At 47.0% G+C, this 283579-nt stretch overlaps 9 protein-coding genes across 24 annotated transcripts; 4 read left to right on the forward strand and 5 right to left on the reverse strand.

Moving 5' to 3' along the window:
* Window positions 1-13089: 13089 nt before the first annotated feature.
* MNT (MAX network transcriptional repressor) lies at window positions 13090-40516 on the forward strand. The gene is made up of 6 exons (XM_065647178.1): window positions 13090-13240; window positions 23201-23756; window positions 26567-26608; window positions 27333-27444; window positions 37337-37529; window positions 39052-40516. Exons 1-6 carry the CDS (start codon window positions 13168-13170, stop codon window positions 39765-39767), a joined length of 1692 nt encoding a protein of 563 aa, XP_065503250.1. The 5' UTR covers window positions 13090-13167; the 3' UTR covers window positions 39768-40516.
* Window positions 40517-49064: 8548 nt separating this feature from the next.
* On the reverse strand, window positions 49065-94101 carry SGSM2 (small G protein signaling modulator 2). Of its 6 annotated transcripts, none has more exons than XM_065646955.1 (24): window positions 93958-94101; window positions 86718-86793; window positions 74811-74973; window positions 72485-72646; window positions 70842-70909; window positions 70207-70352; window positions 69661-69795; window positions 69106-69230; window positions 68029-68096; window positions 66566-66726; window positions 65882-66011; window positions 64321-64455; window positions 60855-61005; window positions 60291-60355; window positions 59701-59846; window positions 59122-59250; window positions 56909-57091; window positions 55411-55815; window positions 54600-54724; window positions 54037-54119; window positions 53461-53570; window positions 53127-53223; window positions 52492-52659; window positions 49065-51607 (listed from the first exon to the last, which is right to left on the reverse strand). In XM_065646955.1, the coding sequence occupies exons 1-24, from the start codon at window positions 94012-94014 to the stop codon at window positions 51519-51521; spliced, it is 3177 nt and encodes a 1058-aa protein (XP_065503027.1). In that variant the 5' UTR covers window positions 94015-94101; the 3' UTR covers window positions 49065-51518. The 6 variants fall into 6 exon arrangements, with proteins under 6 accessions (XP_065503027.1, XP_065503028.1, XP_065503026.1 ...); XM_065646956.1 differs by having other exon boundaries at window positions 52492-52566; window positions 66566-66729; XM_065646954.1 differs by having other exon boundaries at window positions 66566-66729.
* Window positions 94102-95540: 1439 nt separating this feature from the next.
* On the reverse strand, window positions 95541-109287 carry TNFAIP1 (TNF alpha induced protein 1). 2 transcript variants are annotated; one of them, XM_065647214.1, is made up of 8 exons: window positions 109180-109287; window positions 108982-109039; window positions 107516-107855; window positions 105282-105451; window positions 103847-103936; window positions 103690-103742; window positions 101209-101404; window positions 95541-100004 (listed from the first exon to the last, which is right to left on the reverse strand). In XM_065647214.1, exons 3-8 carry the CDS (start codon window positions 107730-107732, stop codon window positions 99786-99788), a joined length of 945 nt encoding a protein of 314 aa, XP_065503286.1. In that variant the 5' UTR covers window positions 107733-107855; window positions 108982-109039; window positions 109180-109287; the 3' UTR covers window positions 95541-99785. The 2 variants fall into 2 exon arrangements, with proteins under 2 accessions (XP_065503286.1, XP_065503287.1); XM_065647215.1 differs by lacking the exon at window positions 108982-109039.
* Window positions 109288-109394: 107 nt separating this feature from the next.
* Window positions 109395-111659, forward strand: IFT20 (intraflagellar transport 20). Of its 2 annotated transcripts, none has more exons than XM_065647205.1 (4): window positions 109395-109606; window positions 110101-110186; window positions 110982-111085; window positions 111246-111659. In XM_065647205.1, exons 1-4 carry the CDS (start codon window positions 109480-109482, stop codon window positions 111325-111327), a joined length of 399 nt encoding a protein of 132 aa, XP_065503277.1. In that variant the 5' UTR covers window positions 109395-109479; the 3' UTR covers window positions 111328-111659. The 2 variants fall into 2 exon arrangements, with proteins under 2 accessions (XP_065503277.1, XP_065503278.1); XM_065647206.1 differs by having other exon boundaries at window positions 111189-111265.
* A 163-nt stretch (window positions 111660-111822) lies between these two features.
* On the reverse strand, window positions 111823-115663 carry TMEM97 (transmembrane protein 97). Its single transcript, XM_065647196.1, has 3 exons — window positions 115530-115663; window positions 114121-114265; window positions 111823-113599 (listed from the first exon to the last, which is right to left on the reverse strand). Exons 1-3 carry the CDS (start codon window positions 115647-115649, stop codon window positions 113349-113351), a joined length of 516 nt encoding a protein of 171 aa, XP_065503268.1. The 5' UTR covers window positions 115650-115663; the 3' UTR covers window positions 111823-113348.
* Window positions 115664-118077: 2414 nt separating this feature from the next.
* On the reverse strand, window positions 118078-152568 carry NLK (nemo like kinase). 3 transcript variants are annotated; one of them, XM_065647010.1, is made up of 12 exons: window positions 152513-152568; window positions 151015-152020; window positions 131059-131188; window positions 129795-129850; window positions 127088-127194; window positions 126338-126423; window positions 125550-125759; window positions 124490-124591; window positions 121895-121981; window positions 120739-120937; window positions 120304-120397; window positions 118078-119767 (listed from the first exon to the last, which is right to left on the reverse strand). In XM_065647010.1, exons 2-12 carry the CDS (start codon window positions 151470-151472, stop codon window positions 119713-119715), a joined length of 1584 nt encoding a protein of 527 aa, XP_065503082.1. In that variant the 5' UTR covers window positions 151473-152020; window positions 152513-152568; the 3' UTR covers window positions 118078-119712. The 3 variants fall into 3 exon arrangements, with proteins under 3 accessions (XP_065503082.1, XP_065503083.1, XP_065503084.1); XM_065647011.1 differs by having other exon boundaries at window positions 151015-151450; window positions 152513-152563; XM_065647012.1 differs by lacking the exon at window positions 152513-152568 and having other exon boundaries at window positions 151015-151450; window positions 151584-152385.
* A 534-nt stretch (window positions 152569-153102) lies between these two features.
* On the forward strand, window positions 153103-179885 carry LYRM9 (LYR motif containing 9). Of its 7 annotated transcripts, none has more exons than XM_065647127.1 (8): window positions 153103-153159; window positions 164627-164701; window positions 165225-165424; window positions 168976-169084; window positions 172097-172201; window positions 176799-176939; window positions 177608-177700; window positions 178890-179885. In XM_065647127.1, the coding sequence occupies exons 5-8, from the start codon at window positions 172100-172102 to the stop codon at window positions 178905-178907; spliced, it is 354 nt and encodes a 117-aa protein (XP_065503199.1). In that variant the 5' UTR covers window positions 153103-153159; window positions 164627-164701; window positions 165225-165424; window positions 168976-169084; window positions 172097-172099; the 3' UTR covers window positions 178908-179885. The 7 variants fall into 7 exon arrangements, with proteins under 7 accessions (XP_065503199.1, XP_065503197.1, XP_065503202.1 ...); XM_065647125.1 differs by lacking the exon at window positions 153103-153159 and adding an exon at window positions 153278-153557; XM_065647126.1 differs by lacking the exon at window positions 153103-153159 and adding an exon at window positions 153571-153767.
* A 16025-nt stretch (window positions 179886-195910) lies between these two features.
* On the forward strand, window positions 195911-212150 carry NOS2 (nitric oxide synthase 2). Its single transcript, XM_065646922.1, has 26 exons — window positions 195911-196017; window positions 197137-197233; window positions 197809-197931; window positions 198021-198169; window positions 200206-200368; window positions 200795-200886; window positions 201240-201381; window positions 201759-201898; window positions 202473-202647; window positions 203376-203477; window positions 203776-203970; window positions 204321-204403; window positions 204707-204851; window positions 204969-205073; window positions 205241-205290; window positions 205386-205560; window positions 206013-206145; window positions 206532-206610; window positions 207516-207694; window positions 208328-208491; window positions 209251-209461; window positions 209788-209875; window positions 210279-210400; window positions 210972-211120; window positions 211278-211472; window positions 212037-212150. Exons 1-26 carry the CDS (start codon window positions 195911-195913, stop codon window positions 212148-212150), a joined length of 3477 nt encoding a protein of 1158 aa, XP_065502994.1.
* A 2025-nt stretch (window positions 212151-214175) lies between these two features.
* Window positions 214176-267430, reverse strand: KSR1 (kinase suppressor of ras 1). Its single transcript, XM_065646960.1, has 20 exons — window positions 267191-267430; window positions 239094-239234; window positions 229443-229590; window positions 228604-229075; window positions 228112-228116; window positions 226762-226822; window positions 226548-226631; window positions 225925-225986; window positions 225713-225819; window positions 225257-225425; window positions 223980-224021; window positions 223214-223268; window positions 222500-222545; window positions 221730-222109; window positions 220985-221081; window positions 220668-220801; window positions 220103-220234; window positions 219704-219839; window positions 219233-219366; window positions 214176-216830 (listed from the first exon to the last, which is right to left on the reverse strand). Exons 1-20 carry the CDS (start codon window positions 267428-267430, stop codon window positions 216752-216754), a joined length of 2724 nt encoding a protein of 907 aa, XP_065503032.1. The 3' UTR covers window positions 214176-216751.
* Between the last annotated feature and the right edge of the window lie 16149 nt (window positions 267431-283579).

Here is a 283579-nt window from a genome sequence, read left to right on the forward strand (position 1 = left end):
ACAGTTTAGCAAATCTTCACCTGTTTCCACAGATGGAGAAGCAATTCCAAAAAAATCATATTTCTGCTTATTCTTGTAGTTTTCTCGGCCCTGCTCTATTTTACAAATTACTCATTGAAGTTTACCCATGCCTGCATAGAAGACGTTACCGTAAAGAGTGATTTTTGAGAGCCTCAACCTTGCTTCCTATCACCTTCTGGTTTTATGAGTTTCTCTGCCAAGACCAATCAATATGTAAACCTCAGCATGTTTGTAGCTAGTTTCATCTTTTTGTAATAGAAGTTGTATCTCACAGCTTCTAGGTCTTGTAATCTCATCGCAGCTTTCGTGATATTCACCTTTCCCTTAACTCCTGCAGGCAATTGTTTTGTTACTGGAAATATTCTTTTCGTTTTTGCAGTTGTTGATAAAAGCTGGCAAATATGACTCTACAGGCTTGAAGATTCCTAGGGACATTAGGAAGCGCAAAAGCATAACCATTCAAAATGAGGTGTTGTTTTAAAGCTTAACTCGGGAGCGTCCTCGTCCCGATCCCAGGTGCGACCGCAGCCGTCCCGCGGCACGGGCAGCGCCGGGGTGACCGTCCCTGCAGGACACGTCGCAAACACAACTGCACCGATTGCGCTGTCCGTCGCTCGTGCCCAGCACCGCGCTGTGCAGCTCCACGTGCCATTCTTGCATGGATAAGCATTGTTTCAGCCCAAGCTGGGATTTCTACTGTCTTTTTATAAGTCCACTGAATCAATTTATATTTGTATTAAGGTTTGTAATCTTGTTTTTGAGAAAGGAGCACTGACCTCTGGCTTGTGTCATCTGCCGAACTCCCTCTAAGCTATGCCGTCGAGTCTTCTGGGGATAATGAGGTGGAACAATTTATTAATCTGTCATCCCTGAGAAAATGAGTTACATTTGTTTTGAAGCCTTAATGTAGTGGTCAGAGGTTAACCACCTTGGAAAATCCCGTAGGCTTTTCTTTTCAGGTATGAATAAACTAGGATCTTACCGGCTTACCATGCATCAAGGAAAATAATGTGTGAAATTTATAATTAGTGTCAAAACTTTTCATAGGGTCGAGAATTCACTGATGGCTTCAATGCTGCAATTCGTTGCACCTACAGAGCTCTATACTGACTTCAGAACTCTGTCCAGTGCTGCATTTTGCAGGTTCACCATCTAAATTGGCATTAAATACCTTCACCTGGTTTTGACCATAGAGCAGTCAGTGTTTTCAGACATCTCACCCATACTTAAGACAATTATTGAACTGTTGATTTTTTGAAATTATATTTTTATAACCTTACGCATCCTTCACTGCAAAATTTATTGTAATTCACATAAAAATATCTGCGGCATTGACTTGCAGCTATTTATTGTTATTCAGCAATTTGCAAATTATCTCAGAAAGAACAGAGTTTGATTCTGACATAGGCTCAATCAATATAATACAGTACAATACAATACAATTCATCCTAATACACCTTTAAATATCCATGCTACACACAAGAGGATAATAGTTATGTAGTGGGAAAGCATAGTTCGCCTCAATCGTATAGCAAATTTGTTCAAAGTCTTTTTTTCAGTATTGGTATTTTTTGTAAGAGGGTACTGACGGGCCAGTGTTTGATACCAGCTGTCTCGACCTGTTTTCATATTGATAATCTTGGAGAATTTTACGCGTGTTGGACATTTGCGGACAAGCATAATTCTTACTGTCCTCTTCAGGACTGAATTTCCTAGTAGGTAGAAGATCTAATTGACCGCGGTAAATTCAATCAAAAATCCCTACAGAACCTTTGGTGTGAGGTTGCTGTCATGTGCAGAATGCTGCTGGTCATCTACCTGGCATCAGAAGAGCTTATAGCTCAGGCCTTTGGTGGAAGCAAGGATGAATTTCTCCAGGAACAGCTTCTTGGTTCTTGGTTGAGGCATAGGAGCTGTTTGTGTATGAGGTCAAGGAGGAACGGCTACTCCACAGCTAGAATACAGGGCAAGAAGTCAGCAAATTTGATTTTACATCGGTTAAATCTTCAGTTAAGCCTGCTTGGCAGTTCCATATGTATTTGTTCTGCATAGAAATGCCAATTTGCCATCTGGAAAATGCAAGTACTTCCAGAAGAACCTAAATACCATTGTACTTTATTTCTGAAGTTTAAATGCTTTTTGTCGTCATCCATCACACACACACATCTGTTTAACGTTTTCAACTAGTATGTGTGTAAAGCAAATTTCACCATGAACGCACCTGCTACACGTGTGTCGCGCAGCTCTCCAAGCCTGTGCAATTTGCCCAGTGCGCTGTAATGCGGGAGGCGCTGCCCCGCACTGCTCGCTGACCTGCGCCCGGTGCAGACCGGGCGTCCTGTGTCCCCGGCGCGGGGGCAGCGGCGCGGGGTCCGGCCGCTCTCGGGGGCTCCAGACACCACCCAGGCTCCGGTACCGCGCTCGGCAGCGGCAGGTGTGCGCTCCGGGGCTTCAGCGCTGTCGTCAGTCCGTGCTTTCTAAATCTGACAAAATAGCTACTGAATACACTCAGGTCATTTCACAACTGTGCGCCCTCTCCTTCACGGTTTAATCTGAAATGCTAACAATGGAGAGCATTAGCATTTTCAGGTGCTAACAGCCATATAGCAGACGTGATAAACAAACGTATAAAAACCTGGAAAACCTAAGGCAGATCCTTATTTAATTTTTCTTGTGTGCAAAAATCAACAAAGATTTTGTCAGTGTCTTCTGACGTTCTATGGGACCTAGTTTTACCTGGAGTTAAAAAAAAAAAAAAAAAAAAAAATTATAACAAGCTTCCAGGTTAAGCCTGTAGGTACAGAATGCCTGATGAGCTAGTCCAGTGCAAGCAGATTAAATCCTGTACGCAAGTGCTCGAATATCAGGCTACTTGCATTTAAATATCTAATTCAGATAAGAGCAGCTTCAATGAAGAGTCCTACCTATCATGCTTAGGTGAGAAAGTCTAAGGTGCGGTGTTGCCGACACCACTATTGTACTGTGATTAAAATATGGCTTTTGATTAGTAAACAGATGGATTTTAATCTGCGTCATGAGCCTGGATGAATTTGTTGCCAGTTCTTGAAGCGATTTGTGTTCTTGGAATCAAACTACCAAACAGTAACAGATGTGAGAACATTGAGCTGTCAAGAGCTTAATGAAGTAAAACCGAGATCGCTAACCAGTTTTAAAGAAGGGTTAAGGGGATCCCTTTTTGAAAGCTAATTATTTAGGACAGCACACCTGTCATTAAGCAGCAGAAGATACCAAAAATTAACCATTGTCTCACATGAATTCTCATTCTGCCACATGTGGTTGAAATGATAGACAGAGTTGTACCTCCGAATTAATTGTGCTTTCAAATCTGGGAAAACGCGGGGGGAAAAATGTGATCTAGGGTTATTAAAATGGCAGCGCTTGGCTGGCCCAGGCCTGTTGCTCAGCGAAGGCAGGAGCTGCTGCTTTCCCTGGCCCGAGGACATGACGCAAAGCCCCAGTGAAAGCTTCGCGGGCGCCGCCGTGGCCGTTCGTCCCGGTGCTCGGGGATGTCCGAGCGACCCGAACGCCCGGCCGCGGGGAGCAGCCTCTGCTGCGTCCACCGGAGCGCCAGCCGCGGCGCTGGGGCGCCCGCCCTCCGGCAAGGGACGCCGACATTCGCAGTGCTTGCTTCGTCCTGCCACTGAGAACCATTTAGGTTAATCACCCGCCTTCATTAATCTCGTTGCTGTTGTAAAAATAGCCATTGTGAGAAATCAGTATCTGCTGGATTAAAATTGCCTTTTCTGAGCACTTTCCAGTGAGCGGTGCTTCCCGCAGTCACGCGTGGAGCGAACACGGTCTTTTCCAGTCCTGACTTCTTGAAGGAGTGCGGGGGTGTTGGGCATGGAGCCATCTAGAAAGACAGATAACGACAAAATAATGCTCGGTGTAAATCAAAATTCTGCTGACGGAAAACGCAAGTTAAAATTTGTGTCTAAAATAATCTTGTCTCAGCGGTGAGCATTTCCTTGAAATCCTTCAAATGCATATTTCTGCAATGTCTGCATTGCTCCTGGGGAGGCTGGTGACCACGGCAGCATCTGCCTGGCGACGGGGGACGACTGCTCATGACGATGCTCTCGGGCCGTGATTCTGTACAGGTTTCTGTGTGCCAGGAGTTCTACTCACGTGACTCATATTATTAAAATCAATCACCTACTGCTGGCAACTGTAGAGGCTTTGAAATACGGGCATTTAAAAGAGGCAGGCTGGCCGGCAGTATGAGCATGAAAAGGAGAGAAGAACCTGTGTTAGTGTCTATTTCTGCTGTGCAGCAAGGATGCGCATCTCTGACCCCTGGGCTGCTTTACTGAAAAGCAGATTTATAAGCCTTAGGAGATTGCTGCATTTTTACAGGAGGTTTGGGTGAATGTATAACTGCCTCCATAGGAGCTTTTTATCATTTAGCATCCTACTGATGTCTGGTTTTCCTCTCCACAGGAATCCTGCTGCAAAATGATTGTAAATTACCGGGCAGAAGTCTTTGATCACTCACCAATTATCTCTCTTCCTTTCAACATGTAAGGCTCACTATATGAAGTAATTCCCGTAATTTCAGTACAGAGAGTAACATTTAAAATCAGCAGATTGGGAAGTTGGTTACCTGTTACTTATCCTTGAGCAACAAATTTCCTCTGTGGTTCTTCCGCTATACTATCCTTCCAACGTAAACACAAACTAGTGTGTGTGCTTGAACAGCCCTGCTTGCTTTCTGCATCTACGCTCACAAAGACTTAAATCTTCCAGCCAAACTTAAATCTTCAGGCTTTCTAGGTTATTTTGGTGAGAAGTAATGCCTTGTCCCAAGCAGAGAGCTTGAGATGGAGATAGGACTCTCACTTCTTACCTTAAACTGTTCTGTTGTTTTCTTGGAAGACAGTGGGAAGTGATAAAATAATGAAGATCTGCTTCAGCTTAGCAAGTAAGCACGGAATCAGCTCTGGCACCGCACTGACCTCAGGATCTTAGTCCTGTGCTTAAAACGCTCCTTGCTCGGCTGGAGCCCACGTTAGCAAAGAGATCATGTTCCTCCTTCATTTTTTAGAACTGTGAAGAGGAAGATTTGCTTTCCTTTTGAATGGAGGAATTTTCAATTATTGTATTTTGAGAGATTTAATGGTACTTTCCAAATGGCAAACTCCATTTTAAGGTTGAGATGTCAGAATGATTTCAGCCAAGTTACATGTAAGGGGCTGAAGCCACACGCGAGTCGAGGTGAGCTGGGGCAGCAAGTCGCTGTGCACGGCTGTTTACAGGGTTGGGTTTGACATTAGCAAAATCGTGACCCCTTTAGGTCAAGAGAGTTCGGCTGGTTCACGCTGCCCCATCGGCGGCAGCCGCCGGGCGGGGGCAGGGGCCGAGCCCCCTCTCGCGAGCACCGAGAGCCGCGGGGCGGGCGCGCCGGCGCGCCGGTGGCCCCGCGCCGGCGCGCCCGGTGGCCCCGCGCGGCGCGGGCTGAGCCGCCGCGGAGCTCGGCGCGGAGCCGCTGCCGCGCTGCCCGGAGCGGCGGGGAGAGAGCCGCGCTGGAGCTGCCCGCGGCTCGTCACCCCCGGCTCGAACTGCAGCTGCACCTCGTCACACGTCCCGCATTTGGAGATTATTTAACAGGACAACACAGACTGCAAGAAATTTATTCTTCAGCATTGACATTGCACACTTTTAAACAACTTCCCTCTACAAACTATTGTTGGGTTTTAACATATTCTCAAGTTCTCATCTTGTCGTAAGCTTGGGACTTTTATCTTTTTAACTCTACGTTCTCTCCCCGACTCCTTCCCAGAGGGACGTGTCCCACGTACCGGACCCAGCAGAGCGGCAGCCGCAGACTCAGACTCTGTCCTCCCCAGTGGAAACATTGCGAAGTTTCTCTTGAATTTTGTTCTACTTTTTTAAACCTATATAGTGATTTTTATCTCTATCATGAGTTTTCTAACTCTTCCACTCCCAAAGCAGCTACCTAAACCGGACTGATGATTAACTATTTATATTACAGTAGCTACTAAAAAGCGGGGGGGAGCATTAGCGTGGGTACTGCTGGAACAGACAGATCTTGTCAGAAAACAAGTGTTCGGGAAGTTACCGATTGCCATGTGAGTGGCAATGTCTGCACTTGACTTGCGTCTTTACACTTAAAAATGAATTTTACCATTTTTATAGCGTGGGGAGTACTCAAAGTGGATCCGTTACAGGGGATGAGCAAAGAACATTTGGAAGTGGGAGCCACTGGCTTCTTTCCAAGGCAATAACACCGGTATCGTTATGAGAATGTTGCTTTGGTTTCCTCCCTTGTCAAGAATCGAATCCGTGCAACCATCATTTTACGTAGCGTCTTTGGGTGCAAAGCAGATACAAGTTGCTGCTGCAGCCTGGGATGCGGGCGGCCAAGGAGCAGAGCAGGAGCAAGAGCCAGCTAAGCAGAAATATTGGCCTACATTTGTTTCTCCTCCTGGTGGAAGGCATGCGAGTTTCTATGGCAACTTGTGTTTTCTGTTCGTCAGGCCTACTGACTCACTTCTGGGGGAGCCGTGGAGAAAAAAGCTTGTTTTCTTTCCCTGCCAGGTCAAGTGGCTCCTTCCTGCAGCCCATTGCTCTGGCCTGGGTTCCTCTGGTCGGTGTTTGGGGCTGCCGGGGCTTTGCAGAACTGTTTAGGGCCACAAGAAAAGACCGTCAAACGTTACAACGTCCTTGTCCCCTTGAAAAATCATTGGCAATAAGCTGAGTTTATCTGCTTTACAGGGGGATGTCAGCCCAGCTAAAGCACTGGGGTGTGCTGGGCTGGCTCTGGTACAGCGCAGAACACATTTCTTCCTCAGCACCTTTCTGGTCGTAAGCCTTTTTTTTTTTTTTTCAGTCTACTAGTTAATTTTGTCTTTTACTGACATATTAGACGTCGGCCTGGCTTTAACAGCTATATCCCAAATGGCTTCCCCCACCCAGACCAGTGTCTGTTGCTAAAATATTTAATCTATGGATTTGTGCATCTTGAGCTTCCTGGCTGACAATGTGGCTGGGAAGGGACTGGCACACCCAGAGCACCCCAGAGTTTCCAGCTGGGAAACCTCCCCAGGTACACAGGCTGGATTTCTCAGCAGAGCCCAGGGATGCTGAGTAACCGTTTTTCCTTGAAACAGAGCGGGAGCTTTGCATCTACTCTCAGGGTCTGCTGAAAATTCCTGCTATTATACCCCGGAGAACACTGTGAACACTCGCACGACCAGCAGTTCTTCTGAAGCTTGTTATTTTGCCTAATCATAAACATATGGTACACCTAAAGGGAGATTATCTTTACATTGTTAGCCTTAAAATGCAGCCGCCTTCCAGCTTTACAAGGTCACAGCAGCTATCCAGTTAAATGGTGGAGCAGAAATAAAATGTTAACGCAGCATGACCTTGGTCAATCAGTTAATCTTCCTCTACCTTATTTACTCCAGCAAAATAAAAATCCATCTTCACACACTGAAAAGTGCTTTGAGATCCTGGGGTGAAAGGCACATCATAAGCCAAAGTATTAATTATTTAAGCCCTGCTAGGATGCTTGGTACTGGAGGGAATACAGATGAATTTACGAGGATGGTGTGTTTGTTTATGTGCAGCTGCTGCTCGCTGTGCACGCACGGTGCAGCGTGCACGAGGTGCGGCTGCTGCTCGCGGTGCATCCCGCTGGGTTACGAAGGCAGAGGGAACGTGAGGGCTCCGGCAGCAGCACGGCTGCTGCTCCAGGGAGCACGGGTGGTTTGAAAGCCTGAGGTCAGCACTTTACGTGGAGCTCCGGATTAATGACACCGCAAGGGCGAGGAGGGTCGGGCTGCAGCCCCGAGTCCCAGCGTGCGCCGTCGCCCGGCACGTGTCCGCACAACGGGACGTGTGTGTGACACCGCGGGCAAGGCTCGTCCCTCCTGGTCCTGTTGCATTGCACTTCTTCAGGCTTAGTGGGAAAACCTAAGCTAAAATTGCTCATAAAGTGGTTTTCTGGTTATTACGTTAAACTGGATTATGCAATGTAAGGCATCGATTTTTAGGTTTTCGAATGCTGAATAATTGATGTGCACATTGCTTCCTAAACTAGATTGTGGCAGTTTGATTGCTCTGACCGTTCTCAAAAGAGAACCAGACAGTGGCTGATTTAGGACACAGGGAAACTTTGAACTGGTTTTCTTTTTAGCGTCTGTTTTAAAAGAAGGGGGGTCTTTTCTAACATTATGTTATGTTATTGAGGTTTTATTTTATAGTGTCCAATAGTCATTCTACTGCAAGCACAGAGCATGATTTTTAGAGCTGCTGTTCCTTAAAGCCTGATTTTGCTATCATTCCATTTTAATATGGCCATATATTATGATACAGAAATGTTCAGTAAAAGTATGAGCACATACAGACAGAAAGGGAAAATTGTATTTTTATGAACCATAAGGATGGTGATCATAAATCTAAATTAAGAACTTTTGTCAAATTGAATTGGCTTGTGCCATTCAGAAACTTCTATTTCCACACATATATATTGTAAAATACATTTTAAAATAAAATAGCATGTTGACACATTCAGCTGGCTGTTCGCACTGTCATTGTGCAGGCACTTTAGTCTCTGAAGAGCTTAATATGCTCCTGTATGGGTTTAAGTCATGTACAGACAATGATAGGTATGTAATTTCTCTAACAGCTTAATTTTATTTTTAATATTCTGCATCTTTACTGGCTGTAGCAAACAGGGCAGAATGTGTTGATTATCCCCTTGTGCTGGGTCAGCTTTGGTTAAATCATCAAAAGCAAGAAACACCTATTAAGTCGTCTTCTGCTGAGTCTTCAATTTAAATGAACTTGCAGGGAGCAGCAAGTATTTCTCCTCCCATTTTCTCTGGGCGGGTTTCTGTGTCCCTCAGAGGTCACAGCCTCCCCAGAGAGGAGCCTGGTGTCTGCGAAGCGCTGCTCTGAACACGTCCAAATGCTGCTATTCAGCAACGCCGTCATCATCTCACCCAAACACAGCGGCTGCCATCCACCAAACAATTGACCCTCCGTATGCAAACCCCTCGGTGGCTGCGGTCACACGGTGCCAGCAAACGGGTCTGTGCTGGGCTGTGCCGAGATGGTGCATCCTCCTTACACAATGTGTTGCTGACACCACGGCTGGTGACGGCTCTGTGGGGTCACTGACAGTGACTGGGCGGTGCTGGAAACAGATGGCTGCTCGTAGAACAGAATCATAGAATGGCTTTGGTTGGAAAAGTCCCTCCAGATCACTGAGTCCAACCATAAGCCACCCCTGGCACTGCCCCATGCCCTGAGAACCTCATGTCCGTCTGTCCAACCCTCCAGGGATGGTGACTCCACCACTGCCCTGGGCAGCCTGTTCCAATGCCCCACAGCCCTTTGGGGAAGAAATTGTTCCCAAGATCCAACCTCAACCTCCCCTGGCGCAACTTGAGGCCGTTTCCTCTGGTCCTGGCGCTTGTTCCTGGGGAGCAGAGCCCGACCTCCCCCCACTACCTCACGCCTGCTAGCCCTTGGCTGTGTGACCGTGGGGACAGCATGGCCGGGGTCAGGGCCAGGGCCAGGGTCAGGGCCGGGGTCAGGGCCAGGGCCAGGGTCAGGGCCGGGGTCAGGGCCAGGGTCAGGGTCAGGGCCAGGGTCAGGGTCAGGGCCAGGGTCAGGCTCCCTGCTGGGTGGGGAGCACACGGGGTGCTCTCCGGTGGCAGCGCTGCCTCCCTGTACTGGTACCTCCTGGTTCAATCAACTCAGACCTGTTGACGCTGCACATCCCTCGGTCGCACATGCAGACAGGGCTTACGCACCCAAACTCCACATCCGTGTTTCTTGCTTCCACCAGCACGTTCTCTTTTGGTCAATTTGTTTTTATTTTAGTTGTAGACTTCTACAGCTTTTAGTGGCTTGCATTAAAGACAAGGACTCAGGTGATGTATAGAGATCTCTCAAATGCTGTATATGAATTCAGCAGCCTTAGACAGGAACTGTTCCCCCGTATTGCTGCAGAAAGGCAGTACGGTATCGTAAATGGTTGCCTGTTCAGTCCGGAGCTGTTTGCCGAACTGCAGTCATGTCAGCGTACAGCAGCGCTGACGTTATGATGGCTTTGAAACAGAAAAATACAGAAACCCTTTACCTGCTGCTGCTCGTCGCGATGCAGCGCTCAGCCCGCGGCTGCCGTGCTGCGGGTTGGCTGCGGGCGGGCGAGCAGCCCCGAGCAGCGGCCGGGCTGGCGCTGCCCGCAGCGGGGGCACCGGCGCCGGGAGCGGCCGCGGGCTGCGGGCTGCGGCGGGCACCGGGGGCCCTCTGGCGGCGGCGGCGGGTGCGGGCGGTGCCGGGCGGGATCCCCGCACAGCGCCCGGGGGAGCGGGGGTGTCCCCGGTGTCCCCGGTGTCCCCGGCCCTGTCTCCGCAGTCTTGCCGCAGAAGCACGCTCCGCACCGTCGGGCCGCGGTGGGTGTGAAAGCTTTTCTGCAGGTTTTGCGGCTCCCTCAGCGGGACGCGCGGCGCGTTTGCTGTGCTGCGCTGCTCCACAGCTTGCTTCACCAGAGCTCTCCCATTTGGCACAGATTTTAACACAGTCACAAGGTGACTCAAAGCAATGTAGAGGCAAATCCAGTTCTCAGTGGAGAATACTTGGATTTCTCTGTGTATGTGGTAGATAAAATTCCATCATTCCGAGCAGGCATTTCATCACAGTAGTTTGCAGCAGATTAGGAAGACGTGTTCGGTGTTGGTTTCTTAGTCAGCTATTGCTCCCCAAGCCCAGGAGACCTCAGCGTGTAGTCTCTGGACTTTGGATGGACCTTTTCCCCCCCTACTATTTCCCAACAATTCCAGAAGCAGCTTCTGCAGCCAATTGCAGCCTGTTACTGCCACACGGCATTTCCTTGTTCTGTCGGAAACAACGGGTCAGGTTTTTACCTGCTTAGAAATCCGCACAGCTAATATTAACCGCCTTGCGCTTTAGCACAGGCCGCACTGGAAATTCAACTCCCGGCCTGAACAAACATTCAGGTTGCACAAGGCGACGGGATTTAGCAGCGTGCCGTGAAAAGCCAGCACTGAGTGCGATCGGATGGCGGCCTGCAGATGCGAGGCTGATTTGGCAATAATAGAGATTTTACTAGTGTGTATTGTATTGCTGTGATTGGCACTACTATGTTGTACAGAGCTTTGGTGTCCGCAAACGGAGAGTGAAGAAAAGCTACCTTTAGTGCTTCTGGGGGACTGAAATAATATATGTGACTTAAACCATCTTGCTCTGTTTGGCTTGCCCAAAACTCTGGCAGACAAGTGCATTACAAAGTGTGTAAGCAGTTTTGGGGGAGGAAACACAAGGTACTTGTGCACAGTCAGTTCCCCGAGCCGCAGGGAAAGCCGTAAGGAGGCCGAGTGGCTGGAAGCTGCATTGGGGCTTCTCCAAAGCAAAAACTAAGCCGTGGTTTACTGGAGGGTGTAAATAGCCACCAGGACAAGTGGAAGTGCTGAGTTCTGCTCGTGGTATTTCCAGATGACAAGCAGGTGTTTTTCAGCAGGTACACCTGAGCACAACGCAGCTGTCCTGGGGCCAGGCCCAAGTTCCTGGACCAGTTTGGAGGTCACTGGGTAAAACCAGGAGGGATCTGGAGTGTCCGAGACCTCGTGAACCCGGTGTCGGCTCCTCCCGGCGCTGCCCGAGGCGGGGTGTCGGGTGCTGCTGCGGGAGGAACGGGGAAGTTTTCAGACATATCTGCAGATCTGTGCGAGACCCATTCATCACGTAAGTCCTGCCTAACCACTCTTCGTGATTAAATATTTACAGTGAGAATTTATTAATATTAAAACTGTAAATAAAAGGATTACAGAGAAAGTCAGAATGGTTCCGTCTGGAAAGAGCGCTAACTATTTTCATCCTCGTGGGTTTTTCTGCATTCGCTACTTGAATTTCAAAATAAAAATATTGAGATAAAGTCCCACATCCACTCGAGTGCAGTTGGTGTAATTTTTTACTTTAAGCAGGTGAGAAACCATTAGGCAGTCAAGCCTTCCCGTAGACTCCAGCATCATTCAGAGGCCCGAAGTGAAAAGCTGTTTGTTCCCCCTTGCTTTGCCTTTGCTCAGCAGACGGGGCTTGGCCCTTCCTGCCCGTGCGGCCACCCCGCGAGCGACACAGCAGCGAGCGAGTCACAGCCCGGGGAGCGAGAACGGCTCGGAACGCGGACGGCCCCTGGGAAAGGGAGAAGCCGTGCCCAGCCGCAGCCTGGGGAACGGTCGGAACTGTTATTCCTGGCAGTCGCATTTCAGACGGGGCACAGGTCTCCAGCAGGGTGTGCGATTAAACGAATGTATTTTATTTTCTTGGCCTCGGGGTATTTGGGGAAAGGCACCCGTGGAGGCGGGGGGCACAGGCCGGACCGCCGCCCGCGGGGCGAGCACGCGTGTTGCGCCGGCCCCGGCGGCACGGCTGCTCCCGGGCTCTGCGGGACTGCGCTCCGGCGGAGCCTGCGCCGGGGCGGGCCCCGCTCGGGCAGCAGCGCCCTGCGGCAGCCTCCTCCGAGCGGCGGGCTCCGCAGCTGCTCCGGGAGCGCCGCGGGCCGGCGGCGGGTGGGGCGCGGCGCGGCGCGGGGCGGCCCCTTTAAGGCGCGCGGCGGCGGCGCGGGGCGCCCATGTGGAGGTGCTCCATGCCTTGTTGTCCTCCGCGCCCATTGGCCCGCGCCGCGGTGACATATTGTAATAGGCCGCGAGCGCACTGCGGGGGGAGGGCCGCCCGCAAAACCCGGCGGCCGGAGTACTGCGCCGCCGGCCCGGCCCGCGCTCGGCGCCGTCCCGCGTGGCGCAGCCGCCCCGGGGCGCGGCGGCGGTGGCAGCCGCCCGGTGCGGCCGGCGGGGCTGAGCGGCCGCCCCCGCGCGGCGGAGAGCCGGGCCGGCCGCCGCGCCCCGGCCCGCCTCGTCCCGTCCGGGCGGCGCCCCGCACTCCGCGCCGCGTCTTGCCGCCGCCCGCCGCGTAGTAGCGGGGCCGCGCCAGCGCCCGCCTGTTGTGTTTCTGTTGCCGCCCGCCATCTTGTCGCCAGCGCTGCTGCCGTCGGGGCGAGCCGCGGGGCGGCGCGGCGCCTGCGGCCGGGCCCGCCAGACCGGGGAGGCGGCGGCGGCGGCCGGGGCCCGCGCCATGAGCATCGAGACGCTGCTGGAGGCCGCGCGGTTCCTGGAGTGGCAGGCGCAGCAGCAGCAGACCGCACGTGGTAAGGGGCCGGCCGCGCCGGGGCCGCCGCCTGACAGAGCGCGGCCGGCCGGGGCGGCGTGGGGACGAGGCCGAGGGCGGCGCCGGGCCGGCCGCGCCGGCACGTCGGGAGGCGCGGGCCGGGGCGCGGCGGGGGAAGCCCGCGGCGGGCGGCTGGCGCCGCGCGGGGAAGTGACAGGGCGCGGAGCGGGGGGCGGGGGGGCCGGGGAGGAGCGCGGCGCCGGCCCGGCGGAGGCTCCCTGCGGGCGGGGCGGCCCCGGGCCCGCCGTCCCGGCCGCGCCGGGGGGCACCGGCCGCCCCCGCCCTTCGCTGCGTGTCCGCGCGCCGCGGGAGGGGCGGGGGCGGCCGCGTGACGCGCGAGGCGCCGCCCTCCACCACGTGCGCGGGGAGCGGCCCCGCCCGCGCGGCGGGAGCCCCGGGCCGGCCGCGCTGCGGGCACCGCGGGACGCGGGTTCGGGGCTGCCCGGGGGGCCCCGCGGCCCCGAACCGCCCCCGGCGGGCCCAGCGCACGGTGTCGCCGCCGGCACCGCCGCCCCGGCCCTGGGCTCCCGCTTCCCGGGGTTGGTTGTGCTGCGGCAGCGCCTCGGCCGGGCGGCAGCGCCGGCTGCCGACGGCCCGGGAAGGGCCGTCCCGGTGGGGTCGTTCCGTGCCGCGGCTGCGGGGGGCGGTGGAGCCGCTGCAGCATGAGCTCAGTGACACCGCGCGTACCTGCGCAGCGCGGGGGGGGCCGCTCTTTGTGCGGCGCTGCCGCCGGAGCCGCGCACCCATTGTTCCGTGATGAGTCATGCAGCAGATAGTGGATGTTGCGAAGCAAGAGAGCCCGGAGACGTGCAGGGGCAGGAGGCTTCCCGAACAGCAGCAAACCCGCGGGTCTCCGGGCTGCGGTGGCGCCCCAGCCCAGCCCCGGCACCCGCGGGCGGGAGCAGCCGCCGCAGCCCGGGCAGGGCGGCGACAGCTCCGGGCGCCGGTTCGTCACCTTTCTGGGCAACGTGCACAGTGGCTGTTCATAGTCACGGCTCTGTGGCTCGCAGGTGGTCAGTGTGCTCTGGGTGTAGCAGAGGTTAAGCACTGGAGAGCTCGTATTAAGCAGGGTTGTTTATTATATTTTCTGCTACTAGAAAGGATTTTAATTATTACCCAGCTACCTCACGTTACGAGAATATTTTGTAAATGGATGCAACAAGTGAGGGTCTGGGATACATGGGAAGAAGAGTTGGCTGCAAGGCAGGAGGGGCAGGAGTGACCCAGCGGCATCGCGGTGGGCAACCTCTGGAGACAGGAATTATTTCCGAGTGGGGTGCAGGAAAGGCATTGCACGAAAAAAAAAAAACCCTGGAGGTGCCGTTTCCTACCAAAGGCCGCTGCAGGTGGGAGCTGCTGGGTGAGCTGCGCAGCGCCAGCGCCGGGCTCCCTGGGCTGTGACCGCGGCCTCTGTGTCTGGGACACACACCGTTACCAGTTCTGCTGCACAGACGCGTCAGGGCTGCCCTGGCTGCTGGAGCAGCAGCACCGGTGCAAACGTGGCTGCCCCAGGGAAGTCCTGGGCACCAGGAAGGTGTGTGGCATGAGAGGGAGGAGCCCGTCACTCGAACTTCAGGTAACAGGAATATGTCAGGGGAGAGCACAAGCAGAGAAATAGCTGGGAAAGACTCTTTAGGCAACAATAAAATGTCTAGATTGGCTTCCTTCCGTCTCCTTCTTCTTCCGCTCCTTCCCCTTCAAATGTGTGTTCAGAGAAGCTGTACAGTCTGCATTACACCCACAGTTACACGGCTAAGTCTAGGGGTCCAGTCTGGCCTGAAAGCCAATCCAATTTGGGAACAGCATTAAACATATAAAATAAAGCTGGTTTATGGCTGTTGGAGGTGCTGCAGGGTGCTCGGCCTCAGGAGAGCAGGACGGGACCTGCTCCGGAACCCCTGCTGAGGGGACTGTGGTCTGCGGTGTTCCCTGCGGGTCTGCCCAGCCCGTGGCCGGGCTTTCCCACCAGCTGGGTGGGAAAATACCGTAAATACATACGCTGTTGCTTTTTCAAACCTGGGAGTAGAGGAAGAAATGAATGTCTTCCATTCAACCAGGCATTCATCATTCTGTGTTTATGAGGAAGAAAACTGGTAGAAGGAAAAATGTTTTGGAGAAAGGAGAGCAAAATGCTTAGCGGGGGAAGAGGGTTAAGGTGGGGCTGGTCCTGCTCCCGGTGATTCCCGGTGATGGGGACGCTGCGGTGCTGAGCGTGAGGCACAGCCGCTGCTGCCGCCGGTCCCAGCACGACGGGTCACCGTGCCACCTCCAGCTGCTGTGTCCTGCTCTGCTCATCAAGTGCTGGTTTCCACGAGGACACACGTGGCATCCAGGCGCTTCCAGACCTCACACAAGTGCTGCGGAATGTCCAGTTTCCCCGGCCACAGCCGGTGCCTTTGCTCAGGTCTGGTTTGTTTTCCGGCAGGTACGCACATGGCTTTTCTGGCTACTTCAGCCTCTTCCACCAGTGGATTAAACCATGTAGGCTTTGCTTTTCTTCATTGATAACCAGAGCAGGTCTTAAGGGCCGTTGGTTGCTTTGGGGAGCCGTTGGCGATGCTGTTTGGATTTGCCTGCATGGCTGGGGTGAACCTGCTGCGGCCACCAACCCACAGTATGCTTCAAAATGTGTTTACAAGATGTTCATCCAAAAGCCTGTTGAATATTGCATATTATATGTATTAATATTTCAGAGAACATGATTTCAAATTGCTGAAAACGAAATACATCAGCTCGAGATGTTCCCATAAGAGGAACAGCTGGAGGGAGTCTGGTGCAGCCATGATCGAGACCTCGGGGCGAGGACGACCTGTGGCGTGGGGATCCTTGAGTTGTGCCCTTCGGTGTTGACGCTGAGTCCAGACCTTGCTAAAACACTCGCTGGAATTTGAAGGGCGCAGCACAAGTGGTTGGTTATCGCCCAAGTAAACCGGGAGCAAATGAAATGCAAGTAACAGACTGAGTTAGAGGGAATTGTATGCTTGTTAATTAAAAACTACCCAGATATATCTAATGATGTTTACATCTATAGAATCCTCACTCTTGATGGCATTTCCACAACACAAACATTTCTGCTCTTTACTGACTTAAAATATTGTTTTTTGGAGACTCTTTTCCTTGTGTGCTCATTGCACATCCCAGCTCGATCCTGTGGGTACGCCTGGATTTGCTGCACGCTGCGTGCTGGGCTTGCAGGGCTCGGAAATAGTTTCTTACAGATGTTTGTGACGGGCTTATATAGATACGCAGAGAGATGTAAGGAAAATGAAACTTCGGTGGTTTGGCTCATCATCTGCACTCCTGTTCGAATGCTTGGCAGACTTCTCGTACCTGATGACAAATGTTATGTAAATTATGATACTAGTAATAATGTTGTTTGGATCTCATTAGTTTGTGGGGAAAAACCCAGCAGATTTGGGGAAGGCATGGGGAATTGATGTTATGCATTTCTTCTTGTGACGTTAATGCCATGGGAATGCAGACAATGACAGACGCACCTGCACATGCACCACGTTGGCCATATCCTTCATTTCTGGTTGTTTCGGGTATCAGGATTTTGAAGCACTTTGTCCACATCTGGGCTTTTACGCTTCATAATGTTGCTGCTGCTGCTCACCCTTTCTCTGTAAGCAAGTGGCTCGTGTGCTCAGGAATGTGTGTGTTTACATGTGCACAAACCCTGAAGTGGGCTCCTTTTTCTGTCTGTTATTTGCAAACTCCAGAGACATTTGACTTGAATTAGAGGGTGGCCGATTTCTTTGAATTTAGGTTAATCCAAGAATGTTTCATCATCAAAGAAAACAAATGTATTTATAATTGCAAGTAACTAATGTTTGTTTTCTTAGCGTTTTTCCCATAGCTATTCATCCATGACCCACTCAGCTTACATTCTCTGCTTCGCTTGATGCTGCACAATTATGTTTATAAGCCTCTCATTTTTTTGCACATTGCCAGCAAGGGTGGTGACCAAACAGCGAGCAGAGTCCTGGTCTTCTCCCATCTCATCCAACTGCCGTTTGGCACACGTCTTAATTGCATGGGATTGATAATGAGCGGTGTGGTGACCAGACGGGTTCCTGTGGCTGCAGGGCCACCCACCCTGTGTGACCCAGGCGTTAACTGTGGGCAGAGCTGGCTCTGAGTGAGAGCGGCGGCCGGGGGAGCTGGGGGGTGGCGGCTGGGGGGCAGTGGGGGAGCTGGGGGGCAGCGGCCGGGGAGCTGGGAGCTGGCAGGGGTGACCGCCCTGGTGCTGCCAGCTGGGGTGACGGGGAAAGCTTCCGACGCCTGCGGTGCACTCTGATGGGCAGATACCCTTGGATTCCTATCTGCTTTCTCAGGTAAGGAGATAGGATTCTGAAGGGTGATCTGCACATTTCCATTCATTTCCTTGAGAAAGGGCTGGCGGCGTGAGCAGCTGGTGACAGCAGCCGCTGTCCCAGCCCCGGGGTGGAGGCGCAGCAGGGGCTGGTGTTCTCCCCGTGGGATCAAGGGATGTTATGTGAACTGGTGTTGAGCACACACTCTTACCTAGCAGGCTGGTCACTGACTGACAGATCCGGTTTTGCCGTGACTCAGTGCATGCCATGAAGTGCATAACCAGCCTTGGCCTCCGTTTCCAGCGCTGCTGGCTGATGGGAGCAGTTCGCAGCGCACGTGCGCCCCGAGGGGCAGCGACCTGCTGGTGAGCAGCAGAGTCTCTCTGGCACGTTGGGTGTCTGGGCTTTTTGTGCATAGTTTGTTTATAATACGGTTTATTAAGTCAGCTCATGTTTACCAGTCCTTTCCAACCAGTATATTTAAAGCACATCCTCATTCGCCGTGTTTCTGCAGACTTCGGTGTGTCCCGCTGTCCCCAAGGGGAGACAGCGTTGTCGCCATGTGCGCTGGGGCAGGCGGGGTTGGATCCTGTCTGTCCTCAGTGCCGCATCTTGCTCTGAACCGTGACACAGAAGCTGCTCAACTTGCAAATAGCTGCTTATCAGAACATGTTCCTTTGTCTCCCTGTTTCTTGCAAGTGCCAGGGCTCGGTGGAGAAGCACCGGGACAGCGTGTTGTGCAGAGGCAGCTCTGCTGGTTGTGCCCCTGGGGCAGCTCTGGCGGTGGAGCGGGTCAGTCCTGGTGTGCTGGCTGTGCCACCCGCCGGCACAGCCGGCTGTTCTGCGCCTCATCCTCAGCTCCATTTATCCACAGAAAGGTGCCATGGAGTTCTACATCGGTGCACCCTCTCGAGCTCCGGCGCTGCGGCATGGATCGTGCGTGGCGCCTGTGTGGCTTGAGGGCACCGGGGTGGTCTCTGTATATATAAGACTGCCCATGATGGATTTATTTTTTTAGCAGTCTTGATCTGTTTTCTTTTCCTTTGCAGTACTGCTAAATCCTGGCCATTTATTTCTTGTGTCCACTAAGAGTTAGTTATAACTAAAATGCAGCTAAAAGGACTATCTGGAGCTGATTCAGGGTTTCAGTTAAGCACTAGAATAGCAAATTAAAGCACAATGTAAATTATCCATAGAGATTTGAGAAGCTGTTGCTTTGAGAAACGTCTGCCAGGTATTATTTAGCGATGGTTGATTCTTCTTTGGGACTTGGGAGGTGAACTGCAAGATTTAAGGGTCTTTCCAACCTTCCTTTCTGCGTTCCAGGAGCATCAGTGGTTTTGTTGAAAGGAAATACTCGCTTCCTTGTAAGCCGTCTGTCTCCATAAAGTAGCAGTAAAGAGTGTTGGCTCCCTAGATTTTATCAGTCAGGAAGATCACCATGTTATTTCTCTAATTTATTTCGGGTTTGGATACTGAGGTCACTGATTCATAAGCGTTACAGATAAGCCCATCACGCTGAGAGCACTAATGGTCTGTCCTGGTTGGTGCTAGGGAGGGATGGTTGATGTGAAGGCTGATTTTTCCTTTGCTTTTACAGATATGACATGGAAGGTGGGCAGATGGAGATGTATTTGTGCTGTTCACAGTGGCTGGTGTCGGGTGCGGTGTGCTGGTGCAGAGGGGGCTCCGCGGGGGTCTCCCGAGGGCCAGCTCAGCTCCCGCTCCTCTGGAGTGTGTCACCCGCCTCATTTCTGATTGCGATGCGATTCAGTGTCATTTGTGAATAGCGTGCTTTAAAATCTGGTTTAGTCTTTCTTTAGGAAGAGAAGTTCACACAGTCTGTGTGAATAGGAAGGAGAATGGGATGTTTTGGTACCAGACTGAAATCTGACACAGCGCCTAGACCAGCAGCAGCAGCGAGTGCTCTCGCTGAGGAGCCGTCAGGTGCCTCGAACCAGCTCTTTGCCGCGGTGCTGCCGGCAGGGACCATCAGCTGCGTCCCGACCGGGAGCCCGCGGGTTTGGGGAGCGGTGCCGTGTCTCAGGGCTGCCACGCTCCCAGTGGAGAGCTAGCCAAACAGCGTGGGTTTAGCAAAGGTGGGAGAGAAGAGTTGGGCTTATGTTGTGCTCTTGTCAACCAGAGTTCAGAAGGGCTCAGAGAAAGGGTCGCAGTTTTGAAGAGGTCTTGGTCCTCAGCTCGTTCCGAGGCAGCAGCAAGTGCCCACGGCTGTTGCTGGTGTCAGCAGCCTCAGGTCTGGCTCAGGGTTTCCCTGGCTCAGGTTGAGCCTTACTGGTCTCCAGTACTGCTGACTGTTCTTACCTTCCCTTTCCTGGTTGTCCCCTGCGGAGTCTGGGACCTGCAGGAACAGAAACTAACCCTCGGGCTCCAGCCTGCCCTTCCTCCCAGCGTGGCCGTCAGCCTTGGAAAGGGAAATACCTGGAGACTTTCTGTCCCCAGCACTTCCAGGAGCGACTCCTGTGGTGACACCACTGAAGAGCTGGTGCGAGTGAAATCCAGTGCACTGCTCCTCGGGTCTGTACTGGTTTGTGCTGTGCAGTGTCAGCTCCCAGAAGCACTGAATGATTCAGGGAAACGCTTCAGACTATTCAGAAAATCACAGAACTGCCAGTGCCTGACTGTGGAGTTAAGGGTTACTCTCTGTCTGTTCTGGGGAAGGACCTTTAAGCATACTTGGATTATGCAAAAGCACATGCTGCTGGTAAATTCCGAGCACTGATAGTGTCCCTAGACGGGACTGCAGGCGTGCCCGAGCGGTGCTGGTGGCGCAGGGCTGTCCCTGGCTGCTGCCAGGCACGCGTGGGGCTGCCGGCACGGCTGCTGCCGTTGCGGGCAGCGCTGGCTGCTTCAGACCGCTGGCATTTGCAGGGCAGGCAAAAGAGAGGAGAAAAACCGGGCAGATTAGTAGGTAACAAAGTTAAGAGTGCCTGCCCCGTGTATTCCCGGCCCATCAGGGCCCTAAAATAGCGCCAGTCTGCTGGTCAGGAGCGCTGACCCTGTTTCTGTGTCCTCCTGAGACAAGCTTTGCTGTTGTGTTGTGGCTGGCGCTGCTGCCGTCCTCACGGTGTGCTGCCCCGGCGGCCCGGGTCCCCGCTCTGGTGACAGGGCCCTTGGGCGGGGGACGTGGGCAGGCGAGGATTCGTGTCCCTCCTGCCTCGCTTGTGTTCAGACCCCCGGGGGTTTGCAGGGCTGGTTCAGTCCTCAGTCCCTGAGATGAGGGTGTGAAGAATGAGTGGAAATGACACGTAATTTGGTGTGCGCCTGCTGGTTCAGCTGTCCCCTGAGCACAAGAACATGCCCTAAGCCTTGTGTGCTTTTTCCAGGCTGGTTTTGCAGCAGCTCATGTACCGAGTGCTCCGCACGTGAAGGGGTGATCCACACGTGTGTTGGGCGCACGGTGCGCTGGTTACTGTGCATCGTTTGTATCTGTGAAAGAAAAGTGGGTGAACTCATTTCATATGGATAAAATTAAGAGCTCTAGGGGGCTTGTTTAAAGAATGTCTGTAGTTTGTTTGCAAGGTGTGAGCACAGAGTGAGCAGGAGACAGATCTTCGTAGCTTGATGGCAGCGTTTCTGTCCTGACGCGGTGTGAGTGTCAGGAATTGGCGGCTCAGAGACCCCCCGAGTACTTTTGCTGGCTGGGGGTCCATAACGTGGCTCCTTTTTGCCATGGATGAGTCAGACGTGGAGGACAGTAGCTCACCGGTGTCAGATTCTGGCTAAAAACCCCTTGAAACAAATTCTTTAGCTCAAGGGAGCTCAAGATTTGCAAGACCAAAAGCCTTGTTGGCAGCTCGTCAGCAGCCCTAGGGCTGCACCTGCTTTGCAGAGACATTTACGTAAATATTTCTGATCAGTAAGGCAGGCTTGTAACCGTACTTCCCTGTTCTCTTGGCTTCCCCGATGAATGAAGATGAATTGTTGCACGAGTTCCGCTGCCAGCCCCTGCTCGTGCCGTGGCCAGCGTTGCCATCAGCGCAGAGTGCGGCTGCAGGTCTGTTCTGGATCCTCTGCTGTTGCGACGCTGGTGCCAGGAGCCAGTGCAGGTTCTGGCGGGCCCGCGGCACCTCGAGCAGCGCCAGCAGCTCCATCGGCCGCCCGCGCTGCCCCCGTCCCCGGGCAGCTCTGCCGGTGGCCGCCGGGCTCTGGCGCGGTGCGTGCCTGGGGGGCAGGTGCTGGTCGGGCCCCGGGGCGCTCGCCCGGTCCCCAAGGCCGCCCCGGCGCTGGCTGCCCGGCCAGGCGCACACGTAGGAAACACCATTAGTCAGCAGGTCACCGGGGTTGAGTTTCCTCATGCGTCCTGTGCCAGGGCCATCACGTTGACTCTGGCTGCAGACCAAGCAGCAAATTGGAGCAAAAGAATTGCAGACAAAGGGCTTTTATTTATTAGTTATTAATGCTATTCAGTCGAACCAGTCTGAAATCATCGGTAGCTGGGATTTATTTTGTTTACATCAGGGGATTCCTGCTGGGGTTTTTGCCACCCTGCTCTGCTTTCCTCCTTCCTTTAAGGAAATGTTGATAATTATATTTTCTCAAAATATTCCAGGGTAGAGAAATACTGCATTCAGACTCTGAGCTTCTGTTCTGGAGTCAGTCAGATCTTGAGCTCACCCTCTGACTTGGTGCTACAAGCGGTTGAATTAAAATTTTGGATTTGAGTCTTGGGCAGCCACGGGGAAAGTCCTGTTTGGACGTGAAATGCTCCCAGATCACTGAATTTCACGTGGTGCCTTTCCTGGTGCCGCCGGGTCAGCCCGGAGGTGCAGCCCTGGCGCTGGAGCACAATCCGGGGGCTGGTTCTGGTGTCGGTGCTGGGCAGCGTGGGGCTGGGGCTGGACCCGCTGTGCTCTGGGGAAGCCTCTGTATTCGGGCTGGTGCTGCAGCCCTGAGCTGAGCCAGGGAAGAACAGTTTTGTTCCCTTCGTTGCCCTCTCTCACTTTTGCACTGCATCCCCTAAATCAAAAGCTGGGTGAGAAGGTGCCTGAGCAGGGGCTGTGGGGCCGGGCAGCCCCTGGCTGGGGAGGTTGCCTTCCCGGGGAGCCCTTCTCCCGTGTTCCACTTGTATTTAATAGAGCGTCTTCCTGAGGCAGCAGGCACGGGCTCCCGGCCGGGTGCTGCCGCGGCTCGGGCAGGTCCCTGCATGGTGTTCATCTTGGCAGGGTTTGCCCGGGCAGCCGGGCCCTGCTCTGGACCCGGCACTGGAGGGGACTGGGTCAGGCCGTTCTCTCCATGTGGTGCTGGGACTGCAGCAGGAGGTTGGTTGGACAGTGTCTTGCTTTCCGTCTGCTGCTGCGATCCTGGCGTCCCAGGAGACGTTGGGGTTGCTGCAGATGGCAGAGGAGCCAGGAGTTCCCTCGGCAGTTTGGTCTCAAGGGCTGAATGCGGGAGCAGCGTGTGGTTTGTATTTCAACAGTTCGTGCTGGAGCAAAGGGGTGGTGAGTGGAAGGTGCAGCAGGGCTGGGACGCAGGATGGGTGTCCGTCCGTGTGACCCCGAGGCCAACATCTCCCTCCCAGAAATGTGGTCACCAGCCCGCCCAGAGCCCTGGGCATGGGGAAGGCCGGGAAAGGGCCATTAATTGCTGTCGTGTTTCTCTTTCAGAGGAGAATGAGAAGCATGAGAAACTCCGACTGGAGAGGGAGCAGGAGCAGAAGAAGGCCAGCAAGGCCAGCGCGCCGCGGCTGAACAGCGCCCTGCCCTCGGAGGAGGCCCGCAGCGAACTGCTGGTGCCCATCTCACCCCCGGCGCCCCCGCCGCCCGCGCCCCTGGCAGCCCCCATCTCCGTCATCCCCATCCCTGTTGTCACCAGCCCCCCCCAGCAAGCAGCCCAGACCACGCTGTCCCCGCCGCTCGTCCAACGCCACCAGCCCCTCGTAAGCACTCCCAGTGTCACCAAGGAAGGACCGTCGGTCGCCCCGGTCATCCAGCGGCCGCCGGGCCCGCTCCTGCCGGACGGGAAAGCCGCCACCCCCCCGTCGGGCAGCCCGAAGCAGCTCCAGCACTACGCGGCGCCCGTCCTGGCCATCTCCCAGCACCATGTGGTCCAGCAGCCCATCCAGCCCCAGCCGCACCCCGGAGCAGCCCCACAGCTCGGTGCTCTGAAACTGGCTCCAGCAGAAGACACGAAACCAAATGAGCAAAAGAAGAGACCTGGAGGGTGAGTGCACCTTGTGTGTGGAGGCTGCTGAGAGGGACCAAACAAAACGATACCGAAAGCTGCATTGGCCTGGAGCAGCTACTGCTTTTGCAAAGAGTTGTCAGATCAGAAATGCCAAGATCTGTGGATGTTTGGATGTTTGTTTGGTTTTTTGATAGCAGGGTTTCTTAGCTTGGTGGTTTTTATTTTTCCCCCCAACTACACACCACAGGATTCTGTACAAGGATTTATTTTTCCAAGCCAGAGCTGTATTAGGAAGCGAGTCCCAGCACTGCCTGTCTGATCTCAGGTGGCATCTGCTGTTACATTTGGCAAAAGATCTCTGCTTGTACTGGTCAGGGAAATGGTGCAGCAAGGCACCAGGAACTTTCTTGAAAACTGGGATGTGACTTGGGAGGTTTTATTTCTCAGAGCAGAGATCACCTTAGCCGCTGTTTCAGTTTCTTAGTGCTGTAAGTGCTAAGGGCTTGTTCGAAACTCCTGCAGCTGGAAGGGACTCAAGGCTGTTTAATCTGTCCCTGCCCTCGGACAAGACTTGTGACTCTGATGTTGCTCCAGGTTAGTGTTTGTCTAACTTGTTCTTAAGGACTTCGGCTGGTGGAAGCTCTGTCTTCTCCTTAGGCGGTTGTTTCCAGACCACAGTATCTTAATACGTAGTCTGGTATTATTTCTCGTGGACTAGGGGAACAGATGATTCCCTTCTTCCCAGCAAGCTCTGCCCTGTGTCCCTTGGCCCTCACTGTTCCTCCCTGCGGGACCAGCCATCTGGATCCATTCAGTGCTGCCTTCAGGCCACGTTGTCCGGCCCTCAGACCATTCCCACTGCCCGCAGCTGGCAGGTGACTCTTGCACCGGTGGTTAACATGGTGTGAGAGTCCTGCGGAGGCAGAAAGTCACTCTGTGTGTCTTCCCTGTTCAGTGCAATAAGGCAAAGGTACCTGGGGAGTCGGGGCCGGGCTGGGGTCTGGCAGGAGCTCGGGGATGCCGCTGGACCCTCCTGCGTGCGGCCCGGCGGCCGCACCGAGATGGACCTGGCAGAGCTGGGGGCCCTGCAGCCCCCCCGTCCCCCCAGCCCCAGCAGGTGCCAGCGGAAGAGCCGCACAACACGCAGCCCTTTTGGGGTGGGACCCGCTGGAGGGAGCGTGTTGGCCAGGTCATTGTTGGCCTCGCCTCCTGCTCCTTCCTGTGGGGGCTCAGGATGTTGTTGTGTCAGGTCAGGACGTGGCAGTTCACTTTCTTTCCCCAGGTCCTCTGGTCCTTACGGCGTTTGCTCTGAGCTGTAGTGCAGAGCCGCTGTAACCGGTTGTGAGAGGAGTGTGAGCGCGGGGCCGTGAATTGGTGCTGACCTTCCCCGGGAACAGCCTCGGTGCAGGGAGCAGTGCTGTCAGTGTCATCTTGTGGGAGCAGCAGGAGATGTAAGATGCAGTGGACAAAAAAAGGGGTCACAGTGTCTTTTGGGATGCAGAGATCCCAAAATACAAGAAGGGAACAGCAAAAGTAACGTAGATAAGACTTTGTAAAGGTAACGGCCTTTGTAAAATGCCAATATAATTCCTTTAAGATAGACTGTGATCTTTAGAGCTTGTCTATAAAACACACAGCTGCAGAAATGATAAGTATATTTGTGCTTTAGTGAAGCGATGCTGCAGTGATGGTGCCGCGGGGGTGCCCGTGGGGGCAGGTTTGGTGTCCGGGCTGTCCTGGCAGCGGGACGGCCACGCTTGCACCGGCAAACCGCCTGTGCCGCCGTGCCGGGGCTGCTGCCGTCCCGGTGCCGGGGCAGCACCTCCGCTTGTCTGTGCCCGCAATCAGCGCTGTACCGTGCAGGGTTCCTAGAGCTCCTGGTGCAGGCACAGACACCTGTCTGATGCTGAGGTTTGCTGAGGGGCATTTGGACGGGTGACCCCAAGGGACGTGCTCCTTGTCTAGAGTCACTCTAGACTTGAGCACAGAGAGTCGCCTGCTTCAGCTTGTAAGTGTCTCGTGGGAAAAGACTGTCAAATACTTGTTTTTAAATACCTGAATGTTTATTAAATATTAGGCACCTCCTGAAATGCTCACCTCAATGTTGGTGTGTTTCCAGCCAAAGGCAAAGAATTACTTTGCACAGTGTATGGAAGATATTTGAAATCTCCACCTGTCTACTAATGTACTTTATCACTACTATAGCTAAAAAACAAAGATAACATGGATTTGTTTGGCTTTTCCTAAAAGTATTCCTGCAATTCGGAGGGAGGGACAGACCAGAACCCCCAAACCCAGGAGCTCGCCCTGGTTCTTCCTTTAGGCGTGACTGGAGGGTTCCTGGATTACTTCACTATTTATGCTCAGCTGTGTTATTTCAGGCACAGTAAAAAATGAAAGCAGTTTGAAGCATGTCTGCCAAGTCCCGTACACTTTAATTTGAATCTGCATAAATCTCACCCCACTGGAGTGTAGGCGTAGATCAGAAGTGGGTCAGAATCGGGGCTGTCTGGAACTTCCACACAGTTCGCACGTTGTCTTTCCCTGCGGACAGGAGCTGAGTCTGTGCATATAGACCCACGTTACAGCTGTTTGCTTCTTGTGTGCAGTACATGCGCAATGCTTATCCCGTGGAATATGCTTGTAAAGTATGGATTTTATCTTGATACAGGATAGGTAGAAATATATATGCAACTAATGTTAAACCAGCGATATCTGAACACCTCTCTTGCTTTTTAATATTTACCTGTATATCCTAGACACACACACACTGCTGAAAGTACAGGTTGAATGGCAGTAGTTTTAAACCTGACACTGAGTTTATCTTTGTTCTGTTTGGGTTACAGGGTTGGGACCAGGGAAGTACATAATAAATTGGAGAAGAACAGGTGCGTAGAAAGCCAGGGGCTTGATTGTTTGTGGGTTTTGTTTTTTTAATTGTAATTCACCTTCCTTTTTTCTTTTTGTTTTTTTTTTTTGGCTTAGAGTCTGTCAATATTTGTTTGGCTTTGATGGTTTTTTATTGTTTGTTTTCTAACAAATGAACAAAATTCTTAGTGACTTTTAATAAATCTTGCAGTGTTGCTTTGCTTTCTTACAGCTCAGTTCTGAATTCTGCATCTCTTGCTTCCCCATGTGTTTTACTTAGCTGCATAATTGCATTACAATAACCCTGCAAAGCCCTGATCCCGCAAAGTAAATCCCCACGTGCATAATGGTATAACTTCGCTTTTGATTGAAAGTAATAAAATAGCCAAGACCAGGGGTCAGTGTACAGTGTGAATACAGAATAAAGACCTGTTCCTGATCCAAAACTTGGACAAGCTAAATTGGAAATATGGTGAAAGTGGAAGCAACAGCACAGGGAGAAGAGATATTTCATTTAAGGTTGCACAACGGTTTCCTAAGAAAGCTGGGACTAGAATGCAGGCGTTGAACCCGCGTTCCTGCTGCGCTGAGCTGGGTCACTGTGAGCATGCAGGTGGGCTGGGGTGCTGTGCACATGTGTCAGTGCTTTGCTGGATTAAGGCACTAATTAAGCTCTCCTCCTCTGCTAAATTGGTTGCTGGTGTGTGCTCCCGCAAGCTGACAAACCACCTGTGTTTTCTTTAGACGTGCACATTTGAAAGAGTGCTTTGAGACATTGAAACGCAACATCCCCAACGTAGACGACAAGAAGACCTCAAACCTCAGTGTCCTAAGGAGTGCCTTGCGATACATCCAGGTACGTGGAACGCTCGAGGTGCTGGTGCTCACTGTGCAGGTCTTTGTCTACGCCAGAGAACGGTGCTGACTTTGCTTAAACCAGGTTACTTGTCCTCTGCCTGCCAAGGACAAAGGGGAGAGAAAAACTCCCATTCCTCGTCCTCCTCCCATGTGACTGTAGTCATTTGTAAACTCCAGATTTCTAGAACACTCAGATCTTGTAGGAATGCTGGTTTTGTGCAGTCTCCTTACACTAGAAGTTCTGGTTAACCACAGGTCAGCTGTACCTGCTGTGGTGATGCAGTGACAGATAATTCAGATGTCTTAAAGAGGGACGCAGGCTGTTGAAATTTAAGCTGCTCCTTTTTGGACTAAGGTGAATTTTAATCCCTACGTTTTGGGGAGGTTTTCTGTTTGCTTAACCAAAACAGACAGACTTCTGTGAAGGTTTTGAGTGCCTCACATTTTTGATGACATGGAGATACAAGTACGGGTCATTTGCGCAGAGGCAGGGAAGGACTGGAATTGGGGGTTGCAGCGTGAAGCTCTGGGTGGATGGGGTACCAAGAATGAGTCTGGGAGAAAGTAAAATGCAGTTGTGGTGTTTGCAGGTTGGGTGAAGTGTTAGTTTTTGCTTATTGTTTTTTATCTCATATTTGACACTGTCAGCGGTTTCGTTGACTTTGTGCATTGATTTGTTCTTATGCAGCATGTTTTCCATATTTAATATTTGTAAAAGTGGTTAATGGTAGCACAAAAGAAATTCTTAGAGATGTCCTCTGTGACTGTGAAATCAATAGCATGCAATGCAATTAAAATTCATCTGCAAAATGAAAGAGTTGCTGAATTTATAGCGCACATGAAGAGAGCCAGTAGACCTAATACATTTTGGCTTGGAATAAAGGGTGCTGAGGAATGTTCGCCATGGGCTTTTCTACAGTAAAGTCTCTTCTTTTTTCCTCTCTTTCTTCCCATTTTCTTCAGTCACTCTCAAACACCATTTCATTCCTGTGTTCAGAAGTACTGGACATTGATTACTTGCATCAGCTTTACTTTGGAGAGTCAGTAATTCCTCATGACCTTTCAGAGTTAGACCAGCTCAGCCCTTTTTATCAGTTTTCACTGGCAGCTTCTCTTGCAGAGCCTTTGGTTGGGGCAAATTCCGGCGGTACCCAGCCACTGGGGGTGGCAGACAAAAGGAAAAGATCTGTGTTGCTCAAAAAGGTCGTTTTTGGAGACGTGGTTGTGTTGTAGCCTAGTGGACATTAGAAGAGATCTGAGCCTTGCATTTGATTTGGGGTGAGCTGGTGTCGGTCGAGATGAGGGGCACGATCGGGGACTGCGCGGGGCTGGGACGCCTCTCACAGCCCAGGGGAGGTGAATCACAGCCTCGTCTGCGGACAGGAGCACAGAATTAGTCATGATTACCAGAAGGAAACAAAGGAAACGTTGCCTGCTTGGCAGCAAACTGTGCACCACACTCAGTGTGTTCCACGAAACAGGCTTGGTGCTCACTGCTCTCCCTTGAAAAGAGAACAGGGGAATTGTGCAGAGGAGATTTAAAAGTAAAACCTCTTATTCGCAATATAGCAAAGTACTTTTTCACAAAAGGGGAAAAAAACCACCAAAAAACCAAACCCGAAGAGTCCTGCAGAGGAGGAGAGCAGCGTGCGGCCCTGGAGCTTGGCTCTGATCTGCACCCGCGCAATGTGACCCTGCACTAATTGTTCAGCATCTCCTCCTGCAAAATCCTTTTCCCTTGTTCCAGCTGGAACTTCTTAGAAACAGGCTATTTGTTTCCTCGGCTGGATTTAAATATTTGTATCTGCATCAAATCAGATAAGACAGAAAGTCAAATTTTGAACTTCCCATGGAGCTGTCATTGTAATTTATCCTTAGAGTTGGGCTTCTGCTCTGCAACAGTAAATTAGAATCTCTGCAATTAAACACGCTGTTGCACAAGGGAAATCAGGCTGAAGGCAGCTGGAAGTCAGTAATCATTTCAACGGGTGACGCTGCGGGGCGGTGCAGGCGGCTGTGGGTGGCAGGGCTGGGCTGTCCCCGCGGCCACGGCACCGGGTGTTCCCCGCGCAGAGCCGGTGGCTGAGCACACGTGTCACTCGGGGCACCTCGCCTGTTGCTCTGCGCTTTCCTCCCTGCAAAACATGAGTGAAAATGCTGGAATGGCTTTTGGAAGGTTTCTAAAATGTGTGAAGTGACGTGGCAAAAATGCAGTGGGAAGCAAATGCGGTTTGCTCTGAGAGAGCAGAGAGGGGGACCGTGACAGGTCTGTCATGGCACTGAGGGGACCTGCTCCTGTGTCCCTGCCGCTGGGTGTGGGGACAGAGCCCCCCACGGGGCCGTGGGGACACGCCGCAGCCGTGGCGGCCGTGCGCTGGCTCTTTGCATTTGGTTCTCTATTAGGGATTCCTTGCCCTGTAGGAAGTGGTGTAATCGCCTTAGTTGGAAGCTAATTGAAGCCCTTAAGCAAGACTGTTTTCTCTTCTGTGTTGTCAAACTGTGCCTGTCACTATGGTACCTGAACACCTTCCAGTTTCAGGGGTTATTTTCTATTACGTGTTTAGTGTAAAATGACATCCAGGCGATTTGCTCCCCAGGTGACATCAGGACAGCCAAAACGAGAGAGCTCGGGAGCAGCGCAGCCGCAGCCCGGCAGGTTCGGATCACACCGCCAGTCTGGCTGGTTTGCCAGTTGGAGACAAGTGCTGACTAAATGATCAAGTGCTTACAAAATATTAGACAAAGCTGAGCTTCCCAGGACGTGCAAAAGGCACAGATAAATCCTTTGAAGATGGCAAAGCAGAGTGCTGCTGCGATCCAGGTGGCTGCATGTGCTGTGCAGATATTGCAAAAGGGAGGAAAGTGCTGTGATTGTGTTGGGGCTTGGTACTGCAGAGGAGTCTTTGCTCTGTCCGAGAAACACTTTGCTCACAAACTCATACAGGTCATTTACCAGTCCTGCTTGCTGCTTGTACTGTTAGAGATAGAAAAGAGCTGGGATGAACTTATGATTTATAATAATTTGCCATTTCTTGCCGCAGGGAGGGTTGAATTTCTGTCTGCCCAGGAGCTGGCTTGGGCACCGTACCCCACGGACCGACACCAGCTGAGAACTTGTCTCTTGGGCTGTGCCTGTGGTCTTCCCAGGAGTCACCCGGGTACATTTTTGTTGCAAATCAGTCTTTTGGTTTTTCTGGTTGTGTGCACTTAGAGAAATGTATAAATAAGTGGCAAAGCCATTTAGAAGTCACAAGACCCTTGGTAATGCTGAAGTTTGGCTTCAGGTGTTACACAGGTGGAGGACACTACAAACACGCGGTTCCTGCTGTCGGAGGATGCTGAACCACAGACAGACCCCACACATCCGACCTTGGCATTTGGTCTTGTCTGAACAGCAGAGCTCATTTACATTCAGGCACTGTAGTGGCTGCGTTATTGATCAAAATGCGTAAGCCAAACTGATGCTGAATCCAGTTAAGTTCCCCACCTTGCAAAGTATAGCTGTAGCTGCTAATTTTATTCTGTGCCAGCCACAAGGTGAATATACTTGTCTTCTGTAAAACTTGCTGGTAAGACCTGTGTCCGTGAGTGCTTCCAGTGCCTCCATCATGTGAGCAGCGCTCACATGCCAAGCAGCGCTGCTTCGTCGTGTTTACCTGACCTGATCAATTGATTCTATCTTGTCTAATTAGCCTGAATTTTGTTGCCAATAATAAAGGCTTCCAGCAACAATAGGCTGTGGTCATGCAACATGGTGTCATCTGGAGATTTCAGGAAGTGATGAGAAATGAGACCTTTAAAAAACTAGTGTTCAGTAAAGTAAAGCAAGTTGAAAGCTGCTTAAGAATATGCAATGGGTAAGAATTAGTATGTGGGGCTGATCTTCCCCTGGGTTGGTGGGAGTTGTTCACGCACAGCAAGTGCAGTGTCTGGTTCTTGCCCTTAATGGATTTTAGCATCAGAGGCACGACGTGGGGCTCCATCGGTGTGGGAGACGGGGGCTGCCGGGCCCTGGGCACCCGCGTGCCTGGCCAAGCCGACGGCCTTTCCAGCGCCCCTTGTGTTTCCAGCACCCGTTGCATTTGCAGGGCCAGTTGTGTCTCCGGGGCCAGTCATGTTTTCGTAGCTCCCAGCACCAGCCCGGGCTGTGCTTTGTGTGCGGCAGCACTGACGGGGTGTTCGCTTTGCGTGACTTGCGCGGTCACTGAGCAGCAGAAACGTGGGATTCCCTGGTGAAGCAGTTTGGTGCCCGAGCTGGCGCGGCTGCCAGAGCTGCCGCTGAATCGCCGCCTGTGCCGTCCCTGGGGCTGCAGCACGCGTTGCTGCTCCGGCCCGGGGCTGTTTGCAGGACCGGCCTCAAAACGCATCGTGCAATAGAGTTTAAAAATGCCCAGTGTTTGAACCTTGTCGAGTGAGTGCAAGCTATTTTGTAACCTTTGCCAAAAGGGATGGTGTTTGTTTTTTTTTCAACAGTGTCTTGCTTGTGACTCATGTGACAGTTTGGAAAGGGTAAAGAGAATTATAAATACTATATGTGCTTTTTAAAATTGTTAGAGAACCTACATCTATCATACTGCTGTCATGTAAGCAGTAGTTTGAGGAAGGTTGTAAAAGCCAAAACAAGCCGTAAGTGGAGCACAGCGCGGGCGTCGCGGTGCTGCGTGCGTTGTTGCCCGTTCAGTGCCATCGCTCGTTCTGGTTGTCACCCGCTGTCAGGAGCAGGAGGGGACAGAGCGCGTGTGACGTGACAAAGTGGTGACGAGCACAGCTGATTGCGTGGGCTTCATTTTGTGTGTCATGTTGCAGAAGTCACCTGCCTTTAAAACAAAGCAAAACCCCCAAACAAACAAAAATTCCCACAGACATAATAACTGTTCGGTTGGGTTTGTGTTTCTGTTCTGTGCTGAGAGCCCGGTGGGGACGAGCCGAGGGCCCCTGGCAGGAGCTACAGGGGTGGTTTGGATTCCTGTTGTTGGCAGTAGCAAAGGTGTGCGTTGATGCTCTTCTAAAAATACAGTGAAGCAGTTACTGACCAATTAAAATTGCAAACAAATAGTTGCAATTAAACAATCATTGCGTGTGCCTGAGTGCAGCAGAGTTGAGCCCACGTTACACAGTGCTCTGCAGCCCTGGTGTTGGTGGCAGCGTTGCTAGACATTCAACTGCAAAATAATAAATGAGAGGGATTTTGAAACTGCTGTACAGCAGCAGGAAGGTGGTATCAGCTTAATCTCCTTTTGTCGTGTCGGTGTTACTCTGATGTGATAGAAATACTGATAAAACATGCTTTGGAGGATGTGGAAGTATGAGTAAGGTTTTTACAAGGCTCCCTGTCTCAGTTGGCATTTATCAAAAATTAATAGCGACTCTGATCCAGCTCGTGCCCTGGACTTGCCCTGCCGATTCGCTGGTTTTACACACTGTTCTGTGTGCAGCTGTGACGTCGTTTTTGTCTCTTTGCTGTCACCACGGGGAGGACCCATGTTGGGTGACCTGGTGAAACAGTGAAGCTGCTTCTGCGCAGGGTGCTAACATGTGCATCACATAAACCAGAATAAATGGGTATTTTTTTTTCCAATTTCTTTTTCTTTTAGTGGTCTTTCTCATCTTTTACATCATTGCGAGTTAAAATACTATATCAAGTTTACGTTTAGAATATCCCTCTCACTGTGGAATTCTTACTGTTTTTTTAGTCCCTCTTGGTGCCATACTCTTCGTTCACAGGCAGTCAGTACAGCACCCATGGGAGAAAACACAGGCTGCGGTCTGATGGTGAGGGCGTCAAGCAGGGGCTGTTGGTCCCGTCATGCTGAGACACACCTTGATCTGAATAACCAGGCTGCTCAGGTCATCTCGGGACAGCAGTTGGGGAGAACTTTGACAATTCTGGCTCTGTGTGAAAGAGGAAGGTGGATGCTGAGCTGTTGTCTGTACAGGTGGGTGTGAGCTGGTGCCATCTGTCGGGCAGGTACCTCGTTACTCACTGTACTGGTATTTTAGAACAGGAACCAGCTCCCTGGGGGTGATCGTGCAGGTTCCTGCGGCATTAGAAAGAACAACTCTTCATTTTGCTCCTCTTCCCAAAAGGCTGAGACCTTTGAGAGGAAAGCATCTCTGAAAGAAGATTGATTTCACTGTGCAAACGCTCTGCAGTGATGTTGGTGCTGCACAGGCTGGCTGGGTTTGCAGAAAGCCGGTCGATACATTCTGCTTTTTCAGAGTAGTGTGTGTGGTGACTCGATGGCACCTTCCTGTCATTTCACGTTTGGGGATTTCTGGTTTGTGACCTGTCCTGGGCAGTCTCAGCCCAGCAGGACATGCGGTGCCACACGAGGAGCCTCAGCCCTGGGACCGGCTCCACGAGCTGCGGTGCCAGCCCCGTGCCGGCGGTGTGGGGACGGTGACACCGCGGGGCCGTGCCAGCCCCGTGCCAGCGGTGTGGGGACGGTGACACCGCAGGGGCCGTGCCAGCCCCGTGCCGGCGGTGTGGGGACGGTGACACCGCGGGGCCGTGCCAGCCCCGTGCCGGCGGTGCGGGGACGGTGACACCGCGGGGCCGTGCCAGCCCTGTGCCGGCGGTGTGGGGACGGTGACACCGCGGGGCCGTGCCAGCCCCGTGCCAGCGGTGTGGGGACGGTGACACCGCAGGGGCCGTGCCAGCCCCGTGCCGGCGGTGTGGGGACGGTGACACCGCGGGGCCGTGCCAGCCCCGTGCCGGCGGTGCGGGGACGGTGACACTGCGGGGCCGTGCCAGCCCCGTGCCGGCGGTGTGGGGACGGTGACACTGCGGGGCCGTGCCAGCCCCGTGCCGGCAGTGTGGGGACGGTGACACTGCAGGGGCCGTGCCAGCCCCGTGCCGGCAGTGTGGGGACGGTGACACTGCGGGGCCGTGCCAGCCCCGTGCCGGCGGTGTGGGGACGGTGACACTGCAGGGGCCGTGCCAGCCCCGTGCCGGCAGTGTGGGGACGGTGACACTGCAGGGGCCGTGCCAGCCGGCGATGGCAACCTCGGCACCTCAGCATGGGCAGAGATTACCACTCAGTGCATGGCTCTGATTCGCGGCCTTGCTCGGGCGCTGGGGAGCTGAGTTTGTAGAGTACGAACAAAGGGAGCACCGTACCCGGGACCCATCCCAAACTCCGCTCTGTCTGCCACAGTGCCTGCTGTGAGATGCCTCCAAGAAAAATACAAAAATTGTGCAGCAAGATGTAGCGATAGCATGTCTCCATGTTAATCTGCTCGTCTCTGGCAGTCACAGAGCTGGCCGTAGCTGCTTTTGCCCTCCAGAGCTGCTGTCCCCGAGTCATCACATAGCTCAGGAAAGGCTTGCAAGGGTCCCACATCTAGCAGTTGTCGTTAAAAATAATTGCTCCATGAAATGCAGCACACTTTATTTTTGCTTGAAGAAAATTATTACAGTTGTACCAGAGACGTATTTCCCACAGCAAACAAATTGAAATAATTTAGGATAATTTTCTGAATAACAAGCACTGCAGTATTTTGGGGTCTTTTGGGCATCCGGAATCCATTAGCATCATAAAATGTCTCGACTGTTTGAAAAACTAAAAATAGGAAAACCAAAACACACAACCAAACTTAACACCTAGTCATTGCAAATAGTACTTTAATTCTTTTAACTTTGAGTGTCTCTAAACCTTGAGAGTCAGATCTGCTAAACTGGTAGAAGCCAGCACGGTTCTGCGGATTAGCTTTCCATGCTCTGTGTCTGTCCTGTGTCTTCCAGTCATTTGCTGCTCCTTTTTGGATTTATTCTTTGTCTTCCTGATTTGGATTCTTCCTGCCCTCCACGCTGATAACTGTTTGTTCTTTGTGCAGAGTGGTGCTTCAGGTCCTCTTGGATCAGCAAGGCCAGTGCAAATAGCCTTGTTCCAGCTGGAATTTTGTTCCAGAGATTGTAGCCCAATGTCTTTTTTTTATCAGGAGTTTTGAGTGCTAACAATGTGCAAATAGTAAATGTAAATAACAATGCATGTTCTAATTTTCCCACGATTTCTCTGCTCCAGGCAGATTTCCTTTTCTGTGAAGTATTTCAGTCTAGATCCTCATCTCTGCCCCTGCAGCTGTTACAGATGGATCCGCGGTGGGGCACAGAGCCCCGTGGTGACAGCCCACTGAGCGCTGGTCACGGCAGGACCCCTCCCCACGGCCCCCAGCGTCTCGGAGCTTTGGCTTGAGCCCGTCATGATTCTGTACTGTATTTGGGGAAAGCCCGACTGTAATCGTGGTCTGAGCATAGGCTCTCGAGGGAGCCACGCGGTTGCTGCGGTGGTGCCGTTGTGCCGCAACCTCTATTTTCCCATTGGTGGTACCAGGTTAGCGCATCCGGCGCTGCTGCGGGATTTCATCTCTAAGAACCAGCTGAATGAAGCAGTTCCCATGGAAACTGTGGCTTTGGTTCCCATGGCAACCAGCAGGTTTGGCACAGGCAGGAGGTACCGCCGGCACTGCCGTTTCCTCTGCTGCCATGGGTGGGACAGACCCCAGCTGACACCCAGACTGATCAGTAGGAATATTCCAAGCCATTAGCGCCATGCTCCATCTTTAAGGAGAGTCAGGATCTCCCGGCTGGGGTTTTTGGGAGCCGGGACAGAGCCCTGTCCGGGGCAGTTCGGTTCGGACTCTCTCCTGCCGTTTGCCGCGGCCTCGGGGCCTTTCTGCCTTTTCTCCCTCTCTCCCTGGATCGACAGCTGGGACCAGGTGCTGCTGCCTGGCACTGGCTGCTCGGTGCGGACAGAGCTCCTGAGGAATTGTGTTGAGTATCTCTTACTTTATATTCTATTTCCATTTTATATATAGTATTAGTGTCATTAGTGTTATTTTGTTATTTTATTAAAGTGTGTTTATCTCAATCCACAACTTTCTCCCTTCCCCGGCTCTCTCCCCTGTTTGGGGTGTGGTTGGGGATGAGCGCGCGGCTGCCGTGGTTATATTGGTTGCTTGGGTTAAACCACGACAGCGATGCAAACCCCAGAGTGTTGATAACACAGGCGAGCGTGGCAGCTCTGCCCACGCAGTGGCGGGGCCTGGGCGATTTGGGGACGGCAGGTTCCTCGGAGCCCCCGTCTCCTGCCGTTCCTGGTAACAACATCTGTGGCGCCAGGTCGAGTGTCCTGCGCGCGCGGGCCCGCGGCAGCCCCTGCAGGGACAGGCCCTTTCTGAGGCTGCAGCTTTGTTCCCGTTGTCTGCAGGACTTGCGGCTGCCCGTGACCTGCGGTGCTCCTCGACCTCCAGCCCTGCAGCTCCTGCCGTGCTGCACACCCAGAGCAAAGGGCTGAAGAATCCGATTCAAAAGGGCAAATCACTTTCATGATTGCTCGTTGATGAGGAATTTTTAATCAGCGAATGCCATGTAATAGAAGAAAACAGCTGAAATACGCTTTTGGAAAAGCTCATAATTGGAAGTGTGTTTTTAAATTGCTAATATCGTGTTTATATGGGGAGCTTTTTAGTAAGACCTTTTAAACCTCACTGATGCCAACTACAGGGCTAGCACTATTCTTGAGGCAAGCACAGAGAAAGCATTGGGACCATTACTTTCGATCTTGACATAAGAATAAGCAATTTAATTACAGCCAGCTATAAAATGGAAAATTCTTTAACAGTGGCTGTTACTGCGGAGTGACAACAGTAGTTTGTGTCTGATTTGTTTACCAAATAATGGCAAGTGGGATGCACACAAGGGCCAGATAGCTCTGAAACAGCCAGAAGAATGGGCACAAAGGAGCAAAACGTTACAGCTCTACCTGGACGCGTTTTACAGCAGCGTGACTGGTAACAAAACCAGCTTTGGACATGGCACTGGCCAGGTTCGTGTAGGTTATATTTGTCTTTGTTCTCCTTTTATTTATTTTTGTTCCATCTGTCTTTAGACTTTAAAGAGAAAGGAAAAAGAATATGAACATGAGATGGAGCGGCTGGCAAGAGAAAAGATTGCTACCCAGCAGCGACTGGCAGAATTGAAGAACGAGTTGAGCCAGTGGATGGACATCTTGGAGATTGACAGAATTATTCGACAGACAGTTCAGCCAGAGGATGACCAGGCATCTACCTCGACAGCATCAGGTACCCCTAATTACTATCTTCTTGTAATCATCACAGTACGTCATTGACACAGTTATAAAGTGGTGATGGGGATCTTCATTTAGCACCATCAAGGTTTCTCTGCATTCAGAACAAAGTAGAAGGTTTTCAGGTGTTCTGTAGTCATTGATGTTGTGTGACTGCCACTTGTGTGAAGTAAATTGAAATTGTGCATCAACATCAGGTAGATGCAAAGTGCAGGTTTGCATGTTCAGTCAGCTGGTAAATCACATGGAGCTCCCTGCGTTCAAAACTTAGTTCTCCTCTTGCACAACTGTGCATCTCTGCTCGTTAGAACTGAGCGGTGTGTGAGCATCCTGATGTACTTGAGCTTGGACATGGGAAGGTGTGCAGCCGCGTAGAGAAGGAGGAATCAGTACAGGAAGGATCACCAGAGTATTTGCACAACTTACTGAGCCTTCACGTTGTGTGAAAAGGATTCCCGGTGAAGATGAAATGATGCTGTTGAATCCCTGGCATGCCGTTTCCAGTGAGATGTTTGTGAGACAGGAGAGCGCAGGTGTTCTGCACACCGGGATCTGCAGCAGGAGGAGCAGGCAGGCAGTGGATGCGCGGTGCTTTGCTGTTCGGAGAGGGGAGGCTGCAGCAGTTCCTTCAAATCGTGGCAGCATTTGCTCTGGGCCCTCCAGGCAGATGATACGGCAGGTTCCAGGAAGGCAAAACCTGAGCTTTCGAATTCGTTCATGCTTGTATCGGGCTCATCACCCTCAAGCATTCCGGCAGACTCAGGGTGTAGGCTGATGGAGTTGAGAGTAGGAGTGTCAGCCGTCCGCCTCTCCTGCCGGCCTCTGCAGAAAACCATCGCTTCAAGCTACTCTTAACCACAGAGCTTGCACAAGGGGAGCATCTTCCCTGGTTTTCCTGCTGCTTCTATAACTTCTGAGATTTTTAATCTCTGCTGCATGGCTGGCTTTAGAGCAGGCAGTGCAAGATGCCCTGCTCGTCTTCCTGATCTCCACAGGGTCTGCATGTTCTTGCGTTGCTTTGGGTGTTCGCGGGCTGCATAAGAGTCCGTTTTCCAGAACCAGATGAGCTTGCTGACATGTTTCTCCATGGCTGTTTCCTTCCTGCTCTGGGAGCAGACGGGGTGGTACCGGCCGGTGGAACAACGGGACAGGAAGGGAAATGTTCCTCTTCCCAGCAGGAGCCCTTGGCAGCCCAGACAGCTCAGCCCCAGTGCTTTCCCTCTACCCGTGCCCATGTTGCTGCCCTTGCTGGGTGGGCGCTGAGCCCTCTCTGAGCATCCTCCCGCTGGACCACCCGCCGAGCCTGCCTGGGGAGGACAGGGGTGTGCTGCCCGCAGCAGCTCAGAGGAGCCCGCCGTGCCGTGCTGTGCCGTGCCATGCCATGCCACGCCGCTTGCCTGTAGCTCAGGAACTCTGCTTGCCGTTGTCTCTTCTGCCTCTGCTGCCTTTTAGGGAGGCTGGTTAGTCTAGTTTGTGCCCTGCCTGCTTTTTTATGGGAGTGTCTTCATTTCTTCCAGAGGGTGAAGACAACATGGATGAAGACATGGAAGATGACAGGCCAGTGAACTCGTTACCCAAACTCACCCAGCGCCAGCACCCAGAGCTCCTGAAAGCCGTCCCTTCAAACGCTGCTTCCCACCACCCGGCCGTTCTGCCTCAGCACCTCTCCATCCAGCAGAAACAGCCCCCCGCGCACGCACAGCCTCCCATCCAGACACAGGCACTGGTCCAGCCGCAGGCGATCGTCCCTGCACAGACTCACATCGTGGCGGCTTCGACCGTGCAATCGACTGTTATTGCCCACACCGCCACTACCCACGCTTCGGTCATCCAGACTGTCAACCACGTGATTCAGGGTCCACAGACCAAGCACATTGCTCACATTGCACCTTCCACCTCCAGCCCCGTGCAACTCACCACTGCTGCTCAGCCCATCGGCCACATCACTGTGCACCCGGCCACCATCAACCACATGGCCCACCTGGGCCAGCAGCTGCCCCTGTACCCGCAGCCCGTGGCCGTCAGCCAGCCCGTGGTGAGCCACATCGCGCACACCATCTCGCACCAGCAAGTGAACGGCACCGCGAGCCTGGGCCCGCCGGCCGTGATGGCCAAGCCGGCCGTAGGAACCCAGGTGGTCCATCACCCGCAGTTGGTCGGGCAGACGGTCCTGAACCCGGTGACTATGGTGACCATGCCGTCGTTCCCTGTGAGCACGCTGAAGCTGGCCTAGAGGGGCTGGCCCGACGGCCAGGGCTTTGTTGGGAACCGTTGCTAAACTCCGTACATTCCAGCCAGGCCGGACTCGGCGGGACAGCCGAGCGGCGGGACGGGCTGGGCCGCGCAGCCACCGCCACCGGGGACGCGGCCTCTGCACTCGGGTTTTGCTAATCTGAGAAAACTTCAAAGACAGTCGTTCATGGTGATTTTTTTTCCTTTTATGTGTAATCAGTGAAATATGGATATGATGTTCTTAAGACTTTTATTTTCCCCTTTTATGTGTTGCTTCTTTGTAGAATAAAAAAATGCTGATCTCTTTATTGAGACGTTGCGTAGAATGGGAAAAAAAATCATAGAAGTCTATATTTATATATATGTGTGTATGTGTGTGTATATATATGTATATACATATATATATAAATATAACATTTGAAGAAGGCCTTTTGTAAGGTTGATTATTTTGCAGGATTATTAGACAAAACTCATTTTTGGAGGAAGAAGACAGAGTGTCCTCTCTAAACAAGAAACTTTAAGATAGATGGTTTGGTGGACCAGGGTACATATACAGTGACAAAATGAAAAAAAGGTAAACCATGTTAAAGATATTTCCCATCAATACATTACATTTCAAAGAACCATCTAAAATCACTGTGACTTGTTATGGCATTTTAAGGAAATTCTCTGTCCTGTCTAATAAAAGGAAAAAGAATACACAACCGGACTTCATTTGTTGCAGTTTTATAAATGACTTGATTTTTATAGCTATGTCAAAAAAATAATGTTTTTTATTATTTTAATGTTTGACAGTGTTTTGTTTGGATTTTTTGGGGGAGGGTTTTGGTTTTTGTTTTGGCTTGGTTCTGCTGATGCAATAATAGATTTTCAGATCTCTGTGCACGGCACTTGGCTGTCAGGGCTCCTTCTGCCAGTCCCACGCTCCAGGTTTCTTGGGTTCGGTTTTGTTTTGCAGATATTTTGTGCTGGCAACTTGCAATATGTTTATCTGGCCTGATAGAGCAGAACCCAGGACGAGAAGACCAACAGAAATGGATTCGCTGGATGGGCCACTTTTCTTTGTTAGTTTGTTCCTGAACTGACCACGTTTTAGTGTGGGAGTCAGTGGCTAGAAAAGGGATAAAAGTGTGTGTGGGATCTTCCAAAGTGCGGGTTTGACGTCTTTTTGTCCTCTGGGGGAACAGATGGCTCTAGTCTGGTCCAGGACCACTGTTTACTCCAGGAGATCGGTGTGCATGAGCTGTGTTGCAGTGAGATGTGCTCCAAGGAGCAGCCCCAGTTCCCCTGCCAGCCGGGTTTGGGGGTCAGTGCTGGCTCTGCCTGCCCGGGCGCTGCTCGGGATGTGTTTCATTGCTGACCGAGTGTTGCGGTCCTTGCACCATGCTGTGTGTAGTGCTGCTATTAACCATCTCTTTTCCATCTTCCTCTCTAAAACCAAATCCTCCGCGGTCCTTCACGCAGGCACAATTCGCGCTGTAGCCAGCGGCCGTTCCTGGGGCAGGACGGGAGGACGGTCCCTGCAGGACCTGCCCAGAGACCGTGGAGGTGCAGCTGTTGGGAGGATGAGGACGAGGAGGAGGAGGTAAGGTGGGGCTGAGCACCCTCACGGTCTGGCCGCCTCTGGCTGCTTGTGGGTCGAGATCTTCCGTATCCAGCCGTGGTGAAGGTTTTTTAAGAAAACTTGCCCGTTCTGGACCATTGTGTGATGGTTGGAACGGTGCTGGAGGCAGGAGTGAGTGCTGCGGAGCTGAGCGCGGTTGTGCCTTCTGAGCAGAGCGGCTGAGAATTGCACTGAATCTCTTGATAAAGCCCTGGGTTGCTCTCTATTTAACACTTTTTTTTTTTCTTGTATCCTTGATTCCAGGAAGCTCTTGCCCATGTTGCTAGCACAGTTACTGTAGCAGAATGGACAAACCTTTAAGAATTCTTTATCCTTAAACCACATTTAAACATGTCACTTCTAGTGCATCATTAGTGCTGCGGGGAAGCAGAATCGACGGGGCTTTATCATCTCCTTGTACATGCTGGTGCCTTCCCAAGGATGTTTTGTGTATCAGTATTTCAGAGATCAGTGTTGGGTATAAGAACAGTTGTTCCTCATCAGAAACTCTTGAAAATTGAATATTTGCAACAATGTCAACTCCCTTCTTAGGGGAAACTGCGTGGCTTTGCCTTCTGTAGCTGTGTTAGGAGGGGAGGAAGCATCTTTCTGCCTTTCTTTACTGTTCCAACACATGAAATACCAGATTTGAGGCAGGAAGCCTCATTTCTAGTGCAGAGTGGCTGAGCTGGCTGCAGAAGCCCGGTGTGGGAAATGGGGCCGGCACTGGTGCTGGCGGGATCCGCCGTGCCGGTGCCGCTCCGTGTGCCGGCGCTGGCGGGATCCCCCGTGCCAGTGCCGCTCCGTGTGCCGGCGCTGGCGGGAGCTGCGGATCAGCTGGTGCAGGTCATTCTGCTCCTGCCACGTGTGGTTTTGCGTGGCAGCTCATTTCTGCACCAATGAGCCCACTCCCGCCTTAGCGCCGTCGGCTGCTCATCCCGAGCCGCCCCGGCAGCCGGCGGGGACCAGACACGCTGCTCCGCGGTTTCCGCGGTACAAGGTGCAGGGGATGGAGAGGAGTTCCCGTTTTACCCAACACGGGGGAGTAAGCTTTCCCGTGGGTTATTGAACGGCCGTTACGGGCCGGTGCTGCTGCCGAGCTCCTCATCCCTTGCTCCCGGTGGCTCAAAGGTGCCGGTGTCCCCCGGCTCTTGTGCGAGTCCCGCAGCTCCGGGGTCCTCTGCCCTGCGCGGTGCCGTTATGTCCCAGTCTGTCACTGGAGCTCAGCTCCACTTGACCGCTGTGTCCCTTGGGGCCGGCCTGGGGCTCATCTGCCTTCTCCACAGCCACCGGAGATGGTTCTTTGGGGGTTTTTTGTTTGTTTTTCAGTCAGCAAACTTCTCTCTGTTCTGTGGGGAAAAGAGCAAACCGCAGCCCTGCTTTCCCCGCATCCGTCATTCCTGCTCAGAAACCTGGGGTTTACGCTCATGCTCGCAGAAATCATGTTCAGTACTGTATAACAAGGGGCACTTTAGAAATGTCTCTCCTCCTTTGATATATGTGTTTTCCCTATGGAGAAAGCTATATATAAATATATATATGTACACTTTGGGATTCAGAAGATCTAATTTGTCCCCCAAAAAATCAATAAATATGAAGTTTACAAGAAATCTCTTCTGTTGTTGAATAATAGTAGTTATTGGTAACCGTGGGTGTGGGTGAGACTGGGCCGCTCCTGCCCCGTGCTGCCCGGCTGGAGCCGCTGCCGCCCTCCGCCGTCCTCCGGTCGCTCGGGATCTAAACCCCATCGGGTGGGGAGGCCGAGGGAGATGGAAGAGTTTAGAAAAGGCAGACGTGACCAAAAGTCGTTATAACCATGTTTTGCACGGTAGCAGGTGGACAAGCAGTAGGCATTTTTGAATTCCCAACTCGTGAGCCAGGTTTTAAAGCCCTGCTGAGGGTTACGCTCCTGTCCTAGTGCAGGGTGAGGGGTTGTCTTGCTAGAGAAACCTTGGTGTCATTCAGAGTAAAACAGCCTCAGTTGTGCCAGCGGGGCTGGGGACACGGTGACTTGGCCGGGGCACCGTGGTGGCAGCTGCCAAGGGCCACGTCTGCAGGTTTTGACTTGCACGTCTCAGGCAAAACCCGCGCTGGTCTCAGGAGAGGCTGAGCAGAGAGCTGGGGATGCTGGGGATGCTGGTGCTGCCCGTGCGGGGATGCTGGTGCTGCCCGTGTGGGGATGCTGGTGCTGCCCGTGCGGGGATGCTGGTGCTGCCCTGGGGTCATGCAGAGCCGCTCCCAGCCCGGCTCCCAACGGTGAAGGGTCGTGCAAACTGCGTCCTGTAAAACAACTCACTTTGGTTTGAGTCTGAGCTGGGCCGCTGCCTTCAGCCTTCCTGTCCAGCAAGGCCACTTTCTGCTGCCATTTGGTTTGCAAAGAGCGTGAGGGACGGACACGGAGCAGCGGCCGAGGCACCGGCGGCTGTTTCACCAGCCCCAAGGTTGAGCGGTTTGGATGAGTTCGAGAGCTGACTTGTGTGTCCTCTCTGCAGGGGCTTCTGCTCTTTTAAAATACACAATCTGGGTAGGAAACGCACCCCAAGTAATTGGCATTCAGCACGTTACCGTGCGAGTCCAATGACTGGCCAGGCTGCTGCCTGCTGCGTTGGACTATTTGTCTCTTTTTCTTTGTTTTGATTAAAAGTGGCCTTCTGTAGCAAAAGAATAAAAGAAACAAAAAAAACGTGAAATGCCTTCGAGTGGTTTAGGTGGAGGTGAGACTTGCTGCTTGTGTTGGTGTGGTCGTCCGTCTGCACGCTCGTTTATAGACGTATAGACATTCAATGCAAGACTTGATCGTGTCTCCGGTTTTTGTATATAGCCTGTGTCTCTTTTGGGCTGATTCGCATCCTGAATGGACTTTTTGCATTAAAAAAAAGAAGTGTGGCAATTGTTGCGGTTGTGTGGGGACGGGGTGTTCGGAGACGTCCGGTGTGCCGGGGAGGCCCGGGGGGGCGGGCTGCCCGGTGGCGCTGCAGCCGGGGCTGGTTCGGCCCTTCGCTTTGGGGCTGCGTATCGAGCACCCCAGCAGGTGAACGGTGTGGGGCAGGTGAATCAGCTGAGCTCAGCTCACCTGAGCACCGTGCCGGCTCTGTCCGGTGACTTTTAGGCACTTGCTGAAGGTTAATGATCTGAGACTTTGCGTCTGGTTTTTCTTGAGTGAACGGTTATTCGTTTCAGTCATTTTAATTCTAAAAGACATTGGAATGAGGAAGGAAAAACTCATACTTCCGGCCTGTTTTCCACCCCTTGCTATCATTTTGAACAGATTAAGGTTGATTATAACTATTTCTAGATCTTTTTCTTCCTTAGTCAAATGTCAGTTAGGAACAGATGTTTAGAGTTAAAGAAAATAGGCTGTGGATAGGGTCAGTCACGGCATCTTTCCCTTCCTGTGATATCAAGCTTAAAAATACTAACCTAGAACTTGAATTATCAGAATACTGGCACGAGCACAGCGTTGGACGCGTGCAGCTTTGCACGTTGTGTTTGGCTGTTTCCAGTGAACTGGAGTGTGCGGGACCCGGCTCCAGGACACGGAGCCCTCCGGGCTCGGGCTGGGACGGGCGCTCCCCGGGCCGCTCCCGGCCCAGCCGTCCCGGTCCGCACGCCTTATGGATTTGCCTTAATCTGATCCAGAAGGGTGTTTCTTCGCGGAGTGGGAAGCATTAATTGAATTCACCCAACGATCTGTTTGCCTCTGGCCGAGCGCCAGCCCAGGCCCCGCTGGGCGAGGGGCGTCCCGTCCCCGCTGCCCGTGTCCCTCACGCCCCCCGGCGAGAAGCGTCGCCCTCCGTCCTGGCCGCGCTGCCGGCGTTGGGCGCGTTTCCCTGGGGGTGCTGGTTGTGAGCGCAGAGTTGCTGCCCCGAGGTCCCTTTGCCCGTGGCAGGAAAGCGCCGGCACGGCCTCCGCCGGGCGAGCGCCGCCCGTGTTTACAGCGAGGACGCGTCACTGTGTTACCAATTTGTTGAAATAGTAAATATCGAAAAACCTAGACTGTAAAGATTTTTATGTGTTTGGATACATCTGCTGTGTGAAAAAACAACTAATTTTGTACATATTGTATTTTTACTATTCGGCTGTACTATACTGGCTCTTCATGTTCCAGAATTTAGGTATCCAACACGAATAATATCCATGTAATAAGCGCTTGCCTGAAATAAATATCACACTGAAATAAACATGCACTGAAATCTGAAACGGGATTCTGCATTTTCCTGCCTGTGCTTCGCATGCAGATATTTCGCGTTTGTCCTTTTCCAGCGACCAGAGCGACGCTTCTCTGCACGCGTGGCCGCGGCCGCCCCTGCGGACACGGAGCCAGCGCGGGCCGGGCCCGTCCGGGACGAGCCGCCGCCGCTCCGTGCGCGTCTGACCGGGCGTCGGGTGTTGGGAGGGGGATTGCAGGGCACAGGCCTGCGCGGCGAGGAATTGGAAATACAGCCTGGGTGAACCTTCTTCAGCTAACGTGGACTCGAATGCTCTCTCCTGCAGACAATGACGGAATCTCGGGGTTTCCTGGCCCCCGGTACGCGGAGCCTGGTAAGGCGGAGCGGGGGTGAGTCAAACCTTGCTGGCAGCTGTGGGGGCAGCGGGACCCCCGGGCAGGGCCGGGGAGGGAATCGCCCTCAGCTGTGACTGGCCTGGGCTGTCCCCAGGTGCCTCACATCACAGGGGCTGGAGGGAACTGGAACTGCTGGGAGCTGCGGCAGCCGGGGCTCCGCGGGGGCTCCTCCAGCACGGCCCGTGAGCGCGGGGGCGACACTGGGCGGGGGCCGGGGGAGCTCGGGGGGAGCCCAGGGGGCCCAGGGGGAGCTCAGGGGGCTCGGGGGGAGCTCGGGGGGCTGGGGGAGCTCAGGGGGAGCTCGGGAGAGCTCAGGGGGAGCTCAGGGGGCCCAGGGGGAGCTCGGGGGGCTCGGGGTGAGCTCGGGGGGCTGGGGGAGCTCAGGGGGAGCTCGGGAGAGCTCAGGGGGAGCTCAGGGGGCCCAGGGGGGGCTCAGGGGGCCCAGGGGGAGCTCAGGGGGAGCTCAGGGGGCTCAGGGGGAGCTCGGGGGGCCCAGGGGGAGCTCAGGGGGAGCTCAGGGGGCTCAGGGGGAGCTCAGGGGGCCCAGGGGGAGCTCGGGGGGCTGGGGGAGCTCGGGGGAGCTCAGGGGGCTCACGGGGGCTCAGCAGCTGCCGGGCTCAGCCAGTGCTTCAGAGCCACCACGGCTGTAGCTGGGAAGGGATTCGGGCTGTTTTCTCTCCCCATGGTGTCCGGGTCAAGGCTGAGGCCGTGATTTGCCGCGATTTGTTGCAATTTGCTGCGTTGCTGCTGCAATTTTTAACGTGTTTTGTGTCGGTTCCTGGTGGAGATGCCACCACTGCCCTGGTCCCTCCCAAACTTGCTCAGTTTTTGCCCCATTTGATTTCCGAGCGCTAACAAAGCCCTTTTGCTGAAACATTGCTGCGTTCTCAGCCTTCCCTGCAGCCCCGGCAGGTGCCTGGTTGGGTTTGGTTGATTGGAGGCTTTTACACAGCCCGGGTGGTCCAACAAGTTGGTGTCTGTGGTGTGGAAAAGGCCCGGCCGGTGCTGTTCGTCTGAGCGTCTGTTCTCTGGCCTCTGGTGAAACTTTACGGTGGATCTGGATGAACCATGTTCTGAGGGGGGAACCGGTGGCTTCGAGGCCGAAGCAGCGAAGGCAGCTGGAGTGAAACGCTGCTGGGGACGAGCTGCTGCGGCGCGGCTGAGCTGCGGGCACCGGAGCGGAGGCGCCTCTGACGGGAACCGTCGCGTTCTGCCGCCCTCGGCCGTTATTTTGGCTCCTCCGCCCCCATCAGAGGTTGCTGGTTGTACCGTTTAACAGCCCATAAGCTGCTCCAGGTTTTAGCAAACTTGGATGGATGGATTTTGGGGGCACTTTGCAGCCAAGACACAGAAAGCACATTTTACTGAGACTGTTGTGCAGTGGAAGTGCAATGTGGCCTTTAAGTTGCAAAGTAGAACTTTGGTTCTAGTGGTAGTGGTAGAACTTGTGTTTGACCAGAGGAAAAAAACCCAAGTGTGATTGATGCAGGTCTGGTAAGGCTGTTAAAAATGTCATTGAACTATAGCAAATGTTGGTCCAAGCATGAATCAAAAAAAAAAAATTCCAAACAACGAATGTGACCTGGAGTGTGTGCACGTGCCCCCTCTGGTAGCGACCTGTCGGGTGAGGCGAAGCGGCCACTGGCTCGTCGCTGCACAGCTCAGAGCTGCGTGCGGGCACTACGGAGGCCAGGCTTTAGCAAGCCTGGTTCAAAGCTCAATAGGCGTGAAGCACTGCCTGCCAAACCCAGAGCTGTTTGTGTTCTTGCCTGGAGTTGGCGTTTTGGTTTGGTTTTATTATTATTTGGGAAACTGAGAAGCATTTCTAGGCGAGCTCCTGAAAATGGAAAGCAGGTCTTGGACGGGTGAGCGGGGAGCTGTGAGATGTGGTGCTGACCTGTGCGGGCACAGCTTGCTGAGTTGGGCAAAACCAGCGCCAGAGCGGAGGGAGAAGCTGGAACCTCAGCAGGTGCCGGCGCTGGCTGCGGTTACAGGAACGGGCAGGAAACGGAGGTTTCTGGTGGTTGGTTTTTGCAGTCGGGAGCAGCGGGACTGGTGGTGCTGGAGCTTCCCGGGCTGCAGGTCCTGCGGGGCTGAACCGCTGCTGCGCAGGGACCTGCGGCTCTGCGGACACTGTCTAAACAGCGACTTGAAAAGTTTCTGAGAATTTGCAAAGAGAATGCCGGGGGTGTGCGGTGCAATAAGGTCCTGTATAAAACCAGATCCGTGATCCCAGCTGTAGCCCCCACCTCTCCCTGCCCTCCCCAGGTCCCACCACGCAGAGCAGACGCAGGCAGAGGACACGGTGGCACGGGCAGGTTATTTAAGCCAATGTGTCATTGGCACACTTCATGAAGGGCTTATCCTCTTTTGTAAGGCTAGATACACGATTACCAGCTGTGAGGGGCAGGAGCCATGGCTGAGGGCAGAGCGGCATTTACCAGGTGGTTTTCAGTCGGTAGAACAGGGAAAAGCTCCCGTAACCCGCGGACCCACCGCCGGGCAGAGCTTTCCAGCAGAAACAGGGACGCGACGTCTGAAAACCGGGGAAATCCACGGCTGCAAAACCGGCCAGCAGCAACGCAACCGGAGCCGGGCCTGAGGCAGCAGCTCTGGTACGGGGCAGGTTTTTCAGAGGTTTGAAGGGGGACGGGGAGCGATGGAGGAGGGCGTCTCCTGGCAGCCCAGCTGCTCAGCTAGATTTAATGCTAGCTGTGGCACGATCAGCCTTAAAATTGCAGGATGAAACTTTATTTTTAAACACTTGCCGTGGGCCTGTGTCTGCTCCCACTCCTTCCCGGGGCAGCACCGGCAGCAGGGCTGGGGTGAGGATGGAACAAACCCGCCTGTCAGAGCCACCCAGGGACAGCAACAGCCCGTTGGTGACGACCCACTTATTTAAACACTGCCTAGTGCCATAGCCCAGCAACGCTCATCATAGAAACATTAATTACGTATCGCACCCTCTTCCCAGACAGCCCCGGCCTCAGGACTCCCAGTTCCATCTCTGAAATTAGCTTGGGGGGACAGAAAGCGCTTCCAAAGAGCTCCACAGGCTGCCTTGACGATAAGTATTTATTCATATGTTACATTTAAACATAAATAATTGAGCAATAAAGAGAATAGTCTGCTCCCAGCAAAAATAAATAAGTCCATACACGACATTCATAAAATACAATTAGACAGAACAGTATACCAAATACAACAAAATTTGCAGAGGTTTAATTTTTTTTTTTTTTTTTTTTTTTTTAAACAGTAGCGTTGTATAGTACATTCCCAACATACCAAAGAAAAATAGTGCAGTTTTATTTTTTACATCACTTTCTCAGGCTGTGTGAGTTGGAGGGTTTTCTCACTCGTCACTTGTTTAAAAAAAATACGATTTTGCTTTTCAGGTGCACAAAGAACCGCACACGCTGAGGCGTTCTCGAGCCCTCTCAGCAGCCGGAGCTGTGGTTGAAGTGCTGCTGAGCTGCTGGTCCTGCGCCGGGCGGGTGGGACGGGGCTGACGGCGGCACCTCCCGGTTGTGATTCCGGCGCCAGAACGGGGGTTCCTTCCAGCAGCCGCCTGCGCAGCACCGGCCTCGCAACGGGCGCGCTCGGCTGCTCCCACTCGTGTGTCGTGACCAGAGAACAACCGGCTCATCCGTTCAAGGTACCTGGTTTGGGGTTTTTTTGTTTTGGTTTGACTTTTGGGTTTTTTTTTAACCCTCCCTTCAAATTTTTAGACTTGTTGAAGGGAGGGCTTGGCTGTTGAGCTGAGAAGCACTTTGTGTGCATTTTTTCCCTTTTCAGACTATTATGTACCATTTTTAGTTTCCTGCAGTCATGAAGATTTAAGCACAGATGGTCTTTCTTGAACCAAATCTGGCATTTTCTTCAGTGCTCGAGCTCACGAGGCCCCTGAGGCAGCACCTGCCCGGAGCGCGGAGCAAACAGCCCATTGCCTGGGGTAACAGCACCAGAGTTACTGCAGCAAATCCCTCCTATCAGCACTGGAATCTTCAAACAGGATAGTTTTATTCCCTACACCCCTTTTCGCTATAAATCTGATTTTAAAAGCTCACATAAGTTGATGTAATTCATGTAAACTTCTCTGGTGCAGATGTCCCTGCCCATGGCGCGGTTGGGCTGGCTGAGCTGGGAAGGTCCCTTCAACCCAAACCACCTGTGAAAAGCATACAGAGCTGTTTTCTCTACAAGGTTCAATGGGAATAAAGCCGTGTAACCCTGTCTGAAGGCTAAAAAAACCAACCAAACGAAAAAGAAGAAACACAAAAATTCAGATTCGGAGTCATCGGGGTTGTTGTGTTTTTTGTTTTTGTGTGGGTTTTTTTTGTTGTTGGTTTGGTTTGGGTTTTTTTCCCAGATCACTGAGGTTGTGATGGCAAAGGTTGGAATTTGGAATACTTGAAGCGCTTGAACCAGGTCCCCAGGTTTCCTAGGAGCACAGGTCATGAGGATCCATGAAATCTGTGGCTACCCCTGTTTGCAAAACCCCGCTCCCTCCCTCACTGACAGAGCCACATTCACAGCGGGCAGCCTGGGAAGGCGGGTGGCACTCGGGTGACAGTTCTGTACAGCGCTGGGACAGCAGCAGGCGGGGTTGGGGCCACTCTGCGCGGGAGGGGCGGACACGGGTGCTGCTGCAGTTGCAGCGGCTTGGCCTGGCACTGCCGAGCGCTGGTGAGCAGCCGAGCGCCTGGTTGGTGTTTGCAGGATCCCCAGGAATCCCTCCCGGAGGAGCAGCGGGTGCAGGGAGCTGTGCGGGAGGAGACGCTGCGCTGGGACAGAAGCTGAACTTGAGGCTCTGCACAGACACAAAGAGCACGGGAGCTGCGGACTGGAGCTGGGAACTGGTTTCTGTGCACTGGACTGGTGTGAACCTCCACTCCACAGGCAAACCTCGTCCTCTGGGAGTATTTGCAGATTAAGTCTGCACAGCAAAAGGCAGGTGTGTCTGCGGTGTGTGGGCCATGGCACTCAGCAAAGGCTCTGATGGTTTTAGCTAGTGGAGCCAGATCTTCACTGCTCACATTAACCATGCCATTTAGTTTAAGGCCATTCTCCCAGCTGGTAACCTGGTAACCTTATTTACTTCACTTGCTGCTAAATACGAATCCAAATGTTTTAGCAACAGGAGCTCTACCCATTCTCTTCCATGCTCAAGGTGCAGACACTGAGTCCAGGCACGTGATCCTGCAAGGACCCGGCTCGACGTCCTGGCAGAGCACACGACATGCAGCCGGCTTGGAGGTGCAGTAAGTCGAAATAGAAATGTTCTAGTATGTCAAATCCCCCCTTTTAATATCTCAAATATGTAGATAGACCATCTTCTAGAGAGAGAAGTAAAAGAATGCAAAAAGATTTTGTCTAGAAATACAAAGTGAGTGTAACAAGGCCTATCAAACACAAACCTTATCTGGGGAAGGAAAAGTTCTGTTTTTAAAAGTCTGTTACAAATCTCTCAGATATTTGTTACATTACATGGAAGATGCAATTAAAACACCATTTTGAAGTTACAGTGCAAGAAATGCTCCATCCGACAGCTCACAGCGAGGCCCATGACGCCAGTCTGCTCTTTCTCACTTATTTTCAATCAGTGTCTGCACTTTGTAGACAAGGTCTCTTGCTATCCTCAGAATCTCCTCGGCATTATGATGCTCTGCCATTTCTAAAAGACACAGACAAACATTCTTAACTGTCAGCAGCAGGAACTTTTCTGCCCTAGCATTGATATTAATGTAGCATTAGCAGTAATGAATTGTTTGTGGTTGGTTTTTCTTTTTTTCGGGGCGGGGAGGCGTTTTGTTTGGTTTTGGTGAGTTTTGAGGGAAGCACTAATGTACAGTTTTAGAGTGGCTGAGGCAAAAAGAAAAAAATTTATGGCTCCTGCAACAGATAGCTGACAGCCACAGCATTGATAATTTAGTAAATTACTGTGATGACACAAAATTGTTCCCAAAGTTGTTAAAATATCCTAAGAGGGAGCACTTGTTCAGGACTGACTTGGATTCTGCAGGAGGAGAGCTACTCGCTTTGCAGATCACGCTGTGCTGGGGCAGCACACGCTGGCTCACGCTCTGCACCACCATTAACCACTGGAGAGCTTTGGGATGTTCTGCATCAACACTTGCTGATACATTTTGGCCTCGGCAGGGCCGAGCCCTGTAAGCAGAAATGACTGGTAATCTTAAAACCTGCAAGAGACTTTGCAAAAAATTACATTAAACTAAGAGCAAAGACTCACTGGCAAATCTTTTAAACAGAAATTCTGCATCTTGCTTTGTGGTAAAAGTTACCACTGACACCAAAAAACCACCACCTTCTGAGGTCCGTGTAGCTCTTAAAGCTGCTGTTCATGTGTGCCAAGGAACACGTGAAAGTCTGGGCTCTTCATTTCCAGGACAGGGTAAGAGATTCAGAGCTTCAAACGCCCAGGGGCTTGTCATGGCAGCAGGAACACGGCCCAGCCCAGACTGTGTCTGAGCCAGGGAGAAGGAGCAAACTCTTGTCACTGCTTTTTATCAAAACAGCTCTCTTAAAAAACTCTCTTACCATTAAAAAACTTGATGATATCAGTGAAGTCCATGTTGTTATCACGGATAATCTCTCGATAAACTTCCACAAGTGCTAAGGCAATGAAAAGGACAAAATGTTCTGAAGAGATGTGCTTTGCTGCCCAAATAACTTCCCACACTGTAAATACATCCTCGTACAACAATTCTGAATGGGAATAAACATTACAAGAGCATCTGATTATTCAAATTGACCATTTCCCCCGTCTAACTAATGTCTTACAGGCGTTATGCAGACACAAACAGTACTTGACTGCTCCCCTTTTCCTCTGCCCCTCTCCCCGAGCCAACACTTCTCGCTCATGCCAAGTATGGCATGAGAATTGGGTTTTCAGAAAAATTAAGAAAGAATGTAGGTGCAGTGGTGCAGACTTGACCCCAGGACGATGCCTAAACTGCAGTAACATGCGACAGCAGCACAGGTGGTTCACAGCCCATTTGTTCCAGGTGGGGCTACGTGACAGGCTACAAATGCAAATGTGTATCCAGGGCCCCCTTCCTGGCTTTGCAGTGGACATATCAGTGCTAAAACTCTGCTATTTTCAATTGGCAACAAAACACAGAGCTGTTCGCAGTTTTGCACAACTCTAAACTATAAGCACAGAACATTATTACCTCTTTTAAAGTCCAGCAGGAACCAGCGATAGCAGAAGTAAAAGTGAGTGTAATCTCCATTCTGGTGCATCAATTCAAAAAGCTCTGAGTCCAGAATCTAAAATGCAAAAACATCAGCTGTCAGCATCTTGTCTGAAAGCATCCAAGATCAAAGATGTTGGAGTCTGGTTCAGACTCCCCTGTGGAAAATCAGTTTGGGGCTGCATCAAACAGTTCTTGTCCTCCCCAGCTCCAAAGTACCAGATGACTGGGAACTCCAGTCACTGGAGTTCCTGCTCCTTCTGAGCCTCTGCCGCAGCCTCATCTTCTATCAAATAAGATTGAACAGACTCACTTGGATTAGGGAGCGCATGTTGGCGAAGTGTGTGTCCATAGCACCTCCGTTGGGGAAGTTCTGGCTCATCCTCTTCATCAGGTAGCTGAAGCAGCTGTAAGCCAGCTGATCTGCAGATGTAACGCAGAACGCTCAGTGTTGCTAATTCTGTGACTGCCATGAACCAAAACAACGTACTGCAGGGCAAGGGAAAAACAGGGTTTCCCCCTTTGCTGTTCCCTGACCCCATCACCGGTATTTCGATGAAACAGAGGCAGTACCTGACTCTGGACCATCGTTACTAGTTATGTTTCAAAAGAGTCCACCAGGGAGTTTTCAGCTTCAGCAACTGCAGGCACACAGCTGCTTTGAAAATTTAGTAAAATTCAATCTCAAAGTCAGCGAGTGAATAAGGAATCCCCAAGATACTAATGGTAGCCATTTCAACAACAGCCACACACAGAGAAAACACAAATCAAGAGCTGAAGGTTTGGTTTTCCTGGTGATTAGCCCTGGTTAATGCATACAACTTCTGAAACAGCATTTCTAAATAAAGACCTCCCTAAACACACCAACACGTTCCAAATGAAAACCTACCATTGTCAAGTATAACCATCAAAGGAGCCAGGAGGTCACACATGCCTTGAACATAACCGACTTCTAGGTGCTCCCAAACATAACTGCAGAGAGAACACACAAGAGATAACCGGATTAAAAACCCTCTTGCTGCACAGTGGCCTCAAAACTTTGTCTTGCCCCAACAATACAACTCCTTTTGGAAGCTTGTGTCTTGTTCTGCAGTGCTGTAAAAGGTAAAGGTAGAAGTCCAGAGAACTACAATTCAAATCTTCCAACACATTGGTATAAAATGACAGAAAAGCAGGAAACCAAAGCTAACGGTACATTTAGAGAACAGCTCAAGGTGACTGATAGCCTCTGTCCCTTGATGCAGAAACAGAATCTTCTCAAACCTGTATTCCAAACTCGGACCACCTGCCGTACCCATGCTCCCTAACCTACCATCCTGCCTGTTCCTCCTTCTTGCAGGCTTTTTAAGTTCATTAGTGAGAATTTCTATATAGACTATTATTTTCCTATTATTATAGTTCATAGATTATGACAGAAATGTGGAAAGTAGTTCAGCTTACAAGCTGTATTACCTGCACATGACATTTCGGAGTTTCTCCAGGTTATCGGCAGTAAAATACCAGTAATTCCGATCACATCTCTGGACATCTTTATCAATTCTGTGCAAATTTAAGGCAACAGTGTCCAGTAACTCTATCTAGAAAAGAAAGGGTTTAGTTAGATCTGCTGAGTTTAGAGCATTCCCAAGACTTGGAGCAGATTCACTCTGAGAATCAACAAACCAGAAATAGTATATTATACTTTGGACAGATGAGAGCATCAAAATACTTGATTACTGTCAACAATCCCAGGTAGAATGCACACACGTTCACTGGTAAATGTTCCAAGGCCGTCCTATTTCCAGAAGGTTATTTTTAGCTGAACAGCTTCAGCAGAGAGAGAAAGGCAAAACCTCAACTACTAATGTGTTGACAGCAACACTAATAGAGATGGTGGAGTCTTGAACCTAGATTGAAGTTGTAGTTCAATTTGGTTAAATGTGGGTTTTAGCTTGAATCAAACAACACTAAAGTCTTACAAGTGGTGTGTTGTCCACATCCCCACGCCTCTCCCAGCTCCCAGAAATTTTTAGCTGCTAGAACTGTACCACATTCTCCTTGCCCTCCCACTCAAAAAAAGACCCACATTTTTCTTGCTGTCATATTTCCAATCTAGCTCAAAATCCAGATGATAAGATTAGATGCAAAAAGTCATCGGTTATCATCCTACCACCTGTAGCTCTATTTTGGTACTGTCTCTCATTGAGTCCTATCGAAAAAAGTACAAGTCTTTGCTTGAAAAGCAGTGCTGTGCAGAGATGATGATACTGATGTTGTGACCTACTGTGTAGGATGCAGTGCAGACAGAAGCGACATCCATTAAATAGTCCGCCTGGGAACACAGCTGCTCTTCTGAGACAGAATCCTGAGACTGCAGCACCACCATCCTGGCTTTCTGCATACGCGCCACGTCTGGACCGGTCCTTTCCAAGTCAGCGCTGGTTTCTTCTTCAGCCCCGTCTTCAAAGGAGACGCTCTGCCCGTCATCAATGCTGGACAGGATGCCCGAGGCCACGGAGTAGTTCCTCGAGGACGGCAGCCCTGAGTCGGGGGAGTCAAACTCCACGGACTGTTGCTCTACGGCAGCTGCTGCCGCTGGCGTGTCAGCGGACACCACGGTGAAACCGGGGTCATCCCGACCTTTGGAGTCCCGCTCCGCTGAGTCCGCTTCGTCTACAGATATGAAGACCTGGGGGTGGGCCAGGGAGAGAAGATTCGGATGAAGCAGGAGAGAATAGAGAAGGAAGAAACATTAATGTAGCAAACAAATCTCCAACCACGAGAGAGAAATGACTACATACTGCAGTGAACAAGACCACTGATTAATACAGCTTCCCTGCATGCAAATAGTTGAGAGCTCCTCCCTCAGTCTTTATACTGAAACTGTAAGTCTAAAACAAATACTGATTTATGATCTCATATCCATCTCCTATGATGATGTCTCCTCCCCTCACAATCTTCAATTAGAAATACCTTGGAAAACAACAAAGCCTCCCCATCTGCAACACCAACACTAAAACCATCTGGTCATTGCAATATATCTTCGAAGAAGACCAACGAACCTCAGGCCTTCAACAATCCAGGTCAGCTATTGCTGTTTGAAGTCAAGACTGGCCTTCAAGTTCTTTTCACCATGCAGCCACTGTACCTGTTCACTTGCTAAAAACTCTTTACTGAACTATTTCAGGTTCTCCCTTGCCTTACTGAAATCAGTTAGTTGTTTGAAATCTGCATAAGTAGCGGATGCCCAGAGACACTTTTGGCACACACATGCCAGCTCTCCTGTCTAACAGTGTGAAAAGAAACCCCTTTCTTGGTTACACAAGTTACAAAGGAGTTAATTCAGTCTGCCTTTCTCATTCCTAGCATCTTGCCTTAGATCGACAAAGATCTCCTCTCCCAAAATAAAATCATGTCCAACCTGCCAATCAGGGACATGACAGGATCAAGAACATGCTTTAATAGCAGCGATCTTTTGCTCTGTGATGGATCTGAATAAAGGACCGATAAGCAAGAGATCTAGAGAGCTATTACTCTGCTGAGAGAAGGACCTTCTATAGTAGGTGAACCTTAGAGCCCCTTAGCAGGTCCTGCTGAAGAACAGTTCTGGACTCCCCCAAATACAGACCTGCTCTTGCTCTACCACGCAGGCACTACAGCTTCCAGCTCTGCACAGATTCAAGCAGCTCCAGCCCGACAGAGCTGTGCGAACCAAAGTCTCTGCAAACACCAAACCTCGTGTTCTGCCGGCACCGCGCGGGTGGCGGGACGGGAGCACCTACGTCATTGCTGATGGTGGAGTCCCGGTGAATCAGCCGCTGGACGTGGCTGTCGATGCTGCTGCCCGACGAAAACTTGGCCAGCGTGGCAGAATGTGATTCTTTCTCTCGCTGCTTTACAATGACCTCGCAGGCTTTCCACTCAGCCATGACCTTCTGATACCGGAGAGCAATGTCCTCATCCACCTGCAGACAGACAGGTCCTGAGATGGTCCTTCTCCTTGACAGCTAGCATTAAAAAATCAGCAGAAGCCAGGAGAGGGAGGTCTAAAGCAAGTGCAACGTCTCAGACCAAAAGCCTGCAGGATCCTGGAGCTCTTGCTAGAGCACACGTCGCTGTGACAGGGAAGCGCAACGACTGGAGCAGTAAGATGTTGTGTATTTACTGCAGGGAATAAACTATCACTGTAGATGCCAGAAAAGATTCATTTAAGCACGTGTATGCACTATCAACAGTGCTGAGACATTGTTCAGGAAAGAAGAAAAGATGTCACTGGCTTTCAGGTGAAACCTCCCATACAAGTCAGATTACTGCCTCTAACTGGATTATTCCTAATTTTCTTACATCTCCTCCCCTATTCCAACTCTAGCATAGCCCTTGCCGTGGATTCCAGGTCGCGGGTTTACAGACATCAGCCTGTACAGAGTGAGGTGCCGGCAGCAGAAATCCCAGCTCAGCCCCGTCTCGTGGCTGCACGGCCAGATCCAGCCGCTCTGCTTCCCGTAGGAATAACACAGATTTTTGCCAGCGCTGGCTTCCTGTTGACAGACAGACACGGAACCCCCTCTGAGCTATTAAGGGATGTGCAGTAATGTTACTGCTCTGTCCCTTGTCGTGAGCTGGCTGCCAGCGCTGGGCTCTGCTGGCTGGAGCTGCTGCCAGAGCGGTCACACCAAGAGCTGTTTGTGACCTGAGGTAGCTGTCGAGTCAGAAATCACACAATACAACTGTTTGGGGAAGGCTGGAGGACAGCCGTGTTTGGGAGTGCCCCAGATACTGATGGATGACTGCAAAAATACCATCACAAGGCAAAGATGATAAATCACCCACCATGACTTCAGTGAAGGACATGATAAGTTTCCTATAGGTACAAATGTTACGACTGTTTTCATGTCATTCACTTAATAGACTCCTACAGTCAATGGTAAGCTTTACACCCCAACAGCACATTTCTTTGAGGAGCTGATTGTTACTGTTATTTACTACTGGTGCTCTTTGGGATTCCAGATAAGGTCTGGAGCAGCGGACTTGCAGTATTGCTGCATTTTTCCCAGCACTCCGGCTTAGGACCATGTCCAGTTTCTGTTCACTACGCGTAGCTGAGGGAAGGCACGGCCGTCTGCTGCTTCGCCCGGCTCTGTTTGTTACCAGCGTGGTTATTATCAGGGCACTTGCCCGGTAATTACAACAAATTAACGCACTCAGCAAAGTAAAAAGTTGGTATTGCTATAAACAGCTTAGCAAAGGGAAATAATGGAACTAAGAGATGGGCAAATTGCAGTTTCATTAATAGAAACGATATACTTAATGTCAAGTTTCAGACTGCAAAATAAGGCTGTGACATAACCTAGGCAATTATTCACTGATCAGTGCTAGCAGCAGCATGGAGATACTAAGAGAAATAATGTGTCACCTGAAAATGCACCTTGTGTTTTACAGAGGCACATCTTATTTAAGTCTAGCAAAAGCATAATGAGCGTACAAATCAAAGCTTCCTCTGGGTATTTTTAGCCCCTGGACAGTAACTCCAGGTGCACTTCAGAAGGTACCTCTGGGCTGTTCACAGCTACAATGGAATTCCACATGTGCAAATACACTATCATGTAGAGAAAGTAGTTATACTTCAAAATGTTCTTTGAATAACTCAGCCAACCCACCATACAAAAGAGAGATGATTCGAATTACTATCCAAATGTCAATGTCTCCCCATTTTGTAAGTGACAAATTGTGCAAATAGGATTTGCTCAGAGCAAGTGCATGTCCCAGGCAGAGCCTGAATGCAGGTTGCCTGACTCCAATTAAAAACTCCCTTTTAGAGATTTGCAGACACAATAACATGATATCACAATACCTCTACTAACATGTGTCAGTCGTGTTTTCAGGAGCATTTTTCCCTTAGGAATATGAAAAAATTAAAGACTAACGCTTGTTCTTCTGAATGAAAACAAACCCTATTCCGCAAATGTGATTCAGATCCCTGGCAAGTCATGCTTACCTGCTCCATCTCCTTTTTGGCCATGCCGAATTTGTAGTGACCCAGCAGGAACGGCCATACTTCCTTCCGAATCTCATGCTGTACCCCGCCGTAGTAAACTCTTCTTAGTAATTCCAGTTCCTTGTAATTCTACAGCAGTCAGGAAAAAGAGGTATTGAAGGTAATACGTCTTTATTTTCCTCAAACATGCACATACACACTTAATACCAAGTATAAAGACAGTGAAATGCACACACGGCATAAAATAAATTTTACAACTTGATGCATGCCTTTAGGGCCCTAGCTCAAATCCAGTCTAATTCAAGTTGTCGTGCCTGCCATGAACATAACCTAACTTGTAAGAGACTAGAGGAGTCATGGGATCAGTGGCTTTGATGTTCATTGACATCTTTGCCATCATCAGAGACGCAAAGGATAAAAAAGATTTTAAGGATCAACTCGCTCTCACTAGAAAGACAAGTAGTGACTAGAAAACACCTTTAATACAGCCTGAGGTCAGTTCTAAGGGATACCATGCTCCACACAGCAGTGTATGGGAGCTCATTTAATTAATGATCACAAGGGTATTCTGTTCCTTACCTTCTTGTCTTTCTGATACTTGCTCCAGACCTCTTTGGTCAGGCCTCCCGCAGCACTGGAGGGTTTGTCTGGGGGGACGATCGTGTGGTTCACGAGGGCAGAGAGATGCGTCCGCACCGTGGACAGGTGGCGGCAGTAGGCGAGCCCTGGGGTTGGGGCAGGAGGGAACTCCCATAAATGAGCAATCTATCCTATATCCACAGCCCCCTTCTGAAGATGAAGTTGTGACGCGTTAAACCTGCCACTGATCATTCTATATGAACTGAACTTGCACTGTGCTGTATAAGAATGAAGAATTGCAACAGAGCCAAAGATTAAGTAAATCTTACATAGACTTGTTAAAATCCAAGTATTACATTACACTGCAAAACTACCTTCTGTCTTCACTAAGCATCAGTTCTCCCATCGCTATATCCAAACCCCACAAATAATGGAATTATGAAGCTTGAGTCACATCCACCCTAATGCCTTGAGGTGATCTGACTCACAACAATACATCTGGGTCTAGACTGCTTTCTAAAACAAACATCACGTGTTTTTAGACAAGCATATGGATACCACAAGAGCTGAATATAAGTAGCTTCACTTACATCCATAAAAGGCTCTGGAAACTATTTGCTTCTTCATGCTTTCACACAGCATCTTTAATGGAGTTCTGTAGAGAGATTAACAGGAACAGGATGGTCACAGGGACAGAGATCAGCAGCAATTTTATGCTGAGCCTATGACCTACAGATAGTGATTCCTTCTCTGCACCAAAATTTATTTAGCTAAAGGACAACAATAATGAGAAATTACACCTTTTAAAGTATTTCCTCCCCAGCATTTTGGCCCAAAATAGATTCATCTGGCACACTTATCTACAACTGCTGCAGGTGCATTGTAAAGGTCCTTGTCAAATTAGATGAACTGTTGCCCTTCATAGCTATCGTTAACGACTTGTTAAAGAAAATGCTTCCAGAGCTGAATCATGTTAAACTAGACAAAAGAACTAGTTGCAGTTTTTCTATCAAAACGTGACTTGAGACTAGTTTAATAGTTTAGCTTCAATAAACTAAATTTCTTGCTGTATAACTCCATCATTTTGTGCTAGAAACTACTTGAAACCGGTTACTCTGTCTGTGGTGCTGCCCCCCTCCCAGCTCACACCTCACCTGTCCCGCAGGCAGGGGCAGCAGGCGGGCACGTCGCGGGGAGAGCTGCCCGTGGAGCAGGACACGCAGGACGAGCCTTGGCTGCAGGGCTCCAGCTGCCAGGACAGCGCGCTCGCCCCAAAGCCTTGCATCTCTAGCATGTCACTGGTGTCTAGGAAAAACCCGAACAAACAGCAGCCCGTCAGCCTTTCTTCCCTTCCCATCTGTCTGTGCATCCCGATGGCTTCATGCTTTACTTCTCAGCAGGCTCTGAACCTTGATTCCGTCCTAGCGACCTCAGAAATGCACGCTCGGCACATCTAAACCAGCCGCATGCTGCACGTGGCACCTCCCGGCAGCTCACATCCCGTCACCGCTTCCCTCCTTCTTGCCCATGCACATCCCACTTCGTGTTTCAAGAGAACACAGAAAAGGGCGCTGCAGCAACAACCAAAACTGGTTCTTGTGTAATGCTATGCTAATGTTATTTACAGCCAGAAGAGATCATCTAACCTGACCTTCTATTTAATTCAGGTCTCAGAATTTCGTTTTGCAGTTCTGGAATCAGCCATGTAGCTGCTAGTCCAGATAAAGTGAAAGTTTAAGCATAAAATAAGACAAACTGATTCAGTTATTTTCAAAGATACTTCTTTTTCCCTTAGAAACAGATCCTAAAATACTGAGCGCAGCAGTTCAAGTCCTACTAATGTGAGCACTATGTTTATAGAAGTAGGATGCTCTGCAGGAAAATGTGATCCAACAGTACAGTGCAGCTTCTGGAGTTATCCCTGCTCCACCAAATCCATTTGCCTTTTTATCCAGCTTCAGGAAGGCAAGCCCAAAAAAATCACCTGTTGCCTTCAGAAAGTTTGCTTCAGCTCTTCAACTTTCCCAGCTGGCACTTGAGCTTGTGGGATTTTTTGTTTTATAATAAATAACTGGCCTTTCAGCTCACCCATGATTAAAATTAAGGCAAATGCCATAATACTGTATGTCACTAAATTAACATTTGTAAGCAAAATCCAGTCCCCTGGGCCGTGCTTTTAAAACATACATTTGTTGGGTGGTGGTGGGGGCAATTCCAAACCATCTCATGCATTTTAAATCAAGGTAGCATAAAGCATTTTAGTAGTGCCTATTAGAAAGTGGGCGTAGGCGAGGAAGGAGTGGAGTAAAAACATTTGTTAACAGAAAAAGCACAGGCTCATGCGGAAGCAGTCATGTGTATTTCATTTCACAAAACAAAGTGTGATGCAAAAATGCTCTTCACCTTAATTCTTCAAGAAGGAGCTGAATGACGCAGTATTTATTGCAGCTTCTTATTGGGTTCAAATAAAAAACATTGGTCAAACATTTTTAGATCATTATTTTTTGCCTCCCCTCTACAGACAAGGAAGTGGGTTTTTCAGTTTTCATTTTTTTCTTTTCTTTTTTAGAGAAACAAGGAAAGAACCCCACAGAACCTAAAGATTCAGATGAAAGGTACCTGAATTAGTGAAGAATTAGAGTGAACAGCATCTTTTATTTGATTGTAGTGGTGTTATCTGTAACTTCAGCTACATGCAGAAGTCGAGCATGTTGCAAAATGTAAAAGCAAATGGCTAGCAAACCTGCTACAACAGTGTTGTCATTACTGAGAAGGGATGCTGCCAATCCAGCCTAGTTCAGCACAGTCACTACTCAAACAGCAGCCATAGTCCTAACTCTACAGTTACCTTCACAATTAAATAGCAAAAGCAGAGATCTGACAGCTGTTCTAGTGGCATAACAACATTTCCGTCACCTGACTAAAGACTAAATCGTGTTTCTTATGCGTTAGATCACAGCGCCATTCTCTTAATGCGTATGTGGCAGTGTCAGACCTGCTTCCTTGTGTTATCACTCGCATCCAGACACAGCCAGTGAAGACGTGCAGAACCTTCCTGAAACAGGACCTTTTTTCAAGGGGAATGCTGTATATTGGAGTTTCTTTCCATCCACACCTTCCAAGAACTCTTTATTAACTTGGGCTGGGGTTTATCACCTTCTAGGGGGTACTGCCCTGAATCAGTGTGAGGAACCGAGGAGGGTCTGGCTGAGCACACGTCCGCAGCCTGTGTGAACCGCACTCAGGGGCTGCACAGACACACAGGACAATTATTGTCTCCTACCGTCAGTCCCACCAGCCCAGGCCTGACATCTATTCAGAACCAAACTCATTGCTCCACTATTCAAAGGTATGAATGTCTTATCTGGAGTCAAGATACAGAGTGCTTTTCTTAGGAAACAGAAATACCAGAAAAAGCATGCTCATGCTAACACAACAAATGAAAATACAGACAGGAGCCAAACTTGCAAGCAGTTGCTCTCCTTCCCACCTCCTCTATAGATGTCAAACCTTTGACAGCTACTTTACAGCCTGATCACAGCAAAGATCCTGTTCTTGCTGAGACACTCTGGGTACTCCGGAGGTGGAGGCGGTTGTTTTGATTGTAACAGGAGCATGCCAGATTTGGCACACGAACCCAGGAGGTATCAAGGGCAAAGGTCTGGCGGTGTTGAAGCTGAGCAGTAACTGGTGAGCCCAGGAGGGAGATTTCACATGAACTAGCAGAGGCCTCGGCAGCACCTGCCCTCCTCCTGCAGAGCTGCAAGCCTCAGAATCTGCGCTGTGCAGGAGGGGCTGGCCTGCAGGATGGATTATTTCATACACCGTTCAGCCTCCTCCTTTGAGAAACAAGTACTTGGTCTCCAGAACTACTAGAACCCGAGTGCTTGTAATACGTATGCTTACTTGAGAATATCAACTTAATACATACGTTACAAATTGCTTTACAGAAAGAATGAGATGACAAATTTTGCAACTGATGATCTGAAACCCACCTCACCTATGGAATGAAAGCACCTGATCCTGGAAAGGTGTTGCATCTCCACAGAGGCTTCTCTGCACACTTCTGCTACCCTACAGCGGTATCCGAAGTGTGGGAGCACACGTACTTGCACCATCCCTGGGCTCAAACTGTAACTCGCTACACTTCTGCCCTGTTCTGTCCACACATGCACACTCAATTCCTGGCTTTGCCCAGCACGTCACTACTCGTGCTGCAACGGTTCACCTCTGATCCTTCCCAGGCAAGGCTGCCCTCCCAGTCTCTTACACTGTACAGGACAACTCACAGAGGGAGAACGTAAAGACCCGTTACGCTCCCTTCTCTTGTGAGAACATACTCTAGTATCCAGCTCTTGCGTAGGTGGGGCAGTAAGCCTCTGGAAGGAGAGAAGGTCTGTCTGTTCAGTGGCACACACTCAAAGGAGAGGGAAGATGCTGTTGTTTCCACTTCCCACAGGCTGTGAGCACATTCCCAGCCTTCCTGCACAGTTGGCTTAACCTCCAGATCTCATGGCACGAGTGAAATGATTTTCCCTGTAATAATGCCAACACTGTTGTATGCATCAGTGGAACGAGCTGCAATAGAGCTCTGGGACACAGGGGGAGGAGGATAAAAACCTTTCATCCTATTAGGAGCTGTGAGGTTCCGAGAGCAGATCATTGATAGCATTGCATGTAGCTTATCTTCCTCCTCCTCATCATCGTCAACAGAGGCAGAGCGGCTGGCAGCTAAGTGGTGGTAGTTAATAGTTACTGCTCAAAGAAAATAGTGAAAGAGGAGCATAAGAAGAGAGAACTCGATTCTGTGGGAAAGCTCAAAAGGACATGTTCAGCAAAGACAAAGGACTTGAATCCTGCCCTCTTCTTGAAGGCACACACTCCTGTAAGTGGGTATGAAAAATGTGTTTCTTACAGAAAAAAAAAGCATGTTTCACCAAACACAGGCCAACTTCTGACTGTGCCCAGGCTGCACTCCCAGAGCTCAGGTCACACTGTGGCAATGGAGAAAGGTCCCAGTGCAGCCTGCAGCGCTGAGTGTGCTTTTTAGCAAAACTCCACGGGAATCCTCAGCTCCAACTACTAACGGCTTCTCTCCTTCACCAAGCCCCTGCCAATGCTGTGGCCTCTTTTCCACCCCGCAGCCTGTGCCAGAGGCACCTGGACAGCGAACAGGCTGCTCCCAGCTCTGCCTGGCGCTGCAGACATGTGGGCAGGGGCTCTCCCGAGGATGCCGCGGCAGGAGCCAGCTCTGTGCTCCGGTCCGGCACTCAGCGGGCAGGGCTGTGCTCGCTGTGCCCACAGGAACTGCAGAGCCAGAACGTGCCGCGTGCACCAACTTACCTGTGCGAGTCCTGAAGCCCTAACAAAGCACGGCCACGTTGAGGTTCAGTGCCCTGGGTGAGGAGGGTGCAGCTGAGATTTCTGCTTTTGCAGCTGCAGTAAGTCCCAATATGAGCAGTAAATCCAAATCCCCTGTAAACTTTAGCATCTGATCTTCCTGGGAAATTCTTGCTGCTTTGCCAAGGGGAGTAAAACTGAACATAGTGTCTGAGAACTAGTTCTAATGCCTTCTTGCACGTAAGAAATTTGTATTCACTGATGACATGAGGTGGTTTGGTGCTTGGGAATTCATTTAGTTCCCTTGGAAGGGCCTTTATTTATCCATTGTCAAGTTCTTGCTTCCAAGCCAGGAAAACTTAGCCCAGGAGTTCTTGGGGTACTTTAAGAGTTGAGTTTATGTTGTTGCCCTATTTTTTAAAAAAATTTTTTCTAATAACAACATTATGAGCAAGTAGTGTGGCCAATAAAAATATCCTCACTTCAGGAGCAAAACTGCTCTTGGCTAGTCAAGCAATCTTTTTGGTTTTAGTCTTAGTTTGCAAGCCCAGGGGAGTATTTTGAAAACTTCCTCTGCAAAACACAGAGTAAATATAAATAAGATTCCCCACCTCAAGTCCAGTTACACTAAGATAGCAAGTTTCACCACATTAAGGAAACCTACAGTAATCTGTACCTGTTGATCACAATTATCATGCAACAAAATTTTGTGATAGTTTTTTCCCCCCACAAAAACCTGGCTTGTCTGTTACCTTCAGTTACTTCCCAGGATATTACTTCAATGTTTTCTTAGGGATTTGTGGTTGTTTTTTTTTTAAGAAAGCCGAACAAAGGCACTTACTGTTATCATGCTTGTGTCCTGGATAGATAATTCTGAACACATAGTCTGTAGAAGTGTCTTCGGCTGGCATTTCCTCCAGGTCCGCTGATTTGTTGCTGTTCCGCTTCCGAAGCTTTGGAAATACCTTACCCTAGAGAAAATAATGATTCCATACATTCAGCTACAAATGACTAACAGAGCACAACAGACTAAGTACTTCAGACCTTTGGCATCTTAAATCTTAAAACTAAACATTCAGTGTTGGGAGGAGGTGAGGGAGAAAAGAACAGCAGAATAAGATAGAGCAGGTGGTTTAGGGGTACTTGACACAACTTTTCTGTGTACTCAAAACACAGCTTTTTTTTGTAATCCATGCGAGTTGGGCACCAGCTTCTTCAATGATTCAACTCTCTGACAGCAAGCATGTCCCAGTCCATTTGAGTCTTGGTCTCTATCATTTGGATTCATATTTTGATACAATAGCCGATTCCAGTTCATTGCTCAATGTGGCAACGAAGGGATGAACAATTTTTATAGATTATCTGTAGAAGAATCGAATTGGACTAAGTGGAGGTATTTTGCCCCCGCTTTGCTGTCCAGTGACGCCCCGAGGAGCAGCCGTGGTGCACAGCCCTGCAGCCCAGCCCCGCAGCCCAGCCCCGCAGCCCAGCCCCGCAGCCCAGCCCCGCAGCGCAGCCCCAGTACCTTGCCCTGCTGGGACCAGAGCGGGGGCTCCAGCTGGCCGCGGGGCAGGAGACCGTTCTCCAGGCAGGACAGGAAGGCGAGGAGGTGACCGCCCTGGGGAAAGTGCAGCGGAGGCCTCTGAGTCCCGTCCTGACTCACCAACACCAACGTCCATCTGCTTTCTGCTGCAAAGGAGGACAAGGGGAGTCCACGCTGTTACACTGGAACCTCTGGGTTTTGCTCGTCTCCTAAGTTTTATTTGTGATCATCTCTAGGTAGATAAATAAACCTCTGTAAGTCAAGGGGCAACCTAGGGATGATCTCAGTCCTTTAGTCCTAAAAGAGCTCAAGATACAAGCAAACTATGACAGGCCTCATGCAGAAACATTTAAAGTGATTCTGAACACTAATATAATAAGTAAAGGAATAACTACACTAAGTCTCTGGCATATGGCATAACTTGACAAAGGACACAAAACTTAGAATGCAAACCAACCTAATGGATATAACCAGAGGCTGTCAGCTTTATTCCTGTGAGAATTAGCAAGTGACACTCCTTGTTGTAAATTTTTCTCATCTGTCTTCACTGTCACTAGAAATTTAGCACAAATAAGGAAAACTACCCCGGGCTCTGGATACTCCTTTAAGCACAATAATCTGCATCTTGTGCAATTTTCAAAAGAATACAGGTGAATTAGTTCTTAATTTCCTTTTCCAAGCTGGAATGAAGAGGCACCTGGAGCCCCTGGGTGAGGGGCTCTGAGGACAGGCCGTGGAGCTGCGGCAGCACTGCCACGTGTCTGCCACCCTGTGCAAACCACAAAAACCGTGTTGTGTGCATGCCTGGCACCTGCTGCTGAACCAGCTTTCTCAGCAAGGAACAACAAAGGCTGTCACGTTTCACGGCTGCCGTCAAATTCCGCATTTCCTAAGGAACCGTCACAGAGCAGAGCGGTGACACCTGCAACCAGCCGGTGGAACTGGAGGAGCCGATCACAGTGAGGCAAATGGACCTGAACTAACGTTGCAGTTGTCATCCTCCATCGGTAGGACTCCAGATTTTAACACTCATCCCCGTATTACATAACTAGTTAAAAGTGTTAATGACACTGAGGAAACGTGATCATTCTAGTGGCTCTCCTGCTTATGTGTTTTAAAGCAATAAACTGTCAAGCCACAACTTCTACGTTTAATACAGCTGACAGTTTCCCATAAGCGCTGTTTTGCACAGATGACTCAGAAAAAACAAAGCACACAGAAAAAAGGAAGAACGCAGCAAGCGACTGACAACTGGAGCAGTGTTAGGCAGAGCAGTTCTTACCGGGCCTCTCAGTGAAGACATCTGCAGAAGAAAAATGGTCTATTCCTTTTGCGATAACCCCCTAACAGGCACCATTTAATTGGCAGCAGCATTAGCAGCATTAACATTCACCTGGCAGAAAGGGGTTTTGGGAGCACCCCGTGAGAAGAAGGTTTATGCTTACGTTGCTGATGGCAGTGAATGCAGACGATCTGGCTGAGTGGCACTATTAATGCGTAGTCCCAGTAAACACTAATAGGGAAGGAAAAAGTGCAGGAAACATTTTTTTTTTCCATATTCAGGAGTGCTTATGGTTCCAAGCACCCGATAAAAAGACTCTGCTAAGTTAATAACTGCTTATTAAATGGGTAAATTAAGGTGAATTAGTAGTCAAGTAAAAGGCAAAGAACTAGCTCTCCCCAGCGGACACATCTGGCACCAGCCCTTCCACAACCTCCCTGCCCCTCCTCCCTCCCAGCCCAGGTTACAGTGATGCTCTGGCTGAGACTGAAGTGCCGGGACACGGGTTCTCGGTGGCCTTGCAGCTGGGTTCAGGACAGCCAGGGTCAGTTCTGTCTTGCACACGTGTTGTTTTATGGGCAGCAGCATGTAAATCCATTGGAGCTCAAGCTTACAGATTAAACGCTGGAAACAGCCCCGAACCCTTCTGAGAACAACCTCAACAGAGTTTAGCAATAAAAGCATGGGCAGAGGGCTTCATTAATGTTCTGTTAAAAAATGCAGATGAAGTTTTAGAGAAAGAATGGAGTGTATGAAGCATTCGAGAGCCCTGTTCCAGGGTTGAAGGAAGTGTTCCCTGCAGAGACATACCTGCCTGGTTCAAGCAGAATGCCAAATTAGATGAATAACTCATCTAACGACAGACAGCGACACTGCAGGTCTCTTTTTTGAGGCTGAATTAGCCACACTTGCCAGGTCACTTGTGATCCTCCGAAGGGAGGTACTAGAACTGTGATGATGGAAGCTAGTGTTGAGCCTTTTCTCCCAAACACCTGGAAAAGTGGGCTTTTGTTTCCTTTTTGAAAAGGTCTTATATCTGAGCGCATTACAGGACCTTTGGAAAGTTGCTTAATCTGTGGCAAAACAGGAACAGAACCCCAAGCTGCCGGACACCTCAACTCATGCACTATTCAGAAGCCCTTCAATGAAATCAGCCTTGTTATACTTATGTCATATTGCCAAGTATACAAGAAATAAACACCATGAATGCTTCCCATCTTTTCCTGAACGCAATTAATACCTTTTCTCCAGCTCTGAATCTCCAAGGGTTCCATTCATCAGCTGATTTGGAGTCCATTTTAAAGTCAAACTATCGGCTGACTGATGAAGGGAGAGATACCCAGGAATTGCCTCCAAGTCGTCTTTCTGTTCACAGAAAAAACAGACAATCCAGGTGACTCAAATGCACAGCTATAATTGTCACATTCCAGCCTTCCTATGCCCCACAAGTTCCAGAGCAGTGCGTTACCCAGGAACTGCTGAGGGAAACCTCAACACCAAAAGTACTGGTATTTAATACTGCTATTAGAAAGAGGGGAAAAAACACTGCACGGTCACTAGGTTTATGAAATACAGTCCAGCGTGTCTGTTCCTACCTATAAGCCCACTTGACAGGTCACATTGCTCAGGCAGTGAAAGCACAATAGAGTCAGGTGGGAGGGCAGCACTGTCCTGAGGACAAGACCTTAAGCCAGTACTTGTCAAGTTGAGGTTATATTCTTTCCTATAGTACTGACTTCTCAAGTCACAGCCAGGCAGCAGCTGTGTGTATTGATCCAAAACTCAGTGCACTCACCGGCTGGACCAGGACATTGTTTTTCCCATACAAGAGGTGTGTTCGGGAATTCTGGTGCAAAGACTCCACATACTCCCTTGCCGAAGCAGCGAAGCGATCTTCAGACGTGCTCCCGCTCGAGTGTCGTTTGCGGATCTAGCACACACACAGACACGGTCAAGGCAGGTCAGGCAGGATGGGAGGGACTGTACCGCAGGCCAATAAAGCACAAATACTTCCGTTTAGACCCTCTCTGCAGAGTGAAGCTTCTTTCTGGAGAAATGACCTGGGCTCTTACTCATCCCTGACCGACGCCACTCAGAATTTCTTGTGAACTACCTGGTCTGATCACAAGTGTCGAAAGCCACATAATTTAGTCTTGGATCCCAAACTTTTTGACATACAAAGAGGACATTTGGGCCCAAATGGCCTTCTAATTTGTGATGGAGGCTCCATTATGTAAGAGAAAAGAAAGGTTGTTCTAAATCCAGATCTCTCCCCTCCTGGGGTTGTTTTTACTGTCAACACATGCCCTAACTCAGAAACAGCTACCCAGTCAATACCTACTCCCAGGGCTGGGCGCTTCGAAGGAGAGTCCTGCCGGCCGTGGACGCCGTGGATCCGGTGCCGCTGAACCAGCTCATCTGCCGAAGGGTCGGTCCAGTAGTGATCGGCTGTTTTCAGCTTGGTGTACTCCAGAGCACATGGGCCAACTAAGGAAAGAGCCCAGGAGACAAACCGCCCGAGTCTGTTACACTCAGTCTTAACCTGCTGGCTGAGTACTGAAAGCGAGATTTCCTTTTCAAGCCAAGTGAATATTAATGATCACTTACTGATCCTATGGGGTCAGCCCATAATATAGACGTTACATATAATAGCATACCAGGTCCTATTATCTAGGGCTGTATAAAAGTATTCCTGCAGGACACAATAGCCTGCCATAGCAGCATTAGTAGTTACAACCTGCTAGCAAGCATTCACTAAAAAGCAATTCCTGTTCTGTTCTCTGATCCAACCAATAAATAATATTAAAAACAGATGAATGGTCTCACGGGCAACAAAACATCTTCTATGTTGCTCTGTCATAAATAGTTATAAATGCTAGAGAGAAAATTCACCTTTTGTAACACTATCAGAATACAAAATGTTTTAAGAAACAATTTATTTTCTTTAGCAAAAGAAGTAACTTTGCAAGAACTTACCTAGGAGAGAAGCCAGTATTGGGCCACAAACAGGATCTGCCAGTAAAGCTTCTTTTTCATAATACTTACTACGAATAAAAGAGCAGAGCCCAGTTAAAAACATTGGCTGTTATTTTTAAAAGCTCTTATCCCTCCTAGAATGAGCCCGTTGACTTTAACGATCTCACACGGTCGGGCTGCCCAGCCAGTCTGCAAAGGCAGCAGCGGAGAGAAGGGCAGCGAAGGCAGACGGGCTGCTGCTAACCTGGTCACTCCTGCAGCGCTTGCTCTCGAGAGGCAGGAGCTTGCCTTTTGCTAAATGTGTTTATCCGGTATATTTGATTTGGGGCTTTGGGCACTAATGCAATGTAGAGACAAACAATAACTCTCTGCAAGCAATTTTGTCAGTTTTCCACAGTGACCAAGAGATCCACGCATTCTTAAACATCTCTCCCATCTATGAGGAATAATCTTGAAACACTGTCAAGAACAATGAACTACTACAAACAGCAGCTCTTGCAATGACCCCGAAGTCTTCCCATCACAGCAGGCAAAGCTGACTTATAAAACCACATAGCCAAAAAATCAAAACACACAAATTTATTGAACTGTCATTATCCTCTGCTGTCTCTTCCACTAGATGGGGCTCAAACCCTAAACCATCTTCTCTTCCTCAAGAACAGAAGAGCTGAAGGACTTTAACATGGAGCATTTGAGCAGAAATGTCACAAAAATGCATGAGAACAAGCCTAATGAAGAGGTCCGTTTTATTCACTAAGTCAGGTTCTCAAAATCACACACATGCAATCAAGGACTTGACCCCAACTCATCTGAATGGAGAAGGTTGTGAGATGAATATCTACAATAAAACAATTGAGATCTAACTCTCTAGTCATGTCTCCGGGTGAATTATGTGGAAAAAGTACTTAAAAAATCCTTGTATCCATGTCTCGGCAGACACACTAAATTGATGTCATTGGGGGTGTCTCTGGACACAGCCGCCCCCTCGCTGTGTCTGCTGCACTCAGCTCCCAAACCAAACTGGCATCACATGTCCCAGAGCAACAGTGCTGGAACAGCACAAGGACCTTTCTCCCATTCTCCTGTTTAGTGGCAAGATAAATCATGAAAATAAGGCTGATAATAAGGACAACACTAATGCAAACTTGGAAATACTGTGAGAATACGTTGTTCTGCTCTGGCTCTCCTCCTTGTTCAGACCCAGGGTCTTTGGAGAGCTGAGAACATGTTCCCCCAGGGCACAATTACAAGGGCAGCACTGCGAACAAATTGCAATGGCTGTGGGTACAGAAGTACTTTTCTGGGACCATATCAAGCTTTAGGGTTCCTATTTTTCTTATGGGAAACTGTCCTCAGTGTGCCCCTTAATTCTTCTTTATTGGTTCTGGGAGGGTAGGAAGGCACAAAAGTGTTTTAGCTGATTTCTGGAAAGCTGTATGGTTGTTAACATTTTTGTAAGTCTAAAACATGTCAATGATTCAAAACAACGGTACGATTTCTTCTAAATATTCATGTACCTGGTTTTCTTCCTACCAGAAGTTTGCATCGCAGAAGTTTGAAGAAGACTTTTGATTAAATCCCTTGTTGCAGATATCTAAACACATCAGTCCAACAAATCCCTGCACTTCTGATTCTTTCCTTACCTGCAGTTATCAACAATATACTGCACAATCTTGTCGAGCACTTTTTCAATCAATGCTGTCCGAACCCAGATGTGTTTGATGGCCTGAGGCGTCAGGACGGGTGTTTTGCTTGTGGTTGACCCCTGTCTCTTGAGGGGCTCCTGCCCACTTGGCTGATTTTTCCTGCAAAACGAGACAAAGTCAAAGCAGTCAGACTTCAGACTCGTCTCACAGAAAGCGCTGCAGTGAAAGGCTGCATGAAGAGGTGTCAGAGCACACAGTGTGTATCTGATGTGTGTCTGTATATCTGCTGTCTGTGTTACTGTACAGCGCTGCCACTGGGCTGTGGAGTTGTACTCAGACCATCAGCACGGAGTTTCTGAAAATCATGGCTCTAACTAATAATTTAGGATGTCTTGACTCTGAGTTACAAATACAAGTCTGTAAAGATTATCTAATTCACAGATAGATGCTAAACAAGCTCTAAAAAGGTCCCCAAACAGGTCTGTATTAAATATCCTGGGCTAGACAGTCACCTACCAAACATACCTTCTTGGTTTCTGGAGCTTTAGGAAAAGCCCAACATCTGAGCTCCTCCAAAATTCCTGCATACGAGGCTTAAAGGAATAGGCTGTAAATCCACTGCAGAACATACACCCCAAAAGAATGAAAAAAACCCAGAACAAAATGCAAAGTGTGGCAGAAAACAAGTCGCATCTGATGAAGAGCAATTTGCTTCATATCAAGCAGAGCTTCACAGCTGGGAAAGCCACAGGGAGGATGGTAAAAAGAGGACTCTTGTCTCCTGGTTTTCTCAGGGAGAAGCCAGCCACAGCCCCAGGATGACACACGGCTGTTTCAGACCAGCAGCACAGAGCAGGACTCGAGCCACCACAGGCAGAGTGTTTCCAGGACCTCCCGCCGTGCCCTCGCCAGGCGATGGCACAGGCCCATCTTTTCATTCTCTCCATGAAGTACCAGCACAGCTACAGCACAGTCTGTGCCGGTGTCTTGGCAGTGAGATCCTATCTCCTGCCACCTACAGAACAACAAGACAACTGAGAGAGAAGCAACATCAAACTGAGAAAGTAGACCTACAGCAAATGAGCATCTGAAGCCAGCTCGGAGCTTGCTGAGAGCCAAGGCTTCTGCTGGTTCCTGCAGCACCAGGCCCAGCCCAGCAGGATCCGGCACTGTGTTCGGCAGCAGGACGGCACGCTGGCCGCGCCGAGCATCATCGCTTTCCCAGCGCTGTGTTCGGCAGCAGGACGGCACGCTGGCCGCGCCGAGCATCATTGCTTTCCCAGCGCTGTGTTCGGCGGCAGGACGGCACGCTGGCCGCGCCGAGCGCCATCGCTTCCCCAGCGCTGTGTTCGGCAGCAGGACGGCACGCTGGCCGCGCCGAGCGCCATCGCTTCCCCAGCGCTGTGTTCGGCAGCAGGATGGCACGCTGGCCGCGCCGAGCACCATCGCTTCCCCAGCGCTGTGTTCGGCGGCAGGACGGCACGCTGGCCGCACCGAGCACCATCGCTTCCCCAGCGCTGTGTTCGGCAGCAGGATGGCACGCTGGCCGCGCCGAGCGCCATCGCTTCCCCAGCGCTGTGTTCGGCGGCAGGATGGCACGCTGGCCGTGCCGAGCACCATCGCTTCCCCAGCGCTGTGTTCGGCGGCAGGACGGCACGCTGGCCGCACCGAGCACCATCGCTTCCCCAGCGCTGTGTTCAGCAGTAGGACGGCACGCTGGCCGCGCTGAGCGCCATCACTTCCCCAGCGCTGTGTTCGGCAGCAGGACGGCACGCTGGCCGCACCGAGCATCATCGCTTCCCCAGCGCTGTGTTCGGCGGCAGGACGGCACGCTGGCCGCACCGAGCATCATCGCTTCCCCAGCGCTGTGTTCGGCGGCAGGACGGCACGCTGGCCGCGCCGAGCACCATCGCTTCCCCAGCGCTGTGTTCGGCGGCAGGACGGCACGCTGGCCGCACCGAGCATCATTGCTTTCCCAGCGCTGTGTTCGGCGGCAGGACGGCACGCTGGCCGCGCCGAGCGCCATCGCTTCCCCAGCATGGCTGCCTGCCAGGACGCAGGGGCTGCTCTGGTGGGCTCTGAACCCCACGGGAAGCTGTCCCTCCTTTCTGCAGAGCTATCTGCTGCCCAGGAAATCTACCAGAGCCCAGTCCAAGGATGGACAGTGGCACACATTTGCCTTAAAGTTACAGACACTAAAGAGACAAAGCCTGAACAAGTGTGGCCAGGAAAGACTCCTTCCCTTTCCCAAGCAGTCTCTGTGTCATCTCCATGCTGCACACACATTGTATGAATTTTGCTGATGAGCAGACCTCAGCCTCACCTGCCTTCCACCTGCTGCTGCAGCTCCTGCACTTTCTTGCATACGTCTCCAGCTACCACAAACGTCTTGCCCACCTTGGTGAAGAGCGCGGCCACCTTGTCCGTCCGCAGGAAGCCGGCAGCCCTGCGCTTCAGCATGTGCAGGAGACACGCTTCCACAACCCCTGCGAGAGAGGGAGGGAGGAGGGAGACAGTTATGGGCACCGTTGTCCTTCAGCCTTCTCTCGGGTGAATACCATCTGCTCACACCCACTGGTACGCGGGGGAGTCAAGAGAATGGAGGGAGAGACCGACAGACAGACAGGCCAGATCTCAAAATCCCATGATGCAAGCATGTGTCTAATCTACAACAATAAGCATCTTCTAAGACACTGATAATGTTGGTACACAAATGAACCAAAGGACTGAAATATGTCTCAGTATTTTCACCCCATTTTGCACATATCACTGTGAAAGAATTCCCGATTCTACTGAAAATGAAGCCAAAAGCAAAACCTCTTCTCAACTCCTCGCAGCAGAACCAGGTGCCCCAGCTCAAGATATAACGAGCTCAAAATCTGCTTTTACTGCTGCTCTCTGTTTTGAGCAGAGGTCCATACAAAGGCAGGAAGGAGAACAGATCGGTTCACCCACAGGGAGGGGAGCCCAGCGCTGTGTGCACGGCGTGCGCGGGGGTCCCGCGGGTCTGTGTTCGGCGTGCACAGGGGCTCGTTCAGTGCCCGAGCGATGCTCTCCCGTGTCTAACAACAGCAGGCACTCCTGCACTGAACTGCATTTGGAATTGCCACAGGAAATTCTTGTTATGAGTAACAAATGGCATTCCATCTGCTCTGATGCACACTGCATCCCTCCCAAGATTCGGCAGCTGATTTTGAAAGACGACGGTATTTTGGTGCACTTTAAGCCTGATCCTGTCAGGTGATGAGCGTTTCCTGAAGACTCCCCCTCCTTATTGTACCGAACAGCCTCCAAACCCTGTAATACCTGAAATCCTGTGTCTGAAAAGACCCTTCCTCACTGCCCAGTCCCTGAACACAACCGAGGCCCGGCAAGGCTGGTGGCACCAGGGACACCGCGCTCCGGCCTGGAGCCGCCGGCGACCAGGGACATGTCTGCACACAGTCTCAGTGAAAAGGTCCCTTCATCTCCCGCACCGCTACCCTATTTCTTTGCCAGACTGAAGAACAATCTGCTGAATGAACAAAAAAATTAAGAGAAGCACTTATGAGGTGTTAATAACTTCACATTTTGTGTCTTATCACTCGGGAAAAAGGAAAAGTCTAATTGGCTTCCTGCTATCACATCCTTACTACACAAATTAACCTAATGCCTGTTCAGAAAGCACAACCATTTGCTCTTAGAGTGCAGAAAACAGCACTAGGAAAACAAATCGGAAATGCGCTGTGGGATAACCACGCCACTGTTTTGCTTTCAACTGTGAAGGCAGATATGTTCTTGAGCTAAGTAACACTGGATAAAATGTGTCAGAAGATAAAATTTCCATTGAAAGCCCTAATTTCCCTATGAGACAGCCAGTTGAAATTCAATCCTGATGGCTTGGAGATTTGGGATTGCTCATGTTCAATGACTTTTAGTGAGATACAACTAACCTGAGTTAGCAAAGCCAAGTCTTCTCATCATATACCCTGAATTTGTTCTCTGTAAAATAGAGAAGTCAGCATTCTCTCTTCTCCTCCTTCCTACTCCTAAGTTCATTTAGACTAAATTTAGAATTATTTGGAATACATTTTATATGTTCCCTTGTGGCACAACCCTATACGAGAACTACCACAACTGAAGCTCCAATTTAATCTTAAATTGAAACAAGAGACTTTTTTGATCTCAATAGTCTCTCCTCAAGCTGCCTGATCTGAACCACGTCACGTAAACGCTGTTGGCAAGCATGCCAAAGGCCCAGGATCGCGATGCGCTGTGCTGTGACGGGTGCCCTCCAACGCTGGAACAGCAGGGACAATTCAAACGAACACAGGAAAACCCTCCACACACACACACACAGAGCCGGCCTCCAAGAAGTGAGTAACTCTGGAGACTGGCAAGCAGCACGACTGCTAGAAATGAAACAGCACGTCTCGTGTACTTACTGACAGTGAAGGACTTGGTTTTTTCTTGTTTTGTTGCTGGGTATTTGGTGGGGTTTTTTTAATAAATAAGAGCATTTGAGCATTCACAGCATTCAAGTGATGTCTTCAGCATAAATGCTTGTGCCATGCAAATCCATCTCCCTTCTGCTTCCAGGGCAAATGGACGAAGTTGCTGCTGTGTTAGAATGCGGACAAAAGAAACACTGGCCTGTCCATGTTATTTCCATGTCACTGCAACCCAAATAAAACCTCGCTGAGTGGTACAACAAGGTATTCGTACACTTTTACACCCACTACCTCTCTGAAAAAAATAGCGTGATTCTCCTTGGTTTGTGATCCCTCGTTTAATTGCTTATTACCTTCCAGATTCCCTTTAAACAGCACCAACAAACTGCTGTTTGGATGGACAGAGTACCCTAAATTTTAAATTTTTAAAAATCTGGTTATTACTTTCTGGATTAGACTAAGGTCCCACTGCATCAAGCACTGTATAAACACATACTGAGAGATAGTCAAACAGTAAGAAACAGTAAGACTGATAAAAAGTAGAAGAAAATACATATAAATTTATCCCACATTTTTCAGTGAGAGAACAGCATTCTTGAATACTTAAAGGACTGGCCATCAGGAACTGGGGATCAAGGCACTTGCCAGCATTTTCTCTGTATGCAGATTTAACTGGAAGCAGAGAAGAAAGATTACTCAGCCTTGCCCCCTTGTGAGCCGGCCGGTAAGTCCCCATGTCCCTGCACCATATCCCGCGAACACCGACAACCCCCGTGACGAGGGCTGTGCCGCCCTGGGCTGGAATAACCGTCCTGGTGCTTCTCACTGCTGGGTGCACAGAGGGTCCCGCTTGGGCTGAACCCAGGGGAGGAGGAAACCAAAGACGGGTTCAGATGTTGTACGGCAACAACGGAGCAGTGCCCATGGCCTCGGCTTCTGCAGACTCCTGTGCATCTCCTGGGACACGAGCTGGGTTGCACCAAAACAGGCTCCCGAGGGCAAGTCCGGCACTGCCTCCCATGCTGGTGCACATCCCACCCAGAGCTGCTGCCTCGGAAGACAACCCCATCTCGCCTTTTCACCCCTCTTGTGCACAAAAGCCTAAAGGCAGCGCTGTTCCCCAAAAAGGGAGCAGGGCACAGGGGCACAGCCCTGCTTGACCCCGCTCAGCAATGGGCTGATACCAGGAAACTCCTGCTGCCACCAGAGGACATCTGGGGGTGGACACGGCGATGCCCGCGCTGGAACGAGTGGGAGCCGGTGCTGACGACATCTCTGCAAGGACAGGGAGAAGGAGCATCTGTGCATCAGACGGCAGCAGCGGCGGGGGCGAGCGCTGGCTCATGCCCGCGGGGTTTTGCAGGGCCAGGTACAGCGGCACGGGAAGAACAAAGCACGATAACAGCGTGAGGATGTTCTGCACATCAGTCATAGATCCTGTCTAGCAACCATCACAACAACTCTTAACCCAGCTACTGTTTTGCTCTTTCAATTAGAAATAAAGAAAATGAAAAAAGAAAAGCAGCTTTCTGGATGCCTGAAGCAGTGCAGCAATAATTGGTTCCAAATCTTAAATGAAGCAACCTGCCTTTAAAAATAACTGCAAAGAAGTGCATTGCTGTTGCTTAGGAAACAGGCTCTCTTCCCACCTTCACTGCTGTTTTTTTTCTTTCTTTAAAACAATAAAATATTAATGAAACAAATTTAGTGAAAAGCACAGCAGGCACAGCTTTAATTATTAATAAATATTGCAGCTGCCACGGAGGGCAATTTCCACAGTGACTGTCCCTAAAGCCCCAATATTTAATTATTCCATTGTGACATTTCTCATCACAAGGACTTGGCATAACATCAGTCCCCAGCTGACGGTAATACCCATGTAGTGGTTATCTGCAGGGAGAGAGACACTGGAATCAGCTGCTGGATTGCCTCAAAATGTATGTTGAGTAAAAGCCCACTTTCTACAGAGAAATAAAGCAGCATTTACAAACGCTTCTTCCTGCAAAGCTCCGGGTCGCCCAGGGCAGGGATCTGCACACCCCAGCGCGGCCGCTCACGCTCCTGCGCTCTCGCATCTGCAAGGGAACCCGCGGCGTTCCAGCCAGCTCTTGGGATCAGATCTATTCGCTGTGGCAGGCTCTCGGCACTCACCTTGTGGGAATAGGTGAAAACAAACTGAACTCATTCATCCTGAATATAATATACCCCCCTCCTACTGTTCTGCTGGATGGCGTGAGAAACAGCAAGAAATTTCAGCTGAAAACACAGAAGGGCAGGGAGTGCACCAACACTCCCCATGGCCACAGGGCTCAGCAGACATCGTCCCTCCCGCAGGTTTCACATCACAGCCAGAGACACGCAGAAACCCCAGCAGCATGCAACGCAGGCAACATCAAGAATACTCGGTAGAACAGGGGAGCAGGGGAAATAATGTTGCCAAGCACTATTTTGGGGGAAGAGAGCTGGAGGGTTAGGTAAATGGGGCTTCTGCAAACACACTTTATTTTTTAGAAACCAAAAATAGGTCCTCCCTCAGCGCAAAACTCAGATTGCTGCCTGAAAAGACAGCATACAAAACATTTTAGGGGTTATAGTTAGAAGAACCTTTGGGACAGGAAAATGAAGTTATTTACCTATTTGAAAGAAAAGGAACCATTTTTCCCTTTTTGGAATCTGACACTCTCAAAAGACACAAAGAGATGAAGATTTAGCTTTTTCTGGAGGAACTGATGGCACCAGAAAGACATCAACACGTAGTTTTGTTTATAAGCAGGTAATTTGTACACAAATACACGTGCTTTTACTTATAGTGTGCATGCACACAGATGAATAACTGCTGTAAGCTTTCTGAGATCCTGAGCTTGCCTACTGCCACTATGCTTACAACAAAAAAGGTGTACAAAAACTGACCACAGGAAACGCAGGTATTCACTAGGTCTGGATCAGAGGAGCAGCACTGCACTTGGACAGCTCAGGTAATTCCCTTGTATTGTTCAGCTGACAGCAGCATCTAAAAATTCATTAACTCCAGCCAGTTTGGAGGAGCATCCCCTGCAGTATCCGCCACTGAGTTTAATTAAGTGCAGATATGTTATTGATTTACAGTCCAAATAATCAGGTCCCCAACAAGCTCTGAAAAATGTCCCATTTTTATGACTTCAGCAAGGCTACATCTTGCAGGGTCAGGTGAACAACTTCAGTTTTCTTTTTTGCCTCATGAAAATTGTGACGTGACTTAATGGAGTGTGAAATAAGAGAGCTCCAGGGATGGGGCTGGAAGGGTGGTAAGCAGAGAAAAAGGAGGCCTGTGCAAGGATTAGTTATGGGGTTTATTTAGCAGACGAAGTTTTCCTTAGACAGGACAAAACACCACAGATAAATACCTTGTTTTCATGGAAACTGTGCACAGGGAATAGAATTCAAGAGGCTGAAGACAATAAGAACAAATGAAAAGAGGAAGATGATAAAGAAGCAATCAGCTGCTCACAGTCTCCAGCTGCTGTTGCTTTACCTCGGCAATAACACATCTGCCCCGTTTGATGCCAGTTTTCTTGCCAGCTCCCGCACGCTGTGTGCCTGAGGAAGGCACCGAGCGGCCGGGGCAGCTCGCGTGCAGGGCAGCGGGGGGCAGCCAGCGGCCGGAGGAGACCCCACAGCTCCCACCGCGACCGCTCAGCTCAGAACTCCAGACACACAACGTCGGGTCAGCCGGGAGGGCAAAATGGTTTAGTATTTAATTTAATTTTCATTTCAAGCTGCAAAATGAAGACCTTAAAAGTATCTATTACTTTTATTAGTGCTTGCTAAAGCACTAATGTAGCAAATCACTTGGAATCCATGCAAAGGAAAATACCAAGGTGATAGGTGCTAGAAGAACACCAAATATTTTTATTTTACAACAGCACAAAGAGGCGTTATCTGAGATCGGGACTGCACAGAACCAGGTCCTGTGCACCTATCTAGGGCAGGGGAAGACAGTCTCTGCCTTGCAGACTTCATCAGTAAAACTGCACTCGGTAACGACCAGAAAAAAGCCCTTTCCATTCCACTCTTAGAGGCTTCATGTGAAAGAAGATTCATTGTTAAAGAAATGTTGAAAACACACTATAAAAGAATTATTTAATTTGAAAACTCTACTTATACTAACAGTGAACTGGATGGTTTGAATCCTTATCAGGAGGAAGCAAGGTAAAGGAGCAGCTGGTGGGACCCAAGGCTGTGGTTTAATGGTTGAGTTCACCTGGACTCAAGCTACTTGTGTTTTGCCCTGCCACACAGGCAGGGCATTGTATTTTCAATAAATCCCTGGGGAAAAAAAAAAAAAAGAAGATATTTCAATGGGGAGTCCTCAGTTCTAAACATACCTCTGGCTGGGAAACATCAGGGCTGGAAGCTGTTGACTGCCTGACCATTAAACTTCAAAGATCTCAATACCCTTCAGAAAATGGAAGTGTTTCCATTAAACACTATTAAGGCTAAATCAAAATCACTGAAGGTTCTCTAAATAATTGAATGTGATCTAATTTGATGGCCCAGGACTGCAGTAAAGTGTTTAGCAGAGTTCTCTAAAAAGCATGAGAGATATTTCACTTCTCAAACTAAGAAACACATGCAGTTCAAAAACTGTTTGATTTCACATCACAGCTAATATTCACTCTTCTATTTTCCTCTCCTCTATAGCATGCCACTGATTACTGTAAAGCAGTCATCTTCGGAGCATAATCAAAAGCTTTTAAATTTGTGTGAAAAAATATTTGCCTCTCCCCAGTTACGATCATGTCTGATACTCTCTTTGGGCTAATGTGTTTATGAAGTGAGGCAGAAGCTCCAAGAACTAAGCATTATTCACCACTGAAAATGTTTCATTTGTTTTCCAAAGAGGAGTAGTAATACAAGGCAGCTCATATTTTGCTTGTGAGACCTGCATTCCACAGGGGATTAACTACGTTTTTAAAAAACTGCAATGGCAAGGGTAGAAAGCAAAAATAATTAAAATCATAAAATGTCTGCTTGGACAATGGTTATTTACATCTATTTCTACATAAGTTACATCTCTGTGAGCTAAGAAAATCAGAAAGAAAGGAAACTGAACTCCTAATGTTTGGTCAGACCCCAGGAGCACGGTGCTATTCAGAAGCTCGCGGCATCACCAGAAACCCCAAAGCACAGCGCAGCTCTTCCTAACGGGGCTGGTTTCAGAGGCTGCAGCCCCAACTGGCATTGCTGGGAACGCTTGGTGTGTGGACAGTCCACACTTCAAACACGAGCTCCAGACTAACTCCCGATCCACCTCCTCCTCCTTTCACTGAACATCTGGGAACACTGCGTTGCCATACTTTAAATAGGAGGCGAAGAAAGGGCTTCTATCAGGAACTTACTTCTCACCTTAAAAACAAAGAAGAGTTTCCCACACTGCTGCCTTCCACGATTTTACTGCAAGCCTGTGGATATTTGATATTCTTCTGAAAGCTTTACCATCTTGAGACATGCCACTGGATAAGAAATGTATTTAAGAAATACACTTCTGTTCCTCAGTTGATTTTATTTTCCTGCCATGAACTTTAATCCCGTCTTGAAATTTAGGGCCATGAAGGAAAAGATTTCTGACTCATGATTTTTCATTGCTTGGGGCTGGCAATCATGACGTTTGGTGACTCTGATAATTGCTTGGATTTCAGGTCCTGAACGAGAAAAAACAGAACACAAGCTCCAGCATCATGCAGTCATTGGTTCCTAATTAGATCTTCTCTTTCAAACACAATTAACTTTGTGCAAAATGGGATAACAACTCATCAGAAGACCAATGAAGAAAACAGTCCCACAACTAACCATGTGTCTGTGGTTAACCCTTGTGTATGTCAGCAGCTCAGACTCCTCACCAGCCCTACAGGAGCTCAGACACGCCACCTGTCCCCGAAACACCCTGCTCGCTGCTCTGGAGAATCCCAGCGCCAACGCTGAAGGAGCTACTTCACATCTTCAAGGAGCACATGAGAGGAACTATACTGAGAACGAGCAGTATGACAATATTTACCTACCACCTGGCACATCATGCCTATAGACCTGGAAGCCACTCACAAAGGAAAGGATGTGCCCTGCAGAGCTGGCCAGATGCAGGCACAGCACCGTACAGCTGCCACACGGACCTCCTCACCCGCGGACCTCCCCACCCGCGGACCTCCTCACCCGCGGACCTCCCCACCCGCGGACCTCCCCACCCGCGGACCTCCTCATTCAACAAAGGTGCCGGTGACCCGCGCTGCTGCAATGACCAGAGCCCGCTCCGGCGCGGGTGCAGCCGCCTTTCCCAAAGCTGCTCTTCCCCAGCGTTGCCGGGGCCACGGAACCGGCGCGCGGGGCGGCAGCTCCTGCCCGGGCCCTGCTGACGGCACCAGCTCCCCGGTGTCCTCGCTGCTGCTCGGCCCCTCGCTGCGCGGACACCAGGGCTCGCTGCGCTCCCCTCAAACGCACCCGCGGGAAATGAGGCAGCTCTTTGAAAAACATCAAAGTGCCGGTTTCAAACATCAGACTGAAAGTGTCTGAAAGACCTTTTTTTTTTTTCTTGACAAGATAAAGAGTGTTATTAAGCACAGTTTCAATTGGCTTTGTACAGCTGGAGTAAAGCTATCCTCGTCTGGTGCATTTCTAGCTTCCATGAAACCATCTGCTTTTTTTTTTTTTAAGATGAACAGGGGAAAAGAGAAGAAATGCTAGAAAGTGAGTTAATGAAAGGTCTTGACTGGACACATAAAAGAGACCACTTGGAGAAAACCAGTCCTGTGAGATTCATGACATGAGCTACACGCCCTCGAACACATGAAGAACAACATTCCGGTAACTTTGTCCTGGAGCCATTCACAAACAACGCTTCTTCCATTATGTCTGCTGTATGAAGATGATTTAAACAGGTTTTTGATTCTCTGCTTATAGCAGCACGTTACTGTCAGACCTGAAGATGAGCAGCCACACAGAAGAAGGCTGAGCAAAGCTGCAGGCACTTTTCAGACAAGCGCAGTGAGTTAACACACTGGACTAGAAAACCCTGCTTGCTGACTGCTGCTAAATACACGCGAGGTAACTGCAGAGACAGAGAAAACCTTCCTCCTTCTTCCCCTTTTCCTCAGCAGTGTAAAAGCTGGGAAGGGCACGACTCCGCAGAGCTGGTGGCAGGAGGCGCAGGAGCGGCCGCAGGGCCGGCGCCGCCATGCTGGGCCTGCGTCAGCCGCCGTCGCCATGGACACGGCACCGCAGAACCCGGCCTGGAACATCCGCGGCTCACAGGAACGCCTGCCCGCCAAAGACACTGCCGACAGCCGCAGGGCTCGGGTCGGTTCATCGTACTCCGACTGACACCACCATACTGGTGAAATTCACTCAACAGCACCCTGGAGCCCCACGGAACGTGGAATTCTTGCCCCAGCACGGCACACGGTAGCACACTGCACACAGCGCGAACTGCTATGGCTCTGAATGACAGAGCCGATCTTTTATAAATCAGACAGGATGGAGGAGTAGCCAGCGTGTAACTGGGCTGTAAACTGGGTTGAGAACAAGTGCAAAACATCTGCATTCACTGCTTCCCCCACAGATGAAAATGTCAGCGCTGTTCTTCTGAGATCACACAGGTGAAGACTGTGGATCGTCAGCAGAGTTACTGTGGTTACAACAAATCTCTCCCACGGGACGAGTACAACCAACCCGCACAGAGGTTTTATTCCCCTCCAACATACTGTAACACAGAGGCACCCAAGGAGGGTGTGGAAACTGCAGCGCACACAGTTTAATTGGCACCATCACCATTTAGGACCTCAGACATTTTCAGTTACTGATGCAGACAGGCCCTGAAAATCGGCGACCATGCATTTGAGACTCTTGCTAAACTCAGCCTTGCAGGAGAGTAAAATGATTCACAAGAATTCTATATTTATAACGAAGATTCACTGGAAGTGACTCATGTACTGAGCCAACCTAATTTTAAACAGAAGGGAAAAACCTCTTGAAGAGGCACACGGAGCGGCAGTGGGGGAGGGAACCGCGCTCACAGGAGAGCCCCGGCCAGGAGCCGTTCGCCAAATCCACTGCGCTTTCTCCAGGCTGTTAGCTGAAGCAATAGCAGAACATTCAGCTTCGCCTGCTTCTGGTTTAGAGTTAATTAAGTCCTACATTCAGAGCAGGCGCAGGTTGGAATACTTCCTTAGGACAGGTATGATTGCTGGGCAGTAATAAGGCAGTTCATGGAGAGCCATTAGTTCTTCAGACCCTACAGAATTCAGAAAACAAACCCAACTGGAATCACAGCAGGTGGAAGGGAGAAATACTAAGATGATTTTACAGTATTGCTAATTTTGGCTGAGCAGATTCTAACAGAAATAGCTGCCACCTCACTACCCGTTACATCAACGCTGCAGCACATCTTACAGAATATAATTTCTAAACCAGAATATAATTTCAAAGGTAGAACAGACACACACCAGCAGGAGCTCTCCAGATCTAACAGGCAGCCTGCAGCAAGGCACAGGGTTCCCTCACCTGCTCCTAGCTTGGGACCATTCACCTCAGTTACTTTTTCTCCTCTGTATAGTACAAATATAGAGCAGATAAAAGGGGAATATTTAACATAACCACAACCTATATGGAGGAAACGGCTATAGTCTATACTAATAGCAACAAAACATTAGCCAGAGGACATGGCCTAATCTTGCACTCCTACACTGAACGTGTAGAGTGAATGAATTTTCCTAAGCTGTAAGTAAAAGATGAGTTGGGATCAGCAAGCAGCCCCGTGCATGGTCACTGTGCACACACAATAACCACACACGGCACGGCAAGCTGGAATTTCCACGTCATGGTAGGAAAAGGTTCCTGTTCTCGGACTTTGGCTTTCAGTAGTATATCTGAACAGTCCACTTATCTCCAAACCTAACCTCCACTCTTCTTAACCTCTCCACTGTCATCAACACATAACTGGGTGTGCTTGGCTGCAAACACTCCATTCTGTGACATCCAGAAGCATTTAGGTGATGGCTGTTCTCCAACCACTCTCAGCATCGCTCCCAGTTAAGTCTTCAATTTGAATCAGGAAGACAAAGCAGCCAAGAATTCCCAGGCCAACATACACATTTACAATTGCACACAGTTTTAATTCTCAGCAGTTTCTTGCTGTGATGTTTCTCCACACCCCAAAGTCTGATGAATAGCTTTAATTTTTTACTGGCCCTAGTAAATGATGGGCTAGATTACAGAACCGTTGGACCAGCATTCAGTGGTTCCTTTTCAGCTCAGTCTCCAGAGGAGCACTCGGCGTGACCTCTTGGGAGCTGAGAACCCAGTGCTGGACCACCCTCCATCCATCCACCCGCATGGAGGTCTGTGTCCCTCACAACACACACAGTCTAAATCTGCAGGCACCACACAAACCACCACGAAATTTTAGAATTTATTCAGACTGAGACTGATTCACAGAGTTCTGAAACACCAGCTGCCTTTGGTATATGTGTTATCTCCAATTAAATTTTATTTTCTTGCTAATTCTTGCTAATGCAACTTCCAAAATACAGTAACGAGGAAAAGTTGCCAACATAATGGCTCACTGATTATATTAAAAAATACACAAGAATGTCCACAATGTCAAAGCCTAGACCTCAGTTTCTCAAATGCCCCATTTATGTAACACAGCACTCAGTGCATAGTGGGGAACAAAGATTTCTAATATTTAATGCCCTGCATGTACCAGCAGAGAAAACACATTTCTGTAGGAAATGTAAGATTATGTAGTGTTAGCTCTTTTTTGTGTCATTTACCACATAAGGCGATGATGTGACTGCTGTCTTCATGTACAAATTTCCGGGTGACAGCTTCTTCCATGATCTGCTTTACCTAAAATAAAGAAATAAAAAGAAGTGATTGTAAGATCCCAGCACTTGGGAGTTTCAGTTTCAACCTTTGCTTGCCCTTCCCCTATCACAAAAAGACCAACTCACACAAGTTACTCTTTGCAGGGAAGAAACGATAAAAGCCTTTAACAATGGAAAGGAAGGACAAACCTGAGTAGCTTTTCATGGGACGAGGGAACCTCTGGTAGAACAAGGACAGGTCTGTTTGGGGCACACCCCTATAAAAGGCTGAATTACTTCAGAGCGCCCTTTGGAGAACTTCTTCAGCAGAGGTTCCAAAGGGCCACGTAAAACTTTTTATATGATTCATCCTTGGCTTTCCTGCGTATAGTTACTTCTGCTCATGAAACAAGATCATGTACTGCCATGTGCGCCTTCCACTCGTGGCATTCTGCCCTTTTTCAAGCACAAAGAACCCTGAGCTACACAGGCGAACATCCCAGGAGAGGTTTATTTACAGCAACCTTTCTCCTGTTTGGGGACTTTACACGCCACAGTAAATACAAACGATGCTCTCAGAGCTCTGCTACACAAAAATAATATAGTACCTATAGAGGAGACAGTGCCCTCAGTATTTGCTTCTAGACACAAATTAGCAATTACAGCAAATAAAATTACATTTATCACACTTCTTACTGATTTCAAACAAAGTTCCTCTGCAGTTTCAAGGCTGATGTGTCAAGCTCCAGAGGGAACTCGTTGTAGATACTGACTTTCAAAAATTAAGGAAGAAAACAGACAAATCCCACAACCGGGCTCCTGAAGAGAGGCTGCAGTTACCTCCACTCACCTGCTGCTTTATTCCTCCCCACGGGCTTCCTCAGTCTGAGACCTGATGAAACCTATTTGCCCCAACCAACTCATTCATCAGACACTCATTCCTTCCTGGCCATGGAGCACTTGTTTTTCCAAATACAAATCCACAATCATTTTTGGCTTCTCTCATTTGTGAACTATAATTACAGGGTTTGGACACTGCCTAAATAAACGCCACATCACTTTCAATATATGACAGTAAGCGCTGCTGTGGCAGAAGATCTAACAAGACACTCGCTTCTTTTTTAACTTGAAAATGATTTTGACAGCAGCCTTGGAATCCAAGCAGCAGTGAATTAGCGGGCAGCCGTCCCCGTGCGGCTGCTCGTCACCACCAGCTCGCCGTGCACGGGCTCGGTGCGGCGCACGGCGCGGCAGCCCCGACCACGCCAGCCCGCACGGCCCGGACCCCCATGGCGCTCTGGGGAGCGCCCGCAGCTGCCGCTCTGCTCTGACGGGCCTGCCGCTGGCACCGACGTGCCCAGCTCTAAGCCAGCTGGGTCACCGCCGCTCTGGAGCGTTGACAGGGCCAAAGGTTCTAAGCCTTTGACTCAGCGCTGGCAGCGGGAGCTGCAGGGGCACCGCTCGCACCGCTGCGACCGGGGGTGGCAGCGGCCAGGGAAGGTGCCCTCCCCAGTCTGGAGGCTTCCTCCTCCAGCAGGATCGTTTGCCAGGCCAGTTACGGCGCTGTAATCAAGCATGCCTTCCCTCCATGTCCACTCCCACACCCCCAGCCTGGCTGGCAGCGTCTGCAGCTCCAGCTCCCGCTGCACGAGCCTTTCAACACACGGCGTTCTGCTCGCCCCAAGTTCTGCATTGAGCTGATCCTACAGAATTTGGGCTTCTTATCGAAGAAGAGCCCTCTGGGTTGCAAAGAAAGCATTGCGGGGGGGGAAAGCAAACAGGTAAGAGGCTTTAAAAGTAGAACACGTTTTCTATCTGAGGACTTCAAAGCAAGTCTTTTGCACTTTATAAAGCCTGGGTCACTGTTCACATACTGAGGCTTGACAATATAAACTCCTAACACAGCAATTTGTTTTTCTCCTGTGGCATTTCTGACACGGCTATAAGAACCTTGGACCTTACATTAAAGCAGTGGGAGGTGGAGGAGCAAGAGGATATCGAGAAAGAAGTGAAGGTGTGAGATGGTCTCACGGATGGGAACTCACATGGGCAGCAGCTGGACTATGCTGTTTATCCAGCAATCCTCTTCTCACATTTTATTCGCATCATTGTTGATTTACAAGCTTGATGTCTGTTTGTCTTGGCAGGAACCCAAGAAAACTTGTTCCAAACCTCACCTAGAGGTTTGAAATCACCTGCCATCCACTGCCTCCAGGGCAGCTCATCTCTGTGCCTCGGCCCACCCACCTGTGGAACAGGACAATGACCCAGCCTCTGCAACCTGATCTCACTGGCTGAAGGCTGTAGTTATCCACCAAATGAAAGGCCTGATTCACTGGAAGCCCCTCTGAGTGCCACCAGCATGGCAGCGGACAGCAGAGACAGCTGCACCCGGGTAAGTCACAGACACGACTGCAGTTCACAGGAACGAACGCGGGCACCCGGGGCTGCAGGCTGGGGCTCCAGCCTCGGCCCCCCGGGGACCACCAACTGGAATTAAATTCCCGATGACAGGGAGGAAGAAGAGTCGTTTCCTAGGAGTGAGACCCTGGAGCTCAGAGGCCAATTCCCCACTGTCACGCATTTGCCAAGCATACCCCAGTCATTAGTCTTTATTAGCTCAGTATGTCATTTAGATCCCCATCTGTAGCCCAGGAACAAAAACTTAAAGTGTATTAAAAATTAGCAAAAGGTTTCAGATTCACCAACCAAGCCCCCTTCCACCAGCAGCACCGCAGGGTCGGCCCACGGGCAGGTTTTGACCAGGACAGCCCGGGCGAGCGACCCCCCGACCCCAGCGCCTCCGCACACTGGGGAGCATCCCCAGAAAACACCTCCGGGGCACGGACAGCAGAGGGAAGATCCGAACGCTGGAGCGCAGGGCTCTTCAGTCCCACGTCATTCCTCCCTGCCACATAATGCGGGGATGCTCCAGACAAGGAGCTCAATCAAATGTTTCTGATCAAATGGAACACAAACCTTTTTTTAAATTATTTTTTTTAACTCCCCTTGCAATTTTGTGCAGCTCTCTTTGTAGGGAATTGTGCTGTTGTGACGCTCTGTTCTGAGGAGGCACTTGTCAATGAAGCTTTCTGAGCATAAGCCTACACAGACACCCACTCGCAGGTAGTAGCGGACCTGACCAAACTGCAAATTAATCTCATTAAAAGCAACAGTCGGCAGCCCAGCCCTGCGGTCGCCCCCGCGGGTGCAGCCTGCGCACGGGCCGGGCTGGGGAGCGCGAGGACAGGAGAGCTCCGTCCAGCCGCACGGATCCGGGCACGCGAGGAGCGGGCAGCATCCCGGCAGCAGCGTCACCACGTAAGGCAAAGCAAGCTCCCCAGATAAAAGTTGACATGCTTTTGCATGACATTACAAAGAATCGCTGCTCCGACCTCCTGCGTGCAACAATGGCCCAGACTTTCAGAAGCAGTCAAACACCAAATTTAGGTCATAATATACGGATTATTTAATAAGTTTCACCAAAGAAAAAGACAAGAGAAATGCCTTTTATGTTGTGGCATTTAAAAAAAAGATTATTTGTTTTTATTATAAGGAAGCTTTAAAAAGGGAAATAAACTCCAATTTTGCAGCAACCTCCATGTATAAGAGACCAAGAAAACGAAGACTGAGACACCCCATGCACTGACTGTACACCGACTTGTTCCCAAGCACAGGGCTGTAAGGAGGAGACCCACGGCGTCCCCTTTTCCATCCCTCCGTTGAGTTCTCGGTCCCCTCCGAAGAGGACAGACAGGACTGGCCCTACCGCAGCTCTGAACTGCCACAGGGAGGGATTTCTGAGCAGGGCTGACCTGCAGATCCTCAACCTTCAGGGTTCGGAACGGCCTTTCAAACCAGCGCGCTCTCCAGAACTCAGGTGCAGCGCGTTCCTGTCCACCGGGACACCAGCGTCAGGAGCCAACAACAGTGCTCATAAAACACCGGAATCACCGGCATCACGGCTCAAACCTGGAGCATTTCTTTCTCAACGGAGAAAACCCCACGTCCAGCACAGTGCCTTCTTTAGCTGGTGTAGGTACCGTTATCCCACTCCTGCTGCTCTGACTTATTGTTACTCCTGATGAGGCGCTGGGTGCTGTAAATACAAGCTGTTAAATAAGTACTGTTTTGCTGCTCCAAAGTGGTTGCATTTGAGTTGTAAGATGAGCCACTGCATTTCTGAAGGGCTCTGAAATTTTTCAGGGTGAAACTGCTAAGGTGGTTATCCTGTTAGTTTCATGGCTAGAAAAAGTGCTGTTTAAAGCCAGAAATGGCAAAAAAACCTCAATTTCAGTAGGCAGAAGGAAATAGCCATGGCAAAGTTTGTTTTATGAGTCTACTTGTCACAACAGATTTTCCTGCAGAGAGAGATAAACGTTTGAAATGTGAACTTACACGCAGCCTCAGCATGAATCCCCGTAGAGTTAAATTTTCAAATAGCATTACACATCCTCCTTTCTATTAGAGCCCACAAATACATTCTTTACCAGTGGGAACTGAAAGTCCATCTAAGAAAAAGCAAATGACACTAAATTTTCCCAAAGGAAAAATGCAAAAGTTCTTGCTGAGAGGGAGAGACAAAGTAAAATAAAAAAACCACTTTGCACCAAGTGACTTTGGAGACAACCATTTTATAATTTGCAAAGACAACTGGATTTTAATAGGCTTGGTGTAAACAACATAACGAAAGAATGTGCTTACTCTGAACTCTGTTACATACGAGGTTACATGAAAATAATTCAGTGGGGGGAAAAACTGGGTTTAAAGGACAGGGAAAGGAACGATTGCTTTGAGAACAGACACGGACAGGTAATGTTTTCAAAACTAGTCAAGTTCTCAAAACAAGACCATCAACACACACCATGCACGTAGGTGTAAGCAGCTGCATGAAAAGTCACACAAAATAAAAAAATGAGGCTGCAAATTCTATCAGAAAAAGTTAATGACCATCATTAAGGGCAGTGTAATCTACTGGTTTGTATTGTAGGGGTTGCATTCAATTCCTGGCTCCTGTGATCGATTGTTTAAAAGACAAACCCTGAACCTCTCCGATTCCGTTGATCTCCGCACCGGCAGCAGGACGGGGTCCCGCTGGGGTCCCCGCAGCGCGCGGGCGGAGCCACCGCCTGCGCAGGCACCAACGCGCTCCCGTGGCCGGTGCACGATGGAAAGCTCAGGACGACCCCCAAAAAGCCAAGCCTATAAAAATCCTCTAAAAGAGCATTTGTGAGGATTTGGAGAAGAAGGAAAAAAAAAATCAAAAACAAAACAAAAAAGCAGATGACACAGAAGGTACAAATAACACTTGAAAGCATTATTCAAGTAATTTAAAAGCTAGTGACCAATTAAAAACATTTTAGAGACTTTAAAAACAAATTAGCCTCAGATTTTTTAATTATATACCACATTTTCTCCTCAGCTTGAGCTGGCTTGGATCGTGAAAATCCATTTCACTTCCCATCTCGTACATTAGCACAATATTGCCACGTTCAGAGTTGGAAAACATTTCTCACATTTATTTATATATTTAAACATTAACCCAGGAGAGTAAGTGCACACACAAATGAAACCTTACGCTATCTTGGCTCAAAGGTCCTAGTTTAAGCTAAAATTCCTAAATGAAGTGGCAGGTTCATGGCTGCATTAAGCCGCAGCATTTAGCATTTAGCAGCAATAGGGACCAGCTGCTCGGTGCCCTGCAGCAGGTGCTGCCCGGGTCATTTCCAGGACAGAGTCCCATGGTTCTGCATACAGACTGATCTTCACCTGCCTGTCCCTCCTCTGCCACCTCCAGCCAGCCTACACTGCCTGAAACATCTGAGATTTTCTGCTTTCAGCACTAACAAAGATTCAGACACCAGATACAGGCTCGGGTAGCTTGCCTGTAGCAACAACTTTTCCTTGGAGCTTTACTGAATCCTGCTCTCCAGCTACTCCCGATTTCCCCAGCTGTGAACGGGGGCAGGGGAAGGAGCAGAAAGACATCTGCCTTTTTCAAAAGACTTATTGCTGTGATGGGTAAGCATTACATCTTCCCTTAGCTCCCGTGTAAGAACAGGCTGCTACACACAGCTGTTACACAGTGCCACAAAAATGCAAAATACGGTGTGCACAATAAGCTATGCCGCCGCTTCCACCTGGAGCACGTTCAGGAAGGTGCTCACGGACCCGGGGGGGGCTCACAGCACCAGGCACCCCCTCCCAGAGCACCCCGCAGGGACCCCGAGAGGGGCTCGGCACAAACCCCGCTCTGGGTGCACAGCCGCTCCACCCCAGAGCAACACACAGCAGGAACCTCATCCCGCGAGCACGTCCACGGGCAATGGGAACCCCGTCCCGCGAGCACGCCCACGGGCAATGGGAACCCCGTCCCGCGAGCACGTCCACGGGCAGCGGGAACCCCGTCCCGCGAGCACGTCCACGGGTAACAGCTCTTTGCAAGGCTGCGGCAGCACAGTCCCAACGCAGGCGTGAGCAGACACCGCGGTCCCTGCTAAGGCAGGTGCCCGGTGTTTTGTCGCTCGTGGATCTCAGAACTGTCACACGGCCCTTTGTAGGAACTCAGGTAACCCAGGCTGCCTCACACGCTTTCCGAAGCGCAGGTGCTGCTCCAGCCACAGCTCTGGCATTCGGGAGCCAATTCCAGGCACCCGAGGGTACCTTGGGACTCGCTTCCTTATCACTGATTTCCCCCCTTTCTCCTAGAAAATTCATGGCTAAAGAAAAGTTAGTAAAGAAGCAGTCCCCGAGGGACGGGGAGCTCCTGCCCGGGCGGACGAACGTGCAGGGCGGCACCTCCCGTCCCCGCGCTCGCCCGGAAACCCCCGCAAAACCACCGGCGCGTTTCCCGAGCCGCGTCACAACGCGAAGCCCCCGGCCCGGCCGAGCGGCGCCGCCGCTTGCCCCCCGGGCAGCGCACAGCGGGTTACACGGCCGGACAGCCCCCCGCCGCCCGTTCACCGCCTCCTGGAGGGAACCCGGGCCTTAACCCGATCTGCCCAAAGCTTTATTTTGTTTACTCTACGCAAACTCTTAGCCGCCGGCCCCACCGCCAGAGATTCAACGAATCCATCTCACGGAAGGTTCGACCCCTCGTTACCGGCCCGAACGCGCCGCAGGAGGCCCCGCAGCCCTCCCGGGGACGGGACCTCCGCGCTCCGGAGCGGCGGCAGCGCGGGGCTCTGCCCGCCCGCTCCTCCCTCACCTCCTTCTTCACGTTCCACAGCAGCTTCTCCTTCACGGCGTCCGCCGAGCAGCTCATGGCGGCGCGGGGCGCGGGGCCGCCCGCCGTGCCCGCGCTCAGAGCCGCCGGGGCGCGCGCCCGCGCCGCGAAGGGTCCGCGCAGCGCGGCCCAGCGCGGGGAGGCGGCGGGAACCGGGGCCGCCCCGCCGCCATCTTCCGCCGCGCTGACGTCACCGGGGCGGGGCCGCCGCGGGGGCGGGGCCTCCCCGGCCGCGGGGGCGCGCCCGTCCCGCGGGGTGTGCGCGGCAGCCCCGGCGCCCCCGGCCCCAGCCCGGCTGTTCGGCTTCCCGGGGAGCGCAGCAGCAGCACACCGGCCTCGAGAGAAGGGAAGGAGGGGGAAGTGCCAGGTCAACGCCACGTTAAATCTGCTCTTTCTAGCGCTTGTTTCCCACTAAAAAAAACGAACAGCGTGGTCGGGCCGTGCGGCCGCTGGCACAAGGACCGCGCTTTGTGAAGCACCAGGCGAGCCCAGCAAGGGCTGGAGCTGCTCGTCCCGCAGCCAGTGCGGGTGCAGGTGGATAAGTCCTTAGCGGAGGTGCTCGGGATGCTGAGTGAAGCAGAGAACAGAGCTCCTCCCGCCGCTGCTGCAAAGCCCACACCAGCTGCGGCTACAAAAGATGCCCCAGGAACAGCCAGGCAAAGGCAGAGCAACAGGCAAAGGAGCAGAAAAACGAGGTGGCAGGAGAACCAAGCAGACCCGCGAGAGCAGGCAGAGAGGGGAAAAGGAAGAGCTGTTCCACTGCTGAAAGAGGCAGCATATAGACCGGGTCATATCGCCCCGTCACGAGAGCCACCATGAATAACGAAGTTGGGGCAGGAGCACCTGCCTTACAGGGAAACCAATCCTGTGCGAAAAAACAGTCGGGACGCGCTGGAAACCACCGGCATGCGAGGTTTCCCACCGTAGCAAACAGAAAGATGCTCAGTTTGTGGAGTAACTGTTGTGGTTGCTGCTCACAAGCAGCTCTGCGGTTCAGCTCCGAAGCAGCGCCAGCGGCACAGAGAACAGCAGGACCGGCAGGCGCGGGTGTCTGCACCTCAGCCGATCTCGGGATCCCGGTCCTGCCAGGCTGCACCAGAACACAGAAAGGTTAAAGACTTTCAACATACGGTTAGGTTACCTCTGTTGTAATACAACCTGTGTGTAGACTTAATGAAAGGTCAAAATGCTCTGTGATTCTTATTAGGAAACGAAGTTATTTCCACAAAATGAAAAAAACAATGAATTGTTCTATAATTAAAGGAAAAGTCAGAGAAAAATCAAAACCAGTTGTCTGCAGTGTACTTGTAAGTACATCGATACCTTCTACAAATAACCTGAACTTGCAGGCCATGGGTGAAAAGTAGCAACAGCTCCACGTTACACAAAAGTCATTTGCTGATACAGTATTTCTGTGGTTAGGAATCCTAAATGCTTGGTGAGGATCACAACTGCAATGCAGAACAAAAGTGCAGAGACCAACGTGGCAAATAAGAAGTTATGATGCCGGAGAAAAAAAATCACAGAAGACAAAATATAACACTTTATTAAAAATTAGTGTTCCATTTCCATTTAATGCACTGATAAAAGAGAAAACACTTAAATCAACAGCTAATACGGTTACTGCATTAACTAATCACAGAACTGATCACAGAAATGTCAGTTTAAACAAGATCAGCTAGCATATTTACTATCGTTTGGATACAAAATATTATAGAAATTTAAAGTCCTTTACTATTATTAAACAAATTAAGTTTCGACATCCCTCTGAGGTAGGGGAGGGTCCTCCCACCATTTTGTTACAGACGAGGACAAATTCTGCACATACAGAAGAACTGAGTAGCCATATGTCACCGAGTTAGCGGCAAAGCTGGAAACAGAACTCGTGCCCACTCGGCTCTTAATAAAACCATTCTCACAGAATGGCTGGTGTGAAGTTTGGCTGGAAAGACTTAACGCCAAGGATTGTCAGAGGATATAATCTAATTGTGTAAGACAGGGACTGCTGGGCCAGACACACTGAGTTAAGGTACTTCATCAGTATTTCTGAGAGTGAACTGTGCCTGAAAATTTTAAAAAAGTGAGAAAAAACATCTAATCGAACCCACAATAAGCACTGCCGGTTCCAAGCACAACGCAGCTTTTCATTCGCACCACAGTATCGGCGCCTCCAATGCCCTCCCGCTCCCCGACAGTTATTTTATATTTTAACCAAGAAGTGCAATAGATAAGAAGCCAGCGGGATGGAACCTTACGATAGGATAAACGCCTCCTGTTCCAAAACCTAAATATCAAGGTGAAGGTTAAACGTTTAGTTTTGTCTCGGCATTTATCAAGCAGTTGGAGCTGCTACCCTGCAGAACTCTCTTTTGACATTATTGCCTAATTAACACTGGTACTGAAAAGTTGTTTAACACGAGACATTCGCTCGAGGCACCACGTCTCCTCCCCTGTGGAAAGCCCGAGGCTGTTTTGCAGTATGTGAACACCCCATTACAGAAACATGCCACCCTTTATTACGGTGCTTTTTAGAGATGTCAGGTCATGTTTTCCATTCATTCAGTCTGCTGAAATTATCTCCAAATGTGCAAAAGTTCACTTATATTTAGGAGTGAAGAGGACAGCAAGGTCTCAAAAAGAGCTCCAGCAGCTAATAAGTGCAAGCTGACGTAGTTTGAATTCGTACATTAGGAATGAGGCAAAAGGCATCTCCCCCTCCCAAAGGCACAGCGGTGAGCGCGGCCGCTGGTGACGGTCTGTGCAGGAAGCCGTTACAAGTCTCTTCACTTCCAGACAAATGCATGTAATTAGAAATCTGTATTGTCTTAATAGGGATCATAACTGGTGATATTTAAAGCCAGCAGAAGTCTTGGGAAGCACAGCTGTTTGCTCTCTCTAGACATGGACAGCTTGCTACCAATAAGCAAATGCCGCGTTTCAAAACCACATTATTCTTTTCAGTGCTGCTTTTTCTCCATTATACCACATTGTAAAAATATGTTCTAGAATGTCCTTGCCAAAACAATTTATAGCCTTCAATTAAGTAAAAGATGATTAAGATGAGAATGCAAAGCATGTGTTACATCAAAACCGCAGTATTTGAAATTATCAGAACATGGCAGTACCGAGACTACAAATCGACGTGCCGTGATTTTGTTGGAAAGGACGCTGAATTAACATCCTGTCTTGGAGCAGTTCCAGATAAGCAGGACTCTTAAGAGAAAATACAGGCTTCTATCACCTGTATTAGGAAAATGTTCAACCCATGAACGTCTAAGTGATGACTGCATCCGTGTCTACATTTAGACTTACTGAGACTCATGTAAATTATTCAGTTATGTAAGCACTTAGGTAAGAAATAACTCAGGGCATTCCAGATTTTATCGGAACCCCATGCATAGCAGCCCTCCCCAGGGAGGGGATCTCTGAGGCTGCAATAACTTCAGCCCTGCACATGTGGGACCAGCTCCCTGCCCAGAACGCACCCTGAGGGGTTCCTGACCTCCCAGTCTGTCTGTCCATCCGTGCAGGGAACTGCAGAACCGCCACTCAAACCACCAGCATCCAACTGGGATCTCTCAGCCACATCCTGAGCACCTTATCAGGACAGAGGCCACCAGGCCCACCGTTTGGAAACGTCTTTTGAATGGACACAATTGAGTGTTTGTGCACTAGACTGTTCCTCCGAGTAAAGCGTCCAGACTGCTAACAGTGTTCTGTCCACAGCGGCCCAATGACTTAACATCATTCCAGTTCTAGTCATATCTTAACCTAAAAGCAGATGTTTTGTGATCAGAGAAGGGAGAATGAATGGAGATGAGAGAAGAAAGCGAAAGGAAAACAATGTTTGTACATATTTAAAACCATTCATAACTGCTTACTGATGATCCACAATTGCCAAGAAGTTATTTTGCAATTTTTAAAAGATTCTCACAACCCAGATGGTTCTCAAAACAATTTGTTTCCAAGATATATATAAATTCAAAACAGAAATGGACACTACTTGTTTGCTATGGGACATAGGGAAAAGAAAACCAATTAAACCAAAACACAAGCTTTGCTCTGTTTCTTATAGTGTAATAATTCGCAGTTCGAATCAATTGCATTAATGAATCCCGGAAACACAGAGTCGAACCAGAGAGCGAAGCCTCTGGACCAGCACATGACCTGACACTCTCCTTCCCATACCTGTGCTCCCCACAGAAAACAAATGCAAATATCACATTTTTCTGCTTATAACTTCTTTTAAACATAGTTTTTTGTGCCCTCCCCTGCTTCAGTTACTACCAAACCAGCTACTGTCTCGATTCTACTTATGACTTGCTGTATTAATTTGCAATTATTTTCTTGTCAAGCTTTTGCAGTAATTTCCTTTAAAAGTGACAGGTAGCTCTGGCACTGGTCAGTAAGTTCAAGACTGACCATCGCAGAGCCAGAAGCATCCGTGTTTGTGTACAATATGGGAAGATAAAAGCAGTTGTGACACACCACAGCTGCCAGTGCCCTCACTCACTAACTGCTTAGGGCAGTGGTAAAATCTGAATCTGTGACCTACAGCTAAACATACACACAAACATTTAAAAATACAGTAACAACTTTTAATACTAAACCTGAAACTGTTTCCAGAGACCCAATCTGCAGAGCAGCCTTGACTCCAACCTGCTGAAAGGCCCGTTACAATTAGCACCCAGCCAAGCACTCAGAATTAAAGTATTTCGGTTTAAAAGTCAGTATAAGCTACCTCTCTCCTCTGTCCAAAGCTTCTTGCAGTTTCATGCTAGAACAAGATTTTTATGACTATTCTTCTCTTTCCACTTCTATGCCCTAGATGGCACGTAGAACACAAAACTGGAATTCACTCATCTAGCGTTATAAAATATTGAGTCTGTACGTCCCTAGTCACTGCGGTTTTTCCCCGCTGCTTGAGAAATTTAACATAAAATAGCGCTTTTGGGCCACAGGAGGAAACTAATGTAAAACTAATCCCCCATATTGCCCTTGTTTGTATCAACAGGATCACAAGCCAAAACAACAGCAATCCTGCCACAATCTATTTCTGAAGTTTTCTAACCTGAAGAAGTTTCTTCCTTCCCCGTACCCACTTCTCCATCTCCTAAGACAAGTCATTTCATACATATTTAAATTTTTAAAGTTTTCTCATTTTTCACAACAGGAGGGTTTTTGATGACGTGGCTCTTACCTCTTGGGAAGAGCTTGCCTTACAATTAACGAGTTCCAAAGACAGCTACCTCGGAACACCAGCCTTTGGAAGTGCACTGGGGAAGAAGGGAAGAACTCGCACGTACAGTGCATCTGACTGCTGAGAGCTAACGCTTTGCTGGGGTCAGCACATGTAGTGTTTGCTAAGAGTATCTACCTTCGAGTTCTCTCCACCCCCTCTTCAGTATCTTGATTTAAAAACTGGAAATTCCATTATACAAAATCCTAAGAGGGCGGGTATCTGGAAAAAGATTTTCCAATCACGCCACCTCCTTCAGGAAAAGCTGTACTTCTGAAAGAGCAACCAGCAACCGTCAGAATTGCTGTTCCAAATTCCACTCCTCACACGAGACGAAAAGGGGGCCAGTCTGCATTTAAAGCATGTGGTGCAAAATAATCATCTTAGTTCTCAAAGCCCTTGGCCTTGAACGTTGCTTTGTGTGCACAAATGCCCGTTTGCTTCTCGAGGGAGCCAAGCAGCCAAACGAAGATCAATCCACAGAGTCCAACTGACCCCCTCCTACCTCTTCATCTCCCCCCAGACCATCGACACAAGCCTTGGCACCAAACCTCTGTCCTGGCGCGGGACGCTAGTGGCCAAGCTGACGGTCGTCATAGGTGCTGTATCTCTTCACGTGGATGCGGCGCACTCGGTCTCGAAGTTCAAAACCCTCATCATCCTCGCTGTGAGATGCCTGGCTCCGGCTCCTGCTCGTTGCTTCCAGCAGAGAGTTATCAGGAACCCGTGGGGTTTCATACAGTAAGACATTTAGTGTTTCCTCATAAATTCGTGCCTCGGGGAATTCAACCTGCAAAAAACAGCACACGGCCTTTTCCTGGTCTGTGCAGGATAATGTGACTGGAACACATGCCTGTAGGTCCAGAGATACTTGCACCATAAAAAGACATACGCTATAAAGATAGTAAAACAATTGTAAATGAGAAAGATGGAGCAAAGCCATTTAACTCCTAGCAGAGGATTACTCCCACCACCCGCTCACCTACCACGCCTCTTCTTTTAGATTGTTCTAGAATGGAATACAGTATTTCTGATTCTTAAACGCTAATGTTGGACCCTGGTCACCTTACCTGCACCACTGCAAGGCAGAAGTTAACTCCTGAAATTAGAGAAATTCTGCAGATTTGTCATGCTAATCATTATCGTATTTTCATGCATGTAACTCTCATCTTTAGGATGTACTGTGCTTGAAAGCAAGTCTTTAGGTAACCTTTGCAAAATCAGAGGTGGAACAACTTTGAGAAGAATCACTGGAAACGTGAGGAAATCAAGATAGGTTCATTATTGGGAATATGCGCTCCTGCTGAACTTTCTTTTAATAGATATTCTCCAGTTTTGCACATACAAGCATGAAGATAAACATATCATGTTTCTAAACATTGTTTGAGCTCAAGTTTCCATTCCATTGATTTCATCCCAGTCTTCTCCTTTTTGGCACGTATTTTCCAGCATTCTGGAGAAATTTAGAATCCTAGACACAACAATTTAGTCCAATTACATACAATAACTACATCAGTGCAAGTGAAACGCAGTACAAAGTAACTGCGATGAAGTAAACTTCCGTAGGTATAATTAGGAGCAGAATGATATCTTTACTTGATTTAGAGAAGAATTAACAGGTTTACATGCTTTAGGCACACAAAGTCCATCAGCTTTAAGAGACTTGTGCTAAAATGCACATGCTTTCAGAATTGCCGTTCTCAGTCTTTCCTTCAAACCTGCCACCATATTCCATCTTCCCTGAATTCTACCTGGTATGCAGCAACTTCTACCGAGACACGAGCTCATCCTGCAGCCACCCTGCTGATTTCCACGGCATGGACCAGCACTTCCAGTCAATATTCAGGAGAGCTGGTATCAAAGCTTTCCCAAGAAATGATATTGCCTGCCCCTAGCAATTAGGCCTCAGTTATATGAAATCTTTGTCTTTCTGCAATGTACCATCCCCCTGACTGTTTTAAAGCGGCAGAGCCAGGTAGGTAACGCTCCGTTACCTTGGTTTGCTTCTTCTCGGTGGCATACACGATGGAGGTGCAGCACACTTCAGCAAGCTTGCGCCCCTGCCCGTAGAAGGACCAGCAGCAGATCTCATCCCCGATAACGTCCTTGATGAACAGAACTCTGCCGTTGAACCGCAGAGAGAGCTTGTCAAACAGCTCGATGTTCTTCAGCAAGTTGTCATCCGAGTTACTGAAACACAGCCACAGGAGAAGGAATGTGGGCTTTGTGGTTTCCCAACTGGCCATCTCTACAGATTTCATATGCCTATTCCACCACAGTTTCAAGCACTGATCTAACTGCAGAACACGAATAAGTAGTGACTCATCGCCATATGCTGCCAAGAAAAGAGGGTAATAGCCAATTTCAGATACAAATAAGATGCTCTGAGCCCCATGAGCAAACACACCAGCCTCTAGGGGTCAAGTTATATAATTAATAACGACAGCACAATTTCCCAAATCATTACATCAACTACCTACAACTACCTCTTGACTGAAGGCCAGCGCCAAAGCAAGGTGTTCTGCACCTCAAACTACTGATACCATACACAGATTTCCAGGGTGAATACAATATTTAGGAAACTAAGTTTTATTGACAGCCAGTGCAATGTAGGATATTAATTACTTTTCAAAGCAATATCTAGATGGTCTAGAGAAAAAACAATACAATGTATTATAGCTTTAAAACCAAGTAAAGCTATCGGAAAACTATTCTTAAAACTTAAAATATTTTACTTAAATAATAACATGGCAAATAAATGTCCGATTTGATTAAGTTATTAAAAAAACCCCAAACCAACAACCAACCCAACACCTAAAAGCCTTACTCCTCCGATATTAGCTTGAATGCAGCTGTATTGAACATAAGCACTCTGTGTCCCTTTGTCTCTTTTTATAGATGGCTGGGAAATTATCTGTGGATCTGTGGAAATTAGTGAGCATATTATCGCCTAGACAGCAAGGCCAACCTTGCTGGCTTTAACAGTGAAATTCCTCACGCTTTGGAGCCAGAGGCTCCAGATTCCCACCGTGCTGCCAAGAACCTCCCCAGAGACGTGACATCCCACTTCTGTGTGCAGCATCTTGGCTTCCGCAAGAGGCCCAGGAAGGCCACGGAACACTTGCGGATCAGGACACTGCTAACAAGGACAGCTGGCTGGGCTTGGCATAAAATACTTAGTGTGAGGAGTGTTTCTGTTCAGGTGTTAATCAAAGAAGAATGATGTGCAACCAGACAAAATCTTCAGCTCGCAGAAACAACTTGATAAAGCAGTCTGGGCTTCTATCAAGTGGCAGAGCTGGGAAAAGAAGGTGGAAGTCTTCAGCCATTTATGTTATTAAACCACACTGACAACGTCACTGAGAAAGCTCCTTTTGTACTGTTGGTTAGAAAGAACACAAGGAAAAAAAATGTTTGCTTGCTAGCAGTCAATGTGGAATTTTAAATAAAGATGCCTCATGCAAACACCAGCAAGGCATGCAGATTCACACGCGAGGAATAATTATTCCCCTGCAGCTAGTGAGATACCAGCACCTCCTGGTATCCAGGATTCTGTTGCTCTCGTTACTGGTACGTTTACATTTCCAGACCCACGGTGACTAATCTGCTCTTCCGTGCTCGCTTCAGCATCACTGCCGTGGGCTAAAGGGTAACGCATGGAGGGGGCAAACACAACCAGCCGACACAGAACGCAGGTGCTGCAAACCAGGCTGCTCCTCAGCACTCCCACAGGTAGCGTTCCCTGACCACCTGAAATACCATGACTGTCAGAATCCATCTCTCTGACAGACAGACTGCCAGTTTGTCTAGAGAATAAAAGCTTCCAAGGTTGCACCTCAGCCTCAAAAGGCCAAACATGAGCATTCTGCATAGCATGAAGCATTACTCACATCGCTTCCATGGCTGCTTTGGGAAAATCCAAAGCCATTCTGATACCATCATAACAAAGGGATCGTGATAGTTACAGCATAACACTAAGCACATAATGTTATTTTATGCAGGAGGAAAGCCTGGCCCTGTCTGGGTTGTTCCTGAGCAGAACTTTTCTTTGTAACCAAATAATGAATTCATTTAGAAGCACCGGAACATGAAGAATTTCTGTAGGTCAGAGAGTGCTGGCAGAGGTACAGCAGACTCGCAAGTAAAGCTGAAAGGACGAGGTCAGGGTGATGGCTGCAACAGCCTTGCATCGCCGAGGCAGCACTGTGTTACCTTGCCTCAGCTACACCTGGTTGCAGCCAACACTAATGACCTCATCGCTCTTATCTCTTCTCTCTTTTTCCTGTTCATGATTTCTCACACAACTGAATCGTACACTGGACTTTGACAGATACCGTTTGTTGTGTTCTCCCCCCATTTAGATTCACATCAGTCAAAAAAACCACAACAAAAAAAGCCAGGTTGTACCACATCTTCCTCCACTCCCATAGTCACAGGGAAAACTTCCCATTACAGTGGGGAAAAAGCTGACGTACCTGGTGTAGGAGTATTTGTTGTTGCTTCTGTTATAAAGCAGCTTAACAACAGGCTATGGGGAGAGAAAGAAAAACACACAGAAAAGGTAAGTCCTGTGTCTGAACACATTTAGCAAAAATTCAGTTTCTCACTAGTTAGTTGCGGAAAAGCAGTTACTTTCATTGACGATTCTATCAGTCTCTCTTCTTCTTTCGGAGATGTGATAATAGGGATGCTACAGACAGGTTCATACAAGTCTGTCTTGTCCTGTTTTAAAGAAAGAAGAGAGAGATAAAATAAACTCAAGAGAGAGAAACGCTAAAGCCAACATCTACCACCATTGCCTTCCCCGACCCCTCCGGCCATGTTCCCAAAGCCTGCGATGCGAAGGAAAAGCTCCGTGTTGCCACAGTAACCGCCCAGCGTTACCTTGAGCACAGAAACAGAGCCGAGAGATTTCCTGTCCCCAGAAGGCAGCAGTAATTGAAATATTGGGATGCACGTGGATGTTCTTCTTGGCTATCACAACGACCCTGAGCTCAAGCCCTGTTTGGTTTAAGTGGGCTTATTATTATATCTTTTTTTGAAAAGGATTGTAAGAGTTTGCACTAGTTTTAATCAACTCAGAACACCACAGTATGTAAGAATATCAGCCACTACAAACTGAATATTTGGCAAGAACAGCATGTCACCACAACGGACCTCAGCCCTCGCGATACAAAAGCAACAATCAAGAGTGTGCAGCACAGTCTGTGACTCCAGAGTCCTCAGGCAGCAAATCAAGGAAAGCTCAACAGCTAACAGGGAAGCCTTTGAACATTTTGTCTTTAGAAGAAAGGGTTTAAATTCCAAACCAAAAGGAAAATTGTCAGTGTGGCTTTCCATTTCTTTCAGTGGATTCAAGAGCTGAACCTGGCATGCCAGGCATTTATTAATTACTAAGTTTTGTCCTGCAGGAAACATTCATTTCACAATTTAAAGACTAATGATAAGTTACACATACCACATCTGGGCTAACCTTATTAAAAGTTGGCAGAACAAGCTCATTTCAATCGGCTGAATGTAGAGACTTGTAAAGTGAATAAAGGTACTATGAACTTACGTATTTGCAAAACTCATCCAAAGAGAAGTCCTTAAAGTACTCATTGCTTACCATTTTTCTCCATTAAGATTCAAACTTAAAAGTTACCATGTTTTCAAATATTCAAACTCATTCTGCCTATAAATATCATATAATTAGAAGTGACATAACTTGGGGGAAATTTAGAGAAATGCCATAAGGTTATTTAAAACACAGGCACCTGCGGCCTGGAAGGCTGTGCTGTGATAGCACAGGGGTCTGAAAACATTTCCAGGGAGATCATAAACTAAATTTAATCTCTTTGATTCAAAGCATCACAGAATCTCAGGTGTGCATACAGAGCAAGGGTAACTAGGACTTGAATAAACGTACAACTTACCTGACTCTCCCTCATTTTCCTTCCAGGCTGTCGTGTACATCTAAGACTCAACGCCATCTCTAAGGCCATGAAATACTCTCTCAAGTTGTCTTAAGTAAATTTGATAAGCAAAACACCCACAAAAATCTTTAGTGGCTACTTCCAGTTCTTACCTGCAGAGCTGCTTGGCACATGTCCACTAAGCCCTGAATGAGATAGTACTTGGCTTCTGCCATCAACTCTTTGATCTCCTGTCTGTGTTTTGGAAGTGTGATCGTGTCATCTCGGAGATAGTTTAAAATCGTTCCGAAGTGTTTCCCACAACGGTCTATAAGGATCCAGCCTGAAAAATAACCATCGCATCACTTCAATCACCTCAACACTACGAGGCAAGAAAAACTCCTCAAAGAGGCTAAATAAACCTAAGGTTTCCCGAACCCACAGGCAGCACTGCTGCCAGCTCAGCCAGTGGAAGGCTCTCTGGACCGGAGCAAATGGCAGCTGGTTACAGAACAGCCCCTGCAGCGGAACCCCCTCTGGCACCTCCCGCGGGTCTCACTGCTTCCCCGCACCCCAAAACAAAAGCCTCAAGCTAAAAATACTTGGCTTCCTAGCATGAGGCACTAAAACTGCTGCACGAACCTGACTGCGCTGTATCAATGGATCAGTCAGTGGGCTGCCTGACCGAAATTATCTGTGCTTTGTCTTTTCTGTATTAGATTCTGTTTAAAGGAACAGACCTTTTAACTACTACAGAAAGCCTAATTTACATCCATTTAACCGATTGCCCGAGTCATTCAAACCTTAAAAAAAAAGAAAAAAAAAAGAAAAAAAGAGCTTATTGTTAATTGGTTTGCTTCTTTTATTTAGAGGCTTGTCATGTTCCCAGCAAAATGGGGTGTGCTGTACTGGTATGGGAATAAATTTAATAACTGCTGCTACAGTGTAATGCTGGGTAATTAGAAACCTATCACTAAGCCAGGAAAGACTAGCAGAAAGAATTCACAAATGTTCACAACAAGTAGATCTGTGCTAAGCTCTGGGGACTAACACGAAGGATTTGGCAGTTTTCCAACCACATCTTCTGCTGTTGTCAGAGCTAAAGACACAAAAGTGTAGACTAGCCCAGAAATCCCAGTATGAGAAAAAAGCTGTTCCAGTCTCCAAATGGGAGCAAAGAACGGGACAGAGACACATCGGGAGGGAGCAGAGGGGGGATCCAGCACAGGAAACAGCAGATGGACAGCTCTCGCCATTGTAAAACATCCCTGAAGTGCCACTGAGGAGGAAACAGGATGTCTGAGTCGCCGGCAAACAACGGCCATGCAGGATGCGCAGGGGCCTCATACAGCGCCAAACCTTCTCCATAGCGTGGAAGGCAGGCAAAAAAGTATTATTGTAGGACCTCGTCACAGAAAACACCACAGGAAAGCAAACTAATCCACTGCTAGATTCTCCAGCTGTAGCTGTCAGAATGTGAACCTCATTTTCCGTTCAGGCTGAGGCTCTTGTACAAAACTGCTGGACTAAACAGCATTAGTTGTGTGTAACACTCAGCCAGACCCAGCCTACTCCAGCACTTGGTTTAAACGACACGCAAAACCCACAAGGAGCTGTTGCAGTTTCAGTAAACACACTGTTGTGCATTAGGGTTAAACTGATGCAATCTGGGTGTGCAGAAAGGCTTTTGCGTGAGTGTTCAGAAACACCAGGAGGTTAAATACGCGCCAGCCTCTCTCAGCCTCTCCTCAGTGCCACAGCCCCCATTCCTAAGGTATCATTTTGCCCTGGACTACTGAAGAGAGGAAAACAAATGCACTCGTAGCCATCCCTGATATTGGTCTTCTTCCTTGTCCTCTCTGTAACTTGCTACGGAATTTTACACGGCCAACACTCAGTGTCCAGCAGGAACTGACACACTGCGGGACTGACAGTCAAGTACTGTCACAGTGCCGTAAGCCGTGAGTGGAACACGCTACCGGGAGGAGGAAAACAAGAATCTTCAGCATGGCAAGCAAGGCTATTTTGAGTTTTAAAGATGAAAACCTAATGTCCCTCCTCACACACGCATTTTGAATGATGCCACTACATGACACCACATAAATGACAACCCACGTACTGTCTGTTCAGTCCTCACAATAACATCAACAATCTGCACATCAGCTGTGATCATAGGAGAGAGAACCGGTCCTTCCGCTAGTTAATTTTAGTAATAAAAGAACACATTTTTATAATACACAGAGGATTGTTAGTGCCAATGGGTATCGGCTGACTAATGTTCCACGTTATTTTTGGAATATATCTTTCCCTACATCCTTAACTGAGTGTAGCCTTAAGATATTTTAAAAAACACCATCAAAACCTGGTTGCTTTACTAAATTCTCAACAACACAAGACATTCCTTTACCTTCCTTGTCTGTGAGCACTTCCATCCTGCCGCTGAACATGGCCTTCAGCATCGTGTCGTGCCTGGTCAGTACTTGTACGGTGGTGTAATACAAAGAGCCCCCGACGTTCAGCCGCACGTATTTGTTACCCAGGCTGCCCCCCTTGAAGCTGCAAGTTTTGGGCTTGGGCCCCGCAGCTGGACAGAGCGTGGTGGTCAGACACGTGTCCCCCGACATCTCCTTCTGTAGGTAGATGACGACCCTGCAGAGCGTGGGCTTGACGGATTCCGCCGTGGTTGGTGAGGAGTCACGAGTCACCAGACGAGGACAGCGAGGCAGCAGCGCTCATACCCCACGGGCCTTGGGACACAGACGTGGAAAATCAACACAGAGATGGAATTGCCATTTACACCAAAGCCATGGAGCCCATGTTTCAGTAGATTCCTAAGGACACATCTACACCCGTTCTGACAAAACAAGGCTTAGCTGGTTTTCAGACCACAGTTCAGACACAGTTTTTTGTGACTACACTTGGGCCCAGTAGCCCATGAGCAAATCTTAGTCCCAGGCAGCTGCACGCGACACGTGGAACAGGCCAGAAATGTAATTCCCGTCCGGTAAGCGAGCAGCAGCAGCAAGAGCTGCGTGTTACAGTGGTGGTGTTATAGAAGGACATTGCTCCAACAAAGCCACTGAGGGCTATAATCAATCAGAAATTGTCCAGGCACCACAAGTAACACAGTTCCTCCTCACTGCTCAGAGGTATTTACTATAATCCATTACAAATAAGTAAATCAACACCAGAAGCAACTACACCTTGTGTTGCCATGAAGACCTTTGGTAATGCGGGAAAAATGCCTCAGGGGTCCACGTTTGTCAGCGCTGTCCTGCCTTCAGCCCTCAGCAGCCCCTTCCTTACAACAAAAGCATTTGGTGAAGACAGCCAGCCTGGTTCTGTGACGGCAGAGAACTGCAGATCCAGGCGGGTCTCCCCGGCTCCCACAGCCCCGTCCCAACACGCTCACTCACGCTCAGGCCTCCCGGCAGCTCTGCCGCAGCCCGGCAGCCCCCGCTCTGAGCGCACAGCGAGGCTGGAAAGAGCAGAACCGCCGCGCAGCCGATCCCCGCGGGAGCCACTGCGATCGCTCCAGCCTGTGCGTCAACCAGTGAGCCAGGAGGCTTTAGCTGTAAGCAGTCCTGTAACCTTTAATTACCCCCATTAACACAAGAGAAAATTCTCCCGTCCCTTCCTTCCTGCCCGGTGTGGGAGGCAGGGCCGGGGAACAATGACACAGCCGCTCGGGCGCCGCACCAGGAAACGGTCCCTGCCGAGAACTTCCATAGAAAGGAACAACCCGCCGCCCCGGCCGAGGCTCCTACCGCCGGACACACGTTTGCCCGAACTCGCCCGCCCCCCGCCGCTTGACCCCGAGCGGTGCCGGGCCGGGCAGGCCCGGAGCAGCACCCGCCCCGAGGCCTCACGCACCGGGGCACGGCGGCACGTCCGGGCGCCGGGTCCCTTCCCGCCGGGGCCGCTCCGGCACCTGCGAAAGCGAACAGAGGCTGAGCCAGCAGCGGCTGCCGGGGCCCGGCCCCGCCCGCGGCCACTGCTCGGGACCCGCCGGGACAGCCGGGCCGCGGCCGCAGCCCGGCCCGCCCGCCCGCCCGCAGCCCCGGCGCTCACCGGCCCCGGCTGAGCTCATTCCCGCCGCGCCCCGCTGGGACCGGCGACCCGGAACCGCTTCCCGCTGGGACCGGCGACCCGGAACCGCTTCCCGCCGCAGCCTGCCGCTCCCGGCGTGCCCTGCGGCACCGCCAGAACTACAGCTCCCGGCGTGCCCCGCGCGGGCGCGCGCCGTCGCCGTGGCAGACGAGCCGTGGGAGCCGGAAGTGCCGGAAGTGCCGGAAGTGCCCGTTGGGCCGCGGGTCCCGGCGGGGTCGGCCCGGGGCCGGCGGGGGGTCCGCGCTCCGCTGCCGCCCGGAGATGGCGCAGGCGGCGCTGGGCGCGGCGGGGCTGCACTTCGACGAGCTGAACAAGCTGCGGGTGCTGGAGCCCGAGGCGGCGCAGCAGACGGCGCAGCTGCGCGAGGAGTGCCGGGCCTTCCTGGACAGTGAGGCCCGCCCCGCACCGCGCCCCGGGCCCGCCCCGCACCGCTCCCCGCACCGCGCCCCGGGCCCGCCCCGCCCCGCTCCCCGCACCGCTCCCCGGGCCCGCACCGCTCCCCGCACCGCTCCCCGGGCCCGCCCCGCACCGCTCCCCGCCCCGCTCCCCGCACCGCGCCCCGGGCCCGCCCCGCTCCCCGCACCGCTCCCCGGGCCCGCCCCGCACCGCTCCCCGCACCGCTCCCCGCACCGCTCCCCGGGGCCCTGGGGCTCGGGAGGGGCTGGGAGGGCAGGGCGGCACAAGGGGCTTTGATGACCCTCATGGACACTTAAGGGCTTTTCTCTCTTTTTTACCCCTTTAATAGCGGATCTCATAGCAAAAAAGATCTCAAAATGTGCTTGTTTGCAGTAAACTCTAAAAATATAAGCTGCATGCGTGTGGTAGAGGCATTGTTCTTTAGTGGTGTTTTGAATATTGCTTGACAACTTTCTTTCTTTGCAGAAATAGTAGAATTTCAAAGAATAGTGGGTAGCTTAATTGAACTTGTTGATCAACTGGCAAAAGCTGCTGAAAGTGAGAAGATGAAGGTACAGTGCAATTAACCGCTGGCTCGTCGTGTCCTCTGTGCTGTGCAGGAAAATCCAGATCGCTCCCTTCCTCTTTTTCCTGCACAAACAATCGGTTTCTGTCAGCCTCGTGAGGCGTTGCCGCAGTGGTCAACATCTGTCTGTCTGCAGCACAAACACACGGTGCTTTTTCATTGATGCTAACAGCTGGCAGACTTCCAGCCACACTGTGTGTCATTGTGCTCCCGCACTTGACAGTCCTGCTGTTCCTGCCTGTACAACTGCACACAAATAGAACATCTGCTTTATCATCACTCGTTCTACTAGTAGAACTTTGTCCTCAAGAGGCCCTGGGAGGAGGATGAGGAGGAGAAGGGCTTTCTAAAGACCAGATCAGTGAATAGTCCTGTAACTACCGTTGAAATATTCTCTCTGTATTTCTGTGTGACACCAGGTGCTGTGGGTTTTTTACATGTTGTTGTGGAAATAGAAATTAATGTTTAGCACAATTGTAGGTAATTGTTTTTTTCCTTACGTGTTCTGGGCGAAAAACCACAGCCAGAGCTTGTGTGTCTGTCGGGGCTGTCACCAGTGACCAGTTTGTGTTTCCAGAGGAGTCGGGGACTTTAGTTCCTCGAGTCTGAAGGAATTCTCAAACACCTTCATCTGCGCAACCTCTACAGGGGCTGTTCAGATGTCGCCCTCCTGTAGCATTCGTGTGGCTTAAACACTTCAGAAGCAACCTGCTGTAGTGAAAGGGGCTAAAAAATTTAAAACCCCAATACAAGCACATCACTGCCCCTCCTGTTTTGACAGGCTATTGGTGCACGAAATCTGCTGAAGTCCATGGCAAAGCAAAGAGAAGCTCAGGAGCAGCAGCTCCAGGCTCTGATAGCGGAGAAGAAGATGCAGCTGGAAAGGTGGGTTTTCTGCTAAATCCTTTTGGGGCATTTTGGGGGGAAAGGTCAATCCCTCCCCCTGCGCTCGGCTGCGGCGACTGAGCTCGTCCCAACCGTCCTGCAGGTCGTTGTACTGAACACGGAACACGGGCTGGTGACCCCCCTGGGGCTTTTCTTTCAGATACCGAATAGAGTACGAGACTCTCTGCAAAATTGAAGCAGACCAGAACGAATTCATCGACCAATTCATTTTTCAGAAATAAAGGATTTCAAGATAAAAATGAACTTGGAAACTTGACCATTCCAGAATCTTGAGAATTTAAAAAATATGCAATTTTTCACTGTGTATGAGTGAATAGCTGGTTTGTACAAATGGAAATGTCCTTAATTCAGTGTGATTTACACTAAACGTGGCAATAAGGAGGGTTTTCTAACATGTAAAGACTGTTCTGTCCTTTGATTTTATAAAAGTTTTGTACAGTCAGTAGTTCTAACTCAATTATAGTTGAATTAATACTGCTGTTGTCATGTCTCTCACTTTTTGCATTGCACAACTCTTTCAAAGAAATCAGGAAATAAAGTATTGTTTTCAGATTTTCTGGATATACCAGAATGAGTTGTTTCTGCGATGTTATTTTTGAGCTTACGAGTTCACAGCTCCCTGGATAGTCACAGCGGTTTTCTTATGCAGAGTATTTTCCGTGTCTGCAAGAGACACAACACACAAGCCACGGTAACTTTTATTTACATTGACCAGATTATTTTTTTTCTACAGAGTTAGGAAAACCCCCAACAAGTTATGATTAGCAGAATGGATCAATTACAGACTCACAAAAAAAGAAATAGAAAATACAGCAGAATGAAGAACAAACTCTGCCCCAGGTGTGTTCACCGCGTGAGGGCAGAGTCGGGTCCTTCACGGGCCTCGGTGGTGACAGAACCGCAGCCGAGGGACAAACCGCTCCCAGCGCAGCGACCCGGGGTGTGACATTGAACAACTGAATCCTGGGATCTAAAATCCATTGAACAACTCAATCCTGGCATCTAAAATCCAGCCTGTGTTGAAATGTAAACAGACGCGTTTTATGTCAGTCTCTAGGCACCCAAATATGGACAGTTGGCCTGTTCGGAGCATTTTATACCCATGAAGTCCTGAAATACACAAGCAGTGACTGAAACGCCTCCTCGGTGACCTGGAATTTTACACACGTCTCCAAGTTTGATTCTTGCAGATCAGACTGAGAACTTAAAATCAACCAACCAATGAATCAAATGAAGTCCCAGCCACCCCAGAATTTCTATCAGGAGTTTGTTTTATTTCTTGTAACTTACGTGTATATTTTCTGTGTGAACTGTCTATGATCTCATGGTCATTTTAAGTTCCGTTTAGTCATTCCCTTAAGAAGATTAAGTGCAGTTTAATGCATTTAGTTATTTATTTCCGTACTAGAAGTGATTTCATAGAAGAGAGCGATTTAGAAATCCTTGAGTACAATCCTGAAGTACTTCAAATCCTCCAGCAGCATGCCTCATTGTCATAAAGTTCACTTTACGCATTCCGAAATTCAGATTTTGGCACATTTATCATTGATCGGACATTTACAATGTATCAAAGTTGAAGCAAAGCAAAGGAAGGTGAAATTTTAAAGGAAGGAGTGAGGAAGTTAAGAATTATTGTATGATTTGAAATGCTTCAAAAGCACAGCTTTGCATTAATCAGCTCTGGATTTTGCTCTTGGAAGACCAGTTTCTTACTGAAGTGGTTTCCTAACAGTCACCTTGGAAAAAGGGAATGTGAAAGAAAAGGATCAGCTGTGGCTTCCCCCCGTCACACAATTACACATCAAATGGTCAAAAATTCCTTTTCCTGTACAGAGGTACCGCACAAAACCCACCGTGGGAGGGGATCCCTGGGGCTGCGGGGACAGGCGGCTGCACTGACCAGTCTGATGGGGAGAGCGGGACTGGGACGGGGGAGAGCGGGACTGGGACGGAGGAGAGCGGGACTGGGACGGAGGAGAGCGCGGGACTGGGACGGAGGAGAGCGCGGGACTGGGACGGAGGAGAGCGCGGGACTGGGACGGAGGAGAGCGCGGGACTGGGACGGAGGAGAGCGCGGGACTGGGACGGAAGGAACCGTAGACTCAAACCAAGTCCCGTTTCTGGTGCAGGTTCTCAGGTCGTCACTGCTGCAGCCACCACCGCCGAGAGACGCTTGTCAGGGGACCAGCAGCACGCGCTGCAGCCAGAGCAGACGGGAGCTGCGGTCCAGCTGCTGCAGGGGCTACTTCCTCTTCCTCTTGTCCGCCTGGTTGTAGTGGGGGTTGCGGAGCATGGTGTAGAGAATGAGGAGCGGTATCAGCAGGTACGGCAGGTATATCGACAGCAGCGTCAGGCGCTCGCGCTGCGTCTGAGGTCCTGAGTGCTCAGACTTGGAGAAATCGTGAAACAGGATGTGCGCCAGGATGGCAAACAGAGTCGTGGCTACGTGGGTGGAATAGATAATCGCAGGTGTCCTTATCCATTTGCAGCCACCTGTATAGGAGCAAAAAAGAATCAGTTATTTAAGTGTATTAGTTTTGGAACAAGCAGAATTCAGTGGCTTTTAAACTAACATGAACCGCTCCATCTCTGACAGGGTGAGCCAGAAGTCACATTCCACAGGTACCGGTAGCAGCAACCCATGAAAATTATCTACCTTTATGGAAATTTGGAACGATGGTGTGATCGTGAAAGTTTTAAAGTAACGAGATGAGTACACAGGCCTGACCCAGAACTTTATCTCCCCTGGATGCATGCCCAATGTCAAACGCTGATGCTGGTTACAGACAAAAGGCCGCAGTGGACAAGGGCCCCTGGTCAGAGTTTTGTTTCTGACAGGCCTTATTCCGTGCTGCTTTCTCCAATAAAACTTGCCAGGAAAGCAGCACAGCACTGCACTCCACCTGGGACATACTTGCTTTAGACCAATAAATGAATGTTCTCTGCTGTACAGACAGCAAGCGTTAGGCAGAAATGCTGCAGGGGACACATTCCCACACGTGTTTCATACCAACCTTTCAGGAAGGCGTATCCTGCGACGGGGAAGAACGGCAGCTGCAGGAAAGCCTCGCAGTACATGAACGCCTTGAACCACTCGGGGGGCTGCAGCATCAGCGGGTCTCTGAAGGTGGCCGTGTACCACTGCAGCAGCTCCGCCAGCTGCAGAGACAGAGCAAAGCTGCGCGTCAACACACGGCTGCAGCCGCGGGGGGACGCACCGGGACCCCCGTCCGGCGGCCACGCAAACCCGGCGCTGCAGCGGGAGGCCAAGCGACCCCATCGTGCTGCACAAGGCCTCTTGCTGCTAACTGCACTGTAACGGGGACGACATTTCTGAAGTCTTTAAAGTGACGAACGTTTCCATTAAGTATACATCAGCTTTGCACTACAGGCAGTTTTAGGATTACTACTGCATTAAGTGCAGCTGCTTTCCAAAAACTATTTGTCGTGTCATTTCCTACCAGAAAAAACCCAAATGCAAGATCCGCGCCCTGGCATCGGTAGATATCGAGGCACTCGCGTTCCTCCCGCTTTGGGCCCCTGTGACAGCCCAGGTGGGCTCAGCCCCGCTCTGGGGCGTCTGCCAGCGACGTCCCGTCGCCACCGCTGCCACAGCTGCTTGATGGACGGGTTTTGGATTAGGGAGTTGCCATTAGTTTCCATGACAGAAATGTAAATTCCAGCATGGCTTTAAAGTGGACTTTGAACAGAAAGATAGGTATTGATATTTGCTAGTTAACCATTAATTACAAACGGTTTCTATAATGGAGTAATTCTATAGGCGATCCTAATGGCAAAATTCAAACTCACTAATTGTAAAGCTTGTGTAGGAACTTATGGCCGATCTCATCCTGACTACGAGAGCTGCACCCATTACCTTCTGTCCAACTATTATTTTAAATGACTTTATTGTTTCTTTTCACCTCTAAGTTTATTCGAAACCCAGCAAACCGGAGAGCTTTACTAATAGACTCGGCAGCCAGCGTGTCCCGCTCCTGCCGCGCCGGCAGCGGGCTGTGCCGCTCCTGGCGGCGCGGCCGGAACGGCCCGCGGAACGGCAACGGCCCCGCCCCCGGGACGGACCCCGGCACCGCCCGCGGGGCCGCCCGAGCGGCCGCTCGGCCCCGGGGGCCGCCGCGCACCCCGCGTCACCCGAGGCCACAAGCGGCCGCGGCGAGCGCGCCGCCGAACGCGCCGGCGGTCCTGCCCAAACGAATGACGCGGCTGACGGCGTGAGTCGTGTCGGTAGCAAGTGCGGAATGAATTTTAAAATATCACTTCATTTTAGGAAATGTACCGCATTTTTTTGTCCCCCCGCTTACGTCTCTCCATACTCGATTCTGTAAAAACCACCCGGGCTCCGCCAAACCAAGCGGCTGCTCCGCTCCCCTGCGGCCCCCGGCGCGGCGCCCCCGGTACTCACGGCAGGCGGGTGGATCCCGGCGGGCAGCAGCGGCTGCAGGTCGATCAGCAGCGTCACCGGGACGTGCGAGACGAAGTAAAGCGCGAACAGCCGTTCCCGCCAGCGCGGAGCCGCCGCCATGGCCGCGCCGAGCCCCGCCCGCCGCCCCGGGCCGCCCCGCCCGCCGCCCCGGGCCACGCCCACCCCTCCCGGGCCACGCCCACCCCTCCCGGGCCACGCCCACCCCCTGCGGAGCAGCTGCGCAAAGCCCGGCAGGGCGGGACGAGGAGCGGGATGATGAGGATGAGGATGATGATGAGGATGATGATGATGATGATGAGGATGATGAAGGGCCGTTTTCTGGAGTTTTCCCTCATTTCTCCAGCAGCCGGGAAAACGAGACGCGGCCAATGACCCTCCTCTTGCCCAGCCCTCCTGACAGGCAGGACCACCTTCTGCAAACCGTACGGCTTCGAGATTCAAAGACGCCTTTTCCTCCTCATGTTTAGCCCGGGATGGAGCCGGGACAAAGCCGCTCTCCTTCCCTCGGCAAGGCCATCTGGACCAGAGCTGAAGCGTCACCGCAGCAAGGCACAGCAGCACCAGGGCTGATGCCGTCCCTTGTCCAGGGTGCGCACGCGGATCAGCTCTCAGTTATCTGCCTGGGTTCCAGTTTCCCCAGTGACCAACACCACACACAGTTCTGCAGTAACCGGACCTGAGCAGGGTTACAGCAAACAGAACGGTCCATCAAGTTATACCTGATAGAGACAGCTTTTAAAGTTACAAAGAAGAAAAGTTCAAGGATCTCACAATATGCCCTTACTAAAACAAATAAAGGGTAAAAAAATTAGAAAAATTGCTACCCCATCAATATTAAACCCATCAGCTCAGCCTGGTGAGCGTCCATACGCTCCCACCAGGTCAGTAAAGTTCCCCACACACCAGTAATACATTGGCTGAAGGAGAAAAGCACTTCGTAACTTCCATTAATTCATCGATTTGAATCAGTCAATGATATTTCACCAAACATCAGGAAACTGATTTTAGCAACTTACTTTTCCATGGCTGATCTTGTTCAGCTCCTTTGCATCACCTTGTACGCACAAAGAGATGAGGCCTTCTAATATTGGGACAATTTGTGAATAATTTCGAAGTTATTCCTTGCACTCACTACTTCTGTGCTCTTCTCAAGGCACAATTCATAAAAGGAGATGCAGAAGCTATATTTAGAGAGCTTAAAACTTGTGATTACAATACAAAACTTATGATTACAATCTGTAATTAGACATTGATATCAGCAAAGCTTAGAACGGATTAAAATGCAACTCTGAGAACTGGCAGCCAGCTGTGAACCTCAGTGCCGACCCCACGTCTGAAGCACTCTGCTGTTCACGCGAGAAACGGGGCGCTCTGTCAAGAACAGCTCTTACGAGGTCTCTCTTCCATTGCAACTCATTTACACTAAACATGTAAAATGCAGTTGAGGCGACCAAAAACATTACCTTGTTTTCCACATATATTTGCATTACAATTTCAGTAACACAGTTGTGCCAATTCTAATCACTCGTTCTGCAGAGCCCCTTGCCCACATTTGTACGAAGACACCCTGAAAGGTAAACGTCCAAAAGACATTTTACTCTTTTATTCATGAATGAGATCAACCCATGGACGTCCAGCAATTCACTCCAAAAAACAACAGCGCTACACGAAGGGTCTTTGCCAGCTCTGTCCTCACCGCTCACAGCCTGAAAAACCGTGTGTCACGACGAGACCCAACCAACCACGTGCCCATGGGCACCGTCCTGCGCTGAACGAGGATCTAACGAGCAAGCTCAGGAAAAACGGCAGCGACTTAATGGCAACTGCTTCAGCAGCAGCCAAGCCCGAAGCAACGACACCGTCCCCGGTGTGAACCAGGCACAGCTGCGGCCGCGGAGCCGGCACAGCCAACGCCAACGCTGGCACCGCCAACGCCGGCACCGCCAACGCCAACGCCGGCACCGCCAACGCCGGCACCGCCAACGCCAAGGGGCCTCTGCAGTGTTTCTGGTGAGATCGAGGGGCTCCAGCTACAGAGGTCAATTGGTTTGATCTTTAAAAAGATAAACCATGAACATTCTCGGTCACTGTGCAACACCTCTGCGCGTGGGATTCTTTGCATTAGGACTAGAGAAAACAATGAAAACATTTGTGCTGGAAAAATAACACAAACTTTGCAAATGAAGTACAATCCATACTTGACCGCATGTCTTTCAGCTTCCCAATAAAGTGCAAGTCAATGGGTTGTTTTGATTTAATCAGCAAGTTTTGCCTTCATCCAGGATCAAGCTTACAGAGTAAATGAATATTTTGTTTAGGAAGTCATATATATGTGCATATATGTATGCATACATGCGTGTGTGTGTGCGTAAAAACCAAAACCATGCCCAAACCAAGATGTTATAAAGTCTTTTTACTTGTATTCGTTTAGACAGCACTTAATCAAAATGGTAACAACTTATTCTTAAATAAAGGTGGGAGATCAGACAGGAAATAAAGATAACGCCACTTCTTTTTCAAATGTCACATTTAATGTTTTCACCACTGTACTTCAAATCTACATTGTACAAAGTGACCAGCAAGTGTGCCACATAACTGACCAACCTCTGAGATTTTACCTTTCATACCAGTGTCTTCTGGGGCTCTTTTAATTAAACACGATTCTCAATCAAGTGAATTGAAATGCTTCAGTTGGTTTTATTCTCAGGAGCCTCATAAAAAACAAAGATATTGCACCATCTTTGTTCAGTTATTCAATGTTTGTCTCTTTCACAGCAAATAATTACTTCATTGAAGTTAAAACTTCCAAACATAACTTACTAATAGTCTCCAATTTCAGCTCAGATCACTCTTGTTGAAAATACTCTGCTAAATACAGATAACTTACAATAACTTTAACAGTTAATTGTCCATAACAAACACCACGGTTTTTCTCCAGACCAATGCTCAAATTTTAAGACCACCCTTTAGTATTTCTTTGTACAGGTGAAAAACAGTCTTCAATTTTCTAGTCCTGTTTTAAATATAAAAGTTGGAAGGGACATTCAAGTTTCAAGTCTCCACACTGAACTTAAAAAAAAAAAAAATCATGTGGAGGTAAACAAACCAAGTTGTATACTCCAGGAGGTAGAGGCCTTCAATTTGTGTTCATATATACATATGCACAGAATTCAGTGTTCCAACAGAAAAGGAATTAGCCAAAACGTAATAAAAGTTATTTACTACTGTGACATTTCAAGACTTCCACAGCTTTGCCTAAAGACACAAACACAATTAACATAATTCCCTATGTGCTTTTTTTTTCCTTTTTTTTTTTTTCTCTCAACTGTCCAGTGCAGGAAAAAGTTCTCACAAAATTTCACAGACCTAAAATGTGCAAGCTAGTTTCTGTCTATACAGCAATGATGTCAGGGATCTCTGAAATTAGCCCATAAACTGAATTATTTACACACATAGAAGATGCATGCTGGGGGGTTTTATGTAAGAAAGAGCAGAAAAACTTCTAATAAAAATAGATTAAATATATATATATATTTATACTGGGTAAGGAAACAGAAGTTTAGTCTCTCCTAGTCACAAACTCATTCTCTCTACTCACAACATTTGATTTAGAACAGCACACATCACCATCACAGCTCTAGTGAGAAGCTATTTATAGGGTTGGACCATCGGGTGACGCGGCCACTGCCCGTGGTCACCGTCACCCAACGGGACTTCATGATTGGTCGCAGTCAAGTTTTCTGTATTCCTTAGTTTTAGAAAACCCCAAATCTTCAGGAATGGCTCAATATCAAAATGTATGTCTATCTTTTTGTACAATCTCACCTCAATTAAAAAAAAAAGGAAAAAAAGAAAAAAAGAAAAAACCTCCCCAAATTTGGTTCAATTCTGTTTGTTCTGAGCCGAGCCATCACAGCTGCACTAGAATTCATAAAACACGTGCAACTCTGGGTAAAATATTTTCTTCTAAAAGCACAACCACTTTACAAGATTAAAAGTCTAGTACATTTCTAAATATTATTCGTATTGTACAAGTAGTGGTTGTTAATTTAAAACTTCATTAGTAAAATTACAGTACAAGCATGATTAACCTCCAGAATTGCAAATCCCAGACTCCAGTGGAAAGCTACATTACATCTTCAGTAGTAAATTATCTTCCACTTTATTCCCAAACCAGTGGAGATGGCGGCATCTCAGAGGGTTGAGCAACCGTGGAACTAGAATGCGGGCGACACAGAAAATCAGTGTTCATTTGCAGTAGCTAATAGACAAGAAAGTTAATGCTCGACCAGTAAGCAAACATTTCAAGGAAAACAAAAAAACCTACCAGACCCAAACCAAAGCACCCCAAGACCAACAGTTAACAGCACTGACAACAAGGATTTTGCTATACTTTGTCTACTTATTTTCTTAACCGTTCTTCACCTATAAGTAATTCATTTTAATGTTTGTACAGTGCAGTTCTGCAATCAGAATTCAAACTGTCAATCTTTCAATTCTAATTTTTAGTCTGACTTCTGTACTTTTACGCAAAAATATTACTTGAAATTTCTGCACATTTTACTTCATTCTAGAAGAACTCACAAAAGTATTTTTATAATTTGACCAAACATGTCCATAAGGTATTTTTTTGCAGAAATTATCTAGGGGCCTTTCCTACTTTCAGAAACTTAAAACAAAAACATTTTGGATGTGTAAATTCTGTACTACTAAGAAATGTGAATGAATATCAGCTGTGATTACATACAGTTACCTAATAAAGCTCTTAAAAGCAGCAGACTGAGGGTTGATGCAGAGAGGCACTCTGTTTCCTTTCTGCTGTTCCAGAATGAACTGATGAATGATTTCTGTACAAAACAAAGAACAGGACACCGTTAACACTTGTTGCTCCAGGGCCCTCCTGCGGGACAGACATCGACCCCCAGGTAACTCCTCTGCCTGTTCCCCACCCGCGGGAGCAGAACGCGCTGGGCTTGGAAACCAAGAGGTTCTGCGTGTCAGCTGCACCCGTGAGGCTGTTTGTGTCACAGCATTTACAGGCAATTCTGTTCTTTTAGTGAAAAGAAATTATTTCCAGTATCTCCTATGGAAAATTATACAAAACACCAGCTGGGTCAGTATATGTGTCCAGATTGCACAGCCCACCCACACACCGCTGGGATTAACACAAAGGTGGAGTTCTGCTCACCTTTAACCTGCCGAACAGAACTGAGGTTCTTCTCAAAAGTGTCATCAAATTTGGGATTGGTGATGGGTTCAAAATCACTCGTATAAACTCTTCCAGTCGATGTGGAAAAACAACATTTACACATACAAGTGTGGTATCGCAACCGCCCTTCATCCAGATACGGGTGAGCTAAGGCATCCTTAGCAGATATTCTTTTGGACTGAAATATTGCATTTAAAGAAAATAAACAAAAAAAGAGTCAGGATATTTTCAGAGGCACTGAAACAGTTTGAAGAATACTTACCAATTAATTCTAAATTGTTTTATAAATGCCTAATCATGTTAAAGGATTAGTTCAGGTCAGAAAATGTTTCTGATCTGCAAGCTCTGCCACCAGGGGGAAGGTTTGACTTAAAAACAAGTCGCATCACTCAGATGACATTGACCTTTCTGTACTCCAGCTCATGACAGAAATGCTACTAATATGACTCTTGGAAATATATTTTTCAATAATTACTTTATCCAGATAACCTTAAAACTATGACTCCTACAATAAATCAAAGCAAGCCCAAAGAATGTAATATTAGCAAATAAGAATGTAATGTTAGCAAATATGGCATTTTGTGGGTCCATACTCTGCAAAACAATTTAGTGTGTCCTTAAGTACATATTTAAAATAAAACGCAAATTTAAGGATCACTGATAACATGTTCCAAAATCCCAAATCCACTGCAGCAATTTTTCATTAGAAAAACAGATGCTCAGTGGAAGAAGGATCCTGCCATGTGACTGTGGATGCAGAAGGAATTTTTGTGTGTTGCAGGACCATGAACACCCACGTGTCTCTAATTAGAACTGCACCAAAGTATCTGATATTCTGCTACCTACACCTCGCCAGGAAAAGAGCGTGATTCACAACACCCTCGTCTTTCTCACTCATTGTGGCTTTCTTCAAAAGACCACTCGATTTTAAATGCAAAACCCCCATTCCAGGGGGAAATTAACTGACCAATTATAAGATGATACTTTTATGTCTTTTACAGACCCAGAGGTACTGACATGCAATGCAGAAGATAATCAGTTAAAGCAGTCCTTCGCTTAAAATATTAATTTAAGTAGCAGAGAGCACAAACTGCTAAAACAAAAAGGATTAGAAATAATTTTAAATCATACTCACTGGGTCAAAGACCAACATTCTGCAAAGGAGATGAACTGCTTCATGTGTCGCTTGACTGGAAAGTGTATATAGGACAGGGAGGGATGGCTGCAGGGGAAACAGGAGAAAGAAAAGCACAGAGTTGTCCTGTCAGATCCATCGGCAAGAAAACACGGCTCCAGCACGCTTTATGTGAGTTACTGAGGACAGGCTTCTGTGAAAAAGGAGATGCGCTGCCCAACACTTCCCAACAAGACTATGACCACGATTGCTAAACTGAGCAACTGTCACAGAGATCTCATTGATTCTTTTTTTCCTTAGTTCAGATATAATCCCTGGACAAACTTACATTTTCTTCATTTATTTTTCTATATAGACACTGCTTGAAGCTGTAGCTGCTCAGGGCTTTGATTAACCACATCCCTTCCAGTATTTCGTTTTTCCGATCTCAATCACTGCCAAATTATGGAGTGCTTTGCTTTTCCTTACCCAGTGACACTCAGCACAAGCCAAATCACCGCCAGGCATTTTCCATGGGGCCGACGGGCCCTGGAGGGGCCCACACGCACCGGGCGGGGGTTTAAATACGAATCTTCATGCACTGATCTATTTTCACATACAGCAGCAAAATGCTTTACCCCTTCACTCCTACTACGCTCACCTACATTGATGAAAAATAGTCTGCATGACAAAGTAATCACCAGTTTCTAACTCGGTCTTCTCTCCCTATTAATCTAATTAAGAAACTGGTAACGTTTAGCTATTTATAAACACCAAAATCTCCATTTTAGAAGACGAAAAGCCACAAATGTACATTCAAGCATGAAGTGTGCTTGAAGCTGCACGCAGAGCAGCCCCATCGAGGGCCCAGCGCAGCGCTGGGCACACGGTGCAGCTCCCGCCGCACTCGCTGCAAAATGGATGTTGTTGTCAGCATCGAACTGACCGCTGTAGCTTATTTCCCGCGGCTTAGCGGCTGTGGGACATTAAATCTGTGTTAGAAGCATTTTGTACCATTTCACCTCACTTGATTTTTAGTATTGCCATCATTGAATGGGTCAAGGAACACGCAGTTTCAGAGGCTCGACAAGAACAGCCTTAGCACTGGGAGTAGGAAATCAGGAAACGTTCTTGTACCCATTGCAATTCTTGACAAAACGTCCTGGTTTAACGAACTGAACAAGGCTAACAAATAAATGCCACAGTTCTTGTTTACTGCTACCAAGAGCACAACTACTGCACTTTGGAAATGTCGAGTGATTATCAAATTATCAGAATTTAAACCCAATCTATCCTACAAAGTATCTGGACGTATTTGTATACTGTTACATATTTTTATATATAAAGTATAGGGGATATATTTCTCTCAGTTTCAATCATTATAAAACTTTAAAAAACGCCTAAACAACCAAACACAAACATCTCAAACCCTGAAAGTGCAGGACTATGCTTAAAAGTTACAACTCTTCTAGCGCATGATAGCAAAAAAATAGGGTTGATTTGTTTTAAAACTGGTAGAGAAAGTCTTAAGGAAATTCTCCTACTATTAATGTTAAAAGAAAAAAACCTGTCATAAAATGGAATAGAGACAACTTGATGTAGTGAATCAAAAGTGCCAAGGAGGCAGAACTCCCACATGTGAATAATATAGCAGAATATAGATTCGATCCTCATTTCTATGGTAACTACTATTGTGGTGAGTAGACATTTGAGAAATTACTTCAACATGCAGAAAATAAAGATGCAAATTAACTACTGGAAAGATCTGATGTATTAACATGTACAGGTTATTAATTTTGTTAATTTTTACTACCTCACAGTCATAAAAATGACCATATTGGATGGACATAGTGCTTTATGGCTGCACTATGGGTTCCTGCATAAGCATTTCTTTGTATTTATTAACAGTGTATTTTATTTGCCTTTTTTATTGTCCAGACAGCATAATTACATCATCCCGCCTTTTTTTTTTCTCTCTTTTTTTTTTAATTAACTTTTCACGTCAGCGATGTTGTGTCTCAGTTTTCCATATCGCATTAAGCCATTCGGGAACAGCTTTGGTGGCTGCACAGGTGTGTGAGGGACCCTCCGGTGACTGGTCTGTTAGGATCTGGTAACAGGTGATTTCCACTTCTAACACTTGATCCCGTCAGCACAGGAGTCTCTCCGGGGTGTTCTGAACTATACCGTCAATTTTAATTCATGCCTCTTGCCAATGTTATCACTTAAATTTAACATCCTCATTCAAAATAGTTATCAAAACACTGTCGCTTCAAAAAAAGGAGACTTTCACCTGCATCATCAAGTTAACAATACAGACAAGGTGGAAGGCAGAAATGCACTTTCCTGATGAAAAACCACTTTGTCTGAACAGTAGTTTGAATAACCGCATCATTAACCCACGTCGCTGCAACACCACACCACCTTTGGTAAACGGAACCCGGTTTGCGGGCAGCGACAGCCACAAGATTAAACATCCAACCACAGAATTTCTGACCAGACACGCGGGGAGGATTCCAGGACGCTGTGAAACGTCCGCACGGAGCAAAGCCCGGCCTAGGGGGCTGAGCTGACGCTGTCCTGCCCACGCGAGAGCACGGCCCTGAGCCCCGGTACCTGTTTGTGAGGACCCCTGAGGATGTGAGCCTTGGCGCCTTCGCAGGCCGTGCGCATCGCCTCCAGCGACGGCGTGCCCAGCAGGTCTGTGATCAGGTCCAGCTGCAGCACACAACACACAGCGGGAGCTCAGACACGCGCTCATATAGTGCGTTACGATAGCAGATCCTTATGCTAACATAAATTACACTGCACGCCTGAATCAAAACCGCTGTTTTGCGGACAGTAAATTACAAATATTAACGTATACGTTTAGTCCATAGCAAGTACAAACATTTGTAATTTCACTGAAAAAGCCCTAGTAGAAGCCGATTTTCAAGTCTGGGAGCTTTTTTTGTTTACAGGTTTAGTAAAATATTTTACTGCAATTTAAAAGTCCATTTCACTTCATTAAGAAATACTAGCAACATTGCAGATAAACATTCCTTCCCTTAGAAGTATAAATGCATCCATCTCTAATATCTTGCTGCACACATTATTTTTATCTATTGTAAAAACAGCACTCCAGGATTAGAGATGTATGTCTATTATACCAGCTTGCTTGCTGTTGGGATGGTGATGAAGTATTCTGGCGCGCCTCATGTTTTTATACCTAGACACAGTTACACAACAAAATATTCAACACTTCCTTATGCACTTGGTCGTTACTAAAATGAAGCAGTCTCAGCACTGCTATTAATTGGCAGTTTAAACAGTTCAAGTGTCTTGACAGAAAACTTACTGTTAATATTTACTACTTCCTCATATTAGTTGTTAACAAACACCTGATCCTGGTTATATCACCTTTACCTATGGCAATAAAATGCTACAGCAGGCTTTGGTACTGCAGCAGATCACAGGGGCTTACAAACAAAACGCGCATTTCGAAAGCTAATGTTAATAACCACTACTTCTATCGCTGTCTGGAAGCTGTCATTTCAGCATTGCAAAGCAGCTTGGTTATCCGCCTGTGTGTAAACCAAGCAAAACAAAAGCAAGTTTGAGGTTCACAACGCATCAGTGTAACTGATGGCATGAAATGACGCAGTAGAACAAAACGTAAAGGGAAATGTCGTGATACCTGCTGTATGGGACTCTGTGCCTGAAACAATATTCTTCGCCCAAGTAGTTCTGCAAAGATGCAGCCTACGGACCAGATGTCGATGGCGTTGCTGTAGTGCCGGCTGCCCATCAGGATTTCGGGAGCTCGGTAATACTGAGTGACAACTTCCTGAGTCATGTGACGGGATTCGTCTAATTCTTCCACCCTGGCCAATCCAAAATCACAAATCTAAATTGAGAAGGCAAATAAAAAAATTAAAATAACCAAAACACTTAATGCATTTCAAATAGGCAACCTTCTGGTAACGAAGCATGAAATTCCAAACGAGCATTTAAATAAATCAGATAATCTGCTGTAACTGCATGAGCAAAGGGAAGTGGAATAGGAAGAAATTAGGCTACTTCATTCCACATCCCTTTAAACTTTCTACAGCTTCATTTGAAACCACAGTACATTTTTTAGTTGGCATTACAACCGATAATCTAAAATATTACAAAGCTTTGCATTAAAAAAAAAATTGCCAACGTCTGGGCAGAGAATAATTCATCTCAAACCAGACTTCATTTGTTCATGATATGCCTCAAAATATTACAGAAAGATTTAGGTGTGGGGAGAGGTGGGGAGAAAACAGGAAAGGAAGATGCATGTTTCGTTTATAATTTCTAAAGAATCTGCAGGATTTTTTTTCTTTTAAGATGACTTTCAGGAAAAGCGTTCATATGAAATGTTTTTGTTTAAAAAAATAACAACTGATTTATAATGAACAGCATATACATATGTACATTTTCAATAAAATTAAGTAGCACCTTAAGAACACAGTTGCTGTTCACAAGTAGGTTCCCTGGTTTAATGTCTCGATGTAAAATGCCAGCAGAATGTAGATATTTCAGACCTGAAATATTAAATGAAATTAAAATAAATACCTTTTTACCTTTCGAAAGAAGTTTAAGGCTGACAACATTTTCCTGGAAGGTCTTGCAGCTCCCGATCAGCAAAGACTTTGCCATTGGCTCATTTTTTATACGATTCTAACTTCCAGTCTCTAGTACATGCTCAGTCGCTCAATGAAAGGCTAAAACTTTTGGACTACACAAACTAGACGGAGTAAGTAATTTAAGTAGTCTTTTTTTTATATATATTTTTTTTATTTTTTTTTTTTTTTTTTAGATCATCATCTCCCCAGTTATGATACGGATACTCTGTTGTTCCATAACAATTTAAACTCGACTGTTCTCCAGAATACGTGCAGTGGGTCTAGTTACACCCATGTGTGGGTCTGGCTCAGCCCGGGTGTCCTTTCTGCACCCGGCCGAGCCTTTGCGGCGGGGCGCGGGCCTGGCCGTGCTCACCCCCACCCCGAGCGGGGCACGAGCTGCCACTCGCACAGCTACAGTCATCGATGCTTGCTATCCATGCACAATATGGAATAAAAAGAACAAGTTTCCAAGGGAAACTTGTTCAAGATGAGGATGTCTCGAGAATAAATGTTAAGAAAGAGAGAAAAAAAAAAAGTACTGCTACATAATTTTCATTAAATTTAAAAGAAGAAAAATTACCTCTTAAAATCTGGTAAAGAAAAACTTTGACATGATCCGAGCTGAGTGGCTGAGGAGAGACGATAATCTTATGGAGGTCACTCTGCATCAATTCAGTGACAACATATCTTCAAATTATTAGTTAAGGTAAAAGCAGAAAGTCCAGCACATAATCCCTTAAAACTCCCTCCAACTCCTACGAATGTGAGCTCTTGCAAGTCAGAGCTACGAGTGAACAAGAATAAAGCTTCTTCAGGGGTCAAGTCTCCAGACTCTTACGAGAATGAAAATAAAAAATGTTCATCTGCTATCAGCACACCACACAAAAATTAATTTTATAAATTAAACATTGCCAGCTTTTTGAACAAAACAACCCCAAACTAAAATTGCATGAATAAAGAATTCATAAAGAAAAAACCCCAACCCTGCAGCACCATAATTTCTAGTCCTCTAATTTTTCTTTTCCTTTTGCAAATGCCCTCTTAAATATTTATACCAGCCTATTAAAATTTGGGTTATACCTTATGCCTGCAACAAATCTTTACATCTCATTTTTAAACTAAAATATATATTTAAAAAAAGCAGATGCATTACTCTGCACTTTATTCTGATAAGAGTTTTGTTTTGCTACGCCACAAATCCTCCCAAATCTCAATCCCAAGCATAATGTCTCCCAGATGTCTCCACTAGTTGCCATGCCAACTAAAGCAGCTTAAATTAAATGAGGGCCTGAAATGGCACCTGCACCACTCCAGGTCTGCGGCGCATTAAATAAACCTCTCTTGACGGGGGCTCAGAGGTGCCATTAACTCCAACAGCAGCGATCTGATTATTGTCTCTGGGTAATTTAATGAGGAGCTCTAAACAAGAGCAAAAGCAGCACTTGCTTGGTGTTCCTGCCTTACAAACGTGGCAGCTTCTTCACCAGCTGGTACCCAACCGGGTCAATGACTTTATTCTGGCCAGGACTACAAACGTTTAGCAAAAACAAACACAAAAATCCCGTGGGATTTCAGTCAACTGTTCAAACAGGTACCTGCAGTTTTCCTTTCCGAGTCGCACCGTAAACCACGCTGGCTATGAGGTGGTCACTGGAGCTGTAATACGCAGCTAAGCTGAACATTACACGCAGATCAAAATTGCTACTGACAGCAGTAATTAGCTAAGTAGCTATATAAAATTAGAACTACAAATGTACCAATTTGCTTCAGAATAATTATCAAGGCAAATGCATAGCACGAAAGAACTTCACTTACTCTGTTGACTGGGAGACCTGCTGAGTTGGTAAATTTTACAAAGTGACAGGGGAATTCAAAAGGCATAAAGTACACTCCGTGATGTGGCATTCTCATCATGACTTGGATCCTTCTTTATTGAGTCTCTGCATACCTCAAACCTCAATTCTACAGCCTGTTTTTGTGGAAGAGGCCAGCGTGCTGTGAACATCACTATGACATCTTTAGGAACTACACTAGTGGATCAATAAAAGAAGTTTTTACAACTACATCCCCCAAATATGGAATACAGTTACCTGATTTTCTTAAAAACTAACCTGAAATAAGTTCTTCTTATTCCACAGTAAGCAGAAGCACATGCAATTAAAAATCTGTATATAAATTGAAACACCTACTCATTCATTCTTCTAATTAATTGCACTTGACTGCAACTAATTCAAAAGAAATCAAAAAGATGATACAAAGCAGAGAGTCTTCTACTACCAGTACCAGAGTCAAGAAATTAAAACAAATTAAAAAACAAAACAAACCAAACCCCAGCCTTATAAAATACTAGTCAGAATGACTGAAAATCAGCTAACCATGAAGAAAACTAACATTTTTGGTTTTATATTCAAAACTTGGCAGTAGCTAAGCTCATCAAAATAAGCTTATCCCATTTAAATATTCTTGATCATACGATTACATGGAAGGAGTGATCCTTAACCTAGATCTGATTTATACCTCATATGACTTGTTATGAAATGAGGGCATTGAACTAGTACAAATAACCAAAATCCAGTTTTTGAAGACTATTTTTATGCTGTTCACATGAAATAAATACCAAAGCAAAAATTAAGAGCTTTATCTTACATTCATACAAAAAAGCCCTGGTGTAGTATACTGATACTTTCAAGCAATGAATTTGTTTATCAGTCAGTAAATCATGCTGTACTTTGGTTAAAATCAGAGTTCAAAATACACCTACTTTCTTCACCAATCAGATCAAGATATAAATAGATTAAACCATATTTCACAAAGTTCAGTTTATCTAAAAATAAAGAATAACAACTTTGCACCCATTAATTGTTTTGTAAAGTGGGTCATACAAAAAAGCAGCTAAGACCCAGCAGTAATTAAACCCCAACCTTCCATAATCTAACTACGGCAGTAAGCTGGTGCACTGGGAACTTAATTACTGGGTAGAGTTTTCCAAACAATGTTTGGGGGGAACCACGATTAGCAGCAGCGGTATCTGTTGGTGAACACCGCGATCCTGCGCCTGCTGGCTCTGGTGTACTCACAGCGTCACGTTCCATCCTGCGCGTTTCACCTCCAGCGGTAACATTCGCTAAAAGCTCTTGATAGGAGAGACGCACTTCTTTGACTGTTCACATACAGGCTCAAGGTTTTTGTAGTTCTGTTTCATAGATTCCACCAACTACTTGCAGTTTCTAAGCTAATGAAAATCACACCTACCTCAATTAAGATGCTCTATTTTATATTTAGGATACATTTCTTCAAAATAGTCGATGTGTGGAGGCTGGAGTATGTCGAGGGCAGAGAGTACCTAGAAACACCACACAAGATCAAGGCCTATCCCAGTCAAACAAGCCCAAATCCTGTAAAAAGACAGTCAGGCTGCACATTCTTACACAGCTTGGCTGTATTCTGTCCCACAGACAGACTGAGATTCTGCCTCCCTAGATGGGTGAATTTGATAGCCCACCAAGTCACATATTCTGTACACTCAGGGCCTCTTTTTTTTTTTATTAGAGAAACTTTTTCCATCTGTTCAAGTATTAGCTTAAAAGCATAAATTTATCTACCCAATTAAAATTGGTTTATTTCAAATATATATATATATAAAACACCATAAAATATTTGAAAGAAGTAATTCTAGCAAAGAAATGCAAAAGCACAAGATTTTACACTTCGTTCTGCCTTTCATCTTTCAGAGTTTTGTGATACGCTGCTTCCACATGGGAATTACAAACCCCAAAGTTGTTCACATTTCGAATCGGAAGCTCAGCGCTCTGTACAAAGCAAAAAGGTTGAAAAGTAGCAGCACGGAATTCACTTCCTTCTCACAGGAAAAAATACGATCTTGGCTCAACTTCCAAGTGCTTACAGAGATGCTTTTATTTGATGTTATAGTTCTCCACAGAATCTTTTCCATACCGAAGAGCCTGGTGAGGAGCAGTCTGAGGCCCGGGCTGCACCGTCCGCAGCCGCACGTGGGCCCAGGCTCTGCGCGGACGGTCTGACTCACCCAGACACAACCGCAGGGGCCAGTTCAGATCATTTCCTACATGTTTTAACTCAACCCAGCTGATTGCACCAACAGCGGGTTTGGGAGTGCTGGCACAACCGCTCTGCTGGAGGAACTGAGGGAGCAAAAAACTTCAAAGGGGACAGGAAGATGGAGTAAGAAATAGCTTGGAAGCAAAAGCATCTCCAGCTGGCACAGCTTTGTGCAGACTGACAGTTATCTAAAGCCTAAAATAAGATTAGGCAGAAATGTATTACCTGTCTATTTGCAAACATTTTGGAAGGGGAATTATGAATATCCTTAGATTCTTGATCATTTCATTTTTAGAGTGTTTGCGACAGGAATGTCTGAGTTTCCAGGAAATCTGATAACCACAGAATTAGAGAGCTTTTAAAGCATTTTAGATACTCTATAACTTAAAAGAAACCCAAAACTTCTGTTATAGACAGCTCCATTTTACAATTAGGTTTTATCAAATACTTGAAAATTACTTTGAATTTACTTACATTGTCATGCTTAAAAAAACACAACATCTTCAACTCCCGGAAGACCCTTTTACAAGAGACCAAATTTTGGAAGACGTTGGGCATCTTTTTGAGTGCAACTCTCTTTCCATCTCGCGGATCTGTTACTGACCTGCAGAATAAAAGATTTAGAACATCACATACTACTGTTAGACTATTCTTCTAAATCAGAAAAGAGTATTTTAGAGTTCTTATTGTTCTCAAATCAGACAGTGAGTCAAAACAACACAAAGACACTTCTAGGGAAAGAAGCATGAAGCAAAGGGCATCACGCCCTGTACTGGAGTCCGTGCCGACAGCCGTGGTTGCTGAGCAGGGCACACACAGCCCAGCCCGGTGGTGCCCAGTGGTGGCACACCGGGACACCGGCGCACACCAGGACACCAGCACACACCTGGACACCGGCACGCAGCAGGACACCGGGACACCGGCGCGCACTGGGACACCAGCACACACCGGGACACCGGCACACCGGGACACCAGCACACCGGGACACCAGCACACCGGGACACAAGCGCACACCGGGACACAAGCGCACACCGGGACACCGGCACGCACCGGGACACAAGCGCACACCGGGACACCGGCACGCACCGGGACACAAGCGCACACCGGGACACCAGCGCACACCGGGACACCAGCGCACACCGGGACACCGGCACGCAGCCTGGAGCTCAGTCAGAGCAACACCTTGAGCCGAGGAGCAGACCTGATCACAAACATCTCCGTCACCTCCCAAAAAAGACCAGAGCAAGAGGAAAACATTCGCTCAGTTACACAGATTTGATTTTGTCAGGTCTACTGCTTTCTTCTCCCTCTCCCAAGGAGGAAAAAATTTAATAACCCCATTCTGACGGAACACTGGCTAGTGTAAGACTCTTAACTGATCTATCACTAAATCACTTTACACGTGGAGATGCAACAGGACACGGTATCCAAGTTTCCACCAATGTAAACCAGGGATGACACCTGCCTTTCTCCCACAGAGCTTATGGGATGCAAGTATAGTAGTTCAGAAATGATAAGGTGCTTTGCACATGGCAAGTATTTTAATTTAAAGTAATTAGATTCTGAAAATAGAATTTTATAATGAGAACCATAAAACTAGAGCAAGGAGATCATGGTGCCTCGATTCCCAATCACTGTTTTTAAGGTGAGACTTCTCAAACCTTGCTACAAAACAGGGTTTCTAGATCTTCAGTTGTTTGGAAACCTTCATTTTTTTCCTGCATATTTTTATTGGGATGACCAAGATAACTTTCTTCTCGTGTCATGCTGTAACCACATAAGAAGCTACATCCAGCCAGGTACCCTGATGACATTTGTCCTTAAGAAGTTGCTGGCTTTTCTATCTATCCTGTGGCTCTCCTACAGATGACACAGAAGGCCTCTTCTTTGGTCTCAGGTCCATCTTTAAGTATCTAAATAAAATATTAGAACGGGATAATCAAATATCTTCCTTAACTACCACATCTGGCTTCAAAATGCCAAACAATTCAATCAATCGAAACGTGTGAAGTGGCCCTGACACTGGTGGTTGGGAGTCAGAGAACGACCCCAGCAGCCTCGGCTGAACAGCCACCGCATCTTTGTGCTTTAAATAAGGGGCGGAGGGGACTCGGGAAAGGTGATACCAGACTATTTTGATGGTGGGAAACACAGAGCTGAAAAGAACCTGAAAAGCTCTTCTAATTCACAAGATGTTTCCTATTTTCTCTGGGACCTTTGCCTCTTGCCTCTCACCTAAATTGGAGAGAAAGGGAACGCAAACTGGAAGAGGTACAGAAATGCCACTGTGAAGGCAGCTCAGCGCTCCTGGCCAGGGGACACGTCCCACTCCCGCTGGACGGGAACTTCTCTTGCTGCAGAAACAGAGCTGGAAAATTTTATTCACAAAAATCCTCACTGATTAACTGATTCCACTGCAGATGCTACTGAATTACTAATCTTTCCCTTTGCAGTTTCGACACCATTGCTGACCACTGCACACACACAGCTGCTCTTGAGAGGATATTCACCGCTGTGGAAGAAATTCCAAAGAGGATTGCAACGGTGATACACTAAAGCATCACAAAGATACGAGCAATTAAAGAGTGCTTGAACATGCAATTAATCAATCAATTAAAAAAAAAAAAAGAGCAAGAATAGTTTGCCTTTGGTTTGGGGCTTTAGTACTAATAAGAACCAACAGACCATAACAAAATCTGTTGCTGGATTGAGAAAGCAGGTCCTGGAGACCTCCCTGCTTCTCAGGGGTTTGTTACCGGTGTCCTGAAGGCTGTTTAGACAAAACGCACCGTGGATTTGAGTGCACGGAGATAAAACTCAGGGCTGCTACAACCACACGCACGGTGGATTTTCAGCTGTGTTCAGGTCTCACTGTTGCAGCAGCACCAACAAATGACACCAAATTTAAGGCAGGAGACAGAGCAGTTTCTGAAGCAGAACCTGTTGGCAGTAGGACGGGCCGGCTCTGCTGAAGAGGAACAAACACCCGAACTGGGGGGAATCACCTCTTCGGTACTCGAGGATTGGGATACGGGTTCTCCTCCCCACAACAAACATCTCGGGGGCTGCACGTTTTAGTAGCGGCAACACAGCTTTGGGAAACTACACTCAAGATTTTTTTGAGTTATTTTCAATAGTCACCTTCTAAGCATATTTGCCTTTAGAAACTTCCTATCTGCCTTTTTCCAAATCTTGTAAGTGTAAATATTATTCCAGCAATTGACAAGAAAAATGCGATAATATGTATTATCAGATGGACCATAAAACACATGATTTTGAAGTTTGCATTGTGTCGTGTTAATGTTTTAAGGTAAAACTCCCAAAGTAGCATTTCTTGCCATTATTCACGCAGAGCCCAGTCCTGCCGGTGGCCGGTACCAGTCTCACTCTAACGAAGGCGAATGGCAGCGCAGCAATTTCATGCTGTGTTGAGTCTGTTCTCTCCTAACCGGGGGCAGCAGCTGCTTTGCTTCAGCGCAAACAGCGGCGGAGCGGAGATAAGTGCCGGGGTCTGTACACAGCAGTGCTGTTATTAACGCGTCCCTGCTGCTGAAACCTGGCTGGGCTGATCCCTGGCTCTGCATTAGGGGTATCCCTCCCGTCTGCGTGAGCTAACGACTCCGTGTGGATAACGAACAGCTCTGACGGCAGCTGCGTCATCTCCAGCGAAAGGGTCATTGTAAAAAGACACCTAAGATAGGATTTTTGATGGATTCGAAACACTCCCTTTCTTCAGCTTTACTGCTACGAAATGATGCTCATGGAATACAAACACACGAATCCAACAGTCAGGTTTTACAAAAACTAGTTCACATTGAAAGTAATACATTTTAGGACGTGAACATTGACCATCTACAGTTGAGTAAGTTTGTGTCTGGAATGAGTTAAATGCGGTTGCTGTACCACAGGGATTTAAGGCCAGTTTCTTTTTTCTTGTAGACAACCCACTTCTACAAACAAGTCATGATCACCTGCAATATCCATCTTCAAAGCAATTCCTCTACTCTTTCCCCATAGCTGCAACAATTTCACTCTGCTCCTCATCCCCTGCCTTAGCTTGAGAGCTTTAGAGCACTCGCTGGCAATTCACTGCAAGGGGTGGCACAAAACTAACAAAGTTATGAAGATCAGAAATGTCAAGACTGTATTACAAAGAACAGAAAAAGGAAACAAAGAAAGAAAAAAGCCTCTCTGAAAAGCTGGTATTTACAGCATCCAATAAAGACGCTGAAAACGTTGCTTTGTGTTTGTGTACAGCACCTGCTTTGATAGCAGGAAAATAGTTATTTATAGGAATATGCTATCAGGTCACATATCCCCAAGAGAAAGGTGCTAGGAAAGCACCAAGATCTCTGAGGAGCTCATTGAGGGAACAACTAGAACAGCAGCTCTGCCTCCTGCTGCTCTCAGACCCGTCGGTTCCCGCTCCGCTCGGTCCCTGTGAGCCCACTGGCCGGCGGTGACACCAGCGGCCGCGGTGACAGCAGCGTGGCGAGGCTGTGGTGACAGCGGCGTGGCGAGGCTGTGGTGACAGCGGTGTGATGAGGCTGTGGTGACAGCGGTGTGACAAGGCCGCGGTGACACCAGCGCGGCAGGAACGCGGGCACGGCCAGCACTGCAGAGTCCACAGCCCTTCACCTCCCAACCATCAGCTGAGGATAAAGAGACAAGAGACCAGGACTTGAACCAAAAATCACCAGCAAAAAATTATATATAGGTACAGGGCAAAAAATAAGTTAATAAATTTAATTTGGAGAGGGGAAAAAATATCAAGGAGTATCTAGTTTGGCTTCAACTGTGCCGCTAAGAATTACATGATTCCAGATGTTTCCGTGAGAACACCCAATCATTTAGGATTCTTTATCATACTGTATAAACCATGGCAAAAAGCTGCTTCTAGTACTCTTAAACCAAGGCGCACGTCTTGCTCCCACAGCAATGCCAAGGCCTTCAGTGCAAGGACTCCGGCTCCAGCAGCGGTTTGGCTCCTGGCTGGTGGCCCTGGTGGCCAGTGCCCCCTTGGCACTCACACTCCGCCTACATCATCACCATATAAATATACATCTCATTATATTTAGGAATTACATTAAAAGTTTTAAAAGAGTCTGACATAAAACATATCCCAAAAAAAGTTACTTTACAAAAACTGTAGCTTCTATTTACATTGCAGGCTAATCACTCTAGAAATAATAAAATTTTAAAGAGTAAGAGAACTACAGAAAGGATTAATGAAACAATCCAGACTTGTAGTTAAAATGTTTTCAAAGACAAGTCTTATCTCAAAGAATCCTTGCAGGCATTCAGCCTTTGCAGCTCCGCATTAGAAGTCTTTACCAAGTCTGTGTCACTTGATGGCAAATTTTCAAGGTGGAGACTAGGCCAACAGTAACTTTTTCTCTCTCTGAATCCAGGTCAAAGCATACACATTGTTCTGCAGTTTCAACTGGTAGAAAAACAAGTTTGTGACTACTCCGTGGCAATTATTACACAGAAACAAGATAATGAAAGAATGTTCTCAGGGGTGGTGTGGGAAACTGCTGATGGAGTTTGTTCTAGGAGAGATGTGAACTTTCCCTTATGTTTATAGAAAATACGTATAAATTTACCTCGGGACTTATCAGAAGGGGGGGATTTAATAGGATTACTTTCCAGGTTTTTCTCATTAGTCAGTGAACTCTCTTCCTCAGTTGCCTGACTCTCTCATCATGCGGGCTCTGTCCAGAAAGCCTTACTCTAAGATACGTGACAACCTGGTCCCACAAGCATTTCAACTGCTCACCCAAGTGTATTTGATATATACTTTTAAACAAATAATGCAACTCAAATTTGATACCCAATATGCCACTTCTTCAGTACACAGTATTGCAATAGATCCATAATGCCGCAGTTTAAAATAAAACTACTGATGTTAATAGGTAACAGAGTTCTGCTTTTGCCTGGCAAATGTTAGAGGCATTTTATACTCTTGTAATAACAATCATTCATATCTTGGCATATCTCAAAATATATTTGAGCACTGGATGAAATAAAACGTCCTCTAGAAAAGTTCACAAACACAAAAGACTCCCAAGACTGAAGTGAAAGGGCAGGGAGATGCTGTGCAGTTACCAAAACCCTGATCTGGGCAAGGTCTGACCACATACACAAAGTTTACACACAGGAGCAGGCCATCACATCCAGCGTATCTGTTCCCTGCAGAATTACTGATGGGCAAGGAGCCCCACTAAAACATGACGAAAACCGATCGCCAACACTTAACGGTCTATTAGGTACAGACGGGAGAGGTGAGGAAAGCATGCACACTGTGTGAAATCATTAATAAAACAGTACGTGTCTGCACACTTAATAATAGATTTTTTAATTGAAGAATAAAAAGGAAATGTATACACATGTACTGAATTGTCAAGCAAAGCAGCTGCTTTAACAATTCGACTACGATAAGCACTCAGATCCAAGTGGGAGAGGCCCAAGATCAGGTTCCAGACTCTGCAGTGACCTGGCCTCACAAACACGACGATTTCCCCCAGTCCCAGACCGCGGAGTTCATCTCCCAAAGCGGTTCCCGACCGCCAGCGGTGCTGTTCACCAACGCCCACAAAACACATTTGAGAGCTTTGTGACAGTTCTTAACGGAAGCTAAATTATTCAAATGCCAACTCACTTTGTGCTCCTTGGGTAGCCGCGCAGCCAGTGCTCCTGGCTGGGCTCGGAGCTCCACCGCGCAGGGCTCGCTGTGCAAACAGCTGTGCTGGCACCACCACCCAGAAAGCGGAGAATAAGGAGCTGAGACAAAGGGGAGGACAGGCAGACTGCCTTTTCAGTAACAATGACAGCTCAACATGTGTCAAGTGTGATCTGGGTCAGTCACGCTGGCTCTGTGCAGTCTGTCAGGACAGGGGTAGGTGGCATTAATCTCTTTAAGGGCTCTTGGACACCACATGAACGGCTGCTCTCGCCCACCATGAACTGCAGAGAACCCGCTCAGACGGAGCCTCGCGCGCAGGTAACCAAAGCTTGCTGGTTTGAGGACCCCCATTTTTCTAATTTTACATGAAGTTTTTCTCCCCATGTGCCAAGTCTGAATTGAGAGCCCATGCTGTATGTTACAAACCGCGTTAATTCGCGTCCCCTTGCAGAGACAAACGGAGCAGTGGCTAATTGAGCGGTGTCATTAAAGGGAGCTAGGTTCTGGTTTTGTTGGATTTTTCACAACAAGAATTTTAGCATACACACTCCTGCAATTAGCATGGTATTATAATGTGGTTTACCCTCTGGCTGTACATGCATTGTTCAAGAGATGCAAAAGCTGATACAATCTCATTTAAAGGAGATACTCATAATCATTTCAGCTCTAACTTTTAAAGGAAAAGCCACACACAGATAAGTTACGAGAAGGAGGAAAACGTGACAGCAGTGCATCGTGCACTGCAAACACCCGCACTGGAAGTTACTCCAAAGAGCCGGGTCTCCCCAATACAGATCCGTGATAGGTGGTCTTAGATGGACGGGATTCATTCAGGGCAAGAAAAGGCTGAATACAAGCTGACAGGTTTAACATATAGATGAGTCTGAGGAATACCTACATTTCCCTTTCACTAAACGGCATTTCACGTGAAAGGGTTAAGCGACCTGCTCCTCACGCACTTCACAGTCAGTATCTGCACAGCTCCTTCTGCACCATGCGTGTCCTACACAGCCTTTAATGGTGCCTGCTAATCACACCCTCAAGCACGTGTGCCATTATCGCTTATTCTTTAAAAATCAGAGCTAAAAGCAAAACTGATTACTGCAAGAAATCTGTCTCCTTCAACAAAAACTGATTCAGAGTATCTTACTTAAAAGAAATGATAGAAAATTAAAGGGATACTGTTACGGTTAATATATTTTAAAATGTTTAATTTGTCTTCCTTCATGGAAGCTTAAAATTGAAACTGTTTTCCAAATCAAATTTATTTCCCCATTTACACAAAATTTTCTGGCTACGCTTGAGACCTTTTTATTTACTTCTCAACTGCCTATATGAACCACAACTAGAGTAAGTTATTACACTACGCGAGACATTTATTTGGATATATTTTTTAATTCTATAAAAGTAATTATTTTCAGTCATTGGCGCAGCTCTGCAAGGTCTGTGATGTTGATAAATAAAAACATGCCCAATAAACATACAAATCTCCATGTATTTTCGTACTTCTTTCTGCTTGATTTTTAAAGCATATACCACAATACATGGACTATTACACTCCTGGCCCATTCACTGGCCTCTGTTCCCATTCCCAGCAGCCAGCCAAGGAAAACCCACCTAAGAAACCTGTTCTGCACGTCCAAGGAGCCTGCAGGCTCTGGCACGGTTCCTGGTATTTCTGCACCTCCAGAGCAAAGCAGGCCGATAAAGTCCCTTGCCACGTCCCCTAGATTGATCCCTATCTGTCTTGCACGGGAACGGACATTAGAATCACAGAATTTCAGAATATTACTTGAGATATCCATTGAGCTTATAAAGCCCTGTAATTCCCAACACCAACATTTAACAATGGCCAAAGGAAACACTAACCAGAGACCTTTCAATTCCTCCTCTACCGAATAACCCACAAGTAAGAGCAGAGAAACAAACTGAACAGCACATCTGACAAAAGTTCTCCTAGCGCTGCCTCTCTCACAGACAACACAGCTTCTTCTCATCGTGGCAACTTGAACTGAAGAAAATCCTTTATATAATTTGATGACAGTGGTAAAGAGCCCAATTACATTAACAGCATCTTCCCCGTCATTGTGTACGAGGCAGCTGGACATCAGTTTTTCTGCTGCTTGCTCTGTACATTTTACTCACATAAATTATTGTGAACTATAGGTATTTTTTTTTCCTGTGTAAAGATTTCTATGTCATCAACACCACACAGTCATTCCATCTTTGAATTACTGTCAAACAGAAGGGACATGTCAAAACACGAGTGTGAAATAAACTCAGAACCTGTACAATCCAGAAGTCTAGAAGATGCTTTAGGGTTATGGTATATTTTTGGAATGTGAAATACGTCCTTTTTATTTTAGTATATGTTAATGAAGATTTAAGAAAGACCCACAACCTTGGGGAAAAAAAAAAATGGAGATAAAAAAAAATCAGGCTTATATTTATGAAGAGGGAGTGTGAAGAGCCATCAGGCCCCATTGCCATGGGCCGGTGCAGTGGGTGATCTCCAGCGCTGGAGACATTCCACCTGTCTCCTTGACAGCCCCAGTTCCACCGGAGCCATAACCACTCCTCTTCATTAGATTCCAAGGGCAATTTCAGAAATATTAAGATATTAGGGCCAGACTAAACCAGACAGGTAAATAGCACCTGCGAATGAACAGCCTGCTGAGAGCGATACGGAATGGTTTAAAACTCTGTCCTGTCTGCGACAGGCTGAACGTGCGACCAATGCAATTTCTCATCTTGTTGATAATTCTATGGGAGATAGTTTGGATTACTACTCAAGTGACTGAAATACTGTAAAATTTGCAAAATCTAGTTTTTCTGGTAAAAGCAAGTCTTTGCCTGTATATTTTTTTAAGTTCTCTGTCTTTTAGATGAGCTTTAAATGAGTGAACAGTAGCATAAAAAACGATCAGGTGACGTGCCCAAGACAGAGATCAGAGAAAAAGCCACAAGTAGGTCAAGGCTGGTCCCGATTCTGTCAACATTCACCTACTTTTCTTCAACTGCTTCAGAAAACAACAAATAAGCCAAACCTACAGAACACAAACGCTTTTCTCCTTCAGCAGGTGCAAGGAAAGCCGCAGTTCAGATGAGCGGCTCGGCTCAGTGTGTCAATGCGCTGCTAGCAAAAGCACAGGGCAAGACCTTCATCCTGACTTTTCAAACACAACCAACAAATAGGCTCAGAAAAGCACTTTGATACCTTGAGTTATCTGTAATAACTTAAAAAACAAATAAAACGTACTTCCCACTTCATAATTAAAAAGTGCTTTTGGTTAAGCTGTTGTATACTACTCTTACTCCCTTGAATTAAATCAAGTGACCTATGGTGAAACATTTTTTAAAATACATCTGTTTGCCTGCCAGTATTGTCTGCGCTGTTGTCTGTTAGACAATGACGCCCGCGGCCGCGAGGGCCGATCGGCGCTGACGCCGTGTCCCCAGACGTGCCCTCGGACGCCCTCTGGGCCACACGAGACCGGCAGAGACGGCAGCTTCCAACGGCCCAAGGGTTACACCCAGAAAGAGTTCCAGCAGGTCTTAATTTCGTATTTTTTTGTTCCAGCTGCTGATCCAAATATTCGCTTGCGAAGCAGCGTCAAGGGAAGATGAACGCCTGGGGACACTGCCGCACCAACGTCAGCTCAGGCGGGCGGGCTGGCACGGACGCGGCTGTGAAACCGCATCCTGGGCACAAAACACTCAGAACATCACGGGCAGTAACAGTGCATTGATTCAGTCAGCTCAGAACAGTGAGAGGAATAAGGGATGAGGAAAAGCAGAGTTTTCCCTATTTAAATTAACAGAAATTATGATGTACGAGATTCTCTCCCCACCAATTTGAATTTAGGTAGATGCTAGTTATTATTCATTCTGTTGATTTCACTTTCAGAGCTGGGTATTTTTGTTGACACAGCCCTTGGTTGCTTTTGCATTTGTGTTTTGTTTTGTTTTTTCCTTTACATATGCTGAACTACAAGAAAACATAAACAATTAAACTCCATTGTCCTCTAACTGTGCATCATGTTAACACGATCCATGTCCAGAACGATGACCTCGAGAACACGTGCCTGTAACAAATGAGTGGCAGATCTTTGTTTTCCAAGACGTCGCCTGCAGCCTGTGTCTGTTCGTGTTTGTTCTGGATACATCCTCGCAACTGCAATACGAATCGTGACTTGAAAAATGCTAATTGAATGGAAGACGCCTCACTTTTGTTAAAAACAAACAAATTTTAAAAACTGCACACAAACAGCACCTGGATGCCAAGTGCTCTAGACGGTCTGCATGTATGATCTGTGCAGTATTGCGTTATGCATATTAATTGTATGAATATCACGTCTTTGCAGCCTCCAGACAGCAGCGCCATACAGATATGAAAAGGGTACAAAACGGACTCTGATCAAACTTCCTGTATTCCCTTTAATAAACTTTAACAAGTCAGACTCTCTTCTCCTTAATCCACAACTAGACTGGGTTTTGAGTCTCCCCTGCAGAGCTCAACAGGTGCTGGCACAGATCTTGGTAATTTCTTCACGTGGAGGAGGTTGCTCATTTCTGAACACTGCCACTACCGTGATGGAATATATTTTGCTATTCATAGACAAATATTCTTCAATAGTTACAAGAACTTATATTAAATAAAAAATTAAAATGCATTATCTGAAATTTTAAAAAATGATACATGCAACAAAGGAAAGTCAGCAGCTTTTTAGAAAAACCTAATAAAGTAGAGCAAAGCCAGAGTAACTATTTGACCATCAATCCGTTCAATGCCATCCTCGGCTTTCTTGCTCCCATTAAGCAAAGGCTCTATTCTGACAATACCTGTAGCTCACAAAATGAAGAAAACTATAAGAGCACCGCCTGGTGGTACCAGAATAATGAGGAAAAATATGGCCATGAAACCAGGAATGGATTTAGGATTGAAATCTGGAATAGCACCATTCCAAAATGACAAGGAAACTAAACCACCAGTTTCTCCAGTGAACAGTTTTTTTGCACCTATTAAAATGTGTTTGCATATGAATGGGGGAAAGAAAATCCTTCTCCAGAGTGCAAGGATTCCATGTTTTCCAGTGTATCTTGTCCACAAAATTTCTGCAAGAGTTCTTGAACAGAAAGCTCTTAATTTATTTTTTTCGAATTGCACAAAAATATCATCATACCATGTTCCAAGAAAAGAAATAACAGACGATAATTTATCTAAGTACATACTCTACAAAATTATTCTGCTGTAACCACTCTGGTGTTGTATCCAACACCATAAACAGCATAAAAATTCTACTCACACACACATGTTTCCAAGCCTTTATAGAAAAACACCACATCAGGAAATTAAAGAATGGTACTACCAGGACACACCGATTTTGCTATAGCCTCATGATTAAAGCTGGAATTCTTACTAAGCACTTTTAAACACTCTGCATGGCCACGTTCTAAAGTCAGCCATGGAAGTGATTTAATGTCAAGGCTGACATGAGCCTGCCTTTATTTATCCATCATTCTCACATAGCACAATTAAAACGTATAGCTTTTAATTGAAAATGAAGTCCAGATTTTTCGAGTGCTCTGGTGTATGAACAGCCCTGCAGGTCGGTCACAGGCCGTGCTCTGGTGTATGAACAGCCCTGCAGGTCGGTCACAGGCTGTGTTCTGGTGTATGAACAGCCCTGCAGGTCGGTCACAGGCCGTGTTCTGGTGTATGAACAGCCCTGCAGGTCGGTCACAGGCCGTGTTCTGGTGTATGAACAGCCCTGCAGGTCGGTCACAGGCCGTGCTCTGGTGTATGAACAGCCCTGCAGGTCGGTCACAGGCCGTGTTCTGGTGTATGAACAGCCCTGCAGGTCGGTCACAGGCCGTGCTCTGGTGTATGAACAGCCCTGCAGGTCGGTCACAGGCTGTGTTCTGGTGTATGAACAGCCCTGCAGGTCGGTCACAGGCCGTGCTCTGGTGTATGAACAGCCCTGCAGGTCGGTCACAGGCCGTGTTCTGGTGTATGAACAGCTCTGCAGGTCGGTCACAGGCTGTGCTCACCTGTGTTCTCTCCTCTGCGCAGTTTCACACCCTCCCATACTCCACCAGTGCCCCTGTACCATGTTGTGTGCGCTCACACTTTACACACCTGAGTTCAGTTCAACACAACTGTCATTTTTTCTATGATTACTGAAACTCCCGGTAGACAATTTGCAGAAAAATTACAGAACTCTGAAGCCTAGAAAAATGTGCTGGCAATCTGATGGATCAAGGCTATTGGTGCACTCTACAATATAGAACCAAATATTAAAAGTATCAGAACCCCCATCCTGCACTTCCAGTGAACCCATGGAGCTCCCGCTCCCCCCCTCCAGCACACACCTGTACAAGGGCATTTTGGAACCGGTGACACAGGAGATCTGCACCGCTCCAGTGGTGACACCAGTGCTACCGACTCTGGTCACCGCTGTCATGGACACTACAGCTGCGTTACCTCCAAACATTCTTTAGTACTGCGAGAATTTCCCAGCTTCACAGGTAACCGAAGGCAGCCGGGCTGGCATGTCTCCAAGCTACGCCTTGGAAAACTGAAACTATAGTTTGTTTACAGAAAGTGATTATATAATTGTAAATACCTGGTACTAAGCAACAGAGAACAGTCATTGATCACAGTCATTAAATAATCTATTACAGAAAGTTAAAATGGACTTCAGCTATTAAGTAAATATCGAGCATACTACATACTTGAATTTCAGAAACAAAATCCAAACATTTTCAGATAGACTACTCTCGTAATAATATTTATAACTTAATCTTTAATTGAGTGTTTACTGTTAGATTCTAAAGGTTACAGAAGAAACTGCAGTAACTGACCCAAGCTTCTTTCTATTGAATTCTTTTGAACAGAAATAAATGGGTTTTCAGTAAACCCCAGAAGCTGTTCTGAGTACAGATCCTACTTTTTACCTTGCTTCTCATATTCCAGAAGGATTTAAACATCTAAATTGCCCTGTATCATCTCGTTCTCTGTTCCAAGGACTTCCATTTTTCAACTAATTCAAAGTAGCCAGTTCTATTCTCAAGAAATCCCCAGAGTCAGGAAACATGCACAGAAATTCTACCAACAGAAATCTAAACACAGCAAAGGTATAACTGACAAAGGTAGAAAAAACCCCGCCAAAACATAATTCATTCTTTGTCTCAGTAGGAATTCTATGTGGATCAGTTAGAACAGTCCTGTAACATATTCTTGGTTCTAGGAAGTAAGGAACATTGCTTCAGCACAGCTTAAGTGAGCGCTGTACGAGAACGGAAGCGCCGGCAGGAGCCGGGAGCACCGCGGAGCCCCGGCTGCCCCTGGCTGCCCCGGCTGCCCCTGGCTGCCCAGAACCCGCGTGTGAACCCACGAGAAGCTGCAGCGCAGCCGCAGGCTCCACCCAACCACGTTAACCCAGACCGTGCGAGAAGATTGTGGCATTCCCTGTGTGCCATTTCCATCTTCCAAAACAGAGGGGGGAACATTTATCACATTCTGTGTAAAAAGAGGACTCGACTGCTCCATTGCAACTCTTCTTACAAAGAAACCAAAGGTACGCTGTGCTCCAGTCACCAAAACTTCCATACAAAACCCCTGGGAGCTGGATCTCCCGGGTACACAGAATCCAGTAGGAAAGCCACTGCTCTCTATTTGCTTACAAACAACTCAGACAAACGGGACTTCAAAAACTAACCCTCAAATACAGAACAGATGGGTCTCCTTACATACAGGAGCCTACAGAAATAAAATACAATACAACCTAAAATACAATATAACTGCCCCAAAGATCTCCCTCCATCATAAAACTCATTCATCTCTGCTCAGTTTTGCAGACTAAGCCAGCTTCTCAGTTCTCTTACTTTCTAACAATTTACAGTTCTTTGTGGAGTTTTTTAATGTGCCATTTTAAAAACCATCACAAATTATATTATCAAATAAACACGAATTCAGTTTAAGCTCTATACAACCTTGAGCAAGCTTTTCTCATATGAAAAGCTAAACGTTACGTATTCCAGACCAGAAGGCAGAACTTTCCAGAGGATTAAAGATACATGAGACCCAGATACAACCATTACAAGTCATCAAAACCCACTTCAAACATATCCCAAAGGCTTCCTTCTACTTCACCTGCCCAAAGCTATTTTCAGTCTCAATCCCATGGTTCCCCCAAGAAATGCAGCAGCCTCATCCAACACACACACTCATCACTCTGATCATACACAGCGGCTGTGTGTTCTCACATCTGCACCCACGTGTACACACCAAAGGCATCGGTGGACTTGGATTAGTGACATCTACAATTTAAACTCTCTTAAGAAAAGGTGAAAGAGTATGTGGGGGGGAGAAGGGAAAAGAACATCTGAAATATGTCTTCTAAAAAATCAGCATTAGATGGCAGTGCCAGTCACAAGCTGTTCCGCTGCAACATAAAGAGACGATGCAGAAGGTGCCCCGTGCTCCGGCTGTACCATCGCGTGCACTTGTACCTGGACACAAACAACTTGGCTTGAAGGGACCTGGGAAACGTGACCTTGGCGTAATTCACAGTGAACTGATTTATCCAAAACGGTCCTCGCCCAACTTTGAGAAAAAAGTGTTATTCACATTCCTTCCTTCTTGCATCATCTTCCAAGACAATAACGAACAATCCAGTACATCACTTAGATAGAATTTCACTTAATTCCCAACCTCTAATGTAAATGCAGGGAGTTGTTATATCCATTTCATTTAATTCAGCACATTTGGGGAACAGTCATTTAAACATTAACAGAATTTTTCTTTTCATGAAATTTGGAAAAAAAACCCCAACTTAAACATATAAGCTTTGCAAAATTTCCTATATAAAAAAACCTGAATAAGGTCATTGTTCTACTGTATTTCTTCACAAACAGAATCCAATTTAGATAAAGCAATCCTTTAAAAATTACTGGCATAGCTATTAAAGATAATCACCTGCAGATCCTTGAATTGTGATGTAAGAGTGAAACACAATACGCCCTCAGCTCCGTAATGTCCCCATTGCCAGAACTGCCTCTGGTGCCTCAGGCAGCCTCATGGTTTCCTCCAAGAAATAACTGGATAAAAACGACTTAGCCTCGTGCTTAGGAAATTACTGCCTATCTGCATCAGACACGCCAGACAACAGAAAAACTCGCTGAAGAATCACACAGAAGGTGGAGGAGGGAAGAACGCGGTGTGGCTGCGGGGCTGCGGGCCCCGCCGGTCGCACCAGAGGGGACCAGACCCCGCTGAACCAGGAAAGGCGACGGTGTTGGACAAAACGTCATCCCTGAGCGGTCAGGAAACTGTAACGGCATTTCTGTCACAGCTTCTAACGGAAAGGGCTTGCAACAGTTGTCCACCTAAATGCTCATTAACTCAGGACATCTTCCTAATGTTCAAGCACTGTCTTCCACTAACAGGTGAGTTTTGAGGGACCGGAAAAAGATTATGATACAAAAACCTTTAGCTTTGGAAAAAATCTCTCACGCCAAATGTCTTTAAAAGTTTCGTAAAACAAATTTTCATCATTCATCTTTTCTAAACTTTTCATCATTACCAGACTGGACTTTTGCATTATTATTTGCATTAGCTACGCAAAACATCATCGCGGTTCACAGCAATACTAGACATCAGAAGGGGAACTTATCCTGCAGTTATTCACACTTTTTTGAAGCTGTAACATCTTTTTTTCCTAATATACAATCTAGCAATTTTGTCCAAAACGAATTATCTATATTGCATACTTGCTCAGCATGACACGTTCCTTTAAAGTAAGATTATCGGTTTATCCTAGAAACGTCTTTCCTACTGCTGCGCTTAGTATCAGTTTAGTGATAAAACCCTCTTAAAATAGTTCCAGGGTTCAGGCAACAATCAATTGCATAAAATATTATTTTGATTTTTATTTAGCAATGACTTTAGTGATTTCAGGCCTTTGAAGGCGAGGAACGAAGGGTAGATTTAGGATAAACTATTTCTGCCTTTAAAAGTTATGGGAGCCTGTATGTAATGTCCTACCTCAACATTAACAGTCAAACTACTGGGAACCTTGTACTGCTGTTTGACTTCCTGAATAAAATGTATTAGAAGAAAACACATTAAAAATTATGCTACAATTTAAAATTGTGTAAATCAGGACTTTTTTTGGTAATCATATACTTTTTTCTATTGTCATTTGTAACAGATTTCCCACAGAGATGCCTTTTAACGTAGTTTTGATAATAATAAAACAGATTGCTTGATTTCACAATCTTTGACGAATGACAATAACTTTTCCAAACCAGAGACACATATAAGACAAATACAATCCCCACACACCTTCCAGAGCCTCAGTTTCTCACTCCACGATAAGATAACCCGACCAACAAGGCATTTTCACAGAATCTCGGCAGCAGCATTAACAGCTTGAACCAGCCACAAGAGCGATTCCACAGCCCCGTGGGCCCCGAGTCCTGCAGGGAACAGCTGGAGGGGTTCATGTGAACCCTCACACCAAACCCAGGAGCCTGGCCAGCCTCACCAGACAGCTTTTTATTATTATTATGGTTATTATTTTGAGGAATCCCACCAGATGGCAGTAGCACGTCTCCCCAGGAAAGCAGGGAGCAGTTCTGCAAAGGACAGCTCCTTATTCTTAGAACGTGCACAAGACTTCCAAAAATCACACTGATGATTCCAAACGTAGGGCGCAGAGTTTGTTGCTGAAACTAACATCTGGAATTCTTTTTCCAACACTTTAAGAATGTGTTAACCGTGAATACTTAGGAGCAAATGGCTTTGTTTTCAGCGGATTAGGGACACAACTTGCCTCGTGGCGATTTGCCACACCAGAGCTCATTCAGGCAAACCTGCAGAACTGGGGGAGGTACCTGCTCATCTTCTCCTGCTGCAGCAGCTCCCGCTTTGGCCCAGTTCAGAAACACCGAGCTCTGGTACTGCATTAATAGACAAATGGATAAATATAGCAATTTAATGCCGATTGTTCGAGAGATTCTTTTCTACCTTGCCAGCTTGGCCTAAGTTCACTTTAAAATCTGCGTGTAGCCAAAGGAGATAAGGTGCCATGGCCAGTTGATTTGAAGTGCAGCAGCGAGCAGCTGGGCAAGGCAGCAGCTCGTGTGTACAAACCCAGCAACTCCAGCCTGCGGGAGCTCATCGTGGAAATGCTGAAGCACGATGCTGCGGCTCTTGGTGAGGGAAACACTCCAGCAGCACATTAGCTACCCCAAAACATCATAAAGTACCAGACAAATGAGCTAATGACAAATGCTAATTCCACTGCCAAGTCAAAATCTCTTGGTGAGCTAACGGGAAGCTCAATACCACACATTACTGATTGCTTATTAGCCCAACTCCACTGCAGGGTAAGTCGTATCTTTCTAGACAATGCAATGACACATCTGAGTCACGAGATGAAAGACGACTTCTTCAAACACTCCAACTGTCTGTAAAATAACATCCATTTCCCTCAGAAGTACATAGATGAACTTTCCAGCTATCTGCCAGTGACAATACATGCTCAGAAAGAGAGATAAGAAACAGAATCCTTACTGAAAATTAGCTTAGACCTTACATACTGAAACTCTACGTTACACTTGTACCAAAGTATACATTTTTCACGCCTAAGTCAACTTAAACTATAAATATCCAGACCCACATTTATGTTCAGCTGCATTATCTCGGGCAGCTAGAATTAAATTACACAGGCATTCTTTCACGTTTTGAATGAAATCTAAAGTGCAGTTTAGCTATTGCTTACAGACTCTTCACTTGCAGAACTCCATATGAAATGCCAAAGCCCAACAGCAACCACTGAGCAACCCATGTGAGCAAGAGGAACCGAACTCAACCGCTCGCACCGTCTGCGCAGCCTCGCAGCTTCACCCAGGCGACCTGACCTCCAAGCTTCTGCTTTTACTTAACACCCTCCCTCTTTGCTTTTTTTTTTTTTTTTTTTTTAAGCTGTTGTTATCTTGAAGTAAACGCTGCAGCTACAACTTTGCCAGCACAGTCCCACTGGGGGCAGTTGCGTGGTCGGGGTCTGGGTGGCCACTTCACCACAGTTCTACACAGTGTCAGCCAAGAATAGACCTTTCTTTCTACACTTCTTTCTTTCCCCCCAGCATTTTTAATGATATTATATTTAAATATGCAAGCCTGACCTTTTATTCTACTGAATATTACGAAAGCAGATCTCTCTCTGCACCTTATTATTTTGCAAATAAAACTGAGAAAATAAAGACCCAGGAAATAAATACATGTAAACAAAATGCTTGTAGAAACGATAACAAGGTCTGACCTTACATAACAATCTGAATTTAAGCAAGCTTGTAACAATTAAGTTAAAAAAAACTCCATACTTTATCAAAAAATATATGAACAAATGGAAATAATCTTTAGATAATTTTTACAGCAGATTTCTTGTCAGTTTTCATTCTTTTTTATCAACTTTTTTCCCCTGTACCACAGCAGGAACACAGCAGTGCTAACTGTACAACAGCACTCCTCCGACTTTGAAAACTCAGCATTTAAATTAACTCCCTAGGCCTTCTGAATTCAGGGACACCGGATCGACCGTAACATTAACCCACGCCTAGCTTGTGCAGCTCGCTCAGCCTTCTTAGAAAACATGATTTTATTCCAAACACGGCTCTGGTTCTGAGTGACCAGCTTTAGGGCTGGGATGGAGCGATCGATCCCGTGCCTGGTTCTGAGGCCCGTCCTGCAGAGCGCTCGGGCACGGCCTGCAACCCCCCCACATACTTCTAGCTCAGTAAAGTTACAGTATGGACAGTAATTAAAGCGAAACTGCTTAAGCACCACCGCAAGTCCTGTCAGCTAAATGCTGTGGAAAGTTCTGCAGGGACATGACACAGTTGCACACTTCAAACTTTGCGTTTGCGATGCAGGAAGTGTGCTGCAACACACGCTCCCGAAAACACCACCAAGGCAGCTCTCATGTTTCTAATGAACATTTCAGAATACAGTAAACTGACAACCATTTATTAAAAAAAAAAAAAAAAACAAAAAACCAAAAAAACCCCACCCTCATGCCAGCTTTGCTTCAGTGATCCTGAAGGGCAATAATTACGTACATTATGTTTAGGTGGTCACAAAAGGTATTAGAAGAGATTATGCTCCACTGACAGAATCCTCTGAAATAGCGGCTGGGGGAATAAAAGGGCTGCAGGCAGCACTACAGCGAGACAGAAAATCGCATTTACATTTATGAGAGGAGAGCAAAGTTCAGATATGCTGTTTCAGGCAGCGTACAGCATACTAGCGCAGGTCAAACAGCCTCCTAGACAAAGATCTTGACAGGTGACTGAAGACGGAAGACATTTTCATACGCTTTTAATTTTTAACTCTCAAGTCAGGTCAAAACACATATTCTAATGCTCATTTGTTAACCTGAAACTTTAGGAAGCATAGCTTAGCATACTCTAATAAAATGCACAGAAGGTACATAAGCACGTTGCATTTGTCTTAAGAGACTGCTGGTGCGGCCTGTTAGCCAGAGCTTGCTCTTCACCACTCTAAACTCATTCTGCCAACAAAACCAAGTGAAGCCAACTTTCTAATAACAGAGAAGAACCAGTAAAAAAAATTGTAGCAAGCAGCTTTCTTGTATTCCGATTCAAATGACAAACCCAAGAATGAATTATGATCTGGTAAAAAATGAAAAAAATCGGTTCGGTTTTTGTTCTTTACTCACCAGACAACACCAAAGGCTCCGTATCCGATAGGTCTGTCCGGCTCAATGTCCAGCTGCTGCTGTGGATGTTGTGAGTGCTGATGATGGTGCGCTTTGACCGCAGCAGCTGCTGCAGCTTGTACCTGAGCTGGGGCTGCCGCGGCTGGTCCAGGGGCCTGACCCGGTGCCGGTGATGGGAAATACGGCTGCTGCTGCCCTGGGTTCAGCATCGCCGCCGCCGCGGCCGCCGCTGCCGCGGCCGCAGCTGCCGAAGAGGCATGCTGCTGTACGGGATGGACCGCGGCCGCAGAGCCGGGATGCAGGTGATGCTGAGGGTGGTGGTGGTGATGGAGGTGAGGAGGAGGGAGGTGAGGAAGGTGGTGGTGATGGTGGTGGTGGTGACCTGCTGCTGCCGCAGACGTACCGCCATTGTAAGCCGCCATCATTTTTGCGTTGGCTGTTGTGCCACAAAGAGACATTCAAAAAAATGCCCTTTGATTGGATAACAACTGGGTCAAGCTGTCATTTGGCCATAAAAATGAAATCTGCTACACTTTAAAAGAAGTTGGGTTTCATCATACACGGCCCACCTTTAAAAACATGGAGCTCAACTGGCCTTATCTCTTCACGAAGCCAAACAATTTGGAGAATCTCTTCATGTGTGCGTGAGTGCACGAACCCTCTTCCCCCACGAGTCCGGCTGTTGTCGGCTACTGAAACTCCATCCTTGGGCAACTGGCTTGGGTTTGGTTTGGTTTTTTTCTTCACTTTTTTTTTTTTTTTTTTTTTTAATATAAAGAAGAAATACAGTGATCAATCCCTCCAGAAGGAGGATTTGGAGTCTCTCCCCTGGAACACCCTGAGTGCACTGACAAGCCTACCCCTGCCATTCCCACATCCTCTCCATGTATCTCCTGGCACCTCCCTGAGCGCCCAGGCACCTCCTACATCGCTCCCTCCTGCCAGGCACCTGCTCCCTCAAACGCAGCAAAAACAACTCGGGAGTTTGCAACTTTTCCTGGAAGGCCTGAAACACACACAAGCACCCAGAGAAAGTGAAGGGGGACGGAAGGAGTGAGGGGAGGAGGGCGAGGAGAAGCGGGGGGAGGGCGAGGGGGATGAAAAGAAGATAAAAATAGACGGGGAAGGAAAAAGGCCGGGGAAGGGAAGGAAACAACGGAGGGACGAGAGGGCGAGGGGAAAAAATGGGAGCGGGGAAAGTGACAAATGAATGACAGGGAAGAGCGCGGGGCCGGGATAAAAGGGGCGAGGGGGAGGAGGCGGCGGGGGCGCCCTGACAGCCTGGCGGGCGGCGGGCAGCGCTCCGCGGGGGGCGCCGGCGGCTGCACCCCCCCTCCGGCGGGGCGGGAGGGCCCGGGGCCGCGGGGGGGAGGGGGTCTCCGCTGCGTGCGTGCGGCAGGCAGAGGTGGGGGCCGGCGGGCGCTCAGGGCCCCGCCGCGCAGCGCCGCTCCGCCCCCCGGCCGCCGCCGCCTCGGCCGCCCGACCCGCCGCCACTCACCTCCTCACGGAGCCCCAGCCACAGCGGGCACGCGCACCGGCCTGCCCTCCCCCCGCCGGCCCCCCCTGCCCCATGCGGGGCGCGCGCCCGACACCCGCCCGCAGCCAATCGGACCCGGCCCACCAGGCTCCGCGAGAGCCGGCCCCACCCAATCACCGAGCGGGACCCAGCTCGGCCGGCCCATAGGACTCGGCCGCTGCAGAGACTCCCTGACTCAGTCCCGCCCCCTTGACCCCCGCCACCCAATCACCGCGCGCCTCCGCGCCCAGAGCCAGCGAGACCCCGCGAGATTCCCTCACCTCACACAACCCTCACCTCGGGTGGCACCGCCTTCTTCACCTTTCCTGCCAATCACATGGTGCCGCTCCGGCCTACTGGCCAATTGACTTTCCTTGTGAGCCGAGTCCCGCCCACAAGGCCAGCTTTTTGCCCAATCGCAGCGCCCTATCCGACCCAATTAGCCAATGAGGAGAAACGAGAACCCGAAAAGGGGTTACTGGGCCAATAGTACTGGGAGGCGAGGCGGTTCCGTGATTGACAGCTCTCCTCGCGAATGATCAGCAGCGAGAGGCGGTAAAGGAGCCGTTATTCTTCAAATCGCAGCGCGAGGCGCCGGGTGAGGAAGTTGCTCGTGCGCCCGTCTGCAGGTGGGCAGCTGGCCAATGGGAGGCGGGGAGCCGGCTGATGAGCGGCGGGAGGAGCCAATGGCGCTCCCGGGGCGGGGTGAGCTGAGGACGCGGCGGGGCGCGGAGGTCACCGTGGGCGCCGAGGGGCGCGGGGGCCGGGCCGCGAGCGGGGCCGGGCGGAGCGGGACGTGGCCGGGCCCGCGGCGGCTCTGTGCCGGCTCTGTGCCCGCTCTGTGCCGGCTCTGTGCCCGCTCTGTGCCCGCTGGCGTGGCGCTCCCGGTGCCCCGGGCGGCGGAGGGGCCCTCAGGGCTGTGGTGCTCCGAGGAGCCCGCGCTGCTCCCAGCGGGGCCGAGCGAGGGAAGAGGAGCTCGGTTTCCTGAGGTAGATGTTTTTGCCTCAGCCCCGCTCTCCAGAAGAAGGTGATTATTAAAGCTGGATTTCACAAAAGAAGCTCGCCTAACTCGGCTAACGGAAAGCAGAACGTGCTTTGAAGTCGGGGACTGGCCTTGAAATGCGTGGGATCTTTTTGCTAGTTATTTTTTTGTTTTGATTTTTCTTTGATTTGAAGACCGGAAGGCAAAGCTTGAGGGCTTTACCTGAAAGGCCTGAAGGAGGCGAGGCTGGGGCAGGTGCGGAGCTGGGCCCGGGGCCCTGGCCGTGCTCCGGGGCAGGGAGCCCCAGCGGCACGGGCGGGAGAAAAAAAAATGAGGTTTTAAGTCTTTTCAGCAGCTACTTGCCAGTAGACACTATAGCCAATTCTCCTCGAAGTCTTTTTCTGAGGCTGGCTCCAGCATGCTCATTAACACGCTCCAAAGTTGTTTCAAATGTGATGTGTTGACCTAGGATCAAAATATGTATTGTGGCTTGTTGCTTTAGTTCACTTATGGCATTAATCTGCATGTTTGGGAATGTAGTGTGGTTCTTTAAAGCATAAGTGTTCCCTAAAACATAGAAATTAATAAAAAATTGGCAGTTCTAACACTTTCCATTTACTTGTGTGAATATTGATCATATCTGATTAATAGTTTTACTTCACAAAATCTCCTAGTTATCAGAGCCTTACTCATGATGGTAGTAGAGTTAAACTGTGAGAGTGATAAAGAGGTTCCTTCATATGATTAAATTGGGTGAGCAGTTCCAAAGGAAACAAATGACTGATAGTGAATTTGTACATGCCCCTCTTATGGGTGAACTGGCTATCTTTCCTTTGCTGCCGCTGGTTCCTGTCTGAATGGGATAAAGGCCCTCCGAACTGTGATAGAACTGAATTAAGAACTAAACTGCTGAAGTTTTGGTCTGGTGTGGGACAGTGGAAGTGGACACAAAGCACGTTGGGTGGGCATGGCCATGGGGCAGTGCTGTGAGGAGTGTAAGGCTTTTCAGGCTCCCACACATTTTCATTATGGACTTTTTTATTTCTCTGTTATTGTGAAATCTTTCCAAGTAGTAAAATCAAGCAATTGCCTAACAATCTTTGTATGGAAACTTGGGTTCTAAATGCATTTGCAGATTAATGTCTCAGTGGCATTGTTCAAGTCCACATATAGAGTGTCATCTCAATTTTTTTTTTTCAGTTAGATATATTAGTGAGTTAATTTGGTCTCGTGTCTTTAAACAATTGATTTTTAGTAGAGTTTAATTTTTATTGGTGTATTTGCTGCAGGTCAGTCATCTTCAACTGCATGTTGAGAAGAAAAGGGAAGGAAGACTTGCTCTGTCGTCTTGCCCATGGCCTGTAGCTGAGTTTATGGTTGTACACAGAGCAGAGGTTCTCCCCACATGTCTTTATCTAAACTTACTGGTTTCCTGTTGATTTGACACATAAATTTTTTCTATTAGCTTTAGTAAATCAAGTCCATGGTGGCTTCCTTTTTGGCTGTATGTGAGTAAATAAGTGTCTTGTCTTAGAAATACTCTAAAAGTGCCATTAGACTGTCATGTAGATGGATTTTCAGCAATGAGAGCAAAAGAAGTGAACTGGGTTGCAGTCCTGGCGTTGCACCAGTTTTCCTGACAGCTCTTCTTGATGGGACTACCACAAGCCCTGCTTTCCAGTTTCCTTGTCTGTAAAGTAAATCTGGCACCCACATTATTTTTTTATTTTAGTTTGACTAAATGGTACAACTATATTATTCATATTTTATTTGCCCTTTGAAGTTGAACCAGCTCTTTTCAATGAGGTGAGAGACTGGTGAGATGGCAGCTGAAGGGATACGCTTATCTTCTGCGTCCATATGGAGTAATGTCAGATGCCAGTGTTAAATGACCCACCCTAACAAGTGTATCTCCCTTCCACACTGGGTTTGTGAACACTTTTAATTGGTGTCCTTGGCTTCTGTCATGCTGTGAAGTTTAAGACTGTCAGTTCTGCAGCTTTTTATGCATTTTGTGCTATGGAAGTTAAGGAGGACAAGATCCAGTTGATTCATACAGAGGTATGTTTAAGGAAACATCTTTTAAAATAATATTAAGGAAACGTGAAACTTGCACACAAAATGCTCAACTTCTAATTGAGCCTTTGTTTTCTCAGAACAGATCTGTTACTTGAAAGCATTGCCTATTAGTGATATGAATCACTGCTACTTGGAGCAGGGCTGCAGAATGGATTAATCATGTCTTATTGTAAGTCGGCGCTTCCTCGTTACTTCATGCCTCTGTATAAGGAGCACAAGTCTGCCGAGGGGGAGCTCGTTACAGAGCTGGCTCATGTAACGGTGAGCAAGAGTGTTTTGTGAGCAGTTCAGTGAGCTTGAGCTGCTTGATGAGCGACTTGGCAAAATCTAACCATAGCAGTTTGAACTGGGCAGGTAGAGACAGTGCTCGAGATCCTGCCAAAGCCCAGTTTGATTGCAGCTAATTTGTCATCACCAGTGATGCATGGAGAGATGTGATTGGTGACTACTGCTGATGAAACATGACAGATCAATTCTAATCTCTTTGCTGGTGAAGACAGTTATTCATGGGGACATGCATCTGTCTCTTACTATTTTATTCACAATAAGAGTGCTGTAGTGCAGGAGCAAGTCTGCACTTTGAGTATTGAACACAGAATGCTGGTGTATCTGGATTTGTCAGGCACTCTTAGCTAATCTCGTTTTAAAACTACATAGAAAAGTAAATACTGTGTATTAGAAACACAGAGTACAGACTTGTCCCTATTTGAAAATCTACTATATCAAGTTTAGTCTCTTCTAACTCTTAGAAGATTTTTTTTTTCCCCCCTTGATTTGCCACTTGCTTTGCAGGGATATAATCTTTTCAACAGCACTCTGCATAAGGGCAAGACATGGAAGACAACTCGTAATCAGCCAGTTCTATTTCTTTTATTCTCCTCAGAGGTGTTTTAACCTTAATTCTCCGCAAAAGATGGTATTGCATTGCACAATATAAAGCGTTATGGTCCAGTTCCAGATACAGGCCTTGTGGAGTTTTTTTCTTGTACCACAAGAACTAGGTGAGAAAACAGGACTCTGAATATTAGAATAAGTCTCTTGATTTTATGGCTGAGTATTGTGCATAAAGGCCCTTCAGCCCTGGTGCATGTATGGATTTTTTGTGACCCTTTAATGCAGGAAGAAGTAACATTAAGTAGAACAAAGTATAATAAAATGCTTGCACCGATTTGTCTGATCCACAAAAGGACTACTCTGAGCTGCACTAGTGATAACTTATCATGTGGGTGTTTGACAAGCCCACACATACCTTGATATACAAATCTGCAGATACAGTCCTCAGTATTTTATAACACCCTGGTAATATTTTATTCATAAATCCTAATGCTGAAGCCCTTAAGGTGTCATAAACACAGTGCCTGTGAATTTGAGGGGGTTTGGTTAGTCAGATAAATATCACTATCTAAATAAAACTGTGGTCCTAACAAACAACAGAATAAATGTTAATATACACAAAATATCTGAAGGATTAAAATTCCTGTTGGTGTATGTGAATCCTTTTCTTTGCAAAAAATAATTTTCCAGAGTTTTCATCTTTAAAGCCTTTCTTCTACAAAAGTGGAAAAGAATAAGCTAATCTATTAATAAAATCCAGTGTGGAGCAGGAGGAAATAATATTTGTTTTAACTTGGATTATGTATAAAGCTTTGTCTGGTAAAAGTTTGCAAGGATGGCAATATGCCTTCATGTAAGTAGGGCAGGGTTCTGTTCGCCTTGTTGAATGAGGGACCAATCCCTGTCCTGCTCTGGGCAAGGTATTAATAAGAAGATAAGGGAAAAAAGGTAGTCAAACCAAGTGGATGGCCTAGCATAAGCTTGTTAGTTTGTGAGAAATCTTGACCAAGATGAGCCTCATCTTTGTCTTTAAAGCAGCAGTGTGGGAACTTGGCCACTTCTTTGACAAGGCATTCAGATGATGGGATGGTACTTACTGCACTAGAGCCGTGCTGATGTGAGGTCCGGGCTGGCGGACAAGTGGTGCAATGACAGATGGTGTCATCTGAGCTAGTGCATGTCTGGGCTGCTGGAGATCCGGCTCTGCAGGCGCTTCTGCCGCTTCCCCGGCCTGCCAGCCCCGGTGCGGCTCTCGCTGTGCCGTTTGGGGGGTGTCGTGTTGCAGCTGACAGCTTTGCCCCAAGTTTGTTCAGTGTACTGTGCAGAAAACATTGAGATCATGATTAGCACTGGGGCATGAATTCATCGCAGGCTGGCACCTGCATACACTGAACGCCATACCCTATGGTGCTTTTTAGCCAGAAGTGTTTTCTTTTGACTTTTCTGAAGCAGTTACTGAATTCTTTGCTCACTGCAGAGCTTAAGAATGAGCTTGGCTTTAACTGGGAGTGCTCAGGTGCTTGAAGTTGGTTTGTAATAATTTGCCCTTTAAAGACTTTGGCCTGATTGTATTCTTCTTTCTGTCTCATTTTCCTTCTTGCTGCTAAACACCAGTTGCAGGGGGCAGAGAGGAGGTCTTTATCCCCTGTGGCTTTTTGGAGAAAGTGACAGTTCTGCAGTTCTCTCTGTTCTCCAGTTCTTTACACCAGAAATGACCCTGCTGCTCTTTGTCTCCAGTGCTTCCTTTTATCCCTCTCCTGGCAGCTGCTCTTGCTCCGTTTTGATGTTGGAACAGCAAATGAACTCCCTCTGAAGCAAATGTCATTCCAGTAAAGATGTTGAAGCAGCAAGAAAATCATCTCTGTCTCTGAAGACTGAATTGGAGACCTTTGTGAATGGGATATTCTTAAAATAGCTCCACAGCATCTTATCTTCCCTAGAAGGTGGAGAATTGAAAAAAACACCGCAAGCCACTAGTTTTTGTGTGAGCAGGATCCCTAAATAACGTTTTATTAGAGTGGAGAGAGAAGCAGGCTGTTTACTTTTCCTCCAAATTAAAATAGGTACAATAATATCCAAGCACTTTGCTTCTGCTGTATCTTTTATTCAGTGATGGGGAGGGAGGACGGAGGCTGAGACAGCAGTACTTATGATATGTTGAATTTTCTGGATTGTAGATTTAATCAGAATAGAAAATGCTGTTGCTTGGTGGTATTTTTGGGAACACCATCTTTGAGACCCAACTTCCTACTCCGGTTGTCCCTCCGGTCACTTTTCCTTCTGTCATTGATTCCAGCGACAACAAATTGAGCAAAGCAATTGAGTTATCGGAATTGATTGTATGCTGCTCTGATTGTATGCCGCTTGCAAAGAGATTTGTTTGCAACATCATGGCTAATGGTCGTGATTATTTCTTGTCCTGTATTCAGTTACACTGAAACATAGTCCTTGCAACAATTTGCCTTGTCAGGTTAGCTGTATTTTGACCGGATAATCTATAGGTGTGATTCAGCGAAGTTCTGGGTAGGAGGTTAAACCTGTAGGTTGTGAAGTTCTTGCAGGTGATGATGTATCTGTAAATACCAGTGAGTTTTGTTTGCTCTAGCTTTATAATGGTGGCACAAAGTCCACCCCAATTCTGATTCCTCCACACGCCCCCACACCTTTATTTCCAGTTTGGATAGCTTCTTAGTGCTTTTGCGTGTAATGACTAATATTGTATGGCATAATAGCTCATAAATCCTTCACCATGTCAGAGTTCCTGGAGTGTCATAATAGACCATATGCATTCAGTATCAAAAAGAGAACAATGCATTGTGGAAATACCTCAACAGTGATTTTTAAATTGTGGCCTTCGCAGCAGCACACCTATCTGTTACAGCAGGGCAGTTTTGAGAACGCAACTTAAACAGTTTTTCTGAGGTGTTTTTCCTAATCCTGCTTTTTGACATGATACTATCCCTTTAAGGACTTCCTTTACGAGATCAGGAGAACTACAGCTTTTCAGCTGTCCATCCAATTTACCCTTCTGGAGTACATTTCTCATATCAAGATAATCAGCAGCAAATACTCCCCTCAGGAGATTTGTATCAATTAGTTACACATCACTAGTTTCTCTGGTATTGGTGGACCAGTCGGGTCTAAGAAAGCTGTTCTGTGAACAGTTATGGCTGTTGGGGGTTTGTCTTTACTTTTTTGGTGAGGATTTTTGTTTTGAAATACATTTTCTACATGGCTATTTGAAATACATATTTTACACAGCTGTTGGAAACCTGCAGGTTTACACATGTGCATGAAGAAATACGGGGTAGCTTTAGGCAGCTTTTGGGGTGTTAATTGCCTGCTAGTGAGGGCCATGTTACACACAGATCAGCAAATTTATTACAAAAATACTTGTGATGGAGAATGTCATCCAGGAGATACAGGGCTCTCAAAGTACAACAGTCGTTGGTAGCTGTTGCATAAACGTCCTGCAGCTATCAGTGTATGTGTGCCTGCTGCCACTGCCATGGCACTCTCTTCAGTGGATCAGGCTGAATTCCAGGCAGCCTAAAGGCTGCTGGTCACTTTTCTTTTGCCCCGTGGTCTTAATTATATTCAGTTTAATTCACTGTAAGGGGAAGGGGGATGTAAATATTCTGTAAGTGAGACTCGGGGGTTACAAGTCTGGCCTTAAAAGGAAGGTGGTGCAGTCTGAAGAGAAATGGTGTCTGAGATGACAGTCGCAATTCAGCAGCCACTGTTGCAGCCTCATGTACCACTGCGTGTGGTGAGGAGGACACGGCTCTCTCGTTCCAACGTGGACTAAGCCTCAGTTTTGCAGTGTGATGCCACGCTGCTCAGCCTAGTGAATCTATACAGCATCACAATCTTCACCTCTGTCTTGCGTAAGCTTTTCTGAATTGCTTCTCTAAGTAGCTGGCAGTTACTTGGGTTCCTGTGGTTTAGCAGAGGACTTGGATGTCATCAGTGAAGTGCTGGCGGAGCCTTCGTGTGCTGGGCCTGTGCTGCCCGGCCTGCGAGCCTTGCAGCGTGTTCCCCCGCTCAGCTTTGGGCTTGGACTTACTGCTGGGTGTGTGGGTGTGGGTGTTGTTGTGGTTTTGGCTTTTGGCTTGTGTTGCTGTTTTTTGGGTTTGTGTGTGTTGTGGTTTTGTGTGTGTGTTTTTGTTGTTGTTTGGTTTTGTTTGTTTTGTGTTTGTTTGATTTGGGGGGTTTGTGTTCGTTTGTTTGTTTTTCCCTGCATGTGAAGAGACAGACTTGCTGAGGGCTCAGCATGTGTCAGCGTGTTTTATACTCTGCAGCTGCAGCACTAGCACCACTCACATCCCTGCTGTCCCTCCAGCTCCTCAGCATCACTGACTGCCCAAGTTTAGGGAACTGGAGGGAAGCTGGTGCTGTATTGATAATGTGAGTGGCAAATGCAATCCAGCAGGAAAGCAGGTTATTCCCCAGCTGGGATGCAGACCAGGCTTCAGTTAATCCGTCAGCCAGAGAAAGGTGGTTTTAATCTATTATGCATTTGGTTGTTTTTTTCAGCACTGATACATCTGCAAATGCCATAGCACTGTTAGAGTCTTTTACTGTCCATTTCCCATAGAAGCAGATGTATCGGGACATGAAGCTGTTTTCAGTCAGGGCTAATCCCAAGTAGTGCCATAGGATCTTGTGAATTGCTCTGGGTTTGCACAGAAGTAAATGACAGTAGAACACGTCATTTTTAAAAACCTGCTACTAGCTGCTTTTGGAATTTTTTAAAGACAGCTGAATTTCTTTCCACTGACATGTAAGACAAAATTAATTTGATATGATTATTAGAGAAGGAAAACTAAAAGGACAAAATCATATAGGAAGATCATTAAAATAGAAACGCTGAAATAACTGGGTGATTGGGCATTGATTCTGTCCTTGTCCCCTCACTCACTTTATGAGCGGTTTTGTTTTAAAAGTAAAATTTCTGCAGGATGATGCTCCAATATCTGTTACTGCTGAAACAAAATGATTTGCTTGATTTTTTTTATTATTATTATTATTATTGTTTTCCTCTCTCCACATTCTTCTGATATCTGCAAGTGTAGATCTGTTCTGTATATCGGTCATAATTAACAGTGCTCCTTTCCAGGGAGAAGGCATCCCAGGGTGTGGGGTTCTGTGCTGGGTGAGGAGGGCAGTGTTTTGGTGCGGGGTTCGTACCTCCAGACCGAGCGGTGTGACTGGGGCCTGGGGCTGCAGCAGCAGCAGAGCCCGTGCCCAGGTGTGCTGCTCTCCAGCGTGTTTGTGTGGAACAAAGGAGTTCCCAGGCTATGGCCTGTCTGCGGCTGAAGTGCTACTGTCACCTTATGGGATTCAAACTATGCAGATCATTTTCCTTGTTTTCAGTTCTCAGAATGTTTGCAGGCAAATCGCCGTTTTTAAAAAGTGTTCTACATTGAAAATAGTAATTGTGTTGGATTTTTTTTTTCTTTAGAGATCGATCCAATAAATTGATTATCAATCTATCTTGCTGAATGTTTGCCATTTCAATCGCTCTCGCTGTAATTATTCTGATAGGAAGCAGTATATTTTCTTTGTTTTATGTTTTGGGTGATTGCTAGAATTTATATCATTGCATGTGCTGATTTTAAGATTCAGTTTATTTGTGAATGTGACTTTATTGCTTCTCCTCAGTATTTGTACTATAAAAATACAACTGCATAAAGATTCATAGCAAGAAAATACAAAAAGCTGAACAATAGATTTGAAATAATATTTGGAAATCTTCTCTGATCTCTAATTATCATAATGTTAATTGTGTCTTTCAGTCTTCGAACTGTGCTCCAGTCAGGAAAGCACATGCTTAAATCCATTCCTATCCAGGAAAATACTTGAGCTTAATTTTAAGCATGTGCATAAGTTATATTAGTTAAATAACTTGTAACTATTTGTTTAAATCCTATCCAGTGTTAGACTGACTAAATGTGTTAGGACTGCGATGTAAATACTGTGGTAAATAAGATAAATACGGGTGTCAGTTTTGCTATGAACTTATCTCTGATTTTGACTTTTACAGTCATTTTTATGGTATACAGTTGAAATCAGAAAATAATGGGAATTTCAACTAATTTTTTAATATGCTGAAATGTATTAAGTTACACAAAAGAATCCATATTATAGTAATCCTGCATATATACAGGAAAAGAGTACCCAGCGTGCGTGGCAGATGGTTTCAAAGGAAATCCTCGAGAGCTAGGATTAAAAAGCAATTTTCAGCAAGTTTAAAATGGGTCTCCATATTTGGGTCACAGATATTAACTCTCTCGCTGCAGGCAGTCTGGTCGGTGACTGGGGCAGCGGTTCCCTGTGCGGAGGTGAGAGCGGGGGGTCCTGGTCCCGTCGGACCGGACACAGAGCTGGACACACAGACACAGCAGGGCTGGGGGTCCAGCACTGCGCTAACAAATACTTCATGGGTGTACGGCTGCAGTGCTTGTCTGCCCACTGAAGCAAATTTACATAAAGGCAGACAAACTGAAGAGCAAAACACAAAGAATGATTTTGGTTTTGTTCTTATAGGTCTGCAAAGTTGGAATTTTCAAGGAAATATCCTCAATCACTGTTTGTTAAAGTGTAAAGACTTTTCGTATAGCATTTTTCCACTCCTTTTTGGATATGGCAAGCGCATCAGATATATGATAAATAAGAAATTTTGATCCATCGCAGACAGGACTGAACTTGGGCTCCAAGTTCTGCTTGGAAGTCTGTGTGTGCTTACAAACAGAAAGTGAGCCCGGAGTTTCTCAAACATGTTTTAGAGGCCCACTAGAACTTGTTTAGGAGGTGTGCGTCTGGTGTTTTGGTTTTTTTTTTTAAAAAAAGTTTATATCCTAAAGTAAACGATACCATGCAAAAAGTGACTGAGTGCAAATCAGCTTTGTATTTTAAGCACAAGAGAAGACACTGGGTTTTTAGTTGGTAAAAATAGCACAGCAAGGTGGAGATTATTGGCTTTAACTAATTTATACCAGCTAGTAAACGTGTTAGCAACGTAGTGCACATTTACATTTGTGCTCCTTCCTACACTTCTGGCAGTGTAAAGGAACCTCAAGTTCAACATGAGCTAATTTTGTTTTTAAAGACTCCTCTATTTCCAAAGTAGAAATTCCAGTTAGACCTTAAGTAATGTTTATCACTAAACAATGAAATATGGCAACTGATACTATTTGATTGTGTTCTCAAAGCTCAACTGGGTGTATTTTGAATGGATTTGGAAAGCTTTCTGAGCAAAGGTGCCTGATGGTCTGCTCAGTGAATTATAGAAGTAATTGCTGGGTTAGATTTCAGCCTGTGGAGAAGTTAATTGCATTGCTCTTTGGCTGTCGGATTGGCTACGTGTTAACAACGAAGGACAAGGTACTTTTGAAAGGGCATCGTAAATGTCCTGGTGGGATAACTAACTGCAGGTATAGCTACAAAATGTTAATTAACAATGCTGAATAATACATGTTTTCTGCAGGACTGGTCTAAGGTAGAGATCAGATGACCTGCTTGCTATTCAGAAGAGAAAATTTCGATGGATGAAAGTAATGTCCTAAAGCAGCTTTCAGTGTTCAGCTCTTGCACCAAAGCTGGAGCACTTCAGTGGGCTCAGGACTGGCTCGTCGTTCAAGCTGAGTCTGTCCTACTAGGTCCTGTTTCCAGCAGCTGCTCTGGGCCGTGTGCGGGTGCGCGCCTCACAGAGCGAGACCTGGCTCCGTGGCATCTCACCCGCTGGTGGGATCGTGGCATCATCTGTGTTTCTGATGGTTCCTTCTGCTGGAATAATCATTTCGTCTTTTTAATTGCAACAGTTGAGTCTCTGACAAATATGTAAATCTCTATGAAATTATGATGTCACTGTAGAGAGCTCTGAACACTAGAAACTGTCTAAAGGAGTTAAATGCTTTCTTACCTGCAGAAACTCTCAGTAGGAAGTGTTGAAGGCTCAGTTCTACCGAGTGCTTTGGAATTTCTCTCTACTTATTTTTGTACTGCATATTTATTAAAAAGTGATTTCTGAAAGCAATAATCTAGTCATATCAAGACTGTGAATTAATGTTTAATGCACCCAGTTAGACAAAAGTGAAATCTTATGTACTGATAAATTGTGATATAGATGGGCTTCTCTGCACTTCTTTAAGTAGTGAGTTGAGGAGAAACGGGTAATGAAAATTGATTCTTCTCTGCAGGTCTCTCTTGGTTACTATTGGACTTTGACAGACCTAATCCCGGAAGATAATTAAAGTTCCTTTGCTCCGAATGCTGTAAGTGATTTTTTTTGTTTGTTTGTTTTACTGAAATTGTTAGGAGCCTATTTGCCTCGTGAAGGAAAAAAGGTGAAAAATGCCAAGTCACAAACAAATGGTAGAAATGAAGTTGGTGCAGATTTGTTATATGGCCATACATATTTGCAAGAGAGATTTCTAGATGGCATTTTGTATTCAGGAACGCTCCTGTCTCCATTCCAGCCATGCTGATAAATGCAGTAGCAGAAGCCTAATTGCAAATTGCCAGTAAAGGTGCCAAAGGAAATGATATTTTCATACCTCTGTCAGGGCTACAGCTACATTAGCAATCTCAGCATTGTGGAGGGAGTCTGCTGTTGCTGTTTGTATTGCATTTGGTCGCAAATAAACTTCTGAAGTGTCAGCAGAGTATCTTAACCAGAATATCATGTAAACAAGTTGGAGGGGTGCTAAAGATGGTGAATGAACAATTTTCCCATTGGTAATGACGCAGGGTGGTGGCCCTGGCTGTTATTTAGTGTAGCGGTTGTTTGCATTTCAGGTGCGGTGATGACGTAGCAGGAGACTCCACGCGTGTCTTTACTGTTGAACAGAGTTCTCCAGGAGCAGCCCTGCCCGGGCCCGACCCCACAGAGCTGGGGAGCGCTGTGCCTGGGAGGAGCGCTGCGTGGCTTTGGCCTTGCTTCAGCATCCCTTCAGTGTCCCTAGGACACAGCTCTCTGCTGATTCTACAATTAATCGGTATGTGTATTGCTAATGACACATTTCTTATTTCTACAAGAGTGTCTTTAAAACAGCTGATATTCTTGCACCAATGAAACATGCAAAGAACTCTTCATATCCCCAGTTCTCACCAAAACTGTGGGAACAATTTTCTGGCTTGTAGAACAAAGAATTTAGAACAAATTACATAGCCAACATCTGCACCTGGCTCGCTTACTAAGCTAATATTTGGCATAGATGCTAAGCCACCTTCTGCCAAGAGAGCCTTGCCGAAACAGTTGTGCAGAGGTGAAGGTGGGATAATGTCTTTTCCTTTTTAGCTCACCAAAGCTATTTTATTGATTTGTCAAAGTCGAAATTATGTTGGAAAGGAAAATAGCTTTTTAGTTTTAACTATCAGAGGTAGGTTAATGGTTAATGGAACTTTTTCTAACCAACTGTGTCAAGATGACAATGGTGTATCACTTTAGTTCCAATGGCAGACATGTCACATATGGGTTGCCATTTTGATGGCTTTGAATGGTAATCTGACCCATAAAAACTGAAGCATAATATGCAAACTGATTTTTTTCTGGCCAGCCCTATTCTTGGTGCCATCTGTGTTGGGATGGAAATGAGCCTGCTCAAAACATGGTCTGCCTGTCGCAGATGGATTTAAAAGAATAGACTGATGTGAACAAGAAGAGCAGGAAGATTCTCCTGAGAGCAGGAAGTTTCACTTGAAAGCATATGCTGTCTGTTAAATCCTGTGGAACATTCATCAGACCTTTCCATAAATTCTTCACATAGATTAAGTAAATTAAACTTATTTTCTAAAAATCAGGAAAAAAACCCCTCAACTTCCAGACATTGCTGTCCCTCCCACCACTGCCTTCCGTTTCTGTCCTCGGAATACAGTGCAGGAAGTTGGTGGTATCTGGTCCTGTCAAGTATTTGCAGTGTATCCATTCCACAAAACCAATCACAGTAAATGATTTTAAATTTTGTAGATACATGTTTTTAACCTGCCATGTGTAATCTTGTTGAAATCATGGCATTCACAGCCCTGGGCTGCCATTTCTGAATTCCTGTCTTTGATAATTCACAAAAATCTGTGGTGCAGGTGAAGGTGAGCACCTATCTGCTGCTGATGCATCTCAGCTCAAAAATAAAGATATTTAAGCACCTAATTTTCACTGTAGTCAATGAGATCTCAGTTCTCTTCTACTCAACCTGAGAAAGTCTCTGATCTGAAGTTAGAGATCCAATGACCTTGTCTTGAGTTTAACCACAAGTGTCTTGGTATTATTTATAAGACATTGAAACGCATTAAATGATTTTCACTGGTTAGGAATATGGTCTACAGAAATCTCTGGTTTTTAAATCTCTTTAAATTGATTACATTGCTTGAAGGACCATTTGCTTTGCAGTAAGGAAGCATGTAAAAGAAGGCACTCGTTGATGAATTTCATGTTCATGACCCACTTGAACATCTCTCTCAAGTCTTCTTTAAGCCTTTTATTTCCAGGCTAAATAAACACCAATTTCAGCGATGTCTCATTTACTCCCTTTAATTACTGCTGTTGGGAGAAAGTTTCTGCCGATGCAAATGTGCTATTTTGTCATGTCACATCAAATTGCATCAGCCTTATATTTAGGAACAAAAAGAGGGGGAGGCTGATACAGGATGTGGCTACAAATGGAACCAAAGGGTTTTCTTAAACACAGGCTGAAAATAGAGAATTGAGGCAGTGATGCTTTTTCAAGCAAAAATCCATGAAAGGGAAAATCAAGTCTGTGACGACAGAAATGAAAAGCAAGGCTGGGGGTGTGAGAAGAGGGAGTTCTAGATGGAGATGTGGACAGGTGTCGGGGAAAAGCTGCCGAACTTCTCATTTGGGCAAACCCCCTTTGTGCTGTCAGGGTGGTGGGAAGCGGCTTTAATCTGTCCAGCCACATCCAGCAGCTCTGGTTCCTCGTGCTGACGGCGTCCCGGCCCCACTGCCCTTCCCTGCTGGGGATCTGCCCAGGAGGTCTCCAAGCTGAACTCATTGATTGCTTCCCAATTTCTCATTTTGCTTGAAAACTCTAGATTCTTATGTTGGACATAAATTCATTTATGGCAACATACACTGTTTCAGTTGATCTCTTTTAACAACTCTCAGCTCGCTAAACTAGAACTAAATAGGCACAGAGAAAATTTGCAATAGCTGTGCAAATAAATGTAGGAGACTTCAAACAATCCATCACACTAAATTTACTTTAAAATGTAGTGTCTCTTCCCAAATGATATTTTAGAGAGATTGTTCATGAGAAAGTCAGTTTGGTTCTTCAGCAAATGTTAGCAGCTTCCCAATGGAAAACACTTTTTGCCCCCTCACAACTGGGAAGAAAATGATCTATTGAAATCCAGTGCATAAATTATGCATGTAATTCATCTTGCTTTGAAATGATGAGTCTGATCAGAGCCTGATGGCAATTAGACCGTTCTGAAATATCAGCTGTTTGAGCATCATCAGAGCTCTTGGTGCAGATGCAATCTGTAGGCGTTAGCAGCACCTACTTATCAAATTAGAAAAATACAATTCATTTCTTACAACTCAGCGCTTGCATTCTCTCCTCAGAAATAATTGGTGATATTAGAGGTAATATTTTTATTCTTGTCACCAAGAATAATGAAAATACAGTAGAAGTTTAGAAGCTTGTGTATTTACAGCATTATGACAAATGGAAATCAAGTAGCATTTCAGACTGAAGGTAGGGAGGCAAAGGCACCCAGTACTTCAGGGGTAGATGTTACTCACTTCCAGAGACCTAAGACAATGACATCTCATTTTTTTCCTCCAATTACTTTTTTAGTACATGAGAAAATTTTAAAAATGTCTCAGTAAAATACGCGTATTTTCATAACAAAGAATGCATTTGTTATACTTTTTCAAAGCGAGTCACAGAAGTACTAAATTGGGAAGGAGAAGGATAGATGTTTGTTTTATAGTTGGGGTTGGTTTGTTTTGAACTGAGTAAGTCTGAAAATACTAGATAAAAACTGCAGATCAAATGAAAAGACTCAAGCATTCTCCAAATTGTTCGTCAAAAAACCACCCAACTGACAACACTGCAACAAGAAAATGTTCTTAATTAATGTCTTCAGTTAAAGGGAAAGCATTGTGGCTCTCTTAAATATATTATTAAATCTGTATTGTTTAGATAATAGGATGGGGAAAGACACTTGTGCTGAGTGCTGTGTCAAATTCGTCAGGGCATGTTTTAATTCTAGTTCACTTGCTGGATTTCACAGCTATTTGTCAGGGATTGGGGTAATTTGGAGAGCTGAGTGAAGCCAGATGACTGTAATGAACTCATTTTGTGTCTTTGACTCATTCTGGCAAAAAAAGATGCTATTTATGGGGTATTTTGTATTGTTAAGACTTCTGTTCCTCCTGTCTCTCAAACTTTCTCTGGGCCACTGTCTCTGTGCCATCACTAACAATTACATCAAATTAATTCAGCATAATTGATTTAATTATTGGCACTGGAGGTTAACAACATGACTTTAATTGAACCAAAGCTTTCGTCTCCCTTTTCCTGAGGTTTCACAAACTGTAAACAAATCTGAATCACGGCTGACACCTGAGGCAGCTCCATTTCCATCAAGTGCCTTTGCCAGTCAGAGCTGTCCTGCCACGTTCATTCACTCAGGTGGGTGTCGATAAATGTGCAAAGGCAAAGAATACTGTGGAATCTGTGTCAACATCCAAGTACGTTGGAAATATTGTAATCACTCCAGAGCCATTCAGTCAAGAGCAGAAAAGGAGAACAATCATTAATACAAATTCAGGTATGTAGAGGATATTGAACCAGGTTTAGATGCCATACTTCAAAAAGAATTAAGACATGGGTTCCAAAGATTCAGAGGTAGTTTTTTGGATTAGGGATGCTACTGTGAATTGCTGGGCGAGACACTATCAATAGCACGATTCCTTGTCTAAGGTGGTAGTTTGAGAATCGGAAGCTGCGGTTTCTATCCCCAGCTCTGCTATTGACTTGCTGTGTGACTTTGCACAAGCTGCTTGATTTTTCTGGAGCTCAGTTTCTTTCCTTTGTTTTCCCTATCAGAGACCCAAGAGGCTCAGGCGCTCTCTGCTTGCGCATCACCCATGGTCCAGGTGTGGTGCAGTGGCATGTCTGAACCGCTGCTGTGTCTGTATTGCAGCTATCTCTGTGCTGGGATGCTCACAACTCTGCCAAGGGTCAAAGCAAGCTTTTTCCTTTAGCGCCAAGGGCCAAAACCGAGAGGAGGGAAGTCGTGTTACTGAGATGAACATTCTAAATGTGTGCTTTCTATGCTCCATGACTTTGCTGTGGCAATGGGTGTCAAACGGTGTGCGCTACCCCCTCAGAGCGCCCCGCGGAGAATCCTGCCCTGGGAGCTCGGATCCTGCACTGCAGTGCTGCAGGTTTGGGGAGGCAGTGGAGCTGTGCTAGCCTGTTGGGATTGTTAGACGTATGATCTATCGGTATACTTTTGAAGCCTATTTAAAATTTTACAAAACTGTCTTCTCCCAGCACACAGCTTCTATTTTCCTTTTGGAAGCCTCTGTTAAATCAGAATAGGAGAGAAACAAGGACTGAGCTAATGTAGGCAACAACATATTTAGCCCAGTGCTCAAGCAATGTGTAGGCCTGCAATTTAAATACATTACACTAGCTAACATCTGCCATCACTATGTCAGCTGTAGTTTTAATTGCTTCCCTCTTTTAATTGGGTCAAATCATGAAGCACTGAAATCAATTAAGTGGCCCCTTTCTGGAGCCAGGTACTGATTTCTTGGATGATGGAGTTCCTTTAACGTTTCTCTTCTCATCTCAAAAGAATATCTTAACTTCCTACAAGAACAGTATCTTCTAATATGTAGAGGAGAGTGGTCCCTGAAGGAATCGAGGGGCTGGTGTAGCTCTTTGGCCATCCAAGGCAAGCAGAAGGTGCCGATCTCCTCTGGCTTTGTGAGGAGCTCTCTCTCGTGGCATCCCCTGCAGCCAGCGGAGCTTCCCAGGGTAAGGCTCCTTGCTCACAAACTACTTGCTGGACTGGGGACTCTTTCTTTGCAATAAGCTTGTTGCTAGCCAGACTTTTCCTTTGTTTTTCTTCTGAAACAAGTTCTCTTTGAGCGAGGCTAGGCCATGGAGAGTCACCCGAAAGTTCTCGGGGAAAACTTGAGATGTGGCTTTAAGACCTCAGAAATGTCCCTAAGATATGGCAGGTGTCTGCCCACATGATTAGCTGTTGGTATGGTAACAATCCCTGATTAGTGAACTGTACAAGTTAAAATCCCCCTTAAGAGGCTAAAGGCTCCTGGACGTAAATGTTCTGTAATACTGCTGCTTATCAGCAGCTCCCCCATGAGCAGGCGTGTCTTTGCTCAAGATGTGGTGGGACGAATTCATCCATGGTACAACTGCACCACAGAAACGGCTTGTGCCAGGGAACCTTCTGGCTCAGATTATTCCTCAGATTGAGGGCAAAGGATTGGAAGATGCTAAATTTCAGTAGGTGTGGTTTTGAAATAATGAAAGACAGCAAGTTGTTCTTGGTGCTGCGGTAATGGATAATGTAAACTGGGAAGGACGATTACAGGGCGCGCTGTAGATACCAGGGCACTGTACAAGTACCATTGTCATTAGTCTGGGGATTATGTGTGTCTCGTTAGGACTGGAAGTCACGGGATCACAGAATATTAGGGATTGGAAGGGACCTCGGAAGATCGTCCAGTCCATCCCCACAATGTGAAGTGATGGGCTGCAGTGGATCAGTAAAATGAGAGGTCATACTGGAAAGCCCTGTTAGACTGTTTTATTCCCTTGTAGGCTGGATATGAGGTTTGCACTAGAGGAATGTTAAGAGGTATCCATCCTATAATAAAATTTGTGTAGCTTATATTGTGCCCAATTGGAAAATTTTTCAAAGATTTGAAGATTCAAAAAGCATAGAAGGTGATAAAAGTCCAATCAGAAAGTTGTTACGCTAACCATCATAAAGTAGTAGGGAAAACCAAGATTGGTCAAGTGGAACTAAGCACTGGAACATTTCAAAATACAGTATTTATAAGAAAGGAAGGAATGAACAGGCCGTTCTGGTTTAAAGCTGATGGCACTAAGATATAACTTAATTCATATTCAGGTGTGATCTCAAAGGTAAATACTTACAGATTGGGCCACAGAGAACAAAATTCATGTTGACAGAAGTTGAACTGAGCAGTTTGCAGCCAGGAAGATAAATTCTGAAAGGCAGTCTCAAAAAAACTTTTCCTTAGGCAGAGTAGTCATTGTCAGCAGAAGAGAGTGAGTAGGGAAGTTTGAATTGCACCTAAACCAGGGAGATCCCTGTCACCCTATTGCTGCCTGAACCTGGCATTTAGTGGGCGTGCTCCGAAGAATATTACCCGAATTAGTCTGAGCATGCTTATTAATTATCCAGAACAGGGTAATCTGGCCTCTGTGGGCTGGGCAGCCTGTTCATCACTGGTGTTAAATTGCAAAAGTCTCAATGTTTTATTTGCTGCGTTTGATGTATTACGTTTCTCTGCTTTGTGATACCAAATGAGAGAGTAAGATAAAACATTTGCCCTGTGTGCAAAGCATCAGACAGAGAACAGAAATAGAAGCAAACAGAACAAGACTGACTCTTACTGTTCACGCAATTGGACTTTACAGATCATGTTTAGAAAGGACAAAACCACAACAATGACAGGCCACAGCTCGTCAGAAGTGATCACATCACAACAGCAGATCTTCATAAAAGCCCAGCACGCTGGAGGGGTGCGTCTGTTAGCAAGTGGCTGGAGCATTGTGCATGCTCACCCGCGGGATGGTGGGTCCGCGGGGGGTCTGGAGCCGATGTCACTCGTGTGGCTGCACCGGTGCTGGTTTGCCCGCGGCAGCAGAACCAGGGAGTGCGAGTCCCTCTGCTGTGACCTGCTGGGGAGTAAGGCAAGGACGTGCCGCTGGAGGAGCCAGGGAAGGCAGGGAGTTCACTGGAAGCAGGAGGGTCTGCCGCTCTGCTGCAGTAACTGTGAGTGCGTTTCGGAAGGTAGAGCCCGGAGTCATTGGCCTTTCCCGTATCTACCCGCTGAAACCGGGAAGGGAGGGCTGATGTCGCCAGATGCTGAGAGCAAAGAGTCAGAATCCTGAGCAGCAGCAATCTGTTGGGGTGTCCTCCTGGGCTGATGGCAAAACACGAACCACCATGTTTTGTGGTTAAAGAGGTTTCAAGAGGCTGCCAATTACATTCTTATTTTGGCAGTTTGATTATTACTTTCCTGTGCAGAAAATTTTACCATCTCATTTTGCACGAATACCACTTTTGGAAGCTGTATTTGTACTAATAAAAGCAGGTCTACTAAAGGCATGATGAGGCAGGTTACGGAACTCGACTATGAATTTTTGATAGTAATTTCACTAGTGATTTCTTTTTTCTCGCAGAGTCTGTTATTAGATTTACATTTCCAAGGAGGCCAAATAATTTTGGCACCTTAAATAAGATAACTATGTAAGATGTTCCAAGTGCGACACCAAATTCCCAAGATAACTAAAATCACACCTATGTTCAAAACAAAACCCCGTCCATTTCTCTGCAGTTTTATGAATACTTGTACTGCTGGGAGTATTCTGAAACATCTTCCAGCCCAGCGGGAAAAGGGCGTTTGTGGGGAGAGCTGTTGCAGGTCAGGACACGGGGGCCCCGTCAGCGGAGGCTGCTCGGTGCTGTGGTTCGGCCTCGGGGTTTTGCCGTGGCCGCGAGCTGCCCGGGCAGGGCGCAGCCTGGCTTAGTGTCCCTGCAGTGGCCAAACTGTGAGCGGAGCCCAGGCCTGCCCTGGTCCCTCCTTGCTAAGAATGGACGTAACACTGCTGTGCTGCTTTACTGGGATACTATAAAATCGATACCTTAAATATCATGAGGTTTGACTAGGATAGGGAATTGTAAATATCGAGTTAGACTTGTAAAGTTGTAATACCTTGAGGTCATGAGCAAACACATCTCCAGCCTGTATACTGGGGGGACGAGGGAGCCGACCTGTACACAGCAACAGCTCGGGTAACTCTTGCAGTCCTTTAATTAGCGCTTGCAGTCTCCAAAGCCCAGCTTTGGTGGCTGTTTAACTGGTCTGGAGGGACTGAGATTCTGCCTGTTGAACCATAGGGATTCACTTGAAAACCAGTGCAGTGGCAGAACAACCCGAATGTGAGAGCAGTGGTGTATCGGTATCGCCGTGGGGTCAGCTGTACACTGGGTCAATTGACAGGCTCGCTAATGCGGAGTGCAGGATTAATTGGCTTTGGTCAGCCTTTGCTTCACTATCTGAATGTCATTATCAGGAATGTAAACGATTATGCAATGCAGAGAAATGCCACAATAGTCTCAGTGTCTCCTTTTATACTTGTCTCTTCTTAAACAGGGCTTTATCTAAATGCAAATGTGATTTCAGCCTTCTGATTAGGACATTATACAGTCATCCATTCCAGAAAAGCACAATTAGTGGATTATTTTATTTCTGACTCAACAGTTCTTGGTTTAGATAACTTAAATATCATGCATAGCACAACAAACAAGCTATTAGAAAGATATTTACATTATTAGTCGGTATTATAGCCAGATTTTTGGAGGTCAGGGTTTTTTTCTAGGCCCAACAAAATGGCAGCATCTGTGGCATTCGTGGGGGGATGTTTTTAGAACAGAAGGCAGTAGTGCAGATTCTTACTATGCTTTATTATCCTTTTTGTACAAAGTAAGGGGCCAATTATCAGTAGTAACTGTGAAGGTTCTCCAGGTCGCGGTGTGTACAAGTGCAGAGCTGAGCCTTCCCTGTTCTCAGGGGCTGTTCCCTGCTGAGCCGGACTCGTACAGTGCCCATGTTGTAGTGGGGCAGGTCACAAGATTATTTCTCACTAAACAGCCATTTTACTAAAATAGTTTTCCGTGTGCTATGGTGTATATTTCCAGGGAAGTTGTCACTGGAAATGATATTGCAAGCACTGTGAAGTTACGTGCTCAGAAAAATACAGACCTTTGGTGATAAACTGCCCTGTGCAGCTTACCCACATCACACATTGTGTAGCACTTTTGCAGCTATGAATCTATGTCAGAACTCAGGGTATTTCTTTTCTATCAGTATGGGAGCCTCATACAGTGTATGTTTGATAACTACACCTGGTGAAAACTTCAGTCTTCAAATCTTTTAGTTCAGTATTTCTGGGAAGGTGAAGGATTTTTTTTTCTGAAATCCATCAGTGTAGATGTATTTGTCACATGATTTGGATTCAACAGCTCATTGTTTTCCTGTGAGAAGTTACTGCAGTGGAAAATTCCTAATTATCTATAGTGAAACAGAATTTTCAATTCCATTGATCAGTTTAATCCTTCCATGTTTCCGTGGCTCTAGTTTCTTGCTCTCTCCCATAGCTTAGTTTCTTCATGCTGAAACAAGCTGTCCTATGCATTCTCAACACATGAGGGGTATTTGCTTGTGTGACAGGAAATCTATTGCACCACTTAGGTTTAATTAGAGCACAATGACATATGATGAGTTTACACATCAAAGCCTAGAAACAACTCAACAAACTGGCTCTAGTCCCCAAATGTATTTTGAGATCTGTGTTGCACTTTGTTTCACTGTATTTAGTGGGAATATGTGAACTACAGGGTTGGGTTCTTAGGGTCAGTGCAACTATATCAGTTTTTACTCACTAAGGATCTGGTGTATAAAGTTAAGTTTAGTTTCAGATCAACTTAAATCCAACTGCATAGTTTGGGGTTCTCTACTGGATGATAAAAACAATATTCCCATAGGTTCTGTGACATGTTCTTCAAAGGTTTACGGCTATTAAGCCTATTGTATATCTTAGAATTAAATGAAGAATGCACATTGTCAGCTCACGAGACAGTGACCCTGCTGAGTTTCTGTATGACAGTTACCTGAAGTGTCACCAGAGCCTTTGTTAGGGCTTCCGTAACCCCATCCCTGCCGTGACTCACTGTGTGTCTGCAGGTCCTTTACACGCCAGCGTGACAGAACTGCAGCGGGTGCTGGGTGAGTCCCACCGAACTGGCCGGGCCACCGTCCCCCGCTCCCAGCCCACCTGCCTGGCTCCTCTGCCTCCTCACGGCTTGTCGCTGGGCGGCCTCGTAACTCCTTGTGGCAGAAACGCTGGCGTTAGGTAGCTATGGATGTATGTAAAGTACCTACCATGATAGAGCCTGAATCCTTAGCTGAAGAGCATGGGCACAAGTCCAGGACAGATAATGATGCTGATATTGCCAGGCTCTTTCTCACGCTCTTACTGTACACAAGAAGCTCTGCCCTCTTCTTTTACAATATGTTATTTTTGATAAAAGATACTTAGATTCAAAAAATCAATATAGTATAGATGTCACCCAGTTCTATTCCGAAATAGATTTGGCTGAAGGACTTTAATTACTTAAGAAAAGGGAAAAAATATTCCAAATGATGAGTAAGTATCATAACAGGTGCTAAAATAAAGCCATACACCTACTTCATTATTCAGTTACTTATTTATTATCTTTATTCTTGAAAGTAGTGATGTAAAAGTGCTTTTTTTCCCAAATGTTAATTTAGTTCTCCCCAGATGGTAACCATCTGTTAAATGACAAGTCATTTATGGTATTTGATTAGCACTTTATAGAGCTTGGATGGACTTATTGTTACAAAACGCAAGTATGGTTATGGAGGTAAAACTTATTAGATTTTTTTCTTTTCCTGTTACCAAACCCCACCCCTCCACAAAAAAAACCAAAAAAACAAAAAAAAAACCAAAAAAAACCCCACCACCCCAAAAAGCCAACTATCACGTTAAAGCATGACAATTAACAGGCCAGTTCATAAAATATTCTTGAGAGAGTGACAGTACTAGGAAATATTGTTGAATTCCAGCAGAGCATCCTCATTCTGCAGTGTCACCACGGGGATGGACCCCTGAGGATGCTCAGGGAGAGCACCGGGAACTTGAATGAATCTGAATCAGCGCTTATCAAGCAGAAAACTTTCTTGGCTGCGATACCGCGTTGGATAGTGATAGCAGCTTACACTGTGGGGCTCTTGTTAAACTAGAAAAAAATTAATATTGTGGTACACCTTAATATTACCATCAGAAAGTGATCTTCTGGCATGAACTGCACACTTTGGTATTTCAATACCTCAATCAGTGACAACTAAGCCCCATCTGTCCATAAACTGAGATGTGATTCATTTCATACCGTGTTTTCTTCTAAAGTTTCTTCAAGTTATGCTGCTGAACTTTGATTTGCTGGACCCGTTTTCATTGTTGTAAAATTACACTTTTATTTCTGTGGCTTTAATAAAATTCATTAGGTGTTTTGATTGTTTTTTGCTTTCCACAGCTACAAAGCTTGATGATGGCCCCGCTGCCGAATGCTGAGCTGGTTCGGAACTCTGTGCAGCTGTATCGGTACCTGCTGCGATGCTGCCAGCAGCTTCCCGAGGAGAACATCCGGCAGCATTACAGACACGCAGTCAGGCAGGTGAGAGCCAGGCTCCGCTCCTGTTGCTGGAATTCGCTGTTGTGGGGGTTTTTTCTTCTCCTGCTGTTTGGACTGTTTCTTCTGCAAGTTTGAAACACTAATGGCTTTGAAGGATTATACTGGAGTATGTGAGGGAGCATTTCTTTTTGTTTGCTTTGAATCTGAAGCCTGTTTGTCTTGGCTTTCATTTCTGATTCTTGTGTTAGACAAGAAAGTGAACAATACTTTCTTACTCAACTGAACACATATTTTATGGTGACTTACTGATTTTTTTGTCAGTCATTTATATACATATATATCTCCTGGCCCAACCCCCCCGCTAGGTGAATCTCATCTAATTGTTCATATGGAAAGAATTTCATGCCTTTGATCATACTGTTGTCCTGTGTCTTTCTAGTTTTACCAGACAATTTCAATTGTCCTGAATTGAAGTTTTCTGGTGGTTTTTGCTGATGATGGATGAAAGGAGTAAAATACTTCATATGAAATTATATTTGACAAGACTTGTTATGGAAATAGCGCAGCCAGGTGCTACAAAGTATGTTTCTACCTTTTCAGATCAGTGGTTTGCTTGCATCAAATATTTTCTTTGAGATTTAGAGGTCATCCTTGCTTTGACAACTGTTGCATTGAATTCCCCGGTCAGTGTGGCACTTTGAATGTTGCAGAGTTTCAAAGTTCATGCAGATGAAGACGATCCTGAGCGAATCCAGCAGATTATTAAGAGGGCCATTGAAGATGCTGACTGGGTCATGAATAAAGTAAGTGCATCAAATTGTCCGAGTTTTGCTCTGTCCCAATTCAGATCAAAGAACACACTGGAAAGCAAGTTAGGAACAGCAAACTGTTGTGTTGTCCTGGATGCTGAAGTGTCTGGGTGAAAGGGAACACCCGCTGGGGATTTATGACTGTGATAATTCTTGTTTAAAAATTCTTTGTTGATATAAACTTAAGTAGATTTTTCAGAACTGATGATGCCTTAAGTTGGTCTCTGTATAAATCTTTGTTTCCATGAAGAATTACATTAAAATTCAGCAGTGGTGTCTATTATAACTCTATTATGGAGGAAAAAACTATGCTATTTTGCAAGCCACAGTTTGCTGATATGCATCAGCTGCTCTCCTAACAGGAGCCTGTCCTCTCTTAGTCAGTTTATGTGAACTCCCAGAACAATTGTTTTTTCCTCAGATCTTGTCTGTGGCTATGCAGATCAGGGTTAGACAACGTGGTGGCAAAACTCTGATCATTGGTTTACTTGTGCTGTAGGTGTCACCAGCAGAGACACCTCTTAAGTCACAGCACTGACCGATACCACCCAAACTGGTTCTTAAAGCAAAGAATGAAGATTGTTTATCATCAGACTGCTGAGAGTCACCTGGGCTTCCTTGCATTGGAGTCTGCTTGGGGAGCATGTTAACATGGATTTCTCAGAGTATGAGGAAACAAGTCAAAAGTTCAGCTTGATCTAAATATCTGTGATTTAATTTACTAAATGACTGTTAAGTCCTTCTCTCTGCCAGCCTATGAAATCCACATGAGAATTATTACAGGAGCAGGCATAGATTAATCATAGATTATAAAATTATAGCAGTAGCCAAATCCCAGCAGTTACAGCCTAGTAAATAACTGTCTGTGCTTGAATCTGATTTTATTCTCCCTGCAATTATGAAAAGCCTCGTTCTGATTCTGCTACAGAGATTGTAGACTGCTTCACTGGAAAACTGGTAATTGAACTGTGTGAAACGAAGATCAGATTCACAGGGCCTGCCAAGAAACATTATTTTATACTGTAGAGGGAAAGCCTATCAAATTTCTATCTAACTTAAAGGAAACGGAGATAATTTTATGTAGATCATGAAGAGGGTTGTAAATCCTTGTCAGTATGAACTATCACGTTGTTATGTGCTGTTTCCCACAAGTAATTGTTTCTTTCTTTCTTTTTTTTTTTAGTATAAAAAACAGAAGTAGAAGCGGAATGATGGAGACAAGAATGTCTTTGGTAAACATCCATAGAGGACTTGCAGTCAAGCCCAGTACTATATTTTAGTTATTGCCTGGAGTTTTCTCCTAGATAACACAAATACAATAATTTATATCTCATTGGGATGTCATGAAGCTGAATTAATATTTCTGAAGCTACATGAGTCTGTAGATTAAAAGACACGGTCTAGGTTCAAAGTATTAGCTTGTATAATCACAAACTTTTAAGTTAAAGCCCAAACTTGTCTTAAGATTTGAGTAACACAGAGCTTCTCAGGAAGACTTACTGAGAATAAAAATGGAATGGAGTAGAAGTCATTAACAAATAAGTGGTGTCCTGTGTGTGGTTCATATCTGAATTACAGCATCTCATCTGAAAGAACTGAACTAGTATGAGCATGAAGGTCTGTCCTGGGAGCCTGCAAACCTGAGAAATGCTCCAAGGATCCGGGCAGGTTTCTCTTGACTTGCTGGGGGACTGGGATCCACTGTCAGGCCCAGATTGCCCGTGGCACAGCAGCGTGTGATAGAGGCGCTGCCCGAGCGTTCGGTGGCGGGGCTCTTTGTGTCCTGTTCTGAACGAGGGTGCTCAGGTCAGCCTCTGTCAGAACCGGAGGTACGTTTGCAGAGGTGTGACCCGGGCACGGCTCTGGTTTTCATCCAGCAGCAGACACAAACGCAGGGGCACTGAGTGCACAATGTACCCACAGGAACTTTAAACGCTTCTGAAACTTGAACCACAGTATTTTCCACTTGCCTGTCTGTGCTACGGGTGTATCTTCATTCTGCTCTCTAGGTTTGCACTTGAACTGATGGTTGTTTTGTCTTATTTAAATATAGGTGCCTGTCACCCTAATCTCTAAGCTCTCATGAAAACAGACACCATTTAGACAGGTTTTGTGCACTAATGGTATAATCACTGAAATGTGCAATGTTGTACAGATATAAAGGCCTTTGCAGCTTTTTGCAACGTATAATAAATGTCCTTTAAAAATGGAAGTCCATGTCCTTTTTAAAAAAAGTCTTTGCTCTAATAGATTTTTATCAGGGAAAACTCAATAGATATACTGGGTATCCTAAATAAAATGAATGTAGGGGTCAATATTTCCCATGTGCGAGCCGAGCTCCGCTCCTGGCTGCCGTGGCCGCCTGCAGGTGGCAGTGCCAGCCGCCCTGGGCCCAGTGCAGTGGCCTTGGAATTGCTGTAGGTTTTTAAGCCAATTCAAAAGAGTATCTGCAGCTAGGAAGGGTTTTAACCACCGGACATACATCAGAAATTCTTGCTTATGTTTACTGTCCTTTTAAATAAGTTTTTAAAATATGCTTATGTATCTTCTTTTTAAAATACGTTTATCTATCTTACATTTACTTTCCCTCAGAGTGTTTTATGGTAGTCCTGTTCATTCAACAGAGCCATACTACACTAAGTGCTGTAAAACATGTTGCAAAAGACCAAAGGCTTATAATCTAAACATGTCTGGAAGATAATAGCAATAGGCATAGAATCATTTTGGTTGGAAGAGACCCTTGAGACCCTTGAGTCCAACCAGAACCCAACTCTGGCACTACCCCATGTCCCTGGGAGCCTCGTCCGTGTGTCTGTTCCACCCTCCAGGGATGGTGACTCCCCACTGCCCTGGGCAGCCTGTTCCAGTGCCTGGCAGGACATCGCTTTAATTGTCACGCTTCGTGTCGTGTGAGATATCATATTTTGTTCAGTTAGTAAATAGGATGATCGCATGTATCTAAATCATTCTTATATGCCTGTTATTTAATTTATGGATAGTTCAAGAGGGACAGCCCCAAGGAGCTAGAAGGCGCGACTGTGGTATGTCTGCAGCTCTGAAAGTCTGAGGTGCCAGCTGAGCTATGGGAACATCAGACCTAAGGTATGGTAAATGTAACTGAGACGGTAGGACCAGGATATGTGAATTTTTAGTCTTTGGAACCTGGTAGCACATGCAGTTCTGAGTGGGGTGCAGTGGGGAACATGGTCGCTGAGGCAGGAGACACCATGACTAAATATTTTGACAGCAGTCATTCAGTGGTAGGGCATGATGAGATGTCAGAGTAACTTCTTTTTTATATACAAACATAATCTGGTTTTCAAAATAACAAACCTTTGAACAGAATGGCAACATAATGTGATTATAACTTTATTTACTCTGTTATGGAACAGCTAAATTTCTTGGTAGCAGGGAGACAATGCAAACAACTATTTAGTTCCTTGTAATCATGAAAGTAACCTCAATGTCTAAGACAGACTTGTTTATCTGATAACTGGCCTGGAGTCATTCAGCTGCATAGCTGAGGCCTTTATCTTTTCAAGATTTTATACAAATTCTGTTCTTCAGCAGCATAAGTGGAGGCAAAGGCGTTATATTAGCCCAGATGTAGATGAGAACCTGAACTCTGAAAGAGATTTAGGCAGAGCTTCAATACTTTCAACCAAAATTATTGTCCAGAAAACGTCTACTCAGAAGTTATTTAATCATGGAGTTGCCCTAATTTACTGCTCACTAGGCTGTTTGACTTGCGAGTTAATACAGTAAATTCAGTTCACTTCATCAGTACCCAGGGTCACCTTTGAGCAGCGCTCGGCCTTGCTGAGCCCGAGGAGCTGCTCTCTGTTCCGCCAGAGTGTTCGTTCGGTGTCAGTGCCGCTATGCCCGTGATCAGCTGCCAGTGGCTCTAACCGGGCCTGCTGCAGGGAAGACTTAGTCACAGGCCTAACTTTATTCCTGCTGCTCACAGGAGAACTCTTCGTTGGCTGGTCTCCTTCATGGTTCTCTGGTGGCAGTTGCAAAGAAAATATCGACACCAAATAGACTGGTGCGTTTGTGTTTCCAGAGTCAGTCATCCAGAATCTCTGAAAATCAAAATCTTGGGTGCGTGTTAAGTAATAGGGGGTAAAAGAGGCTAAGTTGTATACTGTAATTACTGTTGCAAGGTTTAAAAGAAAATAGTTTGCAGTGCTCATTGAACTGTTGACGCAAAACAAGGATAATATCAGTAAAAAGGAACAAGGCTACTCCCAGGTTTTAGTTTCTTTTTCTTGAAATGAGGAACCCATTTCTGTGCTTGTATATCATGCCAGTTCTGGTAAGTACTGGCCCGTTGCTGGATATGTGCAATAGTGGAATGATAAAGGGCCCATCAGGAGGCTGTTCCAAAGCCCTGGGTTTGGTTGGCCCCGCTGATAAGCACTCCTGTCCTGAGCATTCGTTACCACTCTCCGCATGGCTGGGATCACCTGGCCACTTGTTGTCCACGTGTTTACAGAAGTGTTATAGCTACAGTTTTGCGGCTACTTACTGTAAGACCTTGGGTCAATAACTTCTCTTAAGTTCTCCTCTACAATCAGAGGAGTTGAACACAATAAACTGTTCAAAGGTTGCATACAGACAACTCTACCAGTTAAACTAGAGAGAGGTTTTCACAGGAGGCTTGTTATGCAAGACAAATATTAGAAAAAGGAAAAGTCAGTTGGGAGACTTCTGTTCAATAGGTTAGGATCATGCTTTTAATTCTTGAAGTGTGGAGAAACAGATTATTTGAATTTTTTAATTTGTAGGTATCAGGTTTTGGTATGGAAAAAAATGTAAGTTTGTGGTTTATTTAAAATATAGGATAGTACTCTGTGCTTCACATAGCTAAAGAGATGTATAGATTTCTGATCACATTCTTATGTCAGAGGTGTTACTGATTTCAATTCACTATTGCCACTGCAAGTCATTTGAGCCCTGTGTGTACTGAATAGAATCCTAAATCAATAACTGGATATTCTTTAAATCATTATTTAGCACTAGCACTTTGTAAGCCTTTTTTCAGTCGTCTCGTTATGTCACAGGCATTGCTTTTTGTTTAGAAACACGTGAGCTTAAGAATTTGATGATAAACAAAAAACACCTTCTCTGGTGTTTGGCTCATTTTCAAATGTCACAAGGAAGCGATCTTTACTGCAATACTATAAAGAAAAAACTGTACACGCTATTTCTGAGAAACAAATAATAGTCACTGTGATCTTTTCTTAAGGGAAAATTTCTTATTTGTGGATAGCTTTGTGCTTTCATCTAAAGCTCTGATAAGACACAAACCAAACGGGCAGCACAGAGGCTGTGAGTCTTAGACATTCAATATAATATCCATTAATTATGAGAGTCCTTGACCTTCAACTGTAAGGAGTCTCAGAGCTTTATGCTCCACAGTGTAGTATCCCTCGGTGTCATCTAAGCCAGCGTGTGTTTATTTGAACCGTGTGAGCAGTCTCTTTGTCGAGAGCTGTGTCCTAAAGCAGGCGATGGCCCGCGGCGATGCCCGGTGCCGTCCTGCTGCCCGCTCGCCCCGTTCCTGTCCTGCCGGCTCCTGCTGTTCCAGGCGCTCTGGTTCTTCCTGAGCATGAGCCAGCTGGTGCATCTTTCAACTTTCGTATTATTTGACTAATTTATCTTCTACTTCTGTCAAGCCAGGTTTTATGAAATGGTGTTAACTGAAGTATCCACTAGTCATCAAGTACTCCTTTCAGCTTGTGATTAATCAGGGCAGACACATTAACTTAAAAAACCCCTGTTCTTTGAAGAATATTTTCTGTTTTCCTCATAATTGTGTTTGATATTTAAAATAGAATCATAGAATCGTTTCGGTTGGAAGAGACCCTCAGGATCATGGAGTTTTAAACGTTTCGAAGCAGCCAGAGGCACCAGTCCCTGCAGCTGAGCGGTCCCTGGCAGCGCGCACCACGGACTCGGTCCCGCACACTCGGGTAAGCCAGCGCAGCACCGAGAGGAGCTGCTGGACCTGCTGGTTACCTCTGAACTGTGGGGCCTGAAAAGTTAACTTCCCTGTTCTGGAACTGTCAACCTGGGTGCCTTTTGAAAACGACTCACTTGATTTTTTTGTTTGTTTTGTTTTCAGTCAGTAACTTCTGAGGCAGCTTTGTTTGGGTGCTTCACTACCTCATAAAATATTTCCTTTCACCTGCTGCCCCACAACATTCGATCGAGCTGACTTGTTACCTGTGTGCTTCCTTCTGCGGGGTTCAGCTCCATCTGTTTAAAAACCAGGGCACTTTATGTCCTTTTATTATTATAGCTCATTTTTTGCATAGTCTTTTGTATCCTTCTTGAAAAAAGTTCAGAAATGGTGTTTTGATTAATATTTCCTGCCATTTTACAGAATGGATTTGAGAAGATAGAAAACTGACACTAAGTTCTTGCAAGTGATAAGGTTGACTCGTTTAGTGTTGGGTAATACCACACAGGATCTGGGGTTTCCTCAGGCTTACTTTCATTTTCTCAGTAGTTCTTTCGTCCACAGAAAGTCAGCTGTATCTCAGATGGCATGGAACAAGGAAAACTGTTTCAAAACAAATATCAAACAGAAGTTACTATTCTGGAAAATATTAAATCATGATGGTGGTCACAGGCAACGAATGTGTCTGCTGGAGACACCTCCCTGAGACTCACCAACCCGAGGACTCATTTTTTTGTGCCTAAAAATAGAGTATTTTGTTTTCCACAATTGTGCAACTACCAGGGCTGCTTTCTCTTTTATTTTCTGGTTTTCCCTCCTCTTTTTAGAGGTCACAGAGCAGTGTGTTAAACTGCAGTTTACAGTACGGAACGCAGACACCTGCTGGGTCTCTGTCCCTTCTCTCCCTGCAGAGCTCTGTACAGCTCGTCCTCTCCTAGCTGGAGTATCTCATGGAGTAGGTTGCAGCTTCATGGCCAAGATTTTCAAAAGTAATTCTCAGATTGCCTTTTAGGTGCTTAACTTGGGAGATCTTAAAAATTATGCTTGGTGATAGTCTTACATATTTCACTACCAAGTCTGTTAGTTTCTAACTGATTAAATGCAGTGAAAAGTCATCCAGTGTGTATTATGAGATGGAGAACAAGTCCCTGCCCTCTATAACTTGTTCATTATCCTCAAACTAAATTGAACACAGGTGCAGGTTTTATAGCTAATGTAATAATACAAAGACTGTACACAATATGAGTCACATTTAGCATAAAAAGTAATTTGAATGAAATATATGTTTGGTTGAGAGAGAAATAGAACCATAAACTCTTTCATCTGACAAAGACACTTTGAAAGGAACAGATTGGGTACCAAACTGAACCTGTAATCAACTGATTTTATTGTACTATAAGTGTGTGGGATTTTTTTTATTTACTAGTTAGAAAGTGTTTTCAATTGTATAAGTATCTGAAAAAATCACAGATCATAATTATGTAACTTTGTTCTGTAGAACTTGATAACACTCTAAGAACCTCTGGGATTCATAGGGACTGTCTGTGAAAAGCTGGGAGACATCAGTCTTGCCTTTATGCACTGTCCAATTCTGTCTTGGTCCATAAGAACAAAGGAATTCTAGATAATTACTCGTCAGGATGTTTAGTCTTCATGGATTCTGAGCCAAAGCCACTGAAATCAAAGGGAAAGACTCCTGTGTACTTCAGTGCGCACTCGCCGCTTCACACCATTTTCACTACCTTGAATACTTAGAGAAAGGCACCGTGCTTAGTCCTGCTCACCAGAATTCCAAGTGAAATGGTTCTGTTGATGCAGTTTTACAAGCAGCCTCTGCAGTGCAGATGGGCCGCGTTCGAGGGGCGGGTCTGGTGGTGAGGATGTCTCGGCCTTCAGCAGGTCAGCCGGAGCCTGGAACAAAGGCATCGCTCTGGGTCTGCTGCTGAAGGAGGGCAAGGCAGAAAGCATTCTGTAGTCTCTCTGACCACTAATTAGTTGCTTTCATTTCCCATGCTCATATGCTCTTTTGGAAAAGTAACCATGAAAAGCCATGCTGCTGTCTTCTGTGCTGAAGAATTAAATTTCCTTTTTCTCCTTTTCAACTTCATCAATATTAAAACCTGCAGTCTATTTAAAAATTAGTTGATGGATTACAGATCATTAGTCTATACTGTGTTCATTTGTGTGTCAACACTGACCTGGAATACCTCCGATGAAAATGAGCGGTCATTCTCCATGCTGCATTCACTTCTGCTAATTAATCAGACTTGGGGTGGTGCGCTTTTTTGCAAAATGGTCATCGAACTGGCTAGGAGCTGATCTGAGAAAAGGAACTTATTACAAAAACCTACCAAAAGCAAGCACGAGCTATTGGTTCTTGGTTCTTTCTCCAGAGCTGTCAGACACCGCATGGGCAGAAGCTGTGGGTGTATCGTTACGCGCTTGAGAAGTCATCTTTCCGGCATTTTACCACATCAGGACATTGTTAACTGTGAGGATATAAGTCTTATCACTGGAAGTCATTTCACAACGCCGGTCATCTGCCTCTCATACATGCAGATTTGCTCTTCCATTGGAAAAAAAAAAAAAAAAGATTTCAAAAGCAAAAACATGGGAGGAAATCGGGATCAGGGATGTTATGTTGGATGAGCGTTTTGACACTTCATGGAAATGACAGAAATATTGATCCTCAAAAGCCCTACTAGGAAGATGAACATCATGTTCTTCTGGAGAATTCTCAGATTGTAATTACATCTTAGAAGCTGGTACATGAGAGAAGGAAATAACATAGTGGTTTTGAACTTGTGCTGGTCAGAGAGCTGTTGTGAGCTGCTCTAACCTTATGGACAGTGCTGTGGAGTTACAGAAAATTCCCCTTAATGTTCCCTTTTGCCAGGTCTCAGACGACTAAGCCAAAATTAATCATCACAAAAACAAGATGAGGCAAGAACATGCTTTTGAAGAAAAATCTTCCTATTTCTGTCACTGCACAGTGAAGTACAGAGTCTACATCAGCTCCTTTGCTGGGGTGGCTGTGGTCCAAATGCCCTTTACTGCAATAGTTAGATGAAGCATTTACTCTGAGAACCCATGGGCACAGGTTGAGAAGTCCAGACTGGGTACCAGAGACCCTTTTTCCCCATGACCCTTTTTCCAGCGCAGAGCAGGTTGCACAGATACACTGTGCAGTCTCCTTCGTGGAAGTTTTCAAGACCAGCTGGATTGAGCCCTGAGCAACCTGGTCTGCCGCCAGAGCCGCCCCTGCTTGGAGCAGGAGCTTGGACCAGCTGAGCTGCTGAGCTCCCTTCCAACCTGCCTATCCTACAGTCCTGTGCATGATATAGTTTCTTTACTGACTTTATTTCAGTCACAGGAGTTACGTGTGAGGATAGATTGTCAATTACTGAAAACTGAGGCGGTGCAGAGCTGGTCTGGGGCGTCTGTTTCCAGAATACAGGCTTATCTGTTGGCTTAAGTGATAGGGCAAATCTACAGACAGGGTGGTACAAAAGGTGGATCAGTAATGTGGTCAGCAGAATGAGACTGAGCATTTATGTGTGGGAAATGTTCATTTGGCTGTTTCCTTCTTGATCTACTCAGGCATTTAATCCCTTTTCTTGTCAAACAGATAAGCAGGCTGGGACAGTATTGACACAAATATTAGACAGCTTTTGAGAAAAGCTTCCTGCTGGTCATTTAGGAGAAATCAACTAGGGAGAGAATAATTCAAGAGACCTTGGTAGAAGAATGACTGGACAGAAAGAAAGACATGGTAAATATGCAGATCATGTAGCTCAGAATACTTCATTTTTGTTTGATGTGGACTGTTTAGTGTACCCATTTTAAGGTTTTTGGAGCAAATGACCAAGATGCCCAATGATTCTTTCTCAATGTTTTGCAGATCAACTGCTGCAAACATTATAAAGAGTTCAGCAGGAGGATGCCCTCAGTTTTGATAATGAGTTAATGTCTTGTGGATTCATTTTAGCATTCTTCAGCCAACCAACATCACACACTTTTTGTGGAAGGAAAATGAGTTGCAATTGCTTCATAAAGAAAGCACATGACTTAATGGCAATAAATTAGGAAGCAGTACACTTTCAGAAGACAACGTGGTTTATGAGTATGCTCCTATTTTCTCCTGGTCTTGTCTCCTTCAAATTCAGCTTCATGGTTGTCTCCCGGTGAGGAAATAGAGAACTCGATGCTGATCCATCCTTCTCTGGACATCACAAGTGGTCCCTGTTCCTCAGAGCCAGAGTTTCCAGGCTGGTATGCTGTCCTGCAGGGAATGCAAACCCTAGCTTTGGGAATGAGATTCAACCAGTGGCTGAACTTGTGCCTAGGACCGATTTCTGTTGACCCAGGTCAAAGAGATGCCAGTCGGTGTCTTTTCAGACCGTGCACAGCAGCACACAGTGTCACCGTGTCAGGAAGGCACTCAAATGTGGGGATAAGGAAAGCAGAGTGAGAGAAACTGAGAAGAATGAGAAACATAGTCACTGGGGCCAGCACAGGAGCACAACGAAAAGCTGAGTTGTACACATCTGAGGTTTTGTGGAGAAGCTGACAGGAGGATTAGGAGGCTTTAGCAGAGGAAACGGGCTTTCCAGCTGGGCAGAGCACCGGAGGTAAGGACCTCAGCACAGGCTCCAAAGGAAGGAGAGAAAGAAATCACTGTCAGCATTGTTATTGCCTGCACTCACAGGGACCCTACAGTCATCAAGGGAATGATAATGAAAAGATTATGCTGTGAGGGGGAAAAAATAAAAGGACTTTAAACCATGTTTTCCAATTATTTCCTGATGCAGTTAAGATCACTAATATTTTTTCTAGTGATTTAACTTCCTACTTCCTTAATCCAGGATGGAACACTGTTCCTTCTGTCTGCATCTAGGGCTGTCCTCAGTATATATTACCTGTTTTAGTATTAAGCAAAAATGTGATTTTCGTTATTTTTATATTATGCCTATGTGCTTCCAAAACAGAACACAGCAGAAATAGGCTGCAGTATCTGCAAACTTGGTAGACTTCCCAATAGACTTAATGACAACCTTTTTCAGAACTCATCAAACTCGGAAGAAAGAGTCTCTGTTTGTATCTCATGCGAAGTATGGACCGTATTTTGTAATTACACTAAGGCTGATGTGAACTTGTGAAACTAGTCATATAGGAGAAAGATGTAAAAGGTGAGAAACAAAATTCTGCAGTTCACTGTTATTTCTCAAGCAAAAAAAAACCCTTTTTGCACATGGTAATCTCAGCATCATCTTTTTTCACATTCAGCTGCGACAAGAGTGAGTTACAGGACCGGCAGTAACAGCGTTCTATACATTTTTCCTATCCGTGTGCCAGTTTTTCCTTATGCTCCAGCAGTGACACCTTCACGGGGCTCAGTGTGATGGAATTCTGTCAGTGTGGGGCACACAGCCCCGCGGCAGCTGCCCGCAGGACATCGCAGTCCATGCCCGGTGCCGTTTCGCTGTTGTGCTGTCTCTGCGGTGTCGGGTTGAGCATCCGCGGTGAGTCAGCGCGGCTCAGGCCTCGCTGCCGCTGCAGACGGCGTGCGCCCCGGCACGCACAGATGCGCTCAGCGCTCGGCTGGCTGCTTCGTCCCTTCTGCAGTTCCTCGTCGGTGGCTGTGATGTGCACAAATGGGAATTTTGGAAAGGGTGGCTGCCGAGGGGGTTTTGTTATGACTGCGTTTTGGAATCTGGCCTGACTCTTACAGCCAGCAGACAGGAAGGGATGGGTTTACCGGCACAGCACTGTTAATTTAACACTCTTCTTAACTTTCAGTTTCATCCTCGGATGTTCACATCACGAAATTTTCCGCTCTACCCTGGCATCATTTGGTGTGCAATCTTGCACTGCCTAGATCAGGAGATGGCAAATGAAACATTACACTTTTCATCCTAAACTGCTGGGTTTTAATGCCTTCAATCTGCAGAAACTTAGAAGAAGTCCAGGCAGTAGATTTGGGATCCTACTTGTATTTCCACATTTTAAAGTGCCTAGACCTGAATCTTTCAATTTGCTCTTGATTAAACGTTATCCCCACTATGAAGAACATTCCAAAATAATGAAGAAGCCAGTGAAGAAAGTGCTGCAGTTAATGGTAAATACATTAAAATCCTTAAAGCTACAGTAAACAATCAAAACACTAAACCAAAGAAATGGTTTTTTTGCCATCTTGCAAAGTTTGAGAGAATATTCAAACCAAATAAATATTCTTTGGGAAATGAAAAACCAAAGTAGTGTAAAAGAAGGTGATTAACAGTAGTCAATATCAGGAGATATTTGGGAACACCTTTTTAACAGTAGTTTTTAGTGTTATTAATTGTATCTTTCTTTGTCAGAAACTACCAGAAGCTTCCAATAAGGACAGTGAGTCTGTTGAAGTTCCAGAGCATAAAGGCAGGAAGAATTAGTGAGAAGCTCCATTGTTTCATTGAGTAAATATTGATTTTAAGACATACAGTGCCTGGGAGCTGGTTTCCATGGACCAGCTTTTTGTGTGTTTAAGCGTGGAATGTCATAAGGTAAGAAAGTGTCCTTAGAATTATTTTTGGTTTTTTGTTTTCACCTTCTAAATTAGATGTAGTATATTGACACAAACCCTCACCATTGTCATTATTAATCTATTTATTTACATCTGAGTTGAAAAAGTACAGAGAGGCTTTCTTGTGGTTCAGTGCCCCATCAAACCAGGCATTGCATACAGCACAAAGAGATGATACTTGTCTTAAAATAACTTTTAAAGTGTGTAATGCACACTGAAGTGTGGCCAGGGAAATGATGTCTCTTCTACAGGTAAGTTATAGTGAGCTGGAAACTGTGAATGAAGTCTCCTGGCTAGCAGAGAAAACAGCACTTCAGCCCAGAAGAGGAACAGAAAGTGATTGAATGTCCTTAATGGACCAAATGAGTTATTTGTACCACAAAGTGGTCACGTGTGAAAGAGCTAGTGAGCTTTTCACTGAAAAGCATGAGTCGCTTTCCATGATGTAAAAGCTCTTTTGTGATCTGGCTGCATTTTGACCGGTTATCTTACTGGGCTACCCACGGCTACCCAGCCGTGTTTTTGCTGCGATTCCTGCCCCTCATTCTGACTTGTTATTGTTTTCAGGTAGTTCAAAAAAAAAATCTTAATTACGGCTGATTTTGCTGCTTGGGCAGGGAGATGGACGAGGTGCTGTGTGGGGGTCCTTTCCAGTCCTTTTTTAATGATTACGTGTTACTGGTTCTTTAAGGACCAAATTTCCTGTTCAGCCAGTGAAGTTAATCAAAGGGGTAACGCAGGAAGCAGAGGATGTTTCCTCAGGAAAATGCAATGCATGAACAACAGAGCTGACAGTTTGTAAATGCAGATAGAGTATTTCATCCTTACCGCAGGAGGAACATGTGGAGCCTGAACAAATCTAACAGGCCGAGTGCTTATAGGTGCTTGAAATGCTGCATTTTGAATTTGTGACATCATATGCAATGTTTTCGAAAGATCATCACGGAGGCATCTCAGATAAGTAGAAAATAGTTAGAGAGAAAAAAATGCTAGTATTTTTCACAAAAAAATTTGTGAAAAGTTGGGACAATTGGGGTTACATGAAGTTAGGAAAATCAGCCCTTGTTATCACCAGCTTTGCCTCAGTGTAATGTTTCTTTGAAGACTCAAGGTGTCCTGATCTCAGAGGAGCCACCTTACAAACAGAGCTGGTTTTTAAAGCGTTTTTAAGAATACAACTTCTTGAGCTGATGCAGAATATTGCGGTCAATCAAAGAATATGGCTTGATTTGAATGAAATTGCAGAAAGCTTATTGTTGAGGCTATAGGCCATCACATTTTCAGAAACAAATCAGAATTTAACTCCAAATGACAGCGGGGTTGGGATGCCATTGAATAGGTCAAACATTCTGCTCTAAAAGGGCACCTCTTTCATCAAAGTTAATACAAGAAAAGCAACTAGTTCTTGAATTTTGCTATGGCAGAGGCAGACGTGGCTGTGCAAAAATAGGAAATGCGTATGGAATTGGTTGTCTGAGGGAGGAACTTTCCGAGCACTGTAGAATATTTGCAGGAGGAGTGAGCTTATTTAGTTAATCTCTAACTCCACCTAAGCAATGAATGATGCTCTCTTGTTTTTGTTATACAGAGGGTGTTTCAGTATCAATTTCGGTGAGTAAAAGAGCAGGCCCTGTTTGAAAAGCTGGAGTGATTAAGCAGTTTGCTGAATAGCTGTACCTCAGCCAATTCTTTAAACAATTCTTATGAGAAAAGAAATTTCTCCTGCTCTGGTCATTCCAAATCTAATTTTTCATATGCAATCCCAACATAGCCTTTCCTTGATTTCGGCAGTCTCCAAGCACAGGGAAATAAGGAGTCTGAATAGCAAAAGCTTAGAAACCATTGGACATAATTGAATTAACTTTAATTTCTGCTATGATATGTTCTTTCTTACAGTACTAGACATTACGATTCCCCGTGTTCTGTAGAAAAGAGAGGTCAGATTTAATAAGAAAGGTAAGGATGCAAACAGAATTTTTAAACCCTGAGGAAACAGCAAATGTGAAGAAGGGTGTAACATTGTTCTGTGAAGTTTCCTTTTAGTTCAGGCACTTTCGAGATATGTAGAGTTGCATTCACACTCAAGCAGTTATAACTGTCTATATCATTTGGGAAGTGCTGTCATGGATCAGAAGCAAGGTGGAAATTTGTGGCATGGCATTTGATCACACAACTCGCACATTATTTCTGCCTGCTAATTAGATGTCTAGAATATTTTAAACAAAAGGATGTCAAATAATAATTCCAGTGAGAGGAAGGGCATCACGTTTAAAAAAAACCTGGCCCAGGTGGCCAAAAAGGCCACCAGCGTCCTGGCTGGTACCAGCACCGGTGTGGCCAGCAGGCCCAGGGCAGCGACCGTCCTGTGCTGGGCTCTGGGGGGGCCAAACCGCGGATCCTGGGGGCGGTTCTGGGCCCCTCCGCTCAGGGCTCAAAATGGCGGCACCAGGATCACCTCAGGGCTCAAAATGGCGGCCAGAGGGGTGGCGGGATCACCTCACACCAAGAAAGGCCTTGAGGTGCTGGAGCGAGTTGAGAGAAGGGAACGGAGCTGGGGAAGGGGCTGGAGCACAAGGGTGATGGGAGCGGCTGAGGGAGCTGGGGGTTCAGCTGGAGAACAGGAGCTGAGGGGAGACCTTCTGATCTCTGACCTGCCTGAAAGGAGCTTGGAGCCGGGGGGGTCGGGCTCTGCTCCCCAGGAACAAGCGCCAGGGCGAGAGGAAGTTGCGGTGAGGAGATTTAGATTGGATATTAGGAAAAATGTCTTCATGGAAAAGGTCGTCGGGCATTGGAACAGGCTGCCAGGGAGGTGGTCGTCCCCTGTGGTGCTCAGGGACGTGGTTCCGTGCTGGACTTGACTGTGTTGGGTTAATGATTGGGCTTGATGATCTTAAAGGTCTTTTCTCACCTAAATGATTCTATGATTTTTAAATAGAGAAACTAAACACAGAAAGAGGAAAGTACCTTGACCAAGGTTGTCCGGTAAAACTGTGATAGATAGAGAATGTGTGTTTCCTTGTTTGTCTTGCAGCCTTATGCTTTATTTCTGTGGCTCTTTGATCAGCACCTGTAAATCTTTCTCGAGTAATCATTGTAACAATTTTGACCTTGTGTTAGTCAGCAAATGTAAGAACTGTTTTTAATTTGAAACCAGTTCTAAACGGTTGCCTTAGAAAGTTTTACCTGATCTAAGCAAATAGCTCGGGCAGAATCCCTTGGGAGGTGCTGGGGCGGCAGCTGCCGGGCAGCGCTGGTCCCGCGCGCCAGGCTGGGCGCCAGGGCGGCCTCTGCTCCGCGGGGGGAAACCACTTTGATAATATGTAAATGGCCACATTATCTAAAGTTGAAAATCAGCTCAGTAATCTCAGCTGGATCATCCAGCTTTCGTTCTGGCGTTCACACATACAGCACGGTGTGAATAGGTTATGCATCAGGGAGTTGCGGTTTGCTCCCAGTTTTTCTAGTACATTGGAAAAGCACAAAGAGACAAACCTCACAGGCAGCAACCGATAGAATAGGGAGCTCTGGAGTGGAAGAAATTCTAAAAATACTCTATTGAGAAAGATCCTTTTAATACTTGAGTAAAAATAAGGAAGTAATATATTTACATTAAACTTGAAACACCTGTCCTTAGTTATAATCGCCTGTTAAAATCCTTTACTGGTCCATATCCTAAAGCTCTGTGGTTCTGTAAAATTTCTCCTCAAGTCTCCTCAAGTCTCTTTTACAGCTGCTGGTTTAATATATAGGAGAATGGCCATCCAGGGATAAAACCTGCAAGAGTTGTCAGGATTTCATTTCTTTATTTATTTTAACATCACGTGCAAGGCTGCAGGAGCTCTTCAGCGTGATCCACTGTCCTTATCGCTGCGCAGGGGTAGGAATGAGGGTTGCAGCGCAGTGTGCAGGAAGCAGGGGATGCTCGTAACCTCAGGAACCGGCTGCAGCTCATCGGGTTGTGTAATGCCACAGCGCATCAGCCACGCATCAGCTACACGCCCTCTGGTTCTGAAAGAAATACCGACGGGTTGGGATTCCCCTTTGTCTGCGATCCATGGGTAGCCTTAATCTGCTGTTTTGCATACATGGTCTTGGAGTATAAAATGCTTTGGCCTCCCAGGAGGGATGCAGAGCGGGAGGGAGCGAAGGAAGACGCGGTGGCAGAGGAGCCCGGCTGGAGCAGGGGATCTGTGGAGAGCGGCGCTGGCTCCGGGCACCAGTCCCTGACTGCAGCTCCCAGCTGAATTCAATAGGTGTCAAACACAGGAGTAAAGCACAGGGGTCCGAGCTGTCCTGCTGCTCTGAAAACTTCGTCACCCTTTCTGCTGCCTTAAAGGTTTGTGCATTTAACAGGTAATATTGGAAATGTTATTCAAAGAACCCTGTTGTGGAGAACATGAAAAGCAAGCAAGTTCTTACTCTGAATGCCAGTGAATGGAAAATGTCCTTCTCTCTTCTCTTTTTTCTTTTCGTTATTTTTTATTCTAATTTTAATTTTTATTATTATTTTTCTTTTTCCTTTCCTTTTATTCTTTTTTGGTTTTTTCTTTTTCCTTTTTCTTTTTGTGTATTTTTTCTTTTTTTTTTTTTCTATTCTGTTTCTATTTCTCTTTCTTTCTGTCTATCCTTTCCTTCTCTTTTCCCCTTATGTTTTATACAGGCACACTGCAGCATTTTTTATTGCAGAGTAGTAATTTAGATTTGTTCCTGTTTTGTAACTGTAGAGAATGCTTATTACACACTATTTCTTTTACGTGGAGTAACAGGCAAGTTCTAACAGCTGACAGTTTCTGCACAGATAGTTGAATGGATTTCTTGCGTGATTTTCCAGCAGACAGCATCTTGGGAGCCCAGCAATATAAATTCTACTTTTACTGAAAAAGCAATATAAACCCCAAAATAATACATAATTTACATCAGGAATATGTGGCAATGTATATTTTCTTTATTTTCAAGGAAGCATCAGATGTTAGCAGACAATGTATGTTAAAATGAATAGCATCAAATTGTCCATTCTTACAGAAATGCTATATGTTACATCCCAATATGTGCTATGTATATATATCTTACAAAATACAGAATTCAGAATCTCAGAATTGCATTTGTTTCTGGCAGATGAATACATTGCCAAATGTTTTGGTTAGTTTACAGACCAATTTTTTTTTAATTACTGTGAGCATTTTTACATCCCTTTTCCTAGCTAACATATAGTGATGTGAAGCAACGGAACACTTAATAACACTTAACAAACTTGAAAAACACAGAACTTAAAAACTACCCAAACCAAACCCAATGTCAGGGCATGTATTTCATAGAAGTAAAGCATGCATGTGGTTTTCTTAGACACTGATATTGCCGGCTTATGCGCCTGGGGGACATGTGAAATTCTCTTGCCGGTATTTTAGAATAAGGCATGGCTGTGCCATTACACTGACAAAGAGAACTGTTCTTTTTAGTGTCACTGCTCTAACAGTCAAGCAATTTTTGTTTTCAAACAGGAAATTAATTAGATCAGATCAGTTAGTCTGGTGAGTTTCTGAGAAACTTTAAGGGGAGTTACCTTCTTAGTTAAAAACTGACCTTATTGTTTTGTTTTCCATCCTCAGAAGTGTTCCCACCTCACACACAACAAGATTTCAGTACTGTGAACTAAAGTCATAAATAAAGCATATACAAAATGATGTGCCCATGGCAGTTTGTATTCAAACCTCGTGCTGCTAAGAGCCAGTTCTCTGAAGAGCAGGATATCAACAATAACGTGGAGAAACACTGGAAGATCCACAGGTAAGATCTTTGTCTTTTAATGGTTTCGAAGTTTCTCTTTCATTTGAAATGGGAAGATATCAAGTGACCTGGGTTCTGGAGAAACCTGTGATGTGTTTCCAGAGCAATATCATAAACCAAAGAAGACTTGTCCCTGGCGGTCGCTGGGTGGTGTTGACTTGGAACGGTACATTTAAGCTTTTGTGTCTAAGTTGTACAATCATTGATGAAATAAATCACATAGTGTATTTGATGTGTTATAATGGTTTCATGTGTGCTAGGATTTAGGAGGCATGTGTGTGCTATAAAACTTAGCAAGTGATTATTAATGCTGCAATTAAGTTGGTAAAGTATTTCTGAGATACAATTTATGCAAGACTGCATAAAATAAATTGCACATGCATATTAACTTTCTCAGTTTTCAGGCTGTCACTTATTTCAGTTTTCTATTGCATAGCATTTCTTTCTCTGCCCATTACCTGCCCTTTTCTGTCATTGCTCTAAGTCGTTTATATCCAAATGTGAAGATACGTGGAGCTGACTGGTGGAAGTGGGTGATCACACGTGCTCTGCTGCCTAAAACACGTCATCCCCCTCTCCAAACCAGGGGCTTTGTTTGGAGTTTGTGCTCTGGATGCCTCTTGGGTGTTTTTGAACATCTTCTGAAACCTGATATCCAAATTAAAAAGTAGGAGTTCAGAAAGTAAGACAATGCAGAAAACAAAGGAAATTAATATAAAAGTATGTTATTTGCTTAATGGGCTGTAGACTGGGCCTAGCTGAGATTTTCACACATTTCCCTGAAGATTTCAAACTTTGTTCGATTCCTCTGAGTACGTTCTGGCCAGATCATAATTGTACAGTTGTCCTTTGTTTGGCCTCCAGCAACAACGCTCACCTTTACCTCTCCAGGCTGTATCTGTTGTTTTCCTTCCCACATAGTGACATGGAGAGGGTGATTGTAGCTGTGCTATTGACTCCCAGTCCACTCCAGCCCTTGCACTGGTGTGAATGGTTGGCTTGTTGACGCAGCACGTCTTTCAGAGACAGCTCTGAGCATCTCCCTGCTGATGCTGGAGGTAAAATTAACAAAAACTAACCGTGTTGCCTTATACTGAATTGTCTTTCTCTCTTTTAAAGCTTAGAAAATGATGATACCAAATTATGTGATGTGAGCAAGAAGCAGACAGAGATGCCACCCATCCCCAGCTCAGCGAAGGCCGGTAATGGGAGAGAGGTCTGTTTCCGGAGTTGTTGTTTGACACTAACCGTTCACGCAGGCTGTGCTTACTGCTCACAACTTCGCAAAGTGCTCATGTGAAGACTAACTGATGACGTGAGGTTAGAACTTCTGCACCATCTTTGTGTGAAAGATCTTTTCTGAACAACAAGAGGCTTTGGTAAGACTTAAGGAAAAGAGGTGTGGGATTGGAGTGACTGATTCCTTCATTCATCTTTGAAAACCCAGCCTCTGGTAACAAACATGGCCTTTCCCTAAAATTGTCTGGTTCACCGCTTTCCTGAGACTCTGTCTGCTATACTGAGAAACCTTATTGAAATTAAAAAGGTGTCTGCAGTGGCAGATACTGTTTGGTCATTGCGAAAATACTTTTTTTTTTTGCCATTTAATATCAAACTGTGCATTAACTCGATACTTTTTTACTTGAATAAGCACACATCAGATAAGATCACATTTATACCTAGTTTCTTGAATTTAATTTGTAGCATTTTAAGGGTCAAATAAAATTAAAAATTAAGCTTGAAGATATTTAGTAGGTCTCATGACAGTATTTTTATCTTTTCTCTGTCCAGAACCCCCCCCAAAATGGTATCAAAACTTCAAACCAAATTTCAAGATGTCCAATACACGTAAAAGTAAGAAACCTGGAAAATGGATCCAGCTTTCTCGATACACTACACCTGACAGCAAAGGAGGTAAATGTGGAAACCTGAACAGTGATTTTTCATACCTTTGAAAAGATACAGAGTGCAACATTGGGTTTTGACATGTTATTGTTTTTCAGGTTATCAACTGCCGGACCAAAGCCTGCCAAGGGGCACTCATGACCCCCAAGGGCCTGGTGAAAGGTTCTAGAGATGGGCCGGTTCCACCCACAGAGCTTTTGCCTCAGGCAATAGACTTTGTCAAGCAGTACTACAGCTCATTTAAAGAGTAAGCGACTTCACCTTCCATTTGGGTATAAACGTCCTCTACCTACCTGCCTGTCTGGGAGACTATAGGAGTGTTTAGTTTCTTCACAGTTATTGGTAACTATCCCAATACATAGCAGGCTTTCAGAAAATAGGTAAGGACTATTAGAAAAGGTAAATAAAACTATTATTGCACTTCATGTGCTCTATTCACCAATCCCAGGTCTCGGGAATACAGAAATGTAAAGTGCATTCCTCAGCCTCATCCCTTCTGAGTGTGTTAATTCTAGTATGTTCATAACAAGCAGCTTGGTTAGGACACTCTTACAGAAAGTGACCTTCTGTTTTCTTAACAGTGGGTGTTAATGGGATTAGCTCCTACTCAGCTCAGCCTTAGACGTGAATAACGTGGACAATGCTTTTTGTTTGTGCTGTTCCAAGTATCTTTGTGTTCTTTTGTTCTCTGTTTTGACTCTCAAGGCTTTAGCCAAAGATTGGAAGGCCAGGCTCTTGCTTCTCAACCTTGCTCTGTCCTATCAACATAAGCTTGCTGAGCATGCTGAGAGGGATGCTCTAGCTGCAGAAAAGAGGTTTGTGTTTTCGCAAAAATGGATGTGGTGCAGACACATCTTGTTGCAAGAAAAGCTGGAACAGCCTGCTGAGGTCCAAGAGTTTGCAGTGACAGTTTTCACATGATAAGCTTTCAAGTGACAATTCAATGTTTGCTCATCCCATTATAAAACATTATCAGGCTTTCAGAGGGACTCAGTCACATAATGCCTACTTCTTTAGACACTTTGAACTCTTCTACAAAGCTTTCTTCCATCTGAATCTTTCTGAAAGTCTGTCTTACACACAGGCTGTACTCACTTGCCAGTGCATTACATTTGCACAGCTCTGTGCTTCTGCTCATGGCTATTTGATCACATTGATTTACACTATCTTACATGCTTGCCCTTGATCTTTCATCTTGTTGAAAATGTGAAAACTCTCAGACAGTGCAGGCTATTTTCATTCTGTCTGTAAGCCAACAAAACAATTTTTGTCTGTGCTGTGATAAATATTTCCTAATGTTTTGACTTCGTTCTCTGTTATCAAACTAAAGAATTTTAGAGTTGGTTCCTCTGACAAAGGAACTGCTCAGCACTTCCTTTCAGGAACGAAAATCCTACTTACTTTGCTCAGAAGAGCTGTGTGTCTGTGAAAATAATAGAACTTTGCGAGGCCAATCACTATAATCCTACTTTTGGGCTGAAGCTAGCCTGTTCTCTACTTTTCATTTGCTTGCAATTTGACGGTTTTTTTCCAAACTAATCTAGAAAATCCAAAATGAAACTGAAAACTTGCACAGAAAAGCTTGTGATCAATCCGTGCATGTGTTGGGTGGTGAAAGGATGGTGTCACTACATAACTTTCTAGTATATTAGTTTCTTCACTAGACCAGTAAGCTCTGTCATGTGCACTCAATAAGGACAGTTCCTAAACTGTGACGCCAGGGAGAATTCTCCCGGGCAGTCCCCAGCAGAGTGCGATGTACTTGACTCATCCCTTTACCTAGAACACCCACTGCTTTTTGCTGAAACTCTGGGAGCCCAGGCTGCTGCAGTAGGTGACAGCTGTGCTCTGGGGACAGAAGCATGGGGCAGTAGAGGGGAGGTGGGCAGCAGATGACGGCGACTTTCAGCTGAAGCACGGTGAAATTGCTGACTTCATGATGTGATGGATGATTTCACAGAGTACTTTAGGTTGACTTGTTTCAAATTCAGAGAGCATAGATTTGTAACACGGATGGGTTTATCAGCATTTATCCGAACTTGCCATGACTCAGCCTACAGAGATGCTAATCCCCTCCCTGGAAATCTACCTGCATCCTGGCAGATAAAATCAGCAATGGGCGTAGAAGTCTTCTTGTGCAGGAGGATGCTCAAAAGATTCATGGCTTCAGCAATGCCTGTGCTCTTCTTGACCCAGAACATAAGGAGAATGTCTGCAATTTAAATCAGTTCTAAGTACTGAAATGCTCATTGTTTCTTTTCCTGGCTGTTTCCTGTTCAAAAGGCCAAAAATAGAAGAACACCTGGCCCGACTGGAAACAGTGACTAAGGAGATAGAAACAACAGGAACCTACCAGCTGACAAAGGACGAGCTGATCTTTGCTGCCAAGCAGGCCTGGAGGAACGCGCCCAGGTGCATTGGGAGGATCCAGTGGTCCAACCTGCAGGTAACCTCCGAGTCTCCATATTATGGGCCAAATACTCATCTACTGTAAATCAGAGGAACATCCTTTGGTAAACGATGCCAGTTGCTTCAACTGAGGACTCTTGCCTCCTGTACATAGCAGAAGATCTTTTTGTAGTTTCTCACTTCATAGTTGGATTAAAACACATGTAGGAGTGCTAGCATAGGAACCAACCGAGTTGTGGAACCAGGTGTATGTCTTGGTCCTTGGAGGATTGTTATGTGTGCAAATGACACATGTAAGAACAATCAGAATGAACCTTTCCTAGTGGAGCTACAATTAAATTGAGAAATACTGATTTTTCACTTTTTTCCTTCATCTTTCATTATCTGCATAAGAAAAACAATGATCTTACATTGCTGTTTCAAAATAGTTTTTTTTCTTTACATGTCTTTTGGAAACACACAGGTATTTGATGCACGTGATTGTAAAACAGCAAAGGAAATGTTTGAGCATCTCTGTCGTCATATTAAGTATGCCACAAACAATGGAAATATAAGGTAGGCCTCTTTTATTTCATTTGAATTTTAAACAACAAAAATCACTTCCAGATCTGGATTCAAAACTCTACCTAAGACCTAAAATAGTCCAAATATTTTGACAACTTACCTCTGCTCTTAATTCTCCTGCTACTAACTTTGATGGCTGATGTGGCAAAACCTCTCATTATTCCTGGGGAAAATAGATTATTTGAAGATTCAAGGAGGTGGGTGGAGAGGATGAATCATTTTATTTCTACTGATGTTTATTTTAGAACTATAAAATAATTGCTGTTGGCAACAATTTATGTCCTAATAACTGGAATGCGATTGATGTGCTGCTGTGGTGTAACGGGATTTGTCTCTCTGGGCAGATCAGCCATCACTGTCTTCCCCCAGAGAACTGATGGGAAACACGATTTCCGTGTTTGGAACAGCCAGCTCGTCCGATACGCTGGCTATCAAATGCCAGATGGGTCTGTTGTAGGAGACCCGGCCAGTGTGGAGTTCACACAGGTACAGTTCCCAGTACAGAATCAGAGCTGCTTTCCGTCTTTCTTTTATGTTTATGCAGAGTGGAAGGGAAGTGTGGCGGTAAGGAGTGAATGGGATGTTCTACCCACAGGTTCTAGGTGCAGGCTGAAGCAATAATTTCTTACTATCTTGCTATAAAATATTCCCTTCCATCACAGAACAGGGTGAGCTAATGCTCCCCTTAAGTCAGGGACACAATCAGTGCTTGAACAACGTGTCTTGGCATTGTTTGAATGGGAAAGATGATGTTTATCACTAAGAATTTACCTCAGCAAGTTTTAGAGGGTTAACATTCTTTTGTCTTCAAATCAAGGAGGAAAAAAACCTAAAAAATCCCCTGAAACCTACTTTCTTCACAGTTGTGCATTGAGCTTGGGTGGAAGCCGAAATATGGCCGCTTTGATGTAGTTCCACTTGTTCTTCAAGCAAATGGCCAAGACCCAGAAATATTTGAAATCCCTCCAGAAATTGTCCTTGAAGTGCCAATGGAACATCCAAAGTAAGCACACAAGACGTGGATAATTGCATTTTTGCCTCTGCCTCACCTTGGCAGGTTATTAGCCTGCGCCTGTGGCAGTCATTTGATGAGTTCTTTGTTAAGATAAAATTATGATAAATTGTCCTGAAAGATAAAATGGTAGTTAGAACAATGAAATGAGATTTAAATTAAGGAAGCCAAAAGCATTTTTGTTGGAAATACTTTTTTCCCAATCTGCATTTCAATTATATTCAGAATTTTTAAAATCCTCCTTTCTTATGCCAGTGTAATACGCATGTAAAATGTGGCTGCACTCATAACAAAACCTTTATTGCCTTTCTGTCTGTTTTTTCTTCATGTTTGCTTTGGGACTGGCCTGAAGATTGCAGAGCTCTGTAACACAGTTCTGCAATTTCTTTAGCAGGCGATTCCCAGTTATCGCATTGTAAACAAAAACTGCTATGATCTTTTGCAGTCCATGCTGCATGGGTTATTTCTCCCAGAGTTAATGCTCTTTATCTTCCTGGACTTTTCTGGTTATCACCTAAAGGAGGAAAGACACATAAGGTAATAAATCCAAACGCTTGTTTAACAGGTATGAATGGTTTAAGGAGCTGGATCTGAAGTGGTACGCGCTGCCTGCTGTTGCCAACATGCTTCTTGAGGTGGGAGGCCTGGAATTCACAGCGTGTCCCTTCAATGGCTGGTACATGGGTACAGAGATAGGAGTGCGAGACTTCTGCGACGTGCAGCGATACAACATCCTGAAGGTGACTGCTGCAGCAGAGCTGTGGGGCTGAGAAGGGAACGACCCTGGGGGGTGGAGCGTTTTGGAAAGAGACGCCGTCAATCTTCGCTGGGATGGTTGTGGTGTTTGTATCACACAGACACTTCAGCGCTAATCTGACACAATATCCTTGAATTCCTGCCAAGATTATGACTGCCAGACTGTATGGCTGTTTTTATGGTGTTCTGACAGTATCTGTTCCAAATACCTGCATAGAATGGGGAAGCCGCAACTGTAAAACAAGCAAACAAACAAACAAACTGTCCAAAGGGAATTCTCCTGCAATTTTACCCTGAATCCTGCTGATTCGGGACTTTTGCTCTCTGCCTGTACATTTCTGAGGTGTATTTTGGTCAGTCTGCTGTTGACAAGGCAGTGGAGTCCTGGTGGTTGGCTGCGGCTCTTGGTCACCTCACCAGTAAAAATTAATAAGGATGACTTATAACCAGATATGGCCACTTTTTAAACCATTTAGTCCCAGAGAGAACTACTCCCCACTTTACCAGATGAGAATAGCCTCAAGAACCAGAAGTCCCGAACTCAAGTTTACCTCTAATCCCGAATGTTTCTGCTGCCATCACTTTCCCCAGCACCAGACTGACTCTTCCCCCTTCCACAATACTTTTTGCTGCATATTAAGGTGATGAGATGGAGAAATCATGAGGTCTAAGTCCCACATAGTAAATTTACTTTTCTCTGTTTCACATGTAGGAGGTAGGAAGAAGAATGGGTCTGGAAACAAACAAACTTTCATCCTTATGGAAAGACCGAGCTGTTGTAGAGATAAATGTGGCTGTGCTTTATAGCTTCCAAGTAAGTTGAGTATGGTACCTGGAGAGACAGTGAATATTGTCTGTCCTTTTTTCCTTTCACTTTTAACAGCTTTATACAAACACAGTGCCAGTGGACCAGTGCAGATTATCACTGTGATTCCAGTAGGGTTGTTCAAGTCCACCTTGATCTGTATCTATCTTGCTGATAGTAATTATTTCCCAGCAGTATATAACGTCCTTGAAATATTAACTGAAGCAAAAGGGTTACTTTAACTACATCAGGAAGAGGAACAGAATGGTCTTTTTAATGTACATCTCTCTTTTTGCAATTATTTTAGAAACAGAACGTGACTATCATGGATCACCACTCAGCTGCCGAGTCCTTCATGAAATACATGCAGAACGAGTACCGTGCGCGGGGAGGCTGCCCGGCCGACTGGGTGTGGATCGTGCCTCCCATGTCAGGGAGCATCACTCCCGTGTTCCACCAGGAGATGCTCAACTATGTCCTCACTCCCTTCTATTACTACCAGGTACACATGATCCAAAAAAATGTGGTTCTAGTAGACAACTTCTTCAGTGCCGATGATAATGTGGGACCTGAAGAAGTCTGAATGAAAAGCCCTGGCCGATGAAAGGTCCCTGGAGAGATTCAGAGAGGGCAGGCACTGTCTGTGCTCCTGTGGAGGGCTCTGTTCGCACTGCTGAATTCAGCTGCACGTAAAATGTAATTTAATGCTACAGAGACTTATCCTGTGTTTGTACACAGTGGATTATGTATACAGATTCTGTTTTATCTGGCTCTTCCAAAGATGTGCAAATTGTGTATTTGTTATTTTACGTTTCTTACCTGAAGCTTAACTTTTGTTTTGTTTTTAAAAAGGTGGATGCATGGAAAACACATATCTGGCATGATGAGACCCGGAGGCCAAAGAAAAAAGAAATAAAGTTTAGCATCTTGGCAAAGTAAGTTGTTCAAATAAGAGTCTTCATGCTTTTGTCCAACTATTCTATTCTTGTGATGTTTCGGTTCCACTTTTTTTTTGAATAATTATTGCAGTAGGGACCACTTGAATTGTTTGAATTCTGTCTATAGGTAAATAATATTCACATCTAAGATTCTTATTCAGGGCTATCTATAGTGTATTGCTTCTGAACAATCTTCCAAGGAAAAACCGTGCTCAAGATCAGTTTTTTTCAGCTTGTTTGTGAATCAATCTGAATTACTGTGTAGCTATATTAAAAATAATGTGCTTATTTTTTCCCCAGGGCTGTCCTCTTCGCATCTTCACTCATGCGACAAACAATGGCAACCAGGCCCAAGGTGACTGTACTCTATGCAACAGAGACTGGGAAATCGGAAACACTGGCCCGCGACCTGTGCAGCCTGTTCAACCGCGCCTTCAGCACGAAGGTAGGGCAGGGTGAATCACCCACACTGAACGATCAGCAGGCACCCGACAACCACAGGCATAGCTAGTGCTGGTTCTTATGTCTGCTAGCAATTTCTCATGAACTTTATACCTTCCAGATTCTGTGCATGGATGAGTACAACATCAGTGACCTGGAAAAAGAAACCCTTCTCTTAGTGGTTACGAGCACTTTTGGAAATGGAGATTCTCCAAATAACGGCAAGGTAATATTCACCTCAGAAGTACAAATGAGGCTCAGCTCAAAGACTGAGACCAAAGACAAGCCTTTCATTTGTCCCATGTACTTGAGTAAGACACGCCACAGGGTCTCACTCTTGTCTTAAATCAGAATATTCTTCTAACCTTAAGTATTTTATGAATTTTTATACAGACCTTGAAGAACTCCTTGCTCAATCTGAAAGTGCTGAGAAAAAAAATTAGGTAAAAATATTTTATTGTATGGTTTGCATGTGATCAAGTCCATTTGCATTTCATTTAGCATAACATAGTCATCTTCTTTTTATCTCCTTCTGCAGATATGCTGTTTTTGGTTTGGGGTCCAGCATGTACCCGGAGTTCTGTGCCTTTGCTCATGACATTGACCAAAAACTGGCCCAGCTGGGAGCTGCTCAACTCACTGCCGTAGGGGAAGGAGATGAACTCAATGGGCAAGAAGAGGCCTTTCGCACATGGGCAGTCAGTGCCTTCAAGGTTAGCTCATATTTGAGTTCATTCATTTGTTTTATTTCAGTATTCACTAGCATCCCATAAAAATGGTGAAAATGAAGGAAAACAAACATGTGGATTTGTATCTGAATTTTGAACTCCTCTCTTCTACTGCTTGCCTAAGTTGAAGAGGGGATTGGGCCCCTTTTCTGTTATTTTTTAATATTCACATAAAGTTCAGTAAAACTTTTGGATAGTGGGATGCTGATTATGAACCAGGGTGGTAGCATCAGACATCAGAATTTTTTGAAGTACATCAGTTTCTTTAGTTATACAGCTATAGAAGTGAAGCCTTACTGACCCCCTATACCACCAGTGAACTCGACAGAATCGATAAACAATAGCTATCTGGGAACTTGGTGTCTCCCATTAGGATTATGACAATCCTAAGAATATTATTTTTACCATGAATAGCCTTATTTTTTATTTTTTTCTAGACTGCCTGTGACATTTTTAACATCCGTGGGAAAAACAGTATTCAGTTGCCTGAGATATACACTTCTCATGAAAGCTGGGATCCTAAGAATTACAGGATAGTGCATGACCCTCAAACCATGGACTTGACTAAAGGTATTTACCTCCCACCTCCTGCTGTCCATTTACTTCAGACAGGTGTGAACTGTAAAGGCTTTCTAAAAGTGCTATTGGTCCTGCTAGATGATAGAATTCATATAATGCAGTGGTCAGAGAAAAAAAGACATTGGTTTACACTGCATAAATCATTATCTTTTCCAGTGCAGTAACGTCAGAAGAGCAGAACATGCGTACTTTTTGACAAAAGCTGAGATGAGCTATTTTTGGTCTGGGAAGGCATGTGTATAGGACACATAACTGACTAAAAGCGTATCACATTCTAGAGCGAGCATGGTTCAGTTCTTTTCTGCATATTGTTTGAAGACATTTAAAAAAAATGGAATCACAAAATTGCCATGAGTCTTGTCCTCTTTTCTCAACAGCACTTGCAAACATTCACGCCAAGGATGTAATTCCCATGAAGCTGAAATTCAGACGGAATCTTCAAAGTTTAAAATCCAGGTACAAATACCTCATTCTTCGAATATTGCAATACTACATTTCACTAAAAGCTTAAACATCTGAAATGCTTGGTTATAAACATCTTCTCTGCACAGTTACTAAGAAATATATATGAATTTTGTGCCATTGTTAGTAGAATAAATTGTTATCACAAGCCCACAAGAACACGCACACTCTTAGCTCTGGCTTAGAGAGGAGCTAACTTCCCAGAAGAGTCTCTGGGAATGTAGGGAACTAAATAACTTCATGATATGACCCTTTGATACCTACTCAAAGTGGAGGGTCAGGTGGATGCTCCCTCTCCCTTGCTTGCTGTGCTACGTGCCAGGCAAATGTTTAACTTCTTTTGGAGGAAAAATTGCCCCTTAGCAGGAAAAAAAAAAAAGGAAGAGGTGTAGTGCAAGAAGCTGCTGCCTTCAGTTGTACCGCAGAGCAAGCTGAGACCAGACAGTACACAAAGAAGTACAAAAGGATGATCAGTGCTAACATCTGTCTTAGAAATAGCGTCTGTGAAGGGCTCTTCAGCGTCCTCTGGCACGTCTGTCCCAGCCCTGCTCTACATACAGTTTTCTTACGGGAATTCTTCACGGTTGATGATGTGAGCTACTGAGTCTCCAGCAGAGCTGCACTTCCTTTCATGGCCTGATCACAGGCACGTCCATTCTGCACTGGACAGATCAGGGAGCACTTCAGCACTTTATTTGTTTTGATACAAGTACTTCACATATCTGGACTCTAATTTGTTTAAGTCTCTGAGAAGCACTAAGCTGGTCTGATAGTTTGGTAATGAACACAAGTACACCCTTGCCAGCTGCCACTGCAGATTTATTCCTTGTCTGAGCAGTTCAAGGGAAATCCTGTTGACGTAATCAAGATCTGTCTGATCTCTTTTTTTCTTTCTCTAGTCGAGTTACCATTCTAGTGAAGCTTTCCTGTGAGGCTGGTCAGGAAGTGCGCTACCTGCCTGGAGAACATATCGGGATTTTCCCAGGCAACCAGCCGCAATTAGTCCGTGGCCTCATTGCACATGTGAAGGATGCCCCTCCAGCTGATCAGACTGTCAGACTTGAAACCTGCATGGCTGGTAAGTTGGTTCTCTTTAGACAAAATAACAGAGGATGTGACAGATTTCTCTTAAAATTCCTGAAAATTTTTATAGATTGAATTTGGCTCTATTGCCCTCTTTTAAGTTTCAGTAGGATTTTCTTGATGCTTTTAGTTGTTATTATAATTCTCAATTCTGCTTTTGCATACTCTGGCAAATCAGCGTTCATGGAGTTATCCTAGGTTGACAGTGTTTGTGATTCAGTTGTTAAATTGGCCATTGACCACAATTAAATTAATCAACAGAGTTTGCTTATTGTTGCTACATATCAGAGTCCTAAAATAGATTTATACATCATGACCATTTTTCCATCTTATTAGGAAAGATCTGCTAAACCATAGGATTCTGACACACAGAAAGATGATTTCCCCAAATGAAAGTCTTTTCATTTTAAAGCAGTGGTTTGTTATCATGCAATTCTCTGCATCAGATCCTCCCCTTACAAAAAGTTAGAAACCTCACGTCAACCTCTTTTCAGAAAGGCCCTGTGCTCCAGACCTGCTGCAGCCCAGTCTGAAGTCATATTTTGAAGGACACTGAGTTTTGCAAAGCTCTACAGCTGTCAAATGCCATGGGAATTGCCAAGTGTTCTTTTATTTCCCTCATTTCCAGGTGGCTACTGGACAAGTGACAGAAAGATTCCAGCCTGCACACTCTCCGAGGCTTTGACATACTTGCTAGATATCACTACTCCACCCTCCCAACAACTGCTAAAAAAACTCTCCCAGCTGGTAACAGCGGAAGGCGACAAACAGAGACTGGAAGTTTTGTGTCAGGTAGGTGTTACGGCTACATTTGTGTTAGAAGTGCTAGATACTGGACCATCCGATGCCCTTGACTGTGTAGCAGAAGCTTAAGAAATTTTTGTAGTGATGGTGCTTGATATTTATCCCTCTGTTCCATATTGTGCGTACTTGTAAAACCAAGCAGAGTGAGAGAAAGGGTGGTCTTGTGGCTCAGCTTGGGCGTGAGAGTCGAGAGATTCTTCAGATCTGGTGGTTCCTGTGTGGTTCTGGGTGGGTCACTGCCTGGTGCTCTCGCCCGCCTCGTGGTGGTTTCTGCCGACACGAGATTAGAAGACCTCAGTTTGTAGGTGGAGGGGTTGGAGGGGAGCTGGTAGATATTTTTGGCAGAAATTTGGTACCATGAGAGTAAGAGGGATGTTGCTTTCAGTGACTCACAGGGCTGGTGTTTGCTTCAGGAGGTATTGGGACCTGGGCCCATGCAGTTTTGTGGGTATCTCATAGCAAGGGGCTGAGGAACACAGTCTACTTCAGCTTGTACATCCTCATTGAGATAGCTGGTGTCTGAGACAATTGTAGCAGGTGTTCTGTACTTCTGTTTTCAAATATTAAACAACTCCTTAGGAAACCCTAGTATTAGTCTAGGCAAAGTTTTGCGACTTCTCTGCTGATTTTCCTGCATATTTAATTGAATGTAAAGCAGGAATCTTATTTATACATGACATTTCAAATATCCCTGCTCTCCTGAACTGATGACCTGGTAACATTGTGATGGTGGCCTTTGGCTTTTAGAGCACAGAAGAATACAATAAGTGGAAGTTTTACAACAGCCCGAACATCCTGGAGGTCCTGGAGGAGTTTCCCTCTGCCGAGGTCTCCACGGCTTTCCTACTGACCCAGCTGCCGCTCCTGAAACCCAGGTACTATTCTGTCAGCTCCTCCTGCGACATGACACCCGGAGAGATCCATCTGACCGTTGCGGTTGTATGCTACAGGACAAGGGGTAATGAATTGTTTTTCGTTTCTCTCTTGATTCGATGATATTTAGGCTGCATTGCGGGTCAGAAAAAAACTGTGTCTGCCACATGGCATGAAGAATATCTGTAATAAGAGTTTGTATTGTGATACATGCAGAATCGTGTACTGCAGTGCAGATGTTCATACTGTGTCAGGAGTTGCTAAAGTCCTGCATCGTCATTGGGGTATCCTTGTTTTATAAATCATTACTAGGTATACACTTACTTAAAAACATAATTTTAAGTATGAACTGTGTTTTTTAAAAAAACTGAGAGCTTTTGAATACTGACAGAGGTGTTTTCCTTTGATTAGATGGACAAGGGCCTTTGCACCATGGAGTCTGCAGCACATGGCTGAATACAATAGCTCTCAATGAAGTAGTTCCATGCTTTATACGCAGGTGAGTGTATGAGAGAGAAAAAGAGAAACAAATAAACACAAATAATGGTGGTTCTTAGTTCAGCCTCTTCAGTGTTTTTTCGTTGTTTGCTTATGATTTTCAAATGATTGGTGAGTGCAGGTTGGAATTTCTGAGTTTGAGAAGAGAGGAAGCTCTGTGTTTTCCAGAGATGAGATTCTTTATCATATCTTATGTTGAGTGAGATCATAACTCATTAGAAAATTCTGAATGAATTCTATTCATGTGGCACCATCCCCACTGTCAGCATATAGAGCAGGTAAAGCTAAGGAAACAAGAAGTGACTATCACCAAGTTAAGCCCCGTTAGTTTTCTCATTCAAGAAACTGACACTGAGGTATCAGTTGTAGACTAATGACCTAATTAACGTATTTTTGCATTTTAGTGCTAATGAATTCCAGCTCCCAGAGGAGCCAACCAAGCCATGCATTCTGATCGGCCCAGGAACAGGAATTGCTCCCTTCAGGAGTTTCTGGCTGCAGCGTCTGTGTGACATGGAGAAGAAAGGTACTTGTGGGGATGGGCACCTGGGGAGGTCACAGCCCTGGTCCTCCAAACTGAATCTGCGGCTGGAGGCACCAGAAACGTTGGCCAAGCAAACCTGTAGGGATTGATCAGCCCAAGACTGACTGAAGACAGCACTGAAACAGCTAATCCATCCCAGTCGAGACCTTTCTGGTGGTCTTTGGGGTGTTTGGTCACTTGGAGGGGGCAGCCTGTGTGTCCTTGTCCATCCTGTACGGTCAGTGCCTGCCCCAGGGCCCACACAGGGGCCACAAGATGGAGAGGAGACGCTTTAGCCTGCCCGTATCAGCCCCTTTGTGGAACCTGCTCCAGCAGGTGATTCCACAGAATTCCCTAAGGACTTGGGCAGGTTCAGTCCTACTGCAAGACCCTAAAATCACCAGCTGTCACACACAGACACACACACTCTCCTTCTCAGGGGTCTGGTGAGAAAGGCTAACTAGAAAATAGCTGTACAGACAGCTGTGTGACAACGGGGCCCTCTATGGGAAGAGGCATTGGAGATCATAGGCCTGACCAGGAGAGACAAAAAACTTCCCAATGTTGGTTTCAGGGATCAAAGGTGGTGACATGACGTTATTGTTTGGCTGCCGGCAGCCAGACATGGATCACATCTACAAAGAAGAAACGGAGGAAATGAAGAGGAAGGGAGTCCTGAAAGACATCTACACAGCTTACTCCAGACAGCCTGGCCAAGCTAAGGTAAGGCTGGCTCCTTTGTTGCTTAAGGGTTGGCTCCTTTCAGAATGGTCCCTCAAGTGAAGGTTTCAGCTGTTTAACAACGTTATTTGCTAGAAAAACCAGTAGCCCAAGTAGCATTTAAGAAAACTTGTCTAATGATCCTTTTTCTATTTATAAGGTCTATGTTCAAGATATTCTTCAAAGCAAGCTGGAGACCAAAGTGTACAACCTCGTGCATAAGGAGGAAGGGCACCTGTATGTCTGTGGAGACGTGCGCATGGCCAAGGATGTTGCTCAGACTTTGAAAGGGATGCTTGCCAAAAAACTGAACCTCAGTGAGCAGCAGGCAGAGGAGTATTTCTTCCAGCTAAAGGTACGCAGGGCACTCTTTCCTGTCAGCTGGAGTTCCAGGATGGGTTACAGGAGTTTTCAAAGTCACAATCAAGATCTTGTGGGCTGCCGTGAGCTGCTTCTCAGCAGAACACATGAGAAAAAAGCTTTAAGTCATCAGCTTAGTCCACCCACCGTGATTTAAAATGCGTAGTTTCTGTTTGGTTGGGATGTAAGAGAGACACATCATGTTCTTCTCTTACATCTATCATTTTTGCAGTGTCTCTCTTAGGGCTCTGGACATGAGCTCTGCACCGTGTCTGGAACATCAAGAGTTTGAGAGTTTATGGTGCCAGTGGAGGGGAGGGAGTTTAAGAAATGAGAGGGCCCATCACTGCCAGCACCGTGCCTGGGTGTGCTGGCTTTTGGGGCCCCTTTTGCTAGCAGACCTTGGCCTGCAGCGCGGGATCCACACAGGTCCCTTTGCTGACCAGAGCAAACGTCCACTGGCACAGAATGCCAAAGGCCTTTCAGTTACTGACCTGTCACACAAGGAGGAGCTAGCCGTTCTTAATTCATCTCTTGGGTCTCCTTTTGTTTTTTGCAGAGCCAGAAGCGATACCATGAAGATATATTTGGGGCTGTATTCCCACCTGAAGTCAAAAGAGGTGTAAGAGCTTTGCAATCCGCCAATCCAAGAACAAATCAACTTGCGTTTTAGACAATGCTTGCACATTTGTTGTTATTTTCAAAAAACAAGGGGTCAAATCCTCTTTCTTATACATGTTACATCATACACATGTATACGATTGTAGGATTTGACTTTTAAACCTCAGCCTTAATTACAAAAAATATTAAATTTAACTTTTGCTGCTATTTATTCTGAGACTTCTTTTAATAGATTAATAGTTAAGATGCAAATTATTTTTTAATACTGTTTCTGCTAGTATAAATCTACTATTTTTTGTAAATACAAAGAAAATTTAGAGTTTTTTACTATGTAAGCTAGAACTGAAATATTTTTGAAATGTACTGTTTATCTTTGAATTTATTTATATCAGATTTTTTTACTCTGCATATTATCTTCACTTTAAAGTGAGTAAATGGATGGTTGTGTCACTTGGAAATATACAGTCACGTGCCTTATTGAATCCAGAGCAACGTTTGCAAACAAGATAATAATATAATGGTCGTAAGTGGAAATACTTGCTGCATACACTTCAAATGTATGTATGTGTGGAGGCAGTAGGTTTGAATTCTGCTTTATGTGACTCGGGTACTCAAACCTGAATTGTTACAGAGCCTATGGAGTACAGTTCAGAAAATTCAAAAGCACTTTGTACATTTGAATTCTATGCTCTGATGTACTTGATTTGTTTCAATAAAAGATGCCTTTATACTGAGACAAACAAGTGGGTGTGGATTAAATATGTGAGGTTTGGTGGAGTGGGTTTAGGCTCCAACCACCACTCCTAAGTCAAGAGCCCTGCTCCAGGAGTCCCGAAATGTTCGTGCCAGGCAGGGGGAGTTTGCACCAGAGACTAAGATTGGTTTGCAAACAGCAAAAAATAAAATAATAAAATAGCAATGAGAGCAATATATTTTGCCCTGATTATATTTTAACTTGGGCTCTTTCTATGCTTTGTAGTTCTGTCAGAACTTTTAGTTCTTTCTCTAAAATTGCCAGGGCTATATGACCGTATTAAAAAAAGCTTACGGTGAGATTTTCTTGTCATCCCTTGTCTCCAGGAACTGGAGTCTGATGAAAGAGGAGTTGAGTCCCAAACGTGAACAGTGCCATGTATGTGCAGTGTGTTTCACGTGTGCCTCAAGACAGCCTTAGATAGAAGATCAAAGATACAGCACAGATGGAAGAGTGTGGACAGTGATGGCAGAACAGGAGCAATCAGACAACAGGTACAAAGACAGGGAGGACAGTCCTGATGGGCACCCAGTGTGTAACACCCCAAGCTTTAGTTCAGACTTGGTTTAACTGATGTTTTATCTTTTTGGCTTTTTGGAGTGGGATGGAAATGGAACAAGGTAATTGCACTTTCTATTAAGAAAGTTCTCAATAAGCCCAGGGCTCACTGAGTTCTGAGCTTTGAATGAGTCCAACAAAAGTAGGAAACACAAGAACTAAGTTCCGTACTTACCAGTGCCAATATGCTCCGTGCGCTTCTGGGAGGGTCGTCACTGCACAACCCGTTCTCTGCGCACGTGGCCAGGATGCTTTCTTTGTACCTTGGGTGTCTTTTCAAAGTAATCACTTTTAAGTAACATCTATAAACTTCAGCTCCTTCCTTGCGGGAAAGGAGGTTGTGGGTAGGACACAGGAGCATTATTGCCCAGCTGAGGTGCGTTAGGTGACTGCAGGGGCTCCAGCTGGGGCTGCTCAGGTGATGGGTGATGAGGGGCAGCTGAGCTGCACAGCCCAGGAGCTCTGCCACAGGGAGCCACAGCAAACTCAGGTAGGTGAGAGGCTTTATTTTTAAATTATTTTTTCATGGAAATGATGTAGTATAGTTGTGCAAAGAGGTTCTCCTCTCTGAAGGTGTTTTCGGAAATGCAGGGGGGTCTGGGTGAGGGGAGACCTACCTGTCCCAGGAACGCTGCTGGGCCTGGACAGGGGAATCTGCTCGTGTTAATTTGGCTACAGGTAGATGGAGGGGAAAAAGGTGAAACCACAATTGTGTAACACTTGCTTTATCCAGAGCGAATATTTATTCACTGAAAAGATTCCTACATATCCAGAGTTCTGTTAGCATAGAGTGCACTCTTTTTTCTTCTTTTTTTTTTTTTTTTGCTGGTTGCATAAACTAATACAGAAACTGTTGTTAATACTAACAATTTTTAATTAATTTAATAGCAATTCTGGAAGACACTCAGTTGATAGAAAATATAAAAAAAAATTTGTTACTGTACAAAGTTTACATCACATTTGAAAAGAAAACGTGTCCATTTTCACCATATTACAGACTCCATTTACATTCACTACTGACATGTGGCTTTTGTAGCAGCATCGTCCAGCCAGCGTCACACCAAGCGCTCTGCAGCGGCACGTGTGGCACAGACCGGGCGGCCGAACGGCGAGAGCTCCGCGCTGCTCGCGGCTCCTCCGGCCTCGGCCCATCCGCCTGCCCTGCGCCAGCCGATTAAAACAACAACCACCCAGAGACGGGAACGAGTCTCCTCTCTGACACGCCGGGTGCAGGAGGGTTTGCTTCCAAGAGCAATTTATGGCTGTTAAGCACAAAGCCAAAGTCAGGTTGAATTAGAATCCCAAATGTCACTGTTAAAGGCAGGTTTTGAAGCCCCTCGTGCCCCCAGCGGCGTTCCGCACGCTGGGAAGTGCCACATGAGGGACGGAGGTTCCAGGCGAGCGGCCCTGCCTCAGAGCTGGGAAAACTGGTGATCGCTTATTGTCTGGTTGGTTGGTTTTTTAAATTATTTTGTTTTAATCTGGCTGGCTGTCTAGTGCTGGCTGTCCTTCTCCTAGCCAGTCATTTGATTAGAAAAAAAATAGAAAATATATTGCTTTCCCAGCACAGTTCTTGCACATTTGCGCAGCAAGGAAACACTGTGTATTTGCAAGCTGGGTGACTGGTTCCACACTGGAAGCTTTGGGCATCCCGGCTTTCGGGACCTGTTTGTGCACACAGGCGCAGAATCAACGGTGAGGAGCAGCCCTGGGCTGCCCGGCCGGCTGCTCGAGCTGTGGCTGCGAAGCCACAACGCGTGTCCAGCGGCAGCTTCTGCAGTTCTGCAGGGCGAGACCCACCGGGAGGCCCATGGAGGGTTTGGCTGATGGGTTCGTAATGTTTTGGGTGCAAAGAAGCACATTTCTCCCCACTTTAGGTTTGTGTTGTTTGTGCTGTTGTTACTTAAACAGTATTTGCTGGGAAAACAACTTCTGCTGAAAACCGCTGACACAAAATTATTGAGAACAGTGGCAAGTCCTGAAGGAACCAAGTGGCGCAGGTTAAATACACAGTGTACGGGAGGGGCTTTATTTGCTCTGCAGAGGTGGAGGAGAGGAAGGTCACAACAGTACCGTGGTGCCACACCAGCTACTGCCAAACCCATTTGGTTCTTTGTATCTGAGACACATTTAAAAAGTCACTGTGTCAAAACACTTGTAGGAGAACAGAACTGAATGCACACAGCAGGAGCGAAGCGCTCTGCTCCACAGAACTCGGGGATTTTGTCAATCCTCTGTAACGTCAGCTAGCGATGCAGCCGTGAGCGCCCGTCCCTGTGCCCGACAGAGCTCAGAGCTCCTCCCATCACAGCCTGGGGATGCGGGGACAGCCAGAGGGGCTGGAACGTCCCAGTGCTGCTGGAGAAATGAAACGGGGCCACTTCCAAAGAGCCCTAATGAACTATCTCAGCAAAATGAAGTGTGTCTGTGTTGGCTTTTTCCCTTGTCTTGCCTCTCCTTGCAGCTCTGGAAATGTCTTTTCTTCTACAAGTGAGATGGTGGTTGGGGCAGGAAGAGTCAAATCTGGTGGGTCACCGTTTTATTTCCAGAAATGCTGCTTGTTTAAGGGACTAGAACTTGTGCCTAAAACTTCAGGAGAAGAATTGGGCCCCGTGTGCAGCACTGTAATAAGTCATGGGTTTATATTTTTAAAGGGCTGCAAGTCTTAGGCTTCCTGCAGGATTGTATGAGAACAGGCGGCTTTTACTGTGAGTTCTGTGTAGAAGAGTGCTTGAGTCTTTAATTGAGGCACAGCCTACGTGATCAGAAACTCTCCTGTCAGAAGCAGATTTGTACTCATGTAACTTAATTCAAGGTAACCCAGAGCTTGGAGCAACCTGCCAAAACAAACCCTAGAGCTCAGTGACTGGTTTGGGCAAATCACGATGCAATAGATGGATTTTTACCTTAATGAAAGGAAAATGCAATCTGGAGCTCCAGCCCTGGTACCAGAGGCATCGGCCGCTCTGAAACGAGCCAGTTCCACTTCTCGGGGCAAACAAATGCTGTGACGGCAGCAGGTACAGGGAGCTCCTGGTCACCACAGAAGCAGAAGGAGCTAGAATAGTTCTTTTTTCAGTGCTATTGGAGAATGGCTGTAGTTAAACTTGATTCACTGTTTATTATGTTTAAAAAAATATAGTTCACACAAAAGTATCATGTAAACATTCTTTAAATAACTGCTGGTGCTCAGGCAGAATTCAGAGCTTGCGAACACCACAGGCCTGTGAACTGACGGTCACGCGGGTCTGGGCTGTGGCTGCACCAGTTCCAGAGCCGGGGAGATGTCGGACGCTTTGTGTAGGTGAGCGGACAACTTATCACAAGAACGACACACCATGCTAGATCTTTTGATTACTCGGTTCCAGGATTCCCAAGCCAAACCTTTCAAAACGCAGGACAACTTTGCTACTGTTAATGCTGAAAAGAGTGAGAAGGGAGAGGAGAAGGGAGGGTGAAAAGAGTTACTTAGTTTTTCTCACAAAGCTACAGTCCTATAAAAGGAACTAAATTGGGTTGGATTCTGATCTCATACAACTTCAGATCACCCAGAAAAGAGGCTTAAGTAATTAAGCAGCAAACACTTGAGCTTATCTGTGGTAACCTCATCAATGGAAACATACAGCACTAATCTGATTGGCCTCAAGTTGGAGAAACAAGAGGTTTTCATAAGTATGTACAGTGAGCAGAAGCCCAACGCTTGTTTTCAACAGTCACTTGGTTTCCTGGAAGTCAAAGGGAAGGAAAAAATGACTTACAGAATTTTCTTTATAAGAGAAAGGGGTGTTTTGACAAGGTACATCAATTGATTAAAAAACAGCCCCCCAAGAAAACCAAACCCATTTGCTCCTCGTTATAGACTGTAGCAAGTGCATAAAGATGTTTTTTCCGTCACCCTTAAGCTGCTAGCATAGCTAGAAACTTTTTCACTTCAAAATGCCATCCCACACACGAGGCAGCCTGAGAGCGAGAGCCCTCGCAAAGACCAAGAATGAATGTGGGCGTTTGTCCTCACTGGAGGCAGCACAGACCTCCCTGCTGCCTGGTTCTCAGTTCTGCTCCATTCCTTTCCTCTCCCCTCCAAAACAAGATAGTTTTCAAAATCATGAACTGCTAAAGAATGAAAAAAGACCTTTTCTAAAAAGGCACGTTTGCTGTGGTACCTACAAGTCTGCAAAGCCCCTAGTCAGACATTTTGCTAAGTAGGAGACGTAAACAGAGGCAGATAATGACATTGAAAGCACTAGATGTGCAAGGGGAGCTGGAGGGCGTTCTTGCTCTCCTCCTCTTTTACCCAGCGCTGTGGGTACCCGCGGTTCTGGCCCCGCTGTGGCGCGAGGATGGGCAGCGGTGCCCAGCAGAGCCGGGACCGTCCTCGTCCCGCCGTGCTGGGAACGCGGGCCCGGTCCCGGCAGCCGCAACGCCGGGGCCAGCGCTGGGGCACCGGGCACAACCGCGGACTGCAGCCCCCAGCCTGCCCCGCTGCCCCGGGGACCTGCAGGACGCGCACCCGTCGCACCAGTTTCAAGAGAGCCCCAAACGTGGCAGGACACCCAGCACTCCCACCGGGTTAGTCAGAGCAACCGCGAGCCCCTTCCCTGGAGGAAGATACAGCCAGCCTCTGAGGCGATCGGGGGTGAAAGGTGGGCGGCCGCGTTGTTAGACAGTGACTTCTTGCAGACAGGAGTTGTTATTCAAGCTAAAAGCCCACACCAAGCGGAAAAAGGCGGAAAAGGAGATATCGGATAAAGTGTTGATTATGTCCGTGGGTTAATTTCGTGGTTTGTTTTTGCTTTTTAAAATGGAAGGTGATTGTCCAAGTTGCCGGTTAGGATACAACACATGGAAGCATGCAAGGTGGAGCCCGTTATTGCACCAGTAGCTACAACCTACAAAGAAATATGAGAGGGAAGGGAAAAAGACACCATGAGAGTTAGTTTTCAGTTATTTAAAGCAAGCCCTTGAGAACTACATATTGTAAAGCTTACACTAGAATCAAGGGTGGGGTTAGTGCGAGGTTTCTCAGACGGTTTGACCATGGGGTTGTGACCATGCCAGGGGTTCTGAAGCTGAGCAGGTCTGGCTGCAGAGCCCCCCCAGTGCCCCTGAACACAACACTTGGCAGAGGATGAATAAGCGACCTGCCTGCGCTTTCAGTTCCACCAGCGCTAATCCAGCTGTCAATGCTGATCATTAATACTAACATTAAAGTACTTCTCTCCTGTTCAATGCTTTGAGCAGAGAAAAAGTACCAATGTGTATGCAAATTGACAGGAGCCACTTGTGGGGGCAAAGGGGGTGTTGGTCCATCTACCCAGGGAAAAATAATTAGGGCAGCTACGACACATCGTTCTGCAGTTCCACAAACTGTTCAAGAATAGCTCCCTACGGAAACACTAATCCAAAATAATCCCTTGGCAAACTGCTCTGGAATGGAGCATTCTCAGAACTGCCTGCCCAGATGGGAAGTGGAACTTCCAGTTCCGTCAAGGACAGCGCGAGTGTGACCGTCTGCACGGGAACGCGCAGAGAGCCGGGCCGAGGGGTCTGCTCAGGCAGGCGGGGAAATGTCAAATCACTCATAAAGCTGCAGAAGTAACTACTGAAGGAGGGAGGTGAATCTGTTGTAAAGTAGGAAGTTAATGGGCTGAAGCATGCAAGTTTAATTGTGTAATTTCCTGGTGACTGGGAAAGCAGAGCAGCACACTGGTACGCTCCCATCAGAGGTTGGGCAGCTCCCAGGAAGGCAAAATAAAGCACAGAAATGACCAGTTAGCAAATTCTGAGTGGCACAAATGTTCTTAACAGCAGCAAATACTCACTCAGCAGACTTCCAGAAATGCCCCGGGTGGGAGAGCCGCCGGTTCAGTTTTGGCAGTTTTTCAAGCATATCCATGAGGACGGTGAAGCTGGGTCTCTCACTGCGATCGAACGACCAGCACGCTGACAGAATTTCCTGTGAAGGGTATTTGCGGCTCGTTATCTCCGCTTAGTTCACGGCTCAGCTGTGCACACCAAGCAAGTGACCGAGCACTGCGAGCTGTGCGAGCCCAGCCAGAGGTTCCACAGGCTCTTTGACATCCTTACAGCCACGCGCTATCCCGCGGGCCCGTGGATGTCCATTTCTGCACAAGCGCTATGGGCAGAGGCTTAGTGTCTAACCTGGTGTCCCATTGTACTCTGTTCTCTCTCCAGCCCTTTAGAGTTACTTAAAAGAAACCTCCTCTTTAGGCGGCTCCCTCTTTTCCTGATAAATAACTCTACGGAAGGATTCCTGCAGCTGAGGTACTTACATTGACTTCTTTCCCCAAACTGACAGTCGCAAGCACTTGTTTCACCCCTTCGCCGCTGCCGATCTGCCAGATGAGCGCCTCGGCGGGCTGGTTCTTGAAGGGCCATTCTCTTGCTTGGAGCTCATACCACACAGTCCTGCAACATCAACAGACAGGTCAAGCCTTTGCCTGCTCTTCAGAGAAAGACACAACCCCCACACTCTTCCAGCCTCAGATAAGCTCCGGAAGGTGCAGAGGGCTTGTGCAGCAAACCCCTCTCGCCCCCCACAGCTCCTGCCCGTGATTTTTGTAGTAGGTGAGAAAAACCCGTCCCAACTGGAATCCCGAGCCGGGGAGAATCAGCGACTCGCGGGGCTCAGGTCTGTAACCCATCCCCCTGGGCAAGAGCGTTCCTCTTACCCAAAGGCATAAATATCTGCAGCTTTGGAGAAAGGCAGCTTGTCCTCGTCCTTCCCCGGGGCCATCTCACGGACAATCTCAGGGGCCAGGTAGCACAACCAGTCATGGGGCAGCTTCAGTTCATTCTCCCTCCTGGGTTCAAAAGAAAGTGGTGCTGAAACGCGGCTGCTTCACCCAACAGGCAGCGTAGGGACTGTATCTGTGCTCAACCTGCTGCCTTGACTTTATTTACTCAAATGCGTTTGCTGACATTTCCTTTCTCATTTTCTTGCCATACTAAAAAATACATGTGTTAGCCCAATTCTCCAGCCCATTCTTGGGCTTAAAGTTTTGTTAGTTCTGAGTCTTACTCCATACATAACTTCCTACCAATGTGCTACGAGAACTGTAGAAAGAACTCTGCTAAAAAAAAAAAGGAAAAAAAAGAAAAAGTGCATATTCCAAAAATGTGTGTATGTACTAAAGCAATCGATACTGCTCACTTGTACTGTGTAATGCATCAAAATGTTCCTGTTTGATTATTAATCATTCTAGGAGTGGACCAAACACTGAAGCCTCCACTTACCTTCCTTCCTGAACCACACCCGAAATTCCAAATAATCCAAAGTCAGTGATCACAACCTTCCCGTTGTCATAGAAAACATTCTTGGCTTTCAGATCCTTATGTACAATCCCCTTTGCGTGAAGATACCCCATGCCCTGGGAAACAGACGCAGAGATGTAAATGGTTTTTTGTTGTTCACAAGCCCCTAACTCTGGGCATGCTTTGCCTTCTAATGCCCATTTAATCTCACTACTCCAGCATAAATAATTAATTGCAAGCGAGGATGCTGCGCGGGCTCTGGGCTGCCCAGGACGCGATGTCTCATTAACACCACACACCTTAATGATCTCCTGGGCTATCTGCCTGGTTTTGTTAATATCCAGGGATATCTTGGGGTCCCGTACAAACGAGTGGAGCGTCCTTCCTTTGCAGAAGCTACAGGAATGAAGAACAACAACCCTTAAAAGGTTTTTAAAATACAGGAGGAAAATCAAAATGTGACACTGGATGGTTTTTTATCATGTTGATAACCCCAGCCCGCTTCCACCGCTGGGAAGTTTTGCCGAAGTTTAAGGACCCAGTGCGTTTCCATCAGCGTGGGTGTTCACACGTGCAGCAGACCTGTTGTTCACGCACGCTCAGGGACCTGCAGCCAACGGGTCGTGTTTCTCCAGAGCCCAGTTGTTGTCACGCTGCCGACAGCTGAGCCCAGTTCCACCAGCGTCTGCTGCTGGTGCTACTGGTCACTTCAGCAGGAAACGCCACACTTTGGTTCATTGTCACTTGGCTGGATTGGAACCATCTGGTAGTAGATGACACAGGAACAGTCTGTTCCTATTTTTTTTCCTCCTGCTTTTTGAATTTTATTATTTAAGAATTCAAAAATAAAAAGAAAATTGCCAAAAAAAATATATGCTCCCTAAAAGGAGACAGCCCTAGAATCCAAAACTCTGGCAATGCAGACTGCAATCATGTCTGCCACCTCCTGACTACAGTGAGAGGTTTCTTTTTAGACATTAGAACTAAATATCATCTAAATGTTATATATAAATTTTAAAAAATCCTAAGATGCTCTATCCATACCTGGTGATGATCGCTAAGTGAGGCGGGTTCATGCACGCTCCCATGAAAAGGACCACGTTCTCGTGCCGGGTCTGTCTGTAGTTCATCACCTCCTTTTTGAAGAGCTTGAGGTGATCCTGGTTGTTGCCGTCGATCTCCAGCAGCCTGATGGCCACCTCCCCGTGCCACCTGCCCTTGTACACCTTCCCCCAGCGGCCCTGCCCGATGGGCTCCCCCAGCTCGATCTGCTCGAAGGGAATGTCCCACTCCTGCAGGTACACGCTGGTCTGGCTGGGTTTGCGATAAATCATCCCTTGCAAGTGTGGCCGTCTGTTTGGCAAATCTTCCACCTCATCCTCATCATCTTCAGGTTCTGATTTATTAGTCTCTGCTTCTTCCACCTGTTCACAAACAGAGAAGGGAAAAATGTGCCGAGGGTCCCAGCCGAGGGCCAGCAGCAGCGGCTGCTTTGGCGAGCGTCAGGGCTTGGGTGCGCACGTTGGCTGCAGCTCTTGTACCGTAAAGACGGCTGTGCCAACTGAGCAAGCCAGAAATGGGAAAAGTGTCCTCTTAACCTGATCGGAAAAAGTTAAGTGTTCTTACAAGTACTTCATTGTTTCAGCCCAGTTCCAGAAACCACGAATTTTCAGCTGAGGTTTTTGCAGTACAGAGTTCAGTGGAACTGAGGTGAGGCACAGTTGTCTACACCCCTAATTCCAAGGCCACGACTTTTTATTGCACTTTCAACACAACGTTTCTGACTGTACAGAACAGCAAAGCAGAAAACCTACCTCTGCTTCACAGTCAACTCCATCCATGTCTGGCTGCTGATCGGCACTAACAAGAGAAGAGAGGTTCACCGTGAAAATAACGTTTGCATATCCACATGTGCCGTTAGTGGAGTGTAAGGAACCAAACAGAGAACAGATCTTGATATCATTAGAGGAGATCAGAGAAAAACACAATCACTGCTCCACCTAACAGACAAGGACTTTCTAATCTTTGGCAACTGAGGGACGAAGGCGTTGAAGGGATCTTCAGTCATTAAGTATTCGGTATTGATCCGGCAGGGGAATGGCTGCATTATCACAACATGTTCCACAAGGGACACTCCTGTTCCTACCCCGAAACGCCTACAGCCAGGAGCCACCGCGAGAGCTGGCGACACCGGCCAAACGTGTGCCCTGCAGTTCGGATCCTTACAGAGATGTTTGCTGGCAGCTAAGTGTGTCACGCTCTTTTAATCGTAGAGCTCCGTAACTTCTGTTTCATCTATTCTTTCTGATCTGGGGAACGCACACATCACTGTAACTAGATATCAAAGGTGTTGACTTCTTACTGTCCCATTTAAAGTATCACATGCAGCTTTATCAAATCGGGATGACCAGTATCACCCTTGCTGACTGAGACGATCCCGGGAGCTCTCGTGACGTGGTGCTTTCGGACTGACCAGAAGGTTATCGGGTAAACGCTGTGCAAATAAAGCAATTTAAAGCTGTACTTACTTAGTGTCTGCAGCTGGTTCTGGAGGATGTGCTATTTGTGCAGGACTGGGAATTTCTAGGAAAGTAGAAACATTTATGATACACATTTTATGCTTCGATCTCTTATAGAGTGTAAGCTTTAAGACTGCAATAGTGATTATTTGCTTCTTACTCTGGAATTATAAAGTAAACTCAGCCACAGACTAGATGATTTTATACTTCTGTTCATTTAAAACTATGCTCATCATTCCTCGTACTTACTGTATTGACCCAGCCCAGTCTCCTTCCCGTTCACCTATTTCTCTGTCGTGTCTTTCAAGGTCAGTCCCTGTCACTGAACTGCTCACGTGCCTTCAGATTGCCTTGGACAACCAGAGATACTTAAATCCTCACAGAACCAGGATGTTTAAATTAATCTGTACTGCAGGTCGTGTATTCCAACTGCACCTAGCCTGTCCAGTGTCACCAGAGCACAGGAAATTCAGCTTGGGTTGCAAATCCTTCCAAAATTCAGAATAAATACTCTGTACCTGGCATCCTAGCTCAGCAGTTCTCACTCTGGAAAGCAGCTGACTATTCAAAGTTTCACCTTAGGAGGTAAATCCTGTCACTACCTCATCTTAGGAGAGAGAGGCCTGAATTATATACTGAGGCAAGAGAAAGTTTTAATTGTTTTAGATACTTTTTTTTAAGCAGAATTATTGTTCTTGGGCAGCATGCAAAAGTTTACAAACAAGTTACTTTTTGGCAGCAGCAGCTGGTTAGTAGATTTAAAACAATCACTCACCTGGGAAGATAAATTGTTGTCTATGCTGAATGTAGTAGGCAGCTTTTTTTTGTTTAAAAAAAGGACAGCAAAAAAATGACCAGGAGAAAAAACAAACAAACAAAAAACAAAACAGGTTAGAGGATGGTCAGGAAGTGCCCCATATGCATTCAATGAATTAGCCCCAACTCGCTGCTGGGAAACAGATTAGTAGATTATCAGCCTGGTGAGGGGTGGATTCCAGCACATGCACTTGGAAGCCTGCGGCAGGTGACACTGATCCCGACAGCTGCGGTCTGCTGGCAAAACGGCGCGTTCGGGCTTCAAGTGGTAGGAGCACACGTGGAGAGCCCGGGAGGCTGGCAGGCAGGCCCGGGGACAGGCTGCTGCCATGGGCTCATGTCTTCAGCCTTTCAGAGGTGCACCCAGAGAAGCTGAAGCTCATGAACCCTTTACAAATATTTTTTTTATTTCAGTGAATTTGAGCAGTACGTCCCGATACAAAGTAGTTGCAGTAGAATCCTTGTACTGGCCTGGCTCTGCTCCTGCTCTTTTTGAGCCGGCTCAAATAGCAGCTTTCACAGATCTAAAGCTGGATGCAAACCACAGCAATGCTGCAGGTCAGGTGCAGCAGCTGCTGAGCAGCGTGTGATTTCATTGCCAGACCAAAGGAATTACATTGATTCTCACTGTGTAAATCCTTGTCCTTGTCAGAGATCCTTGAGTCTGCCGACTTTCGTAAAGCTGCATGTTTGGGTCCTTAATCCGTGCAGTACGGAGGGTACGCCCTTCTCCACCATCCGTGCATGTCAATGGTTTAAAAATGAGTGTTGTTTGCTGGATGTCTTTTGGGAAGGACTGGTAAAGTAATGCAGCCCAGATCTATTTCCAGGTTTTGCTCTGGCAATCAACTTACTCGTGATTTAAAGCCACTGGTGACCCAACACAGCAGGCAGCATACATTTTACAACACCATGAGAAAAACGAGGAAAGAGATTATGTGGGGGGTTTTTTTTGTCCTTTTCAGAAAAGGAGAAAATAGAAAGATCATAAGATTTAGGAAAGGTGCCAGCACTCCTCAACAATCTGTCTCCTGCAAAGGTGTCTTGTCGATACCACTTACAAATTTTAAGAACAGACCATTTTCTTTGATTGGGTAACAAGATTTGCCTTCACACCTTGCTCGAAACCCACAAATACCTATAAAGTCTTTGCAACTACCTATAAAGTCTTTGTCACCTTTGCTGGCACAGAGGCCTTCCTGACCTTGGCGGAGGTCTGACAAGAGCTGCATTTACCTGGGAAGTTAAATCGCGCGTCCCTCTGGCCCATAGGAGACGGGTTTGGGGGGGGTGTTGCACTGGGAGGGTTGGAAGACTGGAAAGGTGCTGGAGAAGACGGTGTAGAGGAGGTTGTGGAAGAAGGATTACTGCTGGAGTCCAGGTGATTTATTGCTGGTGGATGCTCCTGCAAAGCAAGGCAAGTCACTTGTGAAAAAACAAGAAAAGGGAAGAATTCCCGTTGATGTTTACTGAGCAGCAGAGGAAGGAAAGCTGCCCCCAGCCGTCAGTGCAGGGTCCGAGTGAGCAGGCGGCTGGAGCTGTGCACAACCAACGTTCCACAAGGAGAAAATGGCCCACATCAAAGTCCCCTTGCGCAGTGAAAGCTCCCGACCAGCAAGATGCTGCTGCCGCCTCTGCTTGCGCAGCCCCTCTGTGACTCACAGGCACAGACACACTCCAGCCACCACGTACCTTTTTAGTTAGTGCTTTGGGAAGGGTTCCAAACTGGGGTTCTGTTGGTCTGTCCACTGGGTTATTGATATCAGAAGGGACAGACTCTGTTCTTCTTATTTTTGCTACTGAAAAAACAGGTTGAAGGGAGAAAAAAGCTTTAATCAGACTTTTTGTTCTTGTGACACCATCAATTACATTGAAATACCAAGAATTTGTAGAAAATTACTTACTGGGAAGGAAGGATATTCTACAAGCAGGTGCCTCTTTAGTACACTTGTTGTGACATTTTAATCTGAAAGAGAAACATTACATGTTAAATAGCAACTTGTTCTCTCCCAAAAAGAGGAAGCCTACCCTTAATTTGTCATTCTTATGCTAATCTCAGAGGGAGCTCTGAAGCTCCAGGCCCCAAAGCAGCAGTATTCATCTGAAGAATCCTACGATGTGTGTCATTAGGCTAATGAAAGCCATATACATATCTTAGCATCTGATTTATTCTTAGTGTCGCTGACTCCAGCGACAGTGAAGCACTAAAATCTCAGCGCTCTGAAATAACAACCCAGGCAGAGAAGGAAAAACTAAAAGCCTCGCTGTTATTCGGGTGTCCAGCTCCCACTACGAGATTCGCCCACGAGCAGGTGGGAAGCCTGTGGCAGGGAAATCACTGTGGTTCATCCATGTGCCAGCTCCATAAGTTATAAGCTGTGCCCACGTGTCCTTTGGCGCTTCAGAAGCTGGCTGGAAAAACGAAGCCGCTGCTAAGAGCGCATCGCATCGGGAGATGGGTGTTACTGGCAAACGTTAATGAATCAAATCCAAGTTCTTCTGAGAGAGATCATCGCTGTGCGCTCACCTGCAGTACTTACACTTCACCCCGAACATCATGCTTTTCTGACAGACTTGGCAAATCTGAGATAACCAGGACTTGGTAGAGAACCTAAGCAGAGACAAGAGGGGAAACGACGTGAACTGGTGTCTGAAGGAAACAGACCGAGCCCGTCCCGGAGCCGTCAGGGCTGCACGGCCCGCGGGGGCTGCCCCGCGCGTCCCCCGCGCGTCCCGCTCACCTGTGAGTGACGGCCAAGCCAAAGTCTCTTCGTACCGTTTGAGGGGATCCCTGGGAGAGCTCTGGGGAGAACAAAGGGATGGTTTAGGGGAGCGTTCCTCCCCGGCGCCGTACCGGTGCAGACAGGGCCAAAGCCATCGCTGCCAGGCAGCACTGCTGGCCGTGGCACTGCTGGTGGCACAGCTGGGACAGCTCTGCCTTCTGCTGGGACGCTACCACATCCTGCTCACTTATTTGTGTTCATATGGAAAAATCTATTTATCAATGCAAGACATGATTTGGTGGCAGGCTCATAATTCTCCCATCTTTCTGTTAAATCACTACGTTTTACATTTAGGGATTACAGAAGTCCGTCTGATTAGGTCTAGGCCATTCTTAAAGCAACGCGGAAAGTCAGACTTTACTCCCAATTGGTTTACCACAAATACTGTCACCCAGTTTTCATGCAGCGTCACTAGACTTCAGAACACTCCTTTACACTGAAAATTATCATCTCCATTTTATAGACAGGGCCAGCGTGACCCAGCAGAATAAAAAGATTCATGGGAGATCGTTTACCTAGCTGCTAAGGAGACCTAGATTTCAAAACCCCAGCCCAAATGCTCTCAAATACTAAGAATTTGGCGTATTTCCTGAATTAAATCTTCGGCCATATCGCAAATCTGGAGGCACAGCAGAGCTGGACACCGTCACCGCTCACAAAGAGCCCGTCTCTTTCCTTGACCCTAGATGGCACCAGACGCTTTTCTATCATTGTTCTGGGGAACTTGTAAAGGCGTCTGTGCTCTCCAAGTCTTGCACTAGGCTGGAATGACTAGTTGCTTTTCCCAGGAATATTGCTGGTCTAGCGGGGCCGTCCAAACGCAGAGTCACCTGAACTGATCAGAACACAACTGTTCAGACATCTGTCAGCATCGGTTACCATGGCTAAACCCTTCCTGACGGGCACTGACGAATGTAACAGCTTGGAATGGAATGAGACTCACAAGAGCCTACAGTATAGGCTTTAAAACAGACAAGGTGACTATCTGCATAGAAACACCAAACTTCTTCAACTCTGTTTAAATTTATTCTAATACCATTTTATTTTTTGCATAAATTCTATCACTCTCCACAGAGAAATGCTCAGATTTCTGCTTGCATTTTCATTTTACAATTTTCTTTCTATACTTTTTTCATTCCTGAAAGTCATTCCTGGGAATTTTGTTTTAAAGGGCATTACAGATATGTGTGGTGCTATAATGTCCTTATTTGGACTTTTATACTTTACAAAATGACGTCAGGTAGTTGACAAGGACACGTTCTTCTCTCTGAGCAACAAAACGAAGACAGCCCTGTAAAAATCTCTTACCGAACCTAGAGAGAAAGAAAAACCAAAATGTTGGTTTAGACATTCATATTCATGTGACAGGACAGTTGTAATAAATGTGTTTTAAAGCTCATGCTAGCAGCTAATATACATCTTCAGATAAAAACATAAAAAGATACCAGCCCCTTGAACTGTGAGGAACATTTGAGGACAGAAGAGAATTATAGTATATGGAATTGGCTGCTAGATGCTTGAGAAAAACTGGTTGGGGCCCTTTAATAGCAGCAGCCATCCCGACACCCCCAGCAGGTGCAATTTCAAAGAAATTCAAATACAGTTCAAGTAAAGTACACTATTAAGAACAGGTTTTCTAGTTATCTTAGAATGTCCCACCAATACAGATGCCAGATTACAGTGAAACCACGAGGAGGCAACAGGCTCCAGCTGTTTCAGAGTCAGAACCCGGGCACCGAACGCCCCTCGGGACCAACACAGCCCCCCTGGCCCTGGGGAAGGGGGAAGTGTCTTGCTTACTTTATTGGAGGAACTTCATCTATCCTGTTTCCCAGCTGTGATTCGTGGGACTTGCTCCTCGTGAGGGCTGGGAAGCTGGGGAGCAGCTGGAAAACCTTGCGGCAGGGGGGAGGAGGAGTCCGGGGGGGCTTCAGCTTGTGCCGCCGCTTGGCTTGAGGAGTGGAAGGGGGAGTGATGGTGATGCTGTGAGGAGTCCGTGGGGTTAACCTGCCGCTGTGTGCGGGGAACGCAAAAGGGTCCAGGAGGTTTTCTGCATAGACAGAAGGTCCGTGACTGGAGGCAGGAGAGTCTGCGGCTGGGGCCGTGGGCGTGGAGCCGGAGCGCGGCTGGGGGCTGCTGCCCCTGGGGGCGGGCACGGCAGCGGGGGGCCCCGGGGACACCGAGGCACAGGGCGGGTCTGTCGCGGTGGTCCAGCTGTTCTCTCGCCGAGCCTCAGCAAGATTCACCAGCACGTCGTCTTTTAACTCCCCTCCTGTTCACCAACAAAAAAGAAAGAGAAAAGCCAAGGTATATACCCGTACCACATCATGCTGCTTTAGGCTCTAGGGTGTTTATTTTCCCGGCGTTGCCCCTGGCCAAGGTATAAGCCTTATTTCTCCTGCCCTGACACCCGTCAGCTAAAGTAACCTTAAAAACGAGGACGGCAGTAACCACCCTCCTTTCCCATCTGTAGCTATGGTACCTCCAAAGCTAAAATCAGGTCCTGCGTTCTAAGATGGGCTTAACCTGATACTGGTTACAGAATATGCCCAAAGAAATTCTCGAGAGGTTTCTGCAGATCGTTTCACGGGGCAGGGTGGCGGACGGGGCTCGTTGCCGGCAGGCGGGACAGCCCGTACCTGGGTCGGTCGCCTTGCGCAGGCAGCTCAGCGCCCCGTTCAGCCGGGAGCACTCCTCGTCTCGGGCTCCGCATCGCTTCAGCGTTTCCTTCACCTTGGACTCATTCATTTCCAGTAAGGCATCTAAGGTTAGCTCCTCTGGTATTCTCTGCACAAAAACAGGATGATGCATCATTTTTAATACACAGATATAAATAAGAGTGTCACCTGGTGTACTGTAAATAGCGGCTCCGTCTCAGCGCCTGCTCTGACTCATGATTTACTCACTTTGGCCACGTCTCTCCGGGATCGCGGGGTCGGTAGCGACCCTGCGAGGGACCAGCCTTGTGCCCCATGTGTCTGTGTCACTGGGGTGTTCCACGGGATTTCGGTCGGGGTTGGAGGTGATTGAAATACTCTTCTCCCCTTGTGGAAATTTTTCACTTGATATTTTTGAAAAGTTACTAACAAAGGCTTAACTTTTTCACTAAAAATGGCAGTCAGAAACAAACCAGGCCTAAAATCTGAAAAAATGTCAGATAAAGATGTTTGGCTTTTCAGTAGGGAAATGAAAAGTAAAAACAGCAAGGAAAATTACTTATTTTGTTAAGCAAAACTAAATGTTTTGACAAGGAGATAGTGACCTCCTCCTCAAGCAATTTTCCCTTCATTAGGGAACCAGCCTTAACCATATCATGCTTGGAAAGATATTTGTGCAGAGCTCCTTGGATGTCTTAATACACCAAAGCCCCAGGTGACAAGGTTCAGATCAGGCACAAGAGATACAAGCGTGAAATGATCTGGTACTTCCTGGCACAGAACGGAGCGGGGTCGCCCCTCTCCTCCCCCATCCAAACGTTCCAGCGTCAGTCTGCAGCAATTGTGGTTAATAAACAAAACCAGGATATTTAGCCCAGATACCCAGGAATTTCCCTGAAAGTTTTGCCTAAACAAACCTCAGTGCTGCCTTGCTCTCACAATGAGCTCACAAATTGCACAATACGTGGCCTCTTTCCTGAAGTTTCAGCTCCTGGAATCATGCTGTATAAAAGGGTTTCAACTGCTATTTGAAGGGGAAACTCAAAAGTGTGTCTCACTGTTTGGAAACAAAAAGCTTGAAAGCCTCTAGAATCTTAAACCCCACTTGTGACTATCAATCAAATCTGAATGTTGCTGAATGTCCTTTAACCATCACATCTTCCTTAATCCACTCGTGCCTTTGAGATGCGATGTGGGACTTCTGACTGTGACAGCCAGAAACAGCCCCAGCCTGGGGGGCTGTGGGTGGTGACACAAAGAGCAAGCACGAGTTCCAACTTTTAGAAACTTGCATGCAGCAAAGAAAAAGAATCAATTAAGAAAGGGCAGAAGTCTAAGAAATGCATCCTGCATCTTGTCACATGCCCTGAACCGGATGAAACACAAACCACAGCTGACTCAAGGACAGGCCAAGAATTTAAATGATCAGCAAACACAAAGCAGGTCCATAACAGAGCCAAGTTCAATGAAGTTTGGGTGAATTTTCTTGTTCTGCTATAATTAATATCAGCAGAATAACAAAACCACAGCTACCCCACCCGACACTGGGTATTATTTTTCATTTTTCTGCACACCTGCACCACCAAGATGCGGGAGTAAGACTGCCCCAAAAGCTTGTTCTTGAATGATTCCACATGGATAAAATGCAGGAAGCACAAAGGTTCCAGTGGAAACGCAGTGTAAAATCTGCTCTCCTGGGACTCCTAACCTGATACTACACTCCAAAGGACAAAAAACCCCAGGGGTTCAGTTCATCTGAGCTGAAACTGGAATGGATTTCCACAACTGAAGTGTTCCAGCACAAGGCCAGGACAGGTTTGCTCCCACAGAACCCCAGCCCAGCTGGGCTGGTACACCGAGTATCGCCCGAGTTACACCAAGTCTGACTCCCAGTCATTCCCAGCACCCCCTGAATTCCTCCCCGCTCGCAGATGGGCAGCTCACAGAAGCAGCTCACAGAAGCATCTTTGTTCAGCGGTATCACAAGGGTGGCTCTGCCACCGGGACATCAGCCTCGCGGTGACACAACAGCTCTAAAAGGGACAGTGACCGGGGGGAAACAGCCGTGGGGCGAGTGACAGTGTAGGATGGAAGCGAGGTTCCTACCGTGTGCTCTGGAGCGTGGAAGGGGATGCTTCCCCACGAAGCACAAGGGAAAGCCAATGTCTCCTATAAAAACGCCTAGCCCATTTCACACTTTACACAGCCTTAGAGCACGGGGAATTACCGCGATGTCACTCTTGAACTACCCTGAAACGTTTCCTGCCCCCAACCCAGCTGACGTAGCCCCTGTTTTAAGCAGCAGCGTCATTCCAGATCCCAGTAGAAGCCACCAAGTCACGTTACCTGGTATCACCTCGCTTCCCCATCCTTTGCACCACGCAAACGTAACCAGTAACTTATTAGAGCTATTAGTAAGTCAATCAGTAAAGTGGCAGAGACCCAGATCTCCTCGGGAAGGCGCAGCTTTTCCACCCAGCCAGTTCCGCAGCGCTGGCGCTAACAGGCCGGCGCGGGCAGCCGAAAGCACAGCTGGGGACCTGGTGTCTCCGTGGAGCGATCCCGGCGGACAAGACCCGCTGACCCGCGGTGCTAACGCTCAGGGCAGCGAGCGGCACGGGGCGTCCAGGCTTGGCAGCAAACAACATTTGGGCTCCAGAAGTGCCGGTGAGCCACAGCGCTTCATGAAAGCAGGTGCGGCATCAGGTACCGAAAAAGGTTCTCCCTGCTCAGTTGAGAGATCACAGGAAAGTCAATAAAACAATCCCAATAAAATAGTTTTTAAACTCCCTAACACAGAGACTAGATAAAAAAGGAGATGAGTGTGGCCGGCCAGCCGGTGCCATCTCAAGCAGCCAGGATGCAGTCGGGTTCTCTTCTGTCCGTCCTCCTTTCCAAGGAGGGCAGGGGACAGCGGGTACCTGGGGCAGGTGACACCGCACCTTCCGCAAGAGCCTTGAACCTGCTCCATTAGTCCTCAGTCGAGTAAGAAAAGAGCTATTAGGCATTTGGACTGAAAAAACTTGGTCTATGCACTGAGCGTGTGCTTCACGTTCTATCGGTAAGGCAGAACTCTTTGAACTTACCCCAAATGAGCTCTCCTGGCTGTGCCAGTGCAGCCGAGGCTCAGCTCCCGACAGCGGCCCGGGCCTGCGCCTCAGCTCCAATCCACTCTTTTGCTCAATAGTTTAATTTTAGAAAGACAGAACAGCAAGTTGTAGGAAAGTATAAGTACAGAAAAGGAGATTATGTTTAAACAATCCCAGTGACCTTGAGCTGGGAGAGCTCAGACTTTCTGAACCTGCTGCCAGCCCCCATGACACACGACAAAAGAAATAAGCCTTAGAAGGGGGGTACGGAGGGGAAGTAAGAGGCTTTCTTTAAACAGCCACTCATGTGCTACACATATGTGCTGGCTTAATATAAAACTGGTCAACCTGATCCCTGCGAGATTGGCCTGATGTGGTTTATCTGTGTGTTAGCCCCTGCCAACGTGACAGTGATGAGGGTCACTGGTTCACGGCGGCTCTTACAGCGGGTTCCGCTGCTGCCGCTCGGCACGGCCCCTGCTCAGCGCCCGGCCCGGCGGGGGCTCCGGGCCAGCGCCTCCGCGGCCCCAGCGCTGAGGGGGCGGAAGGTCCAACAGACCCTTCTTTACCTGCCTCTTCGTGGGTGCTGTGGCCTAAAAACGACACAGCTTTTTAAAAAGTGCATCTTAAAAAAAATGCAGCCTAAAGGCTTGCATTAGGGCCAAGCTAAGAACCATCTCCCTGGGCACACCTTGCCTCGACTGCAGAAGGATATTCAGATACAATTCTAATAATAAAGTCAGATTAAAAAAAGAGCAGGAGAAAGAACGTGCCTTCAATCTTTCAGTACCTCAAAACTGCCACCAAAAGTCAAAAGCCTTACTGACCACACATTGCTCAACAGAAGTGATGCTAAAAAGCCCAAACCAGAAGTTATTCCTCTCTATTACAGATAAGAGGACTTTTCTACAAAGCCTTCCTGCTTATCAGCCATCCAGACTCTGCACTTCATGGGACATGTTTGAAAGAGAGAAGAGTAAACCACAGTGCATCCAAGAAGCCATCCAAAGGTTAGTCTCAATTAGTCAGGGTGAAGAGTTCACAATAATGTAAAAAGGTCTTTAATCTTGTCTGGTGTCCAACTTAAATCCCTGAAACATGACAAAAATGCTGGTATCTAACACAGTGGATGGGTTATTTTTGGTAAAGATTTCTCCCTGCAGATAAGCCTATGGAGCTAATGCTGCCGCCCTCTGCAAAATCAGCCTGACCTGCTCCTCAGCCCAGCGGGCACGGCCACTCTTCCCACAGCCCGGCACTTGTCAAGGCCCCAAATGCCTCCTCTTAAATCAACACATTCCCTCCCCAACCATCCTCCCGCAAAGCTGCAGATGCGAGAAAGCCCATTACATAAGGTGCTTAAATTCCCGCTGATAGCTCTAAGCAAAGCGCGTAAGGATGCTCTTAAGAACATCTTGTGCCTGCTAGTTGTTATTTTGCTCTGGTTTTCTGGCATCCAGTGAAGAACGTACTGAAAAATTGTCGTACGGTTAAATTTCTGGAGATTTTATGGGCATTCTGGAAAGCCTCTCACATGAAATGCCTCGCTTGCATTAAGCTGTGAGCACACGCAGTCTGTGGTTTCACACCTCAGCCGCCGTCCCTGTGTCCTGCAGGCCGGCAGGAGCGGGCACGGCGTTCGCTGCGGATCCCCGCGCAGGACGAGCCCCGTGCTGAGCTCGTGCCGTGACCCGCTCAGCAAACGCAGCTGCCAGGGGCACCTGGACCCCGGCACAGACAGGGAATATTTTCCAGGAGCTGTTGACTCTGGGGAGGGGCCTTCAGCTGGAACACAGCGATGGAGTTTAGGTCCAGGAAGCCTGCGGGACAGAGTTAATTTGCATACACACAATTAGCACATGTTCAGGATCTCTGCTATCTAGCAGTCCAGTCAGAGCCATGGAGATCCCCAGCAAAGGGCCAAAGTCCTCCGGGTCTGTTCCTGAAGATACGCTGACAGAAAAGATGAGGGGATACAGCTGCGGAAAGCCGATAGGCGTGGGCAGGTCTGCCTCTGCTGTGCCCCCAGCCAAAGTAAGGATGCACACACGTAAACCCGCACTCCTCCACCAGCAGGATCTGCTGCCAGCTGGATCCCCGTCCACGCGGTACAACCATCTGCCACGGGCTCGCAGGATCGACCCAACGCCAACGCCTCACCCTTTACAGATCTGCACAGACAGTCCCTCCTGCAGGCACAAGCCTCTCCTGCTCTGCTCCCCGTGTGCCCCGTGCTCCACCGCTTACAAGAAAGCAGGTCTTTGGCATAAATGCTAAATGGGGAACGAGGCAAGTTTCACAACCAAACAGGAGGTATTAAAACATATATATATATACACACATGAGGAGTCAGATACCTTCCTCAAATGGAACAGGTGTAAAGCAGACCCAGCCCCAGTCCTGCGTCACCTGCTCCCGCGGTCTCCGTGCTGGCAAAGCTCTGCCTGCAGCAGCAGCGCTGGGCAGCAGCCGATGGGCTCTAAAAACAGCTTTCCAGGCGTGATTGACTGGGGCCCCTGCTTCACGGGGAGCAGGGCTGGTTCAGACATGTTTCAGAAGATGATGACTATGTTCTTAAGTTACTTTTTAAGATGGTGACAAGTTATATGTGGGAACAAATATAATTATGTTTCTGGGAAGAACAACAGTAAAGGCAGAGAGGAATTTTTCCTGTGCTAAAGAAGATAAGCCAACAGAGATTTCAATCCATTTTTTCTGGTAGACATGACTCAAGTCCAGAACCCAGTAAGTATCAAGAGCCTTCTCCCACCAGCCCAAGAGCGGGGACAGTGCTCTGTTCACAGCACCTGTCCCTCCTTCTCCCCTCAGTTCCTGACTCCAGCTCTCAAGGCGGGCAGGACAATCCAGATCAGTGTATTTTTCTAGGTCCATGTTCAGAGCAACTTTTACCCACTGGAGACCACTACAGAGCTGAAATATATCTTGTGTCTCTATGGTTCCTTGTCCTACCTGTTGTAGGTCTCAGTTCAGGTATCTCTTTTCCTAGTTTCAGCCCACGATACTTAATCATTTATGCGTCATTTACAGTGTTAAACTACATGTACACAGTGCTAATCAATCTCTAGGATTCTGTGCCAGAAACAAGGACTCCAGCATTTCCTAGAAAAACACTTAAAAAGAAAGTTACAGAACAATACTAGCCCAGCTCCAAAGCAGAGCCTGCTCCACACTGGCCACCATTTGCTGTGATAAAAATCTGTCTGGCAACTGATTAGAGGAACAATAACAAAGAAACAGAAATAGCACAAGTTGGGGTGCGGGTTCAAACTTTCCTTACCCCTCAGAATTGTGTGTTACAGAGAGCAAACAGGATCCCAAACGCGAAGCTCAGGTTCAGCACCTACCTCCAGCTCCGCGAGGTCCACGCACAACAGCCCTTTCACGCTGCGCAGCACGACCGGCTGACTCTTATCGATGTTCACGGGAGCTTTAGCTGCTGCCCAATGCCATAAACAGTGCATTGTTATTACTATAATCTCTTCCAGAACTAAAGGATCTTACAAGCAGTCATTACTCTTGTTTTAAATATAGGTTTTCAAAGAAAGAAAGGATCCTGACAAGAAGACAGCAATTATAACAGGAAGAGCTTTCAAGCTTCACAATGTCTAGAGCAAGTCACTGAGTAAAAATAGCGTTCACTCTGGACTAGAGGAGTCAGCAGATATTTTAAATGAGAGCCGGTGCTCTATTTCTGACAGGAGAGCCTGGGAGCTTCTGTGCTTCCCTGCATGGCAGCTTTATTTGGGAGAGGGCTGGGGGGAGAGGGGAGGGGAAGAGAGAGAGAGAAAAAGAGCATTGTTCCTCTAACCCAGCTAAAAAACTGCTTGCAATTAGGCTGTTTTTCAAAGGTGTTATGTCACAGATTAGCAGAGTCTTGCAGTGCTCCCTCCAGCAACCCCAGAAATGCCCTGGGGGATCAGAGGGTTTCAAAGCAGCACAGCAGCAGGAGAGCCCTTCACGGGACCCGCTGCTCCCAACACTCCCCAGCTCTTCGCACCTTCTCCAACCGGCCTCAAAGTCCCCAGAAGAGAGGGCTACGTGCCCGCCATGAATACGCCATCACAATATTGCAGGGCTTCTTTTTCTGTGTAGCACTTTTTGGAAGCATTGAGAAGGAACCTCAGTATGGCTATTTCAGGTTTACAGTGAGCTAACAGTGTCTTAGAGATGGAAAGTCATTCCCCGGTTCATGTTGTCCGACAGCCACAGAACCAGCTGTGGGACTCCAGCGTCCCCGTTGTCACTGTCTGACCTACTCAGCCATCCCTTTAAAGGCTCCCGAACCGCCTCTCTCCCAGTCGTGTCACAGGCAGTGTGCACTACAGGAAAACCTTATATATTTCCTAACAACTAACCTATTAAAGCTCCTTCTGTCAGTGATTTCCATTTTGAAAGCATACGGCTGAATTGCGGTTCACATGCTGTATAAGATCTGAGCACCAGCAGGAATGATCCCATGATACCTGTAACATTTCTGAAAGACAACTCGTCACAGAGCACACGTCCCCTGCACTGTGCTGATGGCCGTGCCATGAACGCCATCAGTGGCTGCGTTGCTATTTTCTATGCAATGAAATAACAGGACACGCACACAAAAATATCACTGCAAGAACAGAGCAGTAGGTTTATTAGCCCAGCTATTTCCATTTCCCCAGATTACAGCCTGTTCCAACATGCCTACCGAAAAACAATTTTAATGACCCCGTCCTGTCCAGCTACTATAAATGCTGCAGAAGCTGCCTGCAGCTGCATGAAATAGGTGCAGAACTTTTAAAAAATATCCATACATTCAGAATCACAGAGAAATTTAAATGCTTTGTACACATATTTCTGTCCCAGAGAACAGAAGGAATATAGTTCATTACACTGGTCATTGCTTGGGAGAGGGTAGCAAGAGAGCATGGATGAAATAATCAACTGTCGGAATATGTTCTTACTGCCTCAGACCAAACCCGAACTTGTTCACCCCTGTAGTGACCACGTAAACCCCAGGGCAGCCTCAGCACGGGTGCTCCTGCATCAGCAGGATGTGGCAGATCTGCACCGTCCAGCTCCCTCCACCTCCTCCCTTCCCCCAGTTCTGCAGGCAGCAAAAAGGATTTTAAAAGAGCTACAAAGACATTCTTTTAGGCTCAGGCAATTCCAGTAACCTTAGAAACCAACAATAGTTGTGAGCCCAGCAGTTTGGCCGCAGCAACCGGCTGCTTTTCTGTTCCCACTGTCACTGCTGCACCTTTAGCTGCGCCACCCAAAACCTGCTGGGCTGGACGGTAATATCCAGCATCGCGTTCACAATAAATAGTAGTAAATAAAAGGAACAACTTGGTCCTCATTTCACCCGAATCTGCTCAGTTGCATCAGGACCAAGCTGGCATTACTTCCATGAAAATCTGCTGAATTTTTCACTTGGGCGGATTCCTGCTGAAGTCAAAGAAACTTTTTGCTTGTGTAAGGATCAAAGGAAACTGTATGAGAACACTGTAATCAGGCCTGCAGAGCCAAAAAGGGGAAAAAGAATGGAAAAAGCCTTTTCTGCTTTGTGTAGCCATCAGTGGACTGAGCTCTACTTACATTGCCATTAACGCCACACCGAATGGAACTGTCTCCCATAGAGAAGAGCACAGGGAAGCCACGCACAGTCCAGACCAAGGGAACAGCCTCCTGTCAGTGCCCTGCGGGCCCAGAGTTCCCAGTAGCCACCTGAACATGGCTGGGATTTCAGGCTCCTCTTCCAAAAACAAAAAAACACAAAAAAACCCCAACCAACCAAGAAAAAATTGTCAGAGAGAAGAGCTGGGGGCCATGGCTTATCTGGTCATTTTTATCCCAGCACAAGTGTCAGATTATTCTGTGCAGTAAAGAGGCTTGCAGTGATCTGCGTGTAAAGAATTAAACTGCAAAGATCAGAAGGAGCTGTGGTCTGCAAGTGTGAACAGCTGACACCGACCACCACAGCCCACCACAGCAGAGTTATTCATTCCATTCTTTGACACTGATGCAATGCGCTTTGGGATCGGTTTGAACCAGAGACGTCACTCGTGGGGGAAGGAGGAGGGTGTGTATAAAATGAAAAAACCTGCCGTGTTTCTAAGCAAAGACTCCCATCCAGTCAAAATCCAGATCAAAGTCCACCTGCCCATCACTGGCTGCAGGCTGCTTGGTCTTGTAGCCTGAGTGCTGTGTGAGGCTACGCAGCCGCAAGTCTGGGACAAACTCATAAACTCTGACCCCTTTTGCTAGTCTAAGTTTAGATGGACACAGTGCTATTGGCTATTTTTGGATCTTCCCTAATTTATAATTGTGGCGTGTATGCTTTTAGAAGTAAGAAAACTCTAGGCTGTAGCAACTCAACATTTCTGTCCATTTATTGGATATGTCAGTGCACAAAATTGTAACTTTTGGTCTTTTTTTGGCCAGCACTGGACACAGACTATAGTATGGCACGGTATTATTATTATCTAAAAGTAAGTGCTGAAGTTACGGTGTCGGGCAGGGGCTGTGTGGAGCGTTGTCCTCCCCTTACCTGCACAACTTCTTTCCTCACATTGACGATGTCCAGCCAGTCATGGAATCTCGGGTAGCTGTTGAGCTCTGCGGTCCTGTCGTTCAGGGGCACGCTCAGCTTGCACTGCCGCTGTCTGTGGATGTAGTCGATCAGCTTCACCTGGGGGGATCCACAAAGGACACCGTTAAGTTCCACGGGATCTGTTGTCATCTTCCTGGGCAATGTTTCTACAGAACCCAGCCCAAGGGGATGCTGCTCTGAGTGGGGTCTTTCGTGATATAAAAACGACACGCTGTTCCAGGCACTCAGGGAAACCCAGAGCGGGAAGCGGTTCCCCCACGCCAAGCACCTTCATTCCTCAGCATGTCAGCAGCAGACAGGACCCTGCAGGCCCTTCCCTGCAGGGCTCTGCTCCAAACTCAGACCAACTAAAGTTCTGTGCAGAGGCCGGTGATCATGGCAAAATACAAAAGGGCGTCCAAACCATTTGAGACAACAAATTACATTTAAAGGCACTGCACATGTACACGCAGCCTCATTCTGGATGCTGTGGGTATCGCTAGGCTAACCCACAGGACTCTCGGCCCTCTCATCCATTGCTCCTGTATGGTTATTATATTCTCTTAGAATATAGAACATCAGAGAGGCAGGAACAGCCAAAGTACCCAAAGACTCTGAGGCCTGTTATCCGATGGGCCTTTCTATTAGAAAAATCAACATTAAAACCAATCATCTTAAAAGAACAAAAATTCAGGCGGTTGGACTAGATGATCTTTGTACATCTTCTATTCTAAAGTTTTATTCCAAAGCTTTTATCACCAGACCATCTCATGCCGATGCACGCAGAAACCTTCACTTCAGACAAGAAAAATAAAACAACAAGAAAGAATACTATTTGTGCTGAGGGTTTTGTTTTATGAGCAATCTGACTCCTCGCAACTATCAGGTACAATAACAAGTTCGTCTCTGCCCACATACTTCTCAATTCAGACAGCAGGGCCATGGAGTTTGAGATTTATTGAAAAGTGGGTTAATACAAACAAAAGCGATTCAAACTCTTCATGCAACGAATACAGAAATAGGAAGTGGTGCTGCTCTTAGGAGAGGCGGTTGTTCAATAACAGGACTGCCGTGTCCTAGAAGGCTCAGCCTCCCTGTGCATTCACACTCTGACCACCCGGCTGACACCAGAGGAACCTTTTAACCATAACTTCCTAAAAGGCTTTGGAGTGCCAGACCTGAATGAAATTACTTTGGAAATCCCATCAATTGTTCTCAGTCTCAGTACCTCTTTTTATGAAAAGGGGATGGCAGAACTTCCTTCTTTCCACCCTTTGCCTGTTCCTCTGGTCAGCCCAAGCTGCAGAGCAGGGCGGGTTCTGCCGGAGCCGGCGATGGGCTCTGCAGAGCCCTGGGTGCCACCGCAGCCACGCTGCCCTCCGCCCTCTGCGCCGCTGCAGCCGGGTCAGCTCGCAGCGCCATCCACCAGCGGGACTGCGACTCCAAACGCCGCTCAGCTCGTTCTGCACCCGCGCTCCTCACCTCGGGGTGGCCAAGCTCCCCAGGAAAGCAGCAGGATTGTTTGCACAGCAATTGAAAGCGGTCCGGGCAGCCGGGACAGGCCTACGGGGAAAAGGGGCAGCTCGGCTCAGCCTGATTGTCGTCCGTTGTTTTAGTGTAGGACCTCCCATCAGGCCAGATTTATTTTCCTGGAAGAAGGAGGAGATACCAGCACACTCTGTAAAGCCAGGGCTCCACGCTCAGTTATATGTAGCACTAATTAGATGCAAATGCCTTAAAAGTAGCACATGACCCAGTATTAAAGCAGTGAGCTGCAGGCACTGACAGTGGCAAGAAAAAGTGTGGGAATCTGTTCTGAAAACCACGGTGGAAGGCAAGGTGGACTTAGCGTCTATTTATAAACTAAAAATCACAAGCAAAAGAAATTATACCAAAAATGTACGGCCCCACGTGATCCTGTTACAACGTGCAGTGTCACAAGGACAGCACGCTGTTCCTGGGGTACAGTCACTGCTCTCGTGTTCCCCACAGAACTCACGTTTCAACGTACCAGCAAAGCACCGCGCTCGGTGGGACCGAGGGGACCTTGGCTCGGGGAGCGACTCCGCTCCAGCTCTGAGCCTGAGTAACCGAACCACCTGTGTCCAGCCTGCCCACGGCTCTGCCTGCTTGGCTGCACACGCTCCCTGGAGCGCCCGCTGTCTTCAACTATTTTTGTACTGCTTAAAAAAACACGGGTTCAAATATTTTCACTCGACAAGCCCCATCCATAGCATAAACTCCTAAAAGGATACTGCTGGAAGGTACTCTCTGCAGCACCGATTTCAGCGTCAAATCTTTGTTCTTCATCGGGATATAACAAAAATGTAACTCTCAAAAACGGAAAAGCGGTCTGACAGCACAGATCTGAGTATCTTAGATTACCCAGTCTGGTTTTCCCATGATAACTCCTTCACATTGATTCTTCAAGTTCAAATTTGTTTTCCCCTAGTCCTATAAATAGTATATTTGCATTCTCTTCCCACCCTACATGCACCACGCTTCTCCCCTAGGATGAATTTCATTTTGTTATTTCCTGCCCAGTCTTCTAACTAAACTACATGGTTTGGCTTTAATAGCTGAGCTGTTGCAAAATCCTTTTCTGAGAATATAATAAAACTTCTGGGTTCAGTGACGCACATAAAAACCCACAAACAACATGCAGGTCTCCAACCACAAACTAGACGGAGAGATAAAGCCAACAGCAACCTATTCAGTGCCTGCTTGCCAAACGGCACATCCGACTCATGCAAATGGCGAAGCCGCGGCAGACACAGCGCTGCTCAACTCCTGGAACCCACCGAGACGGGAAAGAACAAGAGCAGGGATGGGACCGGGGCAGCACGGCCAGGACACCCGCACCGGACACCCGCACCGGACACCCGCACCGGACCACCTGCACCGGACCACCTGCACCGGACACCCGCACCGGACCACCTGCACCGGACCACCTGCACAGGACATCCACACCAGACACCCTCACCGGACACCCACACGGGACCACCCGCACAGGACACCCGCACAGGACACCCGCACACCACCTGCTCTGGGAACCGCACACCCAGCAAGGTAGGCCCCTGGATGCGCATTCATCTCCTCCTTACAGCACTTTTTAAATGAATATCCCTTTGCAGCATATGTGAGAATCAGTTTAGGAAAAAACTGTCCAGCTTGTACTTTTTTATTTATTTATACGAAGTAAACAGCATATCTCTTGAGATACAAGTCCTTCCCTATCCACGACCTCCAGCCAGCAGCTGGGAGTTCAAACGACTGTGAACAGAAACCAAACGCGCACAGTTCTCCAGCTGCACGTCGGCAGATGCGGCACAAGAAAGCAACGGCATCTGTGGAACCAGCTCATGGACATCAGGGTGCAAAATTCAGGAGTCCTTGGCAAGCAAGGAGACGTTACAAGCATGATTTGGAAGAATTCAGTACCCAAACTGCAGCCCAAATATTTCTGACCTCTGGTTAATTTATCAGAAATCACATTCTAACTTGTCAGAGAATGTTGTTAGTTATGGTCCCTAACCAAAGAAATTAAATTTCATGCATTTGGGGGTAAACTGTCTCTCAGCTTCTTGTCAATTATGTTTTATTCATGTTTAGAAAAGTGGCTTCTCACTCCAGAAGTCATTAACAGGCAAGCACCTTAAACCTATTGCAGTTTTTGCACTTGGCCAAAGCCCAATCAGTCAGAACTTAGTGCAACTGATCCAAATAAACTGATCCTTCCGAATATCAACAGTTTGAGACCAAGTTTGATTCAGCCCTACATTTCATAACCAAATGCCATGTTTTCACATTTTCACAAAACTTACAATGTTCTGCTCACTGATGCCTACAGCTTCTCTTGATGACTTGGAACGTACCCAAGGTTTAGAAGAGGTTTTTTTGCAATACTCAAAACAAACTATTGTCATTATCTAATCAACAAATCAAGTACATGTTCAAAAGTAAATAATATTTCTCCTGTCCCAGGAGATGAAATCTCACAGAGTCTGGCAGCATTTAAAAAGATGATAAATATGAGCTCACACCAATACTTCCAAGCCTACAACCACTTACTGCTTTGCAATTTAACAAGCCGGTGGCCGAACTTGTAAAAGGATCAGATCGATGTACAACCCAGCTCTTAGATGTGGCCAAGAGAAATGCAAATCATCCATCTTCCTTCAGACAGAAATTAATCAGGAAGGAACTGCTCTGTCAACCTCCTGCCCAGCCCAGAGCCGAGGCCGGGACGGCGCGGTGGGCTCCTCCTGCAGCCAGGTTCTGCATTGCCACCTCCTGAACCACGGGACAAACCTCCTGACCTCTGAGTTTGTCTGCAGGGACACTGGGGAAAGTGAGATGAGTCATTTTAAGGCATTCAATGAAAGTGGATTCACTTCACACCTTTAGCTGACTCTTATCTGTTTTCCCCAGTGCCATTATATAGACAAACCCTAAGCCAGACCAAGAAAAAGCCTTAAGCAACCTGAGCACTGAAGAGAACATAAAAAGTTCAGAATCTGACTTGTCAAATCTGCCTCTGAAGTCATGCTCTGCAACCATGTGAGAAACCGATAGAGATCTCAACAACCGCTCAGACACCAGCAGCAATGAGTGTACTTCAGGACACTTTCTTCAAAGTCATCTGAGCTAAAAAAGAAGAAAAAAGATGCAACTGAATTGATCGATGCAAAGGAAAGAAGAAAGGTGCAAGTGAGTTGATCCATGCAAAGGAAAGAAGTAGTGTTGCATTTTTATAGCAAGCTATTCTGTGTGTGAGGCTGCTCGCTCTGAGGGATGGGAGCTGAGAGCTGGGGAAGAGCCCGTGACCTGAAGGCGCTCAGCAGGGCCCCGAAATACAAAGAGCCAAAGAAATGCAGCAGGACAAAGTGCCCAGCCAGAGGAGACAAGAGTAAGGCCAAAGAATCATCACGCAGAAACAGTGCTGAGGTTTTCCTGGCCTGTCCTGCACAGAGCCAGGGGCAGCCGGATGAAGGATCACAAGACACAGCTCCTGTCTCGGCTCTGCCGGGATCTGCGGACACAGGACACGGCGCTGCACGCGTGCCGCGAGGCTCGCTGCCCCTCAGCCGTCCCGAGCAGTTCTGAGCCCAGGAACAGCCTGCAGCACCCTCCACCAACAACAGACACGCTGTCTGTGCTCCTGTACCACACGACCCTGCGCTGAGCTGCTCCTTCTCTGAACTCAGCTCAACAGCTGACCCACTGGACGCCCCGGCTGGCTGCACTGGTACCATCTGACCACAGCATCACTGGCAGCAGCTGAAGTCTCACGAAATCCTCATTCCCCTCTGTGTACAGAGCACTAGCTTGTCGCACTATAGGTATAAAGATGTCTTATAACGATGTGGACACTTCCCTTTCCAGTACACGGAAAATTAAACCAATGCCTGGTTTCGCCTGGTTTAAAACCAAATCTGCATGGTGAAATGGAGAGAGTGGGTCTGTACCCTTTTAACACGACATATGTTCATTTCACAGTGAAAACTCATCCAAACCTGTTCATGGAACGTTTTGTTCGACCACATAGAAAACCATCCTTCCCATCTGTGCTTTCATTAGGAACACTCAGATGGTGAAGGATTCAGCTGGAGTCTTATAATCTCACAAACTTCAGAGCTACCTTGAATCCAGCATGGAATTCAAACAACTCTTCTCAAGGCAAGCACAAGAGCAGCACAGGAGCAAAATGCACAATGCAAAATAAGACAAAAAGATGCAAAAAACATTTCATGGAATTATTTGTATCCTAAAAAATGAGGTCACTCAATTTCTCACCCATATGGTTTTGCCCTCAGAAACAACAGAGCTGAATCCACCAAAGGATGATATTTCAACATGTATCTTCTGCAGCCACATACGAGCAAGGCCAAACTAGCAGATTAAACATTACAAAGAAATATCTGGAAGCAGATTAATTCGTTTGAGGTGGTATCTGAGAACAGGAGCCCACATACATGTCGGACACTGACTTGCGATGTGTGGAATTCACATTGACTCTGGCCCAGCTGACTGGTTGAGTGAGCAGCACTCTGGCTGGAACGCCAGGCCTGGCTTCTAGCGCTGGCTCTGCCCAAACACGGCCAGAGCGCTCCCTGCCTCGGCTGTTTCCTACCCTGCTCTGCTTTGGTTATACAAGTGCAATCAAAGGCTCTGGGTACGTAGGCTGGGCCACAGGCACGGTCCCCTTTGAAAATGACAGCTTGAAAAATGGTGCCACTGCTTTGAATGCCATAAAAAAGAGGAAGAAAGATTAAAAATAATTTGCACAGAGTCAAGGAGCGGTTCTAAAAACAGGTCACAAAAGACCTTTCAGTCCTCTGATCTAACCACCAGATCATGACAGCAATGACCGTGATGGAGCTTCTGAAAAGCAGAGGAAATCAGCACGATGACAAGGATGGGAACAAGCACTCAGTGCCAGCTGCCACCACAGCACGGTGAGGCAGCTGTGCCAGCTGCCATCGGCAGAGGGTCAGTGCACCGAGTTCCCATGCCAGCCTCACCTGCAGCGGGCTCTGCACAGACACGGCTGCCAGCCTGCTGCTGCTGCTGCTGCACAGACACGCTGCTGCTGCTGCTGCTGCACAGACCTGCACAGACACGCTGCTGCTGCTGCTGCTGCACAGACCTGCACAGACACGCTGCTGCTGCTGCTGCTGCACAGACCTGCACAGACACGCTGCTGCTGCTGCACAGACCTGCACAGACACGCTGCTGCTGCTGCACAGACACGGCCGCCAGCCCACTGCTCCTGCAGGGCCTGGGTCTGGGCTGACTCATGGACTTTTGGGTTTGCTTATAAAGAAAAGGAAATAGTTTCTCAATGCATTGCTAAACAAACTGCAGAACAGGACCCTGCACAAGCCAGCAGAAAATTCTAGAGACAAGATATCCTCTGGGGGAAAAAAGCCTTAATAGAAATTAGTAAATAAAAGCACAGAGAGGCTGAGGGATAAGGCGAGATGGAACACCAGATGGATGGATTTTCCTTTGAACCTTCAGTCATGCCTGAGGATGACACAATAGCCACTGCCCAAACACTACAGTATGTTATTTCTGCTTTGTCAGATGATGCAGATAGCATCATTTCTGGGTCACTTGGAGGTCACATACCACCCTTTTTCCCTCCCCTCCTTTCTTTTTCATGATCCCAGCGACTAAGACCTGTAAACAGTCAGTTGAGGCCTCCCCAGCTAAGCGTAGGAATGGGAGGATGAAACTGCACACTCAAGTGGTTCCCTGAGCCTGACAACATGATTCTCTTCAAGGATTTCATCCCAGGGAGGCATCCGAGCCTAATGCAGCTGCAGGAACAGTCCTCTGCTTAAATATCAGAGATTTCGCACCCACTGCACACCAAAAATGAAAGCCCTCCCCCTTCCTTTCTAACCTGAGGACATGCAACTGCCAACAGAATGAGTGAGAGCTGTGCCAGCTGAGAACTGCACTCGCCATGTGCTGAGCACAACCCTGCTGCTGCCACATCCCATCTCCAGCCCAGCCTCCTCCCCGGCACCCAGCTCGCTTCTTGAGCTCTGCCACGCTTCATTAGGCTTCACTCCATCTCCATATGGAGCACAGGAACACCGATACTTTCTTCTGAAGGATATCATTACTCCAAACTGGCCTACAGACCTGTAAGGTTTCCCGTCCACTCACGACATTAGTGCATGTGCCATTTAGCAGGCTTACGGATTTAGTCTGCTATGAAGAGCTCTTCTGTCAGAGCGCAGCACACCTCCTGTTCTCACTCATTCAATTTGTTCCACGGGGTCCCCAGATCCTGTATCTGTTCACATGCGGCCAAATCTTAACCAGCTCACACTGAGTGACCATGTAGAAGAGCATCACCGCCAGTGTGGAACCTGGTCCTCAACAGCTACAGCTTCACAAAGCCTAGTTCAACAGCCTTGGCCCTCAACCAAGGTCTTTACCAAGAAGTTAACAAGTATCTGTCAGAAATGGAGTAGGCGGAGCTACTCATGCCTTTGCCAAGACAGCAAAAAGGATCTCCTGAGATCCCTTCCAGGGATTCTACACTGGCTGAGACACTGACCTGCATCGTAATGGCGCTGAAAGAAATCGGGAAGGCCTCAAGAAATCAGAGACTTCCATCTCCCTGCCCGGAGCAAAGATCAGCCCTGAATAAACCTTTCTTGAGAGTTAGGAAAGCCTGGGCTCAGCTCCCGCCTCTCCCTCCTCCGTCTTGCTCCCAAGCACAGCGCTGCAGGCCAGACGCCCCGCGGGCTCCAGCAGCCGGGCAGGAGCTTACACACCGTGACGGTTCCGCATCTTGTAGGCTTCAAGGCTCAGTCGCTAGTTTGTCAGAGCACACACCGTGCTACCCTGCTTGAGAGAGCTGGGGAAACGGGAGGAGTTCATGAGGTGTTCAGATCCTAATACAACACAGGCTTCTCAAAGTACTGCAGGTAAACAATTACCTGTCCAGTTATACAGAGGTGAATGCAGCCCAATCATAACACTAATACTATGCTTCTATAACTATTCAGTGTCGTGCCAAATCCATTGTATCTCTCCTCCCGTAAAGAAAACAACTACCCCACGTCCCCTGCCGGCTTTAGAATGACTGCAGCCAGAAAGCAGCAAGTGACAGAGATTACAAAAGCTTCATAATCTGGAGAGGAAACACCAGGTCATGTTTTGGGGATAAGAGTTGTGTTTCAACTCATGGATCTCTTTGTAAAATTCAAAACTTACAGTGCCCTTAAAGAGAATATCCTCCATCATTTTTATGATTGCACTGATCATTCTCACACATCTGCAAAAGAACCCTCAAGTACATTTGATTGTATGGTGGGGGAGGCGAGAATACGGAAACCAGCAACCTGTGCATGTGTAAACTTGCCGCACAAACAAAGAAGTAGATTACAGCAAAAACGTAAAGCCAGACACTTCCTTCAGCAAGGTCAGGAAGGGAATGACTAATTCTAGGTCCCCGTCATACTCTTGCACTTCCCTTTCCTCCCATCGCAAGCCTCCTCCTGCAGGTACGGAGCAGCCAGCTGTGCGCACGGCCGGGGCAGCACGCTGCCCGCTCCCGGCACCCGGGACAGGCGGAGGAACCGGGGCTTCTGAAGGGTCCAGGGGTTCTGGAGGGTCGGGGGGTCTGAAGGAACCAGCTCCTCTGACGGAGCAGTGCACTGCCCGGGATGCTGGCCCTAAGCCCAGAGGGGTTTTCATATTTCTCTTCCCCTTGCCTTCCCAAGCATCTCCCTTTCATCTCACACATTTCTATTTCTGGAGCCTCAATAAACCAAAATCCATTCAAGAACCTCCTGCCTCTTCCATTCCCTCAGGTGCTGGCTGAGTAATGAGGCAGATTGGCAGCTTGTTCTCTGCAGCAGTTGGACTTGTTAGCAGACCAAGGGAAGGAAACAAAACACAACAAACTCAAATCCTCTGCCTGTTTGACTCGATTATTTGAGCACTTCCAGAGCTGCACGTCCCCTCCTCAGACACACACACTTCCCCGGGCTGCTGCTGGGCTGGCTCTGGGGAAGCGCTTTATGCAGAAGTTTAAGTCTTTGTAGGGGCAAGTTGCAGGTCTCAGAGCTGAAGACATTCTGTCTCCACGCTCTGGGAAATCTTAGCTAAGGAATCTTATTCTGTGAAATGCTCCAAATTATCAGCTTTCCACCCGAAAGGATGGATCTATTTTGGCAAGGCCTGGGGTCGCATTTCTCCGCTCCCAGGCACTGTGTGAGAAAGCTGCCACGGCTCACCGCTCACATTTTGTTCTTCCAAAAATCTCTTTGAGGCTCTGTCTTACTGGCTAACATTTGCCTATAGCAACCACGTGGGGTTTCAGTCATTAGTTCAAGTACAAATGTAAGTGGAGTGGAGGAACTCAAATCCAGATTCCCACCTTACCAAAGAACATTTTTTTCTTTGTGACTCTGAGACTTTCATCTAAACTATGTCGTGCCTACTTAGAAAGTGGAGGAAAATAGAGCTGCTGACCTAGTAACAGTTGTATGAGGAAAAATACAGAGACTGATAAGCAGCAATTGGCCACCCAACAAACAGTACTTGTCCTAAAGTATCTCCTCTGATTATCCACTGGAGACGCAGCCGGGCAGGCGCTGGGCTGGGGGTTTGCGCTCCATCTCTGTCCAGACGGCTGCACCAGAGGAGGGACCGCTGGGCCACAGCCACCAGAAACCAGAGACAACCACGGCTGCTGATGAGAAAATAAAAAGCCATTGTAACAAGCCTGTGTGCTACTGGGTGATGGCAATACTCCCCTCCTAAGGAGCAGGGGAAACACAAAGGGATTCTATGTTGCATTTTTCTGCCTCTGAACTGACAGCTCCGAGTGCTGGATACAAACTCATTCCTTAAGCTTTGAGATCTTTCACTGCAGCCAACCAACTCTTTGTCATCATGCAAAGATCACTTGTGTTTTTTCAGACTCCTTTCGTTTACAGCCCTTCATCTTGATCTTTCCAAAAGGACACAACTAAGTCAGGCATTACTGAAAACACTGACTTCCCTGGGACGCTTTTGAAAACCAACACAGCACCTGCACAAGGCAGAGTCGAAATGGCACTGGTGCTCTACTCCGGCTCCTGCTGGCGCCATACAAACGCTGCAGGGGGCAACTCCTCCTCCTCTCTCCTCCGAGGAACAGGGCCAGGAACACAGAGAAGCCCACGAACGCTGGAGGGACCCAGCAGCGCTGTGACACCTTCTTACCCATCTCAGGCACACAGCACCCACACAGTCTTCCTAGTGGCTGGATCAGATGGTAGTTTGAAAACAGAGCAAATCAGCTCTTTCCAAAGCTCAGCTGTTCTGAGGATCTCCACAGACACAAAACTTGCATCGGCTCAGCCATCGCGTGACGAGTGATTCCCGAAGTACCAGCAGTATCCAGCTTCTAAATCCAAAATGTCTTAAACCAAAAAACTTTCTACCTCCATCCTTTCTCATAGTCTTATTTCTCTTTTGTGTTTTGGCACAGGGAATTTATAAATTCAACTAGATTGTTTACAGTATAAACCTGAAAGTGCTGCCGACTATTATTAGCTTTCCAGCTGCGACCCGATTCAAAAAATACTGACGTTATCTGAAACTAATTTCCCAGATTCACTGATTTCCCAGCTGACGGATTAGGTCCTGTTCGTGTTGTGTGTTGCCCTGGCAGTACAGTTGACATTAGAGCCTCGTGCTCAGGTTAGAAACGGGCATTTGGGAGCTCCGTACAAGCAGCCTGGCTGCCCCAGCTGGTCCTCAGCCTAAGGTTTGGTGTTCTGGAGTGCAGTTCTACAGCCTGCCTGCAAAAATCCCCGCACGCTGGATCTGGTCTCGGCAACCTTGCGGCTGCCAGTCACGTTCTCAGCTGGTAGGAGAAAGGGAGAGGAGTGAGCACAGTCACCCCAAAATAGGAAGCTACAGCATTGCTTACTACCTTGAGGACTCGCCTGCCCTTCCTCCTTTTCCATTACTCAGCAGACGTTCTTAAATCAGTTAGTCAGTTTTTAAATGCACCTGCCAAAACCGTATTTCACAGGACACGCATCCACCCGCGGAACTCAGCAAGGCAGCTCCTGCGTCCGCAGGGACCTTGCTGCGCTGACATCTGTAAGGGCAGCATTCCCAAAAATTCAATTACTGAGTTGCTTTTGAAGTCTGCTGCAGTAAAACAAGGCAAAACTACTGGTGTCGTGGGGTGGTTTTTTTGTTTCTTGCAGTGAAAATGGAGGAGGGAGATGGCTGACAAAACAACACGTTTAAAAAAAATAAATAAAATATGTCAACTGTAGGAAATTGCTTAACTGGAATGTGGCAATTTGCCACATTATCTGAAAGTGTCTTTTAAAACAGCAAAATAACTTTATTTTAACAAGCTGCTGTGGATTACATTTGGGGATTGTCAAAAAGAACAAAATACGCTGCAAGCCGCCCTGTTCAAAATGCTTTGAACCTATAAGGCAAGCTTCCCTATTTCAGATTTTAAGAGGAAAAAAGAAAAACCTTGGTATGTTCTGCCATGCAGTGGGGATCAGAGATTTCCAGTTTGCTCATGGATTGTCTGAGTTTATCTTTTCTCTAGGGCTGGGTATGTCATTAGTAAGTGCAAATCATACAGAGTTTGCTTTCCCAGTCAGCTCCTTCCTTCTCCAAATCCACACGTGTGCACCCCCAGCTCCCATGGACACCCCCCAGCTCATCTCCCCGTCCGTGCTCTCTGCAGCCCCTGGTGTTTCTGCTCACACACGGGCAGTCTCCCCAAACCAGCCCTCACGCAGCACGGTGAGTAAGCACATCTCACAATTAGGCTACAGCAAACGAACACAGATATTCCAGTTCTGCCTGAGGTATCCTGGGCTGAAGAGCTGCTTCCTCTCCCAAACACTCCCGATTTCCGGGTGTACAAGTACTCCCACTCCTGGTGTATTCACTCTGCTGTTTGCAGACAGCTCAAGATCCGTGAGATGTAACACAACCCGAGAAACCTACTTGTATGCAATTAAGAACAAGGGGGAACAGCATTCGGGGTAGCCAATCCCCCAAAACATGGGAGGGACTTTCCTGCAGTGGACTTCAAGTAGAAAATCCTCTCGGAAACCACAGGACCAGGAGTCAGTTGTTGTAATGAGAATGAAGGACTAGCTGAAGTAGTTCAGGTTTAATGTGAGATGTGGGGAGATGGTATGAAGCAGAAGAATGGTGTTGCAGAAAGGGTCTATTTATTGCCTTTTTCCTGGCTTTGCTTTGAAGCTACTGAGGTGAGCTATGTGCGTAAGTGAACTGTTGCACTCGGCCACAGAACTGCTGTTCAGACGCTGGGTTTCTTTGACTGTGTGTTGAATGAGGTTTTGTACTGGGTTAGTTCTCCTTCCTTCCTACTCCACTGCTGTCCTGCAGAGACACGAACAGAAAGAGTGAGGCAACAGGAAGAGCAGGAGCTGGCTCTATGGAGACAGAGCAGGATGTGACCTCTGTTCCCTAAATCAGGCAGAAATGGTCAGATCATGATATCCAGGCTGGTGTCTCCCTAAAGGAAAGACTATAGCAAGGACCAAAGTGAAGCTGTTAATCTTGGGTTAGAAACCGTGGATTTAATAACAGCAGTGGTGCTTTGTAGGATGAATTTAATTAACTGTAAAGAACTTAAATTAGTGACTATTCCGATGGACTCTTGCTAAACAAAGCTTAAACACTCCGGTACTTGATGGAGCCTCAACTCTGATTTTATGAAGTATTGGCGCAGCTCCTACCTGAGAGCATCCCGCTCCTGCCGCCGCGGTGCTCTGCTCACACGGGACAGTGTCTAAAACCTGCGTGACCTGTTTGTCCAGCTCACAGACAACCCTTCCCCTCGCAGGCTAGGCTGCCCTATAAACCTGGCCTTGGAATTTCACAGCCACTGTTTCCACGGGCCACCTGCCCCTGGTTCCCAGCACAGCATGCACATTACTGGCTGGAACAAGGCAAGGAGAGCAAATTACCATAAAGCAGTCTCATCTCCAAGCACAGATACTGTGCTGTACAAAGTGTCTCTTCAGCCTCAAATCTAAAAACCTGCTGTATTAGTATGCAGCAAAGTACAGCCGAGGGAGAACGTACTGCTAGTAACCAAGCACCCTTGCTAACTCAGCACTTCTGCGCTGGCTGTAGTTACAACCGGATTACTGTTGCTGGGACTGTACAAACACCAAAGATGGTACTCCAGTCCTAGAAGTTCAAATTTTGAGTGTAGTAATTGACCTAGTGCAGCCTCTTTAGTCTCTGCTCTAGAAGGCCACGCCAACAACTTCTGAACCTGCCTGTCTTCAAAGCCAGGACCTGGGGTGATCTTGTCTGTAGAGGATTTCTAGTGGTATCCTAGATAATAAGAAAATAAAGCAGTGCAGTTAGATGACTAGCTCGGTTAGTGGTAGCTAGGATGACTGAACTCCAGAGTAGCTACACCCACATACCATAAGGCTTGTGACGCAGCTGTAATTGCTCAGGCCATTGAAGTCAGAATAGCCACATCTGCCAGGGCTGAAGTCTGGCCCCACCGAGCAAGGCAATTCTGCATGTTTTATTCAGCTATGCCGTAGCTCAGGAGTTCAAACACATACTGAGGCAAAGCTAAGAACTGTACTTAACACATCTCTAGAGCCCAGAAAGGGCTGGTTTAGAGCTCAGTGCTTCTGGTGGGTCTCTCGTAGTGGAAGGGACCTTACTTGGTTTAGTACGGACGACTCTTGAACAAGCTCCTTGCAGTGGTTCAACTCCAGCTGGTTCTTCCTGTTTAGCTGAAACACTTGTGTATGAAGCTGAGTAAAACTGACCTACAGTTTGTTTATGCTTTCAAGAGTATATGCTCTGTGCTGGAAATTAGTACCTCTAACCAGACTGATTCTGTGCTACAATAATAACTGCAAATGAACTCTGGACCATCAGCTCCCAGCCACACTGGGTTACATCATGTTGCATAAATAATGGCGAAGTCTGGGGGAGGGGAACAGCCAGCGACAGGAGCAACCTGCCTTCTGCTGCAAAGGCAAATACTCTGCTGGCAGCTGCACAAACCTTCAGACCACTGACCTTATATATGAAACCAACAAACAGCAATGGGAGAAGAGAGGAAAAACCTTGTGGGTTACACAGCAGCTGAAAGGGACCAGGCTATAAAGCCAGCTACTAGATAGTTTCACCTGAGCTTGAACCTTGAGACCAGCAGATAACCTGTCAACCCAGATAAGCAATGCCAGGGCTCCATTTGCCTCACATCCATGCCATCTGGAACAGCCATTGCAACTGCATTTTTATTGCACTACGTCCTTTCTTATCTCGACTTCCATACTGTCCTGTCTCCCAAACACCAACTAACATCAGGACAACAAGCACTTTCTCTCAAAGGTGTCTGTCCAAGCGACTTGCCCAGAGCGCTCAGAACCCCTGGCCAGCAGCAATGCTCTCCCCAGCAGCTGGACTGCCTTCGGCTCCTTCAGCCGAGACTAGGACAGACTGGGACGGGCTCAGCTTTCACTTACTGACGGTAAAAACTCCCTTCTTGTCTGTAGTCATTCTGGAGAACAGTAAGGATAAAGAGGATGGGTCGAGCATGGGCAGTGTCCCTCTTATTGCAGGGGGGGAACTGTAGAGTACACAACTTCTCACCCCGATTGTTCACTCTGAGGAGCCTTTCAAAACATGCTGACACATCCAGTAAATCTACACAATAAGATTGTAAATTAGTCTTTTCCTTCACAAAAGGCTCATGACAAATGGCGATCTCCAATGAGATATAATGACCTGCTAAATTGTCTATTGGTCTCTTGGGGGGTTTCCAGGACCTTCCTCAACATCATTTCCTAAAGTCAAACATCTGCACTCAGCCACTGAAAGTCACTTTCCTACATGCTCTTCTTGATTCCTAACTATACTAATAGTGCATCATCAGCCTCAGAAAAAGCTTCGAGTAACTTAAGAGTAATTGCAATTTAAAGCATTCCTGTAATCATTTCAGTGGCAGTGATTTTAAAGCTAGGTGTGAACAATTGAAATCTTTATACGAACCGTGAATATTATTTAGGTCTTGGGTAGCAGTAGCTGCACGTTATGGATGCATGGCTGAGAGCATCATGCAAGAAATTTCTTTCCACATACATGACTCAAAAGGAAGAAACACAAATAAGAGCTGGTTCTGGACGCTCTAAGGGGCTGAAAGAGCCGGAACAGCAAAGCCGATACACACAGAGAGGAGCAAGGAAGAAGGCAACAGAGGAGGGTCAAGAGCAAGACACAGGCTTTGAATGGTGAAATAGCTCTGATGGTACGCTGTCACCGTCAAGGTGTTATGCCAATTTACTGCGGTATTGGCCCCGCATGTGACGAGAGAAAATTAAGTTAGAAGCCCTCGTCACATGGTCTTGTAATCTTGGCAACAGTTCTTTGCCCTTGTGCAGTGGTGTGGAGAAGCTTTAAGTTGCAACTTCTGATCTGAAAGCATCGGCCTTTTGAGTGCAGGACACTTTTTGTATAAATGATTCAAGTTTTTTGTAGGTTGGAGATGAGCAGTGGCAGAATAGCTAGAAATAGGACCGTGACAATCATTATATTCCCCTTTCTCTACCTCAACACTATGAATCCATCAAGTGAAGCAAGATACCGCCAAGAGCCTGCAAAACTCTTCCTTTAAATCCTAGACTAGAAGGAATTTGACGGAAGCATGAAAGACAAGCTCATCTTCAAAAGCACTTAGTAATTTTCCAATAATGAATGGAACCTGAGTCGCACCTACAGCCTGTACACTAAGCGCTAAAAACACACCCAAGCTTATGCTTATTGTAAATACCAAATAAGCATAATAAATGTCTGGAATAAGGTTTCCATAGGTGCCAGTTCTGTAACACTGATTATATATCTTCAAACTGCATTTACTTGAGAGGCTATGTAAACAACGGCCGGCGGATGGTGTGCTGTGCGCCCTGGGACCGGGCTGCGGGCAGGTTGGGGTCTGGGGCTTGCTCACAAACAACCGGAGCCGAACCGGAAAAAAGTTACGTTGCTGGAACAAGCATCCAACAAGGTGAAAGAAGAAAGGACATCTTAGAGCTGTTCAATTTTCACCACCTTAAAGGACAGGTGAAATAAGGCAGAGAAAGAATGTTTCTATATTCTAAAAATACCCAGTTTCTCAGTTCATTATCCTTTGCTATTGAGTGTTGTTTTTCACTACCTTGCCCATTCAAAAACCACTCACTTTACATCAGAGCAAGCCTGAAAAGGACAACAGCACTTCTGTTCGAATAGCTGGAGCTTCAAGTGAGGGTCAAGGCCACACTGTTTAAGGTATTCAACCTTGAAAGGCACTTAGAAAAGAAGTGAGCCAGCAGAGACTAGAGCTAAATTCAGCTCTTAGCCTAGTTTTTAAATTGCTTCAACTCCTTGTTTTCAGCACAAGTCACATTTGGTTTCTACTACTGTAAAAGAGAGTGGGCTCACATAACCCAGCATTCATCTCATGTCAGCTGGATAACCCCAAGGAACACAGAGGGGGCCCAAGTTAAAGCCAGCTGTACGTTTTGCTACAGACACGTCACTTACATGATACCTTTAGCAGAGCAAGTGTTCCATCAAGTGATACGGCTGTAAATAATTTACCGGCAACCCCATAACGCTTGATTAAAACCTACTGAAAGAAGATCTAATTAAATTGTCTCTGAAAGACCAGATAATGATATGACAACTGTGTAGAGGGCAGATGGCAAGTAGAAGCGCATCAGAACACGAGAAAATAATTGACAAAAAGGTACCTTTATGCGTACTGAGTTGTGGTGATCTCCACCTGTCTGATGCTGGCGGTTCTGGAGGTCACCCCTGCGTTCTGCCTTTGGGCACCTGCAGCGACAGCAAGAGCACTGGCTGTCCTCAGGAGTGGCACTGGGGCACCTGGACAGTACGCACCTGATCTCTTAGGCAACCAGGCTGGAAAGCGTTCACTGCATCATTCAGTCATGAGCAGCAGACACAGGTGAGGTCAGGAGCTGCGGGAGTCACAGAGATGGCTGTCTTTTTATAAAGGCTGTAGAGGACTGTTGGTAGCAATCGAGCCATTAGTGAGTCCAGTACTTGGTGGCCAATGCTATGAAACTTTGTGAAGCCATTAGTTTTAAAGCTGTGTATCTGCTGTATTGTGAAAGGTATGTCTTACGGATCAAAGAATAGTTGGAAAATACATTACAGGAACATAATAACTACCTTGCTGCAAATTATATGTGCTTTCAGATATAGGAACGCAGCTGACAGCAATGTTCTCCATGCTTTTCAGCCTTTGAGAAAGAAAAGAGTTCCATTTCTTACCTCAGCTAAGGACAGAAGACACATACATCAACATCAGGGAGTTAAGTATAAATCTACAGTAGCCCCAAAGTTCAAATGCACATCACCCAGTTCAAGGTTTTGCTTGGAAACCAAGAACTTACTGAAGAAAATACAGACCTTTGTACTCTGTACAATGAAGTACAGTTCACAAGAAGGGCATGAACCACGTGCATGGTGCTTCAACACTACTGTCTATTGCCAGTGAGGTCCACCCAAAAAATAAGGCATTTCTTCTCCATCAGCTGAAGGGCAGCCCAGGGTAGAATCAAGGCTCATCTCTTAAAGATGTGCCTCTCTTCTCATTCTCACATCTGAACGAGTCTCTCAGCTGCCATTAAAGAGGAGTGATGTTATAATCTTAATAAATAGAGACCGTAGCACGTTACAAACTGTAGCAGACTGCACTACTGCTATGTCACAACGCAGGCCCTAAGCCCTGTTCTACAAATAGATGAGACTCGGACAGCCAGGCAGCAGCAGACATGCTGTGCAGCTTCTGATGGGACAAGTTCCCTGGCCTAGAAGTCAGGCTTATTTCTGTCTGGGCTAAACTGATACACACCTCCAGGCTGGGTCCCTGTCACTGGGCACAATAGAACGGACCTGATTGTTTTGAGTAGCAGAACAGAGTTATGGTAAATGTAGAGATTGGGCTGAGTGCAGAAAGTTGAGCGGACACTGCTCCAATATAACCCTCAATACTTTTTAAAAAGTTAGCAATGGAGACACCCAGAAGAATAGGCCTTCTTAGAGAAAAAATTATCAAAATAATTTTTCCCAAAGAAATGCGCCTTTCTTACTGCTAAATTTCAAACTCCCTTACCCATCAGGGTGGCTCTCCAATCATCCCCACATCCTCTGCCCCAAAGTCCAAGGCCAGTGAAATCCCAGAGCCACAGCTACTTGCACTAAGGGGCAGAAGGCTCAGCATTCAGAACTCTAAAGAATTCCAGCAATGCAGAGACTTGCAGCGCTTGCCCATACCGCTCCCACAGCACACAGGCTTTGTCAGGAAAGCTGACAAAGACCACGCTGCTAACTCAGCCTGCAAAATACAGTTTGAATGTGGAGACTTCATTCTTTGCAGTATAAAGGGGCCATGCCTGGTATGGAAGAGACCTCACAGGAATATAGGAACACAGAAAAGGCTGAGCCAGCCTGTTTATGTAGAGGATCCACGAGGAGTGGAGAGGAGGGGCAGGATCAGACCATGCGTTTCCTCATGTGTTTCCCCTTCCCCTGCACCTCGGTTTTACAGCTGCAGGAAAGATCAAGCCAGAGCTGTACAGAATTGCTGAGTCAGGCTGTCGCTGTGAGGCTGAGAGAGGCTGCGGGCAGCGCCAGCCCAGGACAAACCCAGTCTAAGGCAGAGAGCCGAGCAGGACAAAGCCCAGTCCAAGGCAGAGAGCCGAGCAGGACAAAGCCCAGTCCAAGGCAGAGAGCTGAGCAGGACAAAGCCCAGTCTAAGGCAGAGAGCCGAGCAGGACAAAGCCCAGTCTAAGGCAGAGAGCCGAGCAGGACAAAGCCCAGTCTAAGGCAGAGAGCCGAGCAGGACAAAGCCCAGTCTAAGGCAGAGAGCTGAGCAGGACAAAAACCATCTTCCCCCAAAGTAGGATTGTATTTCCTACAAATGCAGTCTCAGCACAAATCCAGCCAGTGTTCCAGTGCAGTACGAATAGCCTGGGCTTACAGCAGCTCTTTTCTCCCTCCAAACCTGTTTCCACAGACCCCACTCCAGCCACTGTCCATGCCTGCGAATGGCCCAGGAATTCAGCGTGTGCCGAGAGGCGTCCCACAGGATTTTGCCTCATTATACCCACACAAAATGCTGCCAGTACAGCAGTGCTTAAATTAGGGCTGTAGCAGTCAGCCAGTGCTTCTATGAATATTATGCTTGACCCACAAAGCAAGACCAAACCAGTTTTACCACACATACTATGAACGGGGTTGACAAGCCCTTTGATATGGACTCCAGGGTTTCTCCCAGCTCAGCTGTGTGAGGAAATGCTAAGAGTCTTGGGTGTTTGTGCTCACCTCGGCTTACTTCACCACTATGACCTCGCTCCTCTTCCAGGGCGCGTACAGACAACCTTCCTGTTTCAAAGGGAAACAAACAAACAACCCAACTCAAACAAAATCAACAACAAACTTGAGTTTTCCAAAGGGAGCAGGTTGAAGGACGATGCAAATGGATCAGTCTCCCAATAACAATACCTGTGTATTTTAGTCAGTTGGCTTCTTAAGACAAGGGAGAACAGACAAGGGCATCGCTACCAGAATTCACTAAAATAAGAGGAAAAAAATTCTGCATCTGCTCAGCACATTCACTATGGGAGTCTGATACTGCTGGCTGGTGCTGGTCTCAGGCCCTCGGAACTGTGTCTATAGAAATTGTGGGAGAGTTAAGAGTCTTCATAAGAAATGCTTTACTTTCTGGAAAGTTTCAGTTTGGTCAGAAAAACAAAAGGCCCGTAAATGGAAATGTTCTGCTTGGCAGATGAAAAACAGTTTTTAAGAGGGAGATGTCTTAAAAAGTCAGGAAGCTTTAAGCAACAACAACATATTACTTCTGCTTATTTCAGTAGAGCTATGCAATCGTATCCTAGAGCAGGATTTACTCCTCTGGCTTACTCTAAAGGTAAAAAGAAGAAAACACTGCTCTGGAAGACTAAAATTGTTGCTAGAAAGTTCTCTGTGCTTTAAGGGCAGGTATGGACACAGGTGTGGAGAGGTTCTCCTGGAACTGTCAGCCAGCCCAAGGGGCACTGACGCTGTACTTCGACCCCTTTACCTCCCCATCGAACAGCTTTTAGTGGTGATGCCTGGTTCAGGTTCTCAATCTGCAACATATTAATTGTTTCTTCTTTCCAATTTATTCAGTAACGTTAATAACTAAAAATAAAACCTCACACTGGAATCTGCAAGCCTCAACAAGAGCCCCCACACACAGCAGCAATGAGCAGCTCAAGACTTCCTTTCTAAATTTAGATTGCTTCAAACAGAAGTGAAAGTTCTTTGATAAATCAACAACCCCATGTTCTAGAAGCACATAAGGAGAGTAGAACTGGGCAGGAAAGTGCTTTGCTTACGTGCAAAAGGCTCCTTAAGATCCGCAGGGGCTCAGACCCGAGGCGCCTGGCTCATTCTGAACCCTCTGCTCAATGCCCTGTTCCAGCAGTATCAGCTCAGCCCAGATCAGAGCCTGGACCTGCTGCACCTCAGGAAATTCCTCCCTGTCTGAAGTGGATCTCACAGCTTCTGCTATTAGAGCTCTTCCATTTGGGATAACTAATAATCATATCAGATGACAGTCCTGACCAAAGTATGATTCCTTATCCTACTGAGTAAGTGTTCTTCTGCTTCCCCAAGATGTACACAGTACAGATTAGATTTTTGTTCTAGGCAGAAAAGGAATGACAGAGACCTAGCCTCTGTTCGCTTTAGAATACATTCCTAAAAGAAAAGACAGCTACATTTTAACTTTAAAGGCAGCAAAAGCAAGACAGAAGCAGCGGGTCCAATGCGTGCAGAACCCTGAAGGCAGATGAGGGTGGCTGATCGGCATCAAGCTTCACTGCAACTGTTCGTGAGTTTTACCAGCAAATATCCAGGGAGGGTCTGCAGAGGATATTTGTAATTCCACTTACACTGACATTAGAAGAATCACTACTGTTTAACTACATCCTGGGCAGTCACTGCAAACACAGTGTAGCCCAGCGGTGAGTCTCAGCAGACTTGGAATTAGTCCTTTAAAACACAGAGCAGCAAGACAGATTCTGCCTACTGAAATTTAAAACTAGGACATCCTGGTCAGTGGCTTTTTTGCACTGTGGGGCCCGAGCATCCTTCATCTCTGTCTAAGGGGAGGGTTCAGAAGATGACACACTCACAGGACAAAATTCAAGACAAGGACAAGGAGTCATCAATCTTATTCTTAGCTAGAGAATGCCATGGGCCTGCAGCGGCGTTCAGCCCTCAACACGCTCCCTCCAACCACTTCCCCAAGGCTAACATGAAACTCCTTGTTTTCTCCTTTTAGGAAAAGCACTGGTAAAAAAAACCAAACCAAACCAAAACACACACACAAAAACCCAGGAAGCTTCTCTTTTTTTCCCCTCTCATTCATTAAAGCTTGGAAAGTGCATTTGAGCCCCAGCCATCTACGCACATGTTCTGCACGCACCATCTGTCTCACTCCCTTCCCCGAATCACTTCTGGCTGACCAAAAGTGTTGCTACTCAAGCTGCAAAGTTCACAGCCCATATTTAGGTGAGGAGAGTTCTTTTGAAAAGCTGGTTGCTTTTACCTGCCATTGTGGCTTTACTTGGTAGGAAACAAGTAAATTCAGGTATGTTGAATGATATCCTGAATAACACCTGAAAAGGCTCAGAGTCAAAGTGGGTAAATATTCTGGCTTTGAGTTCTGTTTTAGTCTTTTCCACACTAACACTAATATTTTTCTGCTATCGTGTGCTTTGTCCACTATGCCGAACATCACAATCCCTCTTCTAGGCTGAGGTTCACGTTGGGCTGCTTCACTGATTAGATCAACTCCGAACATGCAATTAACCTCAGAAATCGTATGCAGAGACTGAGGCTCATCTGGCACGACAGGCTGTGGGTTCCACTGGGTGTGTGTATGCGCACACGTACAGAGCTCCCAACTCCAGGCTCTGCTGAACTTCTTCATTGGAGTTTAATTGCTGGAAAGGGTCTTCAAGCTGACTCTGCATGAAGATGAGCAGGAATAATTCTGTTCTAACATAATCCAGTGACCACACAAGCAGTCTTAGGCAGACAAAGGCAGCACAAAGCCTTACTCTGATGCCTCCTTTCTTACTTTCCAATCAGTGCATCGGAGAATCCAACCCAAGGCGAGAGGTACATACAGACCGTGACAGAAAAGTGAAGAGAGTTCCTTGGATCTTCATCTTGATGATAACCTACTCATCAGAGCTTGTCCTGGAAACTCCAGGTAAGTTAAAACACTGCTGCTGACATTTGTGTCAACACTTACAGAAAATCAATGGCAGGAGATGAGCTAAAGTCCATTATGATGTGCAAATTTTGATCATATACAGAGAGACATTTTCACAAAGAAAATATGTCTGTCGACTTGATAATAATAAGTGGTTCTCTTTCCAAGTCAAACAGAATCTCTGTTGAAGCCTGTCTTATACAAACATGGGTACAAATATAAGAAACAAGAGAGTTCTACAAAAAAAGAAGACACCTTTAAGAAAAAAAGGTCTTGCATAAGACCTGCTGCAAAAGGAAGTCTTTTCAGCTGAACAAGGCTCATCAACATGTGGCTACAGGTTGCAGTTTGGCCTGAAAAATTCACTACCCCCACTACTTCCAGTTTACAAACACAGCGTCTCCCTTTTCTTATGCTTACCACACAACCAACTTCCAGTTTGCAAGTTTGGACGATTACAACGCCTCTTCCTCTCCTTTCATGCCTCCCCCCATTCTCAAAGCATTTGTTTCTGCTTAGAGCTTGCCTGGTAAGAGATAAGCCTTTTCTAGCCAAATTGCCAAATGAATCAAGATAATGCTAAAGCAAGTTCAAACATATTTAATCCACAGATATCACTCAGCCAATATGAAAGACTGATTGGTGGAGCAGTAGACTTACTTATTTAGACACAGCACAGCTGGAGTCAGGCTTTCTGCTCTGGTGGTATGTTTTCTGGAGGTGCTGAACAGAAGGCATTCCTGAGGAAAAAGTCAAAGCAATCTTTGCACACAGGGCCAAGAGTGTCTCTGTCACAGACACAGTCCAGCCAAGGAGCAAGGAGGACAGATTTTCTTAAAGAGCAGGCAGATCTCAGCAACGTGTGCTGCCGCCCCACCCTGACACTCCCACCATAACCAGTTTGGAGGCAGCTTCCACGCCAGAAGCACCGCAGTTAGCTCTTGTGATGTAAGAACCGAGCTAGAAAGAAAATACATCTGCAATCTAAACACACTCCAGGTCTCAGTTCAGCCTGGTCTTGCTTCATCTTTGCTGCAGTTAAAAGTGGCGGGGGAGAGGGTGTCCCACTGTGACTGGTAATTCCTGCAGCTTACCCAAGCAGCTATGCTGTTTCCAGCAGAAGACACTGAGAAACCACGGGGATGTTGGCTGCGGCCAGCACACGGACCGTGCTCTCCTCCTCCCCTCCAACAGCCCGGCTTGAGCCACCGTGTTACAAGTTCCATGTGCTTCCCTACAAATGTCAGGTCTAGTCCCATTATCAGCTTCCTGGCCAAAGAAATGAATCCAGCAAGATACTGCTTTTACGAAGATATACGGCTACAAATAATACGCTGCTAACTTTGCAAAACCAATTTAGGAGTCATGCAAGGGATTAGTGTAGGGACAGAGCTAAAGATAGACAGAGTTGTTTCTTTGCAAGGATGCTTGCAGCAACATTGGATGCTCACCACATGGCAACACAGGTTTTGCTCTCTTATGTATAGGTTAAAACTACCGTTATTTTCCATTTCAGTTTTGCAGTCAACTTGAGAAGTGAGTAAACCTGCTAGGACAGAACTGAAAGCAAGCCATATACCAAAGCGTTGGGTCAAAAGAAAAACACTCAAGCAGTTATTCGGCAGAACCTACAAAACTTTTTTAAAAAAACACAAGACCTTGTGGCATCAGAGAACCTGTTCTGCTAATAACCAAACTAACACAATCTACTTTCCACGACAGGGAAACTCCCGGCCCTTCTAAGAAGCGGCCTTCCCACATGTGAAACAGGGTCAGCTCACGTAACACGGCTACACTCAGCACATGATTTGCAAGCAATTCCCACAGCCTTCCTTTCCCCCTCTTCTCTCAGTATTACAGAAAGTTCTCCTGCACCATTTGAGCTACCACAAGTGCTTATCTTTACCTGTCAAGGTCCCGATTTGAAATCCTTATCTATCACGCGCTTTATTTTGAGAAGACCTCATACACAAGAGGAATGAGGAAGAACTTAAAACATTTCAGTAAATTGGGAGGGACATAAGCTTGTATTCCAATACCTTTAGTTTGGCTGATGTTCTTGACTTTGAAACACACATCATGAATCATGCGGTATACATGACAGCTGCCAAAGCTGTTAAAAGGCACAGAGGAAAGTGGTGCCAAAAGGACCAAGTTAGTATGTCTAGTGTAAAAAATAAAATAACAGAAACATTTAGATGAATTTGCACTGGTGTTTTAGGCTATTGACTCCATTCACATTACAACTACTTTCAGAGGTTGTGCTAACCGTGGGATTAGCAATAGCAATGAGCACGCAGTGCTGTGTGACCTGCGCTGCTGCAGAGCTCAGACAGCGTTCACCCCACGCATGGGCAGTGAGCGCCTGCGGTTCGCTAATACAGAGGACTGTCTTCAGTGAGATCTCCCTTCACCTGTTAAGTCCACGTTTTTGACACCAAAACTGGACATTTCAGAACTTTTCAGAGATGTAGCAGCTATGTGCAAACTGTATTATGGAAGCTTCCCTGCCTTTTCATCCCTTCCAGTTTGCTGCTTTTGTCTATCTCACGTTTTATAATTTCCTTGTGGCTTTGCCACACAGTTTACCAGTTATACTGATGCAGCTAAGCTTTCATAATTCTTTTGCCATGAAAAAGCTTCTGCATGAGAAGCAAAGACACATCTAGATTCAAATCCCAAGTACAGATGAGGCTTGCAGGCCCAGCAGCGATACCACTAGTAGCCACTGCCAGGATCCACGGAGCCATTTGGTGACTTGTCAAGGCCACCCAGAGCACCCCAGCAGGCACTGGTGTTGTCCAGCTCCTGGTGAAATGACTGAGCCCTGAGGAGCTGCCTGCAGTCTGCACAGAGCTGTGCACCACCGACAAACCAGCAGGAACACTGGCTCCGCAACACTGGAGCACCTGCCTCTACTGATGCGATCTGATAGGCAAACGCATATGACCACACGTGCATTTCTGACACATTATGCAAGGCACAGCAATTACAGTGTGCAATGCCACAGGCAAGGCCACCTGGTACTTGAGACAGCGCTGGAGCCCCCCACCCTCTGCTGCACCTCGGGAACGACAACATGGAGGAGAACACACAGACCCATCTCCTGCAGGCTGGTCAGACTAAGCCACTGCAGCCCGGCACAGTTCAGCACCAGCAAACCCGCTGCAGCCTGGCACCGTTCAGCACCAGCAAACCCGCTGCAGCCTGGCACAGTTCAGCACCAGACTAACCCACTGCAGCTGGCACAGTTCAGCACCAGGCAAACCCGCTGCAGCCTGGCACCGTTCAGCACCAGACTAACCCACTGCAGCCTGGCACAGTTCAGCACCAGGCAAACCCGCTGCAGCCTGGCACCGTTCAGCACCAGGCAAACCCGCTGCAGCCTGGCACCGTTCAGCACCAGACTAACCCACTGCAGCCTGGCACAGTTCAGCACAGGGCTCAGGCTCTGCCTGACAACATGTATTTTGGTGCAGGCAACTGAACAGAGCAAAGGGCACTGAGTCTACATCCATGCCCATCGCTTCACATGCTGGCACAGATCCACTACTTGGTTGAATTCCCAGAGAAATCATATACCGGACTGTGCATCAAAGAGAATTTTTTCAGCTAAGATTTTTTCTGATCATAAATTTTATTATCACAAGTGAATGTGGCACCCATCTCTTTAAGCAGATATATGTTTAAGAGGAATGCACGCACACACTCGACAACTATCTCTAGAAACAGCTTTTGTTGCTTTAAGAAAAACCCGAAGATAGTAGCAGGCCTTTATCCTTTGTGAATAAAGGTTTCCTTTTAGAACAGGTCCACCAGCAAAATACAGATGATCATTTTCCAAAATGATGCTGATTGACACTGCTTGAGCATTAAAAGGCTGTCAGTAGGGCTGCCAAAAGCCTATACAAATATTTTTTACAAAGAATAGCCTTTTGAATACTATTTGGAGATGGGAGGAGGAAAATTAGTGCTACGAATTTGAAAAAAAAAAAAAGAAGTAAAACACGCCACCAAACAAAACAAACCCCACAAAAAAAGGCAGAGGAAGAAAAAAGGAAGGATAGATTTCCAAGAGGTTGTGCCAAAGCTACCTACCACCTATTGTTTCACAAATTTTTTCCTGCATTTCTCATGTGATGGATTTTGCAGCGTAAATGTTTGCTACAGTTACAGTGTTGTAATGATCTTTCTTCCTAAAGGCCCAACGCTCTGGCCTCACAGCCTCGGGTATCAGACCAAAGGGCCATTAGCCCCTGCGTGAAACTTCTATCAGAGAAGGGGGATTGGGAGCTGGTTACTGTGCTTAGAGCAACGCTACCTGCGCACAAGGTAAAAGGAAACATTAAAGTATGCAAAGGTCAAATGAACTAAGCAAAAATAATTCTACATTCCCTTTCTAAATACTTATGCAGACTCGTGTACAGATTCAGCCCTTCTTCAAAAGCATCATGACAGCACGTGTTTTGTGCTCAAAGAGTTCCATGTAATCTTTCTAAACAGCAAAACACCTCTCCAACCTGGACCGCGATGCTGTTTGTCCAGCACACCAAGGGAGCGAAAAGGAGGATCAGATCAGATCAGCGAAACTGAGCCAGGAATAGAGAGACGGGCCCGGAGCGGAGGGCAGGAACCATCAGAAACACCACAGACCGGAGGGAAAGCCTGAGTCTATCCGGCCTGCCAGGACACGCCGTGCGGCGACCACGGTCTGCCCCTCTGGTCCCCACCTCGCAGCGCACCCACCCTGACAGTGACAGCAGCAGCCGGGCTCTGACACCCACAGGCCGCGGGGCGGGGGCGGCGGAGCGCGAGCGCCCGGGGCTGCCCGCCCGCCCGGGGCGCCCCCGGGACGCGGCACCGGGGCTTCCCCCGCACCTGCGCGCCCCCGCCCGCGCTCCGGGCGCGCCCGCCCCGCTCCGTGAGCACCGCGCTGCTGCCCGGCGGCCAGGGCGCGCCGGGGGCTGCCACAGCCAGCCCGGCCGGGGCCGGGGCCGAGCCCCGGCTGACAGGGCTGCGGTGGGGCCGGCGGCGCCTTCCCTCCTCCCCGCATCCCCGTCCGCCCGGCCCCTCCCACCACGGCCCGGGCGCCGGTGCTGAGGGGAACGGGCAGGCCCCGGCGGCCCCGGGGAGGGGCAGGCCCGGCCCCCCGCTGTGAGGAAGGGCGAGTGGGGCTCCCCTCCGGCCCCGCCGCGGCTGCCGAGCCCCGTACCTCCAGGGTGCGGATCTCCTGCTGCGTGAGGTCGTTGGACGCGGCGCACTTGGTGCGGAGCCCGCGCAGGTTGGAGAGCGAGATGTCGATGAGGTCCTGCAGCAGCCCGCACTGCTGCAGCGTGCTCCGCACGGCCGGCAAGCCCCGCGCCGCCCGCGGCCCCGCGCCGCCCGCCGCCTCGCCGCTCCGCTCCTTCCTCTCCAGCATGCCGGCGGCTCGCAGGGCAGCCGCTCTATCCATTCCTCGGCATCAGGGAGGCCGGGGCGGAGAGGCGGCGGCGGGGGAGCAGCAGGGAGCGACGGCGGGCAGCCGGCGGTTCGCCCCGCCTCTCCTCTCTGGGCAATTACCGCGCATTAACATGCACGGCGGCGGGGAGGCGGGGAGGAGGTGAGGCGGTGAGGCGGTGAGGCACCGCGGCCGCGGCCGGCCCGCGCAGGCGGCGGCTGCTCCGCGAGGGGGCGCGGCGGCCGCTCCTCCCCGCCGGCCCAGCGTCCCCACTGCCGCCCGAGCCTGCCTCAGTGTCCCCGCTGCCGCCCCAGCATCCCCACTGCCGCCTCAGTGTCCCCGCTGCCGCCCCAGCATCCCCACTGCCGCCCGAGCCTGCCTCAGCGTCCCCGCTGCCGCCTCAGCCTCCCCACTGCCGCCTCAGCGTCCCCGCTGCCGCCTCAGTGTCCCCACTGCCGCCCCAGCATCCCCACTGCCGCCCGAGCCTGCCTCAGTGTCCCCGCTGCCGCCTCAGCGTCCCCACTGCCGCCTCAGCGCCTCTCAGCCCTCCCGCAGGTATGTCGGAACTTGTAGCTCGCCCTAGAGCAGCCCCCGGCTCCGGTCCGCTGAAGGAAGAAGGGTCAGGGGCAGTGCTGGGCCTGGCCGGTCCCCGGCGGTGTGAGGGCGCGGCCGGCGGGTGCAGCCCCGCGCTGAGCGGGAGGGCTCCGGCCGAGCCCCTCGCGCGTCCTGGCGCTGGAAGGGCCACTGTGCGCAACGTGACACGACCAGAACCGTCTATGTGTCTGCAGACGCGTGGAAGTCCAGAGGTTAAAACCAGCATCAAAACGGTGTCACACGTGTTCAGCGCCCTTGGTGCTTTCCGGGTAGGGTGGCTGCTGCGGCCATGGCCCAGCCCGAGCCTTGGGGCGTGAGCTCACTCTGTGGCGTGAGCGGCTCTGGAGTTCACTGACACTGCCGATGTCTGTGCCACGACGCAGACACAAACCGCGGGACGGCTGTAAACAAGTCACTAAGGCCGTAGAAAGTTTTCCTAAAATAGCCTTTCCCAAATGTTCTATAAATCGATCAGGTACATGCTTTATTTGATGTAAGTGTTTGCTTAGTAAAGAATAACTGCAGGTCTAGTACATCTTTTTGTGAATATAAACACGTCAGTGCGCTGGTTGTGTGGGTTCACTCGTATACAGTATAAGGGAACTTTATTATGGCCTTGTGGAATGACCGTGGATTCAGCTTTCACAATGGAAACTCTAGGAAACTGGTACACGGAACTGCTTCGCAGGTGCGTTCGGTTGCAAATCCTGACTGATGGACTTGCACAGAACTGAGATGTCAGCGCCGGGATCGTGCATCTCCCAGTTATTAGAAGAATTAGGACTGTTCATCTGACATGAGGGATCCAGAAAGCAAATCTGCTTGCATCCTGCTGCCTCTTTAATTTGGACTAGATTGACACCAGATTTTAAAAGCTAAAATGACATCTGAGCCACATGTGGCAATACAGAAAAGAGTTTTATGCAAAAAAAAAAAAAAAGGTGGGGGGGGAACAACGTGAATATGGGACATGGGGCAGTGGCGCAGGGCAAGTCAGCTGCCACTGCACTGGTTTTCTCGTGGTTGGATGCGTACTGGTATCCACATTACTCTGTGTGCATTTGCATCAAGTAGTGTGGCATATGCTGTGTAGTAATTTTCTTAAGAATGTGGGTCAGGTTAAGTATTTTATTTCATTGCTATTATTCACATGCTGTAAATGTTATGTGCACTAAAGGCTTTGCTGGACCAGCGTTAATTAGTTTGCCATCTGATGAGTTCTGTGGTTTTGGGAAAGTAACTTATTTTGCTCATTACCTCCATGTTTCTGACCTTGTGAAAAAGTCCTTACCTACACCCTCTCAGGAGCACTGGAAGTTTTAGTTTGCAGAACTCTGACAGACTGACAACTCAAATACAGGTGACCATGGAACTGGGAAATACTATTATCAGGGATGTTATTCTTGTGGACGTTCTCTGTATTCCCATCTGAGAACATCCATTTGCTGATAGAGAAGGAACCGAGTGTATTGCATAAGAGAGCAAACTAGGAAAATTGTGGGCTGTACATCACAAGATACTTGGCATTCTCTAAAGTGTTTGTGTACCGCGTTGGGAGTGCCGGCCTCATTAACCGGCTACCGTAAGTGGGCAGCATTCCAGTCCCAGCGTACAAGACTGCCCCGCGGGCCTGCGGGGAGAAATGTGCTGACTGAGCACTTCGTACGTGCCATGCGTTCGTGTCCCTGCGCAGCACTGCTCGCTGGCTCGCGTGGTCGTGGGGCTGTCGCCTTCCCAGGAGAAATGGGGAATCTCCGAGTGCTCTTGTGTGGCAGCGGATTCCCCGCCCGTGCGCCGCTCTCGTTCTAGCTGGCTGCCTGGGCTCCAGCAGCAAGGCTGAAAGAAGAGGCCGAGCTGCACATGCCAGACCACAGGGGAACCATTGTCTCGTGCCAAGATGGACCCGGAGCTGTGTTAGCACAGGACTGCAACCTTGGGTGTCCCACAGAGTTGCCACTGCGTCATCCAGGGTGACCACTGAGCAGAGGTACTGAGATAGCAAGAGCAGACGTTTGTGAACGTGTCAGTGGGGAGGCAGTGTCACCTCTGTGATTTCATGGGGCAGTTTCACAGGGAGTGTATCCCTATTGCCAGCCCCACAAAACCAGCCGTGACAGAGCATCCACATATACTGTTCTTGTGATTGGACACAGATTCTATTTGACTGTCACACACATCTATGTTAGGGTCTTGATTTAATTCCTTAAACACGCTGTGTTTCAAATGAGGTCTGTATTGAGAATGTGTATTGCAGAATGCAGCTTAGAATGGAGGGGAAATTACTCCAACTTCATTAGCATTTATGCCTAGTGAGCAGCGTTTCCCAGTATCTTGCATCTTGTACAGACAATTTAAAATTCTACCGTGTTGCCCCTCTTGTGATTTTTCCACAGTTTTTGCCTTGAAAACAAAGATGCAGAAAAAAATGGAAGAAAAGCATGTCAATTGGCAACTACATTTGGGTTGCTGTTTTGCCACAAACTTTGTGTGTAATCTTGATACTTTAAGTTGTCTGGAATCACAGCTCTCTGTCTATAAGAAAAGGGGGATAAAACCACTTTGCTTTATCAGAGGTTTTGAAAAGACAAATACAGTGTCTAGACAATGCTAGAAGGACACTGAATGAGCCCTTTTGCCCTGAGATTCAGGGAAGTAATATTTTTCATGCCATAACATTAATTGATGCACTTGTTAGGACTTTTTCTTGACTGTACAGCGTGTGTGGAGTAGACATAAGAACTGTGTTCTGTAGAGGAAAACAACGACTTTTTTCTTGAATCGAGGGAACGACAAACACATTGTGTACTTCATTCCTATGTGAAGTGTACGGTGGCCTTTTTTGCATATTGAAAAACAACAATAGTTTTGAAAACAACACTAACATGGAATGCCTAAACTGGATCAGAGAAAACTTAAGTCCTTGTTTAAGCCACTCGCCTAAAAGCTGAAAGGGTTTCTCTTCCCCGCTGCCACCCTTATCTCTTGCTTACACAGACCACGTTCTCTGGGACAAGAATTCTCCTTTGCTAAGTACCACAATAAAGTCCTAACCTTGCTAATCACCTCTAGGAAGTCCTGCCCTATAGACCCTGCCAAGGGACTTCAGCTCAGTAACAGAAGCCCACTGGAGAAAAGCAAAGACGATTGGTTTTTTTACCTGAAGAAGGAAGAGCACTGATAAATTGCACATGCTGCTTTTATGACGAGCTTTATTACCTTTTTAGCTAGCTTGCCCCAATTTCATTCAGCTATCACAACACTGAATTTAGATGATGAGACTGAATTACTCTATTTGATGTGTTTCACACATAATAGAAACCTGTTTTAAGAAAATGCAGTGTTGGGATTTGAAGAGCTGAAATGTTAGGTGTTTCAGATAAAAGAGGCCTTTATTATGGATGATTTTCCTCTCAAAGGCTTCCTCCTACACAGCCAGTAAGAGTATTCCCTACCATTGCAGCACAGCACAACCATACACAGTACTTCTGGCATGCTTGTCTGCTCTCAAGTTGAGAAACTTCGGTCCTATTTTTAGACATGCTGCTGGATATTCTTTTTGCGATACAGAGAGAAAGTTGAGACGGTGAGATGGTGATCATGGGCCAAATCCTCACCATTTTCCTCTGCTTAAATATCTCCATTGCCTGCAACTGAGCCGAACCAGTATGTACCAGCTTAAGATCTGGCCTGCACCTTTAAGAAAAATTTTCGCGTAGGTCCACTTCTTCCACAGACCTTTTGCTGCCCAGCTGCCTGTTTGGTGAGCCTCATGCACAGATTACCTTGCGCAGGCAAAACACCCACTCCTTTCTGTCTGCTTGTTTTTTCCTTCTTTTGTATCACCTGTCACCAGAGAACCTGGGAATTTAACAGAACTCTTCCGCCAGTTAAAATGGCAAGGTCAAAACCAAGGGATGGAACAGCATATCCCCTAGTTCAACAGTAGCTATACCAATGAGACACAGATAGATACAAGAAACTGAACTGTATGCTGAGAATAACGGAGGAAGAGATTTGAAAAATAAACATGACTGATGCGCTTAAAAATAATTTTCTCTTGCTCCACAAATGGAGGACACAAGAAACTACCTGTGTAGCTACACTCAGTGTTTTCTGTCGACAGGTCAACGGGAAGGAACTTCGAAATGGGGCTGAAAGGAGGATCACTGGAGTGACGTGTTCATCTTGCAAGACCTCACCTCCTGGAGTCATGTGAGTGACCAAGAACTGCAGCTGTTACAGCAACCAAACACTTTCTAGCATTAAGAAAGCTTGAATATACAAATTCTAATAGTCTATAACACAAATAAAAAACTTAGCATTTATTTTTAGAAAAATCTCATGGGTTTGGCAGGCTTGCTTTAGCATTAGCTGTTTTGCAATAATGCTGCCTTTTCTCTGCTATTTATCACCAGTGTCTTCTGTTTAGACTATAAAATGTTTGGGGCAGGAAGCGTCTTTACTCTGCCTGTATGGCATGCCTGAATCTCAGCTAGAAACCTCTAAGCTCTGCTGTAATGTAAATACTAAATAATGACAGTCACAGAGGACTTAGCGTCCCCGCACTGGGAGGCCTGCCAGTCTGCGGGGTTGTTCTAGCAGCAGACATGCCAGCAGTGAAAAGTGACAAATTTTGTTGGCAAAAGATATTCATAGGTCCAACAAGGATAAGAAACACCCACCTCTAGAAACAGAGGCTTCTCCCTCTCCGCGGATAAACCACCTAAGGTTGACTCATGCTGGCATAATCCCCTTGTGCAATTTGTATATTTGCATTAGCTGTGTGTGAGGCAAAAAGGCAAATATTTGGTTAACAAAACAACACAGGGATAATAAAAAATAATTAGGCAGCTTTACCACTCAAAACACTGCAGCAGATGAGCTGCTGCTCTTCCCCTCAGAGAGGCATACCCATCCCTGCAAGCAGAGCTTCCTCGTGTTTGTTTTATCTGCAGCGAAATTACCAGTTTATTTGGTTAAATGTTCTAAGAGTAAAAATAATAAATAAGTAAATAAATAGTTAGATGAAGCCCGGTAACCCGCAGTCTGGCGAGGAAGGGGGTATGTACTGTGATGGCAAAAACAGGCTCATATTCCACAAGAGAGCTTTGTCAAGTGTATTGCATAAGGAGATTACAGCCCTGAGTCTGAAACAAGGCTGAAGGTTTTTGTTGTTTTGCTGCTACCTCTGTCATTAGCGTGCTGCTGAACTGCAGCACAACAGCCCCTCTTTCATCTGAGGAAAAAGGCTCAAGGTCCAGCATTACATTTTTCAGAGCTGTTACCCCACATGGCTATTAGCTTCATTCCCCAAAGCCCTTTCTTGTTGTTTTACATAAAGAGAAAGGAGTTGGACAGGTTAATCATATGTTCAGATTATACGCTGTGCTCTGGGATTTGTTTGATGTGACAGGCCTGTGGAAAGGACAAGTCCAGATTCTGCTGTGCATGCCCTTTGTAAGGCTTGTCCTGCACTCGGTGTTTTGACGACGTACTTACGTTGATTAGCAAAATGAGGAATAACTCCTCACACCCCTGTGTGCCGTACTTCTGTCAGCAAAACTCTGAGTCAATGCCAGTTTTGCTGGCAAAATGAAAAAAACCCAAACTTTTCCTGATGCAGCCCCTTTTGTGTATAGAAAGATTTCACGTCCAGTTCTCATACTGTTCTGTGGGAGGCTTCATTTCCAGTTCGGCAGCCCTTCTTCCACATCTGTACGTGCAATACCTCACAAGTGGGGTGGCCACATACGTTTCTCAAGCAGTTCATTATGTCTCTCATCACATACCTGGCGAGAAGGCGGTCCTGGGATCAGCAGGGCCTGCTGGGTTATCCACATCCCTCCCCATAGGAGGAGCAGGACCACAAAGACCGCTGGATCCAGCTGCCGCGTTCTTCACCAGCTTCACCTGCACGCCTGATGGAGCTGTGTCCTCCATGTGCATGGTGGGACCTGGGAGCAGCTGTTGCTGTCTTCCCCTTGGGAAGATGGCTCTCACAGCTTGCTAAAGTTGAGACACTCAAACAGCCTGGGCCAAATTATATTAGTAGAGGATCAGCCCAAACGCATCTGAGCGGCGTTGCCTGTTGAGTCCCTTCATGGAGGTGGAATTCAGCAAACAGCTGCCTGTGTGCTCTGGCGTTCCTCCTGGCCTCACAGCCTGCTCCTATAGAGTCCGGCTCCTGGAGACCACATCTATGAAAAGCCTGCAGATAGTCTAAAGAGAATTCGCAACATTGTTATGAATATTTAAAAACTCAAACCTGTCCCCTGCAAAAAACTGCCTCAGCTGTAAGTCATTACAGTGATGGTAATAGAAAGAACATTCTCTTCACCTATCAGTCATGCTGGCTCTTGAGTTGAGAATTAATCTGCAGAAGGAAAAACAAACACAGATCTTTTGTTCCTTCTGATTCAAAGTCCTTTGAAATCAGTGTCTTCCCCGTCTGTAAGTTTTGGATTAGATCCTCGTTCTGCCTTCCTTTCCTGTGTCCCTACAGTACCATGAAAATTCAGGCTGTTTCTCTTTACTTCCTTCCTCTTCATAAAATGTCTAATAATCAGCCATCTGGTGTCCAAGATGCCTTGAGTATTAGGGCATTTCCTTTATCCAGGGGAGACTTGTGAGAAGAAAGATAAATGTTTGTGACCCATCCCTGCTGTGTGCTGATTAGGGTCTGGCATTTTTTCATAGTTTACAATGATTACTCCAGCACTAAGTTGTTTGGTAGAAAAACATATTTAAAGGGAGAATCTTCGTTTCTGGTCTAGCAGATTTCATGACTTTACTTAACTGTTCTTAATTAGAATTCTATATAACAATATAATACTTTTAATGGATGTTAAAAACAGTGGGCTTTTGAGGAGGCAAAGGGTGATCTATAGAAAATACTGTGTATCCTAAACAACGGTAGCCTTTAGCCCTTCCTTTCATTCTGTGTGGCAGACTCGTAGCCAGAGCCCCAAAGCTGCGATACCAACCGTGTGCAGGGCTCTGTTCAAGTCAGTGCCAGTCCCTGAACAAGGGTTCTGTGCACCGTGCTGTACAAAACTGGGTCAGGTCTCAAGGTAGCCAGTGCGTTGAGGTTCAGGTTTAAGAGGAAAATATTGAAGGGCACAGAAAAACTGTGTCAGAGCATCCACTGGACCATTGCATTTTTTAAAACAAAGCCTGAAGGGAGAGGGCAAGTCAGACTAAAATGAAAACAGAAGCAGCAGAAAGAATCTGCCATCTTAGCTCTTAAGTAGAAGGCAAAGTAAAGAACCACCTCTTTTATTCTGTGATTACTTGTAGGCCGAATTCCTGACATAAAGGAGGTTTGTGTCCTGATTTGTGAACCCTTGGGAGTTGCAAATGTTTTGTTGCCTTGACTGTGGTAGCATGAAGATGTGCCAATTAGGTACTGTTCTGATTCCCAGAATGATACTCCCTTCCCATTGGGGTGTGGACAGTCTTTAGACATTTGTACCAGGAGTCTTCGCTCGATGGTATGTTTATAAATAGTGAACAATTTTGGTCGAACAGGAGTTGGTCAGGTGAAAGAGAATTAAGAAGAGACATCCTTAAAGTACCTTTAGGCTGTTTCTGTACACCTTTGTTCTCAGCAAACAAATATTTATAAGTATTTATAAGTTTTTTTTTTCTTTTGAAAGTCACCTTTAAGGGCATGTACGATCCAAATCCCTGCTTGAACTCTGCATACAGTTCAGACTCTGGATTATGGTAGCCATACCATATTTAAGCTATTTAGTACATCCACGAATTAACCAGCTAATAGCATATTGCAATACCTGCGATGTGTGGCATTGCTCTGATTTTAGAAAAATCTCCTTAGACAGAAAGTGCTGGAAAGCATGGCCTGTTTCACTGCCCTGTTTCTGCCAGTGACTGCTAGCACGGTAGCGTTCAGCTGCCCCAGGTCTGCACAAATGCACACTCTAATCTTGCTGATCATGTCTGGAGAGAGAACGGTCATGGCCAGTTCTTGTCAGCATTTCAACTCAGTCTCTTGGTTTTCTGCTAACTCTTCTTCCTCAGTTTCCATCACAATTATCGACTTTCTCAATAACACCATCTCTGGAAATGGTTTGCACCGGAAGCAAGATAAGCAAACATGAATGCTAGTAAGAACTGAGCCAAAGTTCTGAAAATTCTGGCTCTCACCCCGCAGCACCAAATAGGAAGCCCTTTGCATTCATGGCAAACAAATGTACAGGAAAGGACAAAGTAAATCCTTACCACTTTCCCTTGTATTTGAACTTAGTTTTTCCTGATCCAGCAGCTCACATGTTTCTTTACCTCTGCTCTCACTCTATTTTCTGAGCATACTAACAGAGGAGAGAGAAATCTCTCTGAAAGCAAAAACTTGTAAAAAAACATAGAAAATAGTTCTCTTAAGGAAATAAAGCTTTTCCCTGTTTCCCATGTGGTATGTCCTATGGGAGCTTGGAAGAAAGAGAACTTTCAGTCTCAGCTTGATCATCATGAAGAGGCAGTTGGAAAGCTGGATCTGCCTGTACTTGGGGATGACAACCAGTCTACACAGCCCTTTGCCTCTCTGGAATGCTGTTTCTCGTCATCCGCACCGATAACAAACCCCCAGTGTCAGGAAGTAATATTAACACATCCTCTTTGCAAAGCTATCTGAAAGAAACAGGGAGGAATTTGTTTCTGACTGCAGTAGAGTGACAGCAGTCCCACATCAGCTATCTGCATGCCTCTCCAGCTTCCTTCCTTGTTTTTATTCTCAACTCTTTTTATAGCAAATATATTTCCAAACACTCCACATGAGATTCTGAGTTGCCACATTTTGCAGGTTTCTGGTCACTTGCATTACACTAAAGTGGCGTATTTGCGGCAGCCCTTCTCACACACGGTTTACCAGAACGACTGGAGCGAGCCAAAGCTGAGCTGTAAGAGGCAAGTGGCAGAGTACAAGGAGTCAAGGAGCTCAGCTGGCTGGGCCGAAGAGCCGTGGATTGGCGTGGTGTCTCTCACATCTCAGGTGCTCACGTTTCCACCATTCGCTGCAGTTACTGTTTGTTGTTTGCTCGAATCAATCCTCCTCTTCCCTGCCAGTAAAATCATAGACATAGGGAAAGGAGATGTTGTCACAAAGCAGCATGTTGTGTTTCTTTCCCATGGGAAAGTCCTGTTCAATAAAAATTGAACATGGCTTTCAAAACCAACAGATTCATCTTGGTAAATGTGTCTCCTCTTCAAGCCAGAATACGTTTTTATGTCCTGAAGAACTAAGGGAAATATTATGAAACTTTATTTAGGCAGTGCAAAGAGCAAGCCCGTAACTGTCGCAGTTTATTTGGAGTATGTGTTTCCACTACTTTGGCTTCCAGTCAGTATAATCATGATTTCAGAAACCATTTCAAGGAAGGGCATGATGGCCCTGTGGTTGAGACATTGAGACTGGACCAGTCTGGTTCAGTTCCTGGCTCTTTCAGAAAGTATAGCCATGGGCAAATCAGCTCATCTGTCTGCCTCCCTCATGAAGCAGATGATGTTTCCTCTGTCTGACCTGTCTACTTAAACCATATAGAGCAAATAGGATTTAAAATTACAAGGATGAAAAGGATAGATGTGATCCACATCTGCGCTTGCCAGAGTCCTTTTCAAAAGGGCAGATTTTGCCCACTGTGATGGACATAATAAAAAATAATTCCATTGGTTTAGTGGAGATACTCCACTTATTCATTGAGCTAAAATAAGTCAGAACTTGTAATACTAGATCTAAATGTTTCGTGTTGTTTCTTTTTCTTTGATGGCACTGTGTCCATACCTATTTGAAACAGAATGTCTTCAACTCCCATCATCAATGAACCTTTTTTCCATTTCAACCTGCCAGCTCTGTAGTTCTGCACCACCGCTGAGATTTGCAAACTCCTCCAAATTCAAAAGCATGGTTCAGTAGTATTGCCTATCTTTTACTGAAACATGAAAGAAAATTGCTCCCCTCAAACCAATAGCACTATATTTTACCCTAAATGATTCACATCTTTAATAGGAAATCTGAAATATAAAACCAACAGGCATTCAAGTGTTTCCATGAACGGTAATCAGCATGTTGGACTTGCTAATAATTTTATGTAGGTGTTCAAGCTACGAAAGAACCCATATGGTCCTTTTCAGTTCTGTACTTCTGTTAAGAATGATATGTCTGTAGAATTTCAGCAGTTGCGAGCTGCCCTAAATGTCTTCCGAACGGCATGTGCTGTTCAGCTGTGCTGCGAGGCTCGGAATTACAGCCCAGCCATTGCTCCCTGTGCTTGCTCTGCATCCTGACCCCTCCATATCCTGCAAACTGCAAAAGTTCCACACTCAGAAAGGTTGTTACAGAAATTTGCCCAGCTCCGCTTATCAGCCTTGGCCCATCTGGAAAACAGGAGAACTGGAGCTGCACGTGTCATCCTGCCCACAGCTTTCCCCCCATGCTCCAGAGCTGCACAGCGGGAGAGCTGTTCAGAATATCAGAGCGGAGTGTCGCCTGCAGCTCTGTGCTGGGCAGATACAGCCATCTGCAAAGAATTCACATTTCAAGACATGCCGGTTCCAATGTATCTGAAAATCACCACTAGTCAGCAGGAACGGATGCAGTCTGCATTGCCGAGCGCTTGAGTGCACTCGTATAATTGCATAATTCAATGTTGTGAACTCCCTCTTCTCAGACAATGTGTTTTAGATATTGACTGCACAGAAGGTCAGCTTGTGCTAGAAAAACAAACAGTCTGCTTTGCTTAGTACAGCAGTATAGGGAGGGCTGGGAATAAGCCATGACAGGAGACATTTAGCCTTGTTAATTATTGTTACTGTGATGTGATCAAAGCATTTCAACCCAGCTTTTAGCAGTCCAGACTTAATGCGTGCCTTTTTTTCATACGATGATGTGTAGAGGGACTAATCAAGGTTGGCTTCTGATTTCATTAGTCATTACCCAGCCAGTTCCCAGTGTAGCCCGCGGTGCTCGGTGCGGGCGGCACAGGGTCGGGGTGGGCTGCGCCCAGCACACGGGGGGGGACACGGCCCTCTCGGGGACGGCAGCGTGGCATTGGAGGAGCGCAGCCCCGCTTGCCTCCTGCTTGCATGTGACATGTAGCTTTGGCCATATCTACAGGTAATCTTGTGATCTCCTTGTAAACTGGGGCTGATAAAACTTACCTAACTATCTCTTTCACAACTTTTTCGAAAAGGTTGATTATTTAATTAGGAGTAATTTATCATGGTGACTCCCATTTAGAGGAGCTTTTTAGAGACACTAAACTGGCTGCAGAGACAAGTGCTGTTCAGAGCTGGCAGGCCCCAGGAAGGAGCAGAAGGAAAGCTGGTTGTCCCTGAGGCTGTGGGTCGCTGGCAGAGCTGCAAGGGCACTGCCACTGTTTCAGCTGGTGGCCTGGGAAATGCTCTGTGTGAGGTGTGAAATTATGTCAGGAATGGTTGACCCTGAAAATCAGGATATAGACTGGGCCGGCTCATCCCCCACGTGTCTGTGGGCACTCCCTCCGGGTGATGAGCGGGGCCCATGATAGCAAAGCCCAGGAATGCAGTGAGGGAATCACGGGAGCAGGCTCTGAGCTGGCTGCCCAGAGGTGTGGATGCTCAGAACAGCTCCCTTCTGTTCCCAAGAGCTGCCAAAACTGAGATGAAAAGCGGCGTAGTGTGCTACAACTCCAACACAAGTTTTGTATGCACATAGAAACAATTGTTTGTAGGTCAGGTCTTCGTACCAGTTTTGTGATTTTAAATTATTTGGCAAAGGGGAAAAAACCAAGTGATTCATAGGAATCAGAACCCGCTGGATGAATCTTGTATTTCTGGCTAAAACTTTCTCTCCAGTTTGCTGTACTGTTCCATTCTTATAGCTGAAACTGTATCCCTTTTATCTTTGTCAGATCCTAGACTGCCTGATTATTTACTTCAGCACATAGAAGGCAAAGGACTCTCTTCCCATGTATTTTGCTGTAAGCTCACAGAACCTGTGTTTTCCAGGGCTGACACAGAATTGAATGCATTTTCATCATGGCAGGATCCTGGTCCCCGCAGCCTGTGTCACGGACACCTTTAGCAGAGAAGCATTCCCCGTTTCAGAAAGCGCCCGGCGGCCAGCCGGCTCTGCGGGAGCGCTGCGGAAACGCTGACGTGTTGCAGGGGTGCCAGCTCGCAAGTTCAGGCTGGGCGTCCCAAGGGCAATATGGATTCCACAACCACTTGTGGAAGCGGTTGTGATCTCGGTACTTTCCTCCACACACAGAACAATCTCATAGAGAACTTTCATATAAAGAGAGGGAGAAACAAAAAGCCACTGTCAAAAAGAGACAATAAAAGCCTCCAGGAGACTGTCATCTTATCTGCAGTTTGCACTCAAATAAGCCCAAATGGCTGCTTATCTGTAGCAACAATGGAGCTCTTACCGATTTAAAAGTGAAAAAAAAACAAAACAAAACAAAACAAAAATCAACCCTGAAAAGCTTATCAGGTTACTTAGATAAATATTCCGCAATGATGTCACAGAGAGAATAAATGATGAGGTCACATGGAAAATGCAGTCCTTTTCTGACACTGGGAATGGAGGGTCCTGTCTGCTAAACTCAGGTGAAAATGTGACGTATTGACATGTTTGGGATGTTCAGGGCTGGGACCGTAACTGTCTCCCACTTGGAGTTTGCAGTGAAAGGTTCAACAACTTTCACACAAAATAGGGCTATTTAAAGATGCTGGGATAAAAACGTATCAACACTTCTGTAAGAGGAGCTGAGAACAGGTGCTACCTGTCTATGGAGGCTGCTAAACACCAGACACTGATGTTGCAGATAAGAGCAGTACTTGTTTCCTGCTCCCTATGGGCTTCTTCCAGTGCCTCTTGCAGTCTTGAAAAGGCTCCCAATTGAGTTGTCTCTAAGCTGTTGCTCTTTCTGCCAAACTCAGACATGGTTCTTTAACCCGTTCTCCCTGTATTGTGTGAAGAGCATCCTCCAGTAAGCCAGGGAGAGATACAGACACACTGAATTTATCAGAAGCTAAAGAATATGGTCAGACTTCAAACTCTCAACTGTTTTATAGGGCTGTTTTCTGTTGCACCAAGCACTTAGTTCCCTGCTGGAGCGAGCACTTCTCAACCAGGAGGGAAACGAGTTAACTGTGATAAATTGTCAGAAAAATGACCATTTTGTGTACTGAGAAAGTTGTCATGGGTGGATTATTTTGCTTCCTGATGTGTTCAGATGCATAAGTAAGGAGAGGAGTCAGGACAATGTCCCACTTTCCCCAGGACTGTTGGATGTGTTCTGAAAAGCAGTGAGTATGAGCCCCTAGAGCCCCTCTACATCTCTGAATTTTATGAGAGCTTTTGTTCATTGCTGTGGCAAACGCAGGGACAGTAGGTGTGTCTGATCTCAGGTGGCTTACACGTCGTGTTAGTGTTGCTGTGGAGGTGACAGCTCATCTCCGCACACCTGGATTCTGCCTTCCGAGGCACGAAGGCCAGAGCTCACCCGCACGTGCTGAGGCTTCATCAGCTCTCTCCGAGATAAGCAACGTCCACGGCTTTTAGTGACATCCCCTGTGCCTTGATGTGACACAGCAGGGAGAAAACAGCTGCCCAATAATGTTGCACAATTCTGCATTTTCTCCCAGTCCGGGAAATTACTTAAGCAAGAACCTGAGGTGTTTGGGCCAATGTGTTTATTGCTACTGGTTTTGGCATGCAGCCGCTACCCAGATGAGCCAAGTCCCTCAGGGCTGTAAATCCCCTTCTTGCATCCCTCGCACGGCACCGTGGGCTCTCTCTGGTACCACAGGCTCTCTCTGGTACCACAGGCTCTCCAGCACAGTCGCAGAAATGCCAGATGGTCCTGAGCAGAAAAAGTGTTTCGTAACAGGATTCAGGGTGTCCCCGTAATGCTGCATCGATCCAACTGGAAACTGCAGCTTTGTCCCTTGCTCCCCTCACCGTCTCCCTTGCCCCCACCCGCAGCACAGAGCGGCCTTTGCTGTGGCTGCAGTGGGGTTTCTGCCGGCTGCCCTGGTGCCCCCCGCGGCCGGTGTCCCCTGCAGCCGGGGAGCTGCCTGGCTCAGCTGGGCTTCGCGGTGGCCCCGGGTGTGCAGGCAGAGCTGCGGACAGAGCTGCAGGGAACACTGCGGACAGAGCTACGGGCAGAGCTGCGGGCAGAGCTGCAGGGAACACTGCGGACAGAGCTACGGGCAGAGCTGCGGACAGAGCTGCAGGGAACACTGCAGACAGAGCTGTGGGCAGAGCTGCGGGCAGAGCTGCAGGGAACACTGCGGGCAGAGCTGCGGGGAGAGCTGCGGGCAGAGCTGCAGGGAACACTGCGGACAGAGCTACGGGCAGAGCTGCGGGCAGAGCTGCAGGCAGAGCTGTGGGCAGAGCTGCAGGGAACACTGCGGGCAGAGCTGCGGGCAGAGCTGCGTCCCGCGGGGTCGGTGCTCCTCAGCAGGAACTGCAGACAATCGCAGGAAATGAAAAAATGTAATCCTGCCGGGAGACAGCTGTTTTCATTAGATTAATTTAACACGCTGGTCTTCCGGCTGTCTGAGGCAGCGGCCTTCGAGAAATGAATCGTGCAGCCAGTACACACCACGCTAGAGAGTGACAGTGGATGTACTTCTTTCTTCCCCTTATATTCTGTGTTTTCTCTACCCCTGCCTGTGAGTTCCATAAAATACAACCTAGAGATCCCCCCTGTGCTTTAGCTGAGCCATGTGCAGGACAGATAAAGGATCTGCTTTCTTTAAACGTACAGAAATCAAGAGCAGCCCTCTTGCAACCTCTGGAGTAACAGCAGCACAGAAAAGCTGCAAGTTAGACCTCTTCTGCTGCCTGTCCTCTTGCCCCTTGTGTCCAGGCTTTCCCTCATCATGCCATGCATTTATCCGTGGTTTTGCCCCAGGAGCAATGTGTACTGTGGGGACTGCCTCCTTGCCGTCTGAGTCATTAGGGAATACGGTCAGGGACAGACCTAGAGTACGAAAATGCTTCTTGCCCCAAAACATTTACAATCTGTCTGTGTGTGTGTGTTTATAAAAATAGCAGAGGTGTGTATACTTCTTTATATATATATATATAAACCTCAGGAGCAAGATACTCTGGGGTTCTTCAGAAGGTGGAATAAATCAGCAATGCTCTTCAGAAACTCACTGCATAAATCATTGCCAAATCTCCCTTCTCCTCAGCACTGCTCAGCATCCCGTTCCTCTCGTGGGCACGATGAAATAAGACACATTCCAGGCGATTTGGATCAATCTGAACGGAACAGTGCCTACATGGTACCTACCCCTCCACCTACTCGGTGCACTCTACCGATAGCTGAGATGTAGAGATAACTGTCAGGGGCGGCCTCTGATCATCTCCACTACACAGTAACACTCTAAGAATTACTCACTCTCATGTCCTGGTGGAATATTTTTTCAGGTGGCTGCTTTACTGGTTTGAGTCTTATCACTGGAGTCCCATGCTGTAACGTGTTCTCTGTTGGAGAACTTTCATTTCAGATCTTTCCCTTCTTTGTTTCCTGTTGTTGAAGTTCTTATTTTTTTAAACGT

This window comes from Caloenas nicobarica, chromosome 17 (assembly GCF_036013445.1).
Source record: "Caloenas nicobarica isolate bCalNic1 chromosome 17, bCalNic1.hap1, whole genome shotgun sequence".
Taxonomy (NCBI): Eukaryota; Metazoa; Chordata; class Aves; order Columbiformes; family Columbidae; genus Caloenas; species Caloenas nicobarica.

Excerpts from the sequence above, each read along its gene's own strand:
- IFT20 (XM_065647205.1), top strand. The coding sequence starts at position 109,480 with ATGGCGCAGGCGGCGCTGGGCGCGGCGGGGCTGCACTTCGACGAGCTG. Across the intron at positions 109,607-110,100 it reads GTGCCGGGCCTTCCTGGACA|AAATAGTAGAATTTCAAAGA; the intron begins GTGAGGCCCGCC and ends CTTTCTTTGCAG. Across the intron at positions 110,187-110,981 it reads CTGAAAGTGAGAAGATGAAG|GCTATTGGTGCACGAAATCT; the intron begins GTACAGTGCAAT and ends CTGTTTTGACAG.
- SGSM2 (XM_065646954.1), bottom strand. The coding sequence starts at position 94,014 with ATGAGCTGCTCGGCGGACGCCGTGAAGGAGAAGCTGCTGTGGAACGTG. Across the intron at positions 86,794-93,957 it reads TGTGGAACGTGAAGAAGGAG|GTAAAGCAGATCATGGAAGA; the intron begins GTGAGGGAGGAG and ends TCTTTATTTTAG. Across the intron at positions 57,092-59,121 it reads CCAAAAAGGAGATGGAGCAG|GTGGATGAGGACATTGCTCT; the intron begins GTAAGCATGACT and ends GTCTGTCTGCAG.
- NOS2 (XM_065646922.1), top strand. The coding sequence starts at position 195,911 with ATGATGTGCCCATGGCAGTTTGTATTCAAACCTCGTGCTGCTAAGAGC. Across the intron at positions 202,648-203,375 it reads AGCGATACAACATCCTGAAG|GAGGTAGGAAGAAGAATGGG; the intron begins GTGACTGCTGCA and ends TTTCACATGTAG. Across the intron at positions 209,876-210,278 it reads GTTCCATGCTTTATACGCAG|TGCTAATGAATTCCAGCTCC; the intron begins GTGAGTGTATGA and ends TTTGCATTTTAG.
- TNFAIP1 (XM_065647215.1), bottom strand. The coding sequence starts at position 107,732 with ATGTCGGGGGACACGTGTCTGACCACCACGCTCTGTCCAGCTGCGGGG. Across the intron at positions 105,452-107,515 it reads AGTGCTCACAGACAAGGAAG|GCTGGATCCTTATAGACCGT; the intron begins GTAAAGGAATGT and ends GTTATTTTTCAG. Across the intron at positions 103,743-103,846 it reads TGATAGAATCGTCAATGAAA|CCTGTTGTTAAGCTGCTTTA; the intron begins GTAACTGCTTTT and ends CTCTCCCCATAG.
- NLK (XM_065647010.1), bottom strand. The coding sequence starts at position 151,472 with ATGTCTCTTTGTGGCACAACAGCCAACGCAAAAATGATGGCGGCTTAC. Across the intron at positions 121,982-124,489 it reads TCAGGGGTCCTCACAAACAG|CCATCCCTCCCTGTCCTATA; the intron begins GTACCGGGGCTC and ends TTTCCCCTGCAG. Across the intron at positions 120,398-120,738 it reads TTCTGTTCGGCAGGTTAAAG|AAATCATTCATCAGTTCATT; the intron begins GTGAGCAGAACT and ends TGTTTTGTACAG.
- TMEM97 (XM_065647196.1), bottom strand. The coding sequence starts at position 115,649 with ATGGCGGCGGCTCCGCGCTGGCGGGAACGGCTGTTCGCGCTTTACTTC. Across the intron at positions 114,266-115,529 it reads CCGGGATCCACCCGCCTGCC|CTGGCGGAGCTGCTGCAGTG; the intron begins GTGAGTACCGGG and ends CTGTCTCTGCAG. Across the intron at positions 113,600-114,120 it reads AGGATACGCCTTCCTGAAAG|GTGGCTGCAAATGGATAAGG; the intron begins GTTGGTATGAAA and ends GCTCCTATACAG.
- LYRM9 (XM_065647127.1), top strand. The coding sequence starts at position 172,100 with ATGTTTAGAAAGGACAAAACCACAACAATGACAGGCCACAGCTCGTCA. Across the intron at positions 172,202-176,798 it reads AAGCCCAGCACGCTGGAGGG|CTACAAAGCTTGATGATGGC; the intron begins GTGCGTCTGTTA and ends TGCTTTCCACAG. Across the intron at positions 176,940-177,607 it reads ACAGACACGCAGTCAGGCAG|AGTTTCAAAGTTCATGCAGA; the intron begins GTGAGAGCCAGG and ends TGAATGTTGCAG.
- MNT (XM_065647178.1), top strand. The coding sequence starts at position 13,168 with ATGAGCATCGAGACGCTGCTGGAGGCCGCGCGGTTCCTGGAGTGGCAG. Across the intron at positions 13,241-23,200 it reads GCAGCAGCAGACCGCACGTG|AGGAGAATGAGAAGCATGAG; the intron begins GTAAGGGGCCGG and ends TTTCTCTTTCAG. Across the intron at positions 23,757-26,566 it reads CAAAAGAAGAGACCTGGAGG|GGTTGGGACCAGGGAAGTAC; the intron begins GTGAGTGCACCT and ends TTTGGGTTACAG.
- KSR1 (XM_065646960.1), bottom strand. The coding sequence starts at position 267,430 with ATGGATAGAGCGGCTGCCCTGCGAGCCGCCGGCATGCTGGAGAGGAAG. Across the intron at positions 225,987-226,547 it reads GTGAAGTGTAAGTACTGCAG|ATTAAAATGTCACAACAAGT; the intron begins GTGAGCGCACAG and ends TTTCTCTTTCAG. Across the intron at positions 220,235-220,667 it reads GGTGTGGTTCAGGAAGGAAG|GAGGGAGAATGAACTGAAGC; the intron begins GTAAGTGGAGGC and ends TTTTGAACCCAG.